A 273,701-nucleotide genomic window follows, 5' to 3' on the forward strand; every position below is an offset into this window, starting at 1 on the left:
TACGCTCCACTTTGGTTTACACAAAACGTTCAGTCTCTGTTGGGCACGTCTCTGTTTATTACTGTGGGAAAAATAGATCTCACGTCCTTAACATAAACTTGGTTAAATGAAGACAATACTGCAGCAGCACTTATTGAATCATCGCCTCCACACTTCGGTTTTATCAGCGAGGTCACGGTGTTCAGGAAAGGAGGAGACTTAGCTTCTCTGTATGAGAGGCGACTGTATGAGTAGTAAATTGACATTACAACACAAATAACACAACATAAATGAAGAAATATTTGCCAAACTTTTATTTTAGATTTCAGCCTTTTTGTGCACCTGTTCCTGTTGGTAAAATATCTCATATATCTCAAATATCTTTCACATCTTTTTTTTGGTTTTGTTTGTCTTACTCCAGTAAAAGATGGATTTATGAGATTTGTACTCATATTCATGCATCAACCTTCACAGCATCCATTGAGCATCCGCAGGCCTGCTGAGACCCAACGTCTAAATTTAGCTGTTGTCACTTACGTGTCACATCTGCCACGGAGGTAATATTTCTATCATTGCGCATGAAAGAGGAAGGAAATGCTGACGGACGGATAAAACTGATCCATCAAACTGGGCACAGAGTGACAGCTGGCAGAGTGAGTGCAGCACATCTGGCTGAGGACTAGTTACGATCAGAAATCTGAAGTGAAGGAGAGACGTTCAGGATCAGAGACAAAAAGTGAATTTGTCATTAAGGGAGGTTGGCGGTGTGCTCTTAATAGCTTGTAAAATCCTAAATATCTTAAAAGAAAGGTTTTCATTATATCCCAGCATGAGACGAACCAGAAAGTTCCCACCATCACCCCAGCTGCCCCTCACACTGCCTCTGTCACACCAGGAAGCCATTACTGGTTGAATGTGACTGTTTTGCACATTTTAAAACAGAGGTCTGTGTGCCAAACCATAAGAGGTTCCAATCAGGCCCTGGCAGAAAACGATCAACAGGCAGTGTGAAGTGTTCGGTAAGCCTGATGGGTGGAACGTCTGAGGTTTCAGGATTGGGTCGAACCTGGGAGAGCATGGTTATCAAGCTGGAACGGACCATTGTTTCCCCCCAGACACCCCTTGTTCAGCTCCTGCAGGATGACATCACCTTTCTGGTTTGAGGCACTCCTGTTGTCAAAGCTCTCTGTGACCTTGCTTTCTCTGAAAGCAGAGGCGGGGCTCTCTGAGGGCCTCCTGTATTTACCTGGGAGGGAGTGTTTGAAGTCCTCAAGCTGAAGGGTTTTTGAAGCGTTGACCTGTTGGCCTTTCAGCTCCCTTTGAAAACCAACGCAGCTCCCCGAACTGCTTGCATTTTCATATAATGCTCACATTAAAATATAAGTCACAGTTAATTATGCCATGCTCAAACAGTATGTGTGTCGTCCTTCATTGCTAAATATTTCAAATTCTGTCCAGTTAGTTAAAGAAGCTCTATGCAGGCAATGATGTTGACCAACTGTTCTGTAAGCTGAATCCATGCTGTTTGCCTCCTGACACAGTCTGCAGTCTGGCTTCAGTTGTTACAGGACAACCAGCCAAACTTCAAGCATGCCGGGAAGGAAACTGTCTTTCTAGGAGAAGCTTGTTTGCCAAGCCAGAGTGCACCGAGAACAAACTATGTCCTGCATACGGATGCAAGATTTATGTTTCCCCTGACTCTGCTGAAGCCAAACTCAAGTTTTCCATCTTAAGCACTGGTTTAATCAGTATGATCCCATCACCTTGAACATCATACTGTGACCACGAAAGCATTTCTAAAATAGATTTAGCCCGCTTGTTTGTTGAGACAGCTACCATTGCTACATTTAGCCTCTTGTATTGAGGTCAGCAAGGAATGAACCCGACACCTCAACCCTTTGAATTACATCCACATGCCACACGATGACAGCTCCCTCTGTGCAAACATGACCCAGACTCCAACAGAAGTGTCTGTCTGTCTGTCTGTCTGTCTGTCTGTGCTGTGGAGTCTTACAGATTATATTCTGTAATTGTCCAAAAAAAAAGAATGACCTAAACAGGATTAGCACAATATTTGTATCCATATTTTAAAATGTGGAATTTGACTGAAGAGCTTTGACAAAAATGATGCATAAAACAACTTATTTGTGATTCTTTTTAGTTGGGTACTTATCTGTTCTGATGGCTTTCTTTTTTGTCATAAGGTGTTTATGAAATGTTCACAGTCTTCTAAAAGGATGTGCTGGCTGTTGTACAAATACAGGAAAAACAAACGGCGCATGGAGAAGGAGTGTTAAATCACAAAATAACTACCAAATTAAACCTAGCAAGGTAATGATTCAGTTAATAAACAGGTTTGAATTAGAACTTATCTCTTGCTTTATTCATCTTTTAGTGATCATTCTGTCGCTTTCATCAGGCACAAGGCAACAGGCAGTATCTCTATCTCTCCAGTGGATGGCAGTGTTATAAAGCAGCTTTCAGTTAGGCTCTTCAGTCGGGAGACGAAGAAGAAACAAACCAACTCCATTGGCTGAGTCGTGGTGACGTTTGTGCCCCTCCCCCCTGATTTCTACTGAGCAGCTTCAACATGGCGGCGGTGGATGTCATTGTGGATAACTTGGTGTCTCTGTGGAGGATTCCGACCATCCGAAAATACTTCCCCTGGATGTTTCTTCTCATTTCCGCGGTGGGATCCATTGGGAAGGAGCTGGAGCTCGTCCCGGAGACTTACTTCAGCAGCAGCAGAAATGCCCTCAATGTGTGAGTACAGATCCAATCAGCTCGCCGGTGTCAGCTAACTAGCACCAAACTATTTAAAGTTGGCTGAAAGGTGACCCACCCACGGCAGTAATTAGTACAGAAGTACGAGACTCTGCCGTAACAATGAATTCACTAGGCTCTCTGTATGTAGGTCAACGGCCAGCACGTGCTACTGGCTGATCGCTATCTAACTTGTCTTGAGCAGTAATGTTTTCTCCAGGTGTAGGTAACCTCAGACACACACTGTCATACATTGAAGCAGCTTTTCACTGTCACTGTTGTTCAAAGAAAGTTATGTGAATAATGGAAAAGTACGTCTTTATTGTAACCAGTGTTTCTCACTTGCTTATAGTCTAAACAAGCTGAGATTTTTTTTAGATATTTATAGACTATAGTAACTTTTTACATCTCCTGGAGCAGAATGAATCTCTAAAGTAGTTTTGAAATAGGATCCATGTTTAGTTAAAACACATGTTGTGCTTTAAAACATGCGTGGATATGACTTTTATGTATTGACAGAAACTCCCAATTTTTCCCCACTAAGTGTCTATCTTTTGCAATGTAATAAATCTAATCTGGACTACAGATAACCACATTCCTATTGAAACTCGGGAGGAGACGAAGCTCAGATCGAACTGAGAACAATTGAAAAGATCAAGAAAAGAATTTAATGATAACTTGCAGCAAGGGAACAAATCTCCCTACGTCATCTGAGCGCTGTGCTGGAGTTGTTCCAAGATCATTCTATGCAACCTGGTTTTAAGATTTGTATGAGCTGGGGGTTTAAGTTGAGTTGGGGGTTTTATGTTTGTTTTTTCAAGCTTGTGCTGGAAGGGCTCTCCCTCGTCTCATGTCAGTTTGTTCAGTTTCTTTGGCGATTGTATTTTCTATCCTTCCAACTGTCTTCCTACTGAAGTAAATGGAGTTTTAATAAACTGTGTAATTGTATCTGTCTTCTTATTCCTGCAGGTATTTTGTCAAAGTGTCCTGGGGATGGACGCTGTTGCTGCTGACTCCCTTCCTCCTCCTCTCGAACTCCTCCTTCAGCAGGAGCGTCTCCTTCCTTGGCCGTCGGCTGCTCTGCCTGGTGGTCGCGACTGCCGTGTGGTACGTCTGCACGGAGACCTTCTTCTACATCGAGGATGCGACCGGCTCCTGTTTTGAAGGCGACGCGTTGAACGCTGTCAAGGAGGAGTTCACAACGAAGGTCTCCTGCAGGCGGGCGGGCCACCGTTGGTACGGCTACGACATCTCTGGACACTCCTTCATCCTGGCCTACTCCTCGCTCTTCATCATGGAGGAAATGGCTCCGATGGCCTCTTCAAAGACGGCTACTCTGTCTGCGCTGCCCAGGATGGTGCTCAACCTGCTCTATGTGGCCTTGAACCTCATCGTGGTCATTTGGGTTTTGATGTTCACCTGCACCTCCGTTTATTTCCACGACCCGTCTCACAAGTTGCTCGGGACCATTTGCGGCCTGCTGGGTTGGTATCTTACGTATCGGGTTTGGTATCGCAGCCCTTTGTCACCAGGACTGCCCCCTCAGCGCCACCCCAAGGAGCAGAAACAACACGCCTGAAATGAACTCGCACCAGCGCCAATGCTTCAGCCATCCTCGGTGCCGCACCCTACATTTGACGTTACTCGGGTCCAAGCCGGCCAAGCTATTTTAAGCTATTCAAAGTTATTCAAAGTTATTCCCTCCTCACAGAAAAAATGCTTTCTTTTGAGGAGACCTGTAGTTGTCCTGCTCCATTTAGCAGCCGCTGATCCCAGAATGACTCTCGGTAATCTGAGATACAAGCAAGACGCTGCTGACGCTGTCCAGCCTCAGTCTCCGTGGCCTCACAAGCTACACTGATGGTTTTTGTCTGCCTTACAAAATCTTCACTCGTGTTAAAGTGATTGCAGTTCTTAGATACAAGTGGGAACACTTGAGAATGTTTACAGTGTGTTTTTGCAGACCAATGTTTGTGTATTTAGAAGAACTACCTTCAGAACAAAGTCCAATCCTGCTGAGGATTCACATGAGCTGACAATTTAATTTAATGTAACTGCGTGTCAACGTGTTTAAAACATTTGCTCGGGGGATGCAAAACTTCAAGAATAGAGGATACAAGGAGAATCTTAATATATTTACTTTGGTAGTAAGGGAGGTAAAGGGTTAGCTTATTGTTTTAGTGAGGCACTTGACATTTATTTTCGTGATCACTCATCTTCTCATTTGATTGTTTGTCTTTAAAATGTCAGTTTCGGTTTGTTGCCTTGATTCAGATTATTATCTGCTTGTGCAGACTACAGCCCTGTGTAGTAGCCAGGAGCTGATAATACAGTATTACTGTACCTTTAAATTATTGAGCATAAAGCGCGACTTGAGCATTTCTCACAAACTGATAATAATATATCAAATACAGTATCTGGATACGCAATTATAGAGTTGTGCTCAACATGGAGATAGAAATCTAATATAAGATAGACCTACCTCCATATTCAACTCAACACTAAGCATCTCTCAGTCCCGATCAGTGCAGGTGATTTCTGCTTTAATGTGAGAAGTATGCAGACATTTGTATGTATGTGAAAATATAAATAGACTATTGTAAAGCCAGGTCAGCATAAAAATATACAAGGAGTAGAAAAAGGAGATGTACGTAGGATTTCTTAAAAGAGGCCTTTTCTATTATTCACAGTTTTCTGGTTTTTCATGTTCTGGGGTTCCATTAGAATAACTTTTCAAAAGTCTGAGCTGGAGTCTGATTGACTGCAGAAGGTGTTTGTTTCAACAGCGCAGAGCCTGCAAACATGCAGCTTCCACTTCTCCTAATTTAACACAAGTTTCGTTATCTTGAATGCCGTTTGTATGCATGTAGGATTTGACCATATAAGGAAGTTTGTTTTTTAAACAATATGTATTACTTCCTTATTTGACATTTTGGTCACAGTTAAATACAAATAGATGAGATTGTATCATTATTCATGTGATGGAAAATCCTGGAAAGCTTCAGTAATTTCCAGACTACAAGTCACAAGTATTCTTCCACAATCCAGAATCGTCTGTGAGTTTGTTCCTGCAGCTCTGGCCGTCGAGCTTTTAGCCCACAGTTTGATTTTACTTTATCACAATAACAGTTTCTCTGCTTTTAGTCTTTCTCAGACACATTGAACTCTTTCTGCTGCATGTTTAATAATTTCTAGTTTAAATGAAAGAGATTTTCTCTGTGGTACTGTATTAGCATTCTGATGTCATACAGTGACATCTAGTGGCTGGAAATGGTATGCACCAGTATATCTCCTCTTAATATAAGTTGCATAACCAGAAAGCAAAACTGACTTATAGTCCAGAACATACAGTAATTCTTGTAAACTACAGTTTAGATTTCTTTTACGGTGCCTTAACTACGTTCTGTAAACCCGTCAATAACTTCCACACTACACGTTTTGTCTCTCACCAGGTCATTTTGTCTTTTCGTCATTACAAGTAGAGCTGGAGACATAATTCATCAGAGTTCAGTCAATCTTTTTGCGATATGCGTGTTGATACTGATGAATTATGTCTCCATGCTCTGTGCATTCAGAATTAGAGCATTTTAAAAGCAAAGTAGAAATTTACAGTAGAAAACACACTTTGAAACCCACTCTTTAGAAGTAAACTGGATTTGTGCTTGAAACTAGTAAAGAATCAACTATTTCGGGGTGTCTTGACAGTTGTTTACTTCAGTCATGAGCAACAATGAAAAAGGTGGAAAATACCAATTTTGTCACCTGTATTGCTAAACGTGTGTTCATGTAAATCACAACAATGTTATAAGTTTTATGGCATTTCTGTGATGTGTCATGTAGAAAAAATGGTTCAATAAATTAAAATAAAAAGTTTGTTTCATTTTCATTATTTATTTTGTCATTGATGGCAACTGAATAAATTAAGGCTCATGAACAAACATCATAAAAAGCACCATAAATAAATGCATATATATATATAGATATATAGAAATATAAAAAATAAAAAGTAAAGAATAAAAAAATACTATAGTGAAATATAATGGCCACAAATCACGACAAGGATTTCTCCACTTTGAACTCTTTGTGTGTTCAGATCCCTTCAGGCAGCTTGAACCTCAGTCAGAGGAAACAGTGGAGCCGTAACAGTGATGATAAAACATAAACAAAGTGTTCACAATGATTGGCTGGTTAGGACCTTTCTCTCTTGAGCCAACAGTGTCGTTTTCTATGAATTAAGAATAGATGTTTGGGCAGCAACAAAATCACAGATGTCAACACACAGTGAAGTTAATTTGATGTCTTTTACATGTATACCTTGTGTATTTCCACACCTTGAAAACTTAAGTATTCACATTTGATATCGTCGTCTTCATTATAGTTTACAGCTTGAAACGCCCGAAAAGAATCCCTGTTTGATGGAAGCAAACAAATCAATGTGGCTGTTTGTTAACATTAAAGCCGGTGTGCCTAATTTTTCTTCATAGAAATGGGATGATCGGGTCACGGAAAGCCGACGCTGCTAGAAAAAGAGGATGGATCGTGGTCTTTGGTTCAACATTTCCTGCCACAGTCGCCACCTGCAGGGAGGCGAGTTTCTGTGGCTGCAGAAAACAGGGGGCATCCTGAAAAAGGTCACACAACACCGTCTTTATGCGAGATTCAAACGGAGAACGTCGAGTATGACGGCAGATTAGAAACACAGCAGGAACATGAAAGGGTGAAATCACCACAAACCATCAAGGATGAAGACAAAATGTTGAGAGTGAAGCTGAAACTTTAGAGATTAGGTGGCAGAATGTTGAGAATGGTTTATATATTGGCAATAAATTTAACATTTTAATAGTGTCAGAATTGGAGAGTCAAATTGAAAATATAAGGAGAAGATTATGTTTATATAAATAAATGTATTAAACCAAAATCCGTAAATGCAGATTGATAAAAAAAAATCTAAAATTATTCCCAAAAAATCTTTTTTAGAAAAACAATACATTTTCTTGGGACAAATTTTAAACATAAAATCAGAATAAAACTCAAATCAAATTCACATAAACGCAATTGATGTACAGATTTTAAAGAAACTTAAGGTGTTGAAACTATTTTCAATGATTTAAATTACAATTTTGTATTTTACAGGTAAAAATGTGAAGAATTAAAAGAAATGACCAAATGAAATGTGAAATTTATTACTATTAAAGTATATTCATTTCTTTGAAACTGGATTTTATTTCTCTTATGGTTACACTACTGGACATTGCAAGTTCAGCTCTTTGATATTATACCATAATAATTATAGTTCTCATCAAGTTATAATTATATCAATATTCCACAAGAAAAGTCTAAAATGAAGATTAAAATAAACTTTTGAGAACAATCAAAATCTAATTTCAACCTAAAAAGGGAAACATCAATAAGGTTTTAAATGAAGCTGAAATAAATCAAACTCTTAATAATAAAAATAAAATTCTCAATATTTTTCTTCATCCTTTGCACTTTGCCAACTTCCTTGAATGAAAAAAAAAATCCACTTGTTTTGGAATATTTTGTGCCTTAAAAGTACAGTATGCAAGTTTTGAGTAATGACACTTTTGAGCATTAGGTGGCGGTAGTGAGTTGACGTAGCTTCCAGTCTGTCCTCAGGCCAGCCTCCAGAGTTTGGTGGTTTGCTTTTTGGGTAAAAGTTGCTTCAATATTATTCACTCTTTGATTATTAATGTTACCATTAACTGGACAAACAAGACACACTATCATCTAGTCTATTCAGTCCAACCACAATAAACGAGCATAATCTACCATTAGCATGTTGCTACGCTCTCTTTTTTCTGGACTGAGGACAGACTCGAGTCGTTCATCACAGCAGCTTGTTGGTTAAAAGTAATTCATTAACAGGAAACGTGCCAGCAGTTTGTCCAACAGAGATGATGTAAATAACATTTTGTTTTGAAGGAAATAAACAAAAACATAAACACTTCATGCATTTTTCTGTAGTGACGCCCCCTAATGGCAGATAGAAACACCACACTGTGAGTCCTAGCGAGAAGAATATCTCTTTAACCAGCCATGAAAACAAAGAGCGGCTCACAACTCCAGCCTGTACCTCACAATAATGAGTTAAACCCCCCCCCACCAAAAAAAAAAAAAAAAGAGCGCAGACTTGGAGCAGGGTGAGAGAAACAAAACACACTGCATCAACAAAAGAGACGGCTGTGAACGGCTCGTCACCTTTAAATCACCTTTAAACCCCAGCATGGTGAAATAAATCAGACATCGTATAGTTAAAAAATATCTGTCTCTAAGAACAATCTTGCATCTGTCAGGAGGAGTCGGAGACACACAAACAGTCGTAGTTTCCACTGCACGGTGCGGGCGCTTCAAAGGTTACACTCAGCAACACTCAGTATCGGCCAAATACTCAGTGATGATCATAAATTCTGCCTCCGAGCAACACAACCCCCCCCCCGTTAGTGTCCCACCCCGTCACAACACGCTAACACAATACCAAAATCACCCATGCAATGAAACTCAGACCCTAATCCCAATGCAACACTGTGTTGTGCTAAATAGATGCAGAATCTATGATGCGGCTCGGCCAAGTGTAACGTTCCAAACACCCACAGTTTGTAGCGTCTGAACTCCTGCGCAGCGACAAAGAGAGTGACTGTGGACCACCATGTGCTGTGTCGTCTGTGGTGCTCTTAATAAACCGAGCGCACGTGGGTGTGTGGGTGCGTGTGTGTGTGTTGGGTGTATACAGTTAGTTAATAGAGCAGTTTGACATTTTGGGGAAATATATGTTTGTAAGGGGGCCTAATCGTCTAGCAGCTTGTCTGGTGCTTGTGTACATCTCTGATGGTTTGTACGTAATGAGATTTATCAGTGAGGATGTAGATTTGTGTGTACACAAATTTGCGTGTGCGTAACAAAACGCGCGTGTGTAACACAATATATTTGCCTTCAGTAACACTCCCAGGCTCACCTTTGTCAGTCCAGGTTTTATTCTATAGTAATGTTATGATTGTAATGGCCGAGTACATCTGGTGCTACTAAGTGATATGAAGGCTGTTTAGCTAAAAATGCAGACCATAAGCGTGTCAAAAGCAAGCCTGACAGTCGGTACTGAGGGCAAACAAAACCCGGCAATACAAAATGTAAATAATGTAACTAGATTTCTTTAGCTGCAGGCGGGCAGCAGAATCTACTTGAAAAGAGCCGACAGGTCTGAGCTCAGAGGCGTTTACAAACCCTGGTAGACACACACAAACTTTGTTACGCTCATACAAATCTGTGTACACAACAAATACAATTTTTACAGACACAATTACCACAGTGCAAATACAAATTGAGATAAACACACACACAAGTCATGGGCTGCTATGTTAGTCCCATATTGTGTGTCCTTATTTCTGAGGAGTTGGATGATTAGATTGAAGCTACAGCTCCTGTTACAACTTAAAAACAAGTTCAGCCACTAAGCAGAATGGCTAAAAGATATAATATATCGTAATTAGATTACTATCTGGCTCAATTAGATTGTTTTTCTTTTTTACTGTGCTTGTGTGGAGCACATGCTCTGTTAAACACGACCATATCCAGTGTAAGTACAAAGTAAAAATCTTTCATAAGCTTAATTAGAACTTTAATTAGAGTAGATTATTTCAGTGATGTAACAATCCTACTTGGCCGTATTACCCATTACAGTTAAATTTCCTTTGTTTATTTGAGGTTTACTTCTTGTATAAATGGTGCCACATCCATATGGAACATGCACTTGTAGGATGAGGAGTCACGCTGGATTTGTAGGTTGCAACCACAAAGAAATTTTCCTGCAAATGCCAAACAGCTCTCCTAATTATTTTAATGCCATGTTTATATAGAAATAGATGAATACGATGTAATTAGATGGATTTGTGACTTTGATAAAATAACTCTGGCATCAAACCCTATTTTGTCTTTAAGTCCAGGACTCGACTGCAGCTGGATTTCTATCCACTTTAGGTGTGACAGTGAACAGGTTCATCTGGTTTTGTTGGTGTATCAGGATTCGATGAGTCACAAAGCTGACTCTAAACTTGTTTCCTCTCCAGATATGTCAGAAAGAACCTGGAAAGTCCTTCAAACTTCAGTGAAGCCCATCAGAGCGGCTTGTCAAACACGCCTCTGCAACATCAGTCGAGGGCAGATTAGTTTACTTCACAGTCCTGAATCCCATAAGAGTGATAGAGACTTAGTAGAATGATCAAATAGGTTTCGTGCAAAACCGTAATAGTGACATTTGTAGATCATATCTAAATAATTAATGGCTGTTGTGAATTAAAAATGTCCAACAAGCACAAGAAGAGTTATTGCCTATGAATCCCAACAGCAGCTCAGGATACTTTCCTATATTGTGAAAAACATTAGAAAAACACAATATTTATCAAAACAAAACTACTCAGTGTGAAACAGAACATGGAGGGTGAGATTAGGAAGGGCACAATGGAGTTAAGGGGGGAACTTCCTGCCACACTAATTCACAAAAGAGCCTCTCTCTCTTTACTAACAGTTTTCCATCACAGTTCAATCAAATGTTTCATAAAAAGCAAGAATTTTCATGTAAGGCAGATAGAAATAGTTTAGTTTAAGAGATGTTTTCTTCTGCAGTCGATGAAGTACCTTTTAAACTGGCTAATTGTTGGCCCATGTTTTCAGTCCTAACCGGGAGCTGGCTTCATCTATAAGTTGATATTGATCCTCTCATCCACACCTCAAAAGGAAAGCCACAAAGACAATTCCCCAAAAGGTCAAATTATTCTTTTAAAGTTAAGACTCCATCCTTTCCATAGATCATCTGGCAGTTTCTGGCAGCACAGCACTTATAAAGTATTTGTCATGTACATAGTCCTGTGGTTTCCACTGGGTGAACCTCAGGGAGGCGGAGGAGTGAAGAGCAGGTATGAATAATGACTATAATAGTGGCATGCGAAGGTCGGTAAACCCCTGTTGGTGTTACAGTGTTTAAAGATTGATCTGGGTTTCTACTTTAAGATTTCAGTGTAAAGGACCCGATGCGTGCCTCCAACAAAATGAAAATGAGGACTTGCATGCGCAAGAGCTGCAAGTTTCCAGAAATAAAAACTTTGTGAAGGCCTTGATCACCAGAAAAATGTGCTGTCAGGAATTTCTTCTTATGGAATGTTTTAATATTTCTTTGTTCACCCAGGTAAGTAATAGTGTTCTCTATATAGATTCATTATGTTTTCCTGCAGTCATAAAACATTACAGAAAAGTTGAAACGTCACACAAATACACAGACATATAAGACAACAAGAGGGCATTCACTACATGTATTTCTTTTTTAAAAACCAGTAGGCAAAGTAGCCCATCCCGCCCAGCGAGCCCATGAGGAAGGAGGCCCCGAAGAAGGACGGGGGCTTCTTTTTTACCATCCGGAAAGCGTTGGGTAGGACCGCCGACAGGAGGGTCGAGTGGATGTCGCCCAACACCTTGCGAAAAGCGTAGCGTTTTTGCACGCGCAGAAAAAAGGACTGCAGGTTGGGCCGGCTGCCGTCCTCCCAGTATTTCTTAGAAAGTCCCAAGAACTTGAGCCGGTGCAACAAGGCTCCGAGGCAGATATCAGCTAGCGTAAATTCAGGTCCACAAAGCCACAACTCACACTTCTGACCTGCGAGGCAAAGAAAGACTCAATAACAGCACACAGCTCGAAGTGTGTTTCTGACGTACTGGAGCTCGACTTCAGACATACCTTGATACTCTAGTTTTCTTTTCTCCAGTTCAGCTTCCACTTGATCTAAAACCATGGCTAACTCCCCCAGAATTTTCTTCAAGTAGTTCACATTGTCGTGGTCCAAGATCTTTGCCTGCGAAATGTAAATAGGAAAAGTTTTGTTTTTTCGAGTGACAATTTAAAATGTGTCTCTCCTCATAATGTATTGTGTATTATTCAATAAATGTATTCATTAGCAAAGCAGGGCTGATCACGCATAGAGAGTGAAAAAATGTTCGTATGAATTTCACCAGCCTTTAATAATAAAATATTATAATGTGACAAATATTAGGATATCAGCATTCAATTACTGCTCTCCAATCAAACTTATAGCGGAAAGATCAATCTATACTTGCATTAACGTGTTAACATCCCTCATTTCTTGTAAAATGAGCTTCTGTTTCATATGTCCCGAATTAGACTTTAGCAAAATAGATGCTTTTATTAACTTATTTGCACAACCACAGAGGCTCTTGGGAATTTAACTTTTTTTTTTTCCTTCAAGAAAGTAAAGATTAAAAAAAAAAAAAAGGCTTTTTGGCCAATTCCGACATTTACAGCAACGTTCATTATTGTGCACTGTGAAACACATAATGAAAAAGTATTATTGAAAATAATTTTTGCCTTTGCTGCATTTAGTTAGAACTTTCAGACACTTTCAGCAAAAACCTTCAAGGTCAGAGATGTGAGTGTTTAAAAGTGTTCTGTGCATGTGAAACTGGGTATAAAGAGGTGTGAGGGATCTGTGCAGGCTAAAGTGTGCTGCAAGAGGTCAAATGTGTCAATAAAGATGTGTTCCGGGTGCAGAAGATGGTTTCACAAGTGCCTATAACGGATGTGAAAACGGTTTATTAGGGAAACATACTGACCATTAGCTTCTTCTGCTTGGAAAGATACGGTTCTGTCAACTGTGGCTCCTCGTGGTCCAACTTCATCAACTCTGTCGCGGCGTTGGCCAAGTGTCCTGAATATCACACACACACACACACACACACACACACACACACACACACACACACACACACACACACACACACACACACACACACACACACACACACACACACACACACACACACACACACACACACACACACACACACACACACACACACACACACACACACACACACTAAAGTGTATGTTCTATTGTTCTTCAGGCAAGATTTGAGACCCAGCCTCTCTGACAGCTTTACTGCTGACAGAGCAGACACTGCAGAGACCAACACATTAAATCCTCAGAGGAGTTCTCAGACTGTCCGGAGACGCTGTTTCATGTCCAAACATCCCCTCGCTGTCTGCTCAGGGCAGACCAAGAGTTTCACGGTGATTGCTGTCTTCGAAAACTGTGTTTTGAGGCTGAGAGACACAAAGAGTCGAAGAGAAAAGGATTGATACGCTGCTTACTTTGGTCTTTTGCAGGATTTTAGATGAAATTAGATTCAACAAATAATTAAGTTGTCAGCTCCTTGGTGGTAGAATAAGATACGATAATCTTAACTATATTGAAGTAACACTCATCTAAAGAAATCAAAATGTACATGAACATTATCATTATGGCCACAATGGTTGGGTTTAAACACAAAGAGAAGACAAGCACATATTACATTATTAGTTGTTAATTAAACAGATCAGTCAGAACAGTATGGATCCCATCTTTGTTTTCCATGTAAGCACTGTGATGCTCTGTGCATTCTGACATCTATCGAGCAGAACCAGCCTCAACTTCAGCAGCAGTTTGAGATAGCAAAGCTCATCTGTAGGATGGAGACCACATGGGCCTGTCTGCACTCGCCTCCTGCATCAGTGAGAGTTGCCTGTCCATGACCTCGTCACAAGTTCACTGCTTTTCCTTCCTTTGTACCACTTTTGACAGATACACATCACTGCTCTTTTGAAGAAGCTCTCACCAATTCCTTCAGCCTTCATGATCTGGCCCTTGCCTGCTTCCATCCCATCAACATTAAAAGCAGAATGTCCACATGCTGCCTGATTTATCCCCCCAATGACAGGTGCTTTGACAAAGAGATAATCAGTGTTCTTCTCTTCCCAGTCTCGTTGTTTTGGCTGATCAGTGTGACCTAGAAAGCATGAAGAATGAAACTAGACGACTTAGATAAAAGCCATACAACCACAATGAAAACATGCAAACTCCACTGAAGGAGCGTTTGCATGTTCGAGTCTGAACTTTCTCGTGATGATGCGATGGAACGAGCCACTACGCCTCAATACCACCACAGCATGATAACACAAAATGTTATTAGCCTCAATAGTCTCTCCAGTGTCAGAAATTTAGCAGTCAGAAAGGATGAACTCTGAGCTTCTCATTAAACACTCCACTGACTTGATTTCATAGTACAACACGCACTGACCAGGGTTTGACTGGTTAATTAATTCTACTGAGGATCTTCTCTCTCTTTGGCCTGTTGCTTTGATTTACACACCGCGGCCATTACCCAATGAAATGTTAGGCCTGATGGTATCTGCCACTATAAACCAAACTTCCCCACAAAGTGCTGCATTCAGGATTTTTGGTACCGACTTGAGTCAAATCACACTCTGTTCATCACGCCGGGCACATAAAAATAGGGATTTGATTGCCGATGATGAAGAAAATGCTGCAAGGAAGATAAATAACTTTGCATCCATAAAGCCTAACCTCCGTTGTTTTATTCTGACAATCAGGTCTTACGTAATGCACACACTGACATAGATCAACCTTTTTTTAAATTAATGTTCGTCTGCTTTTTGCTTGATTGGTGATGTTTACCAAGAAGCCCTGAACTGAACAGCTGTTTGCCACTGCCTTTCATGAAAGCTATTTGTCATTTTATGCTTTACTGCATCCTCACCAGGCTGTACAGTGGCGCAGTGGTACACATTAGTTCTCCATAGTGGGAATGTGCATTTTAGACGCAGTGGAAAAACATGCATGTGACATTATTTGGTGACTCCATATTGGCAGTGGGTGTGAGTGTGTGTCTGTCTCTCTGTGTTTGCTCCCATGCCTGGCGAGCCAATGTGAGACTAAACACTATTGACGATGGTTATATTCACAACATGTTTAGATTTTGTTAACAGAGATGCTGCTGTTAATGTCAAGAGAGGCGTTTCCTCGTCTGGCTCGCCATAACTTTTGTTTGTGGACTTAAAATTTTCTGTGACGTACTTCAAATGTTCACTTTGTGACCGATCATCTCTTATATTGTTTTGCCAAACATCCACCACCACGTCCAACTCCACGTTTTTGTGGTGGTGAGGATTCAGCACTCCGTAGTGAACGCAGGCAAACAAACATGGAAGCAATACAGTTTCCAGCTGACTGTTCTTGTGTAAAGTGTAACATGCAAAACCCTCATTTAAATCCTAATGTTTGCTCGTGATGTCACTCAGTGTTATTATTAGTAAATGACCTGCAAAATGCATGCAAGCTGGAGGTGCTATCTATTGTGTGCATTTTAAAAACACTTTATATACATAATGTTAGTAAATCGTCCACTTTGTGACTTTGTCGCTATATTTTTGTGAGTTTTCTGTCCCTTCAGCAACTTTTTAAAAAAAGCAACAAGATTTTGTTTGTTTTTCTGTGATGTGGTTGGCGACTTCTAAGACTCTCGTGTAGCATTGTATTCGTCATGCTTTTCTCAACCAAGCAGCAGAGGTTTTAGTGAGTCCTCCCCATGCGCCAAGCCCTCTCAGGCAGCCCGGTCGCTGTGCAGCAGTCCGTCCCTGCTTCAGTCAGAGCAGGAGGAGTTCATCCCTCCACATCCTGACTGCAAATGAATCGATCAAAGCTGCAGGCTGAGCCCTCCTCAGCCTCCAGTCAGTAACTCTAAATATATCTATATCATCTTTCACTTACTTTTTACTCCCTGCTGAGATATTATTTCTCTGTCTTATGGTGTTGATTCCAATTTTATGCACATGGCCAAATATCAAGTCATCATTACAGTTAATTGATAAACTAATCTCTTTATTTATTATCAGTTTTTCTAAATAAAAAAAGAATGACAAAGCATTGTATTTTATAAAATTTATATTATTTTTGCATTCTACTTTCATATACTGTAATATTTCTATCCCTCTACCCTGGCTATACTACAATAACGAAGCTATGAGTACATTTTCAAGCCAAGCCCGACTCGTTGACACTAATAAAAGTGATACAAGAAAGTAGTGACTTTACATGTTTAATAACTAGTAACTACATCTTAAAAAGGTAACAAGCGACATGAAATTTGAGAGAAATTGAACTTTTAATATCTTTTTTTATCGTAGGTTCTTTTTGAGCTACTGGATTTATAAAAAAACATAAGCTTAACATATGTTCTTTAACCTTTATTGTCTTATTCTATCATGGCTCACAGGATTTGACTCCTATCTTTCTTATAATCATAATTCTTAGGCCATTTATTTTATCTGAAAAAAACCCCTCAAAAACGACCAGAAATCAGAGAAATAGAGCTCTGCGTCCAAATATAAGTCATCTCACTCGAGCCAAGCGCTTCTGTAGTCCCACCATCCAAATATGGACAAGATTGAACAGCGTATCAAATATTTGTATCATCAGCCAGTAAAACACACAGTAATATTGAAGAGCTTCAACATATTGAATGAAGCACTCACTCATTGCACATTTTGAGACATTTCCACAAGCATAAACCCAAAATAAATCCAGTCAAACTCGGAGTAAAAAGACTGATTGCAGAGATACAAACATTCATGCCTACACAGTGCAGTGAGCTGGCTTCACTTACTACGTATTTCTGCGGTGGCATACTTTGGGATCATAGAGTCGGTGGTGAGCTCTGGATGGAGGATGCAGCCGTGCGTGTAAGCGTCCATGGGCAGCCCGTCCAGTAGCTGCCGGTACTGCTGCACTCGATCGTGGAGAGGCGAGTCTGCATCAGGGATCAGCTGAGCCACTGTTTCTACATGTGTGAGCACACGTCGACATGCAAAGAAGAGAAAAAAAAACAACACATTCAGCCCAATGTGCAGAGACGCAAATATGAAATCAATTCTTGGGATGTTTTCAGAAACTTTAACACCTGAGATCTCTAAGCAACTGTCATTCAGCAACACAAACCCCAAAAATAGCACTGTTCTCCCTGCTGCAACAGTCAGGCATGCGGCACGGTAACCTGGTAACAGACGACACTCTGGAGCACGCCGCCACTCACGTCTAAACAACACTGGACCTGTCTGCAGAATCTCCAGGAGAATGGCAAAGCTTACCGAGGAGAAACTCTTTCTCTCTTCTCTGTTACTGTGTATTTGAATACACAGCAGTTAGATTTTGCAGGTGCAGAACAGGTGCAGACTAGTTGTAGTTGTTTCCATCTTTTTTCTTCATGCTAAGCTTTTGAGGCTGCAGCTCCACATGTACTCAATATAGAACATTGCACTACTGCTGCTAAATCACCATATGAACATCTGTTTTTGCCAAAAATGCTGTAATATTTTGTTGTTCTTATGTAGTCTGCATCTGTTCACTCATGGTTTTGCAATGAAGCTTATTCTATCATTTTAATTCGTTTTCATCACATGTACAACAAATTCCATTAATATAATGTGCACTGAATGCTCACTGCTTTAGAAAGTTACACGACTAAGAGCAGCTCTTTGTTTTACATTATGTGTCCTAATTCCGTTGGCTGGCTCGGTGCCATGTGGCTTGGAGGGAAGGTGTTCAACTTGATGACCTGCTGCTGAGTTTTAGCACAGAGAGCGAAGCGGGTTTGGAGAAGAGAGCCAGCTTTAATCTGTCTGCAGGGTCACTGCCAGACACACACAGAGAAGACATCGCTGAGAAAACAGAGATCGTTAGATGGCCACGAGAGGATGTTTGAGCCAATGGGAGAGCCGGAGGAGGGTGGAGCTGCTTCTGGCTGGGCTCCAGAAAGCTGAGTAATCAGTGCCAGGATCAGCGTGCCGACCTGGGCAGACCATTCAATGGTCCTCCAGGTGGTCTGCCGCAGCGCTCCGGTCAGGATAATGTCAACACGGAGAGTCGCATATACACTGTGATGCGCACTTACATGATGATAGAAAACTGGAGCAAGTGGATCTCTGATTTCCTTTATTTGACTTCAGTTCACACACTGCTTTAGTTGTGCTGAATCTAGACAACACTGTAGTTTATGACTCTCTTTTCTGAGACATATGCACTTTCCTGGCCAGCTGCAGCCCATAATGCCTGCATTCATTAGGGATTTCAATGCAGAGAAAAAGTATCTGCTCAGAGATTTTTTTTAAAGCAAAACCAATCTCTGAATTATTTTATTAAGCAACATGTTTAGACAGGATGTGTTACAATAACAACAAAGCTGTGCTTTAAGTACCTCAAATGATAGTACTATATAATGCTCAAGTGAATGAATGAATGAATGAATGAATGAATGAATGGTTTACTCCGGTTACAATTGTGCAGTTCGAAACTTCAATCAAAAACATAAAGTACTCTTCTCAAATATTACTAAAGTGTCGGTTCAACTGTGTTCACAGTAAGACAGGCAAGGTTTCCAGACTCAGAAAAATACCTGTACAGTGCCTCTAATGGAGTCTCTCAGTTTGTCAAGCTGGAGATGTGCCCTAACGCTTTCAACAAGTGAAAACAGAAAGGGTCTATAATATAACATCATCACCCTGAGAACCCAAGAGTGCAGTTTAGTTTAAACTTCATTTCAAATTCTTTGTGTAAAACCTGTTCCAGGCACATTTCCTAAGTATAAAATAAAGTTCGTCAGGAACATAATACTTCACTGAATTTTCTCTGGGTACCGTGGTTTCCTCCCGCAGTCCATCAATATGCATTTGACACTAATTAGTGACTCTAGATTTGTCTGTACATGTGAATGTGACTCTGGCCCTGTTTACACGACAACGATTCACGTGACAGCACCTAATCCGTTACATAAAAGGGGTGCGTTTATACTGCAGCAGTGGCCACAGAGACAAAGATGGAGTTAGTATGCCGGGCCACAGGGGGGCGCTGTTGCTTGATTTTGTAATGAAACTACACAGACGTGTGTGCAGAGAACAATACACTATAAACTTGAAGAAAATGGAGAGCACCTGACATCCATATGGAGTGATGACGCATCGGATGCTATCAGGGGTGAGTCTCAACTATAAAACTACTGATATGGATGATAAAACTAGAATACGGACCGCGACTCATACCACTGTGCGGCCGCCATGTTTGTTTACAACTGGATGAGCAGGAGGGAGGGGGAGAGATGCGCATGCGCAGTAATAGGCTCAGTATCCTCCGGCAGTGCCTGCAGGAGGGATTTGCAGCCATGAAAGAATCTTTCCACCTTGGGAGCCGGATTAAAAACATCGCGGATACAGTGCATCCACACACTGGTGCCGTGTAAACGGACCCCCCAAAAGTGAAGAAAGTTTTGCGGATACACTCGTTATCGTTGTCGTGTAAACCGGGCCTTTATGTGACTGTTTCTCTGTCTGTCCTGTGATGGACTGCTGACGTGTCCAATGCCCACTGTCAGCTGGGATTATGCTTTGCAACCTTAAGCCGGACAAAGCTTTGGAACAGGTGGATGCATGTACGACAGGCCCAACTGAGGGAGACTTTGGTTTGGAAACAAAAGTACCAAAAGTCGTTGCTATCTGATAAGGGAGAACAAAGTTAGCCTTCAGTCTGTGACTTTCCATTACAGTGTGCTCTTGAAAACTCTGAAAGTTATCTTTTGAAACAAACTGGATCCACAAAGTTCTGCATTCTACTGACAAACAAAATGAGTGGCGTCACTTATGTCAGCCAACACAGGGATACATTCATGCTTTTGTCAGTAAGTCATTATTACCCGTACCTTTATACTGCACTTTTCCACATGAGGAACAGTTGCTATTTTTGTTTTTTGTTCACTTTCAAGTATAATAAGGCAAATTACACAGAGCATTGTTAGGAAAACCCATTTCTTATTTTGATGCACACATGGAATCGGGTTCAGTGATGTCAAATTTTCAAAGTTTCCCATGCTTAACAGTATCCTGACTGATATATTTTTTACACTCGGAAGTCAAAGAATTCCCATTTCACAATTTCTTATCAAAGCATCACTACAAACATCTTTCCCGCTTTATCTAAACCATGTTCAAGAATGCTTGAGCCAATCCCATCTGACTGTGAGCCTAAACTACTGAAGATTTGTGCATTTAAAAATACTCACAGACGTGATATTGCGCACATGCACGTGTGAAATCTAAGGGAGTGTGTATGAAAGAGGCGCCAAATAACACATACGATCCATTTGGTGCATTCGCCTTCATGAATGTGGATTATCAAACATTGAGAATAGGATGCTTTATTGACATTATAAAAGTACAACAAAATGAATTAAATTAGTGCCAGATAGTGCCAAATATTGGAAAGAGATTAATCTAATAGATTAATGTACAACGCAAAATGGGATTTATTATATCTGAAGTATGACTGCTTTGTTTATAACAGGAAACAATGTCATCTCAGCCTGGAGAGACCCTTTTTAAAAGACTTTTTCACAGCTGGCCCTCTGTGACTTTTGTTTATCGACTTTATTAAAATATATTTTCTGCTTTGTGAAACTCTGTTGCTGATTGTCTTTCATATTGTGTTTCTGTTGTTATTTCTGCTTTTTGGTGCTAAATATTGATTAATTTGTCCTAATATTCCGATATGTTGACATGTTTGTTAACTTCATCCACAAGCACGTCCAACTCCATGTTTTCACTTTGCATCTTGTCTTGTGGAGGCTCAGCGCTCCGTCCAATCACTCCATTGTGAACAAAAGCAAACAGAGAGGTAAACAATGCCATCTCCAGCAGATCATTCTAGTGTAAACATGTCCTAATGCACTTAAAATGTCTCCTTTAAATACTTTTGTTTGGGCACGATCTTATCATTTTTACTTTATGTCCAGCAAAAAGCATGCAAATGGAAAGTGCAATCAATTGAGCATGCTTTATGCAAGATGAGGCTCAAAGTGTGAATGCAGCTCTGGACAGATCACCAGTCCATCACACAGACAGACAGACACAGCTAACACCAATTTAGAGTCACTCTATGCTTGGACTTTGGAAGGATGCTTATACAAAATCCACCCACCCACACCTGGAACAACTCCAAACAGAAAAGACCCTAAAGTTTGGCTGTGAATTGAAAATGCTAACCACTACACCACTTTGCAGCCCGTAAGCCACGAGTCACTTATTATTTGCTGCAACTCATAAGGTTACAACTGTAATCACATCCAAGACAAACTAATAAAATCACCACACCGAAAATAAAATGAATGAGAGAGAGAGAGAGATCCCACACTGAAGTCTCTGCCTGCTGAGCGAGCAGCGTACCACATCTTCTTCCGCCGCCGCCGCTGGAATCGAAGCTTTCAAGCTTCACTGCTCTGCACATGTGACCACTAACTTAACTACAGTAACTCCATGGAGGGTTTTTTTTTCTGTTATTAGCCAGCATCCCTCAGGCTTCTCCCAGTCCCACAGCTTGTTACATAATGTCTCAGCTGATGCTCCTATAGGACACCCACAGATAGTAGAACACAACACACAGTGAACACGGCTCAGTGTGTGCACCCTAATGTCTCCTCATTCTTGGAACTGCCTGAGTCACTGCCTCACATCTTGACTGTGTATCACCCTCCGTCCCTATCACTGTTGAAGAGCTGCTGATCACTTATATATTCATCACTCTCAACGCTTTACTGTCAATTTGGAGCTCACTCATTTCATTATCTCTCATGTTTGTATCTCACTGCCACATATTCCTCCTCCGTCCCCCGGGGATGCTTCCAATTTAGTCTAATCTAATCAGAGGAGTTCATCTCGGTGACATTGGTGCAAAGACGTCGCTGCGACGACTTTCACAGTACAGTACACGCTGACACACTCTGGCGACAGATGGTCTCTGACAACATCCAATTGTTTGTGTTTCTCCAGATTCACAAGCTGGGAAAACGAGGCCTCAGTTTCTGAAGCTCTGCAGCTTAGCAACAGGGTGAAGTAGGAAGAAACACAATTTCATGTTTGTGTTTGTATTATTTTGAAGAGCTGTTACAGAACAAAGAATGAGGATGGGGTGAAAAGGCCTTATAACACAACCCATGCAGCTACCTTCAAAGGAGCTTGTGTGTGAAACCCAGTGTACGATGGATGGTATAATGGATGACACAAACTTGACTCTAAAAATAGTTCATCATCAAGCAAGTTGCCTCGGACTCCACCAGAGTCAGACTACGACACACACGTGTATACATACCTAAGCGGAAATTCAGAGTCAGCATTTAACTTAATAAGCATGTCGTTGGACTGTATGAGTAAAACATAGTATCCTGGGAAACTCCAGGCAGACGCCACACATGACCAAGGCTTAGTAAGCCGTGCATGGAGCCTCAATGCTCTATAGGTCAGTGATAAATAATGAATTGAAGCAAGTACAATATAATAGCTTTGCTTTTAAAGGCGTCTTGTCCAGCTAACAGTCATTATTGGGAAGATTGAACAATACAGTTCTTGTTTAAACGCAAAAAAATATCTCACTTATCACTAAGTTCAGTCTTTTAGCTGCTCTCACGCTGACCAAAATAATGTAACGCCAAATAAGAGAAAGCCTTAAAGCACCTCCAAGTCATTAGATCTGCTTTGATTCACACTATTTTTGCACACAGGGCAAGGTTTTTCATGTCATCCCCCAAAAAATCACACCTCAGATTTATTGACTTTCTGCTGTAATTTTACATGTAACACAAACAAATTGCTGAGAGTCTGTGACCCATCCCATGATTGCAATTCAAAAATAACGCAAGTAATCTAAGTTTACACATACGTTTTTTGACAGTTTTTTCTCGTGATCAAACACAAAAGGAACTGTGATTCCATAGAGTGGAGATTTCTTTGTTAAAAAACATATTGAAGTGTCACTGAAAATATGAAAATGCATGTCAACAGAATAACAGGAAGCTTCTCAGCCTCTAAAAACTGAGTGGATTTGCAGCTTCATTTCAAAACAGATGCAAACATAAACTATGCAGAATTTTTAACAAACCAAACTACGTGCTATGAATTATTTAATCTATTCCATTCATAAACTCCTCCCAGTACGATCTGAAATACTATATGCCTGATATTCCATATTCATGAAGGCAATTCGAGAGTGTGTGTTATTTTGTTAGACAAAATCCTCAGTGCATCTCGTCTGCTTCCACATTGTGCGCTCAATATCAAGTCACTGAGGAAGAAGACTTGGTGCCGCAGCTCTGCTCGGTATTATTAGTTGCCTTCACTTTGTAAGGACAAAACCAACCCTTTTGAAACTCCATAAATGTGAGTATGTCTTACTGCAAGGGGATGCAAATTGTCTCAACGTGTCACAGAACGTAAACACTGATGTGTCTATTTGAGTTCCTGACTGGTGTTTGGCTGTGTGTGCAGCAAACAGCAGTCCAATGTCTAACTATTTGCTTTTGTTATTGAGTCCACAGCTCGAGAAAGGAAATCTGAATTATTCTTGCACTGTACCTCCTGTAAAGTTTTTCTCCAGGTAGTCTATAATCTGGTTGTAGTCGCTGATGATGGTGTCTCCGTGCAGGAAGACGGGCACCTCCTCACCCAGGTTCAGCCTCATGAACCAGGGCTCCTTGTGCTCCTGCAGCGGCATGCTCACGTCCTTCTCCTCACAGACCAGACCCTTCTCATTAATGACGAGGCGTACCTGCAAGTACAGAGAAGACATCAACTGTAAGCTACCTCAACTAAACTCCGTGTCAATTTCTCATCATAAAAACTTCATTCAGAAGGAATAGGAACAAGGTAGTGAGTTTGCCTACCACCGAAGCTTTGTCTTCTCTGACGTTGTCAAGATTTGTTTTTCACATCTGACAGTACTATCTTGAACCCAGAGGAGACCTTAAAAACGTTCAATTGCTTTCTTCACCTTGAAGGGCCCTGTTTGTTAGTGCGTCCACAGGTGTTTGGCCCCACTAATATTTTGGCAAATCATAGATCATAGATATCTACAGCCTCTCTTCGAGGCAATCCAGGGGGGTTCCAGGAATAAAAGATTGTGAAGCGCTGCTCTAAAATAAAAAAAAACAACAAAAACCCCTTCAGTTATCTTGCTATGCCTCTGCTTGGATCCCACTCCTACAAACCTGACAGTCTGATGATCCATTTCTCCAAAGAAATACAAAAACATTGCACAACAAATCACAAAAATGTTGACAGGAAATTTCCGACTTGCAAATCTCTTCAGCTCTGCGTTTATGATATCAAACATGCACGGCTGAAATGTTGGTGCTGTGTTGAAAACCTCATGCAAACCTCAGCAAAATGTATGCAGGGACGCCAGCTTCCATTACTGGTGTGATGAAGGATAAGCCAAGGTCCACCGAGAGCCATTACATGGAAGGAGATTAATGAACTGAGATGACACTTGGGGTATAACGTGCTGCATTCGACCCCTTATAATGAGAGTTTTGCTGAATATGGCGAGACATGGTGTAAAGAAATAAAGTTGAATGATTTAGTAACACAAGCACAGTAATTACAGTGCGACAGCAGGAACAAATCTATGAATGCAGCAGTAATGTCAAAGGAGGGAAAAAAGGTTTATTACGTCTCCATCAGTGCAGCCCCAGTGAACACTCAAGCCAAGATTTCTAAATAAAACTGCCAAATATTTTAGATCTCAGTGCTTTTCTGCTGAGGTGTCCCACAATAACGCAGTCACTGTGAGAACAAATCTATTCTACAACGTGAGTCACTACAGAGCGATAAAGCCAAGTGGTTCAGCTGCTTTTGGAGTCACACCAAACAAATCTTGATTTGTAATACAGGGGGAGAAGAGGCGCACCTGAAGCAACATAAAAACTTTACACAAATTACTGCAATTAGGTACAGTCCAGGTCTCACTTCCAATGCATTTTATTAGTTTATGCTATAACTCAGAACTGAATCTTCGAGTTACTATAGTACCTATTATCACAACATATCTAATTTAGCATCTGTTCAGTGGAAGCTACTTCTCCCTGTATGACGAACATAAAGTTGGGTTTTCCAATAACAACTTGTATAGTTGTCCTAGTTGTCTGGTCCTGCTGTACTTTACCTGTGCCCTCCTCTTTTTGTAACCTATGACGTCTAGCATGTGCCACCGGTGTCCAATTACCGCCACTGTTTGTCCAAATAATGCAACAACAAAAAATATTTATATAAACTAAATAACCTGCCAACAATAAGTAGAAATGGCTCCTACGAGGGAGTTCCTAAATATTTTAGATGAGTACATTGTTAGACTAAACCCGCAACCTAACAGGACCAAATTCTACTTTAGAGAAGTAAGAAAGTGCTGATTCTGATATTTTAGTCCTTTATAATGAACTCCCAGCATGGATAGAACAAGCACAGAAAATGGTAGATTCATGAAATATTGACTTAATCATCATTAAGGCTCTAAAGAGTCATTGCATGCCAAATTGGCAGATACACGGTTTGTCATCGCTGTCGTCGCCGTCGTCATCATCATCCACTGGGTGCCAATAACCACGGTGTAATTGATATCTGTGGTTGAAATTCACAAAATTAAAACATTTTCTTTCCAGTTAGTTTTCATTAAGTTGTGACAGTAAGTTCCAGTAAGCTGCTTGTGGAGTTTAATATAGTTATATGATTAGTCTATTTATATAGGAGTAATGTAAGTACACCTTCTAAAAAACTCAGAAGGAGAACACTTGAGTGATTCTCAATCTACAGGTTTTCTAGGCTCAATCGTCATGGAAGTCATATATATATATATATAAAAAATAACATTGGCTCCTTTAAGCTTGGAGCTATTTTGACATTTCAGTCTGAAAACATATCAAACGTCTGGCAGCGACAGCTCCTTAGCTGTTCTTGAACCCAACAGCCTTGGACTGTGTGGATAGGAGAGACACTGGAGAGCTTTGAAATCCAAAAGGTGTCTGCGTCCTTATCACCACTTCAGCGTGAGATAGGGAAAAAAAACTTCAGTAAAAACTCAAACAGTGGATGAGTCTTCATCAAAATTTTAAATTACAGAGTGAACATCAGCTCTGAGACAAAGAGGCGCTGAACCCAATGCTGTTCAACCTGATCTAAAAACTCTCTCCTGCAACTCTGCCAAATGTGATGGAACAGACACCATCCTTCACTCATTTTAATCGCAGTCGTGCTTCGTCACTGGATGTGCCAGTGAGTTACATTTTAATGAGAGATATGGGTTGAACTCAGTACTCAAAACACTGTGAGGCTCAAACCAGGACTGATAGAAGGGGGTTTGTATAACAGAGGCCTGTTACTGACCTTCCTGCAGGACTCTAGGGACTATTAGCAGGACATGTCAAGGTTAGGACAGAGGTCAGGACAGACGATCAGGGGTGACCTGTTACCCTATATACTGAATTACATTGACTTTATGAATTTGACTGTTTTATTCTGCTGCAGTTTATCTGGAACCAATCAGATGTTGTTTCCCTGATTTTACGTTGTGAAATATTTCTTGCACACGTTGCTTCAACATTTGAACAGTAATGTATATAAAATAAGAAATAGTTCAGTCTTATAACAGAGATCAGACACACTGTTATCCTGACTCCGGGGCGTCTCCTCCATCAGAAAACGGCAGAGTTACAGTCTCATCTGCTGAAGGTGTAAATCTCAGACCTGCAGGCCTCCAGGTTTGCCAGAGCTGTATCGATCTGTGAGGCTGTCCTCTGAAGGTGCTGTTCACTCTGCTGCACGGAGCTCCATCTGTCTCTACTGTTATCACATCTTTTCACAGTGCATCATTCACGTTATACTGGATGCATACGTACTGTACGGTCCACTTCTTGGGAGTAGGTCAGAGGGAGAAGTCAGCTGTGAAATGTTATAAAACACACATGGAGAGGACCAACACAGCTTCCTGGAGAACTCGCTGAGGTGCACACACACTTGTAAAATGACCCCTCTGAACATCTGATGACAACAGAGTCTCAGTGTTAGTTAACTTAGTCTAGTTTTTAGACCGAGGTAAAAGGTTGCCTCGAAGTGGCCGCAGTGTCACTGGAGATTGAAAGCCACACATCGGGGTGGCCATCAGCTGTCCTGTACTCACAGGTTTGAACTAAAAATGCTCCCATTGTCCATTATGCACTGTTATATGAACAAAAGTGATCGGACATGTAAAAAATTGTGAACTACCACAATGCCTCATTGATATTTGGTCCGATAACTTGCCTATAAATATGCAAAATCGGAATGAGAGCAGTGCTGTAGTGTGTAAACACATAGCAGAAGGGGCTTCAATCCCTCTGTTCAAAAGCTTCAGAGCCAGAACATAAGAGCCCAAAACATAGTGCAGAATACATCAACAAGCATTAAAGTTTTAATAAATCGGTGCAGAAAAGGAAATGTGGTTTGGCAAGCTGCAACAAAAGGAAACTCCCATCAAAGCTGTGAGAAAATGACGGTTCTCATGTCGCTCTGTAGTCATGACAATACAGTATAACTCTCTGAGAGTTGGTGCAGCCTTTAGACTGCAGCAAAAAAAACAAACCATATTGGTTAAATTCACATTTAGGTCCATATCAAATTCACCTCTTAACACTGGTGTAAACAGCATTACAAGACTGGACAGGCTGGACCTGGCTGGTTCGCTGGTCAACCCAGAACCAATACCTGCAGCAAAGCACAGCTAAAAATACTATGATCTCATTACTGTTTCGTTCTTGTATTGGCTTATTGTACTGGTTTGGTATTAAATAAAATGTCTCCATAAATCACCTTCAACCCTCCGATATGAACCAATTCTTCTTCTTCAGCTGGTGAATTAAAGAACAATAGAAGAAACCATTTAAATGTTTTGCTAGAAAATGTAAAACTGACCAGTAGCTCTCATATTTCACAATCTATTGCACACTTCATTTCTCCTTGGAGATCTGTGAAAGATCACCCATTTCTGCTACTGCAGAATCACAAACACCAGAGGGTTACAAGCTCGCGTCCAGAACCCTCCTCGGGCCTATGGGGCAGAGGTGACAGTGAAGGCCTGAGGGTTGATCGGATGGATGGATGGATGGATGGATGGATGGATGGATGGATGGATGGATGGATGGATGGATTTTGTAATTTTTGCCAGCTTATGAGAAAACTGGTGTAGAAAAGTGTCGAACTTATCCAAATAAACAATACACTTAAAGACTTAAAGCAACCAAATTAAGCTTTGACTCACTAAATATTGAGGGCAGTTTTGGTGGAGGGAACAACCTTGTGCACGTCCTCTTAATCTCATAAAAGCTCTCTCTTAAAAATCCATTTAAATCTGCATCGGCTCACACAACAGACACAATGCTGAAAATGAAACACAGAGGGGTTTGTTGTACAGTAGAAGCAGGTGTGTTTTCATCACACTGTTAAGGAGTTGTAGGGACTTCATGCACACACACACTCAATCACACGTCAGTGGGGTCGCTTCAGGATCGAGGCGATAATCACGACAGTGAGCTTGGTGTTTATCCCTCTGCTGAACGACAACCGGCACAACCATCAATTCAGACTCAAGTGGCCATGAGCCAGCAACCCGACACGAAAACCTGGGTTGATGTTGAAGATGTTGGTCCACAGTCAAGTGGAATGATGCTGTACGGAAGCCTTTTCTCACAACAGGAACGCTGTGCTGTGGCTGTTTGATTACATGCTGAATGACATGCAGCAATGACGTTTTACTTCTGCATCTCATGACAAAGATATTTAACTAATCCGAGAAGCTCTGCAAGCATGAGGGGGGAAACTTCACTGAGCTTTTGACTGTCAATTAGTTTTCTCAGCTAATAATCAGCAAGTGAGTCCTCAAGTGTAAAAGTTAACAGTTTTCATGGGACAACTTGTTTTGTCTGGTTTGCAAAGCCTTTTTTGAGTTCCTGCCAAGCTGTTTTGGGGATTTTTAATTTTTTTTTTAAAGACAATTGATATTTGTCAAGCATATTTGTCTGCAGATCTATTCATGCTCTTCCAATGCACCACTATGTGCAACCTGGAAAACAAGCATGGCTATTTCATGAAGGATACGGGTTTACTCATGATATAAGGATTACTTAATGATCATTTTTGCCAGCCATCTTACTACTGTCACATTGTTATGAGTAGTATTATGCAATGACAAGCACTTAAATTCATTCTAACAAGCGGCACCACTTCTTTACCTCTCAGAAATGAAGCAAGCAGCAACATGAAGCATAACAGCTGTTTTTCATTCATTCACACTACACACACACTACACACACACACACACACTACACACACACACACACACACACACACACACACACACACACACACACACTATACACAGCAAGCCGATTGAGTCATAAGTGTTCAGTTTCTTCTCAAAGTATGTATCTTATCCAGAGCACAGATAACTGACAAACCTCAGTGATTTGCTGCATGCTGGCACTGATCAAAACAAACATCGTAGGCTGGCGTATTGAGACAGAAATAGAAGAAACATGATACTTAGAGTAAATTTGAAGTTCTACGTTTTTTATTTCTTTGAAAACATTACATATATTCTTAATAATCTAAAAACCTATCATTGGTCTTTGGTTTAGCAGGTGACACAGTTGCATTCCTGTAACTTATTGTTGTTGTTGTTGATTTTGTCTATATATATATAAACATTCACCAACAACACATATTTTAATGTAAAAGCCAGTCACTAGAGATATGCCCCTACCATCTCATCCAAATTCATGTGAGCACATTAGGCACAGATGTGAAATATGAAGTGCCTGGACTTTAATCTGACTTTCTTTATTTACATTAACAACAATAAAGTGACACCTCAGCAAGTACTACTTTACCATATTCTTGGTGGAGTCACAGGAGACCAAAAGAAAAGACATTTGGAAAAAAGAAAAGCATCTTAGATAATAGGACTTATCTGAAAGCAGGGGTCAGGTTCTAAAAACTTCAATTCCCACAATGCAGTGGGAGGAGTGCCAGCTTACTCCTGCATTAGAGTCTCCCATGTATTTAATTTATATTAATTACATTGCTGCAATTGAGGGTTAAAAATGTATGCACATATAAACAAATCCTACTCATGAGGGAAATTCTACAGCTTTTATTAAACAGATGCATTTAATGTTTTTCATTTTTAACATAATGGTTTGTGTAGCCTTTAAAGAGAAAGTGCGTTTTTAAAAGTCAAAGTCAGAGTGAACTTTATTGTAAATTCCCCTGTACATACAAGATACATAGAAGAATAGAAATCACACTTTTGTTAAGAAGCAATCATTTCCAATTAAAGCAGTAGAAAGTATTTGTAGTCTGTTGCTGTACTCAAGTAGATTTTGAGGGTATCTACACTTAAATATAAATATTCTTTTGAAGGCGTTTTACTTTTCCTCTCTCACTTTGAGTGAGTGACCAACTCTACTCTATCTGTTATGGAAAGGAAATCCAGTTCCCTCTGATAAACTGTGGATATAACAGTTATCAGACACATTACACTTAGAAAGAATCAGGTATGTCCTAAGAGACAACCTGCACAAGTTTGATACAATATGGCAGCCATATAGATGGAGAGTGTGTACCGAGGGAGAGAGAGAGAGGGAGGGAGGGGTAGAGTAAGAAGGGTTTTAAGTTAGGGGGTCCTGTTTCCTGTACATTTTGACTTTGTTTTTATGTTATTTGTATTGTTATGTTCATTGTTGTAAATCAGAGAGCATTGTATATTTTTATATATTGTATTGTTGTACACTCCATGGCCCAATAAGAAAAATAAATAAATTGACGAACTCTATTCTATCTGTATTTCTTCTTGTGAAAATAATGTCAGTACTTTTGTCACAAACACAGGTGGTTTTGTCCTTGCTTGTTTGAATAGATCAAGATATTCCCAAATCCACCAAAATAACCACTTCAAAACTTCAGAAGAGTCTTAAGAAATTCACCTGTGATTTTTGAGCCGGCAGGTAAAACTAATGACTTATCGGTCAGATCTCAGGGGTCATTCCCTAAAAACTACTGAAAATTGCTACATTGCTGTTTCTAAAGGTTGGTAAACTAACACTGATGTGTAATATTCCGGGAATACCCCTTCAATGTGCAGCTATATTGTTAAATGTAAGACTTGCCCCTCAAAATGATGGTAATGCAGGTTTGCACAGCTTTGAATGGCTGAAGCCTCCTCCCAAATAAGCACACATGCAGTAGAATAAACTATGCATGTTATTTACTTGCAGAACAGTCAGAGGGAGGTTGGAGGAATCCTTAAAAGCAACACACGGTGAGATTCAGCTGCAGAAAGGGGAGGGGATGGCCTTTGGTTTGTTTTGCACATCTTTCCAATCAATTATTTAGGATGTCATGTGTCAGAGAGCACATAGGTTGTGCGTGCAATCGGCAGCAATAAGGCCAGAAAACAGGCTTGATTCAAAAGAGCGAGGCGGAACAGATGTGAAGGGGTTTTATTTATGCGCTCAAAGAGAGAAAACTGAGCAGCAGTCCTGCTATATGTCGAGGAAACGAGACCCCCATGCTGCAGCGTTTTTCTCAAACGCCTCAAACGGGGGATGTGCTCAGCTGCGGGATCATATTCATATTCCGGAGGTAAAAGTGCCAGATAGTCGTGCACAAATACATGCTTTGGTCAAAACATGCAACCACGGAGGGTGGGGGTCCAGGCTGGAGCTTCATGTCATGCAAAGACAGTGGAGCCACCTCCATTTTCAAGCTCTGCTCTTTTTTTTTTTTTTTTTTTACCTTTTGGGAGGTGAAAGACTGCGTCCAGTGGTACAAAACCAGCCTGTCTTTGTTGAAGGGTTTGGGCTCTGCCGTCGCCTCCTCGCATTCCTCCCCGTCTGTGATTTTGCCGTCTTCATCCATGGCTGAGATGGGCCACCAGCTACAGTTGGTGGGGGTAACATGGTTGGAAGACGCCATGACAGAGCGGTTTGTGCGTGTGGAGGAGAGGCGCGAGGAGGGAGAGAAGAGGAGAGAGGGTGAGGGAGGGGGGAGAGAGAGAGAGAGAGAGAGAGAGAGAGAGAGAGAGAGAGAGAGAGAGAGAGAGAGAGAGAGAGAGAGAGAGAGAGAGAGTCTCAGCAGCGTGAGCGCAGCATCGCAGGCTTCACGCGGCAGCAGCGTCCGTCGGCTCGGGACAGCTCCGGTGCTGAAACGGGCTTCAAACGTCACATTGAACAAAAAAAAGAAAAAAGAAAAACACGGATGCAGCCTGATCCACGTGCGTACTGCTGCTGCCGGACCTACTACAGCCAAACCGAGGTGCCACTGAGCATCACATGATGAGCCACGCACAAACATGCGCGGCGGAAACGCGGCGGAGGGAGCGCGCCTCCCCGGAAGGTCAAGCGGCTCCTGTAAGGACATGCAGGCTCAGGACCATCAAGTACACACACACACACACACACACACACACACACACACACACACACACACACACACACACACACACACACACACACACACACACACACACACTCGCGCGCGCAAAATAAAATAACTGCAGGTGCAGTCAAATGTACTATTATCCAACCAAACCCAGATTACAATACACATTGGATATTCCAGGAAATTAACTTCAATAACCTGTGTTGGGAAAAATACATCACAACAGTACTGTACAACACGAGAGCAACCTGAATGTGTTGTAGTTGTAGTCCCCACTGCACTCTCCATAGTAATTTGCACACTGGTTTCGTGTGCTTTTACTCCATAGCTGCTGCTTTAAAAAGAAATTGCCACATTTTACTTATTTTGCACATTTACTTCTACAGTCACTTGTTTAGTGTATTTTGTTATTATGTTTTCAGAGTAGAGTGTTTATCTTTTTCTGTATATGGTATATTGCATTACAGCACCCACACACAGTAAGGACATTTAGCAAGCAAACAAGCAATTGTATTTATTCAGCACTTTAAATTAACCCCGGTGGACCAAAGTGCTCTATAATAGAATAAATAAGGTGTCAAAATGCTCAGTCTAGATTTCGCACATCACAAAATAGGTAAAACATACAGATAATACAAATAATATACAAAACAGTTAAAACAAATAATAGGATAGAACATGGGTAGTAGAAAAGACATTAAAAAATCAGTGAAACCTTGTAGAGTACAAAGTCAACAGCTCAGGTGGTGCTGAAGGCCAAAGAGAAAAAGATGGTTTTAAGCGGAAAGGAACAGGCCTGTCTGATAGACAGAGGCAAGTCATTCCACAGTATCAGGGCAATGGCAGCATTCAAATCAGAAACAGTTCAAAATAGAATGAAATATAAAGTTAACAAGTGCAATATATACAAAATTCTGGGGTTGTAAGTAAAATAACTTTATGGAAGAGTTTGATTACCAAGAGAGAGAATGCTCTCCTGTGAAAACATTACCGTAACAAACATGACATTTTGGCAGAAATGTGCTTCTAACTGATTTTATTATGCACTTGGCAACTCAGTGAAATAAAAAAATATAAAAAAACTTTTGTTGTAAATACAGTTAGTGCAGCTGCAGAGCTGCTGTCTCTCTTCCCAGTTCATTTTGGAGCATCTTCCTCCCACAAACTGATGTAACTTCAAGTGAACTCAATATGCGACTCAGCCATTTGACTGACCCGCACAGTGCTGACAACTCAGCGAATCAAAGTTCCTCTCACTAAAGCAAGTATGAGCACATTCATGTTCACACCTGGGGGAGGGAACTCATGTAATAAGTTACTTTATCAGATGACTAGTTACTTTTTTTTAAATTCAGTAACGGGGGTCAGGTGGATTTGCAGAGAAAACACACATAGAGAACATTCAAGCTGCACACAGAAAGGTTCCGAAGGCCGGACTCAAACCAGGGACACTGAATTTTGAGACCAAGGACGTCACATTTGTCCTGCGTTTTCAAATATTTAAATGGAGAGAAAAATACACTGAGTCAGTTTCTCTCGTAAGAGTCTGACTCAGTCTTCCTCCTTGTTACATTACCCACAATGCAATTCAAACACAGGTTAGTACAAGTGTGATGTGCTGCTTTTTCAGATGATGTAGCCTCATAGCCCCATCCCACATGAAGACGTCTGACATTACTGTAGAAACTGTTTCCTTTAATGACTGAAATGATTTACTCACAACCCGTATAATCATAAATTTTCATGTGAAAGAACTTGTTCCACCACAAATCTATTCACAGAAAATTATTGCAGTAGCATATTTTTTTCTACCTTTATCTGTTAGTACATTTACTTGAGTAAACAGCCAGACTTCATTACTACGAATAAGTACTTCTAACATTTGGCAGAGTTTACACAACACAGAGGTGGTTCAGTTTTTAATTCGCCGCCAATAAATTCTGAAAATATAAAGGAATAACTTTCTCAAGTCACAATTTGATTTGATTGAATTGCACTTATTGGCTTTGATACCAAGTGGAGCTACAGTCTTCAATAAGGTGGCTTCTCCCCCCCAAAATCGGAGAAATCTGTAATACAAGTTACCAAGCCATTACAGAAAATGCCAGAAGATTTCAGTGATATATTTCAGCTGTGGTATTTTTCCTTATGTGGTCTTTAATAATAATAATTAAAAACACCACTGATACAGGTCTAAAATTGATACGCATGCTGCAATTACTAAAAGTGTCCAAAAGAGGGCGGTAGTGAGCGCCACAATACTGCTTTCTTGAATTAAAAAAAAACCACAACATATACTGTATCCAACTGTTTATGTGGTGAAATAATTTCCCAAACATAAACACTGAAATTACTTACAAAACTTTATCAATAATGTTGAGATCATCAGAGGTGGAAAATCTCAATTAATATGTTACAACTGTATTAACATAGTTAAATGTACTCAAGTACAAGTACATCTCTCAAATGAAAAGTTAGTTTTTTAATCACATTTAACTTAATTTTCAGAGGCACGTTTCTGAGAGAAACGATAAAGTGAACAAATGTAGATAAAAAACAGCAATTCTATCAGTTGAAGGTATAATCAACCCAGTGTGGTGCAAATTGTACATAAGTATGAGAAAAAGTTCATATTTTAAAAGGACTCATAAGACTTCAACTATCCCACACGATACTAAATTACAATAATGCAAGTACTCTCCAAGAGATTTACAATTATTATTATTATTATTATTATTATTATTATTATTATTATTATTATTATTATTATTATTATTATTATATGAAATATAAAATATCACATCCTATTTGAGTGAATGTAGTTGAACTCCTCTGTCATCAGGCTGATCAGAGGATGTTGTGTGTTAAAGTGTGTGTATGTGTGCAGGCAGGACAGTCTTGAATGGCATGTACTTCAGTCCCGAAGTGGCAAGACTCTGGCATGGCTCCTTGCAGGCAGCAGAGTAAGGATTGGGTCGTATTTTTGGAAGGGTGTGTGTGTGCGGATTGGTCGCCTTGTTAGGTCTGCTAAAATATTTCCACCAGCAGCGACTGTCAGGAGATAGCTGGGTGGCAGGGACAGGACAGGGGGGGAACAGGGGGCTTTTCTCCGCGGCCACCTGGAAAAAGCCATGCAGGACCCCTGGCTTGTCAGGACGCAAAGACAGAGACAATTCGGTGCATTTTCAACCAGTTTAAATTTGTAACACCGCTGGAGGTCAGAGAGTTTGAGTGTAAAAGACGAGCCAAAGGCGAGGAGGACTAAAAGCGCTTCATGGACACGCGCAGAAATCCCCAAAGCAGGTCCAAGAGAGGAAGCCCACCCAAGTTCAGCACCAAGGATATCTGCAGTCAGGTTTGATGTCAGGTGGAGGTGAAGTCAGACTGACGGAGCGTTTATCTTTTGCCAGGTAACAGATCGTAAAAACAAACAAACAACTTTCCTGTGCGTGCGTGTGGAGGCAGCGGTGAGGCATGAGTGGAGGGCGCTTTGAGTTCGACGACGGGGGCGCGTACTGCGGGGGCTGGGAGGGGGGGAAAGCCCACGGCCACGGCATCTGCACCGGGCCCAAGGGCCAGGGGGAGTTCTCCGGCTCCTGGAACTACGGCTTCGAGGTGGTGGGAGTCTACACATGGCCCAGCGGGAACACCTACGAGGGCTACTGGTCGCAGGGCAAGCGCCACGGCCTGGGGCTGGAGACCAAAGGACACTGGATTTACAAAGGGGAGTGGACGCACGGCTTCAAGGGGAGATACGGAGTCCGGATCAGTGTGGGCAGCGGGGCCAAGTACGAGGGCACCTGGAATAACGGCCTGCAGGATGGATACGGAACAGAAACATACGCAGATGGAAGTGAGAGAAAACTCAAGCAAAACGCACCGAAACACTCATTATCCTCAGTGGTAAACTACCTGGAGCTGTCAGGAGGTTCATTCTATAGCAGGGGTGTCAAACATAAGGCCCGTGGGCCAAAACCGGCCCGCAAGAGGCTGCAATCTGGACCACAAACCCACCAAGCAAATTGTAAATATTGAATCAAAACATTGAATTTTTAACACAAAACCGAGACCCAAGCTGAGATGTCTGTGATGCTGCCATGAAAAACTAGCAGTAGAACCTTAAAGCCATACTGTCAGGGTGAGTTTGTTGGAACATGCATACAAAAGGTTGCAAAACAGTTATATACAGGTGTTTTTGGACATTTCACTGTATTTTAAAACATTAAAATCAGCTTTATGTTGAGATTGCAGTAATTTGTGGTTCAAATTGTTCAGATTTGGAAAGATCACGGATACTCTTTGGTATAACATTTACAGTGCAAATTTAAAGAATATTTTGGCACTATGTCACCAGTCAGGCCTACTCAAGATTAAATTGGGCTTTAGGTGGCCCCTCAACTAAAATGGGTTTGACAGCCCTGTTCTATTCACAAATATCACACTGTATTTGATTTGATGTCTGCTTTTTAATCTATTTAGAGGTGTAACCTATCTGTGAAAAAGAAATCTTGTATGCACTTTAAAACTGTAGCTGTCCCTTTGAAAGTGCATTTAAAACTGTAAAGTATGTATAAGTAAAGTAGTTATTTTTTAAAACAAAAAAAACGTGTGAAGCACACTCGTAAAAGTAAAAAAAGTTAACCCATCTTAAAAGACAAGTTAATTCGAAACTTGATTACAAGCACTTATTCCAATTTAAAACTGAAGCTCTACCAATAAAAGTAAATTTACTTTATGTAGCATTTCAGTAAACGTTTAAAATGTTGTGGATACACATTTATCATAAACTACATTAAGACTTGTGTGAAAGTACATGCTTTTAAAACGATAGATGTGACCCTAAAAGTAGTTGTAAAACTAAACAATGTTACTGTGATACTTGAAATAATAGTTTTGAGAGCTGAGTATGTTTACATATTCAGTCCTAAAGATGCAGTAGTACCGTCATGGTACATTATAGCAATGAAATACTTCAATAAATGTATGCAGTTGCTTCTAAAAATACACCTTAAAACTGTAACTGTGCCTCAAAGTACAGTGATATTTACATACAGTTACTCAATTACACCTGAGAGAAGAATCTTTATACAGATTTGGAAAATAGTATTGTATTGATAATAAATGTAATAAATAAATGACAATGACAATAAGTGTATTGACCCTGAAGCAGCAACTGCAATTTACAAAACCTTCAGTCCTGTTACATCTTCAAAAACTGTAGACATAAATGAGCTTCTACTTTAAACCAACAGCTTTTGTAAAATCATAAAATACTTAAGATAATATATTTGAAAAGGAACTGTAGGGACATCTTAAAACTACAACTCCACTCTAAAACTTTGATTAGTTACTTCTGGGGTAAAAAAATAAATAAATAAAAGAAAAAGTAATTTTCAGACTGAAAAGATTGAAAAAGACCATCAGCTTCATCAAAACTGCACACAATCAGTTCTGCAAGCAGGTTCTGCACAGTACATATCCTCAATGTATCAAGATGATGTCTATCTACTACTATAGTTATTTTTGAGAAGAAAACTTCTCAATATCTTGAAAAAAACAACAACTTTGATTTCCCGGAACTGCAGTTCATTTGATGTATTTTAACTTAAAAAATTTAACTGCAGTATTGACATTCTTAGAGTATTTTTTTTAAAATGCTATTTCGATAATGTCATAACCAGCCTGTAGATCACTTGTTAAATTATTGGTAACATGATATTACGGTATTGACACAAGACATTTATTACACTACCGGCAAGTTAATAAATAAAATAATAAAATAAAATTGTCACATTATTGGGTGTTACAGGGAGTGCTTAGTACCAATTTAATATTTGACAACATCTAAAGTACATTACTGTACTCAATGACATAAAAGTACTAATAAGAGCACAAGTAACTTAAAGAACTACTTAATGGCGGTAATGTGAGTGTTGTTAAAGTGATTGTATACTAGCTGAGGTTTCCCCTCCTTTAACAGCTGACTCACCAGCTTTGAGTGCAGCCTGCTGGGAGCTGCAGTAGATGAGGGGTGAGGGTGGGGGTGGGTGGGGGTGGGTGAGGGTGGGGGTGGGGGTGGGTGAGGGTGAGGGTGAGGGTTGGTGAGGGTGGGGGTGGGTGAGGATGGGATGTGATAGCACCAGATGTCAGCATGTAATAATAGCCACAGAAGCTCTGTGGCCTCCTGGCCTCACGGGCTGAGGCCTTGCCGTGGCAGTAATCCACACACGTCAGTTTTTAGCCTGGGAGCCGACCCTGAGACGGCTTGTCAGTGAGGTTATTAATGAATGAGACTTTTCACACTGAAAATGTCCCTGACGTCCACGTAACGATACACCATCCGAGAGTTTAAGTCAGCGTCGCCGCATGAGCCAGGACTTCAGACACAGCAATACATAATGCATTAAATAATGCAAAGATGAGGTTTACTCAGACTTATAATGCTATTTTAATCCTAATCCAGGCAATTCACTTCAGTGGTCCGGCCAGTTTATCTAAGAAAATTAATAAATATATTAAATAACAACAGCAACACACCTCAGGCATGATTGTTCAGTGCATGAGCAGAGAGAAGATTCATTTATCTACTGTACAGCTCCCAGCCTGAAGACTGGAGGAACAATAAAGTGTCTTCATTTGTTGCATTAACAAAAAAGTGCCCTGAGGGCAATAATAATAAACCCAGAGGTAAGGATTTGATTCGCTGTGCTTTGACCCCTTCTGCCTTTTACGTGTTTTTGAAATGTTCATGTTTTAGCTGGAGACCATTTCTACCACATCCCTTTATAATTCTAGCTTAGTTTTGGCAAAAAAACTTTATGCGAATGCTATTTTCATTCCGTTCATGTCTGTAAAGATTTTTATTACCGTCCACGCAGTATCTGGAGATCAGTTCGTCATCACAGCAGCTTGTTGAGTTTTAGGAGACAGGGCTTGTTAAACACGGGAAACTGCAAATGACCTCATATTTTTATATGTTGGCCCTGATCAATCCTTCAATATGGCAACTTGAGATCAAAAATACAACAGTCATGTAAACATTCTGCGCAAGTACCCACATAAAGAAGTTACTTATAGGGCTGTACCATCATACAAACACAAAACAACCACAGTAAAGTATCAACACTGAATATTAAATGACATGAATGAAATTAAACATAAAACATATTAACATATCAAAGTGGTGCAGTTTTAAGACACTCACTCCCAGTTTTCTGATGTTTCTAGGTACTTTCCAGGGCCAGTTCACTGGAGGGATGCGACATGGCTACGGTGTCCGTCAGAGCGTCCCTTATGGCATGGCAGCAGTGGTCCGCTCCCCTCTCCGCACCTCCTTAACTTCCCTTCGCAGCGAACACAGTAATGGCACCGTCCTGCAGCAAGACATCCCCATCATCACTGCCACCAACGCCTCAGGCGAGGAGACACCCGTGGCCACCCCGACCCAGCTGGGACCGTCCCGAGGAGGCTTCGCTCTCACGCTCCAGGTGGACCCCGAGGCCGTGAAACCAAAGAAGAAGGGCCTGTTTAGAAGGAGCTCCCTGCTCGGGAAGCTGAAGAAGTCCGAGTCAAGCACTTCGCTGTCCAGCCAGAAGAGCAAGCTCAGTTTCCTGAGGACGGAGTCGGCTCTCAGCTCCAACGCCAGTGACACCAACTCCACCATCAGCATGGACGAGAGCCTGGCCGGAGCAGAGGATTTCCCTCCCGTGGAGGCCGACATCGACGCCACCACCACCGAGGTCTACATGGGCGAGTGGAAGAACGACAAGCGATCCGGTTATGGAATAAGCGAAAGGTCCAGCGGGCTGAAGTACGAGGGCGAGTGGCTCAACAACCAGCGACATGGATACGGCTGCACCACATTCGCCGAGGGAGGGAAGGAAGAGGGCAAGTACATGAACAACATGCTGGTGAAGGCCATGAAGAAGAGGGTGATCCAGCTGAAGGGAACCAAGATAAAGCACAAAGTTGAGCGAGCAGTGGAGGGAGCTCAGAGGGCCGCAGCCATCGCCAAGCAAAAGGCAGAGATCGCCGCTTCCAGGTATGTCTAAGTGTGCTCTCATTTGTCCAGGTAGGAGGCGTCCCAAAGCAAATAAATCAGGCCAGCTGGACTTATTCATGGAAGTAGCTCTATCAGTTCATGATGTTCCCTTGACTAGCCTGGCTGGTATAGCTAAACGGTGTGAAGGTCAGATATTTAAATCCATGAGATGAGGCACACAAGGTTTCACATGTTAATGTTATTTTAATGTTGATTGGCCCATAGGGCTCTGGGTGTGGCTTATTGATACTGTATTGCTTCTATGCTAAAGTGGAGAGGTGAAATAAATCATATATTTCAGACAAAAAAAACCCTTTGGGAAGAGAATGTTCACACCACCATCTCTCCTCCGTTGACAACGTCGTTGTAGAGTCATGGTCAATGACATATGGGCCCTCATGTTACTCCAGTAACCTCAACGAAGGTTATTAAAACACACTGCGCTATCAATAAGCCACACCCTCGCCCTATGGTGTTTTAACATAGAAAACTCGAGTGACATAACAAGACAGTTTAAAGCCGGCCTAGTGAAGTGAACCGCATGAGCGGATGAAGCAACTTTGATAACGGGAGAAACGTCTTCCAAAACATAGGATCGAATCTTGCTGAGCTGATTCAGTTGCTTTGAAATGAACAAGCTGACGGGCCATTCTGCTTGTTTGTCTGTTGGAAGTGTTCGCACTCCTTTAGAATATTTTCCTGAATCTTCTGATACCTCCAGGTGCCTTCAGCCACAACCGGTTCTTACAGAGTACAAAGAAGTGGTTTGCGTGTATATTACAGTACACACTAGTAGATGCCTGTAAAGGCCTTGTGCTTCACTTCAGTGGGAGTTCAGTTTGTAATCATTCTATCTAAGTGTCTTTGAAAGTTGGAGTAATCTGCTGCAGCTGTTTCTTTTCTGGATTCCTCTGGTTTAGAGTCGCGTTATTCTAATCGGCAGTTTGTCTCCTTCACAAACCATTCAAAACGAGGGTCAGTAGGATTTAATTGACTTTGTACTTAATGCCATTAGCTGCCACTTCAATCTGACATAAACACATTGTTGCTGTAGAGCTGTGCTTCCTCACCGTTTTTGTTCTAAGCCCCCATAATGCCTCTGAGAAGTGAAAGCTGTGCATATTCAGTGATTTCAGAATTAAAATTTAATATTACTATCATCTTGAACTCATATGTCTGTCGATATAATATGATATTACCAGTGGTACGATTAAATGACAAAACTTTAAAGTGAGCCCTGTCTACCATGTGTTTTGAAAGGTTTTGTATTTCATGTGTGCATCATACAGAGTGATAGCAGTTGATATATTAACATATTAGTTCAACAATTGCAGAGTTTTTATCCCCCTGCAGTTACATGACAAGTGATGTTTGGATTCTGGTATTGGGCATCTATGTATATGGTCTGAAATCTAAACCTGTAACAGTGTACCTCAGAAACTGTTCTATTTGTACCTATACTGGCCCCAATACAAACCTTGTTCAGTAAGTTTTTTGCCTGATGTTGAAATAGAGCTAGTGTTATATTCACAATCAAAATAATTGATTATTTAGTTGTTAATTAGTTATATTCAAAGATGCTCGTTGAAAGATTTTATTGCCTATAGTGTGAGGCTGGCTGTTATATCTTTGCTGAAAGTGATTGGAGCACATCTATGTCAGCGTGACATGCTTAACTGCTTGTTGTATATTTTGTCTAGTGTACAGATTTACATGCTTCTGTCTGCCGTTAGTTTGTCTGTGACCGTACAAGGTGTTGGTGTTTTAGTCTTCTGTCATGATCTTCAGCAGCCGAATTAAGCCTTGTGTTTACAGCATCAAGACGATACACTGATGGACTGCAGACCCCTGTCCTCGCAGGCTGAAATCTAAATATTGTACATCTCAGATAAGCAGTGTATAAGAGTTATTCTCTGTGTCAGTGCTTTCAGCTCACCTACACTGCCCTGCATGTGTGCACAGAGCTGAGAGGAGACGCAAACACTTGTATTCATGCAGGACGGTGTTCAGAAACACATCGGTGGTCTGCACCAACAACACTTTGTGACTCTCCAAACAAGATGTACAAGTTTTACTGTACACGAGGCATTATGTATGGTGCGCCCCCACACTTTACCTCCTCAGATGCAAACATTTCTCAACATTCATCCATCTTTTATACCGCTTTGTCCAACTCAGGGTTCGCTGAAGTCAACACAAGCTGACTATACTGTACATGAAGGCAGGCTTCACTCTGGACAGGTCTCCATCACTGTCCAACACACAGAGAGACAGACATACACACTGACTCACACATGCAGGGAATTTCATAGTGATCGGTTAGCCTCCAATCGGTTGGACTGTAAATGCACAGGCACTTGGGGAAAGACTCACCTGTAAACTACAATGTATTTATGTCAATTGGCTCCATTTCTTCGTCTTGGTATATTGGTATGTGGCCCTCAGTGGAGAATGCATACGCACGTATTTTAGAGGAGAAACATGCAAACTCCACCCAGAAAAATGAATGAAAGAATTAGAATTAAACTTAGAATTGAACTGCATTTTTTATACTGTGAGGCACAAGTGCTAAACAAATGCACCACAAGTTTGTTTTCATTTAAGATTAATACATTTGTTGTTTCTTGTTGCTTTTTTTGACATTATGAGTGATACTCCAAAAACAAGGAATAGGGCAGTGACAATCATTTTTTTCTGTAGTTACTGTAGTTTCCTCAATTTAGTGTTAGCTTAGAAGAAAACATTAAGAAATACAAAATTTACTGAAATACTAACTTGCTCAATAAAGGGTTCGTCTATTAATTGAAATTGTGGTGTAAAGTATTTGTAAAATGACATACTTTAAACAATATATATATATATATATATATATTTAAAAAAAAAATGCTCAAAATTACTCCTTGATTCCAAAACTTGAGTTTCTACACTGTTGCATTATTTCTTTCATATAAGGGATTTGAAAAGTGCTCCCTGCACAGCAACTGAACAGTGGCTCACTTGTGGTCCTGGACATTAAACTGAAATCTGTTTATTATATAAGCAGAAGAGACATGACACATCTGTTCCTGGCAGTGGTTTCCTCACGCTATGATCCTTTGGCAGTGAAGCCGAGGGTTAAAAATACACGAGCAGCCAGCTCTCTGCATGGGATGCCAGACCTGGCTGGCCTCTTGAAGTCCGGTTGAAGTGTTTTCTGGCATTCAGACGGTGCGTGGACATTGTTCTTCATCGTGGGCTGGCAGCCGGGCGTCTGGAGGAGGGAGGAGAGGACCTGTGTGGCAGGACGGGGTGTAAATGACGCACACACAGGAGGCCCGGTGGTCACAGAGGAGCCCTGACTAAATATGGACAGGCACACTCTTGCTGTATCACAATCGCAGGGGAATGCAACAGCTGATTACCCCCCTCCTTCTCTCTCTCTCTCTCTGTCTCTCCTTTCAGGCCCCATCTTTCCTGCCTCGTCACAGACACACGGGGCTGTTTTCACATGCTGGGCGGCAGCAGGGCTTTCTTTTTTATCTGCACACTTACTTCTTCAGGACTCACTTACTCCTGACCTCTCTAAGCAAATCAAATCCTTGTCCACACAGTAGATAACTCGGCCTCGGACCTCTGCCTGCTGATTTAGACTTCTTTCTGTTAATGCTGTGAGCTCCACTGTCGGCAGGCAACAGTAAAACAACCACTGATCTCCATCCATCTTGCGTCAGCAGTGGTGTCAAATGGTTCCAAGGATATAAATATGACACAGCTCATAAGCAAGTGCTTGGGTATAAAGGGTTAGTGTATATATGTACCACACCTAGCTTTAGTTGTGGGGCTTGGATTACATACTGTACTGCTGATACAAGCACTTTGTGTTGGTGTGCCTTCAACAAGGTCTGATTGTGACTTCAGCTCAGTGCTATTCAGAGAGTGCTCTTGTAGAGCTTGTTCATTAAACAGTGTTGTTTAAAAGTAAGTTACTGATTACAGTCTCAATGATGAGGATGATGATGATGATGATACTTAATACGTATGGATATGGAGGGAAATCATTTAAAGAGAAAAACAAACAGAAGAAACATTTTAAATAATTTAGAATAGAGAAATGCAAACAATTCGAAGCATAATCATTAATAACCTCTTATAATCTCTTGTGCTTCTCACCCCCACCTTCATCTCTATATATTGCATAAACAAAGTCTTATTTTTGTACTTCACTAGTTATTGACATTAAAAAATAACTACTTGCTTCAATAAGTGCCTCCTGTTCTACCTTGAATTGTTTTCCTCACTTAGGCCTGTTTCATAATGGTCATATGATGCTTTATGACTGTAGCGTTGCTGTGACACATGAGCGAGCGCTCAGCACTGTGTGGGTCAGTCTAATGACTGATTTACTCATTAAGTCAGCTGTAGTCACATCAGATAGTGGGTGGAAGATGCTCCTTTATCCGGATGTTAGCACTTGAAATAAATTTGTTTCTGGAACAACGTCATCGAATCAATAGCTTTGGCTATTACTATCATTCCAATTAGTTTGTAACTGGGATAGAGATACGGCAGCGCTGCAACTCTTTGTGTTTTCAAATAAACAGTTAAGACATCAGTTTTAGATCATATTAATGTAACAGTCCCTCAGTGAAGCTGTTTTTGTATTTAGAAAGATGAGCCCACTGAATGTGAGCAGTCATTTACTGACTAAGAAAAGAAGTGACATTTTACCAGTCCTGCTATGAGAATTTATATTGCAGATGAGTAAAGGACGAGTGAGTAATAACACAAACTGGTGATATCTCTGTTGATTTTCCTTTCTGTTTGACCGCTCAGCAATGCTACAAAAAAAGGCTTCACTTAGCACTTGTTATCCAAGTATTTTGATGAAGTACTTTAATCATATTTCAAAATATAGTCTTCTTTTAATAGAAGCTAAATTGCTTTTTCTCACACACACAGAGTTGCTGCATAGTCGAATAGGACCCTCCTCTAAGATCTAGTGGCACATGCCGGAATGACAAAATATCTCTTCCCATCAACAGGCTCAAGGACAAAACCCAGACTAGTTTATAACCCATCTTAAACAACAAGCTCCTACATTTTTTACAGGTCGTGCATTAGACTTTGAACCAAACACTGTTTCCGACTGCAGCTGACGTCTCCTCGAAGCTGCCCTAAAAGCTCATAGGGTATTCGGGTCAGGGTGTTCAGTGTCATGTTTGGTTGCAGAGAAACACAGAAAGGCTGCAGCAGTTGTACAACTTTTCCAAAGAAGGGCCACCCCAGCTAATTTAGACCCCAATCCCTTTGTTCAATTGTGAGGGCAAAGATTGTACTGTAACTCAGTGTTTACAGTATCTCAAGAGGTCCTCCTCTTCCATCTCTGCCCTGCCATCATCTAATCATAGAAAATGTAAACCAAATCATATAGTGGACTTCAACAATGTTAAATCACTACTGAGTCTACTGAATCACATGACTATGATGTCAACAATAATGTTTATTATTATTATTATTATTATTATTATTATTATTATTATTATTATTATTATTGTTGTTGTTGTTGTTGTTGTCGTTGATATTTTGCATATATAAATAAATGGCTTCAGTACACAATTACTTCTTTTACAAAAGGCATATCAACTGTGTGAGAATCAGTAGACTTTTTGCTCTTAAACTTTCTGACTACTTCTAAGACGTCACTCTCACAAAATCGACTAAGAAATATTTAGTTGGCGTTTTCAAATCCAAAATCACTTTCTTCCGTATGACATTCAATTTAATTTGCCAAATCCATTTACCATTTCCTCTTTGTTGCCAATTTTATTATCATGTTCTAGAAAATATGTTGGAAACATTTTTTGTTATGATTTTTAACATCATTAAATACACTCCAAGCGACCTTAGTATGGTATTTATATTCCTGCAACATTCGATTATAATGTTTGTTTTTTTTATCTCTTTTTTGTAGTTTTCTTTTTTATACTTGTCTGCCTTTTCCATTCTGGAATGTTTGATAAATTCAGTTTTTCTTTTTACAGGCTTTTACCAAACCCTGTTTGCCCATCTTTTTAAAAAAAATATACTGTTTTAGATAATGTCAGTTGTAAATGATCAAAATTGTATCCAGAAATGCATCATATGATTTATTGATAACCTCATACATAAACTTCCTGCCAATCGTTTTACAAATGTTCTGCTTTAAGAGCCATAATTGCCTCTGGGGATTTTATTCCTACCAGTTTGTCTGTGTGCCCATTTGTTCTTGGTTAATACTGATAGTTAATGTCCAGCACTGTAAAAATGGGCAGCTGGTCACTCACATCAGTCACTACAAGTCCACTATTGGTCTCCTTCAATTTAATTTATCAACCATTGTATGCTATTGTTTGGTATTGTGCTTGGTTTTACAATTAATAGATAGGCGCCCAAGCTGAACATACTATCAAGAAATTCTGTAATTTATATACGTTCATTAGCTTTCAACAAATCAATTTTAAAATCACGACAAATTAAAATCACTTTGTCTTTGTGCTGACTGTACAATTTATAAATCTTCCTATTAAACTGTTGAATACATGTACTCGCTTCTCTATAGATGCAACTAATGACTATATTTGAACCTCAACCTCAATAGTTATACCTTCCATCAAATTATCAAGAGCCATTGTCATATCATCAATGACCTTACATTTCAGTGATGACATGGGCAACACCACCTCCTCTTTTCTAGAGCCTATTTTGTCACAGCTCTCTAAACCATCACGCAGCTATTTATCGTCTTCCAGTCAAGTCTCTGAAATTGCTAGAATGTTAAAGTTTTGCTGTAAATGCTGAACGTCATCTTTAATGTAAGAAAAGCTGCTGAACTTCTGAATAAACTTCACACTTCATAGAAATATACTGGTAGGAGTGGATATCTGGATCAATGTCATTTCCTATATTGTGACTTTTGAAATTTTAAGAATGAAATGATTTAAAATGTATACAGTGATGCATTTCTGAAAGCTAAAAGAATGACTGTGACATTTTTCCATCATTCCACCCCTTCATCATTGGTTCATCATTTCCCTTTATAATGATCAAGCTCTTTTTGTCTTTATATAAGTGAATGCAATTCAACTCTGGGAGGATTCTCTCCCACCTTCCATGATCTGTGCGAAGGTGCGGTGGGTTGCCTCATATCCAGATACCAGGTCATCCGTTCTTTTGCTTTCCTCAAGATCTTCCATTCTTCTCTCAACCTCTTCAATCTTCATTTTTTTTACTTTGATCTCTGATTTCAGTTGGAGCATTTCCTCATATGTTTTTTAGTTCATTTGCATGAAGTTCGGAGACTTTGTACCTTCTTCCATGTCTCCAGCTAACTTCCTAGTAGCCATTTCACCAACAAACCAAACAAAACACTTTGTTCCCAAGATTCCAGGTCATCCAATACAGTGAACCAGTATGCCTGCTTTCAGAGATTCATCAAAAGTGCCCAGATATCCAGAAATATCGGAAATGAATAGCATACGTTGAGTCTTAACTTTTATGTGAATCAGCCAACTCAACTTAGAAAAGTAGATGGCAAGTTACATTCCTTGATTTTTCCAGGTTTTAATAACACGTGTCGATATTTAATGATGTGAAATACCACCAAATGTCTCATTCAGGGTTTTCTTGTTCATTTTGTATGGCATGGTATATAAGTGTTTTATTTTATGTCATTAACAAGACTGAAGAGACTCCACCCATCGTTATCTAATTCAGAGTTGTGGTGTGTGGGAATTGATCCCAGCTAACAATTGGTGAAGGCGTTTAACCTGCCGGTGGTTGAATGAAACTGCAGTCGAACTCTCTCTATAGCCATTTTACTGGAAACAACCACTTTGCAGTTTGTTTTAAACGACAGCTTTATATTTTATTGGCGCCACTTATCCTGTTAAAACTTATGTAGTTTAAACAGGATACCTGTTTACACTAAGCTTCATCTCGAACCTGTTTGAGCTGCAGCTCTAAATGGGGCCAGGTATCCTGTTTAAACTTATGTAGTTATTTAAAGCTTTAAAAGCAGTTCAGACAGTGAGTGAACGACACATCACGACACCGATCTATCTATTTTATGCACCTGTCAGGGTCACCGGGGGCTGGAGCCAATCCTTGCTGGCTGTGGGCGAACATCAGGTTACACCCCTGAGCAGCCAATCACAGGGCAGGCAGCACCTGAAATGTGAGATTACTGTTTAAAATCAGACGTCTAAATGCACCTGACAACAAAACAATGATTGTCCTCTTTGCACTTGAGAATTATGGCCCAAAGCATTCATCCAGTCATACTATTAGTAGCTCTGCTAGCCAATTTGAGAGACTGTAATCACAGTGAAGGATATATCATTACAGCTGTGGCTTCATGTAAATATAGTGATTATTAAGGAAGCTCAGCTGCTCTCACTCCTGCATCCACATTGTTGGTTTTTTTTATGTCATCAGTGTTTTTTTTACAAAAACAGCATTTATATCCATTTTTTTCTATATTTGAATAGCTTCTGTTTCTTCCTGATTCTTTGAAACTAAAGACTGTGGATTGATTCTTATTCTAAATTTAAATAATTATCACTACCACACTACATAGTGGCACTTGATATACAACTAATCTTCAACGGAAATCTAGTAAGAAATGTTTCCAATTGAGAAACATGTGAGCGAGAAATGGAGAAATACTGTGGGATCTTGTGTAGACGGTACATGTGGTTGTTTAATCACATTGAATTTAAAGTATAGAAATATACTTAGATAGTTTTTAGTCTGAATGTAAACGTTTAGTGTGTTTATTTTCTCAGTATGTGATGGTTTTAGATATTCAGTATGTTGTTGAGTGATGTGCAGGTCAGTTGATGCTGACTGACACACTCGGTGAACTGTGAATGTGTGTGACAATGCCAGTGGTCACCTTTCCATCTGAGTGCAACCTCTTGTCCATTTTAAGGAGGCTCCAGGTATTCTTCGCACTGACACTCACTCACTCACTGAGACAGTGTTAGGAATGCCTGTGCAATCCAACTCTGCCATTTGTCCATCCAAGGGTTAAAGAAAGGGGCTGCCTTCAGGTAAAACTTTTACTCCTGTAACGATCAAACATAGATGCACATAGATCAGTGGTTATAGTGTGTGAAAAACATGAGTGAGTGTTGAGGTCTCCGGTTAGCCCCATTATGACCAGCCTGAACAGTGGTGGAGTCATGCTTGATGAGCTACGGACAGTTCACAAAGGAGACATGTTTTCCACCCACAAACAAACTGTAAAAAGCAGCAGCTTTTTAACTGGCAAATCCTTCTGACAAGGTGCAACACCTATTCATTTCTCAAATACAGCAAGCCACAACATGCAATGACCGCTGTTTTCATCAAATAAAAAGGAAATATAATATCGATCCATGTTTCTTCTATACCGCTTTATCCTGCACAGGGTCACTTCTCCTACGGGCAATTTAGGGTCACATCTTAACCTCACGTCTATGTTTTTGGACTGTGGGACAAAACCCACACAGGGAGAACATGCAGACTCCACACAGAAACACCCTATTTGAACTCAGACCTTCTCTCTGTGAGGCAAGAGTGCTAACCACTCCTCCACCATGTGGCCAGAAATACACTTGTTTAAGATCTGAACTGGCAGTTACTTTATATTGTAGTAATATAACAAACATGGCATCAGGATATCAAATGAAACATACTGACATACTGATTCATACTGACACAAATTGCAGATTATGTCAAACAATTTGCAAGTAAAAGTACAAAAACAAACATCACACCTGCCCCAAACTGTCATTTTGTACGTACAGTGGTGGTTCACACGTGTGTCTCTCATCTCAATAGCGTCATAGGTTTCAGTCCTTTTTATGTGTACTTTGCTTGTTCTCCCTGTGAATGTTTTTCTTTCCTGGATACTCCAGTTTTCTCTCAGTCTATAGAGTCCGTGACCCTAAAAATGTGCCGCTAGGTATCTCTTGTCTGTATATGTCTTTTATAGACTATGTCGTTTGGGATAAGAAGTGGATAGAGCAGTATAGAAGATAGAAAGAAAGAGTTTTCAGAGAAAAATCAAGAGGTGTTTTAGGGCTGAATGTCTGTGCCCAGCTCTCTACAACCTCCACCAACCTCTCTGCAGCCACTGTCTTACTACAGCCACCACGGACTCTCTTCAGCCACCAGGGTTAGGTATCAATACAGGCTAAGTGGCTAAATGTGTTCTGTTATTGTCTTTGCAGTGACCTGTTCACATGTGTGTCACTGCACACCACTCAGCCTGGCCAACAGACACTGGAGCATTCCTTTACATTCAGAGACACAACCTAAGACCTTAATACAACTCCAACTTGATCTGTTGATGCACTCTGTCCTGTTGCAAAACCCTCGGGGAGATGGAGGTGAAGGAGGGTGAACAAGTTAGGGGCAGATACCTTTGCTTGATATTCTCTCTAAATCAGCGTGGTATCCAAATCTTGGCCCACTTTACTGAACCCCATAAAAAGCAAACGAACACAATAACTTGATATATTATTGTGTTTGTGACCACAAAAGGTCAAAACTCCAGGATAAGTTTAAAGAAGTCTTTGCTTTGCCCAGCTAAATAAGATTTACTCACTCACTCACTCACTCACTCACTCACTCACTCACTCACTCACTCACTCACTCACTCACTCACTCACACACTCACACACTCACTCACTCACTCACTCACTCACTCACACACTCACTCACTCACTCACTCACTCACACCAGGAGTGTGTTTTCAGCGAAGACGCTGAGTCGCTGTGGGTCGAGCGATCTGCGAGGTGGAAGGTCGAGTCCGTCGGCAGGAAGAAGCCATCTGTCGACATCTTTCTCCTGCCTTCGCCAGCTGACAGAGGAACAACTGAATGGCTGCCATCTTTTTCACCTCGTAAACACACACCACCGGTAGAACGCAGTCGGCGACAAACTCAGCAGCATCTAATTACCACAAGTCCTACCAGAAGTTAAAAATTTTACTTATTTTGATTTGATGTACACATAAAGGTTAATTTACTTCTGGGATTAGTCTGGAATAAATGACCGCTCTCATTTTCCTGATTAAAAAAGCTAAAGGGCCCAGACATTTCAGTAAATAGTCTCTTCAAATAGAAGATATTTAATGCTTTAGGCCTTTTAACTAGTATTTATACAGGTTTGTACAATTCAAAATTCAAATACCACAAAGATGACTAAGAAAGTGATAATAAGATAAAACAAAACTCTTAGAGACTCGCCAACAGCAAATATAAGTCACAGTTTTGGACAAAAAAAAAGAATTGTATAAAGGTACTAGTTATTAAATGGAAACAAAAAATATTTTCAGTAAGAAAAATAAACAAAATAAAAGTTAGAGGTAAAGTAAAATAGTTGCTAAAACTTCATAAGGATTAACATGATTATCAAATACATTAAATTCAAATGAATTAAATTACAGTTTTTAAAAGATTGTGACAATTTCATTTAATTAGTTAATTAAAAAAATAAGACAATTGATAAGAATTAATGAGTGTTTACAACATTTGTCTAATGAAGAGTCAAGCAAAAGACAGATTTTAAGTTATCGTTATAATGTTATGACTCTTCAAACGTCATTCAGATCCTCCAGCGTCCTGTGTCATTAAAGCTGTGGGCCGGCACCCAAACGTCCTTGTTTCAGGGCCGTTATCCAGGGACTATCAACATCTACCATGAAGTGTTTTTAAAAAACATATAAAGCTTTACTGAAATGTACCGTTGGGTATTCTGAGACAATTAACAGCACAATTAATATAGGTATTGAGTCATGCACTGTGTTAAGACTGCACCAAAACACTGGCAGCTGTTCTGGTACGCCACATTGATTTACTGAGTGGCCTGTGATCATGAGTATGTGAGATTTGACTGAAAGGGGCAGCAGACTTTCTTGGAAGAGGCGTTGCTGTTTGTGTGTGGACAGGTGGAGCTCATCTGCATCAATCAGCGGCGCTCAGGAGCCTCTAATTGTTCCAGTGGGAAGCACCTTCAACGCCGAGTCTTAAAGTGAACCGCCGAGCTATTTTCAGCCGAGTGTAACGTTACAGTATGTCAGCTATCCACAGACTAATCACAATCAGTAATTCTCCCAGTAACTGTGGGACAAGCTGCAGCAGCACCGAACCGTCTGCCTGTCTGCCGACACTTTTATAGATACCAGCAGTCTGTTCATCTTGTTCAGGGGATATTTCCAGATGACTTTGTTGATTCTATCACTTTTTTATTTTTTCATCACTTGTGAGCAGTGATTATTCTAAAGTATTGCATTACTGTGACTCCTCTACGTTTGGCAGTAACTAACTACTTTTGTGACATAAGTCATGAATCTAATCTGTAAATCTTCAGTGAACTCTCTCTCTCTCTCTCTCTCTCTCTCTCTCTCTCTCTCTCTCTCTCTCTCTCTCTCTCCCTCTCTCTCTCTCTAATAAAGTCCTGTTTACCGGCTGAGGTGCATTTTATCAATCCTGAACTGAATTCTCATGTAAGACGATAGTGAAAGTAAGAATATCATTAGCTTTGATCCACAGTAGCTTTGATCAGTGTTTGGATTAGAGTAACGGGTCAAAAACTGATTTCTACGATGAAATTATTAATACGGTTGAGAAATTTCAGTGAGCTTGTTACTGCCTTTGTCATACGTGAAAACAGTTGAGGAGCTGCAATGTTGCCGTCTTTCTCTGCTTGTTTCAAGTGCAGACTGCTGGCTTAAATATTAAATATTAACTTGTTTTAGCTGTTACTCTGAGCTGAGTCGTCGAGCAAGAGTGATTTATTAATCCTGAACTAACTCTACTGTATAGCATTAACATTTGCTCATATTTGCATCATTGAATAAACAAAAGTTTCCCTTTCTAAGAGCCTTTCTGTTTGTTGCTGCTGCTTCTTATTGTTGTCATTGTTTATTAAATCTGTTTAATCGTTGCAACATTTTTGCACTAAGATAATGACTGAATAACTTAAACAGACCAAAACATGTGTAACATGTTTGCGCCTCCATCATTCTCCCATTAACTGACGGAGCTTCAGCTGAACTTATTGAGTGAAACAGTCAATAAAGTCATCCACAGTGATGACAATGCACCAGTCAGAGAGACAGAAATCTCACACATTCACAGTCACACTGACAAGCACTTTTGTCAGTGTGAGACAGAAGTCTCAAATGAACTCAAAAGCTTGTAATTAAACTGTGTTAATAACCACAATAACTTGGAAGAAAAGAAAAACCCACACAAGCACAGAGAGAACATTCAAACTCAACACAGAAATGCCCCGGAGCCCAGAATCAAAACAGGAATATTCTCACTATGAGGCGAGAGTGCAAACCACGACTCCACTGTGCAGCGCCACAGCGTTCAGGAATTCCGAAGAACTACGAGCTTCAATTCCCAATGTGAACATTGACATGTGAATGAATGTTGCTGAACTTGATGTGTGATTCATGTTTCTATTTGTAGGACGACCCACTCCAAGGGGAAGTCAGATGCAGCTGAACAGGCCGCTCAGGCCTCCAACAGAGAGTCCAGCATTGCCAGGCTGGTGGCCAAAGAACTGTCCCCGACCTTCTACCAGCCAGGTAGGTTTGAGCATCAACTCCTTACCAAAGACATTCATGGTTACTTCGCTTGGGTTGACTTTGAGGCCTTTCAATCATGATTTCAATGGTTTAATGTCCCATCTCAGTGTGTCCTTTGGTAAAACACCGTACCACAAGTTTCTCCTAATATCATAATATGACATGCATGTGAACACCAGTGTGTGAGTGAAGTGGCTGATCATGCAAAGTGTGTTAATACTGCTCAAGTGGTAAAATGGACAACATGCATGAGTACTGGGAGATGTAAAGCGATGTGAGAAAGAATATATGGTGAACTTAAATAAATTAAACACATCATAATTTCTTATAAATTACATTTTTCAAAGTAGTCATGTTTTTCTTTGATGACAGCTCTTAGTATTCTGTCAGTCAGCTTCATGAGGGATTGGTTTTAGATTAACGTGACTGGTTTTAGATTGACAGATGAGCCTTCACAGAGTTATACTGTGTCATTCTTTTTCTCCTTCTTAATGTGTTTGAAACGATCAGCTTTAATGTCAAGAGGTGGAGTTTTTACACAGTCAATAATTCTTTCTGATGAAAACAGTGAAGTGCAAAAATATCCTCACGTGTACTCGTTAAAGTCATCAAACGATAAGATTGATTGAGAAGGTGTGTCCAACCTTTGACGAATGCTGTATATGGATATTATTTTACCTGTTTGTTTCTTTGAATGGGGGATGCCTATTTGCTAATTGCATATATAGCCAAACAATACATTTTCACTTCCCACTATGTAAAGTACTTGAGTTGAAACTTCTTTTTGATAAAACCAGATATCTCCCTTCATTACCATATTGAGCTTCAGACCTCGTCCATAAACTTGCAGTGTGTGCCAGTAGATCCTTCTGCTTAGGCTCACCACGGGGGTATTTGAATGTCTAAAAAAGGAACATCTTATTGGGTCGAAGGGATCATATCAGTTTCATTGCGAGTCGCTCGACACACACGTCGACGCGGCAGCAAACCGGCCATTTAGCTGCCTCTCGCTTTTCTCTTCAGCTTTTAACAGAGTTCGAGGAAATCAGACAAGAACACACGGAAAGTCGCCCAGCTTTCTCAAGGACGTTTGACTGACCGCAACTACCAATAAACACATTTGACATCACAACAAGGCACATCTACTTTTACACTCTTTTGATCACATGGCCTTCACCTCTTTTACCTCATAACATGTCAATTATACAATCTTGCAAAGTGGCATAAAACCGACGGAAATCATACACGATTCCCAAAGAGTAATTGGGTACTAAAATGCCAAATGTCGTATAAAGCAAGAGTGGCGAAATGGAGTAAAGGACTTGGCTTCAAAGCACTGCCGAGCCTTTCCATTTAGAGTGTGTTTCTCTCCCCTGATTTTGTGTGGGAGCAAGTTGTTGGTGGCCAGGATGAGCACCACTCTCTCCTTACTGTGGTCTCGATAAAAATCAGTGTAGATTAATTTATTCGAAACTACAAAGAGGGCAAACATCTATCCTTTCTACTAGGTTTGTTTAAGACATGGTTGGACGGGGAGAACACACAAACACAACACAGTAAGGTCCTGCAGCAGAGTCAAGCCAGGGTTTTCACAATGTGCTGACCAGTACACCACTATTCTGCCCGTGCAAAACTTTTAATAGTGATCTGATCTGTTGTTTCAGGTCCTGAGTATCTGAAGAAGAGAGCGTTACAGGAGGCCATGGACGGCAGTGATAACACAGACACCATCATGCACGAGCCATTGCTCGCTGAGGAGGAGCCGCTGCCCACACCACCTGAAAGCCCCTTCATGAATGAGCTGGACAGCCTGATGCCGGGCTCCTCCCCAGGCCGAACCCCGTCCCCCAGCCCGGGCATCATGATCAAGGAAGAGCCCAAACTCCTCAGTCCAGGAAGTTGGAATGAAGACAAAAGCATGAAAGGTGGTGGCAGTAGGGGCAGCAGCAAACCCAACAGCAGGGCCGGTAGTCGCCCCACGACCCCGTCAACATCAGCTTCTGCTCCCGCCACGGATGCGCCTGAAGTGGGAGGAGCACCAGGAAGTCGTGGGCCCTCTCGCACCCCCAGCCGTCAGAGCAGTAAGATTGAACAGGGCTCAGACCTAGAAATCAAACCGCTGCAGAAGTTTGACTCTGAGACAAAGGTTTCGGACGCCGGTCCGGCCCATAGCACGCCCGTAAGGAACAGCCTCATCTTGCCAGATGAAGAAGAAGTGCCACGCCCCTCCCCTAGGGGGACCCCCAAAGCCGTAACCCCTGAGCCTAAACCTGCAACTCCGTCCAAAGCTGCGACCCCTGAAGTTAAACCTGAAAGAGCTCCATCGGTCCACGAACGAACACCATCCATCTCCGAGAGCAAAGTGGAGTCCAGGGAACCGAGCAGGCCGTCGAGCAAAGCAGAGACAAAACCTTTACCCAAACGACAGCCCAGCCCGGCTCCTCCTGTGAAACCCACAACCAGCATCGAACCCAAAGCAGCACTGAAGCAAGTGGAGCCCAAAGCTGTAGCTCCAGCTGCGAAACCGGCCTCGAAAGTGGAGGTCAGAGTGGAAGGCAAGCTGAAGGCCTTGTCGAGCGCAAGTAATGAAATGACCGTAGAGTCTTTGGAGCTGGAGGTAAGACAGCAAATATAAGCGATGACTCACATTTCATTATTTTTAGCCATATGTGCAGAGCAGTTATAGGAACAGCGATGCAGATCTGTCAGTCAGACTACACTCATTGACAACTTTAAGAGGGATTAGCCTGAAATCTTGCACCAGTATTCATAGTCTCCACTGGATGTATTCTACCATAGCACCCACATCAGAGTGATAGATGAGAGGACTGTTATTTTAGTTTTGCTGGGAATTTTGTACTAAAAACATATATCACTTTTATTACTGCTCCACTTTTTTTTTTTTACAGTTTTATTTTCTGAGTGTAGTGTTGTGAAAACGAGGTACAAAGCATCTTCCTCCCACTAACCAGTGTAACTTCAGCTGAGCTCGATGAGTGAATTAGACGGAGCCGCTCAGTGCCGACAGCTCAGCCAATGTATCTCAGCAAATCTACAAAACTCCATCTGTGGCACCATTAATTAGACAAGCGGGATTTATAGAAAATGTTTTTAGAAGGCATCGGTTACTTTTCCAAGCACTGTTTTTCAAAGTATTTTGTGAAGTAATTAAGCATTTTTTCTAAATAATAAACACACATACTTGCTAAATATTTGTAAAAACAATAAATAAAACAAAAATTACAAATCCTTATTGTGCATGTTTCAAACTTGTGATATGTCAAACGAGAGACTTCTTAAGGAAGATTGTTGAACGGCCCTCAGAACCACCGCAAATGTTGAAAGATATTCTTGGTCTTATATAAACTCTGGTGTCACAGATTCTCACTTTTTTTTTTTTCCACTTGCTGTAACGCGCGAGTCGCAGTTTGCTATTTTGAAATGAATGATGCGACCATAGTTAGGTTTGGATCAGTTTGTCCTTCATTACTTTCGCCAGATTAAAAACAGTCACAAAGGTGCAGTCTCTGTTATGACGCTTGTAGAGTTGCCATTATAGTAGCTGACATTAGCCTGCCTCCAGTGTTGGAGATATATTTGCAGCACCCAAATAAACATTAGCTTCACCATAACAGAGCTGCCTTGTCGTCGTTCCTTTTTTTTTTTTTTATAAGTGTATCCTCCATGCAGCAGCTGCAGTGGAGCACTTAAAGTAGAAAATACAAAACAAGTAACTGATTAACTTAAACCACAATCTGACACCTCACCAAACTGACCAGTACAGTGCTGACAGCTTGGCTGATGTTTCACAGTAATACACCTCTGTTATCAAGTCATCCTTTAAGAGTGACGATGTAAAGTTACTTTTTCAACAAACTAGGACAATTTGTACTTTGTATTATCTGTATTCAGGTATTTTAGTGACATTTTCAACAATGTCATTAACTGAGTTTATTCTTGTGTCTATTTCTTTGCAAGGGCCCAAACACCATCATGATCTGCATGGTGATCCTGCTCAACATCGGCCTGGCCATTCTCTTCGTCCACATCCTGTCATGAGACATTTTCCACCACGTCAGGTAATGAAGCATCACTTGGAAAGTGACCACAAAAACAAGTCAGTGCTGCTACGATAAATTTCTCTGCAGGTCACCAGCAGTGTTGGAGAGAGAGAAACGGCGCTCCTCCTCGTCTTCGCTCTCGTCCTCCTCTTCAGCACGGGCCAGAGATCAAACACACCGCTGAAGGGAAACAGAAGCCTCATGCAGCCTCGTGCTGCAGCTCCTATAAAGGTTTTTCTTGAGCTTGGTTGGTGTGGCTGTGTAAGGCTCTGGGGAGCTCCTCTCCTTCCTGAGACTGGAGGAACTGAAGGACACTGACTGACTGAAACCTTTCAGTGAATTTGCAGAATGTTTTGAAGCATAAAGTTGTTGGTTTTTTTTTTTTTTTTTTTTGGGGGGGGTTTAGAGTACATCCAGGTGTTGATACTGTCGAGGCGGGGGTTGCACCTGAGAATTCAACTTTGTCACCGCGTGTCTCAAGTGTATAACTTTTAACTAAAATCCTTAACTGGTACACATGGCTGGCTCTCACAACACCCAATTAGGCATATCAGGAAAAACACATTATATCACATGTTCTCACAATATATATATTTGTTGGTGTAATGTTATCGCCGGCTGAAGGAATGATGAAGACATATAAAGACTGATTACTGTGCCTTGAACTTGAGTAGATGTTAAAAACCTGCAGCAGACGTGTGAAAGATTTGCTTTTGTTTCAATAATCTGCCATGTCCAGTGTTCAAATGCAGTCCTCCCAGTAAAGACTGATTATTGTTTCCACGTTGTCATCAGAAGCACTGTGAGTTGCACTTCTGCTGATTGCGTTGTGCAAAAAAATAAAATAAAAATCTGGATTGGTGTACTACACTGGGAAATTTTCTACTTTCACTGGGATTTCTGTGCATTTACTGTCGATCTGCTGCTTTTGGTTTTGGAGAGCTGATAAACCAAATGGAGAAAGAAGCTTATGAGTGCTATTGTATGTTCACTGTATGTCTCGCAATGCTGACTCGCACCGGGGTGGTTTAAAAAGAGAAGCTGTGTATGTTTGGCAGCAGGTTAGGCAAGCAGAAAAGCGTTGGCTGTATGTTGTAATGAAGTTGCTGGGGCTGCAGATTGGGATCCATGCATCAGGAGGTGGATTGGGACGATGCTCCTTGCAGAATTTCATGGTTTCACATGCGTGTTGGTGTAGAAAACTCTTCCATCGCATTATATTCAGGGCCTGCTGCGCTTTTAGAGCCAAATATGAGGTTTTTTTGTACGCATGAGTGCACTTTGCGTGTATGTGTCTGTATTTTGTACCTTCTTGAAGTGCACATTGTTTCAGAATTCAAAATTATTCTGTTGTAAGACTTTTTTTTTTTTTTTTTTTGTCAGAAAAAATATGCAATCCCAAATTTATTTCCTGAAGGAGTCGGTCAGATTACCTCATGATTGTGAGATGGAGAAAACTATAGAATGATTCTTAACTCCATGTCTTACTTTAAAAAGAGCGCTTTCAGACTTTCTTTTGTTGTTGTTTTTTTTTTTTTTGTTTAGTTTTTTTTTACCCATCAACACCTGAAGTAACACTAATCCCTCAACCCCTCATGTTTCTTTTTAGACTGACAAAACAGCATCGTTTCATGTTGCCATGCACTTTTGGAGATTCTCTGTCCCAGTCACTGACAGACCCACTCAGAGGCTATCAATCACTTGCAGCACCCACCAACATCGGCAAATACGAAATGATGATCTGTGTGATTAACTTTATATGTCAGTGGTTAATACGTTATAGCTGATTCCTATAAAAATGCTAATTGATTCATTTAGCTAAAAAAGGTGGGGGAATTGCATATGTGTTGCCCCTGATCTTAATATATCAGTGTATGAGATAGTTGGAGTTGTATGAGATCACATAGGAACATACAGAGCACTGGAGGTAAAAACAGAACGTCTAAAACCATTTAAAGAATCCCTAGAGTATTTATCTGTTACTAGCAGCCTCAGACAGGCAAATAAACTCAGAAGTGAAACATTTAAGAGAAGTTTATTTTGTCTGTTTTAGTGCGTTCAATGACGATAATGCTGATTTTTTTTTTTTGGCCAAAAATGCATTTGTGTTGCCAAATGTGGTCAAAATAAAAGCTGAAATTAAATTTAAAGAAGAAACTTTTACCACACTCGTGAACGTGTGATGCTTTGGTGAAATACTTTGTTTGTGTTCTTCTTTCCAAAATAAACATGACTTCTCTTGATTTTCTTTTTAAGCATGCTCCATTTTGAAGGGGAATCTCTTGTCACGGCAGAAGTAAGTATTTTTGCACACCACCTGTCTGAAAACATGCAACACCCTCGACCTCTTCCTTGGGCTTCAGTGAATGCCACACCTTTTATAAACCAGGCCAGGATGTCTCTCAGTCAGGAAACTCCTGATATAATTGAAATAACACATTCAATGGGACGTATTGGAAAAGAGAAAACTTCATGTTTTTGACAACAGGCTGTAATTTTTAATCTGAAGTAGTTGACGTGAAATAATTTTTCTGTGGAATATTGCTGCCCCCAAGTGGCGGAGTTAGGTAAAGCCGTAAATGCAGTTTACGGATCCATATTGAACCATGGTTATGTCAAAAAATGAAGAGCAGATCACCGATTAATGCAAGTAAACGAATTCGTATATGAAATAAATGTTTTGTTATATAATCAAAAAGATAATAAAACTAAAGACAAGCAACGACTTGTCATATATGTTTGAGTGAACAAACTCAATTTGACTGTATGGCACAAATCAATGAAAAGGAAATAAATATCTGGTAATACTCCACTCCTTCATCTTTTTAAACCGATGGAGAAACACGACCTGACCTCAGACACATTGATCTAAAAATACTTAGCCTCAAGAAAATGGTTGCATTAAAAACAAATATATGCAGATGTCAAAATGTGTGTGAAAGCTGAGTAAGGAATGTGATTCTGTGTTGTAGGTCTACACCTCAACCCTCAGCTCAACCCTCCAGGCTTGACTGCAGTTTTTCTGTTATCACTTTCATTCATCTCAATTGGCAGCTCAATCATACACTTAAAAGATATCACAAACGTTTACTTTGATTGAATTTAATGGTTTTTGTTGTATTTATTTGAGTCTTGATATGTTAAGAAGTTGACAGAGTGACAATATGTTGGAGTTTTTCTTGTGCAAGCTGTAGATTAATGAGTTCACTATTTTGGCGCACATCTCAGAAAATCTGTTTAATTCATTGATGAAATGTTAATTTCAACACACTGACATTTTTTGATACTCGTCCCCTCCCATTGACTGGTGACCTGCCCATGATATAACTATTACCCAACACCACCACCAGGGGGAAGTAAACAATTACAAATTCAGAAGTCACCAACAGACGCACAACCACCTGAGTTTCCTTCCAGGTTTAGCTTTTACATATGTTCTTAATGCATAGTAGTTAAAGCAGACTCTGAATTGCCTGTAGGTGCTGAATCTGTTATATTGTAACCAGGGTACAATAAAATTTACAGTAAAATTGATATTGACAAATTGTTAACTTAAGAATACACATAGAAAAACAGTGACATATGTTGAATTCTTATTAGTCATCGATGTGTCCAAAGGTAAAAAGGGAGGATTGGGTTTGTAGTAGACTCCTTTAGAATGCAACAACACAAAGATGACAGACACAACTTATTTTGCAGAAACTTTAATTTAGAATAGACTCAGACACTTTGGGATTTGACAAACATTATTTGGAATGTTTTTGATCAGACAATCTGAAACAGGAATTAATTGCATCAAACAGTGCTGAACTTGCATCTTAACACTGCTTTCTAACAGTGAAGTGTAAACTCCAGGCTACAACTGCTCAAACTGCTTTCTGGTGTTTTCATCCAACAGAATTATCTCATTTGATCATTGCAGTTTCTGCATAACCAAAAAACAAAAATAATTTTGGAACGTACGTGAGAGCTTTTGAAGTGGTTTAATGCCTTTGTGGATTTTAATACTCTTCTCCTTCCTCCTCTCCCTCACCGTCAACGGAGTCGACTCCGACCTCCTCGTAATCTTTCTCCAGAGCAGCCATGTCCTCTCTGGCCTCGGAGAACTCTCCCTCCTCCATACCCTCACCCACGTACCAGTGCACAAAGGCACGTTTGGCATACATGAGGTCAAACTTGTGGTCAAGCCGAGCCCAGGCCTCTGCAATAGCAGTGGTGTTGCTCAGCATGCACACCGCCCTCTGCACCTTCGCCAGATCACCACCAGGAACCACAGTGGGAGGCTGGTAGTTGATGCCCACCTTGAAACCAGTGGGGCACCAGTCCACAAACTGGATGGTACGTTTGGTTTTGATGGTGGCGATGGCAGCGTTCACATCTTTGGGCACCACATCACCACGGTACAACAAGCAGCAGGCCATGTATTTACCGTGGCGAGGGTCACATTTCACCATCTGATTGGCGGGCTCGAAGCAGGCGTTGGTGATCTCTGACACTGAGAGCTGCTCATGATAAGCTTTCTCAGAAGAAATGACGGGGGCGTAGGTGGCCAGAGGGAAGTGGATACGAGGATATGGCACCAAGTTGGTCTGGAACTCGGTCAGGTCAACATTGAGGGCCCCATCAAAACGAAGGGAAGCTGTGATGGAGGACACAATCTGGCCGATCAGCCTGTTCAGGTTGGTGTAGGTGGGGCGCTCAATGTCGAGGTTCCTACGACAGATGTCATAGATGGCCTCGTTATCTACCATGAAGGCACAGTCGGAGTGCTCCAGGGTGGTGTGGGTGGTCAGGATGGAGTTGTAGGGTTCCACCACAGCAGTGGACACCTGGGGAGCTGGGTAGATGGAGAACTCCAGCTTGGACTTCTTTCCGTAGTCCACAGAGAGACGCTCCATCAGCAGGGAGGTGAAACCAGAGCCGGTTCCACCACCGAAGCTGTGGAAAACCAGGAAACCCTGAAGTCCAGTGCACTGGTCAGCCTGAGGACAGAGAAAGAGGGAACAAAAAACCATTATGGACTGAGGTTAAGTTACCGAATTATATATTTTGAAGAGAAATTTTAAATCAATGCTCTGAATCAACTCACCAGTTTGCGGATCCTGTCCAGCACCAGGTCAATGATCTCTTTGCCGATGGTGTAGTGACCACGGGCGTAGTTGTTGGCAGCATCCTCCTTTCCAGTGATGAGCTGCTCAGGGTGGAACAGCTGACGGTAGGTTCCAGTGCGTACCTCATCTGAGAAGACATCAAAATTCATTAATACCTTGAATACAATGAAAAAGTAAACACAGTCAAAGATATTCCACCAGAACTCACCAATGACAGTGGGCTCCAGATCTACAAAAACTGCTCTGGGCACGTGCTTTCCAGCTCCGGTCTCACTGAAGAAGGTGTTGAACGAGTCGTCTCCTCCACCAATGGTTTTGTCGCTGGGCATTTGTCCGTCCGGCTGGATGCCATGCTCCAGGCAGTACAGCTCCCAGCAGGCGTTTCCAATCTGCACACCGGCCTGACCAACGTGGATGGAGATACACTCGCGCTGTGGAGAGAAGCCGGGTTAATTTAGCTGTATGCAATCACTTTTTAAATTCAAGTGAAATATGGAAAATAAATAAGAAAAAACAAGTTTAAAAAAAAAAGACGCATATAAGAAAATAGTGGTTGTTTACAAAGGTGTACTTTTATTTATTAAAAACGTGTGCAGTCTGGAATCACGGCTGGTACTGCTTTGCTATGCACCTTAGCAACCGATGACGTCACGCACTTAATCATTGAAGCAAAGTTTGGTCTCATATTGTGAAAAACGGACAAAGACTGTAAAAATCGAAAACATTACAATAATATGCTTCCTCCGGCCGGCTGGCCCTTAGAGGGATGCGTAACTCAGAAGTGTCCATTACCGGCATACATTATTAATGTCTTTCACCACGCTGACAGGGCACTTCATCCCATTTGCCAAAGGGTAGAGTTTCTTGGGGAGTGGGGGGGAAATCGATACTGCTTAAGTGCATCCTATCTTTTCTGAAACTTCAATGAATCATAACTGCAGCCCACCACCACCTCGAGTTTTACTAACAGCTGAAGAAGAGAGGATATAATGCAAACAGAGTCCGTGAATTGGACAGATGCCGGCATTACTCATTCAGTCCACATCTCAATCCCCTGAAACCCTCTTTTGTTCGCTCAGCCCGCCGCATCGAGCCAAAGCCCAGCACCACCTCCGAACACTAAACTACCAATCAAAATTTCTGATAAACACCAAAAAAATGCCTCTTTAACACAGCAAAGGTCCAGTTTGAGAAGAGTCAAGGTCCCAGTCACACTTTTGCACAAATAGCCCCTCCCCATCTTCTCCATCCTTAAAATCACGCCTGCTCTCCATATAAGACTTTTATAAAGCATTTTAAAAGTAGTTCTTACCATTTTGTTGTATGGCGGTCGCGCTAAAGCTTTGCAGAAGCTCGACTGGAAGTCTTACAATTCGACAGTTATGGGGTCGGTGTAAGACATAATGGCGCGCGGGAGGATGGACGGGGATATTTATGCATGTCAAGTCCCGGCGCTGGTGACTTCTGTGCCGCTATTGGTCAATTCCCTGTCACTTTGACGTTCGTGAGCTCATTCCCCCTTTCTATTGGCTGAGCTGCTGCATCAACACAAGTCCCGCCTCCGAGCCCCACCCGTCACTTTCCCATCATTGTGCAGTCAGTGCATTAGTGCAGACATGGCCTCGCCCGTTTGTAAGGAAAATGCTGTGTAATTTTGATGGTGGTGGTACCAGACAGGCCTGTCTGGCATCCTTAAACTTGTCTATTCCACTTTATCACACAACTGAATATAAAAATACATAACAATAGATGAATGAAGGATTTAATGACCAATCCACGCTGCAGTTTTACAGAAGTGTCTCAGATCTTCAAAACATTCAAAGGGAAATAAGCATTTACATTTAATACATTTGTAGGATGAAACCCATGTGCAGGTGGGATGAGTTTCAAAATATCCAAATGAATTTGGATTATTGCATTGTTTTGTGAATATCTGTTGTGAGCTACTGAGAAAGATGGAAAGAAAGAAAGAAAGAAAGAAAGAAAGAAAGAAAGAAAGAAAGAAAGAAAGAAAAATACACTATTTCAATAGACATATTTATTGTCCCCTCCAACTAAGAAATGTAAAATGTGCCTTTTCTCGTTACACATCATTCAGTTTGCATACTTACTGATATAAATCTAATGCTGTTTGTCAACAAATTATTTAAATAATATTGTTACGTGATGCATTCATGAAGCAGAAAAGCGATGGGTTTTGTTTTCATTCTTTAGGCATTTTCTCTTTACAAAAGAGGTCAAGCTGCCTCGTCATACATGAGGGACATGTAGGCCACAGACACCCAAGCCCCAGCCCCCAGTCCCCAGCCCCCAGCCCCCAGTCCGTCCTATCCCATCCCATCGCAAGATTTAACGGTTGCCAGGAAATGAATAAAGGAGTTGCCTGGATACAGCCTGGTATCCACACAGACCGCCTTTATCTGGTGGTCATGTGACCCCGGCTTAAATGGCAGCATTAACGGGCTGCACTACAGCTGCCTCTGCGGGGGGATTTCAGCCACCGCTTTTTCCATATCCTTCAGCCTCATCCTCATCTCTTGTGTCTCCAAAGGGAAACACACTTGTTCTGGTGTATGTACTCATGTGCCTTCCTCCTAAAAACTGTTGACAAAAATAAATCATAAAGGTGGCATCTATGAGGCCACAGTCTCATAGATGCCACCCACAATATGCTTTGCCTTTCTTCAGTCCTTCTCAGGAAAGAATGGTGTGTGGGAGCTCTGTTTGTAGTTTTCTTAAACATTTACCTTTCTCGCTGAAAAGGCTATAAATTGTTCTTCATGAGTCTGCGAACAGCCAGTTAAACTCCTTGGTTGCTAACAACAAGGAGAATTCTATGACAACAGTTGTCCCAGTGATAGTAATGATACCTCTGTGAATGAGGAGCTGCTTAAACTCGCCCAGATTTCAAGACATAAACTCAAATGAATATACCTGCAGTTAAACCCCAATTACAGTACCTTGTTTGATTTTAATGTATGAAATGATTCAAACATTGTGGAAGACCTGAAAAGAAAATGATCTGTCTAAAAGTGTCAATAAAAGGAAAAAATAAACCCCAATTACACCGGTTATCACCAGATCAAGTGGATGTTATTCAGCTGTCGTTATTTATAGTAATGTGACGTAGTATCTGGGACCTGACAGTTGAGGTTATAAGTCAGTTAGTGTAGTATCTAATCAGGCTCATTTGATGTTAAACAAACGATATTAATCACGCACAATTTATACTGATGAAATACTATAGGCCTATATTTTTAGGGTTTTCATGAATATGTGCTACAGTTTCATTTTTATCATATTTCCCTTTATTTTCAAATTGTCACATTTTATAATGATAATACATTGATTTAATATCCGCATTTGCTTTTTGTATTTTCAGCATTTTGGACACAAAACAAGAAAGAAGCTTCAAATAACTACAAGGAGGCAATGACTTGCGTATGGTCTTGGTGGGAACCGTGTAATCCACACAGAAGTTTATGTAGCCTGTGATGCAGTTTGTGAGGCCGTCGATGTCCTCCCCGTGGTCCTCATAGAACACTTCCCATGCAGTTGTCTCAAAACAGTCTTTGAGAGCCTCTTCTGCCTCATCGGACCAGATTTTAATGGTGCGGGTCACAGCTGGTTGTCTGTGTACCAGAGGTTTGTACACAGGCAGGAGGTGCACAAGGTGCACAAGACACACAATGAAGAAGAAAAAAATATCCACAAAAAATATCCACAGAAGGATACAAAAAAACTAGAAAAAGACCCCAAAACAACACAAAATAACACGAACAAATCAGAATGAGCAACATGAAGTGAAAACAAGGTGACAAGGTCCAGAAAACAACCTCAGAAAACACTTAAATCCATGTCCACGAAATACAAAATTACCATTGCCAATGAAAAAATATCTATTTTATATTGCTGGACCACGCATGCCCTTGTTATATCTTCATTAATAGTAGTCTGACAAGTTTTGTAAGAGGTTTACAAATTATTCAACATAATGGACAACCATTTACATATGTGAGGCTGCCGAAATTCTGTTATTATTTTGAATATTTGCATAATCTTTTGACAGTGTTTTTGATATTTGTATATATTAAAATTCTAATCTTTGTTGTGCGTTCCACACCCGCCCATCAACATCCACAGCTACAAACATCTCAATTCCTGCTGTCAACGTGAGAATAAATACAACACTGCTTATCGCAGTGACAGCACCTGCATGAAGCAGTTCAGCAAACAAACTCTGCTGTGACAGATGGAAAGCATGCTCTGTCACTTTGCTGGGTGTCAGATTCTCTGCACGCTGGATGCAGTGCGGATGCAGTGCGCCATGAAGAACCACTCCCATCTCTGCAGCATTCCCATCATCCCTCTCTCCTCTTGGTGAGCAGCTGCTCAGACCCTCCCTGTATCACAGCTGCTGGGGCGGAGCTGGAGGAGGAGGAGGAGGAGAAGGAGGAGGAGTGGAGAATGTTCTCTCAAGAAATCCTGGCTGGTGGCCATGGCTGCTTCCTGCCTTTCTCTTTCATCCCCTGCTGTTTGTGTGGAGAACAGCAGCCACTGAGGGCTGGCTGTAAATTTTACATCCCCTCTGCCCTGCAGAATAAAGGATGAGCAGACCCACACTTAGGTGCGTGTTTTTGACTTGTGCTGCATGAAGGATTTATTTACCTTATCAAGCATTGAAGCAGACTTTAATAGTGCAGATTATAGGTCACAAGGACTCACAAGCCTCTTTTCAAATGTCTATCATTCCTCACAGGATTTTAGCGCGAGGTTTCATTCCAACTGTAGACTCTGAGAGCAGCAGTCAGTACCAGACAAGTTCCTCCCTGCAGCCATTGTGTCATATAAACTGCAACTCGGGCAGTTTTATTACCTAAAACAGAACAGAACTAGAGAAAGCTCAGCCCAGGCTCATTACAGCTGAGCAGGAGTGACGTACAGAGAGATAGGCAGCCATGAGGCCACGTGATCGGCCCACTGCATGACATCACTGCAGAAAATCTAGGACAAAGAGGGAGGAGAGCTGAAGAGCTGGCATGCAGGCTGTATACCATGACAAGTCTCTGCAACGGGGATGCCTGCCTAGCTGACATCAGCTGCATCTTGTGCAGCAGCAGCATTCAGCCATTTTGCATCACTGATGAATGCATCAAGTACTGATTTGCAATGAGGAAACAAAACCCTCACACAAATGTTTCTGTTTTTTGAGCATGGAGCTCCAAATGGTGCAGGCTGATGTCAGTTTGGAGTCTGCCACACCCAAATAATAAACGCTCTGCACGCATATTAGATTAGCTTTGTTTGATTTATCAATTTATTTGCTTAGCAAATACTCTGTTTTAAGCAGTTAGATAATTGTACAATGAAATTACGAGTGATCCCCTTTTTTTCCCAGGATTTTATACTCTCAACTTCTAAAATAGTAAAATAGACACCAGAAAAGGACAGAAGAAGTGGGATGTGCCAACAAACACCAAGCCTTTACAGCTATACCAGATAAACATTTATGTTTTATTCTCAGCATATACTGACACACTACCACACAATTCAAATTCAATTTCCACAAAGGCTTTTTTTGAGGCAGTAATTTTCTCATTTGTGAAATTGAGAATAGCTGGGTCTGGGAAGCATTTTCAGATTCTGAACTGAAACAATGTCCAAGCATGAGACTGTTTAAAAAAAAGGCCCAGACTGATCATTTTAAAGAATTACAGGGCTGAAGATCGGTGAAACTATATGGGTGTCTCTTACACGGTAAGCAGGACTATACAAAGGTGATTGTTGGTATATTTTTAATGTAGGTTTGGGTGTGAACATGTATATTGAGATGGGGAGCACTGTCTGAATGAATGTCTATTAGGGGTGAGTGGATCGATCCAAATATAGATAATATCGATACTTACATTGGCATCGATATCAAATGATACCAGTGCAACGACATCGATACTTAGTTTCAGTTTTTCTCCTGTATGTATGATGCTGCTCCATCCTGAACACTCTATGTGAAATAATATTTTGTTCTCATTTGTTGGAGTGATAGTTTTGTGCACTTTGCTTATTTAAGAAAAAAATCCAAATATTCAAATTTATGGGAGAAAAATTTTTTTTGCCTTTGTTTTAACACATTTTTTTATTATGATAATTAAGTATTTTTTGTTTACCTATAAACTTCTCCCAAATTCTTTTGTGGGTTTCAACTGATTATTAGACCACAGAAAAAAAAGATCATGAAAAGTCATCCAGATTGAGCAATTTGATGATGTATTAACTTTATACATCAAAAAGTATCGGTATTGGATTGGTATTGGGGATACAAGCAGCTAATCTTTTACTTGGTATCGGATCGATACCCAGTCTTGCAGTATCGCACACTACTAATGTGTATGAATGCAAAACGTGTGTGTGTGTGTGTGTGTGTGTGTGTGTGTGTGTGTGTGTGTGTGTGTGTGTGTGTGTGTGTGTGTGTGTGTGTGTGTGTGTGTGTGTGTGTGTGTGTGTGTGTGTGTGTGTGTGTGTCAGAAACAAAAATCCAAACACCAAATATTCTATAATGTAAACATCAGTCTGGTTGGATAAAGGCCTAGTAAGAACAGAGTTATGTTTGTTCTTTTACGCACAAAAATCAAAACCACCTTTCATCCACGAATCTACACATCATCCATTCATCCCCTGCTCCATGAGAGCAGGTGTTGGGGGAACAATCGTCCTGATATTTGGTTTCAGTACAGAAGAGGTTGGGTCTGAGCAGCACACAGTAGTAGTCACCCACCGGTTTGGCCCCGGTGCACAGGAGCCGAGCTCCTCCCCTGCCGGTATAAATCTGAAAGCGCCGCCTTCCCATTCAGCAGTTGTTGCATCGACCCCGCCGGGTACAACACGCGACGCAAACACCCCCTTTTTAAAAAAAAAAAACCTTCACGTCTTTCTCCTTCTCTTCTCCCTCTTTGAACCTCCAAACAGCAACATGGTAAGTGGTTTTCCTCCAATCTACCTGCTTCAGACTCCGTTACGACGTTAAAAACACATTTACTAGAAGCCGGGTTCTCGGTTCATCTTGAAACGGGTTCCAAACCCGGGATCAACGTTTTTAATCACATGGATGTTTACGCACGGCTTTACTGATGTTTGAATGTTCGTGCGTAAATATTGAGCGATGAAAGCGGTGATGATGCGGTGGGTTGGTCTGCAGTGGAGCCTCCATGTCATTGTGAAGAGATGAGAACAATGCACTGGCTGGCTTTCACTTCGACATCGAGGACACTAAATCTGACTCTTTGAAGGAAAGAGACATTTTCAAAACGTAATTTCATCACATTTAAACTGTAATTAACCGAAAGTGTGGCACCTCAACATATGCTTACCTTGTATAAAGGCAGGGAGGGGCAGATTGGGTGGGGATGGATGGATGGATGGATGAGACCTCTGATTGCAGCGATCATTTTTTATTCATGGAATCCATCAGCAAATTCATTTAAAATCCCATTAATGATCTATTAACATGAATTGAAGCAGCACAGAGCTTATGCTTTAAAATATCACATTAGGTATACCTATATGCTTTAAACATATATCAATTATTTCATCTTATTCCATCCGGTTGTGATTTTAATCTATATGCACATTTTGGGGAGTAAAAGGTTCAGGCTCAGGTTTTGTTTCCCCGCGTTTAAGCATCCACTGCAGCTCTGTATCATTAAGGCACGATAGCAAGTGGAATATTCCAGAATGGCTCCGTGCACGCGCACATTGGCACATGCAAATTAATTTGCATGCCTGTTCACGCTTGCAAACAACGAGGAAGGGGGGGGGGGGGGGGGGTTAACAGGCGAGATTACATTTAAGAGAAGAAGAAAAAAAGGGGGGAAGAGAATCCTGCCCCTGCAGGTGCTGTTGTCAGGCATTTTGTGTCCCCTGCATTTTGTGGTGCAGGGTGGTGCCTCCTGCTGCACTGCCTCTTAATCTCAGACAGGGGGAGCAAGTATGTTACCAGTTTAAACATGCTTTCCACAGAATGCAAAATTCATGTTGATGTTCTTTTTTTCTCTCCACAGCGCGAGTGTATCTCCATCCACGTTGGTCAGGCCGGTGTGCAGATTGGAAACGCCTGCTGGGAGCTGTACTGCCTGGAGCATGGCATCCAGCCGGACGGACAAATGCCCAGTGACAAGACTCTTGGGGGAGGAGACGACTCGTTCAACACCTTCTTCAGTGAGACCGGAGCTGGAAAGCACGTGCCCAGAGCAGTTTTTGTAGATCTGGAGCCCACTGTCATTGGTGAGTTCTGGTGGAATATCTTTGACTGTGTTTAATTTTTCATTGTATTCAAGGTATTAATGAATTTTGATGTCTTCTCAGATGAGGTACGCACTGGAACCTACCGTCAGCTGTTCCACCCTGAGCAGCTCATCACTGGAAAGGAGGATGCTGCCAACAACTACGCCCGTGGTCACTACACCATCGGCAAAGAGATCATTGACCTGGTGCTGGACAGGATCCGCAAACTGGTGAGTTGATTCAGAGCATTGATTTAAAATTTCTCTTCAAAATATATAATTCGGTAACTTAACCTCAGTCCATAATGGTTTTTTGTTCCCTCTTTCTCTGTCCTCAGGCTGACCAGTGCACTGGACTTCAGGGTTTCCTGGTTTTCCACAGCTTCGGTGGTGGAACCGGCTCTGGTTTCACCTCCCTGCTGATGGAGCGTCTCTCTGTGGACTACGGAAAGAAGTCCAAGCTGGAGTTCTCCATCTACCCAGCTCCCCAGGTGTCCACTGCTGTGGTGGAACCCTACAACTCCATCCTGACCACCCACACCACCCTGGAGCACTCCGACTGTGCCTTCATGGTAGATAACGAGGCCATCTATGACATCTGTCGTAGGAACCTCGACATTGAGCGCCCCACCTACACCAACCTGAACAGGCTGATCAGTCAAATTGTGTCCTCCATCACAGCTTCCCTTCGTTTTGATGGTGCCCTCAATGTTGACCTGACCGAGTTCCAGACCAACTTGGTGCCATATCCTCGTATCCATTTCCCTCTGGCCACCTACGCCCCCGTCATTTCTGCTGAGAAAGCTTATCATGAGCAGCTCTCAGTGTCAGAGATCACCAACGCCTGCTTCGAGCCCGCCAATCAGATGGTGAAATGTGACCCTCGCCACGGTAAATACATGGCCTGCTGCCTGCTGTTCCGTGGTGATGTGGTGCCCAAAGATGTGAACGCCGCCATCGCCACCATCAAAACCAAACGTACCATCCAGTTTGTGGACTGGTGCCCCACTGGTTTCAAGGTGGGCATCAACTACCAGCCTCCCACTGTGGTTCCTGGTGGTGATCTGGCGAAGGTGCAGAGGGCGGTGTGCATGCTGAGCAACACCACTGCTATTGCAGAGGCCTGGGCTCGGCTTGACCACAAGTTTGACCTCATGTATGCCAAACGTGCGTTTGTGCACTGGTACGTGGGTGAGGGTATGGAGGAGGGAGAGTTCTCCGAGGCCAGAGAGGACATGGCCGCTCTGGAGAAAGATTACGAGGAGGTCGGAGTCGACTCCATTGAGGGTGAGGGAGAGGAGGAAGGAGAAGAGTATTAAAAGGGACATACATGGTATTAACTCACCATGAAATAATTGATTGCAATGTGTTCCTGAATGCATTTCAAACAAATGTTTTGTCATCTGGCTGTTCAGATTCAACACCTGAAATTGTCAAGTTTGGCTATGTTCGAAATAAAAACCTCTGATGTGATTGATTGTCTTGCTTTCATTCAGCCAAGATCTTTTTAGTCTTTCTACCCAATATTGTCAAGTTATAAAGATGTTAATTTTTCATTATACTACAAGCTTAGATTCCAGCATGAATGCAAATTCACTTGTCATTTCTGTGCTGAATGAAAACAAACTATTTCCAATGAGTTTTTAGATAATCTTCCAGCAAACTGAGCTTTTTTCATTTTGTGATTCAGACAAAGGAAGTTATTGTTTTCACATTCACACCAGCAGGCAATTTAGAAAAATAACAACTAAAATGCAGGGTTTTGGGAGAGAGGATGCAGACCCTACACAAAAGGTTCAAAGTGAAAAGAATATTGCTATGAGGCAAGAGCCCTAATCTCTACACTGCTGGCCCAAGTGTGTCACTCTCATATCAAATTGATATCACACGACTCTTAACTCCTGAGCAGTTTTAATCAAAGTTCAGGCTTTTCCATACATAAAAGATAATCTAAAGTGTCCTAAAATTACAGTTTGGAGGAATCTCATTCAAAAAAGTAAGAAGGTTTTAAAAATACCCCAGACCTACAAGTGACTAGTGACTGCTGAGGTCAAGCCATCGAAATATCATCTGTAAACGTTGAGTGACCTCTGGTGGTCGGTTTGGATAAAAACTTAAATGTCGTTAGTGAAGTTTCCTTCGGCGGTCCCTCTTGGAAGTATTACATCTTTGCATTTTACCTAACCTATTCATAGTTGACCTTAACTACACACACAGTAGGAGCAGAGAGCTGCCATGGTGCAGTGACCAGTGGTCATGCTCAGGGAACTACAGTGGTGAACCTCCAACCCCAAATTTGCTTCTCTAACCTCCAGGCCACCACTACCTCAAACAGATTCAATTTCATTTTGAAAGCATATACACAATGACTATTAACAGTTTTTTGTTGTTTACGACCGTGTTGTCTTGCATAGTCCAATTTATTTGTTCTTATCAAAATGTGGCAATCTTCATTTGAGTAGCTTTGATGGAAAAATATTGTTTTTTCTTTCATATTAATAGGAGACCTTCTGTGACTCTCGTTCAATGAAAATAGAATGTGCGCCAGCCCTTTTGCCCTTGTTGCCTAAAGTGCCCTTCTGGTTAAAGCAATTTCTTTAAATCTGGTAATGTGTGGGCACTGTGTGAATTTGAGTGTGTGCAGTTGTCTGCCTCTGTGTGTTTGTCCTGTGATGGACTAGTGACCTATCCAGGATGTATCCTGCCTTCACCCATAGTCAACTCCACCACCTCTCGACCCTGCACAGGATCAAGTTGTGGAGAAGATGGATGGATATGCAATACATTGTGTGTGTGTGTGTGTGTGTGTGTGTGTGTGTGTGTGTGTGTGTGTGTGTGTGTGTGTGTGTGTGTGATTGAAGGATTCACAGGAGTTGCCCGAAGAGGAGCTGAGCTTCAGTTCTTTATTAATCATCTGTAGAATGAATTACAGTGTCGCTTTTGAAGATGTTACAGATCCCTGAACATCAAATGCATGCAGGAGCAGCTACGCCCTCACAGTGTACATCATACCGGCCACACGTGAAGGAGCAGCAGGGTCGTCACCGTCAAAACACTCCCAACTTTTCTCCTGCATCTCGCCACTTCACCAGGAAACCCTGCAGATCCTCACCTTAGAGAGCCGCTCTGCCTCCAGCTCACAGCTACCTGAGTGTGTGCAGACATCAGACTGAGAACATCACACTGTACCACCCAATCATACTGTGGGATTCCCCATAAACCTCTTCACAGTATCCAACAGTCTTTTCAACACTTTTAAACCTCAATCTTTTATTCATCCTTCCTGCTAAACTGTTTATGTTAGTTGCTGTGAATGTTCAGGGATTGTTCAACGCTGTTAAATGTCTTTGATTTGTACATTAGTTGTTCCACAGATCAGAAGTGTCATGTTATACCTGATGATAGTTGTAAGAATTTACAGAAATTTACATGTCTATGCACACAAGGGTATGTTACAATTTACAGTTTTGGCTGAAAACTCTCATGTGATTTTCTAACTAAACAGCCTAGATTTGCTTCATATTCTCAGCATCTGCTGCATTTGCTGTTCAAAGTTATCAAATGTTTACCTTTATGCAGATGACACACAGCTCTATATTGTGATGCGTCCTGTAAACTCCCATGAAAATGTTTTAACATATATTCTACATACATTTAAAATATTGGTTCAGCTTCATATTTTGCATACTTCATATCAAAATTCCCAACAATCAGTGTCCAGTTTTAAGTTTGTATCATCATTTCAGAGAAATGGAGGGTTTTTTTTAAAAATGGTGTCATTTACGTAAAAATAAATGGTTCTGGAAAAACAACAACTGCGACTTTTCTCTGTTTATCTATTCACGTTAGCTGGTGTAAATGTTCGAGAACTGTCCCACACTGTTAGACAGCTTTAACTTGTAAATCTTTATGATAAAATCAAGAAGAAAACTCTCTTCATGTATTGTTTTTCCCGTCTGGTGTCTTATTTGTCCTCCAGACAACATCAGCCAATCAGAAATGTTCTCACGGATGACTATTAGACAATCAGCTGCTGACACTGGTTGTTATACTGATTCCAGGGAGGAGGAAGAAGGGCAGCAGAGTGGGACAGATGAGGGAAGAAAGGGGGAGTCAGTTGTGTGTCTGCAGACAGAAGCAGATTGTATTAGATGTTGACGTTACCGAGCAGATCAACAAGCTGAAGTGCTGTTATTGCACAAGAGGAGAGGAGAACCCATCGACTTCTCCTGCTTCTACTCCTCTTCCTCCTTCTCCTCCTCTTGGTCCTTTTATTCCGTTTCTTCCCGCCCCTCCTCTTGCTTCTGCTTCTCCTCTTCCTCCTCTCACAGCCTGATAGCGAGGACTGCAGTCACACAGACTACCAGCACTGAGGGTAGAAACATTGAAGTTGCAGCGTCTACAGTTCGGTGGATTTTTGGTGGAACGTTTCTTGCTGCCTCCATTTCCTTTTTTCCTGAACGCTCCTTTCTTTGGTCCTCTTTCTCCTCCTCTTTCTTTACCTCGTCCTCCCTCTTCACCTCCTCCTCTGCTCCTACAGTCACTGAGGCCTCCTCAGTACCGTAGGTGGCTGCTGGTGGGTTGTCATCAGTCCCTGTCTCAGGGCTACTGGGGGAGGAACTGGGAGGGCTGTCAGGCTGGACTGTGTGCACATTTACATCAATAAAAATGAAGTGAGGCGTCTGCAAGGAGGGCACAGCTGTCCCTTCCTCCTGCTCCTCCTCATCATCCCCCTTTTCCTTTTCCTCCTCCAAATCCTCCTCCCCCTCCTCCTCCCCCACATCTTCGTCCTCCTCCTCCTCTTCCTCCTCTTCATCCTCTTCAGTATCAGCGACTACAAAGACAAAACAAACCCAAATGCCTCAGTACAGACTGCAGTTGGATCCATATGGGAGTTGAAGGAAAATCGTCAAATCTGAGGCATACCACACAGGTTGTTCTCACACTTCTGGAGATTGTCAGGACATCGGGAGCACCAGTCACCTTCTACGTAGGGCCTCTCGTCTTCATAGTTCCCCCTGAGAGCACAAAGTAATGCAAATGTACACAGAAACACTCACGGTTACACAGAGACAGAGAAATGCCAGGTAGAGTTTGTTTCAATATAGTTAAACTCAATGGTTCGTTCTGCTTTAACACACTATTCCCACCAGGAGGAGTCAGAATCAACAAAGTAAGACTCTGACTCCTGCAACTCCAGGGAGGGAGAAAACTGTAAAACTTAGGTGAGAGCAGTACAAATAGTATGAGACGAAGTAGTAATGGTAGTGGTAATATTAGTGCTAAGATTAGTATTAGTGGTACTATTGATAAATGTAGTAGGCCAGGTATTAGTAGCAAAAGTGGTTGTAGTAATAAAAGTAATAGTAGTAGCACTAGTTACTTACGTACAGTAGTAGTAATGGTAGTGGTACTAGTTGTCATTGTTCTATTTGTAGTAGGATTAGCAGCACTAGCATTTGTAGTGTGCTGATTATAGTAGTGACAGTAGTAGTACTAGTAACAGTAGTATTAGTGTTAATAGTATTCTAAAGGTAGTAGTACTGACGCTGGGTAATAGTTGCAGACGAGGAAAGAAACTCTCTCCCAGTCCAAACCTTCCATATTGTTACAGAGATGGAAGGCACAGCCCACTCTGTGTGTGCCGGCCCACACCATCTGTAATACACACACACAAACACACACACATCATTTGCTATACGTGATAATCTGCTGTACATACATTATCTACCGTATTTTCAGGCTGTACGTTGTACTTTTCTTATGTGGTTTTCACTGGTGAGGGATATTTTATTAAGAAGCCTCATATATCAAAACATGATGTGACATACTATAACTATATGATATGTCACAGAGTATACTAATGCTGAATTGTTTTGTTTGTGCAACACTTGCGAGTAGTGTGAGTGTTTTTGTGTGTTTCTGTGTGTGACCTGTGTGTAGTGTCCGCACATCTTGTCTTCATCGCAGCTGTTGTTGTCGAAGTTGTAGTCCAGGTGTTCTGCACGGCACACATTTGATTCAGTCAGACAACAGAACATTCATAGCACAAATACACAACATTATTTCAACAACTACACAATGTTCATGACTCAAATACACAATGGTGCCAAAAAAACACACAATGTCAACTCAGCATTTGTTTATTTGATGTTGTGTAACTAAACAAATGATACTATAACAATAAACACAAAACAAATACACAACATTCATATAATTAGATATAAAAAAGCATGCCGACAGTAAAACACTAATTGTGTTACGTTGACAGATGTGTGTAGCTGTAGAGTTAATTTGCTGTTGTAAAGTTGGTGTGTTGTAATAAAGTTGTTTCCTTGTTGTACAGTTGATGTGTAATCTTGTGATTGTTGTGTAGTTTTACAGTTGGTATATTACACTAACAGAGTTGTCTTGGACTGGCAGAATGATGTTGTTGCACAATTGTTGTGTTACACATATCAAGTTGTGTAATGGTGCAGTTTGTGGATTTCAGGTTCACTTGCTGAGCAGTTGTGACTCACCCATGAACCACTTTTCCACAGCCAGTCGGAGGTCGAGCGGTCCAGTTCCAACGAACAGGTTTTCTCCCGTGTCCTCCAGGTCAGGATTATGGTTCCAGACGCAGTTAGCAGCGTAACCCTCAGCGATCACCTTCAAGTTGGGGTCCCACTTCTGTGCAGACAACATCAAGTAACAAAACATCATTCATTTTAATTTAACTGAATGTATTTTACCACAATGGAAATTAATGCAACATAATCCAACGAAACAGAATCTAATGTGACATGAAATAAACAAAGTACAATAGCCTGGCATAATCAGACATCATTTAATACAATGATGTAATGTAATGCAATAATGCAATTTAATGTGACATAACACAATGTGACATAATATTGACAAATTTAAGGACTCAGAGTCTGATTCATGCCAATCCCAATATGCCCTACGTGAACCTGTGAAGGCCTCGAACACTAAAAGAGTCTGAAAATCAAAAGATGGGCAGTTTCCTTCAAACTCTATACCATCAATCATAGTACGTCATCATCCATCCACAAAACATTCAACATCCATCAGCATTCATTCATCAGTATCATCATAATTGATAGATAATGATTATTATCTTTATCCATTATCCTTCATCTATCAATCAGTTGTAATCATTAATGCATGATAATTTGTCTATCATTCAGTATTATCCATCTAACAGGAACATGTTGGCTCAGAGCGATGCTAAGAAGTAATCCGAGTAATTGCTATTTCCATCCATCCATCCATCTTCTCCCGCTTATTCGTTTCCGGGTCGCGGGGCTGGCAGTCTGAGCACTGCCACCCAGATCACATTGCACTGATTAAGAACCTTCCTGCGGGTGGTGAGCCCACGGGAAGGTGGTGCCCAGCGTAGGACATGAACCCACTACTTTGAGATTGCGAGTCTCATGCTCTACCAACTGAGCTAGCTGGAGTTATTGCTATTTCTAAACTGGAATATCATAATTTATTTATTAATCATCATCATAAATTTTTTAAAATAACACCTTTCCACTTTTTACGCTTATTTAATCACACCAATTTAAGCACACATTCAGATATTCTCCCTCTCTCACATTCACGCACACGTGCACATATATACACACAAAGACATACACACACGTCATGGTGGATAGGGATAGGGAACGATAAAGTTAACAGATGATGATGTATGAACAACTGAGGAGGGATCAAGAGAGGTGACTGCCATGCAAGAGGTCCATTGAGAACCATTTGGGGTTAAGTGTCTTCCTCAAAGATGTTTCGACATATCGACAGGCAGAAGCGGCACCCTACTTTACCAACTGAACCACAGCTGCCCTACCACCATTTAATCACTGTCAATCATTGATCCGTCATCATCATCATTATCATGCATGGTCATTCATTTTATGTCCATGCATAATCTATCCATGAAACATCCATGATTATTCATTCATCATCATCATCATCCATCCATCCATCCATCCATCCATCCATCCATCCATCCATCCACACACACACACACACACACACACACACACACACACACACACACACACACACACACACACACACACACACACACACACACACACATACATACATACATACATACATACATACATACATACATACATACATACATACATCTTCATACCCTAACCCAGTATTCCCCAATTTCAGGCCTTGAGAGTCGGTGTCCTGCATGTTTTAGGTTTCTTCCCAGGGTAACACACCTGAATCCAATAAGGGCCTCGTTACTTGGCTTTTTTACAAGCTTGACGATGACATCAACATCAGATTGAGATGTGCTGAAGTTAGGAGAGCGCTAAAACGTGCAGGACACCGGCACTCGAGGCCAGGAATTGGGGAACCGAGCCCTAACCCATTCATTTATCAATTAAAAATTAATCTGTCATTTTCCACCATCCGTCATCCGGCATGGTTCGGTTGATAGAGTAGTCTTGTCCCAATCGGAGGGTTGCAGGTTTGATTCCCATCTTCACCTGTCCACATGCCGAAGTGTCCTTTAGCATGATACTGAACCCCAGCGCCTTGCATGACAGGTGTGTGTGTGTGCGTGTGTGTGTGTGTGTGTGTGTGTGTGTGTGTGTGTGTGTGTGTGTGTGTGTGTGTGTGTGTGTGTGTGTGTGTGTGTGTGTGTGTGTGTGTGTGTGTGTGTGTGTGTGTGTGTGTGATTAATGATGTAAAGAGCGTTGGGACAGTTGAAAGGTGCTATATAAGTGAAATCCATTTACCATTTAAATGTAAAATAGAAGAGGTTACTACACACTTCTGCTCATCATTCATTGCTTCATCGTTAACCCATCATCAATCATTCATTCATCCGCCATCCATCGACCAATCCTCATTTATCTGACCATCATCATCCATACATTCCTTCATTATAATCATCATTGATAGGAACAGTAGGAATCTTGCACACCCATTTATGTGCATCTCTAATCAGATGACGAGGTATTTGGCGACCTTAAAAGAGTCATAGTTCCATCATTTATCCATCCATCCATCCATCCATCCATCCATCCATCCATCCATCCATCCATCGATCCATCCATCCATCCATCATCCATCAGGTTTCATGAATTAATGTTGTATTAGTTATTTGACTTTGTGTGTTTGTGAGGTGTTTACTTTGGTGGACTTTGGGTTGTTGCACGGGCCGCGCTTTGACCCCCAAAAGCTATGTGTGTGTGTGTGTGTGTGTGTGTGTGTGTGTGTGTGTGTGTGTGTGTGTGTGTGTGTGTGTGTGTGTGTGTGTGTGTGTGTGTGTGTGTGTGTGTGTGTGTGTGTGTGTGTGTGTGTGTGTGTGTGTGTGTTTATTTGTTAAGTGATGACTCTCAGTACAAACAACAGTGTGGTTTCTCTCCTCCACATTCTTCTCTCTACAGGCTCCCACATCTGCTATGTGTTACTGCTCTCAGCTGAGTTACAAACACACACACACACACACACACACACACACACACACACACACACACACACACACACACACACACACACACACACACACACACACACACACACACACACACACACACACACACACACAGAGGCGTTCATTCATTGATGACCTGATGCTCTCCTCTCTCTGTGTAAACACTGCCTTCTCCTCTTCGTCTCTTTCCCAACAGTTTTTTGTCCTCCGTAATTCAACACTGATGCCCCCACTCCCCTTCTCTCCCCCATACAACCCCCCCCCACCCAACCCTTCCTGGATGGTTGCCCTCTCTGCGTTCCACTCTGATTAATCAGTGCAGGGCGTCTGCTGAGGGAAACACCCATATGTGTTTGGAACCAGGCCTTCTCTGTGTTTGCTGGTTTCATGTGGTCAGCCCATGAAAAGTAAGCACAGCTCAGTGTTAATGTGCTAATGATTGCTGATGATTGTCAATGAGTTTTGATGAGTTTGATGTTATTAAGTGTTTAGAAGAGCTAATGAGTGTTAATAAGTTTTAATAAATGCTAATGAGTGTTAATTCATTTTATTTAATTTCAAAGAACATTAATAGGTTTTAGTAAGTGTTGATTAAATAAGTGTCAATGAGTGTTAATAGTATTAATCAGTGTTTAAGAGTGTCAATAAATGTTAGTGCCTGTCAACGAGTGTCAAGTGTTAATAAGTTGTAATTAGTTTTAAGGAGTTAAAAAGGTGTTAAAAGGTTTTATTAGGTGTTTGTGAATTTCAATTAATATGAGTGTAATGGGTTCATAATGACTGAAGGGCCGGAGGAGTCAGGGGGAGGTGGAAAGACAGGGTGAGGTATGGGAGACACAGGAGTGGAAGATAAATGGTAAATGGATTTCACTTTTAAAGTGCTTTTCAACTGAAAGCTTTAAATCATTAATCTCACACACACACAAACACACACACACACACACACACTTACACACACACACCAGTGGAGGCAGCTTCCGTGTCCATCCATTGGGGTTCAGTATGAATATTGGGAATCGAACCCGCGATCTTCTGAATGAGAGACGACCGACAGATCCGTCTGATCTGTACCTACTGATGTGAACAAAATTAGCTGGATTTTAGATGAAAGATCATGAGGACACATTTCTTCTGTGATTGGTCCGTAGCTCAAGTTGTGAGAGTAACTTAAGTGTGACATCACCAAACTGCCTCTGCCCTACTGGACCTCCTCCCTAAGGCTGCACTGCCTTCTCAGTCCCGTTCACCTATAGGCTGTATCAAAGTGCATTTCACTGAATTCAGACGTCAGCTGTGACCTGTTGTTGGAGATGTTATGGGTATCTCAATTGAGGAGGAGTTTCCTCCTCTGAGGACGGTTCCTCTGACATTTGGCTGGATGTCAAAGCCACGTCTACTGGACAGTCTCAGCGTCACTGCTAGAAAGTGTCATGTAATAAGGAGACTTCAGAATGAAGCTGGCCAGACCCCAGCAATTGTGTTTTTCATTGACAGTGTCTCAGAAACTCTGATCAAAGCAGAGGTGAACCTGAACATGTGATCTAAGCAGATACTAAGACCATTATTTATCAGTAACGGAAACTTAACTTTACATCTTACAGCCAACTTAAGTCTGCATCCATTCCTGGATACTCTCTGTACTATTGCACACATTAACTCTCTCTTTCTCTCATGCACAGTTAAATAAGCACATACATCACACAAGTCAAGTTCCTGTAACATCCTTCTCTGTTTTGCTCTTATAGACTAGCTGTGAACAGCTCAGTGTATCATTTTAGCTTCCTGATAGTTCCTCCTCTTTAGTTGTGAAATACAGCAACAAAGTGACTAATATATCTACTTTAAGTTCATCTGGAACGTAGTTGCCTTACATCACCGCGCATGCTCTGATGGCACAATCTGCAGGTCAAACATGGACTAAATAAGAAATATCAAAATGTGTTTTTAAGGTCTGCAGACTGAGGCTAACAACTAACTTTGGGAGGAGGTTCTTATTGGCATGAAGACTTGTCACCCCGGTAACATGCACAGCACAGATGTTAGAGATCAGATTTACAGCTACACCCAAAGAAAACCACCAGGTTTTTCAATCTGCGACAGATTCATTGCCCTGGATAAGTCCAAATCGAATCAAACTCAAATCAATGAGGAAGGGATGCAGCAGTTTTCAAAGAAATTCTTTGCTCCAGTTTTGTTGTTGTTTTGTTAGTTTTGTTGAGATGGGTAGTTTTGAGGGTTAATTTTTCTTTTTTCAAAGGATTAAACCCTAAAGATCACTGAGGGTAAAAAAGAATTGACCAACATGTACTCTCATCATTACAGATACTCAGTTTAGCTTAGGAGGATGCTGTGGGGGGGTCTTACCAGAGGTAGCATGGCAGAGGCGCTGGGGGACACCTGTCCTCTGTAGTAGTTATGAAGCTCCACAAGCAGCTCCTCCTGCTCCTCATTCAGAACGCTCCAGGCTCCAGGAACCACCAGGGCTCCCAGCAGCAGCCATGCCCATAGAGGAGCTCTCCCCATAGCACAGCAGTACGATGTCGACTCCTTCCTCGTCCTGGATCTCTGCAAGCTCCTGTCCTGGGTCTTCCCGGGGATCTGGGCGCCTTGTCGGGTGGGGCCCTCCAGGTGCTCCGGATGGCTCAACTGGTGCATTATGGGGAACGCTGTCCTCAGAATGTATCCTCAAAAGGTCCGTCCAGATCGTGTGCTGTTCTGTTTATCCGTACGTGCGTGTGTGTTTGTGAGTATGTGTGTGTACAATAGGCTTCTTGTTTTTGTGTGAGTGTCAGTGTTTTGTGTGTGTCCGAGTGTGTCTCTGGCTCAGAAGGAGTGTGTGTCAGAAGGAGTGTGTGTATGTGTGTTCCCTCCTCAGTGCCTCTCACTCTCGGCTCTGCAGAATTCTGAAAGTGAATCGGCTTTAACAGAGGGGGGATCCACCCCTACACACACACACACACACACACACACACACACACACACACACACACACACACAGTTCATATTCGCAGTTCAGGGAATTGAACATGAGATTGGAGCCTCATGAAACACAGACAGAGGTTGAAATCCAGAACCTCTCGCTGATCTGTTTCATGTTTTGAATCTGTGGGTTCGGTTATTGCAGTCAAAGTGAAATCTGCTGACTCAGTGGATTTTGCACTAACCTCTCACTGAGTGTCAACATTCAGCGTGAATAATCAGCAGCTGATTGGTCCATACGTGTCCACAGTGAGGTGTATCCTCAGCGGGTGATTAGTGGAGGACCTGCTGCTGAAACAGTGTAGTTTTATGGCTTCTGGGAGAAAAGGATGAAGAGCAGCAGGCTCAACATCACCCAGCAAAGGATCTGTAACAGTCTGAATGGTGTCCCAAGTAGTGGACCACAATTTTACATCAAGTAGCAAACAAGTCTCCATGAAGTGGACAACAGGTGACCAGGATGGAGACTACAAATGCCCAAAAAAGTGAATTGAAGTTGGGGGGTTGGGTTAATGGTGAAACATCTCTGTATGGAGAGTGAGAAAGGAAATAAGTTCAGTGTAGGTCTCCCAGCAATGTAAAACCTTTAACAGTGTACCAAGGTGACCTGAACCAGCCCAAACTGTAACCGTTACTACCTAGAAATGTTTTAAGCCTAATTTTAAAAGTACAGATAGGATCAGCCTTCCTAAGTGAAATTGGGAGCTTGTTCTTCATGAGAGGAGCCTGACAGCTGAAGGCTCTGCCTCCAATTCTACTTTTAGAAAGTCTACAACCTCCAGTAAGCTCGGCACATAAGAACGACGTGTTCTCCTGAGTTAGTATGCGACTAACAGCTATTTAGATGTGATGGAGCCTGGTTGTTAAGATCTGTTTAAGTTCATGTCATTACTCTTGCTGCAGCATTTTAAATCAGCTGAAGACTTTTTAACTTATTTCAACACACTGATAATAGAGAATTACAATAGTTTACTCTGGAAGTAACAAATGCATGGATTAATTTCTCATCACATGATCAGAATAATCATAATCATAATCAAAATTATTTGTTTTCATCAATACATTTGTGTGTCGCCTGCATAACAATAGAAGTGTTTTCTAATATCATTTCACGAGGGAAACATGTATAATGTGAAAATAGGTCCAACCCTGTGGAACTGCATGTCTAACTATAGTTGAGCTGAAAAGTCTTCATTGACATGAATCAAGTTAAATCTATCTGATGAATATGATTGAAACCAGTTTGGGTCTGTGTCTTTAATCTCACTGAAATTTCACAGTGTCTGTATTGAGATGTTTGATGAATATTATGAAATGCAGCACTGAGATCTAACAGGGGAAGAATGAGGACATGCCAGCATGTATACAGAAACATGCTGGCATGTGCATATTGTATACCATACCCAGGGTCTTTTTTTCATTAGCATTCATTTTTATTAATATTGTTTGTTTGCTTGTTTGTTTGTTGCTTTGTTTTCATCTTATTTTTTTGGTTCTAATATGTTATTCTTATACTTATTTGGTGAGGGGAAGAGGGTGGAAAGCTTGCTTTACTGCATGTAATAATAGCTTACTGTTTGCTTTGCTGTAACTTGCAAATAGAAAACTCCAATAAGCATATGTTGTAAAATAAATTTTGAGTCATAGCACGATCTGACAGTCATCTTATTTTAATTTCCTCCCAGATGTTTGGAAAGCCAGTTGATGTAAATTCAAAAGATATCAGGAAGTGATCTGAGAACAAATTTGTATTCAGTCAGACTTTTTGGGTAACGGTTTTCTCTCCAAAGTGATATTCATCCTGATGTTTTGGTTTTACCCCCGGCTCGCTCAGTTGGCAGAGCATTAGACTTGCACTCTCAGGGTAGTGGGTTCGTGTCCCACGCCAGGCGCCACCTTCCCGTGGGCTCACCACCCGCAGGGAAGGTTCTTAATTGGTGTAATGTGATCTGGGTGACAGTACTCAGACTGCCACCCTCGTGGCCTGGAAACAGATAAGCGGGAGAAGATGGATGTTTCTGTTTTGAGGGTTTCTTTTGGGGGGGGGGGGGGGGGGGTATTTTTTTTGGAGGGGTATTACAGGGAAAATCATCTGTTTTCCAATTGTTGGCCAGCTGCTGTGGATTTTCTTCCATACTGGACACGCCCTGACCGTCAAAGTGTGTTTGTCTGGGTGGGATAGGACACTTTCTCAGTCCTTTAAATGACTGAGGCTGAAAATGTGAATGGTGTTGTTCTCCTTTGAAAGGGACACTGGATCCCTCAGAGAAACCTGAATCTGGGATCAGGTCTGATGTGGACTCTGAGTCACTGAGCAGCTGATCCTGATGACTCCATCCAGCCCTGATCCCACCCTCATGTTCCCTTTCCCACTGCTGGAGTCATTCCTTTACCAAACACACGACCTTCAGCAGTAGGAAGATGCAAATAGGAGAAAACAAAGAAAACGGACAGAAAGACAAGGCGCAGTGACCCCAGTAGAAAACAGGGGGACAAATACAATTGAGGAGCAGGTTCTCTGCCTGCTGCTCCTCCTGCAGCCACATAAACTGGAGCTCTTTAGTGATTCGTTTTTTGTCTCATTCTTGTTGTTGTTATTCTTGTTGTTGCTTGGAAACTGTTGAAGAAAAGCATGACAATATGAAGGAGTGAAAATCTGTCATCAATGTGGAGAAACCACATCACTGTGAGGGCAGGGCCACAGCTGGAATAACAGGAAGAGAAGGGGGCCCTGGGCAAGGAGGCCCCAGGCCCCAGGGACAGAAGAGGTTTGAAGGGACCAGGGGACCGAAGGGGGCCTGGGGCTGGAGACAGACGACCTAGGGACAGAGGAGTCTGATAAGAGATATGCTGGAGGTAGGGTTCATTTATAGGAGTAATGAAAAGATGTCTCCCTCTAGTGGTGGTAATAATGATGACAGGAGCAATGCGACGTTGAGAAGATGAAGAGGGACTGAGAAGAGAAAGTCTGTGTCATGAAGCTGGATGGGACTCAGGGCAGGACTTTCACTCAGGAGACAGGCCTATGTTCAATTCGAAATGACATTAAGAGAAACTTTGTGGCAGCTGTGGCTTGGTTGGTAGAGCAGTCATCTCTCAATTGGAAGGTTCCAGGTTCAATTCTCCACTTGTCCACATGTTGAAGTGTCCTTGAGCAAGACACTGAACCCCCATTTTGCTCTCAATGGATGGCCGCTTCCATTGGGGAGTGGATGTCAAAGTTTAAAGGTGTGAAGTGCTTTGGGACTGCTCAGTGAAATCCATTTACTATGTTATAAGTTACCATAATGAAGAGTTGTCCGTGTGAATGAGACTGTCTGACACTGTGTTTGTCCTGTGATGGACTGCTTCTCAGTCCAGGTGTAACCTGCCTTCACCCAGTCTGCTGGGATCAGATCAGCACCATGACCCTCTGTCGTGGTGCTCTACCCAGCCTGGTGGGGGCGCTCATTCATCCCCATACCGGGACGCTGTAACTTTCATTATCCATCATTCTTTGCAGAGACAGGAAAGCAGACACACACACACACATGCACGTCCATACATCATGTGAACAGTATGTGACTATGTTCCTGCTCAGAGCCCAGCCCATGTGATGTGCTGTCAGTTACTGCTAATGGTTAACAGATGATGTTGTGTATGTGTGTGTGTGTGTTGGGTGGGGACCATCAGTTTCAGATGACTTCATGATCCCATAGCCAGATTCTCATGAAACAATGTGCAGCAGCAACAGCAACTCCTCCTCATCATCATCGTCACATTCTTCATCATGATTTCCTGTAATCCATATGCTCAGTAACAAATGCCGTGCGTACAGGGAGCAGGTCCCTCCTGGGACACGTGTGTGTGTGTGTGTGTGTGTGTGTGTGTGTGTGTGTGTGTGTGTGTGTGTGTGTGTGTGTGTGTGTGTGTGTGTGTGTGTGTGTGTGTGTCTCAGGGTTGGAGGTTTGAAAACAGCAGTGACGGAGGTAGATCTGCAGACAGATTTCAAAAGTAGCTTAAACCTGAACTCAGTTCTGCCGTCTGCTCTGAGTGAAACAGACGCAACAAAGTTTCAGATACTTTAAAAAAAAAAAAAAAAGTCAAAACAAATTCAACATCGTAACTTACTTACTGTAATCAAACAACAATCAAAACAGTAACATCTAAAATACTAAATTACAGAAGAAAAATTCGATTTCAGAGTTAAAACCTGCTTTGGTTTGGTTCAAACTCTCCGGGTTTGTTTGACATCATCAGGCTTGGGTCACTTCCAAAAATAATTGGGACACAGCTGAAACCGAAGGACACTCCATCCCACGTCAGGTTTTTGGAGCAGGATCTCCTAAATACATCACTGTGAGAACACAGTGATTTTACTGTGTCTGCAGCCTGAACATGGAAAAACACTCTTATTGAACCCCTCAGGAACCACAACAGCAAACTGAGTGGAGACGAACAGATGGGCGTGAACAAACGGAGGTGGATGGGTGAAAGTCAACGTGAGGCTGAGGTGAACAGGTGGATGTCAGCAGGTGGATGTGAAAGAGTGATGGTAATAGAGTGATGAAGCTGCGTAACTGAAGCTTCTTGACAATAAAGTTTTGAGTTACTTTCATCGACTGTCTGAAGAATGAAGAAGCGTGTTCTGACGGGCTCCATTATTGTCGGACAGGATTGCTTCTCGTCTGTAGTTCGTCTGGTCCAACAGACCAAAGTTCATTATGTGGGTGGTCGGTTGACTCAGCTGGTCACTTTTTTGTGGTAACATGGTTTTTGTCTGAAAACATAAAAACGACTGACTTCCTTGATTGTGTTCTTCCTGTCTAGTTAAACAAGCTTAACTCGGAGTCATGACAGCAGAATAGAGAATATTCAGGAATCATTGCAGACCGAAGTGTGCTGTAAGAGATGTAAAGTGTCAATAAATATTTCATTTCAGTTACTGGAACATAGATGCTGTTGAGTCTTGATGCTAAAAGAGTTAGCTGTGAGATCGAACATTTAATAATGTGGAAACATGTTTTGGCTTTAAACCTGGGAAATATTTAGTGACAGGGGACACAGTGGGACAGTGGAGTGTTGCTTCACAAACTGTATAAACATACAATGTTGCGTTTTCTTAAAATTTTATTTTCCTAATGACAAACAAAGCAACAAGAGTAAGAGCATTTCTTTACAACTAGAAAGTGAATATTAGAAAAAAAGACACAGACATGCACTCACACACGCACACCCACACGCACACACACACCCGCACACCCACACACAGGTCTTCGTCTTCTGTAGTCCAGCTCTTGATGCCTTCAAGTTCATCTGTTCAGTCATGCCAAAACCTGGCGGTGAGTGGCACTGCCACACCGGGGCGCCATTTCAGTGAGACTGTTGTGTGCTGTCCTTAGTCTGCTGGGGGTACCCAGATTCCGCAGGGTCAAAGGTCAGGAGTTGAGGAACTCAGCGGCAAACCGCCAGCTGTCTCACAATGCAGAGGTCACAGAGTAGCCGTCTGATTCGCTGTTTAAGCTGTGGAAGGCGGGACAAAGGGTCAGGGGGCTCCAACTCTCCTGAATGGTCCAACCAGGACTCCAAGACTGCAGAGAGGGCGGGGACAGGTCCTGTCAATCACACTGGCCTTCCAACTGTCACCACAACATGATAACTGTGTGTGTGTGTACGTTTTTGTGTGTGTGGTGTTACCATCCAGCTCTCTCTCCATCAGCTCCATCCTGCTGCTGATGTCTCTCTGCACAGACTCCACATGGTTCAACAGGTTCAGTCGACACTGCACCTCTGAGGAGCACCGCGGCGCCACCATGTGGCTCTCTGTGTTTGCGGCCAGGTTGTGCGTCACTGTGTGCATGTCTGTGATGTTGGTTAACTTGTTGTCCACATCTTCAGGCTTCATCTCCTACAAACGCACCAATGTTGATTCTGTCAGCTGGTACTATTAACAGATATTAACCGTAATTAACCATAATCTAGTTATCATCACACAATTAACCAGTTATTAACTTGCTAATAACAGTTAATTACATTATTCACAAGGTAATACGTCAATCACAACCTTTTAACTATTTATTAAATATGTACGTTTTACTAAAAACCAGTTATCAACAACAGATTAATCAGTAAATAACCTGTAATTTATAAGGCTTTCCAGTTACTAAACAGTTATTAACTAGTATATACACAGTTATTAAAGACTTGCCAGCTCATTTCACAATTTACAAAAACAAACTGAGTTCAGGAGTTGCTACATTAGTTAAGGATATTTATTGCTGGTAAGGATCAGTTATGAATGGTCATAGTTATTTATGTTTACTTTAGGTTGTTTATTTTCAATTATGGCTGGTCATTGTAGGTTAAGTGGAGGTACTCATTGTATTAGTTAGGGTTAGTTATGGGTGTATATTGTAATTTACATTTGTCAAGGTTAGTTATGCTTAGTTCAGCTTAGTCATGGTTTGTCAGAGGTGATTATGATCAATTATGGTGGTTTTTTGTTACTTATGATTGGTCATGGTTAGTTAACGAACATTAGTGCAACCTCCTTTTGGCTCCATTAGAGTTACTGTTGACTTCCTCCGTCCTCTGGTGGACTGAATGGCTAACAATTATTCCAAGGCATCAGATGTATTAAACGTATGAAGAACTGTTGATGCAGTTTGAAGCACAAGTATCTCTTAAGGTTTGTATGTGGAGTGTAAAAAGGCCTTCAGATTGACCTCAGATGGGACCCACAGCTGCAGGAGCCTCAGAATACCCACATGTTTTTGAGTCTGTGAAGCACTCACCTTCATCAAGTGCTCTTCCTCATCCTCCTCCACCTTCTCCCTTGATGCACCAGGTTTTTGGTAGCAGTGCTCACTGCTCACGTAGCAGACGGTCGGTTCACCTCTCGGGTCGCACGCCAGGCTCCGCGCCTCCTCCTGCCGCCATGGTAGCCTCCACAGCTGCAGGTCAGGATGAGACGGGGCGCTGTGGAGACGGAGTGAGAGGGCAAGTGAATGGGTGAATGAATGAAAGGATGAACAGAAGGAGGAGTGAGTGTGTGTGGGGGTGACGCTCACCGCAGCAGGCTGATCTTGAGCTGCAGACCTCGGACGGTTTGCTGCAGTGCATGTGTGTGAGCCAGCAGACATGCGGTGTGTGACACCTTTGAGGAGTTCATCTGACTGTAGTTCCCCTTCACACAGGACAGACCAAACATGTGACCTGACATCAGCCAATCAGGCTCCACCAGGACACGCTGGGCCCGCCTCCATCCTGCAGAGAGAGAGAAAGAGACAAACGCACGAACGTTAAATTTAAAAATGTTAGGGTTAAGGTTAGATGAGAGAGAGAGAGAGAGAGAGAGAGAGAGAGAGAGAGAGAGAGAGAGAGAGAGAGCGAGAGAGAGACTTACCTGCTGTCTGTCTGCAGTAGTAACAGATGTAGTTGTGGGGAACGTTATCTTCATATAAGCCCATACAGGTACCATGCTGCCAGCAGAGGCATGACTCACACTACACACACACACACACACAGGTGTAAAGGACATGGGACGTCTATCAGATTGACAGTGACAATCATAATGTTGTTTGTGTTGTGTATGTGTTACCTGGATCATGAAGTCATTCTCCTCGTCCACCTCACACACGCACCTCACCACCTCACAATCCTCCATCTCCATAGCAACCTGCCAGGAGGGCGTGTCCTCTCCACTCTCAGCTGTCAGTGTGGACCAATCACTGCCGTCATCTGCAGGAAGCAGAAAATGACAGACGATGGATTTAAAGGCCAATACACGCCGTCATAAAGTGTGGGTGCATTGTGTGTGCATGTGTGTGTCGTTACCTGCTGTGTTTGTGCTTTGGTGCTGTGAGGACAGTTTCAGGGTAATGGGAAGTTGATCTGAGTTCTCATCATCGCTGCTGCAGAGTCCTAGAAAAAGAAAAACTAAAAATATCACACTGTCTTTAAAACAATACACATGTGTTTATACTAAGACCTGTCTACTACAAGTGTGTTTACCACATAACCCATGTATAGTACACACCAGGCGTGCTTACACGTTACGAGTGTGTGTGATAGCTGCTACAACGTTGGAGGTCAGCTGACACCTACCTGTATGGGTCTTCTTCTTCTTCTTTTTCTTTTTCTTCTTCTTCAGTTTGACTCTCAGAAAGTTCTTTCTGTCCTTTCCTCCATTTTTCTTCGCCTCTGTGCACGCGCACAAACACACAGAGTCTGTAATGTATATGTGCGTACATTTGTGCCCTTATGTGTAGAATGGGATGGTTCTATGAGATTTCCACGTCAGCTGCACCTATCTGACAAAATCCAGCAGAAATACCTGTTCCCATATTACCTGTTCCCATGATGCTGTGCTCTGTGTTGTCACGGTGACAGATGTTGTTTTGGCCAGTCTCACTTCTCCTGTCCAACATGAAGTCTTCTCCTTCAGAAGGGGACCTTTTCCTCCTGCAATAATACAACTGTCAGTGCAGGTGCTGATTGTGCAGGAGCTGCTGTGTCTGCAGGAGTTTCCGAATCTGCACAGACCTGGTTGCATCTTGCTCTCCTCCTGCTGCTACTCCTTCTCCTTCTCCTGGTCCTCCCAGCTGCTGCTCCGAGTGGTAATACTTAGTGTGGTAGTGCAGCAGAGAGGCCTTCCTGAAGGACTTGGAGCAGCCTGGAGAGGAACACTTGAAGGGGTTGTGATCGAGCTCAATGGAGAGGATGGGAGGAGGCTGGTTCTTTATCACCCTGTACACTGAACACACACACACACACACACACACACACACACACACACACACACACACACACACACACACACACACACACACACACACACACACACACACACACACACACACACACACACACACACACACACACACACACACACACACACACACACACACACACACACACACACACACACACACACGTGTCATTATTGCAGATTGTGCAGCTGTGTTTGTTGTTTAGATGTTTGTTTAGTTGGTGTTTAGGCAGTTGTATTTGCTAAGTTGTTTGCACTGTTGTTTTTGTTTTGTCTGAAGGCGTAAGAGACATTCATGTGAAATGTGCATGAGAGACGTTCACAAGAGAGATATCAGTGAGACCTTGTGTAATGTTTGTGAAATATGAGAGCTGTGAGAGACGTGGGAAATGTGTGTGTTTTTAATGAATATGCACGTTGTGTATGTGATGTGTGTGATATTTCATGGGTGTGAGATATACGTGTGAGACAGGAAAAACTGCCGCCTATGGGAGCCACACCCTGCCATATCATAAAGGTCTCTATGTGACGGCATACAGTGAATCCATTTGGGATTGTTTCGTTGTTTTTGTTAACTTACACGGCTCTCTACTGAACTTGTGCGTTGTTGGTAGGTGGGCCTGACGCTGCAGCAGGACATCTGAAACACAAATACACAAACACTGTGACACCTTTTATCAGAGTTTTCCTTTGTTCCCTTTTCTTGAAGAGCATGTGTCCTGCATGTTTTAAATGTCTCTAAATGCTCCTCACTACAGCCCGGTGTTAGGGTTAGGGTCATCCTAACCCACACCTATGTTCACACCTGTGGACACATCTGATCTGATTAAATGACGGGAACTGGGATATCCGTTTACCTCTGTCGATTTGTGTGGGATTAGCAGCTCCCGGGTTGGTGGAATCTGCTGTGATTGGCTGATTCTGAGGTCCACAGCTTCTGTCTGCAAAAGGAACGGAGTTAGCTGCTATAGCGTCTACAGGCTCTCTACAGGGTCACCTGAAGGATCTCCACATGGTCATTACAGAGTCAGTACAGAGTTGCTTTACTCACTTTCGTCTATTTTCTTCTTTGCTGGAGGATAGGAGGGCGAAGGCTCGGCACTCCTCTTCCTCTCGTCCTCCCTCTCCGCTGATGCATCTTTCTCCTTCACCCCCTCCTCCTCCATTTTCTCCTCCACATCCTCCTCTCTTTCCGCACCTCCTTCCACCTCCTCACACTCCTCCTCGTCCTCCCAGCCCTCACTCCCCAAAGCACTCCTCTCAGTTCTGGCCTTCTGACAAAAAATCCAAACAGTGAATTTCACAGTCGACTCAGCGAGACCATCAGATGAGAACCTTGCAGAGTCACATTTTTCTCACCTCCTGGAATGGTTTGATCTTTGTTGGCTTCACGGTCCGAACCACACCATCATAGAACCGCACTGTGTAAGAGTCTGACAGAGACAGAAATAATTATATGAGCTCCACAGTCTGCTCAGATGGCCGTGGTTTTGTGGTGCTCAATGGTGTAACAATGTGTTGTTGTGGTCGTGTTGTCAGGTTGTGTAGCTGTGTTGATGAATTTGTGTGTCAGTGTGTATATGCGCTTTCATTTGGTTGTGAAGGTTTTGTGTAGACGAGTAGCTTCAAAGACGACTCACCGTCCTTGTTGACCCGCAGGATCTTAGCTGGATAGAAGCGACAGTCGGTCCAACAGGCCAGGACCCGCGCACCAGAAACAAACGTCTGAAACACAACAACCGAAACAATGTCAAACCGCACAATATCTCACAAAATATTCACACAACTCGTCACAAAACAGCACATCACAAAATTATGAATCATCACACAACACACCCAAAACAGCAACAAAAGAAGGTCACAAATGAAAAACACAAGGTCTCACAACTTCATAAAACAACACAATCACATAACGTTATAATTTTCATTCCAAAACTTTTTTCATTAGCCTTCATTTAGTCAGATTAATCTCCCTCTTCCTGGAATGACAGCATGACTTTGGATTTCTCCGCATTTAACATTAACCTCAGGTCTTTCAGGTTGTACTGAACAGCTGAAAAAGCTGCCTGCAGCTTACAAAGGGCCTCTTTTAATGTCAAACATCAGAACAATATTGCACAACATCAATGCATCACTATAACAACACAATGTCCAAGCAAGAGAAATTCATTCAATAAAACAATGACATACAATAACAGGTTCCACATCAACAACAAAAAAACTAGAAATGGTGACAACAACACGTCGCAGAACAACATCAAAATATTAAAACATCAATCAACAACAGCATAGGTACCATGTCACACGAGAACACACAAGCGCATAAACATCAACAACATTGGAGCGAGTTACAATACCACACAAGAACAACATTAAGCAACATAGCACAACTAAAACATCACACAAAATCAGAACGCATCTAACAACAATAACAACAGTGCCACACAACTGCAACCTTACACAACAACAAACAACAGCAGCTTGACATTAGTAGAAGCAGCGGCCCTGCATGCTAGTTCCTGAAGGTCTGGTTATAAGTGAGCTTGAATGTGTGTCAGTTATAACTATATTTCAACAAATTCCTACTGAAGCTGAGGAACCCTGGCAAGTGGTGGCTTACTGACTTACCGGTTGGCTGGGTGGTGGGTTCAGACCTCGCCTTCGCAGACTAACCCGTTCCAGGGGCCGAAGGTATGGCGAGCTCCAGTGAAACCACTCATTGTGGCGACGGCTCCACTGCTTGTAGTGGACGAGAACTCGCTCTTGGTCATAGTCAATTGTCTCAATGGTGGCTGAGTACCTGAGAGAGGAAGCATAACACAGTGCCTCCCACAGGTTATACAGGGAACACAGTCCGACATGTAGGCAGGCAGCTTCAGACAGCAAATAGTCCTGCCGGTGTCTATGTTACTGCATGTGTGTGCATGTGTATTTCTCACCAGTTCTTCTGACGGTCTCGTGCTTCCAGCTGAGCGCCGACCAGGAAGTCAATTCCTGATCTGTCCGGAGGATTTTTCATCTGCCAGAAATCACAAATAATCACACATTATCTTCACTGGATTCAAAGATATTTGTTAATGAAACCGCCCACCAGACTGAGTGAGCTCTGAGGACACACTGTCATATACTGTCACACACTCTCTCTCACCCAGACACAACAAAATGCTGACCTTTTCATGTCTGTTCAGTCACATGACAAAATGCTGGACTGTGACTGTGTGTTCAATCATACACAACAGGTCATAGTAAAAGGTCAACAGAATGTTACCATGACTTCAAAAAAAGATCATATTTATGCTATGCTTGTTTTAAAATTTTATTTCAACATTTTAAACTATTTCGAGATCTGATTAAAAAAGAAATCTGTGAAATCACATGTAATATACAGAAATATGTTCTCCTAATAATATTTAAAAATATAGTAATTTTGATTCACTTCACAAACTTTATTCAAACATAATCGATGAATATTCCATTGGTTCAATAAAGTTTGTTAGTTTAACAGCTGATGTGAGCCGATGTCACAGATGACAATTGATTGACAGCTGCTCGGACATGCGCAATGTGAACTGGGTGACAGAAACGTTCAACTATGGAGGACGCTGATTTGTCCAAAGCAAGCCAGGTTAAACACGCCCTGCCCCCAGAGCTGCACAGTTTTCTGAAAGAGGCTAAGGTGCTAAAACCGATAGAAGTCAAGCAGCTACAAACCGCGCGGCCTTACGCTCCTGTGTCAGCTGGTTTCCGGGGTTTGACTGTGATGCTAATGGCTAACAGCTCGCTCCACTACGGTGATCCGGGGGCTGCTGCACGCGGGGACGAGCTACGCGCCGCCCGCCGTGTAGTAACAGAAGAACAAACCGTCACACACCTGTCCCCGTGCTTCACAGGTCACTCCAAGTCGTGAAAAGTAAACAAACAAAGTCCGTTGTTTACCCCTCGCACTACTGCACTGAACCCAGCATACCAAGACACTGCAGAGCGCATGCGCTTTGGTTCGTAGACGTCACAAGTGGAACGAAGCAGGGCGCACGCGCTGTGGTCGGACTGCACGGCGCATGCGCTGGAAAACAACCATTGCCAAATGAAAACAAAGGAATTATATAGATGTTCAGCTATATTCCAGTGATTTATATTATGATGCTTTAAAAACGTGACAGAGGCTTATAGTCACTGCCTACAAAACACAATGCTTCACACGTAGATCGACATAATTACATTGTTTTGAATAATAAATACATTTAATATCATCATAATAATGATAAGACAAACACAGTAAATGTTAAAAATACTTTATTTATCAGTAACAGGAACACATTGGAAAGGTGTGAGTGTGCCAATCAAGTAGCTGATGGGAGAGTTGAGTTTTGAGTCACAGCTTCTAATCTGGAGTCTTCAGTTTGTTCTGAGAAATTTCCCTGAGTCTGAAACACAAGCACAAACAAAAACAACACATGTGTTATGCAGACATTAGACATTGCCTTGTGTATCCAAATATGTTCTTAGTCCTTCACATCAGTGAAACCATCCAGCATATGTGATTAAAAAAAACAAAAACTGAGTCAGTATCAAGACAAGAGTTAGAAACCAGCTGAGAGCCAACAGAGAAGCAAACGAGAACCAGTTACGAATTAGGTGAAAAACATTTAAGCACTCCCGTGTTTTTGTGTGTAAACTGCAGACAATATGTTGGAGGACTGGATCAAAGTCACCGGTCAGTGTGTGTGTGTGTGTGTGTGTGTGTGTGTGTGTGTGTGTGTGTGTGTGTGTGTGTGTGTGTGTGTGTGTGTGTGTGTGTGTGTGTGTGTGTTTATTAGCCTACCTTGTTTCTCAGGGGATGAGCTGAGTTCTCTATTTCTTGATCCTCTTTTTGCCTCAGGGACACAAGTTCTCTCATCTGCAACACACACACACACACACACACACACACACACACACACACACACACACACACACAATAAGACATGCACAATTACACACACTTCTCACACCCCCTCTGTCCTCTCACCTCCTTCTGTGACATGGAGATCTGTTCGAGCAGCTGCTCCTCCTCTCTTATCAGACTCTGAAGCATCTTATAGAGAGGTCCAATCTGAGGAGGCTGCTCACACACGTCCACCTGCAGGAGGGGACAGACATTAGACAGACAGTCCTCGGACTAAACAGAAAAACTGATAGATAGATAACAGACAGGCAGATGGACTGGCAGACAGACATGTATATGTGGGTATTGTGTGTCTGTGTGTTGTCTCTGTTGCTGGTTGTATGTATTGTGTGTTGCTTGACTGTGTGTTGTCTCCTGTGAGTTGGGTGTGTTCTTGCATAGTTGTGTGTTTTGTATGTCTGTGTTATGTGTTTGAGTGATTTGTTGTGTGTCTTGCATTCTGTGTGGTATGGTGTGTGTTATTTCTATGTGCATTGATGTGTTATGTGAAGTGTATGTTATATCTACGTGTTTGTGTTCGGAGTGTGGTGTGCGTGCGTGCACCTGAAAGCATGACACCATGTCTGAGGTGAATTGTTCGGCCTTCTGCTGCTCTGTCGACTCTCTGGGTTTAAGGAATTTGGTGTGTGGTGGAATGAGTCGGTGATCATTGCAGTGGTACTTCAACTCAATGCTTCGTTCTAACAGCCCAAACACACGCTCGTTCACATCCTCATGGGCTGGTTTGGATATGTTCCTATGGAAACGTTCCACCACTCTCTGGCAGACACATACAGGCAAGAAGTTAGAACATATTTACTGGCTGGTCCATAGTGGAGAAAACCTCAAAGGGTTACAAAGTTCAACTGAGGTGTTCAGAGCTGTTCTACAGGTAGCAGGAGCAGAACAAGGGGTTACTAGTGCCTTTACTTGCACAGGTCGGTCCTGCAGCTCCGCAGTGTCATTGCTCTGCTCGGAGAATCGAACATGTGGGGTGAAAAATACGAGACGGTGGTACAGGAAGTCACTACGGCACTTGAACGTCTCCATCATCTTGTCAGATGTTATCACTCTGTGCACCAGGTTATCACTGCGCCCACGGCTGAACTCCACCTCTTGCTCCCAGCCACTGGTCAGGGCCCGGCACCTGTAGGCTGAGGACAGGATGTGTGTCTGATGTATGTCTGTTGCATCTCTCTCGCTCTCTCTCTCCCTGTCTCTCTCAGTCTCTGCCTCTGTCTCTCTCTCTCTCTCTCGCTCTGTATGTGTGTGTATGTGTGTGTGTGTGTGTGTGTGTTGTAATGTTGTATTTCTGTTGTGTATATTTGTCTTTTGTGTGCCTGCTGTGTGTCATTTGTGTGTCTGTGATGTGTTTGTTGTGTATGTTGTGTGTCTGTTTTGTGAATGTTCAGTGTCTGCTGTGTATATGTTGTGTGTCTGTCATGTGTATATTGAGTACATGTTTCGTGCCTCTATTACTCACTCAGGAGGTGGAGTGGGCTTCCCTGTTTGAAGTGTTCTATAGTGCTTCGCTCTGTTTCGTTGATCAATCTCTGCTGCAGATGATCACTTCTGTTCTCATACCAAGTCTTCATCATATACACCTCTGCACCTGCACCTGCACACGCACACACACACGCACACACACACACACGCGCACACACACACGCACACACACACACACACACACACACACACACACACACACACACACACACACACACACACACACACACACACACACACACACACACACACACACACACACATTCAAAGCATCTACACTTTATAATTTCATGTATATTTTGGGTTCAGTTTGTGTGTAGTTTCTGCATAGTGTGTGTATACAGGTACATCTCAACAAAATTTGCATATCGTGAAAATGTTTAATATTTGTTGTCGGTCATTTCAAAAAGTGAAACTCATATGTTTCATAGAATCATTACACATAGAGTGAGATATTTATAGATTTTGTTTCTTGTAATTTGGATGATTATGGCTTACAGATAATGAAAACCAAAAAATCAGTGTCTCAGAAAAATAGAATATCACATAAGACCAATCAAAACTTATATATATATAAAACTCCACAGTTTCACTTAATGAAATGACTGACAACAAATATTGAACTTTTTCAAGATATTCAAATTTGTTTAGATGTGCCTGTAGTTTGTGTGTAGTTTGTATTTAGTTTAGGTATAGTTGATGTGTAATTAATGTGTGTGTATAGTTTGTGTGTCTGTTTGCTTTTACCTCATTACCCTGCTTTTCACTTGTAACTATTTTATCCACTGACTTCTACTGTGATTCCCTTGATTAAATAAACATTGTTTTAGTTCAGATCAGGTCATGTGTTTAGGTCCCATGTCAATGCTTTATAACAAGCTTGTGTGTGGTTTGCATGCAGTTTGTGTGTACTTTGCATCTATGCGTGTAAATAGTGTAGTTTGACTCACTCTGCAGCTCCCTGTACATACTCAGTCGTTTGATCAGACCATCTGACCTCACATTCGGGGCAAATCTCTCTAGCTTTGTGTTCCTGTAGAGAATCTCTTTCTTTCCTCCAGGAAAGCGCCTCTGAAGATCTGAACCACACAAGGAGGGAAAAGACAGGGTGCCATCAGATGTAGATAAATACAGGGAGGTACAGCTAAAGGTGTCTTTCATGTCTTACTTTTGTGAATTTTCCTATGTAACCTCTGAATCGTATGTAATCTCTGAGGTTTGGGGAACATCACCAACCCATTAGAATTGTGTTACATGAAAAGCATATGTAATACCTCTTAACACATGCACACGTATTCTGAAAATTTACATTCTGCAAAAACAAAGACACATGCCAGAAACCTCATTTAGCATTCCCATTGTCATTACCTTTTCAACAGTCATAGTCATGTAACACATAATATACTCAACAGGACTAGTGGTGCAGACAAGTGCACACTGATCAGACAGGTGTGGGTGTTGTAGACACACACAGGTGAAAATAGTACAGACTGGAGCGAGCAGGTGCAGACCTACACACAGGTACAGTTGCTGGTAGTATACAGATGGTGGAGATGTAAGAGACTGTGCAGGCGAAGACAGATGGTGTGAACAAGTGCAGACTGTTGTGTTTACCTTCCTCAGTCACATTAATGAAGCTGGCCCAAGATTTGGGCATTTTCAACACTCTGCGCTGTTCCTGAAACACAAACCACGGTTTCATGATGAATTTTAATTCAATCTATTTTATTTGTTTTTCACCATTCACAGTTAGATTGCACATGAAGCAAATGAGGAACATAAGACATGGTCGATGTACCTCCTCCTCCTCCTCCTCCTCCTCCTGTTCCTTCTTCTCTTTACTGCTCAATTTACTCCATGTTTGCTCCCTTTGCTGGACTTCCAGAATCAGATCCTTCTTGCTGATTGTACCAGACAGGACAGGCTCCCAAAAACGCCCATCTTCCAGATCAAAGACCATGTCCTGGACACACACACACACACACACACACACACACACACACACACACACACACACACACACACACACACACACACACACACACACACACACACACACACACACACACACACACACACACACACACACACACACACACACACAAGTCTTCTAAACTGACTTTGTTACTCAAACTGACTTCAACTTGCTGATTCTCACTTTGACTCCAAGTTTCTGACACTTTGTCTGATTGAGTCCAATACTGAGTCACTCTTACTCAAAGTACGACTCTCATTCTGGCTCTCACACTCGAGCTCTTCGGCTATTATTATCAGACACTCTGACTCTCTGACCCTGAATTTGGGACACTGTGATTCTCAGACTCTGACATTTTGACTTTCTGTTTCTCTGAGTCTCTGATTGTGCGATTCTCCAACTCGCCGACTCACCCTGCAGCCATGCTTGCAGTCCTGCACATTGACATAGTAGTTGAAGTTGTTCCAGATGCTCTCCATGCCCAGGAAGTGTTGGTGGTCTGTAGGGTAGCTCACTCCTGTTAGAGGGTCAATGAAGAAGTTTTCCTTGATACCATGGCTCCCAGAAAGCACCAGCACCCAGAAGTGCACTCGCACCCCGTGCAATGGATCGACAGGTTTCTGACACTGATCCTGAGAGAGAGGCACGGTGATGTGGTCAGGTGCAGCTTCAGCTTCCTGCCTCTTTTCTTCCTGCCGCCTCAGATAGTGACTGTGCAGCTCCGGCTGGAGCATCATTGTGTATTTGCTTGCTTGTTGTTTCTGATCTGAAGACACACTCTGCACACAAAAACACACATTAACACACCCGGAAAACTTGAAACAGAAACACATTGGGCACTAGTAGCTGCTCTGACCTGCACCACAGGGTCAAGCAGGGGGAAATCCTGCCTGCTCTGGTCCTGAGCGCACATCTCTCGGTCTGCATGACCACTGACACAGTATGCATCGTAATCTGCTCCCAAAAGCAGGCTGCACAACAGGACAGAGAACTCCAGACAGGAGCCGCTTTGACGTCGGAGCACCAAAGAGGGTGAGCGCAGCAGGCGGGGCTGTGAGAGAGGGCACACTATGTCAACATGCAAAATCAACATAAAACAAGGTAGCGTCGTAGAACAGTCTATGTCAAAAGGATATGGCAAATGAAGTTCACTTATACATATAGCACTTTTCCCATTGATTTAACACCCCCGAAAGCACTTGAGGGTTTATCTTAGTCACATTGACCCATTCACACATTCACACATCACAAAATGTGAAATAGCGACACAAAACAGGGAATAACAGAGTAGGTGTCTGACCAGCTCCTCAGGTGGATCCAAAGGTTCCAGTGACAAGAAATCGGCCACGAAAGAGGCACAGTTGTTCCAATACAGGAGCTCCGCCACACTGGGAGGAGACGGCCGCAGGGTGGTGCACACAAACTTCTGAAAGCACAAAGAAAAAACATGCACACACACCATCTGAGTTTCAGCTTTGTATCTTCTGTCCAAGTGTGTGTGCGTGTGTGTTTGTGTGTGTGTGTGTGTGTGTGTGTGTGTGTGTGTGTGTGTGTGTGTGTGTGTGTGTGTGTGTGTGTGTGTGTGTGTGTGTGTGTGTGTGTGTGTGTGTGTGTGTGTTACCTGCACTCCACACTCATTAGGTGGAGTCAGTAGCAGCGGTTTGCGTTCAGGATAAAGATAGAGGAACTGATGTTGGAAAGTCTGAGAACTGTCCAGCAGAAGAGCCTCAGCAGGGGTATTGGACCTGTAAGACTGCGGACTGATGAAGAGGACATCATCATCATCATCATCATCATCATCATCATCATCATCATCATCATCATAATCATAAGCAGCAGCGGCAGCAGCAGCATCCATGTGGGAGCTTACAAGTCATCCTGCTCTTCATTCTCCTCCTGCACCTCCTGCTGGGCCTCTGCAGGTCTGAGCTCTTCCTTACTGTGAGACAGAACTGAGTCCATCTTTAACCTACAAAAAAGCAGAAAGTCAGTGGCTTATACAATTTAGGCTGTTTGTTCAGCTTTACTATTTATGGTCAGTTTCTGAACTGCTTCTGACTTTGTTTGACTTTGAGACTAGCCTTTAGACTAACCTTTACCCACAAATATAGCTTTAGATCCATTAAAGAATCAATATACAACTAAGTAAATGAGTAAATATAGGAGTAAACACATGACTCTATAAACTAGTATAACTCCAAATACATGAATGAATAAGTGTGAAGTAATAAATCAGTAAATTAATGAAAAAAGGACAAATAAATACACAAATATAGAAAATAAAATTAAAATAGGAATTACTATATGAACTAGCACATAAACAATTACATAAATGACTGAATCTGAATCTGATAATAAACTTTCCACAGGTTAAACAACATTAAAAAAACCACCCATGCAACCCATGGTTAATGACGTGAAATAAAAGAGTAAATTAACAAATAAATATGGGGTAAATAAATAAGCCACCAAACATAAGAGTTCAACAAATGTGTATCAGTGTAAATAAATATGTGAATATATGAGTCAATAAATCAAACAAGTAAATCTAAATAAGTAAATTGAAGAGTACATATATGAGTCAATAACCTACTAAATGAATGCACAAATACAGATGAATTAATTAGTAAAAAAAAGTCAAAATGGGTGAATAAACTAGTAAATAAATGAACGATTGAATGAATAAACTCATGAATGAATGAATGAATGAATGGATGAATGGATGAATGGATGAATGGATGAATGGATGAATGAATGAATGAATGAATGAATGAATGAATGAATGAATGAATGAATGAATGAATGAATGAAAAAATAAACGAGTAAATATACAAGTACATGAGGGGCAGATGAAAATGGGAATGAACAAACTAGCACATAAAAAGGTAAATAAACAAGTAATGAGGACATAAAAGACCAATAAATTGAAATGAAGCACAGAAAATGAGACATTAAAAATGAGTAGTAAATAAATAATCAATAAACAAGTGATTAGTAAATGAACAAAATCGTGGGTCAATAATTAAATAAAACGTGAGTAAATAAGCAATTGGTAGACGAGTCAATTAACAAGTAAAACATTACTACATAAATGACAAAACAAATGCCCAAATAACAGTGTTGGTAAATAAATAAACGAGTAAATAGTTGAGTATTTAAAGAAATAAATATGTTTAAAAAGGAGTAAATAAACCAATACATAAATAGATTAACAAATAAACCAATAAGTGAACAGAAGTCCTACCAACTTCAAGTTACAGTTAAAGTTAAATGTCTATTTAAAGTTATTCTTGTGCCTGAATAAGTGGCAAGGTGCAAAGATTACCATTCTAGGCGGCTGTTTAATTTTTATTATCATTTTTCTTGCTCGATTCATGGAACCATAACTAGTCCCCCACCGTTGGAAGCACGGACATGAAGAGCAAATGAAAACGTGCGGGACGTTCAGGGAACAGTGTGTTATGATATTTGATTAACGATTCGGCTGACCATTTTCAAATAAATCGCAAAATACGGAGTTAAAAATTCCCATACAAAGCAGGTAGGCGAGGCTCCTCGTGGTGGAGGTCAAATGAGATGAAATGAGGTGAAAAGAACTCAAAGTCGTCCCTCACGGAACTCCGTATCCGACTGTTTGCTCCCCTGTATCCATGGTTACAACGAGCCTTGGTGCTGCTTTCAGGTTCCCTCCGACATGTCAGTGTTATGTGTGTGAGGCTTTTAGTAACAGTAGATTAGGAATCATTTCATTCACACCTGTATACTTTTCAGTTCACAGATCTTTAGAAAGGAAAAGAATACTTTTAAATACTACAAAGACAGGAAGAGAGCTGAAAACAACAGCAACCGATATGCATATCGTGTCTGAGAGGGTGACGTGGAGCAGGTGTATCCTAAATGTGAAGGTGAATCTGAAAAGTTGAATCTGTGAGATGGTGAGTTTGAGAGTTTGAGAGAGAAAGTGTAGCAGGATGATTATGAGAGGTTGAGTGTAAAAGTGTGAATCTGGGTGGGAGAATATGACAAAATGAGTGTGAGAAGGTGAGTGTAAGACAATGAGTTTGAGAGGGTGAATGGGAAACATGAGTGTGAGAGGGTGCACCTGAGAGGGTGAATGTGAACGGGCTAGACAACGAGAGCAAGTAGTTGAGAGTGCATTTGAGAGGATGAGTGTTCGTGGGCAAGTGAAAGAGTGAATGTGATAGGGTGGGTGTGAGATGGGTAATGCAAAAGGGTGAATATGAGAGAGTGAGCGTGACAGGGCACATCTGAGAACACAAATGTGGAAGTGAATGTGACAGGGTGAGTGTCAGTCCGGAGGGCACTTGAAATGGGACAGAGTGAGTCTGAGAGGGTAAATGTGAGTGGGTGGGGTGTGACATGGTGAATATGAGGAGATGAGTTGAATTTCTTTGTGGGGTCAATGTGAGAGGGTGATTCCCGGAGTTTGTGTATGAAAGGCAAGTGAGGGTGGTTGTAATGAATTATTTGTTCAGGTTTTATTCACTAAATATCATTAATTTATAAATGTTTCTATTTTCTTGTATCATGTTACAGTGGAAGCAGCATCGTGAAGAAGAAGAAGAAGAAGAAGAAGAAGAAGAAGAAGAAGAAGAAGAAGAAGAAGGAGGCGGAGGAGGAGGAGGGGTGGGGTGGGCTTGTGACGTGTGACTGTAGTGAGCCAATGGACCAACCAATCAGATGCGCGTCTGAAAACATAGTCATTCTAACGACAGACGCATGCGCTGGACATTTACTTCCTGTTTCCTCACTGCAGTCCAGTAACAGCAGCTCCTCTCCTCCACTCTCCAAACCTCCTCTCGGTGCTCCTTTTTCTGCCCCTTCAGTCGGTCACCTGTCATCGTCTGCTCGCCATGCGCTTGCTCCTGTGCGTAACGTTGTTTGTGTGTCTGTGGTGCGGCGCGGAGGCGCGTGCGTTCACCGAGGACGAAATGTCTGCTGCCAGGTACACACACACACACACACATCCAGAAACAAACTCATGTAAATTGTTGTACTTTAGTTTATTGACAGTGTGCCATGTTTCTCTGTGACCATGTGGGGACAGATCAGGCTTTTAACCTCCTTGAATCCAAACTATCTCAGGCAGCGCATCAAGTCCATGTTCTACCACGCCTACAACAGTTACCTGGACAACGCCTTCCCCTACGATGAGCTCCGCCCACTCACTTGCGATGGCCAGGACACCTGGGGCAGGTGAGCCCCGCCCTCTCTGACTGTGGCTGAGGAGCTGGTCTGATAACTCACACTGTCTGAAGTGGTGCAGTGGATTGTCCACCAGTGAGAGAGTTACCAGACTGATATCCACCTTATGTGTTAATGAGTTTGTCTTTTCTGTCGGCAGCTTCTCGCTGACTCTGATAGATGCCCTCGACACCCTGCTGGTGAGATCTTTCACACACAGACGTGTGTGTGTGCGTGTCTTTGTATGTCTCTGTGATTATTGTGTGTGTCATCGTGTGTGTTTTCAGGTTTTAGGGAACAGAACAGAGTTTCAGCGCGTGGCATCCCTCCTTCAGGACAACATCGACTTTGACATTGACGTCAATGCATCTGTGTTTGAAACCAACATCAGAGGTGTGTGTGTGTGTGTGTTTGCTTGTGTGCATGGGTGTGTAACCCGTGTTTATTGTGTGTAACCTGTGTGTTTGCGTGTGCAGTGGTAGGTGGGCTGCTGTCGGCTCACCTCCTGTCGGGTCGCTCGGGGATGCAGTTGGAGTCTGGATGGCCGTGTGCAGGACCCCTGCTGAGGATGGCTGAGGACGCAGCCAGGAAGCTGCTGCCTGGTACACACACACACACACACACACACACACACACACACACACACACACACACACACACACACACACACACACACACACACACACACACACACACACACACACACACACACACACACGCACACAAAACAATCACACTCTCTCTCTTGGTGACGTGTTCTTGGTGGGGTTCAGCCTTCCAGACTCCCACTGGGATGCCGTACGGTACGGTGAACCTGTTACGTGGTGTCAGCCCCTCAGAGACGCCCGTCACCTGCACCGCTGGAGTGGGAACGTTCATCCTAGAGTTCGCCACGCTTAGCCGACTCACCGGGGACCCTGTATTCGAGGAAGTAGCGCGCAAAGCCTTGAGAGCTCTGTGGAAGACCAGATCTGACATTGGACTGGTAAGTCAACAATACTCTTCTCAACACTGGCCAGGAAATAGACCACTAGTCAGACCAAGACGCAGTTAATTCATTTCTCTTTATTGATGTGAGACACTACATTGCTCACCACTGTATATCCGGCCATAATTTGTGTGCATGTGTGTGTAGGTGGGGAACCACATAGACATCTTGTCTAAAAAGTGGGTGGCTCAAGATTCAGGAATTGGCGCTGGAGTGGATTCGTACTTTGAGTATTTAGTGAAAGGAGCCATCATGCTGCAGGATGAAGAGCTGCTCAAGATGTTCCAGGGTAACCCAGTGCACCCACCACTCCAGATACACACTGTTACACCCTGTACACACTGTTATACCTCGTTACTTACTGATGCATGCTGATATACTCTGATACACAGTGCCAGCCACCCCAGAGTGACTGACACTGCCTCTAAAACCCGGCACCTGATAATGTTTCTGGTGTGTGCATGTGTGCATGTGTGTGTGTGTCTCAGCCTTTGATCAAGTCATCCAGAACTACACCCGTTTTGATGACTGGTATCTGTGGGTCCACATGAACAAAGGAACTGTGTCCATGCCCGTTTTCCAGAGTCTGGAGGCCTTCTGGCCCGGCCTGCAGGTACGCACGACCAAAGCATGCATGTATAATGTATTGCATAAGATTTATAGTATTCCGTAGGAATTTTAAGAAACCAGGTGATGAATTTTAATGTTTCTAATGCTACTATAGGCTATATTTTTAATATGTATTATAATGTTGTGTTCCTGCCCAGGGACTGCAGATGGAAAATGGCTAAATTTAGGAATGGCTAAATCTGGTATAACATTTTTCTTTATGTATAGCAGGGGGGGGGGACCCAATAACAAGATCGATAGAGCACCTGGTAAATCATACAGGGAAAAAACAAACAAACAGCACAGTTCATAGAATAATGAAGATAAAGAATCTTTTCTTTAAGCTTAATGTGTTTTGTACATGGTCCCTGAAAAACACACACACATCCGCTGAGCTTTGTCTGATTGTGTCTCTTAGTCTCTTTTGGGGAACATGGACGCCGCCATCAGAACCTTCCAGAATTATTATTCTGTGTGGAGACAGTTTGGAGGTCTGCCTGAGTTCTACAGTATCCCTCAGGGCTACACTGTGGACAAAAGGGAGGGCTACCCCCTCAGGCCAGGTCAAGAACTACACCAGCACACACCTGCACTCTTGGCTTGTGGGTTGGTCAGCTTCAGGACCTAAAGGAGGTTGTGTGTGTGTGTGTGTGTTTCAGAGCTGATTGAGAGTGCCATGTACCTGTTCAGAGCCACAGGAGACCACACTTACCTGCAGATGGGCCTCGACGCTCTGGAGTCCATCGAGAGAATTGCCAAGACACCCTGTGGATACGCCACCGTGAGTGCTTTGCGCTGATGCATGCTCACAGTGGTACTGACTGTCAGAAGGTCCTCTGTCGGTCTGCTGTAAAGAGAATGTGATGCTGCTCACAAACCTGCAGTTTGAGTTTTTAAAGGACATTTTGTGTAAGCGATGACTTCTGCACTGTTATTAGTCACCTTCTTTCTCCTTCTTCTCAGGTTAAAGATCTGCGCGATCACCAGTTGGACAACCGCATGGAGTCCTTCTTCCTTGCAGAGACTGTTAAGTATCTCTACCTGCTCTTTGACCCCGCCCATTTCCTGCACGGCGGGGGGACCGAGGGTGATGGCTGGTGGGAGGCGGGGGGCGACGCAGGGGAGTGTGTCCTAGGGGCGGGGGGGTTCATCTTCAACACGGAGGCCCACCCTCTGGACCCAGCAGCACTGTACTGCTGCAGCCGCCACAGCAGAGACCGCCAGCAGCTCCGAGAGCTCCTGCTCAGCCCATCGCGGCCGCCCGCTGATGCCCCACCCACTAAAGCCCCGCCCACTGGCCAATCAGAGACCATTGCACTGAAGCCTGGAGAGCAGAAGACGCCCCCACTGCTGTCCTGTCCCGTCCAGCCCTTCAGTGCCCGGCTCACCGTCCTGGGACAGGTTTTCAGCGATGCCACATGAGAGCGGCGGAAGCCGCGAGGGAGCCCCCGACCCAGCCAAGAAGAGTTAGGACCAGCTGAGTATTACTGAGAATGGTTGAGTCCACCGCAGACGAGCTTAGATCAGGTTCATGACTGAAGCGGAATGTGAGGGTCTGACCTGGTGAGGACTGTGGTGGTCCTGAAACCTGAGATCACTGAGACTGCTGTCGCTTTTTCTAGGGACTAATTAGCTGCTGCTGTCAGATGATCAGACAGCATGTCCATTTATAAAATTTAATTAATGCTGCATCCTAAATAAGACATTAATTTATTATTTAATTCTAAATGTATTTTATTTTTCAACCTTTGCCGGTGTTAACCACTCAGCGGTGTTGTAGGCCTCATATTTGTCTGGTTTTCTTAGGACTGATTGTTCATAAATCATAAAACAACTTTCAGTCTGTTATAAAAAGATCAAGTTTCATAATGGAAATGAACCAAATGGGGGGAAAAAGAAATCTTACAATGCCAGGCCTGCTGATTTATTTGCATCTATCTGCTGATGAACCTGGCTCACACTTACCAGGCTCTTCTTCATGTGGATGGTTGCTGTTGAGAAACCAGAATTGTGGGAGAAAAAGGACTAAACAAGGACAATTGTGACAATTGTTAAGACAGAGGCTGTATATGGGATCTGTGGTGTTGTTTTTTAAAGTGCCAGTTGCAATAAGGCAACGAAAATGTCTTTGTTTTAACAAATAAACAAAAAAATGTTTGAATGAAATTCCTCAATGGACGGTAATTTGTGTGGAACAAGCCAGCTCTAAACCAAACATTAACTGAGCAGAGATGGGCTTCTTTATACTCTCAGTCCATCCTCCTGCGGGAAGCAATACACCCGAAACATCACAAAACTATTTTCTTCAAAGAAAATAATTTATAGCTTCTGTTTTGCAACACATTAAATAATTCCAAATTGATAGTGTTGTTTTCTTGTGAAATACTGATGAAATACAAATCAATAAAATATTAAACCAGAATATGCAGCTCACCTGACATGAGTCCAGTAAATGCAATAAGTGTTCAAAAGAAACACTCGTGAATAAATATATATATATATTTATTTATATATATATATGTGTGCAGTAGTGGGTTCATGTGTGGAGGAACACTGCATGACAGTGATGGAGTAGCATGTGTGTTTACTGTCTTGTTTAGTCATGTGATGATGTTTGTGGTGCTGCCTGTAATCATTGAGGCGCATCCATCAAAAACCATGTCGCCATATTGTGTTATGGATGTGTCATTAGTTATTACCATGTTGTTAGTGTGTTATTAACATGCTACCATGTGACGTGGTCAACCCGCCCCATGATAATAATAATCATTGTTGTGCACACTTCATTTAAACTATCAAGTGTTACAATAAGTCAATGATAATAAACAATAAAATAAAAGTTAAGCACATGCATAAAAACTACAAAACAAATGTTTTGAGTCCCTTTTTTAAAGGACTGTCCAGTCTGTGGCGCCCTCATGTGGTCTGTATAGGAATTCCACAGACGGTGAGCTGATGAGCAGAAGGGCTGGTGGTGAGTTGGGTGAGGCAGCTGTGAAGGTGAGATGAGGCGTTTGAACAGAGGCAATGTGTTGTGGTGTGTGGGATAAGCCTCTTCTTGTTCTTGAGGTAGAAAGAGGCATTGTTGTAGACGTACTTGTGGGCGATGAGGCAGATTTTGAATAATGTTCTTGCAAGAACAGGGAGCCAATGGATGGAACACAAAGCTGGTGGGATGTAGCTGTTGGTTTTTTTTTTGTATTTGGCAGTAACTTTGGCAGCACTGTTGTGAATAAATTAAAGCTTTGGGAGATCCTCGTTTAAATGCCAAAAATAAGTCACCTTCTGTAATCCAGCTTGGACTAGATAAAGGCACGGACGAGTTTCAGATAGGGTGAGTGATGGACAGAGGCTTACTATTATGCACAGTCATTTATTAACATTATAGACATTAAGTATCCTAGCTAGTCTCATGGCAGGCAATTAACAGCAGCCCCTCTTGGCGGCTGAGAAGCAGCTGGCTGACAGCCGCGGAGCAAGCAAGATCCACAAGTACAGGCTTAGGACGGCTATTAGGTGATTGTGAAATATTCATGCCGCTTGAGACAATTATTTTCAGATATTGAACAAAATGTGCCAGCATCCACTCACACAGACAAATAAAGAACTCAGCATAATAAATGAACTAGCAAGATATTTACTAACATGTTCTTACCTAATTAACAAGTGATCATGTCAATAGCATGTTATTACTGTGCTATGATCATGTTAAGAGTTTTATTAAAAGTAACATGTTTCATATTCGAAGCAAAACTGCCTTTAGGTTTCATGTTCACTGATCAAAGCTTTAATGCAACACCACAAAGTAACAAAATACAGTGAAAGAAAAGACGTACAGGAGGATGTTATGCCGTTGCCTTGTGCGTCAGCCCACTCAGAGCTTTCAGCTGACAGCAGGGGGCGCTGTCTTGCTGCAGAGCCGAGCCAAAAGAGCGGCCATCTGCAGCAGAGAGTTCACTCCTTCAGACACCCGCAAGTGTGTGAAACCAATCTCCTACAGGACACGAGCACAGACAAACAAGTTAGAGGTTATGTTCCAATTGTTTTTAAAGCTCATATGATCCACACACACACACACACACACACACACACACACACACACACACACACACACACACACACACACACACACACACACACACACACACACACACACACACACACACACACACACACACACACACACACACACACACACACACACACACACACACACACACACACACACACACACACACACACACACACACACACACACACACCTTGATGAACTCCAGTTTCAGATACTCGGCCATGCTGAAGCTCTTGCAGACCCTGAAGATGTTTCCCATGATGTCCTCTGGAGAGTATCCCAGTGACCACAGCTGCTCCACTACGCTGTACGCATCATCAATGTTCCCGCTCACGCAGTGTCCCAGCATGCTTTTCACCAGCAGGGGGTGTGGCTCGTCGCACACCTTAAAGACGTTCTCGCTGTCGATGCGTCCGAAGCCGGCGTGCGTGGACTGCAGGTTGTTCAGCGCCTGAAATAAACAGGGCGTCAGAAGGACCTAAAGCCCGCCCGACACCCCTCCACTGTCTGCCACACACTCTTGTCTGTAAGCTCCACCCTCACCTGTCTCATGTCGCCCTGTGCGGTGAAGATGATGGCCTCCAGCCCGTCGTCAGACACGCTCAGACGCTCGAGCTCCACCACTTCCTGCAGACGTGCCAGGAGCTGTGCGTCAGTCAGTTTTGAATACCGCAACACGGCACAACGCGACTGGATGGGCTCGATGATGCGATCAGAAGCGTTGCAAGCCAAAGCAAAGCGTGTCGTCTTCGAGTAGATCTCCATGATCCGCCGCAGGGCCTGCTGTGCACCGTCGGTCATGCTGCAGTAGAGAGAGAGAGAGAGAGAGAGTCACTGGGGCTCCTACTTCACAGTTACGTGGCACATTTTGTTGGTCTGTCACATAAAATCCAAACAAATACTTACATCTGTGGGTGTAATGTGACAAAATGAAGAAAGGTTTAAGGGATATGAATAGTTTTGCAACTGACTGCTTATATACTATATTGTACATGTATCTATTGTGTGTATGCATGTACCTCAGTGAGCATGCATTGTATGTGTATATTGTGTATTAAAGGTTTATCGTGTGTGTGTATACTGTGTGTAATTTGCACTTGTGTAGTGTGTGTAGCAGTCTGACCTGTCTGCCTCATCCAGGATGATGACTTTGTGCCGTCCTTTGGGAAGAGTCACTTTCTGCTGGGCAAACATCTTTATCTTGTTCCTCACCACATCGATCCCTCTACATACACACATTATTCATACATTATATAATGCACACACAAACAATATAAACGTACAAACAAAAGAATACAAAACACACACAATATTTATAGTCAATTCGACCTCCTCCTGCACCTCCTCTCTGAGATCCCGCTGCGACAAACTCACCTGTCGTTGGAGGCGTTGAGCTCCAGCACCGCCTCCTTCATGTGGACTCCCAGCAGAGCGCGGCACAGACACAAGATGCTGGTGGTCTTCCCCGTCCCAGGGGGACCTGCAGAGAGGAAGACAGGAAGCATGAAAAGAAGCCCTACAGAGTCGTGAAGAGGAGGAATACCTGAGAGTGGCAAGAGGAGTGGGAAGAATGAAAAGCACTTGGTGGATGTCTCAATGGCAGGCCTTTGAGGGTTTTTTTTTTTGTTAACAAGATAAGAGGCTGTTGACATGACAGACCAAAGCTGACACCAGTGCTGAAATTCAATGATTGAGCAAGATCTTGTGATGATTCCTTCCTGAATCAGTCAAACATAACCTCCTCATGCACGCCATGTACATTGCCAACATCCAGTCCATGCGGAGGCAGACTACATGCTGGGCTGGCTTTTATCTTTTCGTATACAAACTGTAATATGACGGCACAGCTTTCAAAAAGTTATCTTTGTCTGAGCACAATTTGTGACACAATCATTTTATATATATTGAACATTTTGGAGATTTGTCGTGCAGGAGCTCATCAAACTTTTAACCTGAGCTGCTGACAACTGGGGTGAAAGTGAAGTGGGAGGGCTGCTGGACCAGTGGTATCAAATCAAGGCTGTATCAAACGAGTCGAGTGGCTCGTAACTTTTGAAAAACCACAATCCATGCACACATACTGTAAACAAACACTGTGTACATGTTGTGTATACGTGTTGTCTGATGGACCTGATATGATGATGTTTGGGACGTTTCCTTCCCTCGCGAACACTTCCAGCCGGCTCACGGTCTCCTGGTTCCCGACGATCTGGCTGAGCTCGAGCGGCCGGTACTTCTCCACCCAGGGCAACTCATATCCGGTGCCGGAGCCCTTGGCTGCGGCTGCGGCGTCGGCGTCCTCGGTGTCCGTCGTGGGGCCGCTCTTTGTCGCTGTCACCTCCGATCCCGTCTCCATCTGGTCCGCCATGATGCTCCTACAGCGCGCCAACACATCCGCGCGCCGCGGCTATCTCGCTTCTCATTGGCTGAGCAACTCCAGCAGAGGACGCTGATTGGTCGAGGTAAACCTCGCGGTAGTTCATGGCTGAAAGTTGTGACGTTGTGAACTTCCAGCTGGTGAAAAAAGGGATTTCAGTCATTGTATTTGATAAAACACAGAATAAATCATTCCATCATTTATTAAGTTGAGTAATTGGGTGTTGGGTTTATTTGTGAATACAGAAAAAGAGATGTTTTTGTTGTTATGTACAAGCCTAAAATCTGATACGAAAGAAAATAATCAGAAACTTTCTGTTTGAGATTGATCAGTATATTTTTCACAGGCCTGCTGGTTTGATGTACTTTTAGTCCGTTTCCGACCGTTTGGGGGATTTTCTTTCGTTTTCTTGAGGTTGTTTACTGATGACGTAGGGGCTCGGAGACCGGAAGTTGTCAACCTCAATTCCGGTTTTCCATACTTCCTCAAACAGCTTCCCCGTTCTAGATGTGGCGGTTTCAATCCGCCCTGCAGCCCGTCCCCCGCGGATTTCTGACAGTTCCCCTCTTTATGTACCACTGACCGGGACCATGACGGCTAACAGCCGCTGTTCACCCACGGAGCCTCCGGGCCTGGAGACCCAGCAGCGGGAGATCGAGTGTCTGCTGCGGAAGGCAGAGCTCCGCGCCGGAGACAGCTGGTGAGACTCCCTCCGCTTTCCACTCCACACTCCCACACAGACACACAGGGATCGTCCGCTGATGACTCCCACTCCGCCCACGCCTCCTGGTGACGGTTCCCAGGTGTACAAGCCGACCGAGAATACTTTGGTTGTCGGTTTTACCGGATCCGGTGCTGAACGTTGGACCCGCTATTGCCTGTCAACGACGTTGAGGGACCTCACTGAGGTTTCGGTATACCGGTGACCGGAGTTCAACGGTCATCAGACCAAAGCTTCAGCTGTCCGGTTAAACACGGTGACACGGCAGTAGGGCCGCGAACCTCCAATTTAGTTTCACTTTCGGGCGCAGCAAGAAGTTCTACAGAGACGTCGAGTGGAGGCCAGCAGGTCTTTTCTTACTGTGGATCAGAGGGCGTGTTTCCATCCAGCCACCTTCTACACCTGACCAGAGGGATCAAACTGCGCTCATCGAGGAGGGTTGCATGTTTTAGATGGGTGGATGGATGGATAGATTTGTCATCATCGAACATTGTACCAAAAACAATAAGGGGCCCCTCAAGCAAATAGGTGTGTTGCAACTGCAAGAGATACGGGAACCTGTGTGTGTGTGTGTGTGTGTGTGTGTGTGTGTGTGTGTGTGTGTGTGTGTGTGTGTGTGTGTGTGTGTGTGTGTGTGTGTGTGTGTGTGTGTGTGTGTGTGTGTGTGCGTGTGTGTGTTGCGGTGAAGTGTCTGCATTCAATTAACTTTTACATATATAGCATCAAATATAACACCATCATCTCAGAGTACGTTTACAGAGAGAAACCACAACGATCCCACTTGAGAAAGCATAAGTGATCATGAAAAAGACAAGCTTCCTTTTAGTCGGAAAATACCTAAACAGCCAGTCTCAGAGGTGAAGTCTTTTTACTGTTGGGGGTCACTGGATAGAAAGAGAGAAACTGGTAGGACATACAGATTGCTGAGAGGGATTGAAAAATTGGCTCAGGTAAAGGGTTGGGATTGTGGGGGGGGGGTACAAACTCTGGTTTGGGAAGGGTGTGGCACAAGCAAAAAGAACCAGATTGTCATAACAGCGTAATACAATTTGTCCAACTATGAGTCTGCTTAGTTCAATTATACATCTGTACTTTGTGTCATTGTTGTGCTGTCTGATTGTGGGTCTGTCTTTTGTTGCAGGTTCCTCGTGGGTTGCCGATGGTTCCGCCAGTGGAAGCTGTTTGTTGAATCTGGAGATCAGAATTCGTCTTGTTTCCCGGGTGAAATCGACAATACAGAGCTGTTTGAGGGTCAGTGAACGCGCCGTTGCAGCTGTTCTTCATCTTGTTGGACAGTGTGATCCATGTGGTGTTCTTGTTTTTGTTCTGTTGTTGTGTTTCAGACATGCTCTCGTACAACCTGAAGGAGCGTCTGGTGGAGACCGAAGACTTTGTGTTGGTGCCGGCCTGCGTTTGGGACAAACTGCTGTCGTGGTACGGAGTGCTGGAAGAGCAGCCAGTACTGGAACGCAAGGTCACGACACAACCCAGTTTTGCATGCGTGTGCATGGTGAACCTGTATGTGTATCAGTGTGTATAACTTTATGTGTGTGTGTGGTGTGTTCAAGGTGGTGGACCTTCCCAGCACGCTGAAAGTGGAGGTTTACCCTGTGGAGATTTTTCTCAGTCTTCATAGCAACATGGAAAATGTCACTGCAGCCCAGTTCAGTCGAACCAACAATATCTGTAAGACACACACACCTACACAATTTCAAGAATTCCCCCCAGGGGTTAGAAAGTATTTCTGATTCTGAATTGTATGGCTTGTGGCCTTTTTGATGGTGTGATATTTCAGGCCTCAGGTTACAACACATTAAATTGTGTGTTTGTTTGTTTTTTCTCAATTGAAAGTTAAAATCGCCAAGTGTTCACTATCAGAATCACTATTAAAATCACAATAAAAGTGGTTAAAGTCACAGTGACAGTGATGGTAGCTCTCACTGTCTTTTGTGTGTTCGTAATCATACAGGTGACATCCAGAAAACTTTGTGTGAGGCGTTCATGGTGCCTCCGGGATCAGAGTGTCGACTGTGGATGAAGAGTTCAGATAGTAGCTGTGAGCGTCTCAGGAACCTCCAAATGAGTGTGTTGGACTCATGTTTGAGCTCAGGGATGGTGAGCACACACACACAGCAATATTGCTATTTTTTCCTACGAAGTTGCTAAACATGCAACATATATCACACTATACCTGTCCATACTGTCTGGGATTAATAGATGGCATGGTATGATAAATAAATCTATTTAGTCATATGTAAATGTTTAGTTCATCATTAAACCAATCAGAAACACCTGTTGTGTAGGTCTCTTGCATTTTCATGTTGTTTTTTTTGGTCTTTTGTCTGCCAGACAGTGATCATGGAGATAAGAAATGCTGACGGAACTTGGCCAAGCTCCAAACCTCAAGTCACGTAAGAACACACGGCACCTTTTTATCTCTTTGCTCGGTTGCTCTCTCCTCCTCTCTGGCAATCTCTCATTCACTCGCTCCTTCTTTCAATCCTTCAGGAACTCAGAGGAGTATCGGGGACAGCCTGGAGTCTGTGGTCTCACAAACCTGGGAAACACCTGCTTCATGAACTCTGCCCTGCAGGTACACATACTAACACAGAGCTGGTATTATATCTGTACAGGGCCAGCTTTCAAGATTGTTTACTACATTGAGAAATCAGTTTAAATCACCTTCGGTCAAAACATGTGAAGAAATACAAGAATTTGACTGATGGAGAAAAGGAGCTCATCAATACCTAGAACACTGCTCCATAAAGGATATGATATTCATTGTGATCAGAAGTGAGACCACCTTCCACTTCGTCTGAGTTTTTCATGAGCACACCCCTGCGCTAACAAAATAACACACCAGGAACACTCCTCTTTCTCTGCTCTTCATCTGCTTGTCCTCCTCCTCAGTGCCTCAGTAACGTTCCTCCTCTGACGGAGTACTTTCTGAGAAGCTCATACCTGGACGAGTTGAACTTTAACAACCCTCTGGGGATGAAAGGTGAGATCGCAGAGGCCTTTGCTGACATCATCAAACAGATGTGGTCGGGACGAGTGCAGTGTGTGGTGCCCCGCATCTTCAAGGTAACACACACACACACACACACACACACACACACACACACACACACACACACCTGGTGGCCTTCTCTGCCTGGAGACAATACACTGACTTACATTAAATTCCTGCTTATTATTCATGAAGTGTGTGTGTGTGTGTGTCTATCCAGATGAAGGTGGGTCACTTTGCCTCTCAGTTCCTGGGTTATCAGCAGCATGACAGTCAGGAGCTGCTCTCCTTCTTGTTGGATGGGCTGCATGAGGACTTGAACAGAGTGAAGAATAAAGAGTACATTGAACTGCGGGACGCTGACGGTCGGCCGGACCAGGTGAAGCATTGGCAACTTGCATCAGCAGGGGTCTGTGTGTGTATTTATAACCTGTGGTTATATGTGTGTGTGTGTGTGTGTGTGTCAGGAGGTGGCGGAGGAGGCGTGGAGGAACCACCTACGGCGGAACGACTCTGTGATCGTTGACACATTTCATGGCCTCTTCAAGTCTACGTTAGTCTGCCCTGAGTGCCACAAGGTGTCCGTCACCTTCGACCCCTTCTGCTACCTGAGTGTCCCGCTGCCTGTCAGCACAGAGCGCGTCATGGAGGTCTTCTTTGTCTCTCTTGACCCCCACGCCAAACCTGTCCAGGTCAGGATACACATTCAAGCTGTGTGTGTGTGTGTGTGTGTGTGTGTGTGTGTGTGTGTGTGTGTGTGTGTGTGTGTGTGTGTGTGTGTGTGTGTGTGTGTGTGTGTGTGTGTGTGTGTGTGTGTGTGTGTGTGTGTGTGTGTGTGTGTGTGTGTGTGTGTGTGTGTGTGTGTGTGTGTGTGTGTGTGTGTGTGTGTGTGTGTGTGTGTGTGTGTGTGTGTGTGTGTGTGTGTGTGTGTGTGTGTGTGTGTGTGTAAATCCACACTGCACTCTAACTGTTGTGTCTGTTGCAGCATCGAGTTGTTGTTCCGAAAGCAGGAAAAGTGTTCGACCTTTGTACAGTTCTCTCTGAGGCCACCAGTGTCCCTCCTACACAGGTGTGTGTGTCTAGCTCTTGTCTTCTCTGGTGTATAGATGTGTGTGTTGTAACTTCTGACATGCGTGTGTGTCTCAGATGGTGGTCGCTGACGTCTTTAATCATCGGTTCTATAAGATCTACACTGCTGAAGAAGCTCTGAGCATCATCCTGGATAGAGACGACATCTTTGTGTGAGACATGCACACGTCACAGGCACACGTGAATGAACGTCAAGAATTACAAACACACACACACCTCTTGGATTCCTGACGAGTTGCTCATCGGCCCAGGTTTAAGCTGACCCTGTAACTTGTGTGATGAAATATTTTCTTGGTGTGTGTAGGTATGAGCTGAGTGCACAGGAGGAGGAGCAGGAGGAGGAGGTGGTGCTCCTGGCCCTTTACCTCCGGGAGCGCTCCTCCTACAAAGACTACGGCATGTCGCTGTTCGGACACCCGCTGCTGCTCAACGTGCTGCACAGCAGCTGCAACCAGGAGGAGCTGTACAGCCTGATCCTGCAGAGGCTGCAGTCAGTTACACACACACACACACACACACACACACAGAGCTAACTGTGTACTAAAGTCATTTTATTTATTGTGTAGTTGACTGTGAAGAACCAATTGAGATTTGTCGTGTCTGTTTACGTGCAGGCGTTACGTGCGATCTCCTGACTCCTCTGAAGAGCTGGAGGAGGATGAAGAGGAGCTGTATCAGGCTCAAACTAACGGCATCAGTAATGGTGAGTTTTGAGTGTGTCTGACACTACATGAGGAGTGAGCATTCTGAGGTGAGTGTAACTTCCACTAGATGCCCCTTTCGCCAGAATCATGTTTGGCACTGGGTCCCTATGCTCAAGGTCAACACTTTACCCATGTCGTGGGGGAGTAAATAAGACGAATAACATCAGAATATTAATAGTTAATGAAAGCAAAGCAGCAGACCTTCACTCACTCCTGTATGGGACGGTAAAATAATGGTGTGTGTCTGTGGTCGCATGTCTCAGTTTTAGTTAATAGTTTCATTGGTAACCTTTCTTTTAGAAGAGGAGCATGCTCCTGTGGAAACTGAAGCTCCCTCTCACTCAGAGACGAGCTTGGACCAAGCAGAGTGCAGTGCTGTAGATGACCCTTCCAGCTTGGACCATAAGGAGTCGCATTCTCCTGTGGACCAGACGCAGAGCCTCGACCCCGCCCACTCACAGCCGCTGCTGCATGAGGAAGAAGAGGAGGAGACTGAGGAGGAGGAGAAGGAGGAGAAAGAGGAGGAGGAGGAAGAGGTGGTGGAGGTGGTGGCAGCAGCAGTGGCGGCTGAGGCCCGATCTCCCAGCCCGGTGACCAATAAGCATCCAGCAAAAAGGAGAAAACCTCTGTTCACCATTCAGGAAGTCAATGCCAATGGCACCACAGAGAGAGCAAGTGAAGATGACCAGTTCCTGTCCCTCAACTGTGAGTCTACGTCACGAGATTACAACAACAAAGTTCAAGAAATAGAGAGGGAGGCAACTTCAGCTATAACAACACAACATATCCTGATAGCACAACAACTACACACTACACAACAAAAATGCCACACACTGGTGTGTACTTTACTGTTTCTGACTGAACACACAGCTGATTGTTGTTTGGTGTGTGCAGCTCAGCCGTACGTAGCTGTTGACTGGGATCCGGACATGAAGAAGAGGTTCTACAATGAAAATGAGGCTGAGGTCAGTTTTTGTTTGAGAGTAATAGTTTGTCAAACATGTCAGTTTGGCCTCACAATCACGTGCGTCTATGTGTGTGTGTGTGTGCAGATGTATGTGAAACACCCCAACATGGACATTCCACATCAGCAGACTAAAGTCCAACTGCAGGAGTGCATCGAATTGTTCACTACTGTGGAAACCCTGGAGGAGGAGAACCCATGGTAACACAGTCTTTATGATAAGAGATAATAAAGATATTGATAAGCTATGATGGAAGGTGATGATGACGATTCTGTGTTCAGGTACTGTCCGGAGTGTAAGAAACACCAGTTGGCCACTAAGAAGTTGGACCTGTGGTCTCTGCCGGAAGTTCTCATCATCCACCTGAAAAGGTTCTCCTACACTAAATCCACTCGAGAGAAGCTGGACAGCATGGTGGACTTTCCCCTCCGGTACTCACACTCACACTCTCACACACAGTCGCAAGTTTGTGCATGTGTGTCATTGTTTGTGTGTGTGTGTGTTTCAGAGATTTGGATTTGTCCAGCTTCCTGTTGAGGAAATCTGTTTCCAGTTCAGAGCCTCCGAGTCGCTATGACCTCATCGCCGTCTCCAATCACTACGGAGGACTGAGAGACGGACACTGTGAGGCTCCACCCCCTATCACGTCATGTCGTCATCAGGTCACACGACTCACTGTTGTATCGTGTGTGTGATTATATTTAGACACCAGCTACGCCCAGAACAAGGACAACGCTCTGTGGTACTATTTTGATGACAGCAAAGTGACGTATGCCAGAGAGGAGCAGATCGTGGTGAGAGACGCGCACACACACATACAGTGTATCTCTGAGTATTGCGCCTAATAGTTGTCGTGTTGTGTGTGTGCAGACGAATGCTGCCTACGTGCTTTTTTACCACCGTCAGGACAAATTGAGAAATCCCACTCTGCCCGCCCCGAGCACAAGCCCCGCCCCCTCCACCCAGCCTGCCATCGATAACACTGACTGCAAAGACGATGCCATTGTGTCAGCCAACGCTGCCACCATGGAAACTGACTAAAGTAAGACCATCTGAGCACTTATTCTCCTATTTTACATTTGAACGGTTTGTTTTACTGATTGGCCCGATGTCTCTGCAGCTCTGCTCTGTGACTGGCGCAAGCTCCGGTCCACATCGCTGTCCTAAAAGCTGATCAGCAGCAGCCGTGACTGTCAGTGTGCACAATGGTTGGGGCAGTGGGACTGGCCGCTAATATTTGGGTTGTTTATTTATTTAACCACGAATTGTGTACAGTATTTTTCTAAAGAAAGTTGGTTTGTTCAGCAGCTGGGCTCCTCACTGCATCTTCCTGTCAAATATCAGAGCAAATATTTTATTGTACTTCAATGTTTTGATAACAATAAAAGTTTTATTCTCCCAACTGGACGTTTCTGTCTCGTACATCATGTGTAGAATGAATGTGTCTGAGCAGCTCCTCCTTCAAGGACCATATTTAAAAAATCCCTCTCATCCACTGATGTTTAGTGAGACACTAGACTGGTACGTCACTCATAGTAGAGTTACACAGCCTGATCAGAGCTTTAACCCAAAAACCACCAAATGTCAAAACAGACTCCATTTGTGAGTGAAAAGATGCACACGGCTGGTCAGTGATACATTTTTATTGAACACATCCAGCTTTTGAACCCCTGATGAGAGTTCACACAGCGACCAGCAGAAACATCTCCTGGTCAGAACGTGCTGGACTCCGTGTCGTGGCTGAAGAAGCTCCCAAAGTTCAGATCTCTGCGCATCAGCTCCTCCTCCACATTCTCCAGAGCCCACTTATGTTCCATGATCTCCAGAGCCTCCCACTCATTCTGAAACACACACGGAGTGAAGTGAACCGACTGCTCCGGTGAGCTCAGCAGGAATGTTTACAAACTGAAAGCTGCTGATAAACCTGTTCACGTTGCACTGGTTCACCTTGTATACAGCAGATTCCCACTACAACACAGACGGCTGCTTCCTGCTGAAGCCTCATGATGACTCGGTAGTTGTTGGTTTGATCAAGAACACATGGACATTGCTGGAACATTTGTTGATCAGGGTTTTTTCTAACTATCTGCACCTAAATACCTCAGAGATTACGGAGGTCGTTGGAAAAGAAAATAGGTGTAGAGATGGACAGACACCAGGTGGCTGGAAAGATAATATGTTCCAAACTAAATTCCATAATTAAGCCCCCATCACAGCCTTTCCATGCGGTGAGGACATGCTGTCCTTCCGACCGGTTGCCATCAGACTATAACTATGACACCTCATTATTGTTGCGACACATATACAAGAGCCCTATCAAACTCATCTGGACACGAAGGCACACACACTCACACAAACACACACACACAAGTGGACAGTCTGACCTTGAATGCCTTGTTGGGGTCCGGAGGCATCGCCATGGCAGCGCCACTCATCTGCTCCTGCATAATCCGTGACTGGTCAGCAGCTAGAGGAGACCAAACATTGTGTTCATGTGCTGTCTTAGTTGTTGTTGTCCATGCTGTATCTTTTTTATTGTTTCAATATCATCCTATTATTGTTATGTTAATGTTGCCATATCACTGTTCTTATTTAAAAAGAGCAGAGAACATCTCTTGTTTCCATGGGGATACACACATTTCCAGATGTTTTCCGCCTTGGCTGGGACTTGCCTGTACTTCTAGAAGTTAGCAGAAACTGACCCATAAGGAAAAGGGAAAGCAGATGTAAAAGCCTCTGGCCCAGTCAGGACTCTCGCTCTCCGATCAAAGCAGGTGCTCAAATACCCCTAGACTCTTGAGTTCTCTGCCAAATCAAATGTGGTCAAAACCTGGAATTGCGTTTGTGCTATATACAGAAGACGACAGCTTGAAGCATTTGTTTGCTAACCTGGTTGTGGGGAGCCACCCTGATGACCAGGGAATCACAATAGTGACCGTTCAAGTTGCTGATGTTCATGATGCTTTGTATTGTTACTATGTTACTGCTGTTGTACTCATGTTATGTTTATGTTCTGTTGTTGATGGTGTTTTGTTGTTGCTTTGTGTTCGACATACTGACCGTTGTCCTGTCCCAGGATCAGGCTGTACATGCTCCTCAAGCCAAACACATTGAGGAAGTACCAGGAGGCCGAACTCACCCTGCGCACGTCAAACACAAAAACACAACATTATCACTACATTATCACATTAGCCACAGATTACCAATAATGCAACATTACCACACCACCCACACAACACGGACAAAAAAACCCCCAAAACATTTGTGCCATTTTTGCGAGTTGTGTTGTTACCAGGAAGCGTCCAGTGACAACAGGTCAATTCCTCTCTGCAGCATGGGCTTGAACCTCAAAGTGAGTGGGAAGGGAACCTTGGCTGTTACACAACGACGACACAATAAAAACATCAACAAGGCAAGAATAATACAAACAACAAAACCTACATTACAAACAGCAGAAAAACGACATGAACTTCAAAGTCTGCAACTTGTAATCATGCATGTCTCGTGTGCAATGAACTCACTGATGACAAATCCAGAGAAAGCCCAGTTAATCCAACCACCAATCACAATCATTGGCAGGACGTTGGTCATGTTTCCCTTCATCATGTCTGTCAGCATGCTGGAGTCTAAACACACACAAAAGTGAGTACAGTGGTTAAAAAAATGTACGAGTAAAAGTGTCGTTACTTCAGCATGTTAATCATTACTTCAGCGTGGACCATTTTCTATTGAAGCCGCTTTAGGTTTAGACTGCCGGGAGACCTTTACTGAGCTTCTCTTCTCATGTGATATTTCACTATTACATGTCCCCAACATTCTGTTCCTCTCCTGCAGTCTACTCTCTCTGGCCCCTCCAAGTCTGCACTGAGTGGATTAGCTTGCCTTCTGATGACAATCTTGTTTGTTGCTTTTTGTCCTTTCCTTTTCTCTCTTTCTACCGTCTAACTCCAACAGCAGAACGCCGCTACCTCCCAGCAGGAGTATGAAGCAAAGAGTCCTAGTTAAAAAGCATGTTGGATTTAAACTACTGTCACAAGTCCAATTTATTAAAAAGGGTCAATCAAGTGAATGTAACATGTTCCCACACACACACATATATATATAAATCCAGATTCCTATTCAACAGGCCCTGTCAAAGAGTTAAAGGAGTGTTGTAGACACACATGCCTGTCATTGGGTTTTTGGGAACCACTTTCCTCTTCACCTTCTTAAAGAATCCAGTTTCTGTGTTGTTGAAGTAGTGCTTCCTCATGGCAAATGACTGAAAACAGTAAATGATAGAACCGTTGAGATAGCAGGAAATCACGGAGCAGCTGGTCTCTTGCTAAACAGTGATGAAGATGAACTTACCTGTTGGGGGATGTATTTCCCATTCTCTCGGAGAATGCGGCTCCGCAGCAATACCTGGCTGAGCACAGACACACGACATCAAGACAAGAGTAAGGACGTTGAAGATAATGATGTTGATGAGGAGGGCAAGAGTGATCATGGTGAGGTTTGTGTGAGGATGAAGGTGATGGCAGTGAAGTGAGGATGATGTTACGATGATGATGTAGATGAAGTGGGATGATAAGTCAGGTAAAGCTCTTCCGTGGGATAAAAGTTAAGATTTCTTTTAAAAACCTGGAGCCGTCTATGTTCAGGAGATATTTTATAAACTAAAATGAGTGTGTTGGGATTCTCCACCTCTCTCCTGAGGGAGTAAACAAACCGCAGTGGCTCCAGTTTCTCACACTGCAGGGAGACTTCGTCGTCTTATACGATCCTTTTAAAGATTTTCATGACCGCGGACGTCATGGCAACAAGCCTGGCCTCATTTAGATTTTTTCTTTTATTTGATTCTGAAATTGGAAATATGGAGTTTTTCCACAGTGAGGAAATCTGACAGTTGTCAGCACACATTTGAAGGAGAATATAAAAGACTCCACTGAGCTGGTTGGTGCTGGATTTCAGAGTGCGCCCACAGATGCCCTCAGGGCCAGCCGCCTTACTTATATTTATTCTCTTTAGGAGAACAGAAACTTTATCTTGTGATAGAACAAGATACTCTCTCAGCGCAGAAATTGCGTGAATAAAATCAGGCCTGTGGAAATGAGAAGAGGTAGTCAGAAACATTTTACAGATCATTCCCCCTCTGTGATACTCACAGGTTGCTTGTCCTCCTCTACATACTGATTAACGCAGGCTGCCAGGTTTGCCAGTGACGATTCAGAGTAAATGTATTTAGAAGTGAATGTTTCTCTTCTCATTATCCAGAGGTTTTGCTCAAAATGCAACAGGCACAACATATGCAAGCAATCTGGATATGATTTGGGAAAACATTCGAGTAAATGGTGTTATCATCGTCTCTTCCACATAGATGATACTCACTACATACACTTGGTGACTTTACGCACTAATCAACCTTGTGTGCGACTATATATTGCGGCTCCATCCGATTGGTCAAATATGTTGACACGCCAAGCATGAATTTGGTTCAAATCGGCAGTACTGGCAGTACCGTATGCCTGCTGTAAAGCGCCCTGGAAATTCTGCCTGATGCTGAACAAGAAGGGTGGATGATGAGTGTGACATAAGGATGTGGTGTGTATAATGAGAACGCATGAGTTTATGTGAGCAGGTCAAAGATGGAGAGAGAATGATAAAGGTGAAGACGAAATGATGAGGATGAAGAGATCCCACCTGTCCGACACCTGTTGAAGCTCCAATTTCTTGTCGCTGTGCAGCAGCTGAGTGACGAAGTGACGGAGAACTCCCACGAAGAAGGTGATGAAGACGATGGGAAGAACGACCCACAGACGGATGCTGGAGTCCAGCAGCAGCTCAGGACCAGACATAACTCCTGAAGTGAGGGGTGGGGGGAGTTATCATCACTTTAACGAGCAGAAATCTAACTTAGCCTGTACGGAGTCGATTAGATCCAGACCAGTATATCTGATACCAGGAGGTCTCATTGAAGCCAAGACGAGAAGACCGTCAGCCGTTTTACACTCATGAAAGGAGCCACTACCGCTGGTTCCATTCTCCGTGGCCGGATTTATTGTTGTCTACACCTCGCACTTTGCACACACTCAAACTGTTGTGATGTAGTTCACACTCCTGAGGGAGACTCATTCTTCCTCATCGCCTTCAACCCCACTCCCTAACCCTAACCCTGACCACAATCTTCTACGAAGTCTGGGGAAGTAGAAGACGACGCACTGCTGGACTCACAGTCTGGGATGTTTTCCGTAGATCACATGACTGAACCCACAGACTGAAAACTCTAGATGTCAGTGAACCCAGCAGAGAGATTTAGTGTTTTTTTGACAACTGACTTTTAAAACTAAAGAAAAAGGCTTTAAGGGAGGGTGACCAGGACAGAGTGAAGGTACTGCAGAGAGAACTGAATATAAAGACTGAAACAGCGTCCCTACAAGCTGTATTCCATCCAGCACTCTAACCCCATCTGGTCACTTAAATAGAAATGTTTGGTGAAAGCCTGAACAGGTGCTGAGAAGACATCTTGAACAACTGTTCAAGACGTCTCTATTAAAATAGTTTCCCAGCTGACTCCAGTGACTACACCCCATCACCCTCACTTATCCCATTATGAAGAGGCTGGTCCTCTGTCATTTGAGGCCCAGAGTGAAATGGCACTTGAAGGAACCTTTGAGTTATTTTTTACCCAAACTTATCCTTTGACTCACATATTGAACAAGCCAGCAGCTTTCATTCACCTGAACGTGTTGCCTCAGTGTGACACTGAGAAAGGAATCAATGCAATTTACTTATAAAGCTTTTAATTATGGAGCATGATCCAGCTCCCACTTTCAGTTATAATAACACAGCAATCTACTCTTAAGATTCGGGTTAAAACTTTTCGATTCAATAAGGCTTACAGTGAGGGCTGGTTCAGGTCACCATGAATTATTTTCTAGTTACACTGCTTTAGGTTTAGGCTGCTGGGAGATGTCAAGGTCGCCGAGCTTCTCTTCTTTCACACTCTCCATCAATTCATGTCACACAGTGGATGACATGATTTTAAGAAAATTTAATGATCTCAAGCTCAGTAACTTATTTGTTTAGATGTTATTTCCAGCTTCAGTGCCAAAGTTCAGCGTGAGCTTCACCCGAGACCTGTTGCCGAGTAGAAAAGCTTTGAAAAAGCAATTTTATTTCAATATTTAACCAAAACAATAACTATAAATAATACAGACCTATACGTAAACAACAACACCAGACTATGCAGACACAAACATTTAAAGAACACACAACTATGTAAATAAAAACATGTCAGTAGCAACACACATATGTAAACAATACTGAACCATTAACACAACCCTAAACTAGTCAAATATACACACACAACCAATTGTCAACCGCATAACAGTGAAACATGGAAACAATCCACACAAATATGTAAACAACACAGACAAACTGGCACATAACACGCAGAATTATGTGAAGGACACATTGTACTACCAAGGTTCAGGTTGTAACCGGCTACAGGTGAAGTGAAGTGCAGCTGCAGTGGTTGGATCACCTGCAGGGTCACGGTGAGGTTTATGGTTCAGTCATTAGTCACTGGTGAAGCAGCACAGCTGCACTAACAGCCTCGAAGTAGAAGCCGCGAGCGAGCGAGCCACGTGTTTGATCTCCGCCACAATCCGCTCGTTGGGCTGGTTAACTCGGTCCCCATGTGGACCCCGAGTGTCTATTGTGGACAAACTCACCTCATTCACAAAGTTGGAGTCCGCGAGGTTCCCACAGCGGCACGCGTGGCACACACACTTCCGGTGCACCCGGAAACAGACAGCCCGCGTGTGTTTGAATGAATCTTTATTGACAGACGTGCTTCTGTTTCAACTGAGTGGTGTGAAACACGTTTTAGTGCCACAATGACCTTTTAATCTTCATTTTAAAGTTTATTTTTGTTGTTTTGCGCAGCGTATACGGGGTGACAATGTCTATATTATCACAAAAGAAAACAATTACTACTGAAATTTACCAAAATCTCAACACAAAATACGTTTTAATGATACCTTCTGGTGCAAAATACGGTGACGTCAAAAAACCTTGTCCGCTAGAAATTTGTTTATAAAAAAAAATAATCAACATTTTCTTTGAAATTTTCATCATTTGCTTTGTGGTTTGGCTGGATTGGAGCCTCTCGCAGGCTGGTTTTGGTCCACGGCCTTATGTTTGACACAAGTGATCTAACACTAACTTTTTGAAGAATATAGTTTGATAACAAGTTTCACACTGTGAACAAAGCTTAATAATAACAGACACAGATACAATCTGCACCTCTTCATCCCGTTCCCCATGTTCTCTTCATTGTTGTCCTGCTCCTGCAGGATCCGTTTCAGGCTTGTACTGCTGGGAGAACTATAATGCACTGAGCTTGTCTTCTTCTCACTCACTGTCATGTAGGACCTGCAGTGCACACTGGAAGTTTCTTATCTGTGATCTGATCTTCACAGCCGAGACTGTGCTCGGCCTCCTGAACACAAACTTGGAGGTGGTCCCACGTGAGGAGCTGAAAGCTCTGCCTCCTATTCTCCTTTCAGAAAACATGCTGCTTTAAGCTTTAAAACATAGGATGGAGCTGGCTCCTACTTTCAACAATTTAAACATAATTTACGTAGCATTTTCTTCATATTTGCCTATCCTATTTGTAGGATGCAGTGGGGAGCCATATATGGGCTCTTCGGCTCGTCTTGACGCGGGTCAAGAGTCTTGCTCAGGGACCCACGGTGGTGACCTGTCCGCTGTGGAATTCAAACTACTGCCCCCCAACTACCCCACTGAGTGACAGCCCTGTGAGCCAATATGAATAGAGCAGGAGATGATCTCTTATGAATGCAGGAGGCTTAATCTAAAATATGTAGCAGGTTTCAGGTTCTAAGAAAAAGGATTCCATCTTCTTTCTGAAACTTTCAGGTGGTTCATGGAAAATCTGATTAGATCACAGATTCATTGTGGGTGAACAATGACTCTCTGAGGGTCAAGGCCTTTAGAACAAATGAAAGCAAAGAAAACGGGACACGGTTTTTCATCCACAGAAAGACTTTTATATCTTAGAGCAATAAATATATCCACTTTTTATTTCTCTGCAGGTTCAAAAACAAAGTACAAGTCATAAATTTTCACATACACAGCTGAAATCTGCTTTTTAAAATAATCTGCCCTCTTCCCACACACGTTTCACACTGTACTGGAGCACTTTTGACTTTTGAAGTCTGTCTTAAATACACATTCACACAGAGCTGCTTCAGACAGAGCAGGAAAGTCCCGCCCTCCCCCCCCCCCCCCCCCCCCCCCCTCAGCTCAGGTGGGACCTCTTGCTCCTGCAGCGAGGCAGCGTTTCACTATCCATCTCACCAGGGACGTACATTCATGTTTATACTACAGCTGAGTGCAGAAACTGTGAGAAACATCACATGCAAACCAGAGAGAGCAGAGCCACATAGAGGAGGAAGAGAGACAGTGAGAGCACGTGTTCCACGGACCAGACATGCATCTGTGCACCCACAACACATCTGCAACATGTCTGTAACTCATCAGTAATTCATCTGTAACATGGTTGGTAACTCACCTGTAACATGTCGGTAAAATGTCTGAGATACTGTCGGTAACACGTCTGTTACATGTTTGTAACATATCTGTGATACATTAGTAATACTGTCTGTGCATGTCCGAAACATTTGCCACATGTCTGTAACTCATCTGTGCAAATATTGTGACACGTCTGTAACACGTCTGTAACATTGTATGTAATAACATCATTAACACGTCTGTAAAATCATCTGCATCCAGTCTGTCGTGTCTCTGTAACATAGCCATACAATTCATGTAACACGTCTGTAATATTATTGTAACTCTTTGATAATATGGCTGTATTATTGTCTGTCACACTTATGTAACACATTGGTAACAATTTGTTAACATTGTCAGAAAAATCGTCAGTAACATGTCATATTTGTAATATCATTTGTAACACGTGTATAACACTTAGGTAAGACTTCTGTAACATTGTAAGATGTCTGTAATATTGTCTGTAACGTGTTTGTAATATAATCTGTAACACTTCTGTAACATTGTGTGTAACATGTTTGTGATATCATCTGTAATGTGTGTGTAACACCTGCGTAACATGTTTGTATTATCTAACATTTTCTGAAATGTGTCTAACACTGGAACATGTCGATAATGTCTGTAACATTGATATTTTCTGTTTTGCACATGTAAAATTGCCTGTAACATAGCTGTAATCTTGTGGTATCATATGTAACATGTAAGGGAATACATCTACAGCAGTCTGTAATATGTCTTCAACAAATCTGCAGCTACGTATGTAACCTATCTGCAAGCTGTTTGTAACTTGACAGCAACCAGTCTCCAAAATGATTGTAACACATCTGTGACATTGTTCTTAACATGTCTGTTCTGCAATATGTCTAACATGTCAACAATATGTCTAAAATACGTTTTTCTAACGTGTTTCTAACAGATCTGAGCAAGATCTTCAACGTGTGGGAAGCATCTGTACCATGTCTTTAACATGTCCAGAACACACCGATAACACATCTCCACCACGTGTTAAAACAAATCTGCAACATATCTGTCACATGTCTGTCATATGTCTGTAACATTGTTTATTACACATCTGTAACATTATATGCTCCATGTCTGTAATTTGTCTTTATAACTTCTTTAGCATGTCTATATTTTTTCTGTAACATGGTTTGAAGCCCATCTGGGCTGCAACACGCCTGTAGCATTCTCTGTAACATGTTTGCATTGTCTCTAAAACATTGTACATCTGTATACGGCCAAGTCTGGAATATATCTGGGACACATCAGCAACATGTACATGTGATTCTTCTAACATGTTGGCAAAAAGTCTGCAACACATTTCTAACTTGTGAACATGTCTATAAAATGTCAAGTCTGTAACACTGTCAAAAACACATGAATGTCTGAATGCCTGTAACAGGTCCACAATATTTCTGCAACACATCTGTGACACATCTGCTGTAACATGGCAGCATTAATGTGTTTGCAGAAGTGTTTGTTTGTGTGTTTATTCGGAGAAGAGTTTGTGAGCTGAAGCGTTTGTCAGCTGTCTGTTAGTAGAAGTGTTGGTCAGTTGTTTGTTAGTAAAAGTGTTGGTCAGTTGCTAGTAGATGAGTGTGTGTTTTTAGTAAAGAAATGCTTGTGTTGTTTATTAGCAGAGGTGTTTGTATGTTGTGTTAGTAGAAGTGTGTTGTTAGCAGATGTGTTTGTGTTGCTAGTAGAAAGGTTTGTGTGTTGTTTGTTAGCAGAAGTGTTGCAGTGTGGGGAAGCAGGCATGTATTTGCTCCAACACGCGTGCGTGCGTGCGTGCGTGTGTGTGTGTGTGTGTGTGTGTGTGTGTGTGTGTGTGTGTGTGTGTGTGTGTGTGTGTGCGTGTGTGTGTGAGTGAGTGCAGACGTTGTGTGTTTGTACTAGAAAGGTGTTGGTTTTGTTGTGACCTCTAAAACAAGAAAGTTTTCATACTTTTGCAAAATGCTCAAACTCTTTCCACATCAGCACAGGAGCAAAGAAAAGAGGCTAAAAGTAGCAAACAGCCCACATAGTACAGTATGTTAGTAGAAGCTGTCACACAACAATACAGATCAGAGGATCTGAGCGCGGTCTGAAGCATCTCTGTGGTCCTCAGACCCAGAGCAGCAGGGGGTCCGAGGTGGCTCCCTGAAGGACTCCTCAGAGCGCACCCAACAGGCTATACAGGAGGACATCTACAGGGGGACCGATCATGCCCCACAGGGGTCTGTGTCCACGTCCAAAGGGGCCTCGCTTTACATGCAGACCACCATAGGAGAAGTTGCAAGAGCTTTTCACCAGCACCCAGAGATTCCAGAGTCTCAACGACTTTAGAGGTCTCATGACTTTCTTCAACTTTAGGGGTTTCAGGGGCTCGGAGCTCAGAGCTCGCAGAACTTTAAGTTCTGCAAGCTCTGCGAAACAGAAGAAAAGAGAAGTGCTGTCAGACACATAGTTCTCCTACAGAACCAGGTCCAGGTTCAGAACCAGGACCAGGTTTAGGAGTAGGTCCAGGTTAGAAGAAGGTCCAGGTTGAGAACCAGAACCAGGTTTAGAACCAGGTCCTGCTGTGACTTTGTGCTGATGAGGAGGAGGGAGATGAACGCCGAATATACAATTTTTGGTTTCCTTGGAAACATTCATTCATTTATTTATTGATTGATTCATACAATAATTAATTTGGTCATTGATTTCATTCATTCATTCATTCATACATTCATTCATTCCCTCAACTGTTTCAGGACTCACTTTACAAGAAATTTCAAACCTTCATTTCTCACCTGTTATAACAGGTACAGTGACATCGTCATCATCATCACATTCACCCTGTCTCCTTGACAAACTGCTCACCCTGTAGGAGCCTGAAGGCCTCTGTTAAAAAGTCAAAGTAGGATCTGAATGGCTTAGATAGGTTTGACAGGGGGGAAGTCTCTCCAGCAGGTAATTGTTCTACCTGTGGGGGAAGTGGATGTGGAAGTAGCAGAGACTCAGCAGGTTCCTCTGCCCCCCCCTCACTGCCCTCCTCCTCACCAGGCGGCCATGTTGATACACCTGAACCGGCCCCACCCCACCTACTCTCCTCCTCCCCCTCGACCGTACCACCACCCGGCGGCGCTTCTGCCTCCTTACACGACCGTGCTGATCCTGCTGACGGGCTTCGACTTGGCTCCGCCCCCCTGACCGCCCCCTGCCCCCGGGGGGAGGGGGGAGAGCGGGGCAGTGGATGGGGGCGGTAGGGGAGAGTGCGGTGGGGGAGGCGGAATGGAGGAGAGGGGCGGGTACTGCGGGGTGTAGGGCTGTGAGGCTGTCTGGCTGACGAGGCGGGCGGACGGTGTCTGTGGCGGAGGGGTGGAGAAGATGAAATGGGTGGCGGGGGATGCAGAGGGGGAGGGACTGAGGGGGGAGTGTGCGTGCGCGGCGTGGTTGTGTGAGTGTGTGTGAGCGTGTGGGTGCGGCTGAGAGTGAGAGATGGTCAGCGGGAGCTTGCCGCCAGTCCGCCCTGCTGCAGGGTGTGAGTGGTAAAGTCCGTGTGGTGTGGTGGGGGTGATGGGGGAACGTGGGGACAGTGGCGGTGGTGTGTTGAAGCCGGTCGCCATGTTGTAGCGTGGATGTGGCGTGGTAGCGTGCTGCAGCCATGGCTGGGTGTGAGGCAGCCCGCCGCCGGGCATAGCCGGGCGGCGCGGGGCGGAGAACCGATGCGACAGGGCCTGGTGCTGCGGCACACTCTGGACGTGGAAGCGGTGGTGGTGGTGGTAGGGTGGGGGAGGGGTCTGCTGTTGAGGATGCCCACTGACTCCGCCTCCTCCATTGTTGCCGTGGCAATACTGTGCATGCAGCGCCTGGAGCTTGGATGGACCTCCTCCAGGCCCGCCTGCCACGCCAGCCCCTCCCGAGTCCGATTGGCCGAGGTTGGCCGAGGGGGAGGGGCATGGGGAAGGGGAGGAGGGGTGGGGGATGGGTGGGGCGGGGGCGGGGTAGTGTGGGGGGGAAGATATCATCAGTGGACTCGGGGGACCCTGGGGAGGTGGAGACGTCATCGTCAGGGGACCAGGAACCTTCCCTCTGCGGCTGCCAAACAAGTTCCCCAGTAGGCCGCCGCCACTCGGGCCGCCGACCCCCGCTGTCCCTACTACGACCCCGACCGTACCCCCGCTCCCAATGTGGGAGGCGGTAACGCCCCCCTGGTTGTGACAGAGCCCCGGCCCACCCCCCACCCCTGTACCGGGGCTCTGAGTAGGGCGGTGTGGCCGGTAGGCTGCTGGAGATGTGGGGACCATTATGTGGCTGTAGGGCAGACCCCCAGCCATCAGGGGGCGCTGCTGGTGAGGCTGCGGGCTGCTGATAATGGAACCCTGAGAAAAGAAAAGAAATGTTATCACACACACACACACACGCGCACGCACGCACACACACACACACACACACACACACACACACACACACACACACACACACACACACACACACACACACACACACACACACACACACACACAATAAGACCCCTCCCACCAGACTTACTTCGATGGTACTGTCCAATGAGCCCACACTGTTCCTGCGCCCTCGCTTCCCTGTCAGCCAATTAGAGAATAGAGTGTTACAAAAGTGTTTACACAAGTGACTGAGACTGAATAATCATCAAACCTGAGAGAACATCAACACATCTACCTTCATCTACTCAACACATAGAGTTCCCTTTGTTACCTGATGTTAAAAAAAAGACCATAATACTTCCAACTGCAGTTCACAAAGTTGAACAGCGGATGGAGACAACTAACAACCTCACAGTAATTCATCTTCTCCGACTATCTCACAAGCCTGTAGGAGTCTGATCTGTCTCCGTCTCTGACAGTAACACCTGTTTATAAGGCTACATTAACAAAGTAGGTCTTAACACAATAGGATTATTTGCTAGAATTAGTTTATTTTGCCCGGTCGCCCAGATTACAATTATGCAACCATCATCACACTGTAGCGCATCACACGTCACACACCATGTTTGCTAAAATCTATGAGTTTTGCACCACAACAGAAACAAGAGAAACAATAGAATCAGCTATAGGTGCTTGATGCTGTTAAAAAGACACTTGTGGATGAGCACATTGGAGACGGATTATTAAACTGGAAGTAGCCAGTAGACTTCTGAGATGTTCGACACAGTTGGACTATGTGGGTGTGCTTGCATCATGCTACTGCAATTTAAAAATGGTAACAAAGGCTGTTTAATTCCATGTGTTATTAATACCTTATTCTTAGAGTAGAAAAATCACGACTCGATAGTATTGGGTCTGAAATGGGTCTGAAACACCCCCCCCCCCCCCAATTGTGAGCCTTGTAAAAGAGATTTCCTGTATTTATACAAATACAGTAAATATGTATCTTACACTCACTGACATGTGTACCAGATTAAAGTTTTTCTGTAAGCCGAGGCAATGAAACTATGATAAAATATTAAGATTGAACAAAGAACAAAGAGCTTCTGCAGTAACAATGGTCTTTAGTGGAGGAGTGCCTGTTACCTCCGGATGTGTTGTTTTGTGGTTTAAATATGATCATGATGTGCCTGGCCTCCTCCAACCATACACCTAAGTAGACATCTCACTGATTGCTGGAGCATGTCCAGCATTGCAGCAGCTGTATATTGGATGAGGACCAGTTTTCTGAGGAAGGAGGTCTTTAATGATTAATATAGCAATAATTCACAAAATTTTCTTGCTGCGAATATTAGCTATTTGGTTATGATCCAGGATGCTTAATGTTTATTAAAAATGTGTCCTTTCATAGTACATCTCTTCATGTGAACCATCTTAATCATATAAACACCGTGCTAATATGTTATCTGTCGAGGGCAGTCAATGAAGAGTCTACTTACATAAGTCTATGTCCTTCAATGCAGAATACTGAAAGCACCTCACTTCAGTGTTGTACAGGCCAGCTGCAATGCAGTGTGTGTGCATATGAATACTTTTGTAACCCACTGTATTTGAGGACCTTTAAAAAAAATTGCATATGGGTTACATATGGCCAAAAAAGTTCAATTACAACCACTTTTGCCTGCAATGTGAACGCAGCCCAGAAGTCTCATTGATATCAGAGTCTCAACTGTCTCAAAAAGTCTCAGCTGTTTCTGAATGTCTCACCCTTCTCTGACCGTCTCACCTGTCTCTGAGAGATCCCTGAGGGACGAGCTGAGGGCGGTCCGTTTCAGTCCATCTACAGATGCATATGTGTCGTCGAGGCTCGGCCTACCCAGAGTGCCGTTCACCACCTCAGACTTGAGCGGTCCTCCACCCATGTTGGCTCCAACCCCTGGCATACCAATGCCACTTGGACGCATCACACCTTTCTGTTTCTCTAGCTCAGCTACAAGGTAAAGGGGAACAGGGAGAAAATGTTAGAAAAATTATGTGAGGAACAAAGTGAGAAGAACCCCGCGAGGAACTGTGAGAGGAACTATGTAAATGACTATGATGGGAACCATGTGAGAAAACCTGTCAGGATTGATGAGTATAAGACAAGAGTATAACATGAGAGTGAATATACTGTATATATAATTGAAAATATTTCATTTCAATTCAATTCAATATGGCCGAAACTATCAAAAGCAGTATGATTAGAGGAACCATGAGAGGAACCGTGACAAAGGAACAAAAGAAGAGGAACCAAGTGAAGCATCATGACTATCACCATGACAGTGACTTTGAAAGGAACCAGTTGTGAAGGGCATGTGAGGAAACATGGGAATTACTGTGAGTGGAACCATGAATGCAACTATGTAAGAGGCCATGAGTGGAACCATGTGAGGGAGCATGTTGAAGTGTCATGAGTGGGATGTTGAGTGGAACCAGGTGAGGAACCGTGTAAAGGACAATGTGGAGCTCAAATCACTGATGGGTCATTTTTAAAAAATGTTCTGTGGATATTTTTGCCTGCAGTGTTCTGTAGATATCTCCTTGTAACCCCTGCGTTGGGTTAAGAGGAGCAGAAAGAGAGGGAGGTTGAAAGGGGCAGAAGGAGAAGGAGGTCAAGAGGAGTAGGACTACAAATCCAGGCAGCCGCTTACACTCCACACGGTATTTCTCCATGTCCTGCACCTCAGCGATGCTCTCTCGCAGGTCAGAGGTGAAGCGGGTTCGATCCTGCTGACTCGGAGCTGTGAAGACGATCAGAACCTTTCTCTCTCCTCCAGGATTCGCAGAGGTCAGCCGGATCCCGTGAGGGTAATCTAACCAACACAGAAAACAAAAATTTAAGAAATCTTGGTGTGACTGAGACAAAATTGCGGTTCAAATCAGATCATCGACTCAGGGTCATTTCTAAAATCAATGGTCTGTGCAGACTTTATATGGCCATTGTTAAATTCTTCATGGAATACAAACTGTATGAAACTCTGTTCCTTAGGCCCGGAATATAAGACAACTTCATTTCTTAAGATATTTTGACCAATATGACATCCCCAGAATCCCACCCCAACCTGCCAGGGGCAACAAGCATGAAAATACAACTGAATCATGGACATGTCTCTACATCCCATACATATTCCAACATGTAAACAGGGACTCAATATAGAGAAGGTACATATGAAGAGATTATAATAGAGAGGGCACACAAAGTTAACAACCTGAGTGTACATAGGTAGCACACACAGAGATACCAAAGAGTGAGCATAAAGAGTTAACATTCAGAGTGAATATAGAGGGAGAAGATCAGAGAGCCATGATCAGTCTCATGTGCATGTGTGAGTCTTCAGAGGTTAAAAATAGAGGAATGAGCAAAACCAACCAGAAGAAAGAAAACAAAGCGGAGACAGATGGAGAGAGCAGATGGACAAGGAGGGAAGGAAAGAGACAGAAAAGAGAAACAAAGGCAAGAAGAGAGGAGGGCTGAGAAGGAGGCGAGGAGGAGCAAGCAGCACTCACAGGTGTTCTGGAAGGTGTGAACCTGCATGTCAACCAGTGGAAAGGACTGTCTGAAACTGTAGGTCACAGAGGTCTTCTTCTTCTGGAAGATCTTCGTCACCTGAGGAGGGAGAAAGAGGAGGAGGTGGTGGAGGAAGAGGAGGAGGAGGAGAGGCTCTGTTTGTCCATATTGTGTTGTATTGATTTTCCATTGATTAGTTGATATTGGTATGTGTTGTTTTGTTGTGCTGAGGTTGTGTTAATGTTGTGTTACTGTGTGGTGTTAAAACTGTGTTGTAGTGTTGTGTTAATATTTTGGAGTTTATGTAGCGTTAATATTTTGTGTTGTCATTGTATAGTGCCAATTTTGAGTTGAACTGTCATTTTGAAGTTGTTTTAAAGTGTGATGTTGAAGTTGCGATGATATTGTGTTATTGATGTTGTGCTGTTCTAATTTTGTGTTGATGAGTTCTTTTGATATTGTTTTGTGTTGATCCTGTGTTAATTTCTTGTTGTTAATTGCATTAATGTGCCATTGGAATTTTGTGTTGCTGTGTTTTGTTGGTTTGTTTTGTGTTGGTGTGTTGATTTGTGCTGGTGTATTAATGTTGGGTTGTTTTATTTTGTTGATGTTTTGTTGTCTTGTTATTATGATGCATCGATATTGTGTGGTGTTGATGTTGTGTTGTTATGTTGTATTGAATAAATATTGGGTTGTTAATTTTGATGTTTTATTGTGTTATTGTTGTGTGGTGTCGAGGTTCATTCATGCTGACGTTTTGTTGCTGTCAAAGATGTTGTGATGTGTCATGTGTTATGTTAACATTTTGTGACGTTGTGCCGATTTGCTTGTGCCACGTTGTGTTGTTGATGTGTTGTTGTTTGTCATTGTGTTGTTGATGTGCTGTTGTTGCGGTGTAGTGTTGTTACCATCAGCAGGTCATTGAAAAGGAACACTTCTCTCTGATGGACGCCGCTCCTCTGAGCTCGGTTTGGATCAGGAACCTCAAATAACTGACAGCAACACACCAGCCTACGATGAGGCAGTGACAACACCTGCAAAACACGCAGAAAAAACACACACACACACACACACACACACACACACACACACACACACACACACACACACACACACACACACACACACACACACACACACACACACACACACACACACACACACACACACACACACACACACACACACACACACACACACACACACACACACACTCTCAGTGGTTCCCCCTGCTGTTTAACTTCTCCCTGGGTTATGAGGCGATTTTGTGATTTACTTACAGGCTTCTTTCCAACCACCATCCTCTCCACTGCCTGGACTTGAGATACATGGTCGTCATTGGTCCTCAGCTCCCATTTTTGGATCCTCCCATAGATTGACACCAGCAGGTCCCGAGGGATATCCTGCCCATTGTCAACACCTGTAGGACCATATTCATTCAGTCAGTCAGTCATTCAGTCGTTCAGTCAGCCTCTCTGCTCCTCATCCACACTGAGCTCACCCCTCAGATTCTTGATGAAGTCCTCCAGCTTCATCTTCCTCTCTGGCTTCACGTTGGGACTGTACATGTCCGTGTTGAGGAGGATGATGGCGAATGCCAGGATGAAGATGGTGTCTGGATTCTGGAACTGCCGGATCAGCACCGGGTTGCAAACGCAGTACCGCTGACTGCAGACAGAAACACAAACACTGAGGCTCACGTTCACCATCATCCTGTGGACCCCCGCCCTGCAGAGTCACACCCACCTAAAGGCCTCCACCAGCCGCTCCACCCGCTGAGCTTCACCCTGAACTTTGATCTGAGCCTGAAACTTCCTCAGAGCGTCGTCCAGATCCATCCCCGAGAAATCCATCTCATCCAGGACACAGCTGAGGACAGAGGCAGGGATCAGAGGGTGTGGGTGTGTGTGTGTGTGTGTATGTGTGTGTGTGTGTGTGTGTGTGTGTGTGTGTGTGTGTGTGTGTGTGTGTGTGTGTGTGTGTGTGTGTGTCTGAAAGTAACGGATCCTCTTGTTGGGTGGATGAACAGTTTGATGGGTGCAAGAATGTGGTTATGATGATGCCGTTTTTCAGCATTTATGTGAGTTTCAAATTATTTGAGTGTATCATATTGAAAGTTCATTATACTGACTTCATCATTCATTCTCCTGTAGTCTGTGCTCTTTCGCTCTAATGCAGTCTGGTTCCTAATGTGTCTTGTCATGTTTGTAATGCTTCACTGTCTCCTGCTGCTCATGTGCGGTTGTTGATTTTTTTTTTCTGTAAAAGAGAATGTGCTTTATATATTTAAAAAACTAAACCATTAAACTGTTTTATACTTTTTTTTTTTTTTTTCTGAGACTTCAGGGATAATGGTGTTATGACGAATGTGGTCCTCAGCAGGACAGTGTATGTGTGTGGTATTATAAATTGTTCAGTTCATAGAGAACATGGAGAACATGAGCATCCTCAAACTAACACACTGTTCCCATGGATGACCTCTGCTCTTAGTAAAGTCATGATGCTCCGCCTCCAACCAGCCAACCAATCACTGCGTCCCTCCGTTCAGTGACTAACAGCGAAGATACACCAGGGGGAGTCTTCACACACTTACTCCAGAACATCCTTGTTAAACTGCTGCCGGCTGCCCAGGAACTCCCCGATCATCTGCCGGCTCAGACCTTTCCGCTCGAGAATGAAGCGAGCAATGCCGACTGGTGTGTCGGACACAAAGCTCCTCTCGATGAGGTACTGGATCCCTTTCTCCGGCTTCCTAGACACACACACACACACACAGACACAGACACACACACACACACACACACACACACACACACACACACACACACACACACACACACACACACACACACACACACACACACACACACACACACACACACACACACACACAGGTGTTTCAGTGTTTGCTAGTGACTTCTACTGTCTCATTGTTTACATCTGCCAACATCTTCTGTTTGTAACATTTTAAGCAACAAGTTTAACATCAACAAGTTAAGCATCACCAGCATGTTTCTCATTCTCAATTTCAGCACGAGTGTGACCCCTCTGTGACGGGACTGCTCACTTGTTGAAGAGGTTGAGTCCGATACGGTACTGCCGCCTCTGCACCACGTCGTTATTGAAGGCGGGAGAGTCCCAGCTGTGGCGGCTCTCTCTCTGATAGGTCTGCTTCCCCAGGGTGGCGCCGGCCATCGGCTCCCGCAGGCTGTCGCGGGACGAAGAGCCGGAACTGCAGTTGTTGACGGTCGTGTCGTCGTTGGAGTTGGTGGTGGTGGAGTTGACGCTCTCGTTGTCTCCGTCGGAGCAGAGCAGGTGGTGGTGGTGGAGATGCGGATGGTGGTGCTGCTCCATGCTCTGAAGTGCCAGAGACGAGGACATCGGCGAGGTGGCGAGCGGTGGTGGCATTGAAGAGAGAGGGGTGAGGGGTGGTACTGGGGAGGGCAGAGGGGAGGCGGGAGGCTCTGGGTAGCCATGGGGGAGGTGGTGGTGGTGTTGGTGTTGGTGGTGCAAGTGGTGGTAGTGATGCTGGGTGAAGTGGTGTGGGTGGTGCATGTAAGGGCTGCCACCGTGGTGCATGTGCAGCGGTTGCGGTTGGCTGTACTGCGGATGATGGTGGAGCACAGTAGGCAGGTGGGGGATGGGTAAGGGGTGAGGGTGAGGGTGAGGGTGTGGGTGTGGGTGAGGGTGTGGGTGAGAGGGCAGAGTACGGGCGGAGGGAATCGGCAGTGGCACGTTTGCAGGGCTGCGGGTCTGACCCTGAGCTGTGGCCACCGATCGGCCGGCAGGTTTGTGTTTGATGGTGCCCTGTGGAGATTCCGCTTCGCTGCTTCCTCCTCCTCCTCCTCCTCCTACTCGCTCATCCTCTCCACTCTCACCGTCCCCTCCTCCACCTCCTCTTCTCTCCCTCTCGCCTCCTCGCTGCACCCCTGATGGATCCTGTTCGTACACAAGTCGCCCGATGGAGCCACGCTCCGACCTGAAGAGACGAGCAAACAGGAGATGAGAAGTCAAGCATGAGTGAGCAGCTGCTACTGAGACGGTGTGTGATAAATCCAACACACACTGAGAGAAAAGTAGCTCATCTACCAAATAAAAACACTTGAAATGGATTAAAAAACTCAGAGGCTTGTTTCTGAATATGACCGTAAAGTGTGTAAACACTTTTCCTGGTCCTAGGGTTTTGGGGAAGCTCCTCACTGCATAACAACGATCAACCTTTAAATTTCCTCCAAATGATGATGTGAGTGGATTAATGTAGTTTGATGTTAGCATGAGCAGCTGCCTCTGTAGTGATGACTTTACACTTAGTCGTGTTTTTGATATTAATTCTGATCAGAGATAAAAGAGGTTCATGTATAATCTACTGTAACTGCTGAGTGAAGACAACACCTACTGTGGCAGCTGAACATCCTCAACAATTACTGCACATGAAGGCCAGGTGGAGGTGGGCGGGGCTAAGACTAACCTGTCACTCATGTCCACAGAGCTGTCACTGGGTGGTTCGATGGTGAGGACAGGAAGGTGACCTCCTCCTCCGTCTGCTCCTCCTCCTCCTCCTCCTCCTCCTCCTCCCCCCCCTCCTGGCCTCCCTCTGTACTCCCCCCGACACTCCGTGCAGGGAGTGCTGCTCCTCCTGCTGCCAGTGCTGCCTCCCTCCGTCTCCCGGCTGTCCTCCCTCCCACTGGCTCCTCCGCGGCCTCCCCAGTACTCGGTGTCAGAGCTGGAAGGGGGTCGGGAGAGGGGTGAGGGTGGGAGACAGCCCTCGTCCATGTAGAGGGTGACGTCACTGAAGGAGGTGGTGGTGCTGTCCTCGTGCATCGCAGCACCTCCTCTCCCACCTCCTCCCACAGCGCGTCTGGAAGAGGCATTGGTGTTACGCCACGCGCATTGTCTGTATTCTTCCTCCTCGTCCTCATCTTCCTCCCCTTCCTCCTCCTCTTCCTCTTCTTCCTCCTCCTCCTCTTCATCCCCCTCCTCCTGGTCCTCCTCCTCATCATCGTCTCCTTCTCCTCCAACTTCTTGTGAGTCCTCTCGGACAGACTGGCAGGTGAGGGAGTCATCCATTGAGTCGGCCAAACATTTAACCTAGAAAACAAACATCACTAACTCACTCACAAATTCACTCAGTCACTAATTGACTGACTCACAAACTCAATAAGTTGGTCCTGTAATGATGAATGGCTTCTGCTGCTGTCTTTCAGTCTATTTCTTAATCCTCGGTTGAGGAGTAGCCATGTCTGGTTGTGATGGCAGTTACTGTTTGACAGTAACAAGGTAAAGCTGTGCTTGTAGTTGCTGTTTAACAGTAACTGGCTGTGGTGGTTTCATGGTAACTAGGAATGATTGTTGTAGTAGTTAATGTTCAATGGTAACCATGCCCGGTCAAGGGTGAATAGTAAATACTTTTAAGGGTAAATAGGCCAGGCTGTTGTAGTAAATATTTAACAGTAACCATGTTTCATTTTTGTAGCCGTTACTGTTCAACAATAACTTTGCTTCATTTTGGTAGTAGCTATGGTGGTGTGTTTACCTGTTTGGAGAAGGAGTCGTCCGTGTCTCCAGCATCGTCTGAGCCCTGCTGACCACCCGACTGCAGACCTTGCGGCTGGCGCTCATCAAACGAGTACTGCAGTGGGCAAGAAGTTCAGGTTAACTTGAAGGTTGAGATCAAGGTGAAGGTTAAACTTTATTTGAAGGTTTAGATTAGGTAAAAAATTTGTTCAACATTTTTAAGGTTAGAATTATGATTAAAGGCACAGTTTACTAGAAATTTTCAGATTATTGTTCAGGTTAACTTTATTAATAAGGTACAGATTATTTTAAAGGTTACAGTTATCTTTAAGTTATATATTCAGCATAAAGGTCCAGTTAACTTTAAAGTTCAGATTTAGGGTAAAGGCATAAAGTTAATTCAAAGTTTCAGAATCACAGTTGAGGTTAGAATTACCTTTACTGTTCATATTAATGAGGTCCAGATTAAGGTTACGGATAAATTGCGGGTAAATGTAAGATTCATATCAGTGTTGTCAATGTCAGACTAGAGTTAATGCCAAAGAGAAGATTAACTCAAAGGTATGCAGTATGGTATGAACGATCCCTTTTGCTTCTGAATGCTATCATGAAGGATCTCAGCTGTACTGAGACTAGTCTCCTACATCCTGGATGAGGGACATCCTGGTTCATCTACATTTAACATCTAATATATTTGTATGTGTATATGTTTGGTGTCTGCAACAAGAGTTACATATTTGCATGCAATCCCTTTGTAACTTCCTTGTTTGTTATGTTTATGGACACATTCACCTCATTAGAATAATTAAGATTCAAACTGGTGAAGCTGTGATTTGAGGTAAAATTATCTCCTACTCTGCTGACAAGAAAAGATTCACAAGCAGGAAAAGAGCTTGGGGAAAAATCAAATAGCTGAAAGGAAAATAAACAACAGAACCAAGCAATTACCTCTGGAGAAAACACAAATCACAACCAGGCAATACGCTATCAAAAGAAAGAGTTTACAAGTCAGATAAATTTCAAGCAAATCAAGTCCAACCAAACCACTTTTACCATAAATTATATTCACCTAGAGGAAAGCCTCATCTGGATGATATCCAGGCATAACAGAACACAGAAACATCTGAGACAGGCTGCTGAATATTAATGAATTCCAAAGCGCATCATAAAGTATGTCTGCAGGTGAAGCACCAAGTCCTGATGGCTTTTCTGCAATATTTGTAAAACATTATGGTCAGTCAGCCCCTCTCAAGGCCTTGACAATGATGAAAACTAATGAACATATGAAACCACAAATGACCAATCCTGCAAGGTCCATCACTTCCTTCCAGCTACTGCCCACTCCTACTAATAGTTTCCAACATCAAAATGAATTCCAAGTGACTTGTGTCCAGACTGGAGACAATAATTCAATTCCACTCTCACCCTTTGCTGTTCGCAATATTCACTGAACCACTGGCATGAACCATACATTAAAATCAAATAAAATCAAAGGCATCTGCATTACTATATCCAAACAGACAACAATTTGAATCAACAATAATGTTATACTTTATGACTCCATTTTTATTCACTCTCTTTAACTCTCTTATGTATTTGAAATGTGAAATTGCATTTCTCCCAGAAATCCAACAGCTAATCAAAGAGCATATAGAACTCAGAAAGGCTTGAATAGGTCAGGTATTTCCATCAAATTCGAACTCGAAAATGAGAGGAACAGCGATATCAATACACAAAACAATTCAATCTGAAGAAAAGACGGTCACATCAGACCCACAGTGTACTTAGTTATTGTCTTAGAAGTACTATCATGTGGTTTTTTGTTAATGTGTAGGCCTCAGACTAGGACAATTAAGAATTTATTGAGAAGACCTTATCAATAATAGTACAGATAGACTTCCACCATATCATTGCAGTTAGAGATTTGAATGGCACTGTGAATTCAAAATTGGACTGCTCCAGCCTTAAATCTGTGATGCCCTCTAAAAGAGCTAAATCACTAACACGTTTTATTGACCACGTAGGACGGATAAACTCTTGGAGTATTTCAAATCCACAAAACAATCTCCCTTCTTCTCCCCAGTTTAACACTCTAAGATTAGAATAGATTGTTTTCAATGATAGTGTCTCCTGTCCACTTGATTGGACCACTCGCATGTACCAGCAGACTCTCAAGTTTTACAAACTATCAAACATTATACTGGGCATGTACATCATGAAACCATGTCAGAATGGCTATTACTCCTGATCGAAGCACCCATTAGTCTTATACCAGATAAAACCGGATAAAGATCATTTGGGATGTGGCCAACTCTGAAGGCTTCCTTATTCAATAGTAATTGGATTTTACTGACGTAGCATTTTTTTAACTATTTTGAGCAGTCACAATGTGCTTTACATCATTAATCACATTCACCAATTCACACTCCGATGGAGGCATCTGCCGTGCTTAACCGTCTTACTCAACTCTTACTCGACACTTTGACATGTTGACAGGTGGAGATGGGGAATCAAACCTGCTAACTTCCGACTGGGAGACAACCGCTCTACCAAACGAGCCACTGCCGAATAGTGAAGCAAAGATCTTAGCAAAGGCCCTTGCCTCCCAACGAGGCATCACAATGCATAAAGTAATTTCTCCTAAAGGAGACCCGTCCGTCAACCTTCACAAACTCCTGTAAACAGTCGACACTTCTACATCAATCGTGGTCCACAAAGTTGTTGTCTCAATGTAAAGGGAATACCTGCTTACATGTCTTTTTGAAAAATCTGGTTATGGCCCTAACTTTATCTTGTGGATCAGACTTTTGTATACATTGATGAAAGCTTTCATAGTCACAAACAGCATGCAGGCCCAGTGCTTTGAGCTTTTAAGGGGTGTCCACTTAGTCAATTGCTATTTCCTTTAGCCATAGAACTTATCAAGCACTTATCAAGTGCTTTAACATCATCATCATCATCATCATCATCATCATCATCATCATCATCATCATCATCATCATCATCATCATCATCATCATTTCGGACTGGAAATCATGGGAATGGGATAGAATACAGATTATCCCTATTTACAGATGAGTTATAACGTTTTGAGTCCAATCCAAAATCTACTCATCAAATAAAATAACCAGAATTCACTAAATGTACAAAAGGTTTTCACCTGGTTAGCTTGGCATATGGCAGCCATGATATAGGTTGACTTTATACAATAAAATTGTGGTCATTCATTCTAAAATACGGTACATTAGAATAGTGACAGTACTGGTTATGTTAGCTATTCAGGCCACGCCACAGCTCTTATGCCAATGTATCTATGTGTGTGAGCTTACCTGGAGCCTCATATTGGAAAGGATGATGCGTCGGGTCATGCGGCTCTCTGAGGCTGAACTGCGGAGTCGCATGAAGTTCTTCTTCATGCGATACTGTCTGAACGCCGTCTGGATTGTCCTCGCTGCTCGTCGGGACACAAATTGCCCCCCATACTTTCTCTCCAACATCTCCACCTATCACAACAGACCACAGAGGGTCAGGGTGGGTTGTCACACATCATGAAGACTCTGCCCCCTGCTCCAATCATTCACATCTGCTGATGATCTGCTAGGTCTAGATTAGGAACCGAGGAGTCTCTAATAGATATATGGTGGATGGTCTCAGGGATCTGTATGAGACGTCTGATACCTTCTTGTCCTGGAGGTCCGTAGAGAGCTCATAGCTGTCAGAGAGGGCCTTGCAGCGTTTACTCTCCTCCTCCTCCTGCTTGCGGAGCGCCAGGCTGGCCGGCTGGTGTCTGCTGCGCTGAGCCCAGGCGAGGCTGGCCGGGCTGGGAGGAGTGATGGGGGAGCTGCCCTGCAGGAGAAGAGCAGAGGATGGAACAGTGAGGACCTTTTAGCTTGCTAATGCACATTGATGGCAGAGCTGTTGGAGCCCAGCAGACTGAACAACTGTTCCTAAAAGAGTGAAGACTGTGTAAATATAAATTGATAAAAAAAAGCCTTTACTTCCAGGTTGTAATTAAAGAGCTGAAAACTGACAACATTGTGTGTGTGTGTGTGTGTGTGTGTGTGTGTGTGTGTGTGTGTGTGTGTGTGTGTGTGTGTGTGTGTGTGCGTGTGTGGGTGTGTTACCTCGGTGTTTGTGTGGGACGCTCCTAGGGACCCGCTAGTGGAGGACGGAGGGCAGTAGGGGTCACAGGGGCTGGACAGTGGGCTGTTGCTATAGCGATGAAAGGGGAGAGGCTGAGCGAAGGACGAGTCAGAGAAAGTGAGAGTCTCCGGACACCGAGGGTCTCCCTCCACACTGAGGGGGAGAGTGAGTGAGAAGGAGAGAGAGGAAGGGGTGTGGGTGGGGGGATGGGGGGGTTAGTTATGTTCCTGTGTCAAAGTAGAATCACACAAACAATACACAGACCAAAACCACACTGTAGACCAAAGCAAACTGAACCAGGCCAGACCTGAATGAACTGCACCCAACCAGGCTAGATTACACCTGAGCAAACCTGACTGAACCCTGAACACTGAAGCAGAGCAAATTGGACTACACCAGACCAAACCAGACTAACTCACCAGACGTTTTCCCACCAGCACTGTTTGATCCGGACCTCAGTTCACTTGCATGTGAACTGAGGTCCGGTCTGCGGACAGTGTGAACGCGTCAGGGACTATCCAGTGGGTGTTCCAGAGGACAGAGTGAGAGGAAATGACATAGAGCGCAATGCATTTTGGGTAATAAACAAACGAAGCTACGAGCACGAATCCAAAGAAGCAGATGCAGAAAAAAAAACATGGAAAATATCTTGTGGGCACACAAGGAGTAGTGACGAAGAAGTAATGAGGAAGGAGCTCACTAATACCTGGTCTGAAGACTATGTATCACAGTTGCTTGTGGCTACCCATTGGTCACTAGCTGGCTAGAGGGGCAGGATTTCCGCTTTCGGTCCGGACCAGTCAATAAGCTGGGTTTCTACCTCGTCATGGTATTCTTCTGTCAGTGTGAAAGCAAATCAATCCCGAACCTAATCCTGAACCGAGTCCCTGGACTATCCTTGTGTGAAAGCACCATAAGGTGAACTAACCCTGTAAAACCAGACTGAGCATCACCAAAGTGGTCTGAAGCGCACTGAAGCAAAACAAACGGAACTGAACCTGTTTATTTTGGAGTTGGTTTGTATCACACCCCCACAGGGTCACATCACCTCATTCGTAGACCTGATAACAAACCAAACCTCAGTGCCTCCTTCCTGCTCCTCATGGCTGCAGCGCCTCCTTGAGGAGAACGTCTGCTGTTGTGGCTCCATGAGCTCAGTAAGAAGCAGCAACATCCTCCACCGTGTCCCAGAGTGCTGAGCAACAAGTCAGATGAGAATTAGCTTGCTCTTTGATTGGAGCACTGAGCCACATCCATTAGCAGTGCTCCCAGCTCGCATGACTCAACACTCCCACCTGCTCAGCAGCCAGTGAACGAAATGCCTCACTATTGGGGTGCATGGTTCGATTCCCACCTGCACCACTGAGTTTAGAAAGATCCTCTGCAGCACTGAGACCTGAAAACACCGACAGCCCAACACTGCCAGAAGATACAGGAGATGCATCAGAGAGACAAGGTTGAACTCCAGTCACGAACATCTGTCTGCACAGCTTGACTCAAATATCTTCACACAGCTCAGGTGACACTGAACCACTGAGACCAGCATGGCTTCTCACTCCCTCACATGTCTCACCAACACCATCAACAACAAGATGCTGCATCCAGCACTCTAGGCCTGATTTACTAAAGGTTTGTGAACGTAACAACGGGCACAAACCTGATATTGCACACACTTTAAGCTGAGCTACTAATGGGATTCGGTCTGATAGAGACACAAAAAAACACTCACAATTGATTTAAGTGGATTTGCCTGATTGACATGAAATAGCAGGCATGTGTTTGTTTATCATACAGATAAATTAATGTTATGTTTACACTACAATGCATACCTTCACCAATGCCACATTTGTCACCATGGAAACCAATGGATTACAAGGCTATTTGAGCCACCACACCACTTCTTCCATCATTTGTCATGGTCGTTTGAATTACTTCATGTTATCACTGCATGACACAGATGTACACACGTTTTACTGATTCTGTGTGATGCCCTGACCTTTGACCCTCAACTGCTAACCAGGGTAATAATGTCACTGCATTATGTGGCCTGTCAGATGATAATGAATTGAAAACTGAACATTTTGGCATTGGTTTGACATCAATCGGATTAAAACTGACCGCGTGATGACTGAAATCTTTAAATGGACAAGAAACCGGATGAGTCCTTCATCTTAGGCTATGAGAAGTTCATTTGACCTGTCTCTGTTCTATGATGAGATTTAAATCTGAAAAGGCTCACATACATCATTTGTGCATAAATGGTCGCATATCTGACTTGCAACAACTTTTTCTAGGATTTTAGAAATCAAGGGGAAGTTAGACATTAGCCTCTAACTTGCTAAAACACCAACTTTGATGCTCTAGTATTGATGCGGGAGAAAATGTATTTGAATATTTGAATTTTGAAATTCTGAAGCAACACCTGAGGACAACACAAAGAGCCGTATAGGCTGGAAGCTATATAACTTTAAATCAGGTTTTACATTTCTAATGTGCTTCATTGATCTGTGACCTCCGTGTGGAGTATGAGTTCCTCTAATAGTTTAAATAAGTCAGTGAAGATTTTTACAAAGACGTTATTGCTTAAAAGCTTAAAGGGATACAAGGCACCATACAGCTACGACGTTTGGTCAGTCCGTTTACAGAGCTGCAGAGAAATCTGAGGTTATTCTTGTTTTCCTTCTATTATGGGAGTTAAAGTGGAGCGAAGAGCTTTTCTTCATAGAATAATAAACTATCGCTAAAGGCAATATGAAACAATATGAGTTCGAGCTATCTTCTTCTGATTATTGCTTTCATCGTCAGAGGGACAATAGAATCAAATGTGGAGTGAAGTTAATCTGCTGCAACATCCACGTGAAAATTCACCTGATTGTGAAAACAACTCGTTTCCTCAGATCCAAAGATGGCACAGAAGCGAACATAGATGGATTCTTTCTTTTGATTTGTTCATCGCAATGACTGACAGATATCTTCTATGTTTCAATTTTCCAAAATGCTGTAAAGCCAGTTAATGTAAATTCAAACAATATCAGGAAGTGGTCTGACAACAGATGGTTGTGGAAAAATCTAATAATTTACCAGTCTCAATGCCATATGTGAGAACAAATTCAAAGGTGTGAATAAAATAATGAGTTGGTTTATCCACGTTTGGACAATGATGTCAAACATTGAACTAAATGTGATGTTGAGGATGCCATTGTCAACATCTACATGAATATCCCCACTGTGTTGACCTCATCTGAACTCGGTACTAAATTGGAGAGAACATGAGAATTCAGATAAAAACTCAAGAGTATGGAGCTGGAGGACAACTGGCTTCTGTATTTTACAATTGTAGTGCATGAGGCTCAGACTAAGACTTTCAAAGGATTTCAGGCAAATTTTTGCCTGGGACTGAGAATAAGACTTGAGTTATAGATGGATGCTGCTGTTCCTCCTCCACCATTTCCTCCTGGAATATGATAATTAATATGTGCAGTGGGGGTTGCTTCATTTAGGCTGAGATATTCAGAGATATTTCCCCAACACCTTATTCAATTGTTTATGTAACCTGCATCGTTTTCAGAATAGCATCTGGACAGGCAGCAGTTAAATGATGGTGGTGTCATTCCCACCAGTATAGATTAGGATCTTATATCCTTTTGTCCATCAGTTTCAAATAAAACTTCATGTTGCTCGCTCTGGCCCAAGATGATCTTAACTAAAGTTACTGGCATCTCTAACGTTTGGACAATGGAGTTTCCCAAAACAAGAGTGTTTTCCTGAGTGCGTTGCTGAGTGGGAAAGTCAGTAACAAACATGGATTGGTTGATGGTGAACCTCTGGCTGAGTACGACTGTTCCTTCATACAGTCATCAAACTGCCCAGGACCTGCAGGGAGACCGCTTACAAAACCACCATGGAGGACAAGTTTCTAAATCAGTGAGCCTCACCTTCGATGTTGGAAAACCTGCAACACATGATTGAGTGGCAGAAAGGTGGGGGAGAAAGCAGAGAAACCATCGCCAATGCTCAGCTAAGCGAGAGCATGAATTCAAACTTTGTGACTTTCCTTCACCAATACAACCGATCAGAGACGACTGTTCCCCAGCAGAACACATCGGGGGCAACTGTTCACAGTCAAAACCAATCAAAGACAACTGACCACAGTCAGACCAAACTGAGACATCCATTGAGAAAAAAACAATCAAAGAAAAGACGACCATACACACTGAAAACTATCCCAGGCTCAGTGTCAGAACCAATCAGACGTGCGTTCACAGACAAAGTCAAACAGAAAGTCAAAACAAAGGTGTCCATTCCGAAACAGAACCAAGCAGCTAACACCAGTCACATTAGAACGAATCAGAGATGACTGATCACAGTCAGAACCGATCCCAGACTGCCGTTCAGATATAGGACCTATCAGAGATGGACTTTCACACTCAAAACAAATCAGAGAGGTTTGTTTACAAACACAACCAATCAGACACAAGCGTTCACCACGGTTGAGTTTTCAAGTGACGTCTCTTATTGTTCTGAAGAGTTGAAGCGTTTGGTGCTGCACTGCTGACTGTAAGAGGCTAAAAACAGCCGAGAGGTGTGATAACACAGTGTGACTCTCTCTCTCTCTCTCCTTCTCTCTTCATGGGATGTTTTATCGGCACTGAGCCAGCTCATCACAGATCAGGAGAGAATGACCTCATGCAGACATTTAAAAACTGCTGGACTAGTGAAACAAAGTTAAACCGTTAAACCGGTCAAATACCTTTAAACCTGAGTGATTCTGCTCGGTTATCTCAGAGTTCCAAGCTTACAGAGTTCAGTTTACAGCTCACGTTTCAGCTCAGAGATTAAAACCAAACGTTTGCAGCTCAGTTCAAGCTTTAGTTTCACAGCAGTTTGCAGCGATGTGTTTATAGCTCATAGATTATGGGTCTGTTTAAATCTCAGTTAGAGCAGAATGGCTGCAGTTTAGTAGGAACAGCTCAGTGTTCACAGCTTAAAGTTTAGAGCTCAGTTTACAGGTCACAGATGTGCAGCTCACTGGTTAAAGTTCAGTGTAAAGGTTCAGCTCAGTGCGTACAAGTCAGCATTCATAACTATGAATATACAGCCCAGACTTTACAAGATCATCCTATACAGTTCATAGGTCAGCGGTTACTACTCAGGTTAAACATGAGTGCTGAAGTTAAATTTCAGAGTTGACAGCTCACTTGTTTATAAAAAGCACTATAGCAAGCTCTCACTTTACAGCTCAGTGTTTATGTCGGTGGACAGGTTAAGGTTGAGTTTAAAGCTCTGACTTTCAGTCTTTACAGCTAAAAGTTAAAAGGTCTGGATTTACCAATCAGCTTTGACATGAGAGTTTACAGTTTAAAGTTCAGTTTTTACAGTTCAGAGTTTAAAGCTGAGGTTACAGCTTAAAGTTTACAGCCGTGGATCATTGTTCTTCTTTGGCGGTTGTTTGTGGCATCTCTAAAATAAAACATGGAATGCACACATCATAACAATCCACCTGAATAAATCACCAGTAATGTATTTGTTATGTTACTCTTGGCATTTTATACCTACTGTGAAACCATCTTAAGTCTTTAAAATACAGAAGTGTTTCTGAATATTTGGACTCGTTTCAGGTGTGGTGAATGTTCATTTAAGGGTTGCCAGTGCTTTATTTTTTTTGTCCCCTTGTTCTGATGTCAGTGTTTTACCTCAAAATACAACTGCTGTGTTTGTACAGAGGGGTTGAAAATCATGAACCCTGTCATCATCTCCTAAATACTCCGAGGGAGTGTGGATTTATATATTGGGAGGTGTACTGAATGGCCTCAAAACCTAAAAGACTCCCAACACACAATATCAAATAAAATAGAAAAGAAATGGAGGAGCATCAGAAACAGGGCCTCTCTGACCAACAACACAAGATCACATTTAAGTGACGTCTTTTGAACATGGTCGAACACAGAGATACCATGTTACTGCATGTTCTCCCTGGGCTTGGCGTCATCATTCACACCCCAGGCTGTTCCCCCTCCAAAATTAGCAGGTATGAGGTAATGATGTAGCTTTACCACACACACACACACACACACACACACACACACACACACACACACACACACACACACACACACACACACACACACACACACACACACCTCAGCTGTCTCTCAAGACTGACACACCTCCACATGCTTATACACACACACACACACACACACACACACACACACACACACACACACACACACACACACACACACACACACACACACACACACACACACACACACACACACACACACACACACACACGGGTCATCGATGTCCACACTAGCGGCCCATCATCCTGCGCTCATGGCGCATTCAACATGAGCGGAGCCGCAGTAGCGACGTTGCGCGCGGCAGACCCGCACCACGGGCGGGAAAGCCGCAGTCAGTGCGCAGTGTGGAGGAGGCTGGCTTACCAGTACAGCAGCTTGTTGTGCAGGATCGCGGGCGTTTTGTCCGAGGCGCAGTTGATGCACCACATCGTTGCTGCCACTGCGACAAACACCGGGAGAGAGAGAGAGAGAGCAAGAGAGACAGACAGAAAGCGAAAGAGAGAGAGAGCGAGAGAGGGCGGCGGGCGGGCGGACGCACGGAGCGACGCGACGCGGCGCAGCGGAGCGGCGGTGCGGAGCGGAGCTGCCTTCAGCCTCTCTCTCCTGCGCTCGGTCCGCTCGCTCTGCTTCCTGCGCTCCGTCAGAGGCGCATCATCATCACCATCATCGTCACATCCCTCCCTCCTCTTCTTCACACGAAGCCCTGCCAGCTGAACCGGCTCCGCAAACACGCACGGCCCTCGCGCAGAACACCACCACCACCACTAACAACAACAACCACCACCAACAACAACAACAACAACCACCACCCTCAAAACAGGTGATCCGGAAACTCTCCCGTGACGTCACAGTGCAGGTCTTCAAGTCAACAACTTTTCCTTCAGGACATGTGCGCAAATAGCGCAAACTGTCACACACTTGTGCAGATATTTGGAGTTGCGGTTGCGTGCACGCGAGCGCTCTGCATCCTGCCTGTGATTGGCTCTGATTTTGAATGTTTCAGCAAATCATTTGCAGTCTCCAATAACTAAGAAAAAAGACAGTTCCCCACAATTTTTTGTTCATTTGGAACTTTTCTTAGCTCACTCGATTTATGTGTGTGCAGAAGCAAAAAGATCACCTATTGTTTGTATAATTATTTATTAATTCTATATAGTTTCAAACTTCATATTGTTGTCCTTTCTCTCTGAGAAACTGGAACTGAGGTGCTGGCGGGAAAATGTGTTTTTAGTAATAAAAAAAATAAAAGCTCACGCAAACGGAGTCAAAGTAACAATGAAAAACAACTTTCCAAAAAGAACACGAAGAACACTCAGGCAGGTCTTGATGTCAAATGATGCTCAAAATTCATTTAAATGCATTTTAATTTAGTGTATAATAAAGTATGATTCCTCTGTAGGAATATAAAACAAAGATACAGAAATAAATTCTCTTCCACCATCACTAGTAAATAATGACTTAATAATTGGCTGAATAAAAATAATGCATCTTATGTGTAAACATTGGAAATAATAAATAATGATCTGAATTATACATAAATTCCTGAGTGGTAAATGTGGACGTTTGTCTTGAGTTGCTTTGACATTTTGTGGGCCCATTAGAAGGAACGTTGCTCCTGGCCTCTGTTGGAGCCATTTAAGCATTTATTCCCAGTGCTTCAATGCTCAAATTGCTTATTATAAGCTTCTGACATCTGCTCTCTACAAGGCAACCACTTTTGGATAGACGAGGGACAGTAGTATTTATTCTGTGCAAAGCACCGGTCAATACACATGCTTGATAGTCATTTGTAAAAAAAAAAAAGAAGACGCAAAAACTGGACCTTTTTATAGATTTTGGAGAAAAAAGCCCCTGTGTGATCTCTATATCTTACAGGATACTTTAGGTTGTTATAAACGTTTTTTTGTAAAAGATTAGTTTTATAATTTAGTGACTCAGATACAGTAACGGAAGTCTCTGTGTGTTTGTTGATTTGAACGCCCACACACATCTGCTGCTGCTAGTCTACTTTAATAAGGGGCGAAACGTCTTCCAAGACATATTATACAAAGTTGTCATGTTGACTGAAGAGAACCTCCGTTACTTTTTGTAAACTCTTGTTTACTGGAGGAGGCAAATACTGACCAACACGGCGCTGACAGCTCAGCTAATTTTAACCTGCAGTAATGACTCATTACTGTTACATTAAAATTATTAGTTACATTATTAATGACTAATGAATAATGTAACTCCAATGTTTTTTGTTTTTTTTTACATTGTATATCTGTAACCTATAATGCATTTTCAGTAACTTTCACAACGCAGGTAGATTTTATATACTCAAAATGTGTATATTCTTTCCCCTCCTTTGTTAAGTTACCTTAATTGAGCCCTCCTGGGAGGTCCTGCATTATTAATAGTTAACCGTAATTACACACATACCAGGAGCAGTCGGCTGCAGTGGGAGCTCTAGGGCATCACTGTTTTTTTTTTTGTTTTAAGGAAATTAACTTTGCTGTCACTCCTCGGAGGAGCTTCCATTCTCTTGGTAACCCTTGGCAGTGTGTCAAGGCCACATTAGAGGCTAAAGAAGCTTGAGATCGGAGGTTTACCGGTTCGAATCCTACTGCTTAAAGGTTGTCGTTGTGGGTCCCTGAGCAAGGCACTATCTCCCCAAGCACTGCACGATGGCAATTCACTGCTCCTGTGTGTTGGTAAGGTTAATTAAGAACAAGGTGAGTTAAAAAAGAGATAAGCAATTTCCCTAAGTGGGTTAATAAAGTATGTTTTGTTTTGGGTTTTTTTTTTTTAATCCTGGCATGTCACCACACTAATCCATCAGAAACTCAGAAAGCAAACTCCCTGAAGAGGCCCAAATGGGAAAACTGGCTACACAACTTAACTGCTGCTAATTAACCCTGCTGATCTATTCTGGTTGTTGTATTTGTGTGGAAGAAGTCCAACAGCACCCCTCTTCTTTGCTCTGGCGTTCATGAGGTAGAAGCCTGGTGTTGTTGTGCCCTGAATGTACTTTATGGCTTTCTGTTTCGTCACTGCAGGACAAGTATCACTCTGAGCTGTTCGCTGAACTTGTCAGCAGAGAAGTTGTGAAAACATAGAAATATGTGGAAAGGATTTTGCAGAATTGGTTTTGTTGACAAAAAAAACCGGTGCCAAACAACAAGGATGTAAGAGGCTCAAAAATTGCTGCACTTCACTCATGATTGGTCTCAGAGATTATTGATTAGTCATTGTTCATTATTTACATGATTGTTGATGATTGATGAATCAACATTTACATAATTATTGATTATTGATTTATCATTATTGATACTGATGAGTCATTTTGATGACTCATAATATAATTGATGCATTTGTTGATTATTGATCAACCAATATTTATTATTGATAAGTCATTGATGATTTTGATGAGGTGCTGATTTTGATGATTTATTAGGAGTTATTGATATTGATCAGGAGAGGTTATTAATGAAAGTATATTGATTGTGGATATGTCATTATTGACTGTGAAGTATTGATGATACATTTTACATTAATTAAGCTTTTGTTGATCATTGATGTCTTGTTGATGATGATTGATGAGTCACTATTTACTTCACTGTTGATTATTGATGAGTTATTGATTTTGATTATTTATTATTGGTTATTGAACAATCAATGTTGATCACAGATGAGCCACTCTTGATGAACCATGCTGTTTGTTTATATAATGAGTCCATATTGATTATCGATGTGTTGATATTGACATGAATAAGTCATATTGATGAGTCACTTTATTTTACTATTTATGCCATTGTTGATTACTGATGAACCGTGGTTGATTATTTGTTGTTGGAGGTGAATGATGAGTTTGTGTTGATTATTGTTTATTACCTACATCAATGTTGATTATTAATTATTTTATCATTATTATTCATATTTAGAAAATCACATTTATTAGTTGCTTATTATTAATGGAATAACGGATTATATAGATTTGGATTATATATTATGGTCTATATTGATTATTGGTATGACATTACTAATGGGTCTTGTTAATGAGTCACTTATTATGTCATTATTGATTATTGATGGTGTGTGGTGAATGTGTGTGAATGGGTGAATGTGATTAACATTGTAAAGCACTCTGGGGACTGCTCAAGTGGTGGAAAGAGGCAATATAAGTGACATCAAGTCATTGTTGATTATTGATGACTCATGTATCTGTTTGTCTCTGTATAATTGGTTCTCACTACTGTTATCGTGAGCTACAAAGTATGAAACATAAAAGAGCTTTCCCTTGGTTTCCATGGCAATGGGAGACAAAACGCATCACACAGTTTTTTTTAACACTTTCTCGTCCTCCTCTTACTCCAATGTGCTCCTCCTTCTCCACAATCTGTCCCACGTGCTCCTCTCCCCTCCATTCTGCTATGACCTATTTCTTATCATCCTCCATCCCTCCACTCATCAGCCTCAGGACACGTTTATATTATTCATCATAACTTCTTAAAAGATGCCCCACCACCTCCTACTCCTGCTGTCCACTTCCTTTTGTCCTCCCCTTCCACTTGTCTAACTTCTTTTGTCCTCATCCCCCCATTCTCCTTCTCCTCCTCTCATGATCCGCCTCCTTCTGTCTTTCTCCTCTTCCTGTTGTTCTCCTCTTTCACTTCCTCCTTTCCTTATCCTGTCCACTTCCACCTCCTCCTACCCTTTCCTTTTCTCGTCATCACCTCGCATATAAAATAAAGATAAGAAAAAAGAAAAGATGAAAAGAAGGCAGTGGTGATGGAAGAATATAAATGCGTGATAATGAAGGTGATAAATAATGTAAACAAAGGCTCTTGTTTATTCAACCCTCTCTTCCTTCAATCCTCCATCTGACTCTCTTTCCGTCTCTCCATCCTTATTTCATTTCTGATTGAGAGTGGTAGTGGGTCCATACAACAACACTCTATCAGTTGTTGGTACTGCTCAATCTATCCAGCTCCCGAGAAGAGTCAGACATATTGTATATGAGAAGCAGATTTGCCCCATTGAAACTGAGCAGATCGATCTGACTGGATGCACACCTTTATAGTACTTAGTTTCCCATGCCTTTCATGTTCCCAACAGGCAATGTGACACCAGGCTATGGCTGTTCAAAGAACCCTTGTTCTTCAAGAGTCTCATTGTGTTACAGTCTGCCAACCTGAGCTCCGGCCTCAGGAAAGCTGATGGTACAACACAAGGTCACCTCCTGAAGACATCACGTCTCTCTGACTGAACAAGGTTGTTGAAGAAGTCTGTGCTGCCCTGCCACGACCTTTGAGAGCAACTGTACATTGTATGACTGCTGGGATGATGGCAAGGAGTACAGTTTCTGCACGGCTTGTCCATCACCTCATCTGTAGGGAGGTGATAGGAGGAAGACAGTCACTTGAAAAAACATTTCTGGATCAGTTTCTGAAAATGGGTAAGGGAGCAGTTTATCAAGTCTCCATGAGGCTGTGAACCTTTGCTCTCTGGCCGGATTAGAGGTTGTTTGGTGGGCTTTCTAAAAGCTGCCAGTGGAAAAACACACAGCAAACATTTAGTGGACGATTACATAACAGGATCCCACAGAAGATGAATGTGTCTTTTGCTCACAATCTGAAACTCTTGCACACTTATTCTATGACTGTCCTTGGCAGCCTGCACTTTTTGTTATGTTGAAAAGATGGTTTAAGGGCTTGACAGAAGGGTTACCTTTCATAATGTCAATATATGGTCCAACAAATAATGCTAAAAAACAGACAGCTCATCCTTTTCTCAACGTTTTTATTTGTACCCTAACATGCAGAAACCAGACCCTTTGTGTGGGTGATCCTTCTCAGGGAAATCATTTCTCTTCATTCAACACATCCTAGAGCAGTGGGCTGCCACAGTCCAGCGTGTAGGGAGCTGATGGAGGTTAGGGGCCTTGCTCGAGGATCCAGAGTAAGGACATGTCAGCTGGAGGGTTCAAGTCTACAAACTTCAGATCAGAAGTCTGATTTTCTATCCTCTAAGCCACCTCTACCTTTTATATCTGTACAGCGATTCTAAATCCATGGAGGGTGGTACCTGTGTGAAGTGATATAACTGTGTGGAAGTGATATATATGTGTGGAGTTGATATATATATGTGTGGAGGTGATATATATGTATGGAGGTGATATATATGTGTGGAGGTGATATATATGTATGGAGGTGATATATATGTGTGGAGGTGATATATATGTATGGAGGTGATATATATGTGTGGAGGTGATATATATGTATGGAGGTGATATATATGTGTGGAGGTGATATATATGTGGAGGTGATATATATGTGTGGAGGTGACATATATGTGGAGGTGATATATATGTGTGGATGTGATATATATGTGGAGGTGATATATATGTGTGGAGGTGATATATATGTATGGAGGTGATATATATGTGTGGAGGTGATATATATGTGGAGGTGATACAGTATATATGTGTGGATGTGATATATATGTGGAGGTGATATATATGTGGAGGTGATTTATATGTGAATGTGATATATATGTGGAGGTGATTTATCTGTATGGAGGTGATATATATGTGTGGAGGTGATTTGTGTGTAGAGGTGATTTATCTGTGTGGAGGTGATATATATGTGGAGGTGATATAGCTGTGTGTAGGTGATATATATGTATGGAGGTGATATATATGTGTGGAGGTGATATATATGTGGAGGTGATACAGTATATATGTGTGGAGGTGATATATATGTGGAGGTGATTTATATGTGAATGTGATATATATGTGGAGGTGATTTATCTGTATGGAGGTGATATATATGTGTGGAGGTGATTTGTGTGTAGAGGTGATTTATCTGTGTGGAGGTGATATATATGTGGAGGTGATATAGCTGTGTGTAGGTGATATATATGTGAAGGTGATTTATATGTGGAGGTGATATATATGTGAAGGTGATTTATCTGTGTGGAGGTGGTCATGTGTGGAGGTGATATAACTGTGTGTCGGTGATATATCTGTGTGGAGGCGGTATAACAGTGTTTTATCTGGGTGGTGGTGATGTATTCATGTTGAGATTATACCTATGTGGAGGTGATCAATCTGTGTTGGAGGTGATATAACTTTGTGGATGTGATTTATCTGAGTGGTGATATAACTATGTGGAGGCGGTCCCGGTGTGGAGGTGATATAACTGTGTGGAAGTGTTTTATCTGGGTGGAGGTGATATTTCCATGTTGAAATGATACCTGTGTGGAGGTGAGGTATCTGGTGGAGGCGGTACCTGTGTGATGGTGATATCTGTGAGGTGGTGATATATCTGGGTGGAGGTGATATATTTATGTGGAGGTGATATTTCTGTGCGGAGGTGATATATTTATGTGGGGGTGATATTTCTGTGCGGAGGTGATATATTTATGTGGAGGTGATATTTCTGTGCGGAGGTGGTATATCTGTGGAGGCGGTATTTCTGTGCGGAGGTGATATATCTGTGGAGGTGGTGCCTGGGTTGTGGATGTTTAAAGGGTGGGCTCAGAGACGAGCACTCGTATATTTGATGATGGACAATCTGCTGGCTTTCAGTTATGGACCATTGCGAAGTGTTATGTTCTTCTTTTTGAATTTCAAGATAAAACACAGGTCAGTTAAATGGTTTATTCATCTAACTCTCTATTTATTTAATTATTAATTTTTCACTTGATAAGTGCAAATTTACAAGTGTTTTCTCTTTCCTGAAATGGTAAATAAAGAGACTTTGAAAAACCTCCTCCCTACTCTCCGCCTCCTCCGTCCTCTGTGTTATCATCGCCTCAGCTCCGACAGTTAGAGAAGGGTTGTTGCTTGGAGACAGTTGCCGTCTAACTGATGGGAGGGGCAGAAAGGAGGAGAGTAGCCGGAGTCAAGTGAGGTGTTGCCATGACAACACAGGTTTCAAGCTGTCACTCTGTGTGTGTGCTGCTGATTTTAGCACAAAGTAGGAGGACACACACACGCGCGCACCGGCACACGCACTCCCACATGCATAACGCACACACACTCGCGTGCACCTGCACACGCTCTCCCACATGCACGCATGCACACACGCACGCACGCACGCACACACGCACATACACACCATCATAATCATCATCATCATCTTCTTACTCTATAGTGAGATCATATTTGGGGAGGAAAACATTAGAAGGACAGAAAGAGGACTAAAGGGCTCAGAGGTCATTTAGGGCAGCAGAGGGTGGCGCCCCCTGCTGGTTATTTGAGATACGCCATCTGATTGGTTCAATTCCGTAGTCATCACACCACGTGCTGACTGAGAGGCGCCAGGTCTGCACCTCCTGGAGAAGCAAATCAAAAGGGGTGAGGAGGCGCAAAGAGACCCAAACAGAGAGGAAGGTTCATTTAATGAGGTTGAACAGCAGGAAGTGACAAAGATCCAAAGTCTGAATAGAGAATGATGGTTGTCATCATCATTCTCGATTCAGCCACCAGCACAGTGCCACAACCAGCCTCTGAGCCTCTTCCTCTCAACTTCTGCCACCTTCATTCAATCCACAGAGGACGTGCTGACTACAGAGGAAGAGGGAGGAGGAAACGTTGTTATTAATCTTTCTCTCTCTCTGTGCGAGCGTGCGTGTGTGTGCGCGCGTGTAAATAAGGCAAAACACAAGAAGCGTTTTCTCTCTAAAAGGGTTTGCACTTGAAGAACTGAAGCTTGTACAATGAGCAGTCCTTTACTCAAATGTCTCATGGGGTCATCAGGTGGGAACCGTCTTTCATCTGTTTTCTCTAGTTGGTCCCACAACACCACAAAAAGGCAAGGCAGTGATCTCACTGCTCCTACACAGCTCTGCAGCATTGCCCACTTCAACAAACCTTGCTCTGTTTATGCAAGCTCTTGCTAAGTTTCCTATCACCCGGAGCAGCATCCTACAACTATTTCAGATAAGTATCCAATGTAATGTACTGAGAGAGTGGAGATGAAGGAAATGTCAAGGGAAAAGAGCTGGGGGTTAGGCTGGAACTGTCTCCTGCTGTACACTTTCCTTCTACTTTAAGGCTACTAAGGCTTAATGCTGAAGTTAAAGGGGGGAAAAAAAGTTTATTTGGCAGAGGCAATCGACAAACGTACGTGGGTAGCAGCATCATCACATCCAAACAGGCTCTAATATATGACTCTCACAATTAAATACCCCTCCTCTTCCTGAATTGTCTCCTCAGAAGACAAATTTGCAGATTGCTTCCCCTGATCTTTGGCAGCTTCAAAACCTGCTCAGTAGCTCCCCCTGCTGGTCCCCGAATAATATTACACCGTCCGCACCAAATCCATTGGCAGCTTCCTTCTATGACATTACCTTTACTTCCTTCCTCAGACTCTGTCCCTGCATTCCAGGTTCCCCCAGGAGCCACCGTGCTGCTCATCTGCTGCATCCCACCTCAACTGGCCGAAAACTAACTTTAATTCCTGTCTGTTTCGTCTCTGCATCCCTACATTCTTTCATTTCATGACATGCTTTCTGTCAATCTTCAGTGAAATAAAGTATTGACTGACTGACTAGAACACGATGTCAGAATTGAAGATAATATGAACTAAAGTCTAACATTTTCGTAATATAGAGCGCCTCCCAGGTAGCCAGAGGCTCCCTCATCATCTCTCTTCAATATACTGTATGTCGCCATACCTTTTCTTATCTGATTATGTTGCCACATATCTTGTATTAAACCAATCTCATCATCTGACAAAATATGCTTTATGGTTGCTGAACACAATCGGTAGCATTGGCTACAACCAGCTTTCTTTTGGTCTTTGGAAGAAATCTACAAATGTTTTAACTCAATTATTTGAAAAAAGCCAAGCAGGAATAGTTTTAAGATATAGTATCATGGAACCTTATCAATCAATTACTAAATAGAAAATGCACATTTTCTCCTTGTTCTTTTGAAAGGGTGTTGCATCACATCATCTCATAGTTACTGAAGTTTGATTCCTTTGCACCGTAATGGTCTAAATGTTAGAGAAACAAGCCAGTGCACAGAAGTCAGCATGTTCAAATCCCGCTGCCAACAGGTCACCACTATGGCTCCATGAGCAGGGCCTTTAGGCCCCAACTGCTCCCCAGGCGCTGCACGACAATGGCTCTCAGTTTGTGGAGTTAATTATGAATAGGATGGGTTAAATGCGGGGAAGTAATTCCCTAGAAGGGCATAATAAAGTGAACTTAAATCTTTACATGTCAGCTGAACATTACATTTTTACAAATTGCCCATCAGTCTTTATTTATCTTTTTTTTATTTCTAAGTATTTATTAAGTGGTTTTTTTATAAGTTCTGGAGAATTTTATTTACTATAACATTATTTATTGAGCACTCTCACGGTGAGAATGTCACGGGCTCAATGACTGGCTGGGCCTTTCTGTGTGGAGTTTGCATGTTCTCCCTGTATGAGTGTGGGTTTGCAAAAACATGTGACTCTAAATTGCCCTTAGGTGTGAATGTGAATGTGAGTGTGTGTGATTGTCTGTGTCTCTGTGTTTGTCCTGTCATGGGCTGGTGAGCTGTCCAGAGTGCATCCTGCCTTCGCCCATACTAAGCTGGGATTGGCTCCAGCGCTCCGCGACAGTGAATAGGATATAAGGGGTGGCATAAAATGGATGGAAACTTAAAGGAGTTCATTTCAAACAGATAGAATATATTTTTGGGATTACATCAAGGCTGCATTCTTGATCCACTTTTGTCATGTTGATTTCAAACACAGATTTTCCCATGAAAAAAAAAAAAAAAAGAAAAGAAAAATTACGCTGACGTTCATATGTTATTCATAAATAACATTGATATAGTGTAAGTCCTATCCAGAAAAACCCTTTGGAGTTATTGTGAATGGAAGATTTTGCTTGTAAGTTTGACCAATCCATAGATCAGTTATTATGATATTGCTTGGGCTTTAGCAGAACTTTACCATTTCAGTGACATTGAAAAAGGGTTTTGAAAATAATGTCAACCTTGACTAGTCATGAGTGATCTACACCATTGCAAATATTTTTTTTACTTTTATCATTTCATTCTTTAAATACCTCCTGACATGGTACAACAGGCATACATTTTGTACAACCAGTTAATATATCGAATGCCTGTCATTTCATCCTCTCAACTGAATTGGTGTTATATTATTGTTGGGGCTTGTTTTTCTTAAATTTAGCAATTCAACTTTTTGCACTTTATGATTTATTTATTTTTAAATGCCAAAATTCATTGAAATTAATTTTAAGAAAAATAAAGACTACAATGAGTCCAGGTCCAGAGCTACAGTTGGTCAGACCAGCTTCTGACCTGAGTGAAGTCAGACCAGGTCGTACGTAGACGATGCTTCGACCAACAAGGTCCAGGGTGACTCTGTCCCGGAGGACACTGGGCCAGACTTGGTCCACCACTAGGAATAAGTCTGAACAGATTCTGGCCTGACTTTAACTCGACCAAGGGCGAACTGGGTCATATCAGATCTATGACTATCGATAAGTCCGACCAGATCCAGGATTACAGAGATTCAAACCAGGTTAGAGCAGGTCTGAGATCAGGTCTGAGATCTTTGAGCAGATCTGGGAGCTGGAAGCAGAAATAGGTCGATCTCTAAATTTTTCATGTTGTTATGAGCTGCAGGCAGAAAGCAGCTGAGAACCCATCCAACTGCTCGGGATCAGCTCACACCAGCCGGAGTCCTGCAGCTTCCAGAACTGAATCACATCTGACCCTGTCAACCCTAACCTCTCAGGGCTTCACACACATGGATGATAACAACCTCCTGAGGAGAGTGAGAGGTGGAGGTGGGACACGATGTCCCATAGCTATGATGTACTAATCAGATCAACACCTGCTTCAAAAAGCACCTGTGAGAAAGACGCACTTCATTCATTTGTTTAAAATGCCTAAATCCAGTGAAAGTTTAGGTACAAGCACACCTCCACAAACAGGAAGTGATGTCAAAAAAACATGAAGTCCACTGTGACATCAGCAGCTCCATCAACAGCATATTCACACCATGCCCAAGTCATCACATACACCTAATGGGCAGTCTTTTTCGTACACACACAGATCCCGTCATATTCATTCATTCATTCATTCATTCATTCGTTCATTCATTCATTCATTCAATCATGCATTCATTCATTCATTCATTCAATCATGCATTCATTCATTCATTCATTCAATCAATCAATCATTCATTCAATCATTCACAGTGAAACTGAATTGAATGAAAAACCTCATAACATTAGAATTAAAAACAATATAATGAAAAAGAGCATAAACACAAATTAAATACGTGGTTCTTTATATCGTCACAACCTGGCAGTGACCTCTGGCTCAGCCCTGCACAAGCCTCCACATTTCATCACACACCATCTCCACCTCAGCTTGAACTACCACATTTGAAAACTTCCGGTTTGGACACACAAGATATATGTGTAGTATGTGAACATCAATGAGAAAAGTGAACAATGGGTAAAACATTTTTTTTTCTTTCCTAACCTGGAAACAAAAGACACAAAGGAAGCATCAAGCACACATACATGGACGCATACACACACACATACAGTATGTTCATTTGCTGAGCATCATCCTCAATTTCTTACCGTTTTGAAGACAATAGAGAGGCCGTTCATTCATTCACACTGGAAAGGAGACACACCTCTCTTTCACTACCACTCGACTGCCCTGTCTCCTCCTTCCCTCTTTTTTGCTAGTTCTGTTCCTTTCTGAGTCTGCCCTCCATGTAATCCTTTCTCCCTCTCTTTCACCTTCTCATCCCTCACTATGTCTATCTCTCTCACCCAGCCACTCCCCCAACTCTTCCCCGCCTCCTTCCCCTGCGCCTCTGCGTGCTCCTTCTCTGCCTTCTCTTTCGGTTTAACCTATGTCCTCCTCTCTCTCCTCCTGTTCAGCTGCCACTCAGCTCCTCCCTCCTCTCTGGGTGTTTCCCCCATGGAGCTGCATCACTGCTTCCTTGGCAGAATCTGCTTCACATATGATTGCGTGTACGTGTGGGTACCACTCACTCCACTGTGCACAAAGTGCACTCACATTCATGTCCACTCAGGCGTTCACACATGCACACAGAGCTGCACGCATCTGGCAGCACACACACACACACACACACACACACACACACACACACACACACACACACACACACACACACACACACACACACACACACACACACACACACACACACACACACACACACACACACACAAGCGATGGGGGAATTAGCATGCATTCTCCTGCTGCTGTCATGTGACTGCAGACTGAAGACACAGCCTTCTGCAACATTCTGCAGTCAGCTGGAGCTCCCGTACACCTCTGGCCCCCTCATCCCTGAGAAAAGACACTCTGCACACTTCCTCAATGAGAGAAGACGCTCCACAGAGCAAATGGCCGGTGAAATATTGAATACAAAAAGTCTTTGAGAAGTGAAGACAAGGACGGGTGCAGTAGAATTAAAGGAGAGTGTTTCTCCACGTCAGATGACATAGATCTTATTGATTTCATGGTCAACGAGAAATAATCTCATTCTCAGACTCAGAATATTTGAACAAATTTCTGTATGCAAGGGTCAAGACTGAAAATAGACAGCATTGTATTGAAAACCCACAAAAACCACTGGATGGTCTCAGGGACACTTCTGAAACTATTATTTATCAACGCTTCATGGAACCATTGCATGACAAACCCTTTTGAAAGATCTTTGAACACAATGAAGCTACCATTTGTGAAAACTGTGAACACAGCTCATGGATGCATCCACATATCCAAACTGAATCACAAATGTACATCTTTGTACCAAACTTGTACTCATGTCGAGGAAAAAACACACAATATCAGATTGCTTTAGAATCATAATCTTTAATCTTTAGTTATTTGCCATCATCTTCATCATCATCTTCTTCATCGTCATCACTGAGTACATTCTCTTTGTTCTTTTAGAATATATTTTATTTCATGGTGCTGACTTCTTTAAATCATTTACATAAGAATAAAGTCTGAATATTTACATCAGGACACGGAACAAGCAGAACCAAAGAAAAACAAGGAGGAGGAGGGAGTTTGATTGAAAGGGAAGCCTGTGTGTGTGTGTGTGTGTGTGTGTGTGGGTGTGTGTGTGTGTGTGTGTGTGTGTGTGTGTGTGTGTGTGTGTGTGTGTGTGTGTGTGTGTGTGTGTGTGTGTGTTACTCTTGTGAAAGATGAGGTCATCTCTTGGTGATGACCTCCCACTGAAACTGCTGGTTACTTTGGTAACCAGTGACATCCCGAACCTGATGCAGTTTGAGGGTTTAAAGAGAGAGCAGGAGGAGGAGGAGGAAGAGAAGGAGAGAGGAGGAGGAGGAGGTGATGGAGAATCATCGGTGACGTGGAGACAAAACCTAAACCAGCAAATGGTTTCACTGAACTGTAGGAGGACCTCTTAACACACATGACATCACCAACCACCTGTTTCATATGTTTTAAACCTGTTTCACACCTGTTCCGCAGAGTTTCAGACACGTTTTACACATTTCCCACCCGTTTCAGTCTTTGCAAACTATTTTCAGTCCTGTTTCAGACCAGTTGCAGTCCTGTTCAACACCTGTTTCAATCATGTTTCAGACCAGTTTCACACCAGTTCAGATGAGTTTCAGGCCAGTTTTGGACTTTGGAGTGGGACGGACTGGATGAGCTCTCTGAGCACAGGTTTTCTGTTGGTGTGTTGAGTGTTTGGTTTGCAGGCAGATGTTGGTCACCCGTGAACACAGTGGGCTCTGATCGGCTCGCTGCTCTAGAGCAATGATACTGAAGGTGACTAAACAATGAAGAGGCAAGAGGTGATTAGAACTATAGGAGGAAAATGCAGCATTGGAGAAATACACACCATCTATATCTGTAACCATGAAACCAAGAGGACATGAGACCATTAAACCATGAGATCATGAGACCATGGGCGAGAGGAATCCGCAGGAGAAATCACATCACTCCAATACCACCTTCTCTTCATTGACTTCCTGCCAATGAACAGATGGTAGTATCTAGAATAGAATTCAAATTCGTATTTTAATTTTAATTTATCAAGCTCTTAACAACCAGGCTTCATCAAATCTTAAAGTTAGTCCAGTATCGTCCAGAGTATCTGCCCCCTTGAGGTTCCTGTTTCTAAAGGTAGAATGGGAGACAACACTTATCAGGCTATTCTCATGTGGAAGTGGCACACCAGCTTTAGGTAGGGAGGCGAGCACGGTCTCTATTTTTAAGATCAGGTTTCAAACTTTCTTATTAGATAGAGTTTAGAGTTACCTGAGTTCTGTCTCACTTGCCAAACATTAATAAATCACCATTACACTCCCTTTCGATCTGTGTCTCCCGTCTCTGTGCTCACTCCTGTTTCTTTTCACTTCCGTACCGTCCTGCTCGATCTCTAATAGCAGAAGTCATAGTTCCTGATCTGTAGTTCTTGCCTGCATGAAGTCTGCAGTGATCAGTGAGTCTGCTATCTGATGTCACTGTTTCTAGGCCATCCTTTTTGTCTTTTGCTATTCTCTAACCCCAACCAGAACAGCAGAATGGCTCCACCTCTGAGTCGGGTTCTGCAGAGGTAATAGGGACTTTTTCCTTTCCACATTTGCCTATGCTGGTCATGTGGAATAGTCTGGTTTATCTCTGTAAAAGCACCACGAGAAGGCTGTCATGAAAATGCAACTGAAGTCAGACAAGATGAAGCTTTGTGTGAGGACCCTGCAATAGCTGTATACATTTTATGTGTGGTGATGGGTTCAGAGGCTAAAGCTCCATCTACTTTTCTCACCTTCACTGCAGAGAAACCAACCTGCGGCTCCATGTGAGGAACCCAGAAAGCAAATCACAATAAAGATGCTGACAAACAAGTCCTCAGGCATTTGGGTTCCTCTCTGAGTTCCTGTGGTCTTAAACTCAATGGTAGTCTTATTGTGGGACATATTCCTGTTGTTGTTGTCTTTTTCCTTCTTTTTTAATGTCACTTAGAATCATCAGTCAGTAATCAGTCAGTGAATGCCTCGTAGCTGATGTCGAAAGATGAGAAGAAAACTAACTGGAACTGTAGGACTGTCAACAACAGGTTGTGGTCTGGGCTGGTACTGGTTGTTTCGGACAGGATGTCAAGACACATTTTTAGAGTGGCTTAAGGAGGGGTTTTCCACTGGTATTGGACTGTTTCTTGTCCTGTATTTTGGACTCATTTTGAACTGTACTTTGGATGGATTTTGGACAGTTAGAGATATATTTGGACTTGTTTGGAACTGGTTTGAGACTGGTTTGTGAGTCATTTCAAACTTGGTTAGGATTAGTTTCAGACTGGTTGTTGGACTGGATTGGGACTAGTCCTTTCCAGGCTGATTGTGTTTCTCCTCTTCAAACCTTGTAATTGATCTTTTTCTTTAGGATTTTCAAGTTCAGAAAAGACTTGAGTAAAAGAGGTGAGTGAAGCTGATTGGTGCAAACCCTGAGGTCATGTAACTTGTTAGCCTAGCATTAGCTTCTATAGTAGTATTCATGCTTCAGAAATGATGGAGATGATGTTCAACTGTCTGGATTAAACCTAGAGGATGACAAATCAAAGAAGACATCTGATATGCTGTTCAAAGAGGGCTGTAGAACAGCTCAAAACCCCATGTAAACACACACATAATAGTGATCCTGCTGCTGAGAATCAGTCACCAAAGGCTGACATTGTGTGTGTGTGTGTGTGTGTGTGTGTGTGTGTGTGTGTGTGTGTGTGTGTGTGTGTGTGTGTGTGTGTGTGTACTGTACACATCAGGCACCAGGGTTCTCCCTACAGCTGCACAGGTAGGGAAGCACTTGGACTGTTAGATGTTGTGTTGCTGCAAATGTGTGGTCTTGTTACAGATGCATTGTGTTTTTACAGATGTGTTGTTACTGATGTATTTGTGACGGATGTTTATTGTTGTTGCAGATGTGTTGTGTTGTAGATGTGTTGTTACTGATGTGATATTATAGATGTGTTGTGTTGTTACAGATGTTTTGTGCTGTTGCAGATGTGTTTTGCTGTTACAGATTTGTAGTTTCAGATGTGTTGCATGGTTACTTATATGTTGTGTTATAACAGATGTGTAGTTACAAATGGCTGTGTTGTTACAGTTGTATAATTACAGTTGTGTTCTTACAGATGTGTTGTTACCTAAGTGTTGTGTTATCCAAGATGACTTGTTGCAGATGCATTGTGTTGTTACAGATGTGTAGTTGCTGATATGTTAAGTTGTTACAGATGTGTTCTGTCATTCCGGATGTGTATTTGCAGATGTGTTGTGTTCTTACAGATGTGCTGTGTTTTTACAGATGTGTAGTCACAGACGTGCAGATGTTTTGTGTGACACCTTGTGTAGATGTTGTGAGGTGTGTGTAGATTTGAGTTGCAGCAGTCTGTAGTTACCCTCTGAGAGGTCCCTGATCTGTCTGTGCTGTCTCTGCGGGAGCAGTCTGCCGACACGAGAGAACCGGTGGCTGTAAAGAGAACCATGTCGGACCGTCAGTGGTGTAGAGGAGGACTTGGCCCCCGGGAGACCCAGAGCTGAGATGCAGCTGCCCCCCTCGTGAGCACCCCCTGCTGTAGCGTCCGTGTGATGTGGCGCAGGATCGGTTGTCCTCACTGGACTCTGTCTACTTTGGTCTCTGGGCACAGCGGGATCATGGCTTCATGCTCAGACAGAAGGGAAAAGTCTGTCGTCGGATGTCTGAGATGTCCGGTGTGTTAGATTCCTGCACCGAGCAGCAACAGAAAGGAGGGGCAGAGTGGAGGAGGAGAGAGGAGGAGGAGGAGGAGGAGGAGGAACAGAAAGGAGCAAGAGGATCAGGAAGAGCAGAGGAGATGAGGACTCCTCTTGGTCTGTCTCAGACTTTACAGGAGAAAACCTGGATGAATAAGGTGCTCCTTCTGCTTGTTTTTCCAAGTCAAAGTTCATTCAGGGTGAGAGGATCCGACCTCTAACAACCTATTTGTGAGGCAGCTGGGCCGGGCAGCTGGGTGGGGTAGCTGGGTGGGGTAACTAGTCGGGTGTTTCTTCGGGGCGCCCCTGGTTACCTAGATGATGGGCTACTGCACTCGGAGGCAGGACAACAGAACTGATGGGCGATGTCGTCATCTTCATCTTCTCTGAGAGACAGACGAGAGAGAGAGACAGATGGACAAGAAGCACGAGGCAGAGACAAGACAGAGAGACAGACAGAGAGAGAGAGAGAGATGGGAAGAGAGATAGAGAGGGAGAGAGGCGGTCGGGTGTTAGAGAGGGACAGAGAAAGAGAAAGAGAAAGAGAGATGGATGGGAGAAGTGCAGTACTTGCACTTGGTGTCAGCATAGTTCTGACTAAAGGGCTGGTGTGCAAAGGATAAGCAGCTGAGCCTGAAGAGGTGCAGACACCTCTGCTCACCAGGCCGAGATCGTATGAAGAGGGAGAGACGATGACTGGCTGAGGAGAAAGAATGGGTGAGGAGAGAGGATAGGTGAGTGTGAGCATGGGGAGGTGTGTCTGGTGTTTTATTTTTTTGTTTTGTTTTGTAAACTTTCAGAAAAGTTTTGTTACCACTGTGCTTTTGTAAGGCTGAGCCAGTAAGAAGGGAATGAGAATGAGGTAGTGAGGTTCCTCTGTGATCAACAGAAAGATTTAACAAAAATCCCCCCCAAACCTTCTGTCCTCAGATTTGAGTGACTCCTGAACCGTCAGAGTTTAACTCATCACACTTAGAATGTTCTTCAGTTTTAGTTATAGCGAAATCACATGAACAGTTTTGATCACACTGACCTCAGATCAGAGACGACAATGATACAATCAATCTGCTTGTATAATTCCAGTTACAATGGATGTTACAGTTACAGCAAAAAAAATAATGAAGCTGATCTTGTTTTCACCCCTCTGTCACTCTCTTGTTGAGCTGTGCAGTTGCTAGTTAACTTGTTAGTGACTCGGTCAGTTGTAGTTAACCGGCCATTGCCTGTTTGGTCAATGGTAGTAAATCTGTTAGTAATTGGTTGGTTATTGGTAGTAAACCTGTGATCTACTGGTTGTTTAGTGATAGTTAATATGTTAGCGACTGGTTGACAAGTGGTTTTCAACTTGTTTGTGACTGGTTGGTAAGAGGTAGTTAACCTTTTATTGACCGGTTGATAAGTCATAGTTAATCTCAGATCTCAGACGTTCAGTGGGGTAGGGCCTGGTCAGTACCTGGATGGGAGACAGTGAGGAACACCAGGAAGCCTGGGTGAATGCGGTGTGTGTGAGTGTGTGAGTGAGTAGTTGGTGGTGATCGGAGGGGTCGATGGTGCAGTTTGGCCACTTCGCTTCCTTCAGTCTACCCTGTGGCTACATACACCACTTACATCCATCCAGTATGAAGAGAATGAATAATGCAATGTAAAGCGTCTGTGAGTGTCCAGAAAAACAATATAGAAAACCTATGCATTATTATTATTTGATCAGTGATTGTAAACCTGATAGTGGCTAGTTCCTCAATAGTAGTAAACCTTTCAGTGACTGGTTGGTCAGTTGATATTAATCTATTAGTGACCAGCTGGTCAGTGGTAGTTAATCTATTAGTGACTGATTATTCAGTGGTATTTAACCTGACTGGTTGTACCAGTTGTAACTAAACTGTTTAAGACTGGTTGGTTAGTGATACATGTGCGTGCTTCTCAGAGTTATTGGACTAAAACTAACCTCACTGGTTTAAATCAGTAAAGGACTTAATTTACTAAATCCTTCATAAAGTGCTCAATTGCATGCTTCTGCAAATATATTGGTTTCTGTGTGTATTTTGCAGGTGATCAAATTTTAGATTAGGGTTCCGTATTCTTTAGCTATGTTTATATGATATCATGGAGATGAAAATGTTTGTGGAGGAAGTTATAAAGATTAGCTTTATGGTAAGTAAATGAAAAACGCAATATGAATGATAATTTGTCATAAAGTCAAAGTTGCAGTAAATGAAGCAACAAATGAAATTTAGAAAAGATTGAATGACCAAAAGACATTTTCAGATGTTGTGAGTCACATTGCGAGTTATAAATGATTCTATAAGCCTAAATACCTCTGAGTATTTTACGCTATCTGGGACACGTGCCTCATGAGGGTAAACATACTAAATTGATAATGCGAGTTACTTTGTGCATCTGGAAGACTCAATCCTTACCTTAGTATTAAATCAGCTAACGTGTACAGACGCGATATCAAATTTGTGCCCATTTTTATATGTGCAAACCTTTAGTAGATCAGACCCTAGAGTGTTGTTTATTGTTTAACAGGGATCTTTTTCTGCAGTGTGATAATCAGTGGTGGTGTGGTGGTGTGGTGAGTCAAAATAAAAATAATTTATTTTCCAGAATAATAAGAATTTTAAAAAAAAATTGTGTGACCAGATGTTTGGCTTTAGAGGAACATGGAGCATGAGGAGGAGAGGGGTGAGAAGGGGGAGGACAGAGGCAAAGAACCGACAGTGTTGTAGGCAGGTGGAGAGGGCTGCTTGACTTTCAGTGGTTTTGTGTGAGATGGGGGGAGGGGTTACAGGTGATTGTACCACTGTGGGGGGGAGAAGGGAGGAGGATGGGGAGGGAGGGGAGGGGAGGGGAGGGGAGGGGAGGGGAGGGGTGGCCAGTAAAAAGCATTCAGAGCAGTTCAGACTTTCAAACTACAATTGTGGAGAAACGTATTTTGAGGATTTGTTTCTGCTCAACTAATTTGAAAAAGAGGCCTCAGAAACACAAGGAGAGCCGTAAGCCTCTCTTCTCTAAAAAAAATTTCTGGAATCCAGTGTCTGCTTCACAGTGAAGAGACGTCAAGCTCTGAATTCTGCTCGCCACTTCTTGCTGCACCCACAGGTGGTTGGGGGAGAATTATGGGGGGAGGCTGGGTGAGAGTGGGTGAGGAAGGGGACTCCGGCCCTTACCTTGCCTGCTCGTGGTGCTTGGCGGGGGGCAGGGCGCAGGGAGGCTTGGGCAGGCGGAGGCGCGCGGGACAGCAGTACTGATGGTAGGTGGCGTGGCTGTTAGGAGGTAGGCTGGAGGAGTAGAGAGAGGAGGAGGAGGAGGAGGTGGAGGAAGGAGTGGTGATGCTGGTAGGGTTGTTGGAGGAGCGACAGGTGGTGGTAGTGGTACAGGTGGAGGAGGAGTAAGACCTGACAGAGGGAAAGTGAGAGAGAGAAGAGAGAGAGAGAGAGAGAGAGAGAGAGAGAGAGAGAGAGAGAGAGAGAGAGGGAGCGAGAGCGAGAGTGAGAGGGAGTGAGAGTGAAGAGCAAAGATAGAGAGGTGGGAGAGAAAAGAGAGAAAAATAAAGTCAAGAGAGGAACAGAGAAAGAACGACAACAACAACAACAACAGACACGCACACAGACACAAACAGCGTTAGCACAGTTAGAGCATCAGCTTAGCATGTTAGCTTAGCACACAGGTTAACAGCAAGCATTAGCTTAGCACACAGCAGCAGAGAATCGGCGCACACTCAGCTAACAGGTTGCTAACTAGAATACACATATTGCATCACTTCCAATAAATACACCCGCCCAACACACAAACACACAAACCACGTTGCTCTCGATCCGTCACTGTATGTGAGTGAGTGGGTGAATGTGACGGGTCATGTAAAACAGCAAAAAAGCTCTATATAAGTGAATTCCATTTTACATTTACACACAACAATTCAAGCTGTTTCGGATGTGTATGAACCTGCTTCTGGTTCACTCAGGTCCATGCATAATTACAAAACAACAGCAATATTGGTGGTGGAGGACAAGAGGGTGGAAGACGGGGAGGCCTTCATCACGGATAATAAGCTCATCTCTTTCAACCTTTGACTCTTTGCGCCGGTTCAAATTGACGCTGCTGCGAAGACTTTGCATATTTGTCATCATGTGTGTTTGTTTTCTAGTGCAAATGTCTTAATTTAACTTGTAGCTTGAAACCTTGAAGTGATCCAAATCTCTTGTTTCAACAGTATTTTCAATTGCAAACCATGTAGACAGTGACTAGTGTAAACGGTTAGTGTGTCTTATCATGTAAGCAGACAGTCTCAGCAGTTGGTAAAAGGTGGTTGGAAAGTCAGAGCAGGACAGGCGCACAGTACAGAGGCAGAGAGGAGGAAGATAAACACGCAAAAGGTTTACTGTGTAGGCAAGGAGAGATGAGGTGACTGTTGTTACTTCACTTCTGAAGTTTAGAAACTGCAGTACCATTGAGATGAAAATCTGTGTGACCTACAGAGATGCTTGTGACAGGAAGCTAAATCACCTTAAGCTTGGGGGAAAAAAAAGAAGAAACAAAAATATTCCTCAGGTCTGTGAAACCTGCAGATACACCATGCTTTCGCTGATTCTAGAGACAATGTGACTGAGTGACTCCGAGAGTGCAGTGGTGACTGTGGGGCTTTGAGCTGAATAAAAACACAAAACCTCTGTTGGTGTCAATTGGGTCTGCCCTGCAGGAGTGCTGTCCTCCTCATTGTTTCCTGCAGGTGGCGATCTAAAGAGTGAAACCTCATTTTGTTCAGCTGAACTCTGTCCACGCTCTCAGTATGTGTGCAACTTATTCTATTGAAGTTTGGACAAAGCAGTTTTCTGATGCTCCTCTCTTATTTGTAAACTAAATTAAGCTAAAAGTTAAAAGTTAAAAGGTTACATAGGGTCTGGTCTACTGGAGGTTTGTGAGTATTAAAAAGGCACAAACACGATACTGCACACACTTTCCTTAAGGAATACTCTCTTCACATGGGAGACCATTTGAACAAACTGTTCAAATGTTACATTAAATTAATGTTACACAGTTACAGTGTAGTTACAGGTGCTTTGTTACTCTCTAGATTTCTGACGACAACTTGAGACCACCACTTTGGCTTTTTGTTTCTACCTTACTGATAATATTATTGATAAAGAACTCTCTCAAACAGAACGAAGCACTTCAGATAATATGTAGTAAAATTATTTCCCTAGCTTCACAACTGCTACATCTGGGAATACAGAGAGAAGATACTCCTTACAGGTGAACTCAGCAGTAATTAGGTTTAGTTTCCAAAAACAGAAAGTGTTTATTTGTAGGACAACATGCAGAGAAGACACTGCAGTGTGCAAATTCTGCAGTGCACAGCTCACAAAAACAGCTGGGACGACTTCAAGCGTTTACCGTCACGTCAAGGGGAAATACAGAGAGGACTTTCCAGAGTTCAATAACCCCAGAGAAGCAAATGTAAGCTCTTCTCAATCTACAGTCGTTTAACAAACATATATCTGCTAACTTTCAGAGTACAGATGAAAATCAACCTACGTAATAGCACCTTGCTTCAGCAAGCTGACATGAACAAGGTGTTGAGTGGGATAGTGTAGAATGAATAGGCTAAACGCCTCTCTCACAGACACGCAAGCATGCACACACTTTAGTAAAACACGTTAACAAGAGACTTTTGGTGAAACTGAAGGAAAAAAATCACCAGTGTCCTTAACGAATGATATGTGTTCTGATCTCTAAGTGTAAATGCTCACGTGTGCAACAAGGCAAAGGACTTTAGATGTTTCCAGCAAACAGAGTAAAGAGCTAATTCCCACCGTCTTTGAGGAGATCACAGATGAATATGGCATCCAAGAGAAGATATGTTCTCACTGACAACGCTGCCAACCTGAAAGCGTGTTTTTAAAGTTCACATGCCGAACCAGATGACATTGAGATTGAACAGGAAAATGTAGATGATGAGCCCCTCTGGGAAGACACAGAGGTCCCCTGGCCATCAGTAGTTAGGTAATTCATGCTTCTCAACTCTGTTACGCCGCAGCTCACAGTTCAAAAACAAGTATAGGACTACATTTCAGTTCAAGACGGGCCCTCACAGTTCTGGACCATAAAGCTCTGAGTGAAATGTGCAGCAAGAAATACAAAGAACTGGTATTCAGGGTGAACCATAGAGGGATAGAAATCAGTTACCATTAGAATGCTGATTTTTGGACTTGCTCCAAATCATGTGAATAATGAAGGCTGCTCATCTCTGATGAGAAGATTCAACAGACTCTGTTACATAACAGAAGGCACCTAAGAGAGTAGCAATGAAGAAGCTTGTAGCCACAATCTGGAGTTGTAAGCTTGAACTGCAGTTTACATTAAGATCTGGGCAGCTGTGGATGATACTAATAAAAATCAGACAACACTCATGAAGTTCAGAAATGATCTGAAGAAAACACTGACAGGTACATACAGACACATCTAACAACGAGAGACAGTCCGTGTTCTGCTCATCTGTGAATATTAAGAAAATGTCTTCATGATGCACCGTGTAATTTTCCAGCGAGTCCCGCAATTGGCAATTGTCACTAACAGAATAATCTTTTTGAAATATTCCAGTCTGGTTTCACTCTGCTCCTAGCACGGAGAGAGCACTAGCTAGGCTTACAGTTGAGCTGCTGATGGTAGGTGACTGGTGCTGGCTGACCCTCCATCCTCATTCTTCTAGATCTGTCAGCAACTTTTGCCACTATTGATTGTGAAATCCTCCCCTATAGGCTCCATCACACTATCAGACATCGCTGGCAATGCCCTAAACAGTAGTTCCTCACTGACAAAATAGAATGTTACCATCAGAAGTTGAAAATTTGATGTGGAGTTCCTCAAGGGTTGGCTCTGGGTTCCATCCTGTTGAACCTCTGCATGCTGCCTTTTGAAAACATCATCAGCTAACAGGTTTCCTAACATGGTTACACTAACGACACACTGTAGATTAAAACGGACTCCGCCGCCTCTATGGCTTGTGGATCAGAATCAGGATCACCACCAAATCCTCCACCTGTCTGGAGGAGACTGATGGGGTGATGAAGGACAGCTTCCTTCACTTCAACATCTTGTATCTGCTTTCCTTATTGGTAACCCACAACAAACCTGCTGATCTTCCATCCCTGGCATCGTTTTCTCTGGTGAGGCCGTTCCCCACACTAGTAAAGGCAAGAACCTCTTAAATTTGACCCTCATCTAAAGTATGATACACATTTCAGACACTTTTGCAAAACTTCTTCCGCCATCTGAGAAGTAATGGTGAACTCCATCCATGGTCTTAGGCAGCGAGCCGTCCAGCCGTCATTTGGACGGTCAATTTTTGGAAAAGACTGCCAAAAACATGCCTAAAATATGTTGCTCAAAGTCGTCAAAATATGTGTATAATGGCCAACACTACTTGTCAGCATCTAATTTTGCCTAAATTCATCTTTTTTCGCCAAAATATAGTGAATTAGCGACTCGAGTACACAACTCGCAACAGACTTCCGGTTTGTATTATAGCCAGTGATGAGCAACGTGATTGGTCAAATGATACCATGTGATAAAAATGTTTTGAAAGGCGGCCTCTGATCGGTTTGTAATTCTCTGACTCATCCTGATGTGTTCAAATGCTGGGGCAGAGGAAAGGAATTTGGATGAATTTTCTTTCCTAAATTTTGAGGAATAATATCTGCAGAATCCACACGCTACTAATTCTATGGACCTATGATCAATCAAATTTCTCATTTCCAAAATGTTGACACATGTTTGAATAACTGCACATCTTTCATGCTTTTCATTGAAGATAAAATATCACACACACACACACACACACACACACACACACACACACACACACACACACACACACACACACACACACACACAATGGTCACCGATCCCAAAAAATTGGATGGACACCCAAAACACCAATTTCTGCCAAAAACCATGACTCCATCCAACATTTTGATTACTGATTATTCTATGGTAATGCAGAAATGCTGTGTTGGGTAAGCTGCTTGTATATGTCTCCTCCAAACTGGACTGCTTTAATGCACTACTCATTGGGCTCAATAGTAAGAGCCTCCAATAATGGCAACACTTTTAAAACAGTGCTGTCAGTAAGGATTGACTCCACTATGACACCCTATGAATCTGAGTTGACTGAACAACATAGATTGAGAAGATGGATGGATGAATAAATGGTTTACAAAAGAATTTTCTGTGAGATTTAGGACACAGCCATATTTCTGTCTCTTCTAATAAACCACAAGGTCGCTGTCGGACTATTCTGATACTTGAAACTCAGCCTTTTTTTTGTGTCAAAGTTCCTGTGGAAACAGCGTTGATCATTCACTGTTGTTACAGCTCAAACTAGTAAAGGGTATATACACACACATACACACATACACACACGCACGCACGCACGCACATATATCAACTGCCTGAAGGAGGCGCTGACACAGCTTTTCACGGCTTGCAGGGTGTTGTGCAGTAGCCTACATATGGTGCACTGTTCCTGCTCGCACATGCAGAAGTGCAGTGTCCTGCTGCAGTGACCTAGTTTCCCCTCATTTCAGTCTGGTGCTGCAGAACAAAAATGAGAGAGGATCATGTGAGGTGTGAAGCTTAGATAAATACAGAGTGGAAAGTAGGTCTCCTGCAAAATCCTCCTCCTCACCTTCACAGTTTTGAAGCAGATAGTTTCACCACACGTTCAGAGCTGAAAGCAAATGGCATGTGGTTCTCAGATTACTGCCCTCTGGAGGTTCCATGAGTGTCTACAAGTAGAATGGAAGGCAGAGCTTTCTGATGTCAAGCTTACCTCATGTGGAGCTCCGAGTTTGAGTTCAGGGGACTAACACAACAGATCGGGCTTCAAACCTTAAAATTCAACAAGGCTTGGAGAAAAAAATCTTTTTAGTGTTGCTACAGTCAGTTTAGACAATTGGGAGAGGTCTAAACATAGAGTGGCTTCATTAAAGCAATAAGCTTCTGTCCTTCTCTTTCTTAGTCTGTGTTCTCCTTTCCTTTGTGTCCCCCCTCCTGTCTGTGCTATTTCGTTCCTGTAGTCTGTGCTCTTTCTTCTGTATTCTGTGCTCTCTCTGAGTCTGCTGCGCAGCTGTTGGACTGATGGAGGTTTATCATGATATTCAGACTGTGATGTGATTGGTGCTTTATAAATAAAACTGACTTGAATAGAAAATCCCTGCACATTCTCAGGGTACCCAGCAGTTGCCATGACAACAGAGTTTTTATCCTCCCTCAGCCTCACGAGCAGCAGAGATGAGCTGCATGTCGCAATTCCATGTTGTCAGGTTGTCATGTTTCATTTTACACACACACACGCATGCATCACGCATACAAAAAAGAGAAATATTCTGGTTCTGTCTCTAAACTCTAATTTGTGTGTGTGTGTGTGTGTGTGTGTGTGTGTGTGTGTGTGTGTGTGTGTGTGTGTGTGTGTGTGTGTGTGTGTGTGTGTGTGTGTGTGTGTGTGTGTGTGTGTGTGTGTGTGTGTGTGTGTGTGTGATCGCCATGGTTACTGAGATAATACATCAAGACTAATCTTTTTAATGACACAAGAAGGTAAAAAAAGAGAAAGATCTGAGGAGGTGTCACAGTAGGTTGCATCTGCTTCGTAGGGCTCTTTCTTCTCATCTCTCTCACTCCTCAGGACTTGACTACTCCCCACCCAACTCCTAAACACCAGGCAAATTCGGTCCTGACCCCTACAGACCTAACACCTCAAGACCAAAACCATCCAGACCTGAATCATCCCGACCTGTCTCTTTTAGATCCTTACTCATATAGACCCTACTCCTACGGACACAAATCCTCTAGACCTAACTCCTTCGGACCCAACTCCTACAGATCGGATTTCAAAAGACCCAATGCTTACAAAATCAACTCCTACAGACCTGACTCCTCCGGACTCGACTCCTAAAGACTCAACTCCACTAATATAGACAGGATCTTTCTGGAAACAACTTCAACAGGTCTGAACCCTGTCTCTGTGCCTCAGCTTAGCATCAACAATAATTATTTTGACCCACAGTTGTTTTAGCAATCGGTAAGGAACAGAGACCTTGCTCTGGTGTGCGTCTGGGCTCCATGCTGTCGTGCCATCATCTGCCCCAGTGCAGCATGAGATTTATTGGCTCAGAGTGCACTGAGGAGGCAGCGAGCAGCTGATTTTACAGCCAATGAGCAATGTTTCAGCTGATGTCACACTTCATCGATATTTTGAGTCCATTGTCAGAGCTGCCAGAATTGTTCCTGAACACAAAAGGCTCAGGCTTCAGGCTCTTGGTCGCTTCGATGACCCAAGTGTGAGTGACACTTGGACTTGTGTGATCTGCTTTTGGTTTCAGAGGTTTCAGGACAAAGCATCTGTGAGTCATCGCTGTGTGTCCCAGCCGTCATCTCTGCAGCTCTGTTGGGAGCAGCTCCTCTCTGTGAGCAGTCTTTCAAACAGGTTTCAAACAGTTGCATAGCAACAGTGATGGACTGCCACAGAGGGACGGCCCGGTAGAGGCCCGGGACGAACACAGCTCTGCACCCTGTAGATTGGCAGGCCCCTGAGTACAAAGACAACACCAGTGAGGATCTACACATCCTGATGGGATGATCCTCAGATACAGTTGCCAGGCAACAAACTTTATTGCTGCTAGCAAACTCAGTTCTGACTAAAAATGTTTGCAATGCTGCAAAATTACAAATAACAATGGAGAAGCTGTTCAGCTATTGATCTTGTGGTTACCATGGTAATTAGTACGGAAACCAACTTTCCTTGTATCAAAAGTGTTACTTCAATTGGAAGTCAAAAATCCTTGTTATGTAACACAATGCAGTCTTGGCTTTACCTATGAGCAGATGCTATAGTGGCTCTGGAGGCCCTTCTGCATTTCACTTGTTCCCAGTTCAACCTTCCACTCTGCGGCCACCAATCACACAGTTTGAGTTGCTGTCTGTCATCATGAACCATGTCCAGAAACACAAACCTCTAAACACATGTGGTGGCGTGTTTGTGTAAATGAAGAATCAAACAAAAGCACCCATCAAAGTTTTCTACACATTCACAGTGTGAGAAAACTACAAAGAGGAAAGAGAGAAAAGTCTCAAAGTCTGAGTGGAACACAAGGTTTGACAAATCAGACCATGTTCAGACACGACAGCCTGAGTCAGGAAATTTAGGGCCAGAAATTCACAATAATGCTACATAGTGGTCTCGTAAGACTCAAACTATTTTTAGCATTCACTTTGGAAATAACCAAATCTAGTGTATGAAAAGCAAGAGAGTTGTTTTTGCAGTGGACTCTGAATGACTGCAACACAGCAAATAAGTAGCCTAGGTTTGTCTCGACCTTGTGCTGCCTCAAGCTTTGTAGGAAAAATGCAGAACTTACGGTTTGTGGTGGTGGAGGGTGTGGGCGTGATGGTTGTTGGCAGCATTGGCTTTGTGAAGTCGCTCTAGCCTTTCCTTCTCTTTCTCCACAAAGTTGGTGTTGGTGCCTGTGCTGGTGGAGGGCACTCGAGTTAGCCGGCTGTGGGCCCGTGGCTGGTCCCTGGGTGGGATTGGAGGTGGGGGTGGGGGGTCAGGTGTAGCTGGCGAAACCGAAGCTGGGATGTGGGTGGGGACAGAGATGGAGGTTGGAATTGGACCGGGAGTGCCAACAGTGCTGTTGTAGTAGTGGTGCTGCTGGTGGTGCTGCTGGTGGAGGGAGATGGAGGTGGGAGGCTGGGGCGTTGCTTGGTGGAGGATATTGTGGTGGTAATGATTCTTCAAAGAAGCCGATGCTGATGTTGTGTGAGTGGGTGGAGGTGGTGGAGGAGGAGGGGGCAGAGGAGGCTCAGGTGGAGGAGCAGGGGGAGGAGGCGCAACGGGCTGCCGGTCCAGGCGCAGATCCTTGTTCTCTTGGCTGAGCCGGTCTAACTGAACTTCTAGCTCCTCGATTCTGCGCCGCTGTGTTTCCAGAAGCTTCTGCTGGCTCTCGATGATGTTGTTGAGTTCAAGAAGATACTCCACAGCCCGGTTAGGGCTTTCTGGACTACCCTGACCTGGGCCTTGATTAGCATCCATGGCTATACTTGCTGTGGTCAGCACTTAAGCCTGAAAATTTAACAGCCTACAGCTGTCAGCTAGGTTTGATGTTAATGCTGACCTTGTACACTGGTTGATGTGTCGAGTCACAGCTGGTGTGGTGCACACGATAAACCACCGTGTTGGACACACGAGCAGGTTAAGAAGCTCTGTAAAAGTAGTCACACCGAGAAGAAGCAAATCTGTCTGCAAGCTAAAAACTATACCCTGTAGCCTCAAGATATACACCTTCCAATGAGGAGCACCCTTCACCCCCCCCCCCTACGCCACCACCAGAGGTGAGTGTGGGGGGGGGGGGGACTTGTCCTTCTTTGAGATCTGATTTAGAGATCAGGATGGACCATGGAGCAGAGTACTCTGGTCACAGAGTTTCATCGAGCTGTGGTTCATCCCCTGGTTTGGTCAGCTGTTGGGTTTCAGACCCATGGAAACAAAGAGGAAACTGTCCCTGACAGTCTGAGCAGTAAGTCGGCGGTCCAATCTGCCAGTGACTTAGACAAACCTCCGCTCTCCATGCAGCAGGTCAGGCACCTTGACTGCTTTCTGCTCCAAACATCTAACGCAGGACTTTGGTCTAGGGGTCCGCGGCAGCATATCTGCGCTAAAGACCCACCTCTGAAACACCTCAGGGTTTCATCCTGCCCCGCAGGAAGCAAACAGGAGGAATTTTCAAGAAGAAGATCTAGGGTTACCTCACTTCAGAACGACTTTAACACAACATGAAAACCTCTAGTGTGAATCATCTTCTGACAAACAGGATGGTCCTGGTCTGACGGCTCAGGAGCAGGACTCATCCCGCCATCCTGCTCTGATGACCATGGTTCAAACATCATGGCAGACAGTGGGTTCCCTCCTCTACAAATTGATGGGACATTGGCATTGTGGCTCCTCTCGGTCCTAAAGAAGGAAAAAAAAACAGAAGTTGATGAGGATTAGAGTCAATAACTTTTTCTTTGAACAAGGAGTCTTAAACTCGCAGCTCATTGTAAGATTCTGAAAAGTGTTGGTTTGTTAGTTAATTGAAAGGCTTCAATTAGAAATTTAAGAATGAGGGAAAAGACCAGAACCTACTCTTTGCAGCTCCTTAGGCAATGTTTATAATGAAACAAGATATCTTAAGAAATAAATGTGCATTATTTTGGTACTACTTGGAAACTGATTTGCAACCCTCCCCATGAGACAACAGTTCCAGCGGTGGCTCCCACCTCATTTGAGTTTGGGACTCCTCCTTTAAATGGTTTGCTTCTCACTGTTCTCTAATTAACTTTCACCCTTGGTTATTTCTCTGCCGACAGAGCATATTCCCTGTCTTTATTCTTCAAGCTCCTACCATCTTATCCCCATGTTTTTAATCACATGCTCGTTCTCAGTCTTCAGAGGTTATCATCATTGCTGGTCCAATGCTCTGCACCTCATCTTTCACTCCTTAACTGTAAACTACAGACATAATCCCAACATTTGGAGGACGGCAGCAGTGAGGAATGTGCCCTCTACTGGCACCAGTAATTACAGCACCTCAAATGAAGAAGATGAGGCGATGAAGAATATGAGACTAGTCATTAACTTCAGCTATGAAATGTTCTGAAGTGACACAGGCAATTCATCTTCAACTAGGCTTTTTTCAGCTTAAAATGAACTTAACTACAATGCATGGCAGCTTTAATGTTCACTCACATTATTTTTACCATGGCAACAAAGATATATAGGTCAAATGCCAGCAGATCCAACTGATGACAGATGAAGCCTGATATATGACATTCATCTGGTGTTTGCTTCCTGGTTCCTTTCGCAAAGACCTCAGCATCAAGCAAAGTTATAAGTTAATCAAGTCATTAACACTCAATTCTGCATTTCGACCAGATCCATCAAAACCACATTATAATTGGGATAATTCAGGAGAACAGCGATTTGACAAACTAAACACAAATGAGAAATCATCCAACCAAACTCTCTCTGCCTCTTTCACTCCATGACAATGATGATGACAACAATGATGATAATGAGAATGATGATGATGATGATAATGATGATTCTTGGTTTCATTGATCGGAGTGAAGCCTCAAAACAAATGACAGCTCACAAAGCATTAGCTATTAACAGAACTGAACTCGGGCCGCATGGTGGCTTAGCGGTTAGCGATTTTGCCTCACAGCGAGAAGGTACAGGTCCAAATACCATGGAGTTTGCATGTTCTCCCTGTGTGTGCTCCGGTTTCCCCCCACAGTCCAAAAACATGCATGTGAGGTTAACGGGTGAGCCTAAAATTTTCCCGTAGATGTGAATGGGAGTGTGTGGTTATCTGTCTCTATGTAGTTGCCCTGTGATGGACTGGTGACCTGTCCAGGGTGTATCTTGCCATTACCCATAGTAAACTGGGATTGACTGCAACCCTGAAAGGGACAAGTGGTATAGAAAATGCATGGATGGATGGATGGATGGATGGATGGATGGATGGATGGATGGATGGATGGATGGATGGATGGATGGATAGATAATTTAACTCATTACAATCAGAAGACAACTGACTTCCTGATTCTGAAAATAATGTCACCATGGTACCATGTGAAGTTCTCCAGTTACAAGTTTCTTTGAGGTCCGTCTAAAACGAAGACACCCCTGACTGATCAGTGGAGAAAATCAAATTTTTTACCCATGCGATGTCCACGTTTTTCTCAGAAAAGACAGATGGTTTCAATAAGAGGTAAAATAAGCTATAAGCATTAAAGTATAAAAAACTTTCTCTTTAAATTGGAGGTTTCTGTCACCCTTTCTTCTCATTTTACAGTATAGTTTTTTTTTTCTTTCTTGCCAAGCATATTCAAGAATCCAGTTTCAAAAGGTCATAGTCAATCACAAGTGACCACCTCTAAACACCCTTTGACCTCGTGTGACTCCAAGGACCACAGTGAAGATAGTCACAGTATAATAAAGCATCTAAAAGTCACAACCATGGGCCCTATGGCCCTTTGGCCCATTAACACAAAAACTTTGGTGAAACACCCAAAGAGTGGAAATACCAGAGTGCCGCTATTTAGTTACACTATCCAACCTAGTCAAGGGAACAACGTGAACTAATGAAGCACTTGAATAAGCGGTGAAACGTCTTACAACTCATATGACTGAGTCCAAGTCCAGTTCACCTAGTTCAACGACTTTGCATAGATAGTATAAATGGGAACACGCATAAACATAGATCCATAACAACAGTAAAACTATTGATTTATTCATTCTTTAATTCACCCTTTTTGGGCTAAGGCTTATACAGTATGTGGTTGGCATGTTTTTCCGATATGTGTGTGTGGGGGGGCTTTTACTCCCACTGTCCCAAAACAATGTTTAAGAGATTAGTTGGTGACTCCAAATGTCATTTGGGTGGGAATGTGAGGGCCTGTGACTGACTGTCTCTTTGCGTCTGTCCTGTGATGAATTGCAGACCTGTCCAGGTGTAACCTGTCATCATCACTTTCTGGCATGGATTGTTTCGCTGTGACTTAAGTCCCTGAGCTGGATAAAAATGGTGTAGAAGACAGACAATGCAGTTGCCGTTCCAGATATCATGATTAAATAAAAATGGGTCCTGTTTCTCAACAACCTCAAAATCAAGGAAAAAACAAACCAATAGAACAAGGAACCCAATAAATGACCAAAGAACAAACAAACCAAGAAACCAAATAAAATAACAACAAAATACACCAACGAAAAAATAAATCTATCCAACAAACAACCAAACAATCCAACGACAAAAAATAAATGAACATCAAAGTCAAAACAAAACAGCAAAATAAACTTTCAAGCCACGAAAAAACATCAAAATAATCACACAAGACAATAACAAGTTAGAATCAAACACACACACACACACACACACACACACACACATGCTGCAGCATCGAGGAATTAAGCCTCAAGGATTTGATGAAGGGAAGGAGGAGAAGGAAGAGGATGAATTGGTAAAGAAGAAAAAAAGAAGAAGAGGAGGAGGAGGAGGAGGATGAAGTGGAGGAGGAGGGGGTGGTTATTGATGGGAGCTTGTTGCTCCTGCGTTGCTGCTGCTGTCACTTCACCTCCTTGAGAAAAAGAAATGCTGCGGTTGTCCTCTTGTTGATCAGATGGTGGGTTCAGTCATCCTTCTCCATGTACTCCTCTGCTCTCCTCGCTACTGCAGGCCTGCCTCTCCTCCTCCTCCTCCTCCTCCTGGTTCTCCTTCTTTTTCCTCTCACAGCCGAGTCAGTCTCGTCCTAATTATCATTCCTCAGCGATCCGACGCTGCAACGCGATGATCCTCGTCTCCATCTGCACGAGAGTGTGAACGGACGGTGCTGTGATTATCACCGCTGAAATATTCCACTGCTTTCCTCCACTGTGCCGCTGTAGGAGGAGAAGGAGGAGGAGGAAAAGAGAGAAGAGACGAGAGGAGAGAGGGAGAGATGGAGGAGGTGTCGAGTGCAGACAGGCAGCCTGTATGGACAGATGGATGGATGGAAAGATGGAGGAGGCTCAAACAGCCGAGAGAAGAAGGCAGGATGTGTGTGTGTGTGTGTGTGTGTGTGTGTGTGTGTGTGTGTGTGTGTGTGTGTGTGTGTGTGTGTGTGTGTGTGTGTGTGTGTGTGTGTGTGTGTGTGTCTGTGTTTGTGTGTGTTTGTGTGTGTGTGTGTGTGTGTGTGTGTGTGTGTGTGTGTGTGTGTGTGTGTGTGTGTGTGTGTGTGTGTGTGTGTGTGTGTGTGTGTGTGTGTGTGTGTGTGTGTGTCTGTGTGTGTGTGTGTCTGTGTGTGTGAGTGTGTGTGTGTGTGCCAGTTTAGCAGCCTTACACAGACTTCATAGTGTGTTTCTGTGGTTTAGAAAATGAGGTTTTACACACATGTGATTGAGCATTAGCAGGTTCCTTGCTGCATTAAACTAATGACGGTTTTAGCGGTGCAGTTAAATAACAAATGTCTTGCAGTATTCCACTGAACCTGGAATAACAAAGCCGTTGACCACTAGAGAGCAGTGTGAACTACAGTCGGTCGCAAGTTAATTGTCTGAAACAAAATGATATGGGAGAGTTTGGCTTCGGGTTGTTTCTGAGTCGTTCTCCACACACGTCCATATAACCCTCCACACACTTGATAAAACCTACATCTTTGTAAACCTGCACACAATTTTGTAAACCCCAACACGCCACTCTAACACTCCACAAACTTCTATAACCCTCTTCACACCTCTATAATCATTGAAAAACAACTGTAAAACCTCATATACCTCTATTAACCTCCATGCACCTCTATTAAACCCAACACATCTCTAAAATCCTCCGCACACCTCTATAATGCCACGCAGACCTTCACAAACTACCACAGATCTCTATGAAACTACAAACACCTTTATTCATCTCCGCACATCTCTACAAAACAGCACAAAGCTTCATAAGTGATTCCTTAACGCTTTACACATGTTTAACCATCCACACAACTCCATAACTCAGCACACACCTCTTATCCCACCACACACCTCTGTAAAACACAGCACACGGGTGTCTATAAAGCTCCACAAACCTCTGTAATCCTCCAATCATCTTTTTAACGTTCTACAAACCTCTGGAACCACCACTGTACTTACACACCTCAACATGGTAACCTTCACACAGGTAGATCGACAACGCTCTAACTATGCCCACACACTGCAAAACCCTTGCATTCACCTCTAAGACCCTCCAAAAACTTGTATTGATCTACACATACTTGTATAAAGCTCAACGCACCTGAAACTGTTCACACACCTTCTCAAAACCCCCTCACACTTCCATGGACGTCCACACAACTCTATATATCACCCCACACTGCTACCTACCTCCACACACCCATACGTCTCTTGCCACTCATCGAAATACCTTCACGCATTCCTTTATCCCTACACCTACTTTTATGTAATCCTGCACACAAAACTACATGCTTACATACAACCCCACATACAATACAATCCTCTACCTACCACCACACACATCTATATACTTTCACAGACATCTATATAGCTCCAGACATAGCTGTAAAACTCTAAACCCCCACAAATTGCTGTATAATTTCACGAACTTCCATACACCTCCACATACATGTAAAACTGCATACACTTCTACAAGCATCCAGACGTGTATAAACCTCCACACACACATCTATAACCATTCACACACTTCAACAACCCACCAGACACCTCTATAACCCTCATTAAATGATTACACATGTCTATAACTCTCCACACTCCATTATGACCGTCCACATAGTCCTTCCATCATACACACACCTCTATAAGCCTCCAAACACCTCTATATACCTCGACACACCTCTATAGCTCTGCACACCTTTAAAGTCTTCCACGCACCTTTACAACTCTATATACATCTCTATAAACATACATGCGTATCTTTAACCACCACATAGCTCTATGTTCTAAACACCTACAGTGTATGATCCAACTAACAACTCTATACCTCTACAAACAATTTCATATCAATCCAGAAAGCTCTATAACGCTCCATACACTTCCATGCCCCTGCACATCCCTCTATAAACCTTCACACATCTATATAACCCTCCAAACACCTCTTTAACACTCCACATGTCTATAACGCTCCACACACCTCTATAGAACACCACACACCTTTGTAACCTTCTAAACCCTTCTTTATCCGTTCACTGAATAACCTCCACACAACTCTTTAAACCTCCGTACACCTCTATAACACTCCACATCTTTAACCCTCCACGCACATCTCTCCCCCTACACACACTTCACTAAAACACTGCTGGTAACACTAAACTCTCCAAACAATTCTATAACTCATCACCTCTATATACCTCGATAGACCTCTATAGCCCAGAACTCCTCAATAACCTTCCACACACCTCTATAACACTCTACACACTTATTTAAAGATCTCTATAATCCATACATACCTTGATAACAATCCAAACACCTATATAACCCACCAAACAACCGTATAACCATCCTCTATAAGAGTGTAATAGCCTCTATAACCCTCAACAGACATTTTAAACCTCCAGGCACCTTTATAACCCTTCACACCTTTCTATAAACATCTATTCCACACACCTTACTGTTGTATAACTTCACACATCACTATGTACTCACACACCTACATATACCTATTACCAAAGCTCTCTAAATCAACACATTTCTACAGTAGATATCTATAACACATTTTGACAAAACCCCACACCTGTATAAAACAATACACATGCCTCTACAAACCCACACACCCTACAGCAGACCTTACACCATTACATATCTCAATGCAAATATCTATACCTCCATATGGTGCTATATGCTTGCAAACACCTCGAGACACAACCACATAATCCTATATACCTCCAACCATCCATCTTCTCTACTGCTTTATCCTGTTTAGGGTCAATGGGCGCTGAAGCCAATCCCAGCTAACCATGGGTGAAGGCGGCATACGCCCTGGACAGATCTATTGCACACAAAACTGTGTGTGTGTGTGTGTGTGTGTGTGTGTGTGTGTGTGTGTGTGTGTGTGTGTGTGTGTGTGTGTGTGTGTGTGTGTGTGTGTGTGTGTGTGTGTGTGTGTGTGTGTGTGTGTGTGTGTGTGTGTGTGTGTGTGTGTGTGTGTGTGTGTGTGATTTAGGATCAACAATTAAGCTGGCTGCATGTTTTTGGACTGTGGGAGGAAACCAGAGTACCAGGAGAAAATCCACCCACACACTGAGATATTGGCCTGGTTGGTATTTGAACCCCTCGCTATGAGGCAAGAGCGCTAACCACTGCGCCAGCGTGTGGCCTATATACTGTACCTCCACCCACAACTATAAATACATACATGCACCACTATATACTTCCACATATCTCTATTCACCTCCACGCATCTTCATACACCTCCACACACAGCTATATACCTTCACACACCACTATTCCTTGACAAACTTCTATATCTGTCCAAAGTAAACATTTGTACACAACTCTATAAACCACCACACAGACTGATATATACCTCCAAACACCAGTATAGCTTCATACTCCTATCCATACATCCACACATTACTATATACCTCCAAAAACCTTCATGTAGCGTCACAAAAAACTCTATATACCTTTAGACACTACCGTATACCATCACACATTTCTTTATACCTCCAGACACTCCTTTATACTGCCTCACATCACCATACACCTCCACACATCCTTATATACCTTCGCAAACATCTAGAACTATACCACTACAACCTTCCATAGACCTCGAAAACACAGAAAATATGCCTGTAACTCTCCAAACATGATTAGAAACCTCAACTCAACCATTTATGACCCACCACAAACCTCTTTACACATCCATGCAACTGTAGCAACTTCCAACCACCTCTATAACACTCCACATGCCTCTCTAAAGCACCACAACCTACCATATACATCCCTAGACCGGCAAACAAAACTGGAAACCTTCACATCCCTATACATCCAAACACCTCTATTATGTCAACACACCTTTGTAGATCTCTCCTATGTACCTCCACAGACCTCTCTATATATCCACAAAATCCTATCCAGACACCTCTATAGACCTCCACATATCACAACATACCACAACACTCTCCTATATCTCCAAACACCATTCTATACTATATTCTATAGACCTTCCCACGCTGCTATGTATCTCCACATATTCTTGCATATCTCCACATTCTTCTATAAGCCTTTACACAACCGTATATACATCCTTGCGCTTCTATAGATTTCCCCACAATGCTATATACCTCCACACACCACTGTGTATTTCCACACAACTCAACGCCTCCACCCACCACTATATACTTCCACACAGATCTTTATACCACCACACGCCTCTATACACGGAAATATCTCTTCACAAACCTCTACACACCTGCCCACACCTTTTTATATACCTCCACACATCAGTATATACCGCCAAAAACCACGACATTCTTCCACACACTGCCATATAATCCTTCACATATGCACCACATATACCTCAAAACACCACTCTCTCTTTAACCCGTCATACTTTTTTATAAACCTCCCTTCACCTCATTACACCTGCGCATTCTCACAAGCAGAATCTCAGCAAAAGGCTTCTATCTTTACCTTAATTCAGATTTCAGATTTTGTCGTCCAGCTCAAGCAGAATGCCTCCGCAGATTGTGAATAAACAATACCATTAAATCAGCTCTAATCATTTACGCACGCGCATGTCAACACACACACACACGCACACACACACGCACACGCGAAATGCACGCGCACACACGCGCAGCGTCGTCATGCAGAAGACGACGATATTGGACTTCACCTCCGACTGCAGCTCGTCCGACGCTGAAAGGTGTGCGGAAATCACGATAATCACATCTTTCGGCAGCAGTCACGAGGATCCCGCCACACTCACGCGGTCACACTCACGCTGTCACACTCCACGAGCCACTGCTGCGTCCGCAAACGCTCCAACTACAATGACTGCAGCAGGATGCATCACTCTGACCGTGTCCATGGAAACTGCGGCAGAATCAACCGACGTCACAGGGATGCATCTGTGCGCGTGCGTGTCAAAAGGATGTCAAAAATGATGAAAAACGGTCCGATGAGCAGCTTTTTATTATGTTATATTATTTTACTGTTTTTCTGTGTATTTTAAATGTGGTGTTATATATATATGCTGTATAAATAAAATTATATTCTATTCTATTCTATATATATATATACTGTAGTCACATTTATGTCATTATTATTATAATGATATTTATGTCATTATCCATACTTTTACAGGTTTTTGGTTATTTGTTCACAAAGTGGAAATGTCTTCCGTGGTGGAGGTGTTTGTCAAAGGCTATAAGTCAAAGAGACTGTGATTGTAATCCTTGCGGTAGTTTTGTGGAAGTTTTGCAGAGGGAAAAACACGTGTGTGAGACCAGGCTGCAGTCTCGCTCAGTATCACACGACCTCGTTCTTTGTCAACTTTCAGAAGTTTTCAGTCTCATTTTATTGCACTTTCCGAGGTTCAAAGGTAACAGCAGTGTATAATCTTGCTTAGATTTTCTGTTCTATGTTACCAATACTTCAATGTGTGTGATACTTGCCTCTTCATAAATAATCAAAGAAAATAATTTTTGTTTTGTGCTTCAAGAAGAAGGTTCTTTTTTGCATAATAATTGTAGTTTAATAAATGAATGAGCAAACACCATTCACAAATCGTTTGTGTTTATTTGATCTCTTTTTCAGGGGTGTAACCTTTTGGAGGCACCGCTGGGATTGCTGTTCAGATGCACATCCTGGCTGCTGGATCCTGTGCTGGCTAAATCCCCCACATCAACCCAGGCAGGCTGCCACGAGGAAAGAGTTGCTGCTCAAGGAGGCCTCTAAGCTGGAAGCCGAGCATCTGTTACCTGTGGCCAGTCAGAGATCAGTGAGGACATTAAAGGTCATCTGGTTCTTCTCACACTGCTGCATGAAAACCATCGAAGAGCTCCAGGAAGAGGTATTGGGTGCATTCTACACTCTGAACAAAGACAATTACACTGGAGATTTGGAACATTTTGGACATAGCAGAGCAGCAAAGTGCTAATGTTAAAGGGTCGTCTCAGATGACGTGTGGAGAAAGAGTAGCCAACAGAGCTTAAAGATGAAGGCATGGAAGAGTTGCTGGCGTTAATGGACACAATCACAGATGTGGTTGTGGTATTAATTAGGAAATGGATCAAACTGAGCAACATGCTGACATGAGTGTAACTGGGGGGGGGGGGGGGGGGGGGGGGGGGGGCAGTAAATGGACAAACCTATGCAGGTAATACCTCTGGAAATACACGTTGTGTAACAAAAGAGACATTTCAAAGTTTCCTCGTGAGAGTTTTAGACTTGAGGCAGAAAGTACTGTTTGCATCTCAAGAGTCAGAGTCAGGGCTCAAATAGGACCCAGGCTTCAGACTTCAGATTGACAGCATGAGAATAGATATGCAGCCCCTCTTACAAGACACTAGTACTTCAGAAGAGCTATAGATGGAGAGGTTAAACATTGCCTGTACGAATGAGACGGAGAGAAGAAACAAAAAGAGATGTAGCAACGCACAGCCAGCGACAAGTGCAAGTATTGTACAGTCAGAAGAGCTAGTCCCTGTTAGTTGCCCCACGAAAGAATCTAAAACCATTTTACCCCCAGAGTTGTTAACAGAGTCAGCAGAACTGAAAACAGGTGTAGCTTCCCTGAAAGGCCTCAGTGCAGAAATAGCTGAGATTGAAGAAACCCTTCAACAGCCGGTGTTTCAGTCACAGCTTATGCCCCACCTGCATTTAGACCAGTGAAAGACCCCCACTCTCTTGTGCCGAAGCAGCCAATTTACAGACATGCATTTGAAAACATCATGGGGTCAATGGTGACTTTAGTTGTAGGTATGAAAAATGTATTTTAGCTGAATTGATTTAAAGCAGTCTGGTGGTCATTGGTAAGTTATGTATTTTGGTTTTCTCCTGATTCATCATGATCATTTAAATTTCAGACCCGTTGAAAATCTTTGGTTTTAAATATGTGATGAAATCTTCCCCAAACCAGCAAAGCCAGAGATTTAAAACTAGGTGCAGTGTGCTCCAAATGCCACCAGGGGGCGACTTCACCCCACTTTGCAGCTAAAAACAAGTCATGTAACAACAGTTTCGACTATAGATAAAAAGATATTCAACAAAACCATTCTCTGTTGGAAAAATATATTCAAAGTTATTGTAATAGACCAAACGCTTGCAGTGCAGAATTTACTTTCAATTTTAATAAGAAAACATGAGGTTTCATTCATGGAAGGAGTAACAAGAAATCCATTTCCACTTGTTTCACGGCCTTTCACTGAATAAACGTCCAGGCCTGGACTACAAAGCTGGATTTTCTCTTATCGATTTAACTTCAGCGATTAAGCCAAGTCCTTGATCATCTAAAGGCCCTGAAGGATTTGATAAACGAAGACAAATCCACAGACATGAAAGACACGTAAAAACAGAGGGACAACCCTTTAGCTCAGGTGGAAGATGAAGACAGAAGAATAAAGTGAGAAAAGGACAGAAGCTCGACGCAATAACAGTCTTTCAACAGTGTTAACCTATAGCAGCTTAACAAGAGAACGGTCCAGGGAGATTTGAGCCGGTCGTGATTATACACTTTAATAAATTATTTTGTCTGATCTTAAAAACGTAGGGACTGTGTTTGCCTCCTTCACTAAAACTACAAGCTGATGCCATGAGAAAGGAGCTTCATGGCTGAAAGCTCTGCCTCCTACTCTACTTTTAGAAACTCTAAACCTTCAATACGGCAGCACTCTGAGAACAAAGTGTTGTGATTGTATAATATGGGACTAATGGCCCATATTATGCCATCATTTAATTGTCTTTGCCATGTGACAAGGCCTGGTTGTTAAGAGCGTCATGTCTTCAGAGAAGAGTTTTAAATTGTATGATTACACGGGAAGTCAATGAGGAGAAACCAATATATATAGAGAAATATCTCTCCTCTCTAATTAATATGCTCCAGGAAGGTTCTGCTTCTCGTCCTCCAATTGGGCTTTTAACGATATGAGAGACTGTTTCCTAAAGGAGAGAAGAGGAATATCTTCAGATTTCTTTTGTATAATGAAATACTGTTACATGTGTTGTGTTACTGGTCCATTGTGTACCCCGCCCTCGCTTATACAGTACATACATATTCTTTCTTAAAGAAGAAGTGACAGGTCTGTGAGAGGCGCCAAATACTTATTTTACCCAAGAATTTACAAATAAATTCTTTAAAAATCATACAATGTGATATCCTGGATTTTTTTTTTTCACACTCTGTCTCTCACAGTTGAAGTGGGACAATTTGCACAATCGGTGGCGGACAAATACTTCTTTGCCCCACTATAGCTGGAATCGGCTCCAGCAATCGACTACCCTGTACAGGATAAAAGCAGTACAGTCGGTGTTTGGATGCTGTTGTGGGGTTTATGTAGAAATTATTTTAAAAGATGCATTCAAGGTGTATTATTCTGGTAAATCACCACATTGCATTTCTTATTATTTTTGTTTTTCTCAAACACTTTAACCTTTACATGTTCAAAAATGTTAAACATGAAAGATATATGGAATTGTATTGAAAAACCATTTTGTTGCTGAAAGTCCAGGAATTGTCTGAAAAATGAGGGTGGAAAGTGTATCCTTATATGAGCTGTTTTAAACTTGTAGCATCTCCTGTACAGTCCTGTTTGTTCTTGAATTGTAACCTGAGTTACTTCTGAAGGTTGATTCATTGAAAGGCCATGAAACTGTCACAAACATTGCTTACCCAAAAGCAAACAGACAAAAATAGAGGTCAAAAGGTTTATTTGTGAAGAGTCTGAAGGCGACCACCGGGCTTGGCAAGAGCGAATAAATTAAGCAGGCTTAGGTTGAAAACACGAGCAAACAAGAGGAACACTTGGGATGAACATGAGAAACTACTGGATGTCTGGACTCTGAGCAACTTAAGTAGGGAGGAACACAGGCGCAGCACATGAGTATAATGGACACATAGGAAAGGACAATTGGATAATTGGAAACATGGAGGGGAGTCACACAGGACCAGAAGTCACACAACCACACGTCACAAGCACAAGAAAGGGACAAATGACAACACAGACCTCATGGGAAATCAGACAGGACGGATGAAGATGTTGTGACAGAAACCAGATAAAATGGATTTCTTCTTTTTTCTTCCATGAATGAAACATCGTTTTCTCTTTTTGTAAGAATTGATTTTGAAAATTATATTTAAATTGAAAGTAAATTAAAATGTTCATATTTGATGACTCAAATGTTTGTCAGACTAAAAGGATGTCAGAGGGTTTGTACTTATGTTTTCACTTATGGTGAGAAGGGGGTTTGTATTCACTTTGCTCTGGACGGTAAATGTTTGATCGGTCACAAGGGATTTGAATGAGTTTCTACTAAACTAAATATCATTTTGTCTAAAGTTTAAACTGTTGTTACGTGACTTGTTTTCAGCTGGTGCTCTGCAAACTGTACTAAAGTCGCCATCTGGTGGCATTTGGCTCACACTGCATGTATTTATTTCCTCCGAGTCTCTGGTTTTGCTGGTTTAGAGAAGATCTTATCGCAGGTTTAAAACCGAATATTTTCGACAGGTCTGAAATTTAAACGATCATTATGGCACAGGAGCAAACCAAAACAACTCACTTACCAATGACCACCAGATTATTTTAGATGAACAAGACTTTTGATGCTTTCAACTGAAGTCCTCATTGACCGAATTATGTTTTCAAAGGCATTAATATATTTTCATGTTAAGGTTGTTTGATGAACACAAGACTGAACGTTTGTCACAGTGAGCATGTTCTTTATGTAGTTTGCATGTTCTCCTTGTGTGTGCATGGGTTTTTCCTCTGTGTTTGTCCTGTGATGGACTGTTAATCTCTTCAGAATGTGTCTTGTTTTGGTATGTTTCAGAAGGCTTTAATATATTCTTTCTTTTCAAAAAAACCTTTATTGATCGACAATGGGCTTTAGAATAATGTTACTAAGACACCATGTTTAGAATACTAGAACAGCACTTTATTATTATTATTTACATGCAAGTTGTTTGTTTTGTAATAAAGAAAAAACAAGTGTGTGAAAACATTTCTCAAAAATACAAGACAAAATAGAAAGATTAGAGAAAAAAAAGATTGTAAACAGCCGACTAGTTACGGCCTCTTAATCAGTGCTGATGATGAGCAGGTGATCCCAGATAACAAATGACAGAAAGCAGAATACTCCCTGGAGAGGTTACCAACCACAGGACCAAATACAGAGGGACAAATAGTCTCATTGACACTGACATTTACATCTAGTCAATTATCCTCAAAGATGTTTTTGGTCCGGGGGAGGGGACCAGAGAAAATCCCCACACATGAGCAAACACGAACACAGCTGGACCTAAACTAATATTGATCATTGTGAGGCGAGAGCTTTAACCACTACGCCACCATGTGGCCGGGAAAGAACAACACAAACACAGAAAAGAGGAAGAGGGGAGAGACAGGACAAACTGCAAACCCTCCCAGCTTTGAGCACATTATGACAGGACAGGCTGGAGGACACTCAAGTTACTTTTCTCTGTGAATTGAGGTAACGCCACTACTACTAAGTGAATTTCTTTTTCCTTTCATTGCGATGTATTTGGAGCTCTTTTAAAGGTGCAATAAGCAGCTTTTAAGGGTCAATCTGAATCAATAAAACCTCCAGTGATATTCAAAACAATTGATGCATTATCTCAAAGACAATGTTTTTGACGTGCTGTTAGTACATCTTCCAAAGTTGTTGAGTTTTTCAACTTGTCCCAGCCTGTTAAGTCTTGCAATACAAAGAAACCACAAGTGGAATCATTTACACAGGTGCTGATGTTCGTGGCAAGTGGGGTAGATTTACCCCCATCCGGACCACCGCAATATATAATCAAAACAAAGAGACAAAACCCTGAAAGCCAGGCAATGGACAATCTGGTGACTGGATTTCACTTATATCTCACCTTTCCACCACTTGGGCAGTCACCAAAGCGCTTTACATTGTTAATCACAATCACCCACGCATTCACACGCCAATGAAGGTGGCTGCCATGTAAATAAATAAATGATAAATGGACTCACTTATATAGCGCCTTTTCGCTGACAACAGCCCCAAAGTTCTTTACATAGCTCATCACATTCACCCATTCACACACACATTCACACACCACTGGAGGCTGCAGCCTTGCAAGGCGCTGTCACTCCAATATAAAGCACTAACTCCTTCCATTGGGAGCAGTTTGGGGTTCAATGTTTTTGCTAAAGGACACTTCGATATGTGGAATCAAACCTGCAACATTCCGATTGAGACACGACCTGCTCTACCATCCGAGTCACAGACGGGCACCGAATTGACTCAACAACACCAACAGAGGCATGACCAAAATGTTTTTGTGGTCCTTTGTCAATTAATAGCAAAAAAAAAAAAAAAAAAAAACTGACTGTGTCGGTGCTTGTTTTGTTTGTTTGTTTCTTTAGAGCCTGACAATGTGATCACAGGATGTCGAGATCTTTTTCTGGATCACCTCGAAGACCTGCGGCTGAGACAGAAGGTAATAAACAGGCCACACATCTGAACTTCACCACACCAAACATTCTTTATGTCTTCACTTATTGTCAGAGTAAAGCATCCAAATGAAGAAAAAAATAAATAAAAATTGTGTCGTGGTTGTTGTTGCCCTGAAGTTTTTGTTGGTCGTAAACCACTGTGCTTTATGATAACGGCTGTTCCTCTCACTAATTCATGTTTAGTTCACTCTAGTGTTTTCATTTACATGTACAGAAACCAACATGATCTCATTTCTTTCATTTCTATAAAGCATGTTTAAGTTTCATTTCCACGAGAGCATTGAAAGTTTTGTCAGCATCAACTGAAGAAAGCTTCAACATGACGCCCTGTTCACTGACAGCTTATGTCGGTAGCTGAAAACATTTCACTGATAGTTCAGGGCTGAAAGGGTGGGAAGCACGTTCATGTTGTCAGTCTGCCGACCTGGCCAAAAAAAAAGTTTCTCTTCTGCACAGTAACTTCCTGTTTTCACCAGCTAGTCTGAAGTTAGTTCACAAACACAGGTCGTGTTTTTCAAAGCACTGGATCCGTGTCTGGCAGGCCTCAAGCTGTAGCCTAAAGGCATCACTCAACGGGTCTTTTTAGACAAAGTAGACCACTGAGGCTCAGATCATTTCCATCTGCAGACCAAACCAAATAGACCCAGGCGGAGAGCAAATATCTAGTCTCTTTTATTGACCCGTTTCTTGCTTCATCGGCGATATTCCCTTTGAATCGAGCGAAAAGAAACCATCGCTTTTCTTCTTGAGTCCGTGAGAGTTAAGAGTTAACTGCTCTATTTCCCTTTTTGTACAGTACTACTACTGTGGTTTATGTTCCACTTCCATAAGTGTGGTGTCATTGTTGACTTACTGCTGCAGAGCAGAAAAAATAGACCCGGTTTCACTGTTACCACGTGGAAATGAGAAAAGGGGAAGGAAGGTTTCCATCACATATTTTCACTTTTACTAACAGACATGTGACTTTTTCAAAAGTCAAAAAAACACACGAAAATCCCCTTTATTTGTTTGTCACAATACTAAATATGTTGTAGTGTCTGAAATAATTAGATTTTTATTAAAAAAGGCTCTCTGATTAGTTTTTTTTTTTTTTTTTTTGCCATAGTGTAGTTGACTACCAGAAAGAAAAGCATAAAATATGTTTTTCAGTCTTTCATAGAAATAGCCTTCAATAGCTTTAATACGTTGAACATGATTAACGCAGGCATATAGGGAGATGTTAAAACGACGACGTGCTGCGGGCAGTTCATCTATAAACCTCACATGCACCGGAGTACTCAAAGAAAACCTACCCAGGCACAGGGAGAACTTGCAAACTCCACACAGAAAGACTGAAAGTTCAAATCAAGAACCTTCTCTCTAAGAGATGAGGCTACGCAACACTACACCACCGTGCAGCACAAACACTATATCATCTTACATCATCAACAATTGAAAATGAAAATGGAAACAACTACTAAATGCGGCAATGTCGTAGTGTCCCAGCATTCTAATGGATAGAAATCTGAAAACATACCATGTGAACGGGCTCAGTCTTTTTACGTAAAAGAGTTAGCTCCAGCAAAGTGCTCACATACTTTATGTTTGGGGACAATGCATTAAACAGGAAGTACACTTAGTGGTAATCCGATAAATCTAATCCAACAAGCCCCAGCCACAGCCTGAACACACCTTCACTTAAAAATGTTTTAGTTTTCCTAATGGGGACCTCCATTTGTGTTCCCATGGTGACATGAGCCCCCAATGGTTTCAGGTTTAGTTCAGTCCTTAGTCTTTTTCTCCAGTATAGAAGAATAGGCACACACAAACACATCATGTACAATAAATGCTCTGATAGTTTCCGGATATTGTTGTTATTGCCAATCATTTTGAGGATAAAAAGACAACAAAACAGAATAATTAAGGGGAAGATGAAAAAAAAGGAGAATTTGATTTTTCACTGGAGGAGAACAAAATGGTGGACAGGATGAAAAAATCTATAGGAACAGATGAAAATTTAGAAAGGATAGATTATTAGGTTTTCCTTTATTGATCCCTCTTGGGGAAATTAATTCTCCTCATTTAATCTTAACAACACTTGGAGCATTCGGGAGCTGATACGGGTTTAAGGGTCATGCTTAGGGACCGACAGTGGTGACAGGTCAGCTGTAGTGTTCAATCACAAAACTATTTTTTTTTCTTTTTTCTTATTAATATTGATTCCACAAAACATAATCCCATCAACCAGTTTACATCATGTGTACACGTGTTTCCGGCCAATCAGAAAACTGATCTCAAATTGTGGTGGTGGTGGTGGTTCAGAAAAATCAGAAGATCAAAATTAGAGGGAAGAATTTGATTTAAAGTTTGACTTTGTTTTTTTGAGAATAATTGAGAATAATAATTTCTCTGTTAAAAGCACCTAGAAATGACTGTGTTGTATTTGGTGCTATATAAATAAAGTTGAATTGAATCGAATTGCCTTTATGTTTCCCACAAAACTTTACAAAATACTTTTATTTAACCCTTTAAAAAAAACATTCACCTCCACAGGTAGGAGCGGAGGAGGACACAGGACGTGCTTTCACTTCGCCGGAGCGGAACTTTTGTGGGACGGTCCCTGGGCCGCAGTGAGCGTGAAGAGAGGAGGCAGCGCGCAGCCGCTTTCACCGCGCGCTGGTGCAACAACATGAATGACCGAGGCAGGGAGACACTTCGCCGCTTCAACACGAGCCCCGCTCGCTCCGTCTGAGCCGGATTCATCACGCCACCCGCCACCCCCCCACCGGGACGGTGTCACCCGGTTCCCCGGGTCCGATCCGTCGCAGCAGCGTCGCCGGAGCGAGACGCGTCAGCGGGATGTTCCAGCCTCCATCTTCACCGCGGAGATGAGCGGCTTGTAGGCAGCTGACAGGCGAGTGTCGGCGTTAACAGGTTGGCAGGGCTTTCGCCATCATGCACAAGTTTTACTCCAGACAGCGCAGCGCCACCTCCAACGTCGGATTTGTTCTTGTTCGTGCGCAATACGTGTCCGTTTCTAACGTGTCCTTTGAGATAATATTTCTATAACACTTTACTGAAGAATCGGGTTTATTCTCATACATGCATGCATATAAATATTGCCTCAGATCACCTTACATATGTTATTAATATGCAGGCAGGTTCCCTTTACATCAATCAGTAATATAGATTATGAGATTACCTGCGAATTGTTCACAAAACAATAAGTTTTTCGTGTGTGTCCTCTTCACCGTATGTGACCCTTGAGGGTTTCCTTTCTGACAGAACATGGAGTCCACATTGTGGCAACGTATGAATGAAGTGTCTGTCAAAGGTGACACACATGCAGATTAAAGAAAAACCTCAGTGCAACAGTGTCAAATTTACTTTTAATACCTTATTTAATAAATTGTGTTCAATTAAATTTGCAAAACAGACAAAGGATTGAAGAGAAGAAGATCAGGTGCAACATATCGTTCAGACAGTCACTCTGAATGAGCTGCCCTTAATCTAGTAGAAATACATTATCAAGGCTTTGCACAAAATCTGCACACACACACACACACACACACACACACACACACACACACACACACACACACACACACTGTTACACGGGCTGCATGTTCACTGCACACACATACAAGCTGTACTGTAGTGGATGTTAATAGTGGACGTATTAACCCCGGCTGTGCTTCTTCTACTGGTGTTGCTGTGAGCAGCGGAGGAGCTGACAGTAAATGAGAGGCCGCCACCATGCCCCCGGGGAAGTATGGGATGCAGGAGGAGTGGGAGAAGGAGGGGGATCAGGAGATCGTCATGGACTTCCTGCTGCCGACTGGGATCTTCCTCAAATTCCCAGTGTCTCGAAATGACACCATCAAAAACATCAAAAAAGTAGGTGGTCTCCCTGAGATCGACATGTATCCATCAGCGCCTGCTTTTTAAAAGCGCATGTATTGCCTGTTTTTCCGCTCTTACACCGTGAGTAATGTGATCATACACTGCAAATGTATCTATTACAGGATAGCGCTGTGCTTCTAATAGACTGTAATTGATTGAGTGCAGCAGAGCGCTGTGGCTTCGATGACCACAACTGCAAAATGTTGTTATTTACTATATTTACTGAATGTGCTTTTAAACAAATTGGTTGACTTAATACCTTCTTCAGACATTAAACTGATTAAAATACTGCACAGTTCAAACAATGCTCAGGAGTATTTGGTGCATCTGAAACGAGAAGGAGCTCCGGCTCTCCTCTGTGGTAAACACAGCCAGATCTCTGCTGTTAAATGTGAGTGTGCAGCTGAATGTGCCAACAGCTCTGCCACTTCAGGCTGTTTGATTTAGCTCTCTTAAGTAATGATACTTTTCAATGCTGTTAAGATGATTAAAAGACTAAATGTCTCTCCGGTGATGCGGATTCACTAAGAATTTTAGCTCGTGTTCAAAAACTACTGAGGTCATTTCCCCGCCTACTGATTACTGATCTTCGACTGAGCCTCACTTCACACTTTTAAAAATGGTCATTGCACATGTTGCGGTATTTCCAATCGCGGTCCTGATGTGGCGTGCTTTTACATGACTCCTGAAGCAAACATTTCACAAGCAGCGAGAGCACACTGTACACAGCCGGCCATAAACCTCAGGCGCTCAGCTCTCAGCCCTGCTGTTGTCTCTTGTTTCAGATGGTCTGGAAAAATGCCAGAAGCGAAGCTCTGTTCAGCGGGCTGGGCGATCCTGACGGGTACGTCTTCACCTGCATCAACCAGACGGCAGAGAGGGAGGAGCTGGAGGAAGAGTCGAGGCGCGTGAGCGACGTGCGGCCCTTCATGTGCGTGCTGAGGCTCGTGGCCAGGGAGGGCGACCGAGTGGAAAAACTCACAAACACTCAGATCAGCCTGCTGATCGGCAAAGGTCAGTAACTAATATTGAATGATACATTTAGATTCTGGATCTAAATATTTGAATGACATGAGATTTGTCTCATAATGTCAGCTGGTAGTGGTCGGCCTGAGGATTCCATCCCTTGAAGTCTTGTTGTCCGTCCCACATTGAGCGACAGTGTTCCTCAAATGTTCGCCTGTTCGTCTTTCACAGTCACGCATCATACGATAGAAGACAACAGAAAAGTTTCTTTGCACATATTTTAATTCAAATTGTTGAAACGCTCGTGAAATTTGATGAAATTCTTCCATTTATTATAGACAAACTAAAAGTATTTCAGCCATTTATTTTTTATTTGATCTATGATCGGTTTTAGCTTATAAATCCTAAAAATCTAAATAAAGTATTTTAAAATATTAGAATAATTCTGATCTGTTTTGATTTTCCTGTTTCTTTTTTCTTTCTCCTCTTTCTGTTTTGTTGTGCCCATATGACCAAACCAGAACACTGAGTGGCGTTGAGCCTGTCCGAGTGAACACAGCGCTCAAAACCGGTGCAACATTACAAAATGGAGTCTAAAGTACTGTATTATTGCATTCATATATTCAAATTACTTGTAGTTAATCTCAGTTTGTGATGATGCACCACAGACAATGCTGCTCTGAGACTCTTCTCCACCCAGACTTTCATGAAAACGTTTGTTGCCATTATTTAGTTTCAATGATCCATTCCAGCCTTAAAAAAAAAGAAAAAAGCCTGTGATTAGTTCAGTTTCTTTCCCAACCAGAAAAACAACCGTCACATCGAGCACTGCATGAATGAATAGTTTTAAAATATATATATTATGTAGGGATGAAACTAATCTGTCTGTGTTAGCCAATTGAACCATTGATAAACTATGTTATATAACTAGTGGCCAACTTAGGGTCTCACAAAATCACACACACCTTTGGGCAGATTAGAGTCGTGATTTTAAGCTGAGCAAACCAGAGAACTCTGAGAAACTCTATATTTAACTTAATTTAACTGGTATTCTATAAGTCATGTTGTTCAGTACGTTTCCGTTTCATCAGAAAGCATTCCGTGTTTGAAATGAGGAAGTGTTCCACCGCCTGTATGATTTTTTTATTTTTATTTTTTAATGTATTGTTTGAACGATTATCGTGAATTTTCAGGTCTTCATGAGTTTGAGGCCCAGAAGAACCATGAGGTGAACGAGTTTCGGGCTAAAATGCGCACCTTCTGTGAGGAAAAGGCTCAGGAGCGCCAGAATCTCCCCTGGCAGCAGTGGATGGAGTACAGTTTCCCTTGCGAGCTGGAGCCCTGCTGCTCCCCGCCCGGCTGCGGGAGCGCGAAAACTAAAAACACCAAGAAGATCTTCATCAACGTCAAGTTCGAGGCCAGTGAGGTGAGTTGATCCGCCGCTGCAGCTGTCCTGAGTCATATAGTCGCATTGTTAAGACAAATCAAATCGAGTGTTTTGCCATGACAGCGCAGCTGCAGGGAACTCCACAAAGTGCACTGGAAATAAAAAAAAAAACCCTACTGTGCTTCAGATTTGTGTAAAGACACTGTGGAGGATGAAGTAAATGTGAGAATCTTTTGAAATCCCCCTCCAACACCACAAACACAATCTACAAATCATCACTGGAAAAAAAACAACAACATCCGCACACGCAAAAGTGATACTTTGCATTATTTTTCTTTCTTTTTTTTTTTTTTTTAAAGAAATTGCCACCTTTCTTTTAAATGAAGCTGTCTGCCTGCACCCATAGGAGAGCTTCATGCTGCAGCAGGACCCTCAGGACCTCCCAGTGGCTCTGATGAGGAGCGCCCTCAAGAAGAAGGCCACTGTGTTTCGCTCGGTGCGGCAGGAGCCCGAGGACTACACGTTGCAGGTCAACGGGCGGTGGGAGTTCATTTATGGGAAACACCCGCTGTGCCAGTTCAAAGTGAGTCGCTGCGACGGGCTCTTGAGAAATGCCTGTTCACGTGGAAATACAGTCTATTCCCTTCCATTTGACACTATTTTCATTTCAAACACCTGAAAAGATAAGTAGATTGCATGACCCTCGTCATAAAGGGTAAAGCATTTAACATTTTGAGTCACGGTTACGTTTACACTAAGTTCCAGCTCGTCTTTGCGAGACGTTTCCAACAACTTGCATGAAATGATAGTTTACGGGCTTTCTCTCAAATTTATGATGAGCAAATTAATTATGAAGCCTTAGCATTGTGTTTTTGCAGTTCTCTTGGGTTTGCATGTCTTTAAAATGGATTTAATTTTCTCTCTGAATATAATCCCTAAGATTTAGACCAAAGCTCGTTTCTCTTCCTCACATTTGAGGGTTTTGTGTTCAACAATCTTTCTGGATGAGTTGCAGAGAAGCAGACTCTCATGTATCCAGACAGTCAGGATGGAGTGAATTATTTTCCAACAGCCGCTTTGTCTCCTTTTCATGGGTATGCAAACCTTAGATAGGTTTCCTTTTGACTGTGTCCCGTCATGCGTCACTCAACCCAATGTCTGCAGTTGTTATTTGGAGCAGGTGGTCGATATTAACAGAAATGATTGTCAGGTCGGGGTGTGTGACGATTTCGGTGGCAAGGGACTCGACTCCTGATTTTAAATCTGCAGCGACTTGCTGGGGTGACTCATGTCGGTCTAGCAGCCCTGCAAAAAGGAACTGCATCCATCCACACGTAATGAGATTTTGGCTGCATTAACCTACAGCAAATGAGCAGCCTTCAGGAGTTAACCAGACCTCTCAGAACACTGGGAAATATCTGGGAGTGAATTGTCTAATGACTCTACCCCCAACAACGACAACAAGAACAAAAAAAAAACACTAAAGAAAGAAAACTGTTCCTTCTCCATCTTTTATGTTCCCCTAGTACATGTTCTCGTGTTTGAGAAATGGCCAGAACCCTCATCTTACCATGGTGCATCACTCCACCATCAGTAAATATCAGGAGGAGCAGGGAAGAATGTGCAGCCAGGTGTACAAGTCTCGCTCCCTGTCCAGACCTCCTCCCCTGCCCCTGAAAAAGGTAAGACGTCAGCCATCTCTCATTAACAGAGCAGCGATGTATCCTCCGTCTCTCTCTCTCTCTCTCCCTCACAAGCTTGTTCCTCAAGCAGCCTGTGGACTTTGGCACACATAAAATGTACTGTACAGTGTAGATAATTGACACATCTGCCTGCATTCGCTCCAGTCCAACACAGAGCAGACTACAGTTCAGTGACACATCAGGCTCAGGATGTCATACAAATGTGTTTTAAAGGCATGAATAATGCAACTTGTGTCCATGTTCATGTCATTTTAAAAGAAAATGACAGTCCTTTGTTCAAAAGTAAGACAGAAAGGCATCAGATTGCGCTTGAAAATGTCAAATGCTGTAACCACAGGAATATGACAAATACTGATTTCAAATGACTCAAAACTACATAAACAACAGAAAACGAATTGCTAAAAAGAATTAATTGGTTGTCTTTCTTCTTCATATGACTAAACATAAGCAATCGTAATAGTTTCATTTATTTTTATTACAACTTAATGTACTTCAGGCATCTTTCTTCAGTTTTCTGTTTGTTCCTCTTTCTTTTCTGTCTTCTTGTGCTTCCATCTTTTGACCTGTTGCCAAACAGGAAACTATGTCAGGAAACTTCCAACTCCAATGAAAGCAACGAATGTAGATTTAAATAACGAGAGTGAAGAGTCACATTTTTCTCTCCTGTGTTTCCTTCCTGCAGCAGAACACCTCGTCTCTCTGGTCCATCAGTGAGCCGTTGTCTATTCACCTGCTGCAGGGCAGCCGAGTCAACGCAGACGAAGGCATGAAGGTTGGTGTGGTTTTGTGTGGGTTTTCTCTCTTTTTGCTGCTCAATGAAATGCGACATTCGCTTGTTTACTAATATGTCAATTTCAGTTGTGGGAGCAGTGGTAGTTTGAGGTGTAAATGACAGAGAGATCACATGGTCCAGACCACACATTTCCCATAATGCATCAAGGCGGTTGGTTAAAACTTAAAAACAGGAAGTGGGGAGGGCTTATCTGGTTTTCACGTCTCATTCTGAGGCCTAGATTCTAAGAAAAAAGGCAGACTTCGTGCATCACTTTTGGATGCACTTCTTTTCTCTCTCTTTTTTTTTTTTTTGGAAGATGCTGCTTGCGTTGGGCTACTATTACAGAAAAGCCCTGACCTGCCTGCAAAAAAGTCATAGTTTTTTCTAAAATTGAGTCAGAAAAACAGTGAGAAGGAGGGAAATCTGTTGGTGCACGTCTGTGTTTCTAATTCTGTTTCATAACTAACTGTGTTACTCTTTAGATGGGTTATTAAGTGCAAGCGCACTTCCGGCCGCTGCCTCAGTGCATCATAACTCATGGCTAATTTGCCCTGTCACATAATTATCAGTCATGTCTGCAGTTGGCAGGCAGAGGTTTGAAAACGCACCCCGGGGGGGGGGGGGGACAGCCACTCGTATATTTTGTAAATATAAATTCAGACTATCTTGATTTGGCAAAAGACTGAAGCTTAATGGCCGTACTATATTGGATTATGACTCTTGTGGTTGTTTATCATTTTGGAAGGACCCCGCATAGCATTAAAAGGTTTCAGAGGGCTGCTCATGTGATGAATGTGCAGACCCTTTGAGTCATAGCCTGAGTGACACAGGAAACTCTGAATCATCTCGCGAAGTCTGTAAATATTCCACAAACAACCTTCCACTCGCAAGTGCTAAAACATCTTCAGCTTCCAAACCACATGTCATCACCTTGTCTGATCCCCCCTCTGTGTGTCTGTGTGTGTGTCTGTGTGTGTGTGTGCAGCTCGTGGTGCAGGCTGGTCTGTTCCATGGTAGCGAGCTGCTCTGTAAAGTGGTGACGAGCTCGGAGGTGACGGTGTGCTCCGAGCCGCTCTGGGACCAAAAGCTGGAGTTTGATATCAATGTGGCCGACCTGCCTCGCATGAGCCGCCTGTGCTTCGCGCTCTACGCCGTCATTGAGAAGACCAAAAAGCCCCGCGGCACCAAGAAGAAGAACAAAAGGGCGGTGAGTATTGAGGCCTCGCTGTGCAACTCTGCGAGTGAGCGGGTGGGTGGGTGTGAATTTGTTAGCAAGCACAAACAGATCTGTTTCCTCTCCTGTGTGTATCGATTCTATAGTCGGTGTGTGTGTGTGTGTGTGTGTGTGTGTGTGTGTGTGTGGGTGTGTTTTGCCGCTGCGTTGGGTTGTGCAAGTGTGTTCAGTGGCAACGCTGCGGTTACCATTTCATCCGCTTTAGCTCTTTTATCTGTGCATCACTCTGAGGAAGGAAGGCATTGGCCATCAATTTCAAAGAATTGTAAATTCATCGTCACAGTGGCCGTCATGCACCACACTCTATCCTCCTCTGGGGACACTTCCAGTTTTCTGTGATAAACAGTGAATATATGAGGACACAAGTGATCTGTCAAAACTTTTCAACAACTTTCTTCAGTACGCTTGTATAGCTCAATTGAAGCCAGTACTGCAGGTAGTGTTTTAATGTTGAGGCCACAACAATAACATGCATAAATCTAATCGATATATTAACTTTTGATGTGTTGTTTTTGCAAACGTTTCAAATCATTTCAGGGTATAGAATTTACTTTTACTGTGGGGGGGGGGGCGGAAACTGGAGTACCTGGATCAGAAACCACACATGCAGGGGAGAACATGCAAATTCCCCAAAAGTCCACAAGCCCGACTCGTACTCGAACCTGGGATATTCTCGCAGTGAGGCAGGAGTGCTTACCACTGCACCACTGTGCATTTTGTGTTGATAACAAATGAAAATGGATTGTTTATGGTTTGATTTTCCATTGTTAAGTCAACACAATGACTCATACAGATCTCAACCACTTCACTGTCTTTTGTAGAGCGTCTTAACTCTTCACAGGGTGCTAATTCAAATACTAGGAAATTCATCATTTCAGCAATAATCTTGGTTTGGACAAAGAAAAACAAACAAAGATATTTTTGAGTATAAACTTCCTAGTAAATTGTTATGAAAGATTCTTAAAAACGACTTCCACTTTTTTTTTTTTGATTGTGTGAAGTGAGAGGGATCAGTTTGACTGAACGACACGCTTTGCCAAAACACAACCGTGTGTTCATTGAGCACAGTAAAGCAGAAGCTGCATGCGTTTTTATAAACTTCACTAAACCTGGAAACCCTACAAAAGCAAAGAGTATTACTAGTTAGTACAACTAATTGAATTGTGTATTTCATAACTGTCATTTGCGTAATACAGTGAGTTTGGAAGAAATGTGGAATTTACGAAAACTGATGAAAGGTCCGAAAGTTTGAATATCAGTCAAAAAAAGGAATCTGTTGCAAACCTTATTACATTTTAGTGTAAAAAGTATTCATCAGTGGTCACTCTATTTCAGTTGAGACGCTTATAGCTGTGAGCTTTTTGGTATTTACAGTAAAGACGAGCACTTTTATCACAACAGCAACACTCACCAGCTTGGACGATTTTAGTGAACAGCAACAAATGCTAATTTTTCATGAATCGTGGTTTCAGCATGTTTTTGTTTTGAGTGCCGCGCACGGCAGCTGTGGGCAACGTGTCGGAGCAGACCTCTGGTTTGCACCAGGTGTGTGTTTCAGGGGCATCGAGGTCGCTTCTGCTTTCTGGGCCACTTCTCTCTTCTTCTGCCTGGAAGAGAAGTCCTGCAGCCAGAAGACACAATGACTGACGGAAATGAAGCTATTTTAAAGTCGGACATGTTTATCTGTGTCGCCACTTTTTTTTTGGGGGGGGGGGGGGGGGGGGGTGATGTGTGCTCAATTAGTTTTTCACACGTTTACTTGATGGACGTTGTTTGTTTTTTCTCCTACCTATTTGGAAATGGAATTCACTTGAATTCCTGTAAATATAAAAATTGTCTTTGGTATCTTTTTTTTTAACTTTAAGTGGACGTTTTTGTCTTCACTGCATGTTTTTAATCAATTTTTAATTCATTGAGTTCTTGCAAAAGTAAAATGTTGTTCTGAATATGTCGGGAATACAAATTAACCTAAAATCTAACTTGCAAACAGAGTAAATTATTCAAAGTTGTTTTTTTCATTGTTCTAAAAAAGAAAATCCTAGAATAAGTTTCAATTCTTTATCAGGGAGGTTCCACATTTCTTCCAAACTACAATAATTCAATGAAGGTCACGAAATACTAGATGTTTAAATGTTTGTGCTAAGATGTTTTCTACAATTAGTAAAATGTATGAAAAATACAAATACATGCTACTCACAATAACCGAACACTATTGTGTTTTGGCAAATTTATTATGTCCTTTTAAAAACGTCCTTCGGCCATACATTGAGAACTATGCGTTATCTTGGTTTGTTTTTAGCAAGGGCCAATGGGTTTTATGACACAATGTAAAATATTGTTGTTTATTATTGACTTTGAAAGGTAATCAAAGTGTAAAGATTTTTCCGATCAGTGCAATCTGGAAGTTACAGAGTTCGGTTTTTTATATTGGAAAGTTGGAGGGGAAAAAGGGGGAAAATCAGTTGCATGTTGGAAGCTGCTTTTTCTCCCCAAAACTACAATGTAGTGGTTAACACTTTGGCCTCGTAGCGAGAACTGCCCTGTTCGAATCCACGTTAGACTTGGCGGTCTCTCTGTGTGGAGTTTGCATGTTCTGCTTGTGCAAGTTTTGTCTTCTCTTCAGGTTTCCTCACAAAGTTAAATGTGTATTTGAGGTGAATTGGCGTTTCTAAGTCGCCTCTCGGTGTGAATGTGTGTGACTGACGACCTGTCCAGGGTGTACTTCACCCACTGCCAGATGGGATCAGCTCCAGGACATCTGAATAAAAGAATGTTTGGATATAACCGAGCAAATGTGATTTAACTTTGTCTGAAAACTGCTGATGAGAAAGTGAGTTTTCTCACTTTTCTGTGCCATTTTTGTTTTCCACTCTTTAGGACATCATGTTAGACATTGTTAATCATCACAGATGGCCAACCAACAAATCTCATCCTGCTTCTCTCTGTGTGCGCCTCTTCAGGACTGCCCGATAGCCTGGGTGAACACCATGGTGTTCGACTACAAGGACCAGCTGAAGACCGGGGAGTTCCTCCTGTCCACATGGCCATCTGTACCCGGTACTTTCAGCCTCGCCTCTTGTTACATTTCCTCCTCTTCACAAGCAGCTCACATGTTCACAGCCTCCTCCACAACGTTTGGCGGCTCACAGTGAGGTCTGAAATACCCGGTGTAACATGTGGCCGCGTGTTCACGTGTTTCATGGTTGCTTATGCACAAGATCGCCTTTTTAAGACGTTGAAATGCCTGTTTGAAGGTTAAAATCATTTCTCTAATACATTGGCTTTAAATTATTATTATTATTATTTTTTTTTACGTCTGTTAATAGTCGCTCCTACTTTTGAAGCGACATGCACTGTGTTCACGATTTCCCATCTCGTTCATCATGTTTACATCACAGATGATAAAAGTGAGCTATTGAACCCGATGGGAACCGTGGAGAAGAACCCTAACGTGGACAGTGCTGCTGGACTCCTCATCCGCTACCCCAACATTCGGCCTCACCCGCTCTATTATCCTCCACTAGAGAAGGTACTGAAACACCAGCACATACTGACGTTTATCATCGATACAACAATCGGCAAAAAAAAGAAAGAAATCCTCCTCTGCTTTCAGATTACTGATGTGGAGAAAAATGTTGCTCCAGTTCTTCCCACTAAAGAAGAGGTAAGAATTTCTCACACAAGTCACAATTAAGGTTAAAAATGACATGTGTCTTGTGTTTCAACCTCATTGTTGTGAATTTGTGGCTGTAGTACATGAGACTAAAAGAAATCATGGACAACAAGAACTACACAGAGTTCTTCGAGGACGAGAAGGAGCTCCTGTGGAAGCTCCGCACAGAAGTCCGTGATCGATTCCCAGAGAGTTTGTCCAAGCTGCTCCTCATCACCAAGTGGAATAAGCGTGAGGACGTGGTTCAGGTATAAACAGAGAGTGTGTGAAGAGTTTTTACCCACTGAGGTACAAGCTTTTGGGCAGAAATGATGACGTATCTGTTCGCCTGCTCCATTTTGCTGGAAGTCGATGCAGCTTGCACCTTCAAAATGTTATAAAGTTACGATTTGATTGTCCTCAGATGGTGAGTTTACTCAAGAACTGGCCGGACCTTCCTGCCATTCATGCCTTAGAGCTCCTAGACTACAGTTTTCCAGACCCGACCGTCCGCTCGTTCACCATCAGATGCCTCAGGAAGCTAAGGTGGGAACATATTTCCGATCACGTTTTAGCGGCACATTGCAACGGGGGTCTTAAGAATATTCTTTGCACACAGTGACGATGAACTGCTACAGTACTTAATCCAGCTGGTCCAGGTCCTGAAGTATGAGTCCTACCTAGACTGCGACCTCACCACTTTCCTGCTGGAGAGGGCTTTGTCCAACAAGACGATAGGACACTTCCTGTTTTGGCATCTCAGGTGAGATGCAGTTTATTCATTAAAAAAAGAAAACCAGGGCATGTGTGGCTTTTTGTTTTACTGGACAACGTGTGTGTGTGTGTGTGTGTGTGTGTGTGGTTTTTTTCTTTTTCTTAAATTTTTTTTTTTTTTTGTAGGTCAGAGATTCATGTGGCATCTGTAGGTTTGCGTTTCGGCCTGATTCTGGAGGCATACTGCAGAGGAAACATCTACCACATCAAGCTCTTAACCAAACAGGTAATCACACGAATAACCACACGACCTTCAAGCTCCGCATTGTCTGTTGTTTTGTATTAAATCTCTCTTTCCTTCCACCCAGAATGAGGCTTTGGGCAAAATGAAGGCCCTGAGCGACATTGTCAAGTCGGGCTCCCAGAAGATGACGGTGGAGGACTTAAAGCTGTGCATCAGGCAGGAGTCGTACCTGGAGGCCTTGTCAGACCTGCGGTCACCTCTCAACCCCAGCATGGTCCTGGCTGAGATCTGGTTAGTATATACACACACACACTTCACCCCTGACCCCTCAATCCTCACAGCTAAGTGTATAATCTCTACTGAAACAACTGTGGGATTACATCTTCACCCTTAAAAACATGTCAATCGGTGTCGAGTCCTGCGTCTTGTCCACATGTTAAATCAGACCCTATGTTTCTTCTTTAGCCTGAGAGAAATACAAGACCTGCAACATGTTTCAGTTTCAGAGCTGCGTTTGCATGTTGTTAAACTAACTCAACTAAGTTTCTGCAGATTCTTAAAAAGCCTTGAAAGCCCTTGATTGAGTTTTTGACAGTAATGAGCTAGAGGTGTTTTAACATTTCTAGAATTGTAATGATAAGCAGTTGAGCCCGACTGAATTCATCTTCATTCATTTATTTGTTCATCAGGTAAAATCAATTTTTAAGAAAGCCATATTCCAAAGTCATTTGACATTAAAATGATAATGAAACTATCACATTATTGTTGTTGGAGTTGTATTGTAATTTTTGGGGGGTTTCTTTATTTCTTGTGTATGAAGTCTTCCAAATAATTCGGACCTGAGCGCCGGGTGGAGTCACGGGAGAACAAATAGGTTCATAATATAGATGTACAAACAGGTGCAAGGTGTGTTTTTGACCATGGCATTATGTGGCATTACACGGAGTAAAGCGTGTTTGTGGTATTATGTTGGATCACGACTGTGAGCAACACAGTGACGACCTTTTTTCTGCATCTTCAATATTACCATGTGTTAAAAATGTTGTTGTTTTTTTGCTGTTGCAGTGCAGATAAGTGCAGATTTATGGACTCCAAGATGAAGCCGCTCTGGCTGTTGTATAAGAACCCCTTGGCTCAAGGCGACATGGTCGGCATCATATTCAAAAATGGAGATGGTGAGATACCAGAGAATCCAAACACACGGTGCCTTACACACAGCGATCACACAATTCAAGTAACAGAATACAGGGAGATGGGGAAATATTTCAAAGATTATGGTGGAAATATCACTTGTTAATTTAGAATGTGTTGTTCCTCTAATTATAGGAATGTTAATGATGAAACAGTAAAAATGTTCAGGTTGGGATCATTGATTAGATTTTTATACTCATCATTTTAGATCTTCGGCAAGACATGTTGACTCTGCAGATGATCCGGCTGATGGAGAACTTGTGGAAGAAAGAAGGCCTGGATCTGAGGTGGGGGTTGCATCTTGCAAAAATATATAGATGTTTTTCCATGGAAACACTTTCTTTCTGACCCGATGTTGTTCGTCTTACCTGCACCTGAAGGATGATCCCATACGGCTGTCTGTCCACGGGGAACAAAATGGGACTGATTGAAGTTGTGAAGAACTCGGACACCATTGCCAATATACAACGTAACAACAGTAACAGTGCTGCTACCGCTGCTTTCAACAAGGATGCCTTGCTCAACTGGCTCAAGTCGAAGAATCCTGAGTGAGTATGAGGAACCAAAGTGTGTGTATAACTAAAAGCCACTTTGCGTGAAATGACTGATGGTGCCTCACAGAGGCTAAAAATAAATGTAGGACTCTTATTACAGCAGAAGATTGCATTGAGTAAAAATAGAAAACGGCAACTTAAGTTTTTCAATCAAAGTCCCTGGTCTTCTTGTTGTGTTGGTTCAAATAGAAGACGTTACACAAGTTGAGACCAGAACCAAGAGACCAGTGATGCAGCAGTGAAACATCTTATTAGTAAGATAAGCTTTAGAGATTGTTGCGTTTTTGGTATTTGGACGATTTTCAAGTGAAGGACATTTCACTCTATTTTGCACCTGAAGGTATTGGAAAAAATGTCAGTGACATACTATTGAAATTGAACTCAACATTCTTTGATGATTTTTTATGATTTTCATAATGCATTCAAGTGTTTTTGCTGGGAAAAGATTTCAGTTTACATTATTAAAATGTTTCTTTATTTCAAATTTTATTAGTTAGGGTCACACAACATAAAACTGAGCTGCAGGCAGTTCTGTGGATGCCGAACTAAAATCAGTTGGATGACCTTGTTTAAGACAATATCCTTCCAAATTATAGATAACAACAAATCAACGCTGAAACTCCAGAGCAGACCATTGTTTTCCCAGGCCGATTGTAAAATACGATAATAAATACTAGTATATTACTGCTTGGCTTCTTTAGTTGTAGAAAATAGTTATTAATATTGTATTATTTAAAAAAAAAAAAAAACAAGCGCCATGGAGGTGTTGATGTTTTTTGACGGAGATTAAACACGCACAAAAAATGTTCCCTGACGGCCATTTGTCACACTCGTGTATTGTAGAGGTACCAGTACTACATACATACACCATCTTCCGACAGAAATAGTTTTGGGTCTTGTTTTTTCATACTTTCAAAATAGCATGTTCAAAAATATCACACGCACTCATTTAATCTGACTTCTCTTTTCCTCTCCTCTAACAGTTTTTAAGTAGAAATGCCGTTAGAAATACGTTGGGGTTTTTTCTTTTTTCTTCTCAATAATCTTCCTGTTACTGAGAACCTGTGTGAGCATGTACAATTACTCCTTATCGGTTCCCCCTTTTAGAAGAAGTCATCTTCTTGTTTTGGTATTTTCATTGTCAGGGGTTTCCCGCAGCAGATCAACTTTTTCTAATACCCTCCGTCTCCTGTGTCTTCCTTCCCCATACCAATCATTTGCATGTCCTCCTTCACTGCATCCATGGATGTCCTCTGTTTTAGTACCAGCTTCCTCTACTCTCATCTTGAATTTCCTATTCTTCCTTCGCTGATGTATACTGACTCCTCCCTTCTAACAGGAACTCTGTGTGCTGACTCTCAGCAGATCCATTATGGGTCTCATATTTATGATCTGCTTGTTTGAATTGTCAAAGGTTTTCCACCCTCTCTCTTTATCGATATTTCAGTTAAAGTTTAAACATGTAGCGTTAAAGAGGCTCATCAGAGGCTACATTTTGTTTGTGTACTTCCTGAATTATAAGTCGGCACTCTCCAAGTACATAACAAGAAATAAAAGAAGAAGAGCAGAGGCGGATCGTTGGTCTTGACAGAATTTTCGATGAGCTTACTGTCCATAAAATCCACTGGATGGACTGACGTGAGAACATGATTTAACTCTGTTGCAGCAGTAGGTCTCATATGTTGGAAAAAGTACACAAAGTGTAATGTGAGTCTGAGATTTCATTCGGACACCATGCAAGTTGTTGTTGTTGAGAAGCTTGAGGATTCTGAGCTCAAGTTGTTTGTTAGCTGGCGATATCAGACCTTGATGGTTTGAGTCCATTGTGGATCCTTGTTGGTTTCCAGACGGCTGAGAGCTGCCGTCTGGCCGGCCGGCTGAGTGTGGCTTGTATTTGAGTTTTTTTCTTCCAACAAAAGTCTGGCTGTGCAGTTAAGTATGTAGCCAAATGTCTTCACTAATTTAATTATTTCTTTTGTTTTATTCCACTTTTAATTCAGCCGATTGGTGATGTAGTGGTCCCACAGTTTAAAAGCTCACATCGCGTATTTGCCAAAATAAAGATCAATAAAATATTCACAACAATATGCATACTTGTAACACCTGCAAATGAAATTCCGGATATCAGTTGAACACATGTACTGCTTTTAGGAGTGTAATATCTACAGGATATGACTCAGCCAAACATTTTTTCTCAGCTATTTTGGCTTTTTCTCAACTTCTGAAGAATGTCCTGAGCAAGAGTTTTTGTGAAAATCTATTTTTTTATGCATACTGGGAAGGTGAGAAAGCTATTGTAGTTTCTTGCAATCTGCAAAATTGCCAGTAGATGCCACTAATCCCACACAGTGTTTGTCCCTTCAAATCTATATGAAAATAGTGTGTGTTTTCAGTTCAGGTTAAAAATTTACATAATTGACTTTTACAAAAGACTGAAGACGCACAATACAATGGGGAAAAAAAAAAAAACATCCATCCATCTTCTTTCCCACTTTGTCCGTTTGGGGTCACGGTGGCAGTATAGAGAGCAGAGAAGCCCGGGCATCTCTGTCCCTCGCAACTTCCTCCAGCCCTTCTGGGCAGACCCCGAGCCGCTCCAAGGCCAAGCCAGCGATATATTCTCTCCAGAGAGTTCTCGGCCGACTTCGGTGGGGAGGGTGACAACTTTATCTCAATCTTTTGAAATCTCCTAGTTTTCCTGCGTGAAATCGTCATTTAATGCGCAGCGCACACACACAGGCACAATTGTATTATTTTACATATTCATTGTCCACGGCCATTAAACATTCGCACTGCTGCTGGAGAAGGGAAGTGAATCCTGGATTTAATGGCTTTAAGAAATGTACTTTCAGAGGAGTTTTATCGTTCTTGACCAGGGCTTCACAATAATCAGGAGGAATTATGGATGACTCATCCTTACAAAGTTGCTCCAGCTCAGTTATATCCTACGGATGTTTGCTCTGAGTGGCTCTCTTGAGCTTATTCCACAGAATCTCTGCTAGATTCAGGTCTGGACCAACAAAATGGTTTTTTTAATGAACTCTGTGGCTCAGTTCTTAGTGTGGCTTAGGTGTGATTCCCTGTCTCGCCCTGTCTGTGTTAAAGTATCCTTGGTCAAGACACTGAACCCCAAGTTGCTCCCACTGGTGTCTGAAAGTGTGAATAAGAGTGTGAGCGAATGGGGAACTGTGACGGACTATATATAACCCGTACAGACTGCAGAAGAGGCCGGATGCACAATATAAGAAAAAAAAACGGCCTGCATTTTCTTTTCTTTTTTACTGTTCAGCAAAAGTTGCTCCAGACCACCAAACAATTGTCGAGTAGTGTTGCTATAACTGGGGATATTGTCAGTTTGAGGTGAGACTGCTAACCCGGCCTCAGACAAAGTCTTGGAGATCATCATGAAAGTCTTTGGAGATCACACTGACTGCACAATAAATCAGAAAGCTGATCAACTTGAAATACAGTGGTACCAAATACTGAACAGAGAATATTTGCAAACGCTGTATGCTTCTTGCAAAGGTAGACCATGAATTGGTGTGACAGACGGTTATTAATCAGCCACGGATCACAGAAATTTAATATCCGGTTTAAATGGCCCTCACAATTTGAGTTTATTGGAAATTTCACCGGAAAACAAATGTGTCCGAAATATTACAGAAAGTGAACCTGCTCATGCTTTACTTCTGTTTTTCGTTTCCTTTTTCCACCAGGGACAAGCTTGATCAAGCAATAGAGGAATTCACGCTGTCTTGTGCCGGCTACTGTGTAGCTACTTACGTCCTGGGCATTGGAGATCGTCACAACGACAACATCATGATCAGGGAAACTGGACAGGTCAGGTTTGCTCCGTGTTTGAATCGCTGTGTACTAAGTTAGTCGAAAATATAAACCCCATAGATTCCTTGATCCTTCTAAGGTTGTTAGTAGTTTGTTTGGCTTCATGAAAGCTTCATGTTGATGTATGAGTGATGAGTTTTATTAATGATAATGTTTTGTCTGACATGTTGGGGTGAAGTAAATCATATCACAAACCAAAGTCGCGATTCATGACCAACCTTTTTTCTTTTTTAATGTTTGCTCTTTAGTTGTTCCACATTGACTTTGGGCATTTCCTGGGCAACTTCAAGCGGAAACTAGGGATCAACAGGGAGCGTGTGCCTTTTATTTTAACCTACGACTTTGTGCATGTGATCCAGCAAGGAAGGACAAACAACAGTGAGAAATTTGAGAGGTGAGGACATTTTCTGTCACTCATTAACAATTTCAGTGCATGATACACTCTGGGCTACGATTGAAATTACAAATGCTTGCTTTTCCACCAGGTTCAGAGAGTACTGTGAGCGAGCCTATAAGATCCTGTGTCGGAACGGGACTCTGTTTGTCAACCTCTTCGCTATGATGAAGGCAGCAGGCCTCCCTGAGCTCACCTCCTTTAAGGACATCCAGTATCTGAAGGTGTGCAATAGTTATCATGCTGTTAATGTTGATGTTTATGTTGCATGGTTTGGAGAGAGTGGCACCGCTTTTAAGCTGAGTTCAATCTGGCAGAGGTGAAGATGCTGAGATTTTCCTTGAGGGTTCAGAGATAAAGCTAGATAGAGGCAGGGCTGAGATGGTTTGGACATGATCTGAGACGAATTAGTGGATATATTAGAGACAGGGTGTTGGGGATGGAGCAGACAAGAAGGAAGAGAAGAGGAGGACCTCAGAGAAGACTCATGGATGTAGTAAAGAAAGAAATGGAGATGGTTGGTGTGAAAGTAAAGGAAGGAGGTATTAAAGGGGCGATGGAGACAGATCACCTGCTGTGGTGACTCCTGAAGGCGACAGCCAAAAGACAAGGAAGACTTTTTTTTTTTTTTTTATTGACTCAGTGATCCTTCTACTTAATGTCCGATTGCTTTATTTGTTGCGTTTTTTTCTCCAGAAAGTAACTATGACTTGACCTTCAATATCTTTTTTTGATGTTATGTTTTTGTTTTTTGTTTTTCAAAAGGATTCCTTAGCTCTGGGCAAATCAGAGGATGAAGCGCTGAAGAATTTCAAAGTGAAGTTCAATGAAGCTTTGAGGGAAAGCTGGAAGACCAAGGTCAACTGGATGATGCACTCCCTGGCCAAAGATAATAGACCGTGAGGAACCCTGACTATATAAACCCCGAGGACCAGTTTGGACCTAAAGACCAAAAGAAGAAGAAGACTTGTTGTTTATGCTATGGATGGCATTTAAAGACAGACCTTATCAAATGTTTACATTCCACTTGCCTAAGTGTGGTGAATAAAAAAAAAAAAAATGTCGGCATCCAAAGACAACAAGATAATCCTGGAGCATAGTGAATGGAATCCTTTACACTCATCTCACATCTATGGAAGATTGTCTTCGCAACAAGGATGGATCCACCCACACGATTAATGTATTTTTGATTCCTTGAACTCGCTACTTGAAAACCACTTGCTGAGTCACAGAAACTCCATTGCACCCATTGCGTTACTCAGCAGGGAACTGCAATCAATCTTCAGACGACGCCATTTGAAGGTGGAGTCTTGCAGCAGTTTCACCTCAAGACTCATCTACAGTTTACAACCCTGGACGGCTGTATCACTTCCTCTCATTTCAATGGGATCTTTGTTTGTTGTTCTTTTTTTTTTTCTTGTATTTTATTTAATTTGGTAGTTTGGAAGCACTTGTAAAGCCATAAAATGTATTTTAAATATATGTATAGTGTTCTATTTTATTGCTATAACATTGTTGTGTACTATTGCCTTGAAATACAATATGTTGCCTTTTGTAGTGCCAATTCACATGAACGATTGTCAGATTTACAATGTAATTTCAAATGAGACCGTATAATATTTAACTTTGATACCATGCCGGTGGATGAGGGTGCACGTTTAACTTTAAGACACACTCTCACTTGTTTCTGTGTTTGTATGGGAAATTTGGTGCTTCTCATATCCATATGTTAAACGTAGTGTTGGAGTTGTGTCTCAGAGCTTAGAATAAAGAATTGAAAGAGCTGGAACGAGCGCACCTGGTTCTTGTGAAATTAAAAAAAAACAGCCTTCCCACCAGCTCTACTGAAATTGGAAGACTAATAGTGAGAGTTAGAGGTGCTGCTACATTCATGCTTCTCGAAGGGTCGAAGCAGCGAGATGAGCCTGGGGGTCTAAGGAAAGACTTTTCCCTTCAGAAATTTTTTCTTTATAATTTTTGCAAAGAAATAATGATTAAGTAGCAGTTAAACCAACAATTTCATGAAAACACACGTTTCTGAGACTGATTTTGTTTAAAGTTCATCAGACACATTTAAATGGTAAAACCAAGAAGTGTCAACAGTTGTAAGCTATTAATAAATATTTAGGTTGGATTGGGAGGCAATATGGTTTTGGCTCTGTAAGGGCGCCTCATACCTCCTACACGTTGAGAACCTCTGTTCTAGGTGGATTTGGGCTAAGCTGGCACTATATGCACATTTCCTTAACTCACATTTGGATAAGCATACCATTTCTTGGCTGCAGCTTCATATTTATTAGACAGATATGGAAAGTGTTAACTGTAATTATTGATTTTTTTTTTTTTTTAAAGCTCTTACATAACTGGAAAAATAAATCATGAGGTGCATTACATGTTTGGTTGAAGAGGTAGGCATAATATTTAAGTTTAAGTTTCTATTTGACCTATATAAGACAATCTATGGACTTGTATAAGCCATACACTCATGGTTGTGTATCTAAATATCCATATTGTTCTCATGCCTATTTTGCAAGTGTAGATCTGGATAATGTCTCAGAAGATGCAGTATGTGTGAGTATGTATGTGTGCTTGGGTATTTAAGTTATGCCACTGCAGCTTGCATTGCATTTTTGAACATATTTGCCAGGTACAGTGAAAAAGATGTCATTCTTGTAGTGCAAAATGATGTGCGTGATCCTATATGCGTTTGATTTCATTTTAAGGTGCATTCAGATTACTTTTCTAGCTGTATATCCTGCCAGTCCCTGTAAGGACCACTTGAATGCACAGATTATGTCCTTTTCACAACCTCCTTGATTATGCAGAGCAGTAAAAATGATGTCCACTTTCTGTGAGCCACTGTACAATATTGCATTTGAGAAGAGCAAGTGCTGCTGCAGATTACACAGCATGAAGTTTAAATACCTTAAACTATTGAAATATCAGAGTGGAATAGGCTTTAAATATGGGTAATTTATTCCCTCAATGCGGTTTCCACTAAACACTGCTGCTTCAGGTCAGGTTTATCAAGATTATAAGGCTTCTCTTGTGAAAATGTAAAATATACAGCTGAAACCTTTCTAATTTCATGTGATATAGAGACTCTAATGGCATAAGTCCTTTAGGGTACAGGGTTTATTTAGTTTTTCTTTTCACAGCGAAAATAGATAAACTGTCCAGCTGGAGAGTGTCATGTGTGGACCTGTGCTTTAAATGTATCCTGGCTTTACATTTGCTTCACTTGCAATCGGGAGGGAAACGTGTTCAATAAACAGTTTGCAACAGGATCGCTCCCAGGGGCTTTCTAGGATCCAGGGCATTTGTTAGCTTAATGTTCTGTCTATTTTTATGCTGCCTAAAATAGGCTGATTAATTGGATGATGGCCAGCACCACCAAAGACACCCCTATTTTCTGCTACTCTTTGCATATCCAGCAGTATTTTAGAGCAGCTGCCTTCAGTACAGGTCAATGACAGTTCAGACTTCACAGGAACATGATTCATTTACACCTAAATAAAGCAATTTGAAATGAAGACAATGTTTTTATTATTACATGTTAGAATGTGTGTGGTCTGCAATCGTTCTTTGGAATAAATCATCAATGTCATTTAGTACAATCTCATCTGGAGCCTTTTTAAAACATTTTCACACAACTCACAGAAATTGTCGTCTATGCAATAGGTCCGTAGCATTGTTTAGGATTGTAAAGTCAAGTATAATGCAGTGGAGGAAATTTCGGTTTATGTTATAACATGTACCATTCAACATATTTAACAGACAGACCCATAGGTGAACATAAATCATAACCACGTGACCTCCTTCCTAGCATATATAGTAATATATAATATAATGAATATGCAGAAAAATAACACTGCAGAGAAAGGAACATTGAAGACCAACACACTTAAAAGTGTAGTTTTCTAACTAGTTGGTGACTGAAAATAGCACGATAAAGTGTAACGATGTTACTCTGTTAAGAAACCCAAGAATTGAATATTTTTACACAATCCATTGTTAGTTTTGACTTTAAAATTAGTAAAATTAACTCTGAAAAGTTGATGCTGGCCTTACAGTGAATTTTACTCTCAATTTTAAAAATGTTACTCTTCATTTCAATTCAATTCAATTCAACTTTATTTATATACCAGTTGCCCTAATATAACAGTTAAATCGGGCCACTTTTACAACAAATCCCCATGAGCAAGCATAAGCAACTGTGAAAAAAAAGAAATTAAAAACCATACTCAGAGGTGTTGGCTTTCTGCTATTTTAGTTGGGGTGAGGGGATAGAGGAAAGAAAATTATGTGAAAGATATATAAGACATCTAATTTTGAGTAGGACCAAATGTTGTCTGAATTAGAGTTGAATTCTAATTGTTGAATTGACACTGTTTTCTTCCTTCTTTTCCCCCTGTGCACTTCATGGCAGGGCAGTTACATCTAACTCTAAAAGAGAAACTTCACATTTTCATCAATAGGGTTCACAGCACACATACACACATGGTATTGATTGCTGTTGCAGTATTTATAAAGTAAACTGTGCAAAGAGTCATAGAAGAGTTCTGTACACTGAGCTGTCACATTTGCTTGCTTAAAATTTGAAGGTCCAGTTGAGGCATGGTGTGTGCTGGTTTCTATTCTATTCTATTCTATTCTATTCTATTCTATTGCAGTTATACTGTACATGAGAGTAGATCCTTTCTGGTCATGTGCAGTGTTGGCAGAGCCGCCGGCGCCCCCAGTGGCCTCTCCCGGTACTGCGCAGCCAGCAGGCGGCTCGGTGCGTTGAGTCAGTCCGCCGTAGCTGTGCCGACTGGAGGGATGTGACCCCGGAACAGGACGCCCTCCTACAACAACACCCCATTCAAACAGAGCACAGAAGAAAGTAAAGCTGGACCAGGAGGGGTAAGCGCCTATCCCTGGCATGTGTTTCCATCCCGCCGTGTTGCGCCCTGTGCGGGGTTCGCGGAGGCGCTCGGTGTGTTTGATTCCCGGCGTCCGCGGCGGAGCGGCGGCACCTGGATGGAACTTCATTCAGGCTTTTGTCTGGGGCATGCTAGCCTGCTAGCTCCGCTCGTTAGCACCGGCCGTTTCACAAAGAGTAGCGCCGCTTTGGCGGCGGCGAAACGAGACGTGTTTCCAAATAAATACAGGGGCGACTCTCGTGTCACCAAGCTGACGGTGTGCGTGTTTTTCCGCGGCGGGTGAAGCTTCAGATTTTGGGCGAAAAGCCTCCGGAGGCTCGCCGCTTGCTAGCGGGAGCCCTGCTACAGTTGGAACAGTCTGCGTCCATCACAACAGGAACCGTCCAGTCATGTGGAGGAGAGAACTGCTCCCGGTGGTCTCAGTCTGCTCTCTCTAAGGAGAAAAGGTCTTTTCTTCATTTAGAAAATAGAAAATTAATTATATATGTCTTTAGAAACCTTAGCTAACAGTCGTGTCCGTTTCGACTCGTGTTGACAATCCTGTACTTCAGGTCTCTTTAATAGGAGATCTCTGTCATCTGCTTTTAAATGCACAAGTTTTTTAAAGTCCAGGCGCTTTTAAACCATCCAGTCAAGACAATGCTTAGATGAAGAGCTCATTGAAATGCTTGCATCTCCAACCCTTGCTCTCAAAAGAGGTTTTCATGTCCGAGTTTGCTTTTTTGCACATGTCACCGACATGGTTTTCTATTTTTGGATGCTGCCACCCATGGATGCATTGTGCCACCCTGCTTTTGACTGTGTCTGCTTTCCACCCCTACCACAGCATGTCAGATAGATGACAGCCCCTTTGCAGTGGCGAAGCTGGCACCCAGCATTGATGAGTGCTGCAGCCAGTTGGTTCCAGGCGAATCGCACTGAATCCTTCCTCAAACTGATGGGTTTAGTTGTAGACCACAGTATGTCGAGCCCGCCTCAGTTTGCACATCACCCAGGCAGTCTGGGGTTTTGACAGCAGTCAATACCACGAGTTTACCTCTCTTACTTGCCTCTTCACACACAGTGGAGGTGGTCTTCAGTGGCTGCTTCTCTAGCCCCTAGGGGATGTCATCATCAGGGGGGGATGGCTGGTTCATTTCATGATCGCTCGCTCGGTGTGTGGCACGGCACATGTCATTCTGTCATCATGACCCAGAGCACACAGAAGCCTGTGGTGGTCTGACAGTGTAACTCTAGAGCCGCTGACTTACCCACCTGCTCGAATTGACAGAGACCACCATGTGACTGCCATGTCTTTTCTACTGGTTTTAAAGAAATCAACGCAGTCACTATCTTGTTCTCTTCCGTGATTTGTATTATATGTATTTCAACAACGTCATCAGGCGAAATCAAATTTCTGTGAAATATACCACATTGTATTACTCTGAGCTCATATCTCATCTACGTGTGGTCAAATCGGAATTGCGTGGTCTGCCTGACGTTGGCTCTTTTGAAAATCTTCTCGCCAAACCCCCGAGGGACCAGCTTAAGGCTGCAGCTTCTGTTTCAATTCCCTCTGAGAGACCCTGAGCAGTAGGCTTAGATGCTTTGTGATCGCTGCCCAGATGAAAATTATTTATTCAGTCGAGCATGCGGCATTAAGTTACTGCTAAAGGAGAGCACAGCAAATTCAGGTAATGTGATTCACATTATTAAATGTTTTACTATAAGAACTTGAAAACAGCAGTTGTTTTACATTTATCAAAATTCATATTACATATGATCAAATATTGCGATATGAAATAGCCCCGTTGGAAGCACGGTCAGCTTAAAGTGGCACAGATAGAACTGGTCAAAGAACACTTGATCACACCCAGAAACAGCTATGAACTACGCTTGTACAGTTCAGGAGGATTGTTCGAGTTCATGCCTCACATGGTGACAACAAGACATGACCTACTTATCAATCATGTTTTCACAATCTAGTTCATCACCATTGTCCCCAAATACTGTAGCCATTGTTGTAAACACTGTACATGTGAGGAGACGACAGCGTGCAGACAAAAAGGGAGTCCGAGTCAGAGCCTTTCTGGCCTGCGCTGTCTGCTCGTCTCTGCAGGACTCCAGGCTGCCCTGATGTAAAGGGAGTCATTCTTGGTGTCAGACAGTTTTCATTAGGTTTCCTGCTGGGGCTGGGTGATATATCGGAATTTATGAAATATCAAGATTTTCCTGAATTCGATTTAAAAAACAATATTGTTTATATCTTTAGCTTTTTGCATTAAAATACTAGTTTAAAAGAGTTGCTACATTTCCCGTCACAATCATTTATATATTTTTTTCAATACATGCCACTTTTTTTCCCACCTTTTTTTTGAGGAATTCACATGTTTATTCTGTGCAGCTGGTTAATAAAAGTGCCTGTGCTTCAGAATATCGAGTTTATATCATATACCGGCACGTTGACAAAAACATTTTGAGTTATGACTTTTGGGCCATATCACCCAGTCTTATTTCCTGCATGTGTGGATGACGGGATGAGTGTTATGGTCAGAATTACTAGTTTATTTTGTTGTACTGAAGCTATTAACAGAAAATACTGTACGTGATTCTGAAGGTTGGTCAATAATAATGTAGTTAAAAAAAAAATAAAAAAAAGTCTAATATCAATTTAGATTTTTAAATGTTTGTGTTTCCCAGAATTGGAGTGTGTGCGGAAGCAGCCTACCTGACTTCAGATGTCTTGTTCTGATTGGCAGCTGAATGAACAGCGAACATGTTACATTATAAATCATCCCCAACTTAGAATGGAAACACCACCACTAACAAGGGACAAGCAGACTAGCTTGGAAATTTTGAAAAACAATGGCGCTCTGACAAGGAAAGAGATTTCAAGTTGAAGCTCAAATTGTGCTGCAGAGTGTCTCTTGTGATTTGCACCTGAATCGTGCGTCACAGACTCTGACGTGTTTCAACATTTGGATGCAGACTCTGGAAATTTGGCATCAGACGACATATAGACCTTTTAAACTGATAAATTTAGTGTCTGACAGACATACTAATTATCAAATTAGTCAGGACTTGAGCTCATTTCTACACCGTTTTATTGCTGAGCAGTGCTGAGGACTCAGTTCTTGTTGTATTATGCATTATAAAATTGTTATTTTGGTAAACTTCCATGTTGTATAAGATTGCTGCTGTTCTGTCCTCTCATATATATAGTTGTAATGGTTTTCCAAACACGATGAGCCATCTGTAGGAACAGGTGTGTAGCGCATGTGTGTACCTGCAGTGGCACAGCTGCTCTCAAGAAACACGCCAGCCAGGTTGTTGGCAGCTAAGCTGGCAGCCACGCCAGGCTTGGAGCCTACTTTAGTTACTCACACATTTGCTTGGGATGTTGGAGCATCCCAGAACTGAAACAAATGTTATTTTCCTTCCTCTAACTCTGGATTTCCCCTTTTCTACAGAGGCCATTGACCTCTGAGTCCAGTGTACTGTAATTGTGACTGTCGTAGGAATGTGATTTGTAAATCGGACACTGTGCGTCATGTGAGCAGCCGAGTCCAGAGACAGTAACAGTGAACCAGGGTGAATGTGCGACTAGGCCGGGGCACTGTGGCAGCCTCTGCCCCTCTTGACCCCTCAGCAAATGTGGAGGCCTATCACATTGCATGCTGTAATCCCTGGCAGCAGACCCTCATTGCAGTGTGCGGCCACAGCCAGGTCCTGCAATGGGCTGAAGTAATGTTCTGCATTGTATGCAGTTGTACCCAAGAAATGCAGCCCGCAGAGACTTGTGTATGTTTTTTGTAATGTGACATTGCTGAATGTGTAATAATGAAATATTGCAGTTTTGTGACGGTGTGTTGCTGAAATGCAGCAAGTCTGACTGCTGGAGCGCTGTTACACTTAACACCAGCTTTAGTGAGGACTGAGGTCACAACAAGTTATTATAACCCATAATATGATTTTATATCTTGTTATTCAGACTTTGACTGAGCATGACTCATTGGGTGGGGAGGCAGTTGAATATTTGTTTGTACATAGCAGTTCAGTGCATCAATCATTATTCCCATGCTCTCATTTTAAAAGGATACAAATTGATATCTTAAAGAGTATTTGTGCCAATAGATTGAGTCAGTTCACACCATCTACACTGTGTTAGATATCCAGTGTCATGCCATGTGCTGTGATGGCGGAGAATCATATGGTAACACATGACGACAGATTATCCCAATGCGTTGCTCACGTCGACAGCTGTATTGAAATTTAGGTCACCCCAAAAATTGCACTCACTTTCATGACAGAGTCAGCAAAACTTGCGAATCAGTGTCTTTTTGACTGTAATGACTATATTGTTTATAAATAATTTGATTATATATTCAAGCACATTTTAAGCTTCACATTAAACAAAGGAGAGGATTGTATACGATTACCTAGATTGATACAATTACCCAGTATGTGACTAATTATATTACGGAAAACAGGCTAAATTACTGTTCTCGTATTATAATACTACAATCAAGCCCACCTACGCTGAGTAATGTTTTGCAAAGAGGAGGCTATTTGACAGTTTGAGCTATTTGATCTTCTTGAGTGTTGAACGTGGAATTGCTTATTTTAGTATTTCTAAGGAGAATTGCTGCATTTCTTTGAAATATTGCAAAATTGTAAGAAGATAAAGCCTGTGTTTTGAAATATTGTAAAAATCGACTATACATCATCTTTGGCTCCTAGAAGTTGCTGCAGGCAAATAACAGGGAAAAAACATACGTTAAAGACTTGTGTTGTATATTCCCAAAACCTATGCCTCTTCCATGTGTACAGATTATAAATTGGAAGGGCACTTGAGTCATTTTGTTTTTTGAAAGTTTACTTTAGTTTCACTTCGGTGTGGTGATGGTTTGGTTTAGCAGTGCCGCTCACAGAGCTTTGCAGAGCTTGATGTCTCAGCTCAGTCTAACATCACAACACTGACGAGAGCCCAATGCCGGCAGAGGAAAGAGGAGTGGGGGATTAGGGCCTCGATCAGCATTAAAGAAAAGCCTTTGATTACGTCTGGAATATTACCCGCGTGTGTCTGATGCTGGCTGAGCATCCCTCGGGGGGATTAGTGTTGAGCCAGCCCACCTCGAGAACCTAACATCATGCACACACAAAGGAGGCTGACAGCATTCTTATTGTGGTCCTTCAAAGGGTTTAGGACATGTACACAGATGAGCATGTATATTGGCGTAATGTGATAATGACCACAGTAGAGCACTCACAACATAGTTTCTATCTGAACACTATATATAGTTTAGTTTTTTGCTGTCAAGATGGTTATTTGTGATATTGTCTTTGTCTTTGCAACTTAATAGGGTTAGTGTATACTGATGATGTCATATAATAATTAGGAAAGTTACTACTTAGGAGGACGTCCTGGAACAGCAACATTTTTCAATGTTTCTGAGTTGTTGTAATTTCAGAGATGCTGTTGTCTGGGCTCTTTTGCATTTTGCTGAGAAATTGGCAGTCTGCTGGGTTTGTTTGTGCACCGGTTTGCTTACAATTGTGCATAATATGTGTCTTATTTTCTAGCAGGAGTGTGCACATGTAGCTCATGTGCATGTTTGAGTGAGATTAAAGAAAAAAATGCTACAACTGCATTTTGTAGATGTGACAGCTGGACAGTGAACTCCTTTAACTAAAGCTTGGTCAACAAAAGCCTACAGAGCCTCCGGTGAAGTGATCCAAACATTTGCCAACAGCAACATTCAGTGTCCGCTTCTTCTGCTCCCACAAACAAGCTTTTCTGTCTCGATTATGATTATGTCTTTCAGACATATCGAAGCTCAGCAGGGACATTTTCACTCTTATCTTCTTGGTTGCCGTGGTGATTTGTTTCACTCCATCCATATACCATGCCAAGTGGACAGATAGTTAACCAAAACCAGTTGGAGTGCCCAGAACATATTTCTAAATGCTATATGATTTCTGGAGGCAGTGGCATGCAGCTGCTTACTTTCATACCTTACCCATACAGTTGATAAAAAAACCCCAAAAAAAACAACAACAATGCTGCTGGCCAAAAAAAAGCTGGGATGTGGCCCATAATGAAAGCATAACATAAAAAAATATGGATTGAGCTGACCTTCCTTTAGAAGCACAGGTGATGATCAATAGTATTGGCCGATAGTGGGCAGAAAAAGTTATGTCACTTCACTAAAGCCTCATACCAACTGTGCAATCTTAAATCTTTAATAACTGTTACACGCTGTAATTTAGATTTCATAAACTTGACGATGAGTTTGACTCCACAATGTCACCCTCTACTGAATCAAAGGTGACATCCAAACAACACGCACCAAAATGGCAGAATAACATCTTTCAGGTATGATGCCGATGCCTTCAGGAAATAGTAAAATGAAACAAAACAATTGAGGCATTGTTCTAGTAGCATTTACGTACAGAGAAAGAAAAGAAGGTCCAGAAGCTCACAGTGTTTTACCTCTCTGGGAATCTGCAAGCTATTGTTTGGGTGTAGCATCACTGTCACACTGATTGTTACGTTGGGATATTTTCAGTGCCAAAACAATGAGAATGGCCACCTTTGTGTACGAGAGTGGCCTTGAATCTATGCTATGACAAAGGGAATCTTTTTGGTTGTTTATCTTCCGTCAGGGATGTGTCAAAGAGGGCTTTCAGACTTGTGCAGTTACCCCCAACTGGACCAAAAGCAACATGAAAGCATAGTGGAGGTTCATTACAAGTTCAAAGGTTGATTTTTGTAAATAGAAATTATTAGAATTGGGAATAATAATTTCACAGTATGACCTGGACTTTGGGCAGTGAGCAGTTCCTTGCGATTTAAAATTCTGGTATAATAAAGTAGCTGGACTAATTGTTGCAGAGGGTGAGGAGTTCAGGCGTGGACCTACTGCACATTTCCATCAAAAGGAGCCAGACATGGTGCTTCATGGTGTCCTGACCACCAACTACATTACTAAAGAGACCCTCAGGAAAGACCCAGCCAGAACCCATCCCTCCGTCTTCTATAATGTCTCATCCAACTTGGAGCACGCTGGAACTGATCCCTACTTAAAATGAGTGAAGCCAAGGTACCCCCCCTTGTCATGAGGCAAACATGCAAACCACGACACCACCTTGCAGCCCTCGCACCAGAAGACGTTGCAGAAACATACCCTTCACACAGTATCATGTCCGATTGTTCCGAGATTCAATCTGCAACATACCAACAACCCACACATACCGTCGGGCTCATAAAGATTTAGAAACTAAAAGAGCATGTCCAGCAGATGGTTGTTTCACCCCCCACAGAGCTCTGATTCCAACATCATGGTTTTAGTCTGAGATTACATTTGGGCAGACGAAGCCCAACGAGTTTACCGACACTCTTAGTGCGTTGTGGAGATCTGGTGCTTTGAAGACATTCAAAGGTAGTCATCATTATTATTTTAATGTAGAGCTTTGCTTTGTTTTCTATCTCTGTTTGTGAAGTTACCTCATAGAATTTCTTGCGTATTCATTTTTCACATAAACTAGGTTTATTTATTTGAACAAAGAAAGGCTTAAAATACACGTAGATATTTTAGGTCACGGCTGTAATGTCTGCGATAATTGACGCTAAATAACATTTCTAAAGATTTCATAGAAAATCCACTGGTGATTCACACGACTATTCGCACAATATGTATATTTGTGTTGAAATCAACAGTAATTGGCCTTTACCCTGTGGGGCTTTAAATGTTGTAATCCACTGTAAACCGCCTGAAAGGTTATGTCTGTCGCATTGTCCCATGTGTTGTGTGCCAGGTACCCGTGTGCCATCTGCCTGATGGTTGGAATTTATAAACATGGCTGAAAAGCTAGTTTGTTCAGCAGGATTGCATGCATGAAACTACTCATTACATAACAAAATGCACAATGTTAATCACTGTTGTATACATGTTGTGATCCAGTTCACTGAGTCCCAGAACTGTAATTATTCCAGTTCTTTAGCTGCTCTGCTGCCCAAAATAGTCTTCTACAAATTAGTCATTCTGGCCCCTTCCAGCCTAAAGGAGAAGAAGGAGAAATGTAGAAAAATGATGGGATGTCTCTTTTCCCTTTCCTCTGTTTTTATTTCAAGTGACTAACAAACATGTCATGACAGCACATTTGCAATTCCACCTTGTTTCTACTTTCAACAGATTCTTCCTGTGGGATTTTGTGTGTGTTTGTTCTTCGCTGCAGGTATTGTTATGAAAGGAGGATAAAATAAAATAATTTTTCAGACTGTTTAAAAAAACAAAAACAAATTGCAGCCTTCGAGACAGTCAGAAGCCTGGGCAGATAGGGTGCTAAATATGGACAGTTTTCAAACTTCAAAAGCAAACATCAGAGGATCTGAAATGCCTCAGTCATGAAAGCAGTGGGCCTTTTTTATACAGATGATGAATGTTGAGTATTGCAGCCGTATGTCCTGTAGCAGACGCTGGAATGGTTACGTTGTTGAGTCCCAAACTACGTCTGAATATTAATGGGTCTTGGTGGTATGTTTTCAGTCTTCAAAGATCTCAAGACAAGATGGTACTTTTTTGGCAATTAGAGTAATTGTGCTCTTCAGTCGTTCTCCTCATCCTCTGCTCTTCATCCAGTCATTGGCACTGACGGATTTCTTTCCAGTGTGTTTCTGAGGCCGGTGTATTGCCGCCCCTGAGTCTCACACCATTCTTCATGCTGCGCGTCGCCTTGCTGGTGGGTCTTTTTGCCTGGAGTCTTAGCTCTCCCATTTGTCTGAAGTGAGGAGCTCGGAGACGTGATCAAACGTGTCACTGCAGCTGATCTAAAGACCCCCCCCCCCCCTCATACACTCTCCACCAGCATCCCCTTTCCATCACTACCCCCACCCAGAGACATTCACACTCCTCCACCACCAATCCCCTGAAGGTTTACTGAGCGACTGAACTGACACCAGCAAGCTCTTTCAATCTTTTCATGTCTTGCGTTCAGTCTTCTGCAGCTCTCCAATTAAACTACGCCTCACGCGCAGGTCGAAGTGAAAAACTGATGTATTCGTCTCTCCCTGTTCGGTGTCCTGTCACGGCTTTCTGTGGCTGAAACCAAGCCGAGAGGACAAAGTCAAGTGTTAGTGGTTTGCAGAAAAACAACCAGCAAAGGTTCCTGTAATTACAAAGACTATAGCCAGGAGCATGGTCTCCAGCTGCTCTGATCAGGATAAATCCACATGCTCACAGTGGCAACCAAATGCCAGCCAATGGCCAACGGTACCCCATTCATCCTCTCTCCCCTGGGCTCTGGGAAGGGGGGACAGCAAGCCTGCTCCTCAATTAAATATAACCCTACATCAAACGGCCTGTCAACATGCATTAGTGGTCCTTTGTATAGATAAGAGGCCTAAATAAATTGCCAGAACTATCATAGTCACTGAGGCTCCCGTAGGCTTTTTGGTCGACTTTCCTTCAGGGGGAACAAATCCTGTCTTGCATACTGATATTCCCCCCAGTGATTCTCCTTCTTTCTGACCACACTTGTGCTTTTCAAAGATTTATTTTGCAGTTTTGCGTTAATTATTTCTCCTGCTTGTTTAGCTTTCTCAATCAGCAAATTTGGGCTGCATACCCAGCCACGCTGCATGGCTCGTCTTATCGCACGGTAAACGGGATCTAATGTGACAACAGGCGACCTTGATGTGTGCACGCTATCACAGCGGAACCTATCCCTTTTCTGTCGCCTGCATTAGCGTTGGCAGCTTCTTTTATCACCTCCTTTTCCCTCCCCCCTTTTCTCCCTCTTTGCCTATATTTCGCATCTCTGCAGACTGACAGTGAAAATAGGTCATTAGTTAGATGGAGAATAAGAGATGGAAGCAGGCAGGGGTGAGATCTGTGCGAAAACTGCCATGCAAAATTAATGATGCTGTGAAGTAGCAAACCTGGACTGTGACTTTACTGAGACGAGCTGGAAAAGGAGTTCAGACATCCACGGGGAGTATATACAGAATGTGTGCAGTCACTTTCTTATGTGTTATAACTATAATGTATAATAGTCTGTCTTGTGTTAAAGATGTCAATGCATATAATGTGAGTTGAAGCAATTTTCCAATCTCGCTTGGTTTCCAATTTTTACTGGTTTCATACTGTCAACTTGAGGTCAGTGTGATTGCATGACTCTAACAGTGCAATGTTTCAGTATCTTTACCCTCGAGTAACACTGAATGTTTGTGTAGCTGTGACTTTTCACAGCGCCTGTGTAACGCGGATGTGTTTATGTGTCCAGAGCCACAGGAGCAGGGGGGATGAACCGCGAGGAGGCCCCGGGGAAGTCTCCTGAAGACATGTACATCCAACAGAAAGTGCGGGTCCTGCTCATGCTAAAGAAAATGGGATCAAATGTAAGTGCAGCTTTTTGATTAACACCGGTTGTTACGCAGGTTTCCACTGCCTGTGGCCCAGAAAGCGTTAGAGTCATGCAGGTTTGATGTTTATAAAGGGCAATGTGGAAGCTAGCGTCACTTCTGATTCCATCCATCCTTCCATGTTACACACAGTTTTATCTAACAGAGGTCTGCTGGAGTGCTGGAGCTGATCCCAGCTGACTGGGTGAAAGCCAGATACAACCTGGACTGATCACCAGTCCATCAAAGGACAACCACTGAAAGTCTGTTTCCAAAATACAGCACCATTTCCTTATCTTTCAATGTAAAACAGTCAACTTAATTTCTCAACATCAAATCAATAAAACATATTAGAGCTATCATTGAAATATTTTTCAAAGTCAATTATAAGAAACTACATTTTATGTCATTTGTGTGTAGTAGAGTTTGTTAGAAAATGTCAAACTGACCACATATTTCATTAAAAATGCCTTTAACTGAGTGTACACTTGTCATTAAACTGTTCCACAAAATATTCTGTGATCATATTCAGGTAAGATGCATCCATCTGATATCCAGACTGAAATGAACCTTGATTTTCCAAACCACAGCAGTGTATATGTTACTATGAGTACTATAAAGCAGAAGTATTTTCATACATTTTGCTAATTGAAGAAGCTTCACATAAGCAGCATCTATTTCAATAGTTGACACTGCTATTTATTTGTGTAAGATTGTGTAATTAGCTTTAAAGCAATGTGTAATTTACCAAATATAGGGGTTTGGTCGACATGGGGTAAAATTCTATTTACTTTTTTAAATGAAACACTTAGAAATATATACTCCCTGTTTCTCACTCAGCACACTGAAAACATGCAAACTCCACACATAAAGGCCGCCAAGCTCAACCTGGGCACACAAAACAAAACTAATAGACGTGACCCGCCACAAGATAATCTAGACAAATTAAAAACTACTTGATGAATCTTGAAAAATAACTTTAATCAACTAAACCTAAAAACATCGCTTTGATGGCAAACTGCATATTTGTTGTGTGCCTGTAAGAACCAGACTAACTTTGTGAATTGTGCTGTAAGTACCCTCTGGTGGAGCAACGGGTTAAATCCTGACCTTTCGCAACGCGGAGACTCTGGAACAGCCGAAATGAATCAAAATCAGAAAAAACTTTTATTTACCCCCGAGGGGCAATTATGAGGGCAAGAGTGGCACATTAAAAAGAGAAAGAAAAATAAATTAGATTATGTACAGCTTGTATACAGTAGCAGGCCTGCTGACAGTAACAGTATGAGTAGTTACTGCAGAGGTAGTTAAGGCACTATTTTACATATAAAACAGCAGGAATATTAAAGCAGCAATTAAAACAGCAGGGTGAACAGCCGAATGTTGCAGAGTGGTAATATTTCACAGTGTAAAGTAAATGTTAAAAGTACCAGTAAGTGTCTAACAATGACATGGCAGAAATTGCACATGACGGCATTGTGATATTGCACGAGACAATATTGCACAAAGCTTAAAGTTATTGTAAACCCTTAGAGTTCAGGAGGAGAACAGCACTGGAGGCGAAGGTCGTTCTCCTTCTATGGGTCTTACAGGATGCACAACGGACCCTTCGGCCAGACGCTAATGAGTTTTAACGTGTTCCTATTTCTCCCTTGCTCTTACCTGGATTTTAAATCTACTGTGAACTCATAATTCTACATGTAGGAAAGTTTAAATTGTTAAAGTATAACATGGTGAGAACACGAGCAATCACTCGTGAGCAAATATCTTTTAAAAAATATGTAAAGGCTTCCAATGGTACCAGCAGGTTATTTACTGTATATGTTGTTTCTTCAGTTAAGGTTGATATATCGTTTAACCCGGTGTTGAACCCCTCAAGCTCATGGAGCAGTTTTCTAACTCGATGATACTAAAAGTGCCCAACACCCACTTGTTTTTTGTTCCTAACAGTCTTCACATAGCTCAGTCATGCATCATCATTTGCCCCTAGTTAACCTTGCCATCACGACCATAGACCAGAAAACATTATTCCATTGTATAGATCGGGGTGGGCCGCTATTTTCCCCCCCGAGGGCAACGTGAAAATATAGGATTACCGTAATTTCCAGAGTATAAGTCGCTAATTTTTCCCACTCGCTTTGAACCCTGCGGCTTATACAATGATGCGTCTAATTTATGGATTTTTCGTACCGACTTACTATAAAGTAATTTTGTTTACTCCCCCTCAGCTCACACCGAGTGAAGAGGCTTTTCTCCGAAATTACGCAGGTGTGGTCCACAGTCAGATGAGCCAGCTACCACAGCACAACATAGACCAGGGTAAGTGTCTGAAACACACACGGAAATTCAGAGTCACCATGCCAATGAGTCTTTGTTTTTGTTTGGGAATTAATAGGGCATTTCCATGGATATTGTTGCAATTTTCATCTCATTTATATTCATTTCTCTATTTCTGTTTGTTAATTACACTCAAGAACTATGGGAACATGTGTGCACGTTAGTAGGAAATGCATTAGAACAACAATGGCCGAGGAAAACCGCCCGACATGTCTCAAAAGTGCTTCTGAAAACAAGAGAAAATCCTTCCACACACAGTGTTCCCATCCCATCTGAGCCCCAGCAGGCTAAACGGGTTCCCTGAATACGCACTGAAGCCGACTCAGCAGCCCACCAGTGCCACGAGATGACTCACAAAGTGCTCTGGCTGAAAACGAGTGACTCATCCTCAGCATGAGTGTGTCCATGGCTTCACCACTGCTTCCTACAGCTGATCTATATGAAGAATATTGTGGTAGATTCACTATGAACCCTGCTATGGTCCATGGATGTAGTTGAAGCACTTTTTTTAATGAAAGTGTGTGTGGTTTTTTTATATGATGGTTATGCTTTTTAGGGACACAAGAGGGCAGTGTTGGGCTTTGTAGAACCTTGCTGCAAGTTGTCACAGTTTAGACCACAAGAGGGTGCTGCAGTAAACCAAATCAATGTGGAAAGACACTGCAGTCACCTGAGAGAGCGGCAGTAAATTGTTGATTCTTTTTTTTTTTTTTCCTTTATTATGTACACTTATCTGCTCTTTTCCAGACTCCACAGAGTCCAGCAACACAGTTGTCAGACAGGTGCTCTGCTGCTGGTGCGTTAAACCGGCTGCCGCTCACGACGTGCTTCGTCGTGGATGATATTGGCCCCCAGGGGAGCTTTAAGTCAGGAAAATTGCTTGTGACGCTTCACCCACAGTAATGTGTCAGGTCTCCTTGTCGGTGTCCTTCCGCTGCAGAGGAACAATCAGCGCAATCATGTTTGAATTGAAAGCTGTATAATTTTCTGTAACGCAGGGTGAGATCATTATTCAGAGGTGCTCAGGATACACGTTGCAGGTGCAAGGACTCTGTCCTTTTGTCGTATTCAATGTTTTTTGAAATTCTTTTCTTTTTCAACCTACATTGTAAAATGTATCTGAGATGAGTGTGGCATGCAGCGATAAGACAGTAATGGCGATCACTGTATCACAGACCCAGCACATCTCATTATTCTTACACTGTGCTTCTTTATCAAGCGGCAGAATGTAAAACATTGCATTAAATGAGATGGTTTTAATGAAAAGTACAGCATCCACATTGACAGATCAATACTAATTTTTATTCAATAATTTATTATATGGTTTTTTTGGGGGGGGGGGGGGGGGCTGCTTTGAAATCTACAGACTAGCTGTCAGTTTGCACTGCGTGCACTTATTCCCTCTTGCTTCATGCCCTTTAGTATATACAGGACTCCATGTCTTTGCTCTGTCAATTCAGTGAGGAAGAGCCTTATTAATTATAGAAGGATATGACTGGTGAGAGGTGCTCTGAGTATGCATTATACATCACAAAAACAGACACATTTAGTGTCATTTGGCAGCCTGCCACTTCCCCTGTGTGCCAATGAATTATTTGCGGTCTGCAGCTCGTCTGAGGTATTGTGATTAGGCATCACAGTAAGGGCTGAGAGTTAATCGGTTTTAAATATTCAACGATGCGCTGAAGGACAGCAGTTTGTAGGTATCGGTACACTTCGGCTCCTTTGAGGTGGTGCAAAGAGGTTTGGTTGCGTGAAGAGGGAAGTCCACTATTTGATCTCATTTAGACATGCTAATCAGGTAGAAAATAGATGAAAGGAAATGTTTTATCATGCTACGGCAAAATTGTTCACTCACAGAAATAGACTTCAAACAACAAATTACCATTGAAAACCAGTGAATTTGATGTCAGTGGAAAATGGCGGTCAGTGATTGCTTGAATTTTATCCAGGCACGTTGATGAAAGGTTATTGTAGTTTAATGCATTTAAATCTGTTATTCTACTGCCAGACAACTATAGACTACAGGGGTGTGTGGTTAAATTCTGCTCATCTTTTTGTGGTTCATCCTGTTCCCACTTTGTTATGACAGTGGATGTGATTTCCACTCACCCTGCCGTGTGTAGCGTCAGTACTGCCTGTTCCCGTTCACCATCACATGCTGCAGCAGCACGACAGACGCCTCTCGTGCAGATTCTGAAAGGATTGGAAGAATATTATAATAATTTTCTCGATTATGTAATATGTGACTTTGTATTCGGTATAAATAACCATATTTGGCAACTTCTGCAATGAGTATGTCTTTATAGTTCCTGCTGATGTTGCCACAAGCCATCCTATATTATAGCAAAATCTGGAATATGTAAATGAACAATAGTGCAAATTGAGATGTGTTATTTTAGTAGTATTGTTTATATATATTTTTTATAGGGGTTGAATAATGCATTTTATTGTAGAACAATAGTATTTGATAATCTATAGGCGACTTCTACTTCAACTGATTTTGGGCAGTTTTACACCACTTTGCAAGATACTCCATTGTAAAATGTGCATCTTTATACTTGAAATTCTTGAAATAAGTGATCATCCATACTTTATGGTTAGAATGTTCAATTTACACATGTTTTGGTGTGTGTCTTATGAAGAGTTATGGATTTAAAGTGTTTAGTGCGAGCAGTGCACATAAAATGCATTTTACAACATTATGACGAAGTTCCAGCCTCTGACTTGCACTGACTTTGTCGTGCATGTCCGTGTTGTGAAAAAAAATCCTCATTCATTATGCATTGAATATTGTTCAAATCAGAAGGTTTATCGGTTAGTGCCTCTGCAGGGACTCGTAGAGTTCAGATTTGCCCACCCAAAGAGATTTCTTGCCCTCCTGAGTGTGTAAATCCGATCCATTTAGCCACAGCAGTGTGAAATTGAGCATAGTTTAAACATGCTGATGTGGGAGGCTCTGACACCAGCATCCTCCAGGGTGCCGGCATGGAGCAATAGTGTCACGTGTCACACACGCCCTCGTTGATCGTGTGGCGACATGCTTCCAGGGCGCTCTGGGCCGTGATGACGCAGTGAAGGAACGTTCATGTATCGATCTCTCTTTAGCCTAGGCTGAGCTGTGGTGAGATAATAAATGAATGTGTCAGAGCAGGAACACACAGATGCTAATGTGCTAAGTGGAAAACATTACCGGGGTTACTAGTTCAACATACCGTAGTCTAACGAGGAAATTAATTTGCAAGGTTGCTGCCATCTGATTAATGCAGCATCGTCCTCCATCACGTCTGATTTGACCGAATTGTTCCCTCACATTTCTTCGCAGTCAAACATTTTTCTGCTTCTTGTACAAAGCAAGACATAGCTATATAAGTGTGGATTACCACTGTTACTTCACTTGTTTAATGGCTCACTGCATTTGCATTTCAGTTGGTTTTAATTGGCTGATTAACATACATGCGAATGCAGATTTTTGTTTTGAAATTTTAATCAAGCTGGAGAGAAAATATCAGCCAAAGGCTTGAGATCTGGGGTTTTCTGTCTCTATTCTGCTCCCATGTATGCTTGTTAAAAAATGCCTTAATGTAGCTTGACTTTGGAGGCACAGTGGAGTATTGTGGGATTGTTGAGTTAAACAATGCTGCAATAAATAAAATCTGGATTCAGGCTTGAGGTTTCTGCTTGAACGAATGTCTCTTAACGTTAATTATATATATAATTATAATGGTTGGACTTCTCTGTGACACTGTATGAGTAGTAAACTATGAATTGTCTTTAGCTGACATAGTATCACTTCACACAGAGTTTCTCGGAGCCAGAGGACGGGTTGCCATAGCAGCCTTAGCGCGTTGCCGGACGGCTTAGCCTCCCCGAGGGCCTTGGTGTTGTTGTGACGTGCTGCATGCACAGAGTGGAGCAGGTGTCATTAAAGGGGCCTTAAGGCAAAGCTGGAGTGCTAATTACACAGTCCGAGTGTGATGTCTCAGTCCTGTTCCCATCCCACACACACACACACACACACACACACACACACACACACACACACACACACACGGCCTCCCTGCACTGAGATATTACTGCAGCCGGACACAATCGATACACCATTTTGTTTCTTTCTGTCCGTCTCTCAGTCTTAGTATGATGTCGATCCTAAACATGCCTCCTCAAGTAAAAGCTGCCGTCACACAGTGAAAAGACCCCACTGTCGTTTCGTCCAGCCAAGTATTGATTCTTTCTTCTTCTTGATCCTGATTGCAGAGTGAATCAGACACTGAGATTTATGAAGTACCTGACTTGATTCGTGGACACGCCGAGGCTTGAGTTTGTCCTTAAATACTCTCTCGTCATCGTGTCAAATGTTTCCGGGAGTCGGCAAGATAGGAAAATATATCCATCCATCTTCTTTCCTGCTTAATCCATTAATGGGAAAATAGAAATATTTTTTATTTTAAATCCAATAATAAAGCTGTTAACAAATCTGACACACAGATTTCCGGTGCTCTCTTTAATCACTCTGCTTTTAAGATAGAAGGAAAGAATCAATAGAAATTCTCAAAAATTGCTTTTTTAATTATTATTTTTAAATACTAATTGCTTTTGATAAATATGCAACTAGCAGCAAAAAGATCTTAATCAAGACTAGTCGAATGTGGTTCAGGTTAATAGACATATCTTTGAGCTTTATATCAGCGTGTATTGCTCCAATGAAGAATTACAGCTCCAGCCTGTCTTTTGACGACACAAAGTTTCCTAGGTGGATAAAAACAATACATTGATGCTGAGTGAAAGTAAAAGTGACAGTGTTTGGTGAACATTGTGACCTGGACCCCCCCTCCTGTTGCTTCTTGAATGGCGGTGGGGGCTTACTTCTTTATCCCCTCAGCTGACCCCGCACAGATTGTGACCTTAAGTGTGGTGGGCGCTCCATCAGCGTTCATCATACGGAGTCTGGTTCAGTCTGCAGAGATGCTCGAGCTTTTGTGCCTCCGACTTCAAACAGACTCCCTCTGGATTGATTCACAGCTTTCTCCTCCCAAGAGGTTTCAGAGGAGCTTTCATATTTTGATCTTAATTTTAGGCGAGCCACATATTGATTTATGGTCTCTAAGAAGTGAGAAGAAAGGCTGAGTGAGTGTGTTCACATGTGTACACTGATGTTCTTATTGTGGCTGCTGTCTGTGGGGTGAAGCCATGGTCCCTACTGATAATTAAGCTCGTAAAATGTGTCTTTCATTTAACTCAAATCTTGAGGTGCTGTTTTATATCTCATAAATAAATGAATATTTCCCGGATGTGACTAGGGTGTAATCAGTGGAGGGATTAGATGAAGGGTGTGATTCTGGATGTAAAGGAAGTATGTCTTTCAAGTATTACATTTCACTCAAAGATTTTCATTTATTTTTAGAAAGACACATTTTGCTCGCTGAATATAATGTAAACGTAATTAAAATACATTAAAATTATGAAGGGCTATTTCTAAAGACCTTTCTACTTAACTTGTAAAGCCTCTGATTATACTTCTATTATACTATCATTCCCAACAACAGCAAAAAAAACTCCTTTGATGTGAAAATCTTTGGAAAGTGTGTCATTTACCCGAATGTACTACTCTACCCGAGAATATATGCTGCGTTTGACCTTGAGTAAGTTTGTGACGTGACCTTCACTCTCCATCGCGCTCTGAGAATTGGGCAGCCCTGCTTTCTTTAGATTAAGTAGTATCACTCATATTGATTAGATCTATGGTCGATCAGTTACACCTTGTCACCACGGATACATGACAAACCCAAGCCTTTATGTCTGTTTGCCGGAGTTGTGTTGTTTTGCCCCATCAGGAGGTGGGGAGAGGAGAGCGTCTGGATTAGGGTGAGGTGGCTGGGAGGAGAGGGCAAGAGAATGGCCGGATGTAGAGCCGCATTAAAAAGGAACCAAATGCTCTTTGCTCATAGGCGGCAACACTGATGATGCAGTCTGATTTTTATCTGTCGCTAGGCAACAACGTTGAGGGACCTCCATCGTGTTGGCCTTGGAGAGAGAGAGAGAGAGAGAGACAGAGACAGAGCCTGGGCGAGGCCTGAACATGACTCTCAGGCAAAGTGCTCCGATATAGCCCAGATATCCACTCAGCTCAGTGGATGTATTTCGGGAGACTATCTGCTGATGTTTTGGCTCAAGTTGCTCCGTGTCCTTGCACTGAACTGCCCGATACAGGAGGATGGACGCTTTGACGCAGCAGCAAAAATAAATCCGCCTGCTGTTTATGGAGACAAATGAGTGTTATCACAAATTGCTGCGGCAAAAACATGATCTTGAACAGCAGCGCTGTTGAGCAGAAGTGTAATTCAGACCTGCTTTCCTCCGAAGCGAAGTTACATAATTGTCTCTTGTTCAAGCATCATTATCCCTCTGTACTGTCTCTGAGCAGATGAGATTTATGTTATTAACTAGAAGAATAGCTTGTCTCTGCCAATATTTTCATACCGCTCTGAATGCAGATTCCTCTCCCGGTGCTGCTTCATCCTGTCGGCTCTTTTCTGTGCGGCAGCCGGAGTTTTAGTAAACCAGTGAGCTCCTGGGGGAAGAGCCACTTGAAAGTTCATACTAAATTGCCCCCTCCCCCCCCTCAAAAAGTCTTGATCCTACCCAGCTCTGGGATGACCTGGATGCGATTCAGAAACATGCTAATTATTTTCCCAGAGCGATAGCCAAACACACAATCCAGTGTGCAGTCTGATGAGGAGGGGTCCGCCTTTTGTGCCAGATACATGTGGAAGCTCAGTCTCTGGCCTACTTTCATATCCCCACAATAATTAAATCTAACAAGTTCCTCAAGGCTGCAGCAAAGAACAGCTTTTTATAGCAGCTTCGCACAAAGTGCTGATAGGAACTCTTCTCAAACATTAGTGAAGGTGTGAAGCTCAGTGTTAATGATCATTTTCCTGCATGTCAGGAGTATTTATATCACAACATGATCGTGCTTTATTTTCACTGAGGTGTCATGTTCCCTTCTCTTTGTTGAGAGTTAAACCCACTGGACTTCACCTGTGCCCCCTTTTTGTTTCTACCCCTCACTTTGGATCAGTTTTCTCTACAGCTTCAAGGTTTTGTCATTATTGTTGTTTTGTTTGTTTTTTTCTATCTAGATCGATTTCAACTAAATTAATGATGACACATAGAAAATATGATCAATCGCAGTGCGTTTTATCCGTTAGAGTTTTAAGATTGACAGATATATGTCTGAAAATTTGAATTTGTTTGAGTTTTTTGTTTAACTCTTTATGAATTTAGCTGAAAAGTTATGAAAATCTAAAAGTATTATGACATTACATAATATTAGAGGTTTTTTTTAACTGGCGGCAATGATTAGCAGAATTAAGTAGCATGAAATAAAATAAACAATACCGGAAATATCTGCTCATTTTCCAAAGACAGGGCGGTCTTGGCAGGTGTGGGCCGGCCCAAAAGATTCAATGAGTCACAGTCGGCCACAGACTGATGAACGATTCCCTGTTCACCCAAAGCCAGATGACAAAGTGCTATTGTGGAGCAGGCAGGGTTCATTAGTCGACTCAACCCAGAGGAGGCTGTAATTATCACTCAGTCCTCATTAACTTGGTAAATCTGACAGAAGCACAAAAAGAAGAGAAAGAAATCCCACTTTGTGTTCTATACATTATTTTAGTGTCTTCTGCTTTGTAACCATCGATTTATTTATTTATTTTTCTTCTTCTTCTTCTTCCGCTCCTCGGCTTAGTGAGTTTAATATCATCAGCTGGAATCTGGTGTTGTTGACTCAGAAAATCCGGCGCCTGGCAGCCTTTGCTGCTGCAGCAGAATAGATTGAATAGTATCGGAGCCTCCAATGTGACTGTTATCAGGGCCGAGCAGGACGCTGCTGTCAGCGGGCCGCTCGGCGCGCCACACTAACCCCGCCGGGCCTCTGCCGTGGCGGGCGGCAGCTTTCCACACAACAGGTGAAATTACCTGCATGCACCCAAAGGATTTTCACGGCGGGGGGTTTTCCCCGGCGGCTTTGTGGTCACAGCTGACAGGATTTACAGGATTCTGACAGGATCCGAGGACCTGCAGAAAAACCGTCTCGCTTCCTCACTTTGAACTAGAATTCGATTTGGACGAGTGCAGTTCAAAACGTGTAGGAAACTCACGGCTTTTCACTCTGCATTCAGACGGGTCAGTGCAGCCTCGAGTCAGAAAAGGGAAGTGGATCCCTGAACACAGTAGATTAGACCGAGTCCACCTCTGGAGGAGCTCCAGAGATGCTTGGGTGACCGTCTTCTATAGCACTTTGTCCGAGGCACATGAACATGCAAACTCCACACTGAAGGTCCCGTCGGGGATCGTCTTGCTCTCATGTGAGGCTGTTCAGCTCAGTGTTGCTTCAGCGGCTTCAATATCGAAAGTTTGCATTGTGAAAATCCAGATTACATGGGTTCTTCCTTTTAAACAGTGCTTGATATTCAAAGTGAAGTATTTACGAAAATGACAGTCACAAAATATCGGTAGATATTTCCAAGTAATGTTATTTGCAGAAGTAGTTCAACCTTTGGCCTAAGAGGCTGAAAGTTTATCTTCTCTTTCATTATGATTTTATTCTTCTTCTCAATAATTTATTACTTCTGAATTTTTTTTTTTGAATTCTTTTTCTTCTGTATTTCTTCCTGAATCATTACTTTGTGTTTTATAAAGTCAAATCAAAAGGTCGTCTGATATTTCGCATTCGGCTCTGAGGCCGATGTCTGCACATCCCCGCCAGGCTCGTCTTTTGAAGCGATGCCGTTCTATTAGTATTTATAACTGGACCTTTGGCTGCACGCTGCTCACTTCCAGACACACTGACGCAACATTTCCTCCCCTGCTTCCGACACGTCCTCCATTAGCCGCAGTCACAAAACTCTTTGCTTCACCCTTTCAGATGTCCGTTGTCCAGAAGACACGCCATTAACCTGTGTGGTTTCTGCAGGTTGCCTCTAATCTTTAGTGTTTTCTGACACACCACCACCACCACGTGCAAGTACTTGGTATCATCTTCAGTCCTGCACAACTTCACCTCCAGCTTGTTATGCATGTAATTATTAGGTTGGTTTTTTTCCCCCTCGTCCTCTCAAACTAAATTCACAGTCACATTAGTTGTTGATTATCACTTAACACGTGGTTATTTAATTAATTAAACGTGGCGTTATGCAGATGATACACAGCTCTCTATTGTTGTTCAGCCAAATAATACGAGCATAATCAACACATGCACAAATTAACGATCCGCCTGTCCAGAATTATTGCTTGGATGCAGCATATTCTTTTTTAAATATATGAGAAATAATCATGAAATTGGTTTTGAGAAAGAGGGATCGGGAGGATCCCAACATCAGTTGGATTCAGGAAACACACACATGTTTTGTGATACAGTACAACACTTGTTTAAGCTGGTGTGTTGGGTTCTTGTTTTATTCCAAACGTCCTCATGAAATTCTGAATGTGTGAACAAATGTGTGCAAAATCGCACTTCATGGTCTGCAAATGCTGCTTTCTTGAATGTTTTGTTATGAAACAGAGAAAACTCTAACAACACTTTTATTGAATTTAAGCTTTTTTTTATTGCATTGTATATAGTTTTTTTATGGCATTGATGATTAGTTTTTTTCTTCTGAAGCAAAAACAAAAAAACCTTTTTACGTGCTGTGATTTTCTATGAAAAGCTGCACATCCCTTTTTGTTCTGTTGATCATTCCCGTGTTTCCCTCTCGGTTCCACAGGTGCAGAGGACGTAGTGATGGCGTTCTCGCGGTCAGAGACGGAGGATCGGCGACAGTGACCCTGGCCCCCTCCCACACACGCGCCCACACAAACCCACACACACGCACACACACGCATACAAATACACACACACACACACACACCCTGTCCCGCCCTGCACGTGATCCACTGCAACATGAAACTCCACAAACACGACACTGATGAGCTCAGGAGAAAAGGGATGCCCGGGAGGGACAGAGGAGGAGGGGAAAAGACTCAGAGGTGATCCACCTCGCTCTCCAGCCGGCCTTTTCCAGCCCGACTCCTCCTCGCACACGACGGCACGCCATCATCACCTGAGATGCACTCAAGTGAGTCACTGTGGGCTGAAGCCTTGGTAACAAGGAGAAAACACTCAGATTGTGTGGATGATGATCAAAAATAGTTTTTTTTTTTTTTTTTTTTTTTCCATTTGGCAGGGAGCGATGGAGGGTGGTTTGGTTCGGTTTTATTTTGTACTGTTTTGTCCTTGTTGAGGCTGTAGGCAGTGTTACGTGTTGAATCTGCTGCGGCCGCTGGAGGAGTCCACCAGTCGGCCTTTGACTGAAGCAAAGAGAAATACAGTTGTGGTCAAGCAGCTAGTGAGATGATGAGATGAGTGTGTGATAGAAGAGAGATGTTTAATTATTTCTGCCCACCCTAATCGGGCTGAATTATTATCTTTTTTCCTCCCTTTTTAAAATTTTACTTGTTTTATAAAGGCATTTGTGTTGTCCATTGAGGGGAGGGGGGCCTCATTTATGAATACACAATACACACAGGTTAGGATATCTGATCTGTGTTTCATAGCTACAAATACCTGCATGCAGAAAACACTGTGGACTGACAGTCGGTAAAAAAGAAAAACAATGGATAAGAAGTCACTGTATTGCTGCTGTATCTGTTTATTCTTCCACGTCGACACTTCCATACGTGCAGGTTGGTCTTTAAAGAGATGATGAACAACAGTACAGTCGAATATTCTCTTCTAAACAGATAATTTGGCAAATGTGGAGTGTCGATGTGCACTTAGAAACACCTGGCTTCCAAATTCTTCAGTAAAGGCTTTTTAAGCTGTTCAAGGATAATAAATACTTGATCTTGTCCGCACGATCTGCATGTAAATGACAACAAGGCATTTAACTCCCGTCCTCTGTCCATCCTGTTGTCCCTGACAGGCTTTAGCAAGCTTACCTCTCTCGACCAGAACTCCTTATAATGGTACAGAAATAACTACCAGAGAGCAGCTTTGACTGCGCCCAGGACTTCCACAGTTCGTTAACAGAGGAGGCTCACTACTTTGCATTCATTGTAAGAAAAAACACACACTACTGTGAAACTGCCAGGTATTGACAGTTAATGGTGTCTTGAAAAATGTGGCGGAGGCACTCACTTACTGCACATCTTTATGAAGTCGTATCAAATCCCGGCGGCCTGGTTGAAACACACGGCACCAGGATGAGCGGTGTGACGTCCTGATCGATGGGATGCAGAGATGAAACACTTGTTGCTCTGTGTGTTTATAAATGAGGCCCCCACTTGTTGCTCTGCTGCTTTATTTTGAACCAGAGGCTGTCGAAAGTGCAAGGTCGCCGTCCTCTCAGAGGAGAGCGTCAGAGTTAAAGACACTACCAGATATACTCGCATCAAACATGAAACACATCCTCCCCAAACAAATAACTGGTTTTGGGTCATTGTAAAATGTAAAACCTTCAGTTTTTTGTTGTTGTTTTTTTTTTTTTTTTTAATCCTGTACAGATCGTTTGGAAAATGAATTAAGTGTGCCAATTGTATTTTTTATTTTTTTTTTTATCTGTAAGATGAAATTAGCCGTTAAAGAAAGAGATGAGCTTGTAGTGTAATTTATTGTTTACAGAATTGACGCCCTGTTTCCTCAAAAGCATCATTAATGACGGATAATCAGTAAGACGGTGGAAACTGAAGACGAGCCGCTTCTTAACTGCATCAGCAGTTGCTCTTTGTTCTTAAAGTCACACATACTTTAATTTTGAAACAACCTGCATCTGAACAAACGTGAAGCCAAACATCAGAACTGTGCTATTTCTGACTGTACTGCATCTCTTGCACTATTATCATTGGGATATTTGCAAAAAATAAACTTACATTTTGATATGTAGCACAGAGATTCTATGTTTGTTTTTCCAATGAATTTGACAAACTAAACTTTCTAAGTACATTTTTTTCTTTAGAAATGATAAAAAAACAACAACCTAATCAGATCGACTGGAATAGCTGTTAACAGCCGACTTGTTTTCTTTTCTCTTTTCTCTCTCAATATTTAATGTGTTTTACGTGCAGTTGGTTCACTTGTATAACTTAAAAAAAAAAAAAAAAAAAAAATGCAACGTTTTAAAGCCAAGCATGTCTGCCTTGTGGTTTCTAACGTTCATTCAACCGAGGATCATCGAAGCCGTGCCACAATGTCCATCGTTTGTACATTCTCGACGTTCATGGAAGCTCTTAGCTCTTTTTCAGAGTGTCTGAAAAAAGGAATCTCTTTCTTTCTGGGTGGGTAAGTGTTATCCATGATATCTTGTTGGCAATAACGTCTATCTGAATGTCCTCAACAATCATCGCAATGTAAACTGGCCAACAGATTTGTCACTCTGTCTGCCAATGACAAAGAATCTTGTCTTTTTTTATGTTTACTGTTTTTTTTTTTTTTAAACATTCTTTATTTGTCTATGCATTGTTTATCTTTTCTTTTTTTTTTTTTTGGAAGGGGGTATTTTTTCAGAAAGGTGTCTTACTGTATATTTTACCTATCAGGGCTGTTCTGCAGCCTTCATTTGAGGTGTGTGTGTGTGTGTGTGTGTGTGTGTGTGTGTGTGTGTGTGTGTGTGTGTGTGTGTGTGTGTGTGTGTGTGTGTGTGTGTGTGTGTGTGTGTGTGTGTGTGTGTGTGTGTGTGTGTGTGTGTGTGTGTGTGTGTGTGTGTGTGTGTGTGTGTGTGTGTGTGTGTGTGCATCATGAAACTTGCTACCAGTTTTTAATTTTCAGCATGCTGCTGAGTGGAGACTAGGATCGTGTATGTTTTTACTGTGATGAGCTGATGTTGCCTAATTGTTTTAAGGTTGATTTTTTTCTTTGTTTTTTTTTCTTTGTTGTTGTTGTGTTGGCTTTGTATTTTCTGTTCCCTCTCAGTCGACATCGATTAGTTGGTTTTGTTTTGTATGGCTGCTGACCATGTTTTGACTTAATGCTTCCAAATCCTATACCAACTGAACCATTAAAGATCTTTTAAACAGTATAATTCAAGGCCTCTTCTTCTGTTCCTCCTCCACCCGAGGTCTGAGAGGAAAGTTATGCGCGCAGCCCCGGACGGCTGATAAGACCACATGCCGGGCGTCTAGTCATAATAAGGGTAATTCATTTTTTTTACTTATCATCTGCAAATGAAAAAGAAAATTTACCTTTTGTTCTGGCTGATGAGTTTAAAAAATGCAGTTTGTAAACACAAACAAGAGGGCATTTGTGATTAAATCTTCATTTTGAGTTGCGCAGCCACACGAGATGTTATGAAGTCTGCGAGTTCAGTTCTGACTTTGAAAACAGTTACTTCTTCTGTGCCTTCGAACACAAATCTTGTTGATGGGCAGTTAAAGAGTTTGTGGAGTTGTTAGAATAAAGAATTCCTCACACGGCGCATCACTAAATATTAATCTTTATTGGTATTCTGTTGTTTAGAAATGTAAATCAAAGGTGAGGAAGACAGTGAATACAAAAACTTCATTTATGTGCAAACATGCACATGTGTGTATTCCCATATGCAGATGCACAAAGGAAATAAATATAAACCAATACCTGTTGTATTTTTCAGATAAAAGTAAAAAAAAAAAAAAATAGCGAAAAGAGAAATCTATACATAAATACAGTTAAATACACAGTTAAACAGTAAATGAATTCAATTCATTTCAACTTTATTTATATAGCACCTAATACAACACAGTCATTTCTCGATGCTTTTTACAGAGAAACCCAACAGTGCATTTCTTTGAATTTTAAGAATTAAAGACTAATACATTCAAAATGATACAACTATGCATCAAATGAACGTTTCAGGAGAAGCCATGGCAGCAATTTACTGTAATTACAGAACAAACGGAGGGCAAATCATTTTGGTATATTTTCGTCCCTGTCCCTCTTATCAATGTCCTCTAATTAAGCTTGGCAACAAAGAAAAACCTTTCAGTGGCAGCAGTGACACGGATAAGTGTTCATACACATGTTCTTTACACCTACACATGACAACAACCCGCCTCCATGACTTCATGTCAGCCGCTAATGAAAGGCAGATGTTCCAGTTAGATGCTGTTTGGTGACCAAGTTGGAAATGGGACTCGGCGTTTCTCCTGCGATAATGACAAACATCTGCTCTCTGTTCACACACCTTCATTCACCGACACACAGAGAAACTCTACAGTTTAGAAGCAACCTGCCCAGGGAGCAACACACACCAGCTGTTGGACAGTTTTTCACTGTTGGTGCAGCACTTTGCACAGGAGCCGTTAAAACTTTGATCTCCCCACCAGAACGAGTTGTTTTGGTCGCTACTGAGGGATCATACTTCTACCCTACTGTGGGGAAGGCATGTTTTAAAGGATCATCCCACTAATCGTATGAATTAAAACCTTTGTCCATGCTAGAAATCCACGATTTGAACTCTCGCTCTCGCACACGTAGAGGATCTCCACCACACACGAGCGTCTGCCGCTGGCTGAAACACAGAGCGTGACATGTGAGAGTGGCACAGACAGCCCTCCTCCTGACAACATAAGCTCCTTCTCTCAGCCTACACGTGAGCCCTGATGTGGTGTTTATCTGATGTCACACGGATCAGATCCAGGGCTCAGCGCACAGCAGCCGGCCGGAGCAGAGGCCAACTGATAACTGCCACCAGCACTGCAACAGCATGTTATGCAACTGTGTGTGTGTGTGTGTGTGTGTGTGTGTGTGTGTGTGTGTGTGTGTGTGTGTGTGTGTGTGTGTGTGTGTGTGTGTGTGTGTGTGTGTGTGTGTGTGTGTGTGTGTGTGTGTGTGTGTGTGTGTGTGTGTGTGTGTGTGTGAGTGTGAGTGTGTGTGTGTGTGAGTGTGAGTGTGTGTGTGTGTGTGTGTGTGTGTTCCCTGACAGCATCCTGCAGCAGGTCACACACTGAGGGCAACTGATCACAATGAGAGTTTGAATCTATCTGCTGAGTATCAGACACTGCAGAACAGTAAATCTAAATTCAGATAAACAAGACATTTATTTGATCATTTCCCAAAAAAAATCAGGCTGAATTTCATCCCGCAGGGTGAACGTCCTACCGCGCAGTGAGCAGGAGGCACAGAAATGTGAGCAGTAATTTTTTATGGGGCCAGGCTCTGGATCCACCACTGGTCCAATTCCAAGTATGTCTGAAAACATGGTGTGTCATGGTTGGTACTCTTCCCTCGCGACGAGGCAACGCTTTAACATGTGGGGTTTGTATGTTTCCTCTCATCCTCTGATTCTTCTACTTCCTCTTCCAACTTAAACATCTGTGAGGTTCACATGTCCATCTGTGTTTTATAGAGTCAGTTTAGTGTTCGCACTGTGAGGGACTAACTTCAGGACAAAGTGAATTACCGGTACTCCTTTTTTTTCCATTGTTAGCCAGAATTGACTTCAGTAACTTCTCTTAAGAATAGTGGACTTATTTACAAGATAGAGATCAAATGATTCACTGGAGTTACATCAGTTAGTTTGAACTAAAATTTGAATTTTTAGAAAGAACTCCACTTAATACCAGCTTAAAACCAGCAGCTTTGTTTATGTTAATGTGTGACAAAACTTCAGTAACAGAACAATTAATTTCATAACAATTCTAAGTTACTATTTACTGGCAGGAGCAGTCACGTTACAGAAATACATCACTTTATAAGCTGTGTCAACCATTGGTGTATAATATCCAGTAATTTGATACATTCCATTAACATAAAAGCCATTTTACTTGTAATAAAGCCAATAATGGGATAACTTACCGCTAATGTCATGAAATAGTTTAAATAATTTATAACCATAATTCAGTGAGTGCTGCACACTATGTATCCCTGATGGATGAATATGATGACTATCCCATCCACTACACATATTGTTAATAAACAAACTTTTTATTTGTGTATTATTACATTTCTTTTCTTTTTTAATCTGTAATTATCTTTCCCTATTTGTTCCTGTGATACATTTGTGGTGCTTATTATTATCATCATGCTATTTCATGAATACATTTACCAGATAATAATGACATAATAACAACGTATCAAATTAGTGGCAAAAAAATGTTATTACTATATTTTCTTTATTTCATTTAAAATGGTGAGAATTACTGGCATGTATTACCATAGAATAGAATTGAAATACTTTATTATTTCTTGTAGAGAAGCTCCACAAAGAATACAGTTTGTATACATAAGTGTAGAAGTTGGACCTCTTGGACATTATTACATTACCTTTTGCTACAAGCTTGTTATTGGATTAAGTTCAATTAAATGATGATCAGATGTTTCTTTTGTTATTTCTAAAAGTCATTATGTAGAGAAGCTACAGGGGAAGGTGAGCTGAAGATACTTCAGAGTCTTATAATCTCAATATAATCATAGCATGCTTCCTCTTTATGGATATAAGATTCAGATATATCAGAACATAATATGTCTTATGGGCTTCATAGAGGTTACTTAACATGCTTTATTATGCATAAAATAATCTCTTATCCACAATCTCTCAATGAAATAATAATGCTTCTTCTGTATATCAAAGAGAAACACAACAACAATAAAGCAGCTCTCGTTTCAATTCCTGCTGGACAAAGATGGAAAAATAGGAATGAATGTTCTGAATAACTCTTCTGTTCAGCTTTAAGAAAATATCTCTTGCAGTTTTATCAGTGGAATATAATAAACAATACAACTTCATAAAGATACTAGTTTGACAAACATGATACATTTTGTGGGCAGATTAAAAGCTGCTCTGACCTCTTCTCCTTGTGAGCGTAGTGCAGCCGCCCACAAGGGCCCGTGAGGATTACAAACAACTAAGTATCATGACATCGTGTCAGTCCATTCAAATACTTCATTAATAATTCCTGGAAATAGCAGAGATTTCTTCTTTTTTTTTAAATGGATTTATAAAGCCTCCCTGGTTACCCTGTACAAGCTGTGATAGCGGCTATGGTACAACAAAAGACGACCTTTGGCCACCGTTCATATTGGGATGATTTATTTCTGCAGTTTCAAATTATCGTCCATGAAAATATGATCACCGTGTTAACAAGCAGAAACAGAAGTTGCTTGTTGAATTCTTTACAGCGAACTGTTGTTTGAACCACTGCCAGTCTTCCGATGGTCGTGGCGGCGTTAACAGTCAACATAATTGGAAGAGAGGCCCCCCCCCCCCCGATTCAGACAGAAATGTTGAAGCAGCAGGACTCCCCTGGCCGGCACTAAAACAACTCCTCCCCATACATTTGAGAGGAAGGATAGAACTTCATAGGCCAAATGAATATGATCGGCTCCACCTTTCATCTTCAAAGCGGAGGAGAAACGAGAAGGGAGTGAGAGCGTGGCAGGAGTGAGGGAGGTGACTCTCCCGCCTCTCTGGTGACTCAACACATTAAAGCAGAGCGAGGAGGATTCCAGAGAGGAGCCGGAGCCGTACAGGCAGAGGCTGCAGAGGGGCTGCATGTGCAGAAAATGCAGCACTGCACAAAGCGCCGCAGAAACACTCCAGCCCACCCGAAACCTCATGACTAATAGATGAGATCTGCTCTCAGTTCCTTCAGCTCGTGGCATCCAGAGCTGAGCGAAGCAGAGGAAACTCAAGCCGTCTCTTTATGCGTCAAACACACCGTTTTGATCACTCGTTTGCATGTGTGCAGGATGGCTGTTACATGCAGGGACTCATCTGTTCATGAGGGCGCGTTGTCTTGTCTTGTATGGTGTGGTTTATGTCAAACATTGTCAAACATAGGATTTAGACAGAATGTAAGAAAGCTGCATTTATACATAGAGTAAAGTTATCCATCTACGGAGCTGTGCTCAGCTGTTTAGTCCTGCTTGTCAATTCTGTGTCCATCCAGCCGTCCTCCAAGTCAAACCCAGGGTTAGATAAAGAGGGTTCCACCCTGGACATGTCTCCAGTCCTTCACAGAGAAAACACAGAGAGACGTCTCTCACACACTCATATCTACATCTATGGGAAATTGAATCACCAGTTAGTCTTTAATGTTTATTTGTAGGTTGTGGGAGGAAACTGGAGCACCAAGAAAGAAAGAAAGAAAGAAAAGAAAACCCACAAAAGCAAACTCTGGACACTATAACAGATATGCATTAGTTCATTTTGAAACGATTTCAATAAAATGTTCTAAGTAATAGAGTAAAAACGCCTCACAGTTAGATTGGAGTGGAAAACCAGCAAAGAATCAGCTCTGAAGTCCTCTGGGTTTGTTTTCCAGTTAATGGTTCATAAAAAAAAAGAATGCTGCTTTTCCATGTCTCGTTTAGAGCCTGGGGACAGGAAGCAGATCTGTCCCTGCAGACCTGACGGGTCAGGATGGCTCCAATGGATCAGCGGATCAGAAACATCCTTCACGGACCAGAAGCATAGGAAGCTAGAGGATAGACAGGAGCAACCTTTCTGGTGTTTGAGGACTTTCACAGCAGCAGCAACGTAAAACCTGATCTTTCTCTAAACCTATCCATCACAGTGATTTAGATAATATGTTATGACTTTCATTTGACTTTGTTAAACATCTTGGAGAATATGCAAGAGCTCTTGTAAGGATGTAGGCTTCATTAACTCTGGAGGACCCACTATGTTCACTAAGAGCTACTGTTCTCTACACTGAAGATAGCTTTTTATGGCACTGACATTATTGTAAACTTAATGAAAGCTACCGAAGGCTTTCCTTACTGTATTACTAAATAGACAAGTGGAATTTTACCCACAGCAGCCTTAAAGTTTTACACTGAACTGTATTTATATATCTTTCCCTCATTGCTAAAGCCTTTTATGATTTGAGTTCAACCCCAGAAACTGAAGCTGGTACATGCTGGGTGTCCGTGGAAGCAGGTGCTTCTCTGCTGGATTTCAAAGTAAACTGCCTCAATGTGAACATTTCTTGTCGGCACGGCTTGAGTTTGCAAAGGTTGACCCCGGCGGGTCAGGAGGCCTCAAGAGGTCAAACTAAAGAAACAACATTGCTGTGGTGGATTTGGGAGCAGATGGTTGCAGGTGAATGCTTAGCAACTGTGACCAAACGAAAATGACTCATAACTATGAACACTGACGTCCGTTTTGCCGAAACACCTATATTTGTATGACTCTACGCACGTCGGGTGCTGAAATGAATTTTCAATCAAGTCTTAAGTCCAATAACCAGACAGGGCTAATCATTGGTCATGTCCTGATTTAATATATTCTGTTCTTTTTGGCACAAACAAATTAAAACTAATTAAAATCCAATGCCTAGATTTAATTTATATTTGCAGCATGACTGTGTCGCCTCCACGCAAACTAAGTAATTGGTTGACCAATCACAGCTTTTGGTGTCTGCTGCTTTAAGCAATTAACTGAACACATTTGCCAGATGAAATAGACCAAGAAGGTTTACTCGTGACTTGTTCTTATTATTCTGGCAGACAAAAATCTGACATCAAGAAACATTGTTTTTGCTGTTTGAAATAATATCATCAGAGGCTGTGAGCACCGAGGAACTGTCATGTGATGGAATCTGGCCTTCATTGAGAAAACTTTGGACACCTCCTGCGCTGAGAGATTTTATATTACCGCCCACATTTTGGCTAATTTGGCATTGAAGTAAAACCTTTTAAGTCCTGATAGCAAGTGTTTCAGTAATGAACCAGATTCCTGCTGCACTTGGTGGCTCTTAAACTAGGAGCCATATGTTGGTTTAGCTGCTGTAGGGTCTTGGGTTTGCTCCTGTGAGCCACCTGTGTTACAGTCTTCTCATTTTGTAATTAAAAATACACACACACACACACACACACACACACACACACACTTGCTCCCCCCCTTTGAACTAGTCAACCACCAACCATGAGAGCGTGAAGATCTGCTGCTTTCGCTCAGTTTACCTCCCGAGCGCTATGGCACAGTGTTCCCCTGAAGGCGGACTGACTCCAGCCATCTGCTCAAGCTCTTCTTGGCTGTGATTTCATTTTGACAGACGTTTATTTCCACGATGATCTCTCAGGATCATAATACCTGTCCACCTCCAGGATTCCCACTCCAGTGCTTCCTGAGTGCGGCTTGTTTTATGTGCAGGTTACAGTGCGTAGGCAAAATATATAGAGATGTCATTTTCTGGTTTTTGCATACGACACATATGAGGAGGAGAATGATGTGGAAAGAATTCAGGAGTCGCTGGGTAGAAAAGCTATTCTTGCACTATTCAACGACTGAAACTTGTAGTGAGATTTGAAAATATATTTGGAATAAACACAGAAACTATGTCAAAAATTCTTATTCATGATCTTTAGGGTTATTTTCATTTCATTCTGATGGTATACTTTGGCGAGCGATGAAATCTCAAGTTACTAGATGTTATAAATGTGATTACTATATATAAGTTGTACACACAAGTTTCCGCTCACAGCCTTAAAATATCAAGAGAGGCTCCGTACTGTTGCTGCAGGACCAGCATATATTTAGTGTTTAGCAAAGATCCAACTTCAACAATAACACAGGTGCTGCAGCCAACTGAAGTACAGAAACACTACAGGAATTTACAATTCAAACACTGTCTGATGAGTTTGATTTTGCAGTGTTCTGAATAGTGGAAGCTGGTTGCATTTATTCTTTAGAGTGAGTCAAGATTTTATAAAGTATAGGGGCCGATGAAATACCTCAAACTTCATTGCTCATTGTTAATTCACCTCCTGCTGGAGGAATCTCAAAAGGCTGAATGTTAAGGTGATAGTTTCTCCCTGAGGGGGTTGAGGAGGCTAAAGAAAGATGCACAGCCAGCAGCAGTTCTGGCATTGATCAATGAATCTGACTCTGAGCTCTCAAGTTCAAAGCCGTATTTATTACTTAGTTTTCTTTTCAGCAGACGCTCGAGTCTGAAAACCCAAACATAAACTCCTCAATGTCTTCTAAGAAGCGGGGCAAATCGGTGTGGCTTGATATCTTCCAGCTGAAATTGACTTCTAAAACTGATTTACCGTTGATTCAAGGGTCTGTGTATGACGAACCAACAAATCAGAGTCATTAAAAAGCTCACAGTGTTCCACAGGCAGCCAGGCTATTTGTGGACTTTGACCCCAGATAAATAAACAGTGCCGCGTCCGACTGAATGCTGGGAATGCGTTGAGTGACTCAGCTCTCCGGATGGGAGCTGGCAGGACAGACATCCATCACACCACTACGGCTGTGTGCTGGCAGACTCCAGGCACCTGATGCCGGCTCACAATGTGAGCCTGTGCAGGAATAGAGCAAACACTGCAGACTGCTGAGGGAAGACTTCTCGCTCTGAGGCCGGGGGGGGGGGGGGGGGGGGGGGGGGGGGGGGGGGTCAAACCAATCTGAGCATATTAGTTATGGTTGTAAAGGCCACAATTCAAACTATAACTGTGTCTGAAACAACAAAGTGTGTGTCAGTTGTATTTTTCCAGCCTCATAACCGGATTAACAAGCTGCAGGGGCAGAAACGAGTCGTAGTTGAGCTTCGTTATAACAGCGCATTGGGTGTGAATTAAATCTATTTTTATAACTTGCTCTGTCAACCTCCAGCAAACCCCACACTGATGTGTCTGCCATTTCACCAGACATAGTCACAGTTTTTAATTTGGAGCTCTTGCTAATATCACGAGCTCTTTGTTTTTGCCCTCCACCACAGGCACCAGAGGTCAGAATCCTCTGCAGAGGGCCACCCTGCGGTTTCCCCTGGCCGGACCTCACCAACCGCCTTTGGCTGAAGGATGGACTTTTAATATATTCATAATGATGCCCTTTATGACCTCCACCTATGAATTTGCAGATGCACGTGTCAATACTAATTAACGGAAGCTTTACTGGCCTGAGTGCAGAACTGACACTGACAAAGTATTTTGGTGCCTGAGCAGCTTGGTGCTGTTGCATGATCATCAACCAACTGGGTCTTATGCAACAGTGTCATCGATGGCTGACACAGTAGTAGCGTAAACCAGTCAGTAACGCTTGTCTGCGTGAGATGATGATGGAGATATTATTGAGGGATGACTATTTCACCAGTTGGCTATCTGCTGTGCGATCAGAAACATAAACAACCTCAAACAAATAAAAACAATTGCTTCCTTGTTGATGTAAACTCTACGTTACCTCATTGGATAATCACCTCGCTCTCCCCCTTTAATCACGGTCTCACGACAGTGGGAAGATGCCGCTGTGAACACCTTCATCTGTCTGCAAATGCCGTTGCCGTGGCAACAATAGATGAAATCATCAGAGTCAATCACTAGGTGACTGTCGGTTCGCTCCCTGCCCTGAGATCGAGACCTGACCTCTTCCAGAATGGCGAGCCAGTACAATGAGATTTTGCCTGGCGCGTGCAACATGTATTTTTTTTTTACTGACTTTCATATGCACTTGCCCTCAGCTCCCTCTGTGACGCCCGTATCCTCAGCCCCACCACTTAAAATTAGAGAGCAGCTGTCCCTGGATTATCTTATCCTGAGACGGATTCCTTGAATACTCGGGACAAAATTATCTAGAGGGTGGATGTAGAGAGGAGGAATGGGGCTCGGGCTACTTTTGAAGGTGGGTGTATGTAAATGGCTATTTTGAACGGTGTCTCTATTCTGGCCACGTGGCCTGGGAGGCATGAACTCTCATTACCTTGTGTTTCTATATGAACCTGCCAAAAGTGAGGGCATTGCACGCAGTTACCGATCTGAATAACCCTTTTTTAGAGTGGAATTGAGAATATGTGTTTAATTTACATTTTAGAGAGTCTTTTAGATAATCATGAACTTTATATCTATCCTCGTACGTCCTCATTTGATGGACTGTAAACATGTCAGAGGCTCAACTTGTTCTGTTTTTGAACTTATTGCATTGTGCACACGTTCATCGAGACAACACGGGAAAAATGATGAGCTTTACAGACAAGTTGGACACAAAATGCAACAAATGTCCTCCATTTGATCAAAGCACAGCGACAGTAAATCAAGAAAAACAGTTTTTTAAATATTGCAGGTGAAATACATATGATAAGTACGAGTGTACTATGTTCAGAACTGCAGTGCACACCCCAAGGTTTCTCAAGGTTTTGAAAGTAGTACTCCTCTACCAGGGACTTTTTTCAGGATAAAAAGACTAACCAGAAACTAAATTTATGACCTATTTCCAGCTGTTGAAATGTGGTTTATGCGTCATACTTTGAAATCAAATTCGTGTTTTTTTAGTTTTTTTAAATTGCAGTCTGAAGGAAAGGACCCCCACGCATGATTACAGTATAATGGACTAATCCAGATACGGGCAAGGTTCAGTACACCACATAATCAGTCTGAGAGGGAAAACTACAAGAGGAAAATCCTTAAAGCAAAAAGATTAAAACTGAAAATGAAGAATTAGGAAACGAACAGACAGAACTGAGGATGGTACATAGATACACATGCGGAGTGGAGAGTTAAAAGGGCACAACATGAAATATATACGTGAAAAGAATACACACGACAAGAATCAGAAACGGAAACCAAGAAAGTAACCATAAACAAACACAACTGGACCAAGACTCAACAATCACAGGTGAGAAAAGTTCATCCAGCAAGTGAAAAATAGGACCAGTTTTAAAGTCCACGCAGAGCTTTTTTTAGAGTGGTGTGAGCTTCTTGTGCCCGTTAGTGGGTTTGTTTATGTACATAAATCTGTGTATTTATTTCTGGGTGTTTGTTCACTTGTCACTGGGAATGTAAGTGCCACGAGAGTTGTGACAGTGTATTTACATTACTGCCCCAGAGAGCTGTGCCGCTGAGGAAAATACATGCTGGGTGTGAACACACAGAGGATTTTCCACAGCCTGACATTCAAGAGGCACATGAGGGCTTCACCAATATCCCTCCAGATGAGAAAGAGTTTCCTCCAACTCATAATTGTGGGGGCGTGGTCTTTGGGTGTGACACAGGTACAGGAGAGCGCATCCATCCATCCTAATCAGAGCTCCAGCGCTACAAATACTCCAGCACGAGGAGCACTCAGTATTTAATGAGACCATGTGAGGCTGTTGTTACTGCAGGGAGAGGTGCTGGATTATTGATGCCACTGAGCTCCTTCACTGGGCTCATTTTTTTCTGTCTCTTCAGGGAGGAGGTGTGTTCATTCACCTCCAGCAAGGGTGACAGCCGGGTATGAATTACCTCGCTCATTCCCCCCCTGCTGACGCTGCAGCCCGTCACCAGCGGCAAAGCATTTTAATATGTTGATAAGTCAGGAAAAACACAGGAGGGAGAAGTGACATGGGAGAAGAATGAGCAAAATGTGTGCGTATATGGCTTGGTGAGTAATGTGAGTGATTTTGTATTTAGAAAAAAGGAAGCCCAAATAAAGAAGAAAGAGGATGCTGTGAGCTGGAGGAGACGAGGAGGAGTGATGGGAGGCCTACTGAGTTCAGAATCAATAATTAAAAGGTCATGTGGAAGGAGAGAGAGAGAGAGAGAGAGAGAGAGAGTGAGAGAGAGAGCAGAACCTTCATTGAAATAATACCTTAATTCTCTGTGAGCACACCAAAGCCAAAATATTCTTCTTCTTCCTCATCACATGAGGTGATTTTGTTCCAACATTAAGGCAGCATGACTTTTACTTTTGCAAAATGTGTAACCTCTCAACAAAGGAGCACCTATATACCCTAACCCTAACCCTAACCCTAACCCTAACCCTAACCCTATATATATATATATACTGTACCTTGAGTCCTGAGTTGACATGCACAGTGATGTACTGTCTCTGCTGAATAATGCAAGTTATCAGTGCAGACATGCATTATATTAGGCACACAGTGTGAATCCAGGCCATTTGCATTTATTTTGAGACTTGGAATTTTGTTAATTTCATCTTTAAAATTACATTTTCTTGAATCTTTTCTACTCTTCCATGTGTTGAATAGAATAGAATAGAATACAATAGAATAGAATAGAAAGGTTCAGCAGTTGTAACTGTCAGTATAAAGATATATAAGAATAAATGAATAATGTAAATCAGATATAAGGGATTGGCAAGGAGCCCAAGACTCAATCAGATCAGACCAACATTGTCCTCTTATAATTGTCTAAATTTAAATGAGGCCTGATTTAAAGTGGAATTCAAAGCAAGTTTAAAGCTCGTAAGTTAGGTCATTTGTCCTTTCAATGTATACGTCTTAATTTGAGAAGTTCTGAATATTTTGTATAATAATTAGATCCCTTGTGTACACTGTGTTTTCAGTAAATGTATTTCGAGCTGCCCAAAGTGGACAAGCGGAGGACTTTTGTGAGGAAAAGGCCGAGCTGGAAAAAAATCTTTAATGACTGAAGATAATTAACCAAATGGGTGCATTAGGAGCAGCTTTCCACCTTCCTGAGCCGGGTGCAGGGATGATGTGTTGATTCTGATAAGCTTCTGCAGAGACTCTCTAAAAGAGCTTCAAAGACCTCTGAAAATAATCATGCATGACAGGCCTCAGGATCGTGTATCAAGGTTTATCGTAGCTCACAGACATTTCCGGCTGCTTTAACTTTTCTCAGCAGGGGGATCATGAACTGACTCAGTGTGACCAGGGGCATCTCAATCGCCCCGACGTCTGCAGCGCTGACCCGGTCCCTTAATAATCAACAATCCCAGTTAATAGCGGGCTAACTACATAATTATGAGCAGCCGGGGAGCAAGAGAGAAACTCTGTAATGGGAGCTGAGCCACAATATGACTGCTGAGACCCTGATCTGTCCTCGTGATTTACCTCTTTAATGTCTCCCCAGCTGACTTGACCCTTTGCTGAGAAAATGAATAGATGGAGGCATTTGGCATTTCTTTCTCTTACTTTAAAGTGTCCATTTTAAAAACATACACTCAAACACTAACTCATCTAATAAGCTGTATTTAGGGTACTTTTTTTGAAAATATCACGACTCAGTAGTGCATTGAATGTACAAAAGCTTTAACTGGGTTTTCAGTATGAACTGAATCCCATTTAAACAACGTTTATAAGCTATACATAGTAAAATAATTTTTTTTATCCTACATTTGAATATGAAATTTTTTGTCAACAATACTCAAAGTCACAAAAGCTAAACAAAAACTACTGAGTCTTGGCGAGAAACCTTTAATTCACGGTTTTAATTAAAAGCTCTAGATAAGGGGTTAAATGTGTTTATGAGCATTGACATAGACTCTGATTATAATTGCCTATAATTTACAGTATATCACTGATATGACAGCAGATCCAATAGCTAAATAATTCAGATTTTAAAATCAGCAACTCAGCTTAAGAAAAAAGAAAAACAGTCGAACCTTCATGTGATTTTTACACCAGAAAACTTATCCTACTATCAAATGTGTCTACTTTTACAACTCCAAGATGTTTTTCTACTCGTTTTATTTGTCGGTGAAACATTCGGCAGATTTCTGCTGCTTCTGCCAGTTTTCAGCATCTGGGTCGACAGCCCTGCACATTTGATACGATGGAGAGCACCTCACGCTGGCTCCAAGCCATTTTTAACCTCCTCCACTTTAATATCACCCACTCACCATATGAGCCTCCCTCAAGGGTAACCAGGGAGCCGACCACTCACTTCCTCTGTCTGGACAACAGGTTTTCCTACAAGTATATTGGGGGATGCAGATTTTTATCACAGGCATGTCTCAACTTGGGGGTTGTTGCACTGGGTGGGCAATCTGTATTGGGTCTGCGTCTGGGTTATTAGCTTTATCCGGTGTGTGGGTGGACAAATGCTTTTTTGTACTTTGTGTGTGTCTGTCAGTCACTTTGCACATTGCATCTGTTTAACTTATGAAAGAGGCAGACAGCTCTGATGGCTCCGTCAGTGGACCCAACTGAACTCACTTGACTTCAACATCTGCTGCTCATATACAAGTCTATATGATATTATACTTTACATTATTATATTGATACTTATCATTGCTGCTCTTTTACTTTGAAACCAGTTTTTATGCTTTCATATCACATTTTCAGCTTATTAATCATGGAAAAACTGCTGCAGATGCTCATACAGCTCAAAATAAAAAGGATAAAACGCCGAAGGATGATGTCTTTGTTTTATGCTTTTAGCAATTTGTATATGCTTTTAACAAACTATAGAAGTCTTATTTCCAAGACTTTAAAAAAAAAATCATGTATCTATACTTTAGCGTATCTCAAAGTAGATGTATAGGTTAACAATCTGTCTCGATGAATCGCTTATAGTTATTTTTAGCTGACCATTTACTTCATTTGTCTATACTCTCAGCTCAACAGCTTATCTGTCTATAAATGTTTTGACTTATCGAAATTATTTTAGCTACAACCACTGATCATTCATCTAACTATTGAACTAACTATCAATTTCAACTGTTCTTTGTTGATTATTTCCATTTCTTTCAATGGCATTTTTGTTGTCTTATGGCCTCTTGTGTAGTTTTAAACGATGTTCAACGCCTTAACAGACCAGTACCATAAGTTTTATTGTAGTTTGTTTATTGTAGTGACTTTCTGTTTATTGTAGTGACTTTACAACGTCCAGCATCATGTCCACATTCATCAGCTGCCACCCCTGCGGGCCTAATTTCAGCCCCTCAAAATGCAAGCCTCCGGGGAGCCCAGAGTCCCTGTCTATCACAGATGACTGATTGGACTCATTGTGACAACCATGTCCATGGCCCCTCCCTAAGCTTGCCGAGGCAATAAAGCCAAGGAGGTGAGAGTTTGACACCGGCTTGACCCACGTTACCAACTTTCTCTGTGACGTGTCAGAGGCGGCCTTCTGTGGGGGTCAGAGGTCAAAATCTTAAAACAAGACCATCAAAATCATAGCACCCACACTCCTCTGAACAACCTGATGCCCATCTGGAGTCCACCACACACCACTGCCACATGCAGATGATTTGATTTTCTGTTAGAGCAGTGTTATGGACATAAGTGTAATGAAAACATGGGTCTGTCTGATATCAGCAATAAAATCTGAAATACTGCTCTCATGAATAAAGATGGCCTCGACTGACAGTTTAATCTGCAGGATCCTTGAGCCTACGGAGAGGACTGAAAGAATCTTTGAGGTTATCAAGCCTCCATCTGCCAGATTCCCACTTGATCCTGCCATGTGTTTACTCGTGTCCTGCCTTGTATAAGTAACAATGGGGCTGGAGACACAGCTGAAAGTGCTAAAGCACATAGAGGGGTGATATACATCCACAGCGGTACAATTAAATTAGAGGATTTGCTAAAGTTTGGATCACATTTGTCAGAGCACATCAAAAAAAACATTTCACAGCGTCTTTGCTCATAAACCTGAAATAGACCACAACAGTTATGCATAGCATCAATAATAAACAGGGAAATAAATAGATTTGTTGCCTCATGAGATGAACTGCTAGAACTTGTCTGTGCTGATTTAAATCCTGATGAATGAGGATGGGATTAGTTATTGAAAAAGACCACTGACATTGCAGTGCATTTTCAGAGCCTAGAGAGTGTGTGTGTGTGTGTGTGTGTACACATGCAGGAAGAGCACAAGTTTAATAAATGACCATCAGCGACAGCCTCAACCATAAGATGAATGAGAACCTCTTAGGTAGAGGCAAATCAATCACTCGGGGTATGTTTTAAATGTTCCCTGTGGTAAATGTTTGAATTCGATGGCAGACAGCTTAAAGGGACATGGCTTCATCTCTTTGTGTGATCCCAGCACACACAGACCCAGTGGCTTCAAAAAGAAAGAATTTGATAAAATCCCAGAACTTTCTGAAGTGAGATTTAGTTTCCTCCAGCCAAGGATTTTAGAAATGCATTCATGAACAAAGTCGAGGAAGCATCCAGGCTGGAGCTGTAGAAAGATTGAAGTCCGGCTGCATATATAAAATTAATCTTTCAACCCAAATGTTCTCTGAAAATGGAGGATTATAAATTTATGAGGCGACACACATTAAGGTTTCATGAGATATATTTTTTGATTATCAGATAAAACAGAAAATGGAGAGTGAATAAAATAAAAGAAGGAAAATTGTCATGCAGGACCTTAATCCACTTTTTTTAGAGCTTTTCCCTCGGGTCTATTAAATACTGGGACACTTCCTCAAAAGTGTGCTGCTCAAAAACAGCCTATTTAAAGTAATTATTTGGTCTGTAAACATCAGGAGAAGGAAATCTCATGAAAGGAAGTCATTATGAAAAGGTGATTTCAACAATTACTTTCACAAAATTTTTTTAAAAGATCTCCTGTAATTTATACAACTATTTTCCCTGTTGTAAGAAGAAGGGAAAATAAAAGGGCAGATAATGTGAATTCCTGTGTCTTCAGGGAGGAAAAAAAAAGAAAAACTTAATGACACAAGCTGCAGTCAAGACACAGTACGGAAGGAACAACATTCAACGGGCTGTGGTGCTGAATGGGAGCGACGACTTTGATTCCCATGTTAGCAGTCAAGCCTTTGTCATGCTCCGGTTGCTGCCAGCCTCCCACCAGGACTGCAGCCCACAGCACAGTCTCCAATAACCTGATTCCTGTGGTCAGTGTGTGGACACGTTCAACCCCCTCAGTGTCTATCCTCCACTCAAATAAGAGCTGAACCAAAGGATTCTGAATAGCGAACAAAGCCACGGGGCATTTGTGACTTTCAACCATCCAAACAATGTTGTGTGTCTCACCCGCCAAAACTTGTCTGGGGCTGAGTTCAGAATACAAGATAGAAAGTGATGTGAAGTCTCTCTTTTTTTTTTTTTTTAAATGTTATGTGAAGCTATGTGGCGGAAGAGAGAAATGTATCTGGTTCTGTCGGTTTACCTGAACAAAATAAAAGTAGCAAGTCCCACAGCGAGGTCGGCCTGTCCATGTGTACTATGGAGAGGTCGCCAATCGTGATGGCTGCATGATGCAGTCGGAGCATAAGCTGAGCTGTTGTGGGAGTGTTCCCAAACTGTGGTGGTCACTGTCTATCAGAAGTCGACCAAAAATGAAAAAGCAACGAACCAGCACCAAGGTCATGAGAGGCAGGGCTCCCTGATTGGGAGTGAAGGCAGACCTCAGACTGATAGTGAAGAAACCCTCCAAAGTTACAGACAAAAAGCAGAAATTGCCCACCTGATTGCGAGAGTGAGCACACATTTGCAGTATTCGACTAACCATCAGCAGCGGCGGGAATCAGAGCAGCTTTTTTCACTCACAGTGCTGGGTGAGAAGGTTTACAGGGGGAAGTGACACCTTTCTGAGTATTCGATGATGTCTCGCACCTATATGCCAAGCCCTCCTATAGCCTGTCATTGTCCCCCAGAGAAATGATAATGGCCACTCTGTCCCTTCCCCAGAGTGCCGGACATCTGTGAAAGAAAGGAAGGAGGAGGAGGAGGAGGAGGAGGAGGAGGAGGGGGGACCACTTTCTACTCCGGGCCACTTAATGCGTTGCCAAAGTGGAAACAAACAGCCATTGTGCTCCAGCTCTGCTATTGCCCCGATGTCCATAGACTGGCCCTGTTTATAAAGCCATCAGTTAATTGTGGCCTCACACAACTATGTCCATTCTCCGCCGTTTCCCTGTGATCTTTGCAGCTATTAAGATCTCACTGAAGCCTCAAGCTTGGCCTTAATTTCTGCTACTTGAAAAACGACCAACAAATAGTAATGAAATTTGTTCTGTAAATTCTTCTTCATAGCTTCTTGGTAATAAATACTGAGCCTGATTATTTCCCTTTCATATTATGTCACATTTTCAGGGAGTGTGCATTAGTGGGAAGAGCATCACTGCTGAAAATTCGGCCAGATCTACCCTGCCAATGGCAAACAGCTTCTCTCTGCCGTCAACTCTTGTTTTGAGCTTCTTGTACCGCTTCAGTCATATTCCTGGTCGCACATTTAATTTTTCATCAAAACATTCCCTTTTAAACAGTCCTCCGGCGCCTGCTGACCTTTTCAGGAGTCTTTCTGATTCATAAGAAAACTAATTAAAGCTACACGTGTTTGCATTTGCATCATTATCAGGCACATCAAGTTTGTGGAGTATGATGCAAATTTGGCAGTAGATGCACCCAAGTAATTCTCTGATTGCATCGCATCCTCCTCACCTCAGGGGTGCTATCTATATCCGAGGGTGTTGATTAGGTGGCGGTCCCCACCTACGTACATTTGCAATTCGTAGCATTGCTATTCTCACCATGCCGTGCACTTGATATTAATGTGCAGGGTTAACTCAGAAATGATCGATACGATGCAGATTTTCAAATTGAATATTGCACAAATCTCCTCCACCGAGTTCCTACATGGAATCAACAGAGTGAAATGAAAGCAACCATATCTTTCCAATGTGGACTGAAGGATTAAAAAACCTTCTGAGGGTAAGGGTGGACAAACGATTCCACACACTTTGTCAGTGTAGTAAGATACTTCTTATTTTCCATGACTCGGTTATCCAACCAGAGCCTGGGGTCAGTGTGATGTATGGGTCCTCATTCTGTCAGTACTTCCCTCCATCCTCGGCATCTGTCCAATCCTTTGACTAAGCTGGGGAGACAGACACCTAAAATGTCTCATTTTTTGGATTGCAACTATTGATGGCAGTCTCTATGGCTGTGGGTCAGACAAATTTACAATTAAATTGGACATTTGTCAAGGGGCTCATGCAGACAGAGGTCTTTGTTGGCATCTGGGACTCATCCGTTAAGTGCTGCGTTTAATTTAGCCGAGCAGGATGACTGGGTGCCCTCAGACCCCTCTGCAGCACCACAAGGCATTTGGCCCTGGCCCCCAGTCTCGGCTCCACGAGCTGCACGCTCCCACAATAACAGTATTGACGTCACTGGCCACCGTTTGGACGCGCGCTGCCTTCACGTGTTCCTCTGAAGCTCGGATTTCACACAACGTATTTTGCAGCCAAATGGTTTGACCAAAGAGGAGCCAATTGTGTTTTTTATTTATTTATTTTTTCCCGTTGTACAGTTGTTTTGTGGATCAGTGTATGTTTTTAGCGAGAGAAAAGTGAAGTGAGGAGGTTTGATCCAACAAAAAACATGGCTACTTTCTGGACCTCCTCACTGTCTCATTGTCTCACTGTCAACTGCTCATGATTTATAAAAAAATTTGAGCATCTCAGTTTAACAAGAATTGTCATCATGTACAACTTGTGCAACAAACAAACAAACAAACAAAGACTTAAGGTGGACAAACAAAATCCAGTAAATTAGATAAGACAGACAAGCTTTGTGCAATTTTTATATTACAGCTGCAACTTTTGCATTGTTTATAGATTGTTCCACGCAGTGGAGCGGTGGAGGTGACACTGCAGTGAATACCAGTGACATTATTGCATATTTTTGTAGTATCTGTCTTTGCTGTTGCAGCAGTTTGTAATTTGCAGATGGTAACGGCACACTGGTCGCACAGCAGGCTGCTCATAGAGAACATTGTTATTTCTGCTGCTCCAAAGACAGATACTTTTGCTCAAAATGAGCTTGTAGCAAATTATCTACGTCACACCAATGGGAAAGAAGTGTTTGTTTGTGTGTTGATGATGTTTAGTTAAAGAGTTATTAATGCCCAAAATCCTAATCCATGAATATCTTTACCGGGGACTTTGCAGCATCTCTATCATAACTTACTAGACTGATGCTTTGTCTGCTTTGTCTGCTTTTCTGATTCTGATGGTCATTGTAACTTATTGTATTTAACCACCATGAGCTTTTACTGTGCCTATTATATTAGGTGGTTAGTAGCTGTAGGGGCTTACACTGTCATGATGTTACATCACGTCCACTGAATGTATAATCAACTTCATAAACTACATTTCAGCTATTTAGAATACCTCGTCATATTTCTGCGATTATTTTGGTGAAAATAACTAAAAAAAAAAGTAATACAAAAGTAGTGAAAACACAGTACAATTCAGAGACAGTAACATTGTAATATAACTATTTTCAAATGACAGTAAGTAATAATATACAATATATTACATTTTGAAAGTAACTTGTCCAACACTATCAAACATAAAGCACGTGGGCCAAAATCGGCCGGCGAGAGGCCCCAATCCGGCCCAGGAAACGACCAAGCAAATTATAAAGATTGCAAAGAAGCCATAGACTTTTTAACTGTATTTTTAGAGCGAGCAAAATTGAGGGGCCGACTACACGAGCAAGTCGGTTAACCTAAACAAGCTGTTTTGACCTATCATCCAGACTGCTTCAACAGGATTGCTTCTATTCATATTTAGTTGGTTGAATCCTGTGCAGTGACAAAAAACCCTATTTATCAGGTGTTATTTAACAGGGGTACTAAGTACAACCTATCAGACTTTACTAGATTTGTAAAAAATTGAATTAACATGTTATGCAGCAAAGTATTAATAAAGTGTGCATACTTTGTCTATTTAAGAACTATTCGGATACAATCACAGTCATGTTTGACTCCAGGTGGTCAGTAGAGGGTCAGGCTTTGTTTCAATAATCTCTTTCAAAAATGACTTTGGGTTATAATAAAAGACCAGAACAATATACTGACACTAGTAAATGTTTCCAGCTGTTTCTTTTCACGTTGACTGCGAGCTTTTATTTCTGATCTCGACAGCTGCACTCTGTGCTTCGCGTTATTAGAGAAAAAAAATTTAACAAAAGTAGGTGTTTGTTCTGGTTGCTGTTTCTGCAGACACCTGCACACAGAACAAACATATTGTGTAACAGGATATTTCTGAGTGAGTGAGGAAGTGAAGCAAAACTTTCTTTGGTGACTTTTAAGCACCTTAAGCTACTTAGTTGTATCAGTTGGGGGGGGGGAAAGAAGCACCTTCAGATGGATTCAGTTGTACGATAATGTTACAGTCAGTAGATAACCCAGACATGCATGTTTGGTTTGTGAGATGAAGCCACAGGATGAAAATCTTGCAAACACCACACCGATTCACCCTCAGGTCTTTATGCTGAAGGGAAAGCTGCACTGTGGTGTTGTGTTCAAAGATCGAAAAATGCATTCTGAGTCCCACTCAAAGATGCTCTTCTGTTAAATGAGTCACATTTGCAGGGTTGCTTACTAAATAAATCCTCTTACACTCCCTAGTGTGTTGTCCATGTTCAATGATAGCACACTGTGTCAAACTTGTAATGAAAGGACGTGTAGTATCCACCCTCGAGATTTCAGATTTTAGATCAAATAAATGAAAGATGTTTCAGCATGATTCATTGTTTCTGTCTGTATTTGTTCAGCGGCTCTATAACTCGTGTCTGTCCTGCATGTTCTGATGCACTGAATGTAATCTGTGATCATGAAGCTCTGCAGACTGATGAAGATTTTATTTTTTGTTTCAGTATGGTGGAGCAGAGAAAGTTAAAAATGGCTGATGATGATGATGATGATGATGATGATGATGATGATGATGATGATGATGATGATGATGATGATGATGATGATGATGATGATGATGATGATCTTCCAGGATTAAGGTTACTAATAATAAAACACACCATAATTTGGTCATGCTCCCTTTCCTGTACAGTAATTTATGTTTAGATATTTGTTTTTTACTCACAGGATACTTTATTCAACATGTTTTTCAACTCTCTTGTACAAAAGTACAAAAGTTCAGCAAATATGTTTGCCTTTAGAAAGCGCTCTCACTATAATGAAATCCAGATCAACACTTCTACTAAGTACATCCTCAAAAGTCTTGCTTGTTAATTCCTCAGTTACTCTCACACAATGGCTAGTTATGGGTGTACATATATATTTATTTCATTATGTTTTGAATTTCATATTTTTGTTCTGAACACAGTGTTGATTGGTTTCACACACCAGTTTCACCTTGCCCTTCTCATTTTAATACTTAATCTTATATATTTTCATCTATCTATCTTCTGAAAAAATATTAATCCAGTTTTATTCGTTGCTTTCTTGTCTTCACCTTTCTTTGTCAGTTTTCTGTGA

General features: G+C 42.4%; 15 protein-coding genes across 28 annotated transcripts; 7 read left to right on the forward strand and 8 right to left on the reverse strand.

The window, feature by feature from the left end:
- The first annotated feature begins 2,559 nt into the window (after positions 1-2,559).
- On the forward strand, positions 2,560-6,621 carry fitm2 (fat storage inducing transmembrane protein 2). Its single transcript, XM_080468473.1, has 2 exons — positions 2,560-2,742; positions 3,712-6,621. Exons 1-2 carry the CDS (start codon positions 2,570-2,572, stop codon positions 4,319-4,321), a joined length of 783 nt encoding a protein of 260 aa, XP_080324599.1. The 5' UTR covers positions 2,560-2,569; the 3' UTR covers positions 4,322-6,621.
- Positions 6,622-10,458: 3,837 nt separating this feature from the next.
- Positions 10,459-32,799, reverse strand: gdap1l1 (ganglioside induced differentiation associated protein 1-like 1). Its single transcript, XM_080468590.1, has 6 exons — positions 32,285-32,799; positions 24,041-24,233; positions 17,260-17,433; positions 13,372-13,466; positions 12,482-12,596; positions 10,459-12,400 (listed from the first exon to the last, which is right to left on the reverse strand). Exons 1-6 carry the CDS (start codon positions 32,462-32,464, stop codon positions 12,057-12,059), a joined length of 1,101 nt encoding a protein of 366 aa, XP_080324716.1. The 5' UTR covers positions 32,465-32,799; the 3' UTR covers positions 10,459-12,056.
- A 3,179-nt stretch (positions 32,800-35,978) lies between these two features.
- jph2 (junctophilin 2) lies at positions 35,979-60,894 on the forward strand. Its single transcript, XM_080468833.1, has 6 exons — positions 35,979-36,782; positions 40,157-40,970; positions 54,455-54,573; positions 56,238-57,190; positions 58,552-58,652; positions 58,722-60,894. Exons 1-5 carry the CDS (start codon positions 36,404-36,406, stop codon positions 58,630-58,632), a joined length of 2,346 nt encoding a protein of 781 aa, XP_080324959.1. The 5' UTR covers positions 35,979-36,403; the 3' UTR covers positions 58,633-58,652; positions 58,722-60,894.
- Positions 60,895-62,329: 1,435 nt separating this feature from the next.
- LOC308113245 (tubulin alpha-1A chain) lies at positions 62,330-65,153 on the reverse strand. Its single transcript, XM_080469322.1, has 4 exons — positions 65,058-65,153; positions 63,954-64,176; positions 63,724-63,872; positions 62,330-63,616 (listed from the first exon to the last, which is right to left on the reverse strand). The coding sequence occupies exons 1-4, from the start codon at positions 65,058-65,060 to the stop codon at positions 62,636-62,638; spliced, it is 1,356 nt and encodes a 451-aa protein (XP_080325448.1). The 5' UTR covers positions 65,061-65,153; the 3' UTR covers positions 62,330-62,635.
- A 5,325-nt stretch (positions 65,154-70,478) lies between these two features.
- LOC308113246 (tubulin alpha chain-like) lies at positions 70,479-73,497 on the forward strand. Its single transcript, XM_080469323.1, has 4 exons — positions 70,479-70,715; positions 71,800-72,022; positions 72,104-72,252; positions 72,360-73,497. The coding sequence occupies exons 1-4, from the start codon at positions 70,713-70,715 to the stop codon at positions 73,338-73,340; spliced, it is 1,356 nt and encodes a 451-aa protein (XP_080325449.1). The 5' UTR covers positions 70,479-70,712; the 3' UTR covers positions 73,341-73,497.
- A 1,399-nt stretch (positions 73,498-74,896) lies between these two features.
- LOC308113048 (uncharacterized protein) lies at positions 74,897-84,527 on the reverse strand. Its single transcript, XM_080468954.1, has 6 exons — positions 83,858-84,527; positions 78,543-78,693; positions 77,955-78,022; positions 77,570-77,679; positions 76,948-77,039; positions 74,897-76,855 (listed from the first exon to the last, which is right to left on the reverse strand). The coding sequence occupies exons 1-6, from the start codon at positions 84,146-84,148 to the stop codon at positions 76,347-76,349; spliced, it is 1,221 nt and encodes a 406-aa protein (XP_080325080.1). The 5' UTR covers positions 84,149-84,527; the 3' UTR covers positions 74,897-76,346.
- A 5,038-nt stretch (positions 84,528-89,565) lies between these two features.
- On the reverse strand, positions 89,566-97,237 carry LOC308113919 (PHD finger protein 20-like). 7 transcript variants are annotated; one of them, XM_080470486.1, is made up of 18 exons: positions 97,093-97,237; positions 96,161-96,240; positions 95,850-96,021; positions 94,862-94,946; positions 94,581-94,654; positions 94,273-94,492; positions 94,079-94,162; positions 93,802-93,861; positions 92,996-93,206; positions 92,802-92,914; positions 92,558-92,653; positions 92,288-92,374; positions 92,052-92,191; positions 91,857-91,956; positions 91,522-91,717; positions 91,246-91,429; positions 90,149-90,359; positions 89,566-89,974 (listed from the first exon to the last, which is right to left on the reverse strand). In XM_080470486.1, the coding sequence occupies exons 2-18, from the start codon at positions 96,238-96,240 to the stop codon at positions 89,970-89,972; spliced, it is 2,118 nt and encodes a 705-aa protein (XP_080326612.1). In that variant the 5' UTR covers positions 97,093-97,237; the 3' UTR covers positions 89,566-89,969. The 7 variants fall into 7 exon arrangements, with proteins under 7 accessions (XP_080326612.1, XP_080326611.1, XP_080326609.1 ...); XM_080470485.1 differs by having other exon boundaries at positions 94,273-94,495; positions 97,093-97,202; XM_080470483.1 differs by having other exon boundaries at positions 89,566-90,042; positions 94,273-94,495; positions 97,093-97,202.
- A 365-nt stretch (positions 97,238-97,602) lies between these two features.
- Positions 97,603-105,278, reverse strand: ccdc135 (coiled-coil domain containing 135; the record flags this gene model as incomplete). The annotated part of the gene is made up of 13 exons (XM_080470046.1): positions 97,603-97,645; positions 98,213-98,340; positions 98,710-98,925; positions 99,076-99,299; positions 100,602-100,730; positions 101,266-101,329; positions 101,450-101,614; positions 102,040-102,405; positions 102,483-102,677; positions 102,927-103,052; positions 103,248-103,386; positions 103,497-103,595; positions 105,241-105,278. 13 exons carry the CDS (start codon positions 105,276-105,278, stop codon positions 97,603-97,605), a joined length of 1,932 nt encoding a protein of 643 aa, XP_080326172.1.
- Positions 105,279-106,486: 1,208 nt separating this feature from the next.
- edem2 (ER degradation enhancer, mannosidase alpha-like 2) lies at positions 106,487-110,591 on the forward strand. The gene is made up of 11 exons (XM_080469941.1): positions 106,487-106,592; positions 106,733-106,843; positions 106,992-107,031; positions 107,119-107,224; positions 107,308-107,433; positions 107,605-107,816; positions 107,967-108,108; positions 108,308-108,432; positions 108,847-108,991; positions 109,088-109,209; positions 109,392-110,591. Exons 1-11 carry the CDS (start codon positions 106,501-106,503, stop codon positions 109,848-109,850), a joined length of 1,680 nt encoding a protein of 559 aa, XP_080326067.1. The 5' UTR covers positions 106,487-106,500; the 3' UTR covers positions 109,851-110,591.
- A 1,192-nt stretch (positions 110,592-111,783) lies between these two features.
- On the reverse strand, positions 111,784-115,904 carry rfc2 (replication factor C (activator 1) 2). 4 transcript variants are annotated; one of them, XM_080469047.1, is made up of 7 exons: positions 115,226-115,904; positions 114,631-115,014; positions 113,875-113,980; positions 113,624-113,725; positions 113,044-113,302; positions 112,691-112,951; positions 111,784-112,422 (listed from the first exon to the last, which is right to left on the reverse strand). In XM_080469047.1, exons 2-7 carry the CDS (start codon positions 114,866-114,868, stop codon positions 112,312-112,314), a joined length of 1,077 nt encoding a protein of 358 aa, XP_080325173.1. In that variant the 5' UTR covers positions 114,869-115,014; positions 115,226-115,904; the 3' UTR covers positions 111,784-112,311. The 4 variants fall into 4 exon arrangements, with proteins under 4 accessions (XP_080325173.1, XP_080325174.1, XP_080325172.1 ...); XM_080469048.1 differs by having other exon boundaries at positions 115,261-115,894; XM_080469046.1 differs by having other exon boundaries at positions 115,243-115,888.
- usp11 (ubiquitin specific peptidase 11) lies at positions 115,384-122,766 on the forward strand. Its single transcript, XM_080469045.1, has 22 exons — positions 115,384-115,577; positions 116,740-116,849; positions 116,942-117,072; positions 117,167-117,284; positions 117,568-117,713; positions 117,948-118,009; positions 118,107-118,191; positions 118,509-118,682; positions 118,829-118,987; positions 119,076-119,300; positions 119,594-119,677; positions 119,755-119,849; positions 120,002-120,187; positions 120,312-120,400; positions 120,702-121,106; positions 121,296-121,366; positions 121,454-121,566; positions 121,648-121,797; positions 121,875-121,990; positions 122,072-122,160; positions 122,237-122,408; positions 122,487-122,766. The coding sequence occupies exons 1-21, from the start codon at positions 115,468-115,470 to the stop codon at positions 122,405-122,407; spliced, it is 2,889 nt and encodes a 962-aa protein (XP_080325171.1). The 5' UTR covers positions 115,384-115,467; the 3' UTR covers position 122,408; positions 122,487-122,766.
- A 226-nt stretch (positions 122,767-122,992) lies between these two features.
- Positions 122,993-129,160, reverse strand: LOC308113385 (ER membrane protein complex subunit 3). 4 transcript variants are annotated; one of them, XM_080469647.1, is made up of 10 exons: positions 129,082-129,146; positions 128,831-128,891; positions 127,049-127,208; positions 125,717-125,774; positions 125,534-125,627; positions 124,888-124,992; positions 124,659-124,740; positions 124,427-124,506; positions 123,751-123,833; positions 122,993-123,207 (listed from the first exon to the last, which is right to left on the reverse strand). In XM_080469647.1, the coding sequence occupies exons 3-10, from the start codon at positions 127,201-127,203 to the stop codon at positions 123,079-123,081; spliced, it is 786 nt and encodes a 261-aa protein (XP_080325773.1). In that variant the 5' UTR covers positions 127,204-127,208; positions 128,831-128,891; positions 129,082-129,146; the 3' UTR covers positions 122,993-123,078. The 4 variants fall into 4 exon arrangements, with proteins under 4 accessions (XP_080325773.1, XP_080325772.1, XP_080325774.1 ...); XM_080469646.1 differs by lacking the exon at positions 128,831-128,891 and having other exon boundaries at positions 129,082-129,160; XM_080469648.1 differs by lacking the exon at positions 128,831-128,891 and having other exon boundaries at positions 128,892-129,128.
- A 4,901-nt stretch (positions 129,161-134,061) lies between these two features.
- On the reverse strand, positions 134,062-184,453 carry LOC308113145 (IQ motif and SEC7 domain-containing protein 2-like; the record flags this gene model as incomplete). Its single annotated transcript, XM_080469159.1, has 17 exons — positions 134,062-135,288; positions 135,458-135,507; positions 137,096-137,299; positions 138,000-138,161; positions 138,856-138,955; positions 139,765-139,890; positions 140,137-140,276; positions 140,358-140,524; positions 140,603-140,725; positions 141,450-141,608; positions 141,924-142,835; positions 143,325-143,944; positions 144,390-144,485; positions 147,700-147,873; positions 148,049-148,216; positions 148,495-148,666; positions 183,780-184,453. The coding sequence occupies 17 exons, from the start codon at positions 184,451-184,453 to the stop codon at positions 134,062-134,064; spliced, it is 5,274 nt and encodes a 1,757-aa protein (XP_080325285.1).
- An 18,768-nt stretch (positions 184,454-203,221) lies between these two features.
- pik3cd (phosphatidylinositol-4,5-bisphosphate 3-kinase, catalytic subunit delta) lies at positions 203,222-222,308 on the forward strand. 2 transcript variants are annotated; one of them, XM_080470544.1, is made up of 23 exons: positions 203,222-203,526; positions 204,315-204,489; positions 205,281-205,509; positions 206,655-206,887; positions 207,255-207,431; positions 208,375-208,530; positions 209,234-209,323; positions 210,312-210,533; positions 213,521-213,617; positions 213,959-214,089; positions 214,174-214,224; positions 214,314-214,481; positions 214,637-214,758; positions 214,832-214,975; positions 215,113-215,212; positions 215,295-215,461; positions 216,236-216,345; positions 216,570-216,648; positions 216,742-216,909; positions 220,632-220,755; positions 221,007-221,152; positions 221,244-221,376; positions 221,918-222,308. In XM_080470544.1, the coding sequence occupies exons 2-23, from the start codon at positions 204,349-204,351 to the stop codon at positions 222,053-222,055; spliced, it is 3,126 nt and encodes a 1,041-aa protein (XP_080326670.1). In that variant the 5' UTR covers positions 203,222-203,526; positions 204,315-204,348; the 3' UTR covers positions 222,056-222,308. The 2 variants fall into 2 exon arrangements, with proteins under 2 accessions (XP_080326670.1, XP_080326669.1); XM_080470543.1 differs by having other exon boundaries at positions 203,222-203,506.
- Positions 222,309-225,818: 3,510 nt separating this feature from the next.
- Positions 225,819-250,923, forward strand: ctnnbip1 (catenin, beta interacting protein 1). Its single transcript, XM_080470545.1, has 4 exons — positions 225,819-226,057; positions 236,341-236,455; positions 238,687-238,777; positions 248,566-250,923. The coding sequence occupies exons 2-4, from the start codon at positions 236,360-236,362 to the stop codon at positions 248,622-248,624; spliced, it is 246 nt and encodes an 81-aa protein (XP_080326671.1). The 5' UTR covers positions 225,819-226,057; positions 236,341-236,359; the 3' UTR covers positions 248,625-250,923.
- The last annotated feature ends 22,778 nt before the right edge of the window (positions 250,924-273,701 follow it).

Source organism: Lipophrys pholis (assembly GCF_963383615.2).
Source record: "Lipophrys pholis genome assembly, chromosome: 8".
Lineage (NCBI taxonomy): Eukaryota > Metazoa > Chordata > Actinopteri > Blenniiformes > Blenniidae > Lipophrys > Lipophrys pholis.

Coding starts and splice junctions, on each gene's coding strand:
- fitm2 (XM_080468473.1), top strand. CDS start 2,570: ATGGCGGCGGTGGATGTCATTGTGGATAACTTGGTGTCTCTGTGGAGG. Junction 2,743..3,711: donor AGCAGAAATGCCCTCAATGT/GTGAGTACAGAT, acceptor TTATTCCTGCAG/GTATTTTGTCAAAGTGTCCT.
- gdap1l1 (XM_080468590.1), bottom strand. CDS start 32,464: ATGGCGTCTTCCAACCATGTTACCCCCACCAACTGTAGCTGGTGGCCC. Junction 12,597..13,371: donor CCAAGCAGAAGAAGCTAATG/GTCAGTATGTTT, acceptor TACATTTCGCAG/GCAAAGATCTTGGACCACGA. Junction 12,401..12,481: donor AAGAAAACTAGAGTATCAAG/GTATGTCTGAAG, acceptor TTTGCCTCGCAG/GTCAGAAGTGTGAGTTGTGG.
- jph2 (XM_080468833.1), top strand. CDS start 36,404: ATGAGTGGAGGGCGCTTTGAGTTCGACGACGGGGGCGCGTACTGCGGG. Junction 54,574..56,237: donor CCCGACCTTCTACCAGCCAG/GTAGGTTTGAGC, acceptor CTGTTGTTTCAG/GTCCTGAGTATCTGAAGAAG. Junction 57,191..58,551: donor TAGAGTCTTTGGAGCTGGAG/GTAAGACAGCAA, acceptor TTTCTTTGCAAG/GGCCCAAACACCATCATGAT.
- LOC308113245 (XM_080469322.1), bottom strand. Junction 63,873..63,953: donor TCTGGAGCCCACTGTCATTG/GTGAGTTCTGGT, acceptor ATGTCTTCTCAG/ATGAGGTACGCACTGGAACC. Junction 63,617..63,723: donor TGGACAGGATCCGCAAACTG/GTGAGTTGATTC, acceptor CTCTGTCCTCAG/GCTGACCAGTGCACTGGACT.
- LOC308113246 (XM_080469323.1), top strand. Junction 72,023..72,103: donor TCTGGAGCCCACTGTCATTG/GTGAGTTCTGGT, acceptor ATGTCTTCTCAG/ATGAGGTACGCACTGGAACC. Junction 72,253..72,359: donor TGGACAGGATCCGCAAACTG/GTGAGTTGATTC, acceptor CTCTGTCCTCAG/GCTGACCAGTGCACTGGACT.
- LOC308113048 (XM_080468954.1), bottom strand. CDS start 84,148: ATGCACCAGTTGAGCCATCCGGAGCACCTGGAGGGCCCCACCCGACAA. Junction 78,023..78,542: donor TGTGGAAAAGTGGTTCATGG/GTGAGTCACAAC, acceptor TGTGCCGTGCAG/AACACCTGGACTACAACTTC. Junction 77,040..77,569: donor GTCTGCAACTATTACCCAGC/GTCAGTACTACT, acceptor TTGTGCTCTCAG/GGGGAACTATGAAGACGAGA.
- LOC308113919 (XM_080470480.1), bottom strand. CDS start 96,240: ATGAAAAATCCTCCGGACAGATCAGGAATTGACTTCCTGGTCGGCGCT. Junction 92,915..92,995: donor GGAGAGCAAGATGCAACCAG/GTCTGTGCAGAT, acceptor GTATTATTGCAG/GAGGAAAAGGTCCCCTTCTG. Junction 92,681..92,801: donor GCACAGCATCATGGGAACAG/GTAATATGGGAA, acceptor TATACATTACAG/ACTCTGTGTGTTTGTGCGCG.
- edem2 (XM_080469941.1), top strand. CDS start 106,501: ATGCGCTTGCTCCTGTGCGTAACGTTGTTTGTGTGTCTGTGGTGCGGC. Junction 107,225..107,307: donor GTTTGAAACCAACATCAGAG/GTGTGTGTGTGT, acceptor TTGCGTGTGCAG/TGGTAGGTGGGCTGCTGTCG. Junction 107,434..107,604: donor AGCCAGGAAGCTGCTGCCTG/GTACACACACAC, acceptor GGTGGGGTTCAG/CCTTCCAGACTCCCACTGGG.
- rfc2 (XM_080469047.1), bottom strand. CDS start 114,868: ATGGCGGACCAGATGGAGACGGGATCGGAGGTGACAGCGACAAAGAGC. Junction 112,952..113,043: donor CACAGGGCGACATGAGACAG/GTGAGGGTGGAG, acceptor TGTTTATTTCAG/GCGCTGAACAACCTGCAGTC. Junction 112,423..112,690: donor TGAAACTGGAGTTCATCAAG/GTGTGTGTGTGT, acceptor CGTGTCCTGTAG/GAGATTGGTTTCACACACTT.
- usp11 (XM_080469045.1), top strand. CDS start 115,468: ATGACGGCTAACAGCCGCTGTTCACCCACGGAGCCTCCGGGCCTGGAG. Junction 118,010..118,106: donor AGCTCCAAACCTCAAGTCAC/GTAAGAACACAC, acceptor TCAATCCTTCAG/GAACTCAGAGGAGTATCGGG. Junction 120,401..120,701: donor AACTAACGGCATCAGTAATG/GTGAGTTTTGAG, acceptor CCTTTCTTTTAG/AAGAGGAGCATGCTCCTGTG.
- LOC308113385 (XM_080469646.1), bottom strand. CDS start 127,203: ATGTCTGGTCCTGAGCTGCTGCTGGACTCCAGCATCCGTCTGTGGGTC. Junction 125,628..125,716: donor GGAAATACATCCCCCAACAG/GTAAGTTCATCT, acceptor TACTGTTTTCAG/TCATTTGCCATGAGGAAGCA. Junction 123,834..124,426: donor GATCCTGGGACAGGACAACG/GTCAGTATGTCG, acceptor GGTCTCCTCTAG/CTGCTGACCAGTCACGGATT.
- pik3cd (XM_080470544.1), top strand. CDS start 204,349: ATGCCCCCGGGGAAGTATGGGATGCAGGAGGAGTGGGAGAAGGAGGGG. Junction 214,482..214,636: donor AGCGTGAGGACGTGGTTCAG/GTATAAACAGAG, acceptor GATTGTCCTCAG/ATGGTGAGTTTACTCAAGAA. Junction 216,346..216,569: donor CATATTCAAAAATGGAGATG/GTGAGATACCAG, acceptor TCATCATTTTAG/ATCTTCGGCAAGACATGTTG.
- ctnnbip1 (XM_080470545.1), top strand. CDS start 236,360: ATGAACCGCGAGGAGGCCCCGGGGAAGTCTCCTGAAGACATGTACATC. Junction 236,456..238,686: donor TAAAGAAAATGGGATCAAAT/GTAAGTGCAGCT, acceptor ACTCCCCCTCAG/CTCACACCGAGTGAAGAGGC. Junction 238,778..248,565: donor ACAGCACAACATAGACCAGG/GTAAGTGTCTGA, acceptor TCGGTTCCACAG/GTGCAGAGGACGTAGTGATG.